We start from the raw sequence: 288,358 nt of genomic DNA, 5'->3' as shown, positions 1-288,358 counted from the left end.
TGGCAACGGTATGCTCCGCCCTACTCTCTTGTTTGTACATGGCATATAATAATGATATATATAATATATTGACATTCAAACAAGCAACCACTAAGCAATCAGCACTAAAACAAAACAGTAAGCAAACAGTTTTTATTTACTAGATCGTAAAGATGAAAATTGTAAAAGGCAATATTTATGAAAATATATTTTTTTACTCATTTTGATACAATTTCGTTATTTATTCTCATATCATTAAACACAATGTTTAGAAATATAATATATGCTATATTTATATATTTTCAATGGTGGCCTACGATTTTCTCATAAAAACGACTTTGACATTATGAGCTCGTCTATCTCAAAAAGTCTGCACCATACAACAAATTAAAATTATACGGAAGTTCTACATCATTCGGATTAGAAGTCTTTGCATGAAACGGGTAAAAAATAATTCATTTTTGTAGTATAAATATGATTTTATTTAGTAGAAAACACAATTCAAGCATGTATCCAATGTGTATTGAAACATGAAGTAGTTATTAACATCAATATCAAGAATAACCATCTTGCCCTACAAATCACCATAAGAAATACATCAAGGATGACGACAAATAGAGGTGCATAAATATTTTATGACTGAATATTTTTTCATAATAATAAGTTATTCCTTTAACTGAAACATAAATATAACCAATATTTAAAAAAAAATATATATATATATATATAAAACGGTTATAAAATTACTGTCTGTTTCGTTATTCGTATGTCTCTACCACGATAAACTATTATATTATTGATTGTTATTTGACACCCTCGGATCACATTTGATTCGTGAGTAGTTAACTTCCTTATTCCTATACTGCAGATCCCTTCGAACTGATATTAAATTCAGGTTGAGCTAAAAATGAGTAATTCGGTTTTCAAACATTCTCAGTATATGGAGTTAGTAAGGCAATATGGAGTCCGAAAATTTGCAAACAAAGAATGCAATGAGAAACACGGAAGTGCCGAATGTGAAGCGTAACTTGAATACAGGAATACTTATTAAGAACTAAATATATTTTTTTCTTCAGAATTTTCTCTCATTAGTCAAAAAAACAATTAAAATTAAAATATACTTTATTCAAGTAGGTTTTTAAATGTACATTGATGCTATCACCGGTTCGGAATTTAGATTCTACCGAGAAGAACCGGCAAGAATGAGTTTCTTAGTATTAGTAGTTAATATTTTAATAAAGCATTGATTTTATAGAGAAGCGCAATACATTGGTTAGCTCATTCATCATTATCATAATCATAACATAGTATAAAAAAAAGTCGCTAACCGCTGTCTGTCCCTATGTATCCTTAGATCTTTAAAATTATACAACGGATTTTGATGCGATTTTTTTTTAATAGATAGAATGATTCAAGAGGAAGATTTATACGTATAATACATGTACAATATAGTAGAGAAACACTGATAATTTTAGAGGTTTCTAATGTGGTGTCGTAAATAAACACATTTTTGCGCTTACATTTCAAACGCTGAACCCTACGACATAGATTAAAATAATGTACGACAGTATTGTACACCTTAAAAAGGTCTTCAAAAAAGTTCACGATGGTATATGTCTATCTCTTAGGGATAACTCACTATAACTATTTTTGACCTTTACTTTTTACGAGAAATAATGGATTATTTTCGAAGCAATTTTAAGCAATAAAGCATTAATCCTTATCCAATTAAGTACCTTAAATACATTGTGCATTTAATATAGATCAATATGGCCCTGTACAGCATGTAATTTAAATGAATATTTTCGAAGATATTACAGATTTAAGACGCAGGGACATAGTGGTTTGTATTGTCTAATGACTGAAAAACTGTGAATGTTGTAAGACATTCTGTAGTATATTTAGTTGCAGCATTGCACCCGTGCGACGCCGGGGCGGTTCGCTAGTTTTGGAATAAAAAGACAATATTTCAAGATAGAATTTAAGATGAAGAAGATCTTTCGATATTATCCAAAAATATTTTCATTTTATAATTTAGAACAGGCTCAATGCCTTTATTAAAACGTGGCGTTCCAAGAATCCAGTGTATTTTAAGAACATATTTTAATGCTTAGTTCCTTTTTTTTAATTTACCAACTTTATCAAATCACTCTTTAATTATCAAATAGTCAATAACATCGTCCACTTTACATCCTACAGTTCCGTTATCTAAGTACTATTATACATATGCTACTATAGGATACTTAGGCTGAGTAAAACATGAACCAAAATACTTCCTTTCTGAATTTTAGGCAGATAAGGCTAGACAGAGATAAGCAAGGTTTCACTCTTTGAGGAATTAAAAGCATTATTTGCATACAATTTCATAATCACCTCGCCCTAGTTTCCTTTCTGAAAGGTACGAATAGAGTGTTCTCCTGCTTCACAGCCACCTCTACTTCCAAAATCGATTTGTATTGGTTGAAATTTTATCTTTATGGTGGAAACTATATACTAGCTTATGCCAAACGAAGGAAAGATACTTCCGTCTTTTTTATAAAAGACCCAGAGTCTTGTACTAGTAAAATGTTATAAAAAAAGGTAAAATCACCTTACATAGTTATGTTATGACCCGTTAAAATGCCCTGTAAAAGTCACCGGCTGAAAATATAATATATGATGTAAAGGTCATCTTAAAGATCGATTTTATTAGGCTCACACAATATACATAATCATCAACATACATCAATAGTAATCATATAACAGCAGCAGACGAAGGTAGTCTTGACTAACTGAATCACCATCACCCAAAAAAAACGTGTAATAGCAAAACAGCAAATACAAATAATTCAAATAATATTTTTCCTTAAAGCTGAAATGAAGTGAAATATGATCGGGCTCGCTTATTTTATTTTGTGCTAATACTTTTCGACAAGGAGCATTTACCGTTCGTATAAATGTATCCACAGCAAGCAGAAATTAGGTGAAAATTATAAAGAACAAATTCGGTTTGATTATATCACTTATAGCTTTTTAACATTTTTTATGAAATACTTATTTATACAAATCATATCGTACATGGAAGCAATCCGCGAGCGGAAAGCTAGCTTAACACAATTGTATTGAATAATATTTATCTCATGTTACCCATGGACACACGTCATTAAGGACTAAAATTTCATTCAGGCCGTATGTAGATTTAATCTCGAAAAATTGAAATTTAAGTCCTATGCTTCTGTAAAAAGGTCGTTATTCCAAGTTTACCAATATATCGGATGCACAATCCTGTTTAATGCCCATTCGAAGAAGATACTAAGTCCGTAAAATAACATCTATTCCAATGGGTTTAGATTGCTATTATTATCTGGAATGGGAGATATGACATTCTGTTTGATAGTAGGTGGTTATCATGTGGGCGGGTATCGATCGGTGCGCGAGTGCGCGACAGGACTCGTTGCAAAACCAGTAAACATCGTCAGAGTTTACACGACATTTCGAGCCATGCACACCTTGCTGGCGCTCGTCGCTTCGGCGCTGGCGTGCGCCGTAGCCCGCCCACCTGGTAAGTAAAAAAAACAAGTTTTATATAGTTGCGAAATTTCAGGATTTTATTATGCAGTGCGATTAAATATTTCTATTTGTCTAGCAATAGCGAGAATTTATTTTTCGACGGGACTGCGAGCGACTGACACCTGTTACGCTTCGTGCATATGATTTTGTTAGTTTTTGTACCTGTGAACAGTATTATATTTTTTTGTGGTGTATAAGTTATTTTTTATTTCTAATTTAGCTTTACGTGTTTTTTTTATATTATTCAGAAATCTTTAATATTAAGTGTTATATCTTTTGGATTATTATCGGTACATGACGTGCAATTGCTCTCGTGGTTTAAAAAAAGCGCTTAGTTTTTCCAATAACTTCATATAGAATGTCTTATATATGTTACTAAACATATTCAAAACAAAAAAACTGACTACATCTGTACATGTAGGTTAGGCATAATTGCGTCAAAAGATAAGAGCGGTACTGAACATAATACGAAAATATTATTAAATATACTAAATATATTATATAGTACACATTTAAATTGTACGTAAAATATAATTTAAATATAAATCTCTTGATTTAATTTTCGTCATCATCAAATCCTCATTGGGCCTTGGCATATTTCATAGTAGTACATTATAAGCGCATCAATATATAACATAAAATACATAATGCTATAAACCGAAGATAATTTCAAAATGTTTTCACTAAACATTTCCCTTGTTTAACTAAACAATTGAAAAACATAAGTATGTACGACTGCAAAAACCTACACACAAAGGTTGCTTTCTATACTGCTGCAAATGTACAACGAATAAAAATGAAAGGCCTTTTCCGTGAAAACGAACTTAATCCGTAAATCAATAAATATTTCAATACTGAAATAGCGAGCTATTGTAACAAAAAGCTTTCAAAGGAATATAAAAAAATCGTTTGTGACGCAACATGTACAAAACAGCATTTCCATTTTACTTATGGTGCAGCCATTTGTCAGAAAACAAAGTTTAATCTGATAAGCATTTTAAAATAAGAATGAAGCAACCCCGGTTGCAAAATAAAAAAATATTTTTATAACAACTTATAAATAAATAAAAATACCTTATTCAAATTATAATTTATTTAAGTTACAATATTTTCTATAAAATATTGTTGGAAAACTTTTTTAGAAAATGGATTCAGTTTAAGATTTGTAACGGAAGACTCAAGTTTAAAAAGCTAATTTGGGAGAAGGGAATCTTGAGCCCCTTAGACTGCTACCTCAATCTGCTGCTTATTAGATATAAATCTATTATTATCCGTTTACTCAAATTTAAAGAGCAATACTAACCAAGCAAAATCAAACAATGATTTAACACTTCTGAATAGTTTTCATAGCCCTAGAAGGGGTAATTTTCTAATTTACAATAACTGAACTAAAATTATTAAACATATAATAATAGATCTCATTGAACTATTTTATTTTATTATTTATTATTATTGCATATTTGGCTCAAATAGAGTACAAATTCATCTCGCTCTATAAGATCACAGTTCCATTTCAATTAAGCCATCGATTGATAGCTCTATTGAAATTCGAAATAAACTTTGTCTGCTCGCGAAGGTATTCGCGGTTGTCGTACGTTTTACGTTTCAAATGCAGACCAGATTTTTCAATATCTGCCAATATCCGGTTTTCGATAATATTCGCAAAAAAATAAAAAAATTAGTATAATACTTAAAATTAAGCAATGAACATTCAAGTTATTTTTATTATTGATATTATTAAAAAGATTAGGGCAGTCATACTATCAAACTAGACCGATTAAAATTAGCAGTCGATGTAGAATAAATATAACAGTAGGTTCCAGTTTTATTTTATTAAAGTTACGGCAACAAACGTTCAAGCATGTGCAAATTGTAGCTTACAGAACACAACTGTGCAAAATTTCAAATGGTACAAAAGCTATTTTACAGAGTAAATCCACAAATTCGATTGTTAATATTCTTTGTTTCACTTAAAATTTCAATTCAATTGTTTCATGTCACAATAATAAACATTATATAAACAAAACACGAATGTCGTTATATGAAAAACAACCAAAAAATTTATCATTGTTTGCGTCAAGCTGGACTCGAAAGTTTTTCATTACCTCGTGGTCTGTATTGTTTTCAATGAATATAAAATATCCTACACGTTGACCCAGTTTCAAATGTTTTACTTAACCGAGTCTCATTGAATTATTTTCCATGGTTTTTGGATGATGCGTCAGAGTTGCTCTTATATAAGAAAATATTTCACAACTTTTTCAACATCGCATGTGATCCATTTTATTTCTCGAGATACAAAATCATCATACATGTTCACATACCTTAAAATATATGAATACGAGTATATTGAATTCCATTGAATTAATTTCTATGGTTTCCACATATTCCGCGGAAAAAGAGACGAATTAACAGAATACTTTTGTTTTTAAATATAACACAGTTATCCAGTTCTATTAGATGTATAATAATTGTTCAATTAGTTCATTTGATTTCGAGTTGCAGATATGAAAGTTATTCAAAGCAAAGTTAATGCAAATTTTAGTTCCAACCGAACTATGGCTTTTAATAAGCCGTCATGAATGATGTAATTTAAATCCACAAAGTTGTTCTTAGAGTTCGAGAGTCAACAGTTTCACTGCAATATTTGCGAAGCGCTTTAAAATAATATTCCAGTAGCATATTAAATACGTCTCTTCTGAAAGATTAACACTGACACGATAATAGTTTTATATAATGAGGGTAATTTTCTCTATTATATAATGTACCCAATAACAACTGCTTTGTTAAGAATATTAAATCTGAAAATAGAAAGCCTACGTTTTCTCCTTTGCAAAGAATTTCTTCATAATATACTTTAATAAGTTTACGCAATTGCAGAAAATGCATCCACAAAGAAATTCTCACACACAAAGCTGTTATACCTTCTTGAAAAGGGTATTCGACTAACAAAAGCACAATCATATGTTATATAAAAGAAACAAGAATTACTGTTTTTAAATGACATGTAAAGGTAAATAGCAATTTGTACATCATGTTTTTAAAATAAAAGCCGGAAGTAAATTAATTGCACAATCTGTAAAGCTTGTTCGTAACCGATATCAGAAATGTTTAGCGAAACGAATCAAAGATTTTACTAAAATATTAATGATTTCAATAAACTTTATCAAGTGTATAGAGTATATTTTTAAATAAATTAGCACGTATTATACAAAAAGATTACGCTTCTGCAAAAGCAAGCTACTAATCGTGTTTAATATTGTTGAGTATCCTCGGCTTAAAGAAATATATCAAATATAATATATATGAATTAGAGACAATAATATAGAATATTTACTAAAAATAGTGAATTTTAATTCTTTCAGCTTCTAATTAAAATCAAAGTTTTTTTTTTGTTTTTGGAGGCGTACAGAGCGTATTTTAAATTCATCAGAATGTGGTTCTGAAAACTGCACACAATTGTACAGAACAGTAGGAAATAAAAATGATTTTCATATTAATATATGGAAGTAGATTAGAAATAAATAAAAGATGATAAACCAATTCAACCGACGCATAATAGCATAATGAGCAAGTGATTTATTTTAATTCTAAAACTATTATGTTTCAGGAACGAAACAAATAGATCAATTTTAGGGTTTTGTATTTAGAACTTACATGATATAAGTAATATTCCTCCCATATGAAATGCAGAGAATTATCGTCACTATGTCTATGGTTGCAGTTTATCGTTTTTTTTTAAATCGGGTGAAATTTGTTCTCGTTATTTTTGTTATTACTTATGGTATTGTTTTTTTTCGAGCATAAGTTATATTCTTTTCGGAATACAAATTAGGCACTGTTGTAAATAGTTTCGTCTAAGGTGGATATTGTTTACGAAAGTGGGTTGTAATTTGACTATTTCTTCTTTCTAAATTATAACGTAATAATAATGAGTTTCTTTCCTTCTATATGAATTAATTTTTTTTTTAAATTAATAGTAATTTGATTTTGTTTCTTTTCTTGCATATAATAGTTCAGGTTCTTTCAAATTTTTAATAATATTCGTCATTACCTCTCTTTTTGAAAATCGGTAGTGACTTGACAGTTAATATTTTCATTTTAAGTTGTTTCTTTGATTAATAACTATTTTCACCTTTCTAATATTTCACTCCTCCTACGAGATAAGAAATACTGAAAACTACGTAATTAGTGCCGATTTTAGTCACAATTGATCCATTCTTTTAAATCATTTCATTTTGAGTATGTTTTCCTACTTATTAGTGCCAAGTTTTGTTTTTAAAATATGAATATTATGAGAAATATTTTTATTTTTCTTCCGTAGCAGGTAATTTCTAAGTAACAAAAATAAACAAATTTTGACCACTAATTGCTTTGTGTAGCCAAAAACTCTTTACAAGTAGAATAAATAAATAAAGTGTATCTTATCATTTCATATTAAAATATTTGCTCATATACCTGAAAAAGATAAAGGAAATGGACAAGTTACCTATTTCAACTATCGAAAGATAAGCCAAAGGATGAACCATTTCCTATTTCCAGTGTATTGCAAATCGAATTCAGTATTCTCTGTAAATTTAAGGACTGAATTCCCGGACCCGCCTTTATCTGATACAGTTGCCAATATGGCTGTTCGACCAATTTGTTTGCACTTCGAATGTCAAACGGATTCTAAGACCTTATTGACTCATAGTGTAGTCATACGTGAAATAATTTGATCTGGTAAACTGGTTTTGATAGTAAGCCATATATATTATTAATAGCTTTAAGCTATCTCAATTCGCATTCAGGATACAATTTTCTGAATATTTTTCTAAAGAAATCTATATTTTTAAACAAAACTTGTTTTTTTGTGCACTATGTTCTCTCTCTCTGAAGATATGAAGCTTTTTAAAAAATGATATTATCAAAGTTTTTTTTGACTTATTATTACAACTAAGCTCTAATTAGTCATAAAATAGAAAACATTTTTTTAGTTAAAAACTTATAAAATTTTGAGCCGGTTTGCTGGAGCCATTTTCGAGTTTATACGATACGAAATTAAATATAGTTATATATTTAGTTTATGTATACCAAATATGGTATGATAAAAATCTAAAGAGTACATATTCCAATATAAGTATAAAATTTTAATTCCCGTATATTTAATAAGTTATAGAAAGTAACTAAGATTAAGTAAGATTAGAGATAAAGTAACGACAACAACTTAATCTCTAACGTTATATAAATACTTAATAATTAAAAACTGCAAATTATCTATCAACCAATTAAACTTTTTTATATACACCGACCTAATAACAATGCTAGCGCTAATTAATACTTTAGACGATATTTTAAATGAGTCTGTTTCCTCTGAAGAATGCTATGAAAACATTTGTTATAATGTCCCTGTCAACAATTGATTATATTTATTATATTGACCGTAATGACTTACGATTCGTTGTTGGTTCCGAAGTAAACCACTTTTTTAATGATTCAAGAAGAATTTACCCAAATACTGCTGGTCCTAGCGGATTTTTTTAGAAGGTTCAGAGAAAACAGGCTAACGCGCAGGACGATTACATATTTAACTATTTATTTTAGACATTTTAAATATACCTCAACTATTATCCGAGTTCTGGTGATTTTAAATGGTAAACTAAATTATTAAAACTAAAACAGTGTACATTAAAAACAAGGCTTATGTCAAATTCTAAATCGAAGTTTCGAGAAATATTCCGAATGGATTAATATTATAATATAATGCCAAATTCACAATTAGCCTAATGATATCCAAAATACGTATAATATTATCATTTCGACTTTTGTCGTGCATTAATTCTGAACTTAATGAAACATTTATGGTCGGGATGCAATTGCTTCCCAATTAACCACCCAAACTACATATCTAACAACAGGATCAAAAATTTGATAAAAATATCAAGGCTAGCGTTAGTTATTGAAATATGCAAAAAAGAAGTTTACACTTCAAAATGCAATTGAAATAAATCTCGGTGCAGTTATGAACAGAGATTTTCGGTTCGAAAAAGACCACGTTTTTGAATTATATTAGACCTTCCTATAATATTATATAGCCTGAAATATGTCCAACAATGTAACACACTAGAACTGTCCAAGTTTAATTATGCAGACTCTGTGATGGGACCGAGACTATTTGTTCGCACTAAAACCTATATAAGCCTGCACACGTTTCTGTTTTAATACGTGGATTTAATGGAGTATCCATTATATTCACGAAACGCAATACATAAATGATGCCGATATAGTGAAGATGAAATAACTGAGGCAATTAATTATATTATTTACGAATTGGTGTTATAAAATTTAAAGTTTCGCCATACATACATAGTGTACGTTAATCTGGCTAATAATAATAATAATAAAAAATCAATACAATTATCAGTTTTTATTAAACTTAAGTGATTTGGTCGATAATTGGCAATCAGTTGCCACTATTTGTAAACATTTGGTGCTTTTATTTAGTATCTCTATAATGTTTTATAAATAATGATTTGTGTACGATTATTTTTTAATATTTTATGTAATAAATGTTGTCGTTCGTATGAGTCAATATTTGCATGGCGTTCACTGAAATCTGATGTGTGCTTACAAGTTTCCAACAAGGGTTGAGTGGTTATCTTAACCTATTTGTGACGTCAAAATGCTATGAAAATGAAATGAAACCAACTCCTTCTTATTTTGTAATGTTTTGTACTCCTTTGTTTGTTTTTTCATATAATCGATTATGGCTTCTTTTTTAATCGTATTTATTCTTTTTATTGTGCTCAAATAACAAAGCCTCTTTCAAAGTCCAAAGTTACTTAAAAAAAATTATACATTTATATAAATTTATATAAGTTAAATTTTATATAACCAGCCCGTAAGTCAAATCAAGGACCTAATTATTTGCGATTAGAAAACTGCAAGATCAACTGATTGATATTTCGATATTTTGATATAACAGTCAAATTTTATGTCAAGTTTTATAAGAACATATAACAATTTGAAAGCGACTGAGCAACAAACGTCGCTAAAAGACACTTCAGGGAACACTCTAAGACTGGTACTGCTGAAAACGAGCGTGCAGATGAACTCGCCATGGATAATGGACAGACATGAACACGCCTAATTACGCCTAATTTTAATTACGCCAAAATGCACCTTCACTACCGGAAATAGAGATTCGCGAAGAAATAGATTACACTGGCTATCATTTTTTTTTTCAAATTTAGACAAAATCTTTAACATCATAAGGAAAACCAATATGACGTTGACTCAAGTACAATAGTTGAAGGAACAAGGGAGGTTCGCAGAACACTTGCATTATTTTAAGCTTGAAGACAGCGACAATTTGACTTACGCAGAGTAGATGACATCAATTTTTCTAAACCACAAGCATCGCGATCTACTGCCTCAATGTGCCTCTTAATAATGTCTGAAGTCAGCGATTCCGAAAGTATTCAAACTAAAAGAGCTGAGGTTCTGGGCAAGACGGTGCGACAGAACCTCAGAAAGATTGATTAAACAGAGAGGTCTTAAACACAGTAAGACAAGTACATTTGCGCCATAGGGCAGATAATATCCAGAGCTTTAAAGATGTGTAAGTTTTGCTGAAAAAGTAATAGCCTCAATGAATTCACAAACATCCAAAGGCAAACATAGGAATGGTTAACTTCCAAATCTCCGTGCGGTATTGGAGGTCTCATGATAAATATTTCTCGAGTTTTAAGCACTCACAATTTCGTACTGAAATACTGCTGTCCAAACACAATCATAGATATCAGTCAGAAGCACATGCTTTTATTACACAGATACCAGAGATAATGCAACCGCCTTCTTCGTCCAGAAAGATAGGCCTGATTTTTTTTTAATTTTTTTTTTTTATTTAACATAGACGTAAATTTTTAATTTTATATTTTATACCTATATGTTCTTCATAAATATAAAAATAATGCGTTATTTTGCTTAATAGTATAAAAAAGAGTTAACAGTATAAAGAATTACATAAACTTAATAATATAAAAAGGAATACTCACTGTTACGTCACAATATATTACAAGGATAAGATTATAACGCCGAGTCAGTTTCCGACTCTGCAAAGACAATAAACCCTTCTTACAAGGTATACTTTTCTAGAATAAAATTACGCAGATATTTTTATCTTTGCCGATTGATTAATTCGTATAATTTGTAAAAAAATACATTACTAAAAAAAGCATATTATTCAACGCAAGATTATATAGATAATAAAAAACGTGGACCTAATACTCGTTAACTTCCAGGCAGGATATATTATGTTATTTATATTATACACATTTATAATTGTATTTAAATAACATAACTTTGCATTTTAAATGTTAGAAAAGAGTAACTACTGAGTTTCTTGCCGGTTCTTCTCGGTGGAATCTACATTTCGAACCGGTGGTAGATTCACTTAATATAGTTTTGTAAAAAAACAATTGAAAAGTGCTTGTATAAGCCTACTTGAATAAGGTATATTTTGATTTTCAAGGGGAAAAAAAAATATTGTAAGATTTTGAAAGACCACAACAATACTCAAATATATAGCAATTTTTTATTTAATCAATGTTGCATTTTGATATTTATTTATAAAATATTATGTGTACGCTTGCGATGATTTAAATTACAAAATGTCTCTGCATTTACCAAAATGTCATTTCAACTATTCAAACACATTTTGCATTTAGCATGACAGTTGGACTTGCAAATAGATCACCTGATGGTAAGTTCCAACCACAACATTGGTGCCGTAATAAATTTAAACCATTTCTTACATCGCCAATGCGCCACAAACTTTGGAAACTTTTATATGTGTAGAACCTTTATAACCCTATAAAAACCCTTGTGCATGTAGTTACAATGGCTCCCCCTCACCTTTCACCAAACTGGCACATAACAATACTTAGTGTAGTGTACACAGATCTGTAATAACATAATAATTAGTATTAGATTTATATTTTAAATGAATAAGTATATATTATCTGTGTATTTATGTATCTGTCATCTGGAGTCACACACATCGCGAAAGCGCGCAAAATAGGATAATATATAAAAAATTGCGCGCGGTAAATTCGGTGTGTGTGCAGAGCGAGCTGATATTTAAATATAATATCGATTTAATGTAACTTGTAAATCAACTTTACATGTGAACGTTACACTAAGTATTGCTGTTTAATGATAGAATATGTGATGAGTGGTTACTTACCCAGACTGAAATACACAAAGCCAAGTTATATATTTTTAATTGATTGATTAATTGATGTCCTCCTGGCAGATCGGTCATGGCCGTCGTTTCCAATGCAGGCTTATTGTGTAGGAAATATACTGCACAATTTTTATAAACACTCTCTATTGTATCGATATTATGCCAAAGTGACTCAATTGGAGAGAAATCATGCACAGGACAAATAACTTAGGGGTTTTCCGTGGCCCCCCGTGTCTGCTTCCACTGCCATCCTCCTAACTGTCTCGTCGTTCCTGAGTATTCCTTGGCAGAAATTCCCAATTATTTTTGGTTTCCCCGACCCGGGCTTTCAATAATTCCACCATTGCTCTGCCTTTCTTGCAATATGTCTATTTGGCCATTTGTGCCCTTACATGCCGGTAATTATAAGAAATTCGCTACTTTCCCGTATAGTAAAACAATGTGTAGCAATTAAAATCTGCTTTAATTTTGTTTTCTTTCAATTTTAGCTTGTTGCATTGTGATGTAGGTAGATATTATTTGCAATCCGAATGAAACGTGATTTTATTCGAACACGTTGCGTGTGAACTAAGCTGTACTTACTTAAAATAGTTTATTCTCGAATCCGGTAAGCCAATTGTCACGTGTATGCGAGAGAAAATATTATGTCTTATATCTGTCTAAGTAGTTCAAAGCTTCAAGAGGATTAAAAATGCACTACTTACTCGTATTTCTTGAAGCTTATAAAGGATGCGAGTTTTTAATAGCGAGAGTAATAACAAATTCATTTTTTATTTCAGTTGAACGATTGCATGTTCTCTCTATGTAGTTCTGATGAAGCTTACGTGTTACGTAACTAATATTTATACAAGGATTTTATTTATAAGCTTGCATTATCCTTGGGTTGTCTGGAAGAAATAGCTAATTAGCCATAAGTCCGCCCATTTGTAGGACACATAAAATATTTTGATATATTTTTGTTTTAATTTTTAGGTATTATTTTTTTTTTCAGTCCTTAGATTTCTGTATATTATGTTTGTGATGTATATGAACATTATCCTTCGTCATTAAGTTTTTTTATACGCAAATATCCGACGGTTGAAAGTACTATGTCAAAAACGTTAACGTGTCACCAACGATTATCAGTGTCAACAATAAATCAATGATTTTAATGATGATCAAAACATTAAAGATTCGGAATCCGTATCAGACAAACAAAAAGTAATTATTTTTCTATACGAAAATATTTTGATATAACTTGCCTTTATTCCATAAAGCCAAAGGAAAATTTTAATGTTCAATGTTTATTTACCGTGTTCCACATGTTGATTACATCAAAAAAAAAGAACAATTACTTAAATTAAAACGAAGCACTTCGTAAGGTTTTTATACAAATATATAAAAAAAACTTTATTTTAATTACGTTAACACTTGTTTTTATGCCTAGCGACCCGAAGATAATATAAAGCAAGTTTAGGTATTAATTTATTTTATAACGTTTATTCATTTATTACTTTACTCATTTCATTCATTTATTAATTACATACCATATGTATCATAATTCCCAAAAAATAAAGGGAGAACTTTTCGTTAACTAGGCCATTCTGTTAAATTTAAATGACCTGTTCGGTTTCACCAAACCCGTTTGGCTATAATTACTCGTACCAACAACTTTTATTACATAAATTGAGATTACTTCTTAAAACTTGTTGCTCTGTTGACCTTTGAAACTAAAACGAGTTATTTTTCAGTAGCTACCAATGCACCGCCCGAGGGACTTCCCGGACCGCAGCGGCAAAGAGTGCCCATTCCGTCTCCGCCCGAATTTCTAACGGCTTATATTCTTCCGAGATTCCTCCTTCCACACGACATCGGCTATGACGACTCCCCGCGCATCCCTCAACCACGTGAAGAAAGCCTTCTTGATCGGGTAAGTGTTTAATTTTTTGTTTTAAAACAAATTGTTAGAGATCTAAAAAAATATTTAGTGAGTGTTAAAAATATTAAAAAGTCTAATTTATTTTTAACGATACAAGTTCTAATCTGAAAGATTTGAAAGAAAATTAGCTCGTCAAGGTGTTCTCGTTGCGGAAGCCAAAGACTTAATGAAAATAACGATTTTTGCTTTAATTAATAAAAATTTGCTCACAAAAAAGTCAACATTGTTAAGAGCCGAGGAATTATCGTTTTCTTGTTATATGTATATAAGAGTTAGTTTCAGTAAAATGTACTCGATGACAATTAAGTAATATATTCCGCCCAGCGAAGCGGCTGAGTCAAATAGTTAAATATGTAGGAAGCTGATAACATTTTTACAATTATGTATATTAAATGTTTTAATGGAAAGCATTTAAATATTCATTACGTGGCTACAAAACAAGTATTGATTAATTATTACGTACAAACATTTTCACAATGTACTATTTACGATGGAATGACTAATTATAACGGCTGAACAAGTGAACAGGTAGAGACATATATCGTTATAGGTTCTTCTATAATCGACTTCAAGATGATTTCGGTACTTGTTTTGATATTGTTGAGAATATTTTATTTAAAGAGCTACCATATTTAAACACCTACTATTATTAGAGCTCATTCATTCAGCAAATGTGTTTTAGTTAAAACAAGGATCCTAATAGTTATATGAAGCTAAAGTTTAACGTCACGTCATCTCGAGCGCTACGTCTGTTATCGTCAACTTGAAACTTGAGCATAAGCAAACTTGATCGTTGATATACTAAGTTTGATCTACATTTTCATCTACAAGGAAGAGAAGTTTGAATATATTAGGACACAGCCTTGCTTTACACATAATAATTAAAAAAAAAACACAATTGAGGCATTCTGTAAGTAGAAACTCGAGAAACAACGCACAATACGACCTAGAATTGACAGAATGTGATATGCATTATAATATTTATAAAATTTATCGGATACAAGTATCAAAATGACGTATCGCCATAAGTAGGCTATCAACACTCCAGGAATACTCAAGAAATACGAAGTGAATTCTTACAGAATCGGGCTAAAAATTATAAAAACAAAATGTTATTGTTTCTCATTATACAGAAGGATTATTTTTTTTTTATATTTGTATCTCCACATAAATGATTGATGCCTTTGGGGTATCTTATCTTTTTGATTTTTATTTATTTTATTTTATTGAGCCTGCACAATTTTATTGTACATGTATCCTGTATATACGACCTCTGGTATATGACATGTAAGCTACGTCTTTACGAGTATTTTACTAAGTAGACAAGTATTGTAAAAAGTCGCTGCGCATTTTACAACAATAAGAAAAGGTACAATTATTACAGAAGCTTAACGATTTTTAATTGCGTAACTCTATTACCAAATAACAAATACTTTCAACAACATTTCAGCCTACTTAATTTAGATTTCACAACTTGCATTAAAAACATTAGCTACAGCATAAATGATGAAGTATTCATTTTCAACCGAGTAGTAGGGTGGGGGAGGGGGTGTTATTGGGCCCTATGTCCTTTTTTGAATCTCTGACGAAATGCTTCTAAAATTTGATGATAAATGGTTTAGTAGTTAAGACGTGAAGTATAGCAATCAACAAAAAAAAAACACTTTCCTCTTTATAATTAAATATTAGGTAGGATTATATCAACGTATATTTTTTTAATAAATGTTAAACTCGTTTATGTATGTAGTGGCAATACCGAAATAGCTGAAATAGTTGTTTAACAGTTTCCCCGGCAGCAATGTCGCAAAATAAACAACTCCAACTAAATTTAATCCATATTATATTATTAATATTATAAATGCGAAAGTAACTCTGTCTGTCTGTCTCGCTTTCACGCCAAAACTACTGGACCGATTTAAATGAAATTTGGTACACAAATAGTCTAGAACCTGAGAAAGGACATAGGACTAGATATTCTACCCTAAGGGCTGAAATTCACACCAATGTGGTATACAAAGAGGTATTACATTAACGTAATATTTTAAGTTAATTTGTAAATATATTCATATACTACGCGGGCAAAGCCGGGGGTAACAGCTAGTACAGTATATTTTTGAACATTTTCATGTTTGCGTTTGCGTTTGTTTAATTTTTTATAAATAGTATTTGATATTTCATATAAAAAGATAAGAACGAAAGTTGTATTTTATTCTATGTTGATAAGGATGGTTATTAATTTACTAGTATGAAGGTTTTTTTAGGTTTTTAAATATTAAAGTTAGAAACATCAAATTATTACGAACATTATTTATACACAATTTTAATGAAATTTCATAATAGTATTAATATTCTACGAAATAAGAATGGATGTATCAATAATGCACAACAATTCTTTGAACGTAAAGTTAAAAACAGTATATATAATTATAGCAAACGTAAATCCAGGCTAAATGTAATTGCACTCAGTACAGTAGGTCATCCTTTATTCATTTTCCATATCATTTATATAAATCAATACCAATGAAACATTAAAATAAGTTTGTCTTTTACAGAAAACATTTATTTAATTGAACATGGTTCGAGTTTACACGTATTCATGAATTATGAATATGTTTTCATTTCAATTTGAAATGATAAGTGCTTTAATTAAAAGGGATATTTAATATTGTGATAAAAGACAAACAGATTGCCTTGGCGGATTATTCTTGGTAAAACTATTTAAAATAACGCTAGATTTTCTTTACGTATATCTACGTAAAAATAAGTATTGCCTTTTGAAGTTTATAAGGTTTTGTGGTTATTGAGAAAGTAATCAAATAACGGCCTTAATTGTGGTGAAAGTATACATACAATTTAAAATATTAAAAACATGTACCATACTTTTTTTACATCAATCTTTACTAATAATAATAACCAATAACTACAATATTGATGTGTTTTATTATGAAGCAACTTATAACAAAGCAAATAAAATAGGTAAAAAAGTAATTTAAAAATGTAATTTTCTAGAATACATACACTCCTAAAAAGGTTATGTTAAAAGCATTTTAAAATGTTTATGTTCAATATCACCAGGAATTACGATAAAAATATTAAAGCATTACAGATCCTTTTATCCTTTATCTCCAAGCAACGAAATATTCTCTTTAGTTCTAGGGTGAAAGGAAATTGTAATTATAGTCAAGAGACATAACTTAAGTAGACAGAACTACAGCCATTCTGTAACAAGTTACTCCGTATTTTACTTAATGTTGAAAATGAACATAAAAAGTAACAGACTGTAAATTCCCCCCTTTAGGGCCAAGGCCTCCTCTCCCTTTGCTGAGAAGGTTGGTGGATACACATGTATCAGAATTTCGTTGAAATTAAGTTTCCTCACGATATTTTCCTTCACCGCCGAGCACAAGATGAATTATAAACACAAATTGAGCACATGAAATATCAGTGGTGCTTACTTGGGTTTGAACCCGCAATCATCGGTTAATATGCACGCGTTATAACCACTGGGCCATCTCGGTCAATTAGAATTGACATACTGTTACAATAGTTTGATGTTTGAATTTTATAATTATTATAGTTATTCTACCATTCCGGAAAATTCACAATCGTTTACTACACTGGTATATGTAGTTTAATATATTCTGTTTATAAAAACTAGTTATTAATTCTGTTTCAATACGTAATTTTAAATAATAGTGGCAGCTTGTAAAAACAGTGACTGCGCCTTATTTTATATATTATATAATATTTAAGTATTCATTGCTTTATTGCTAACCTACGTTACTGACATTTTCATGATAGTTACAAATGAAAGCATTAAAAAACTATAAATATCACGACAATCGATTTTACTTGTGCAATGTGCTGTTTTATAAAAGTATAGTGTATAGTTTGTTACACACTAACACACTTATTGTGTTTGTAACAAATAACAACCGACATAATGCCCCTCGCAGACCGGACAGGTTCAATCATATCGAGTTTTTTATAGGTGCGCGACGAGCCCAGCGTGCGCGGTTCGCCGTCACTCAGGGAGCACACTAAGAAAATCTTTCATTATATTAGCGACAATATTATTATATAACTGTTAAGATAAAGGTCACATAAGTCGGTTACATCTATTTTGTATGTAACCAAAGCTTGAGGAAATGCTTAGTCCAATTATTAAAGTTTCTCTTTCTGCTGTGGAATTAAATTCACTCAGCCTCGAAACAAAGAACTTGCTAGACTAATTAATAAGACCTATTTGGCACATTAAAATTGACGACTAAGGCTCAGAATGAGCCAATAAAATAACTAATTATATTAAACATTTCTGGATACTCTCAAGGGAGATAACACAGCTACAATACAAAGGACAATTTAGAATTAATTTTACCTTGTATTAAAATATCCTCAACAGAGCAACGATAATCAGACAAGTGAGTAACAGTCATTGTTTTCTTGACAACAATAGGCGACCACCACGACTTTGTCAATACATAAAGTCTCATGATATCTGGTTAACTATATATGTATCAACGACTGGGCGTCAATGATTTCGGTATCAAAATACCTTTTAAACAATATATTGGAACAAATAATGGTATTTAAAGATAATTTTAATGTTTACCTTTCATATGTATATAAATGACTTATATATATCACCGTAGAATTGTAAATACCGCTAGATTGTGAACGAAATATTGTGGACGGTGTATTAACTCAAAATAAAACGTCAAAAATTTCGTTAGTTTATGATATTTCGGTTAGGTTCGTTTAGTATTTATAATTTAACTGAAATTACGTACTTCGATAGATTATAATCTACCGAAATTATGCGTTAAATTGTATGTAGTATGTTACGGTTCACAAACACACACATTTCAACAGTTTACAATCTCGCGAGGTAGATTGTATAATCTAACGGTATTTACAATTTTACGCTGACATATACATTATATACTATTCGATGTTAATGCATAAAGCAGTGCAAGACTAAGTCTGACTCGTATCAAATACAATTCAGTATTCGTCGCACGTCACCTAGTTGACGAAATCGAATTACGGTTGATGATTGACACGTATGGCAAATGAACTTAATAATCCATTAAAACACGACGTGGATAATTAGCCCAGTCTCATGGATATTGTACTAAATCACAATGTGAAAATGCATGTTGAATATGCATTTTCAAATTACGAAAGCATAGAGGCTTAGTTAGCAAATTTCAATGATACGCCCATTGTATAAAAACGCGTTTTGTTTTCAAATGTCCCATATTAAAAACTCATTATTATTCTTGATTTTGTTTAAAACTTTTGGAAGATACAATTCGTTGGTATTCATCAGTTGACATGAATTCTATGATCTGTGATATATATATTTTTTTAATTTTTATTGTATCATCATCATTATTTAACATTTTTTTTTTTTTAAGTAAAGAGTTAAGATGTTTTCATAACATAACTACTGTTTCACCTTTCCAATGTTTCCAATGTTTTTTCGTAGGATCTGATCCAAGCCTCGTACGATCATTTGTACATATACTAAGGTATATCAATTTGTAACAGGAAGCCTGACCGGCATTTGTTACCTGATAGTAAGTGGATACCTCCGCCGATTAGCCAATCATTAAAGCACCATCAATCTGTGATGTTACGTCCTTTTTACCACCACACCAAACAAAACCAATACAATTGGAACACCACAATATAATAATTGCTGAGGTAGTGGTACCTACAAAGGCGGTTTTAAAAGAAAAGGTGGATATACTTGCAGAATTTCATCTGACAAAAGCTTGTTTCTTCATCTTGTCTTCTATCAAGCCTAAACACATTAAAACAAAGACCTTCGTTTAAGATCTACGAGCTCTGTCATTTATTTCACTTTATTCATATAAATAAATTAAGTTCCGTCTACACTCATTTATGGATCTTGTCTGTATACAATACTAACTATAACTGCAAACTTAATCTTACATAGCATCTTTGAACATTATAAAGCTCCCGGGTATAGTAGATACTATCATAATATTAAGGTGCGTTTCCACTGCAATTATTGGAAATTTCTATTTTTGCCTCCGATTGCAATTCTTCTCAAACTCACTGGCTTTTATTATAAAGTTGTTAAATTGAAATCAATATAAGTAATCGAAAATTAAAATTTAGATTTAAATTCTTAACTGCGTATCAAAATTTGAATCAATTAACACCTAAAACGGAATAGAATCAACGGTTACTGAAATAGAAAACTCAATTCTGGACATTTATTTACAATATTCTAAGACTTTTTGTTGCGATAAAATTAGTTCCTTTTGTGGAGACTCGACTTTAAGCAATATAATAACCGGCAAAACCGCTTCATAATATGCGTTATTAATAAACGGGCGAGCGCGCTAATTACGTAGAAATTAAACATAAATTTTGTGCAGTAAATCTAGCATACTGTTGATGTATTATATTTCAATAGTTATTCAATTAGCTTTTAACGTAAAATTATTCGCAGATATATATACGCGTATTTATCGATAGGAACAAGTAGCTTACAAATCAAAATTAGATTTAAATTTTGTTACATATTAACTTCTATTTCAAAACACAGAATTGTTATTTGACTTATTGAATTAATACAATTATCGTTTCTTTTTATGTTTTACGGAGGAATATTTTATCGCCGATGTGTTGTATTCTTGTCTTAATTGTTCCTTACTCATAATACAATTGTGTCCTATTTTGTTGTTGCTATTGCAAGTTGAACACTTGCTAGTTTGAATTTCAATTTTAGACTTGGACTTCACATCAAATAAGTGACGTGCTAAAGATGTAATATTAATTTGAAAATAATTACAGTTAGTCGTCTTTTGTACGGATCCGAGAGGCTACGGAGTCAAGGTGTGGTTATTCGGGCTGTCTTCCATGAGCAAGATACGCGAGCTCCCCACCTCATGCGTTGCTCTATTTACCCATGTATATTTAAAGGCTGACAGATGTAGGAGGCCTTGGTCGTGTCCGCCAAGCAAGACCAGCCCACACCCACTCCCACAATCCGCCAACTTCTGGAGGCCACTGATCTCGACTCCGATTAATTTTAACAGTTAACCAGTATAGTGTTAAGAATTGTGTAAGAGTATAGAGGATATCAAATAACCAAGATTTATGAGTTGCCTTAGTCCACTACTTTTCGCGGTAACATCGTTTTGAACACAAAATGTATTTTAATTAAAGGATCATTTATTTTCTACCATACTTTACAGACATTTTCCTCGTAATATTATATTTTTTAGAAATTGTATATCTTTACATACGGAAAATAAATTTCGGCTATGACGAATGATTTTAAGGATTTCATCGGTTGAACTTGTTTGTTGGATCATAAAGGAGCATAATTATTGCCAATACTTTAAAATACTCTCGAAGTTTATAAAAAAAACCCTTAACGAATAACTATTTCACTGTATAAATAAATTCGATAGTTGTTAGAAGCCTATAACATCGGACCACAATTTTTTGTTGTAAAATTTAATTTGAGTGTAAAAATATTATTAAATAATAGGGTAAATGTAACAAGTCTTAATAAAAAAAACAGTAACTAACTTCTCAGGCCTCATTTTGAAACGGCTAGACTGAAAATAGTATTGGTAAATAGAGATATGATGTATATGTTTTTTCTAGAATAAACAGAAATTAATGAATACTTAAACGTCGTCGTTGTTATTGTAAGAGTACAAAAAAAAAGTCATTTTTAATTCAAATATTTTCATTTTGAATCTTATATATGTAGCTCAATAAAAAATATTAACCATTTTGTAATAATTTTTCTACCATTTATATATAATATAGCGTTAATTTTATCTTCGAATTTATTGCACTTATTAACCCCAGAGGATGCTGAAATGTGTCGTCCAAACGAATCGATAAATTGTAGCGTTTTGTATTATCGATTCATTTTCGGAACGGTTCTAATTTTGGTAGCTTGGGTTTTATTTTTGTTGTTGATTAGGTACCAAATAGTTTAAAATTTCTTCAGATGTTCCTAATGTTTTAGAACTATTGAGACAAATATTAGTACAATATTTTTATAGTTAATAAAGGGTGATTATAATTGAAGTGTCGAACTCGAACTGAATTTATAATTACCAGTATTTACGTATTTAATTATTGAACGAAAATATATGTTTGTTTCGTTATTCCAAATTCACCAAAATCATATTTTTTTAAATTAATATGTTTTCCTGAATATATCTAACGGTTTCTTGAAGTAGCTCTCTCCGTGACAGTAATATTATTGAGCTCCTTCATATATTCTGCGGACCAGACATCATGCAACTGAATTGAGGTCGAGACCTTAAGCTTTTTTACTTTGATCAATCCAAACGACGCATCCCGCCCGGTGAAATTCTGAATATACGCTTCAACAATTACGGAATATTCGGGGCGAGCGTTGTCATCCATAATAATAGCATTTTCTTCAAAAACAGCAAATTGTGTAACGCATTAGATGCAAGGATCGGTATGTATCGTGCATTATAATTATTTTGTGTGCATTTAATGAGCCATTATCAATGAAAGTCAACTCCATACAATACAAAAAAATATTTACTTCGAAACAGGCATGTTATAAAACAATCCACTCCATATATAAATAAACTACCCACATTGGATACAAAAATTCTGATCCAGCGCTTTTGAGTCGATATCAATTTAAACAACGCTATGTGATGGCGATGACTCGATAATGGGCCTGAAAATTTCTCTAAGGTTATTTTTGAGATCAATACAAATATTCCTCAACTGTTAAAGCAGTTGGTTTTATAAAATAAACAGCAGCGTTTATTAAATCATATTATACAGTTTATATTTTATATATATCATTTCTGAAAACCAAATTCCCAAGAGTGCTTTGGCGACATCACTCTTCATTACTCCTCCAAATTGGGAACACGTAGGTGATTAGTTCATCCGCCAAAGTCACTGAATAGGAAATGTAGTAGGACAATATAATTTTTCCATCTGCCTTCGATTCCAAACAACGCTCTCCAATTTGCAGATACCTGATTAGTGGTCGTTTTACAGTTGACACGTTTTAAGACGAAGACTTAGACCACTATGGCAATATCTTGAGGCTTGCTTTTATTTTATCTGTTAGTATACCACTCTCTCTAAACTGGCAGTATCTGTCGTAAATCGACAACGCCGCCCATCAGCACTTAGTTTCCATGGATGTCCTACAGGCTGACAACTGAGTTTCTTGCCGGTTCTTCTCGGTAGAATCTTCATTCCGAATCTGTGGTAGCAAAAAGTTTAATAAAGTTCTGTGAAACGGCAATTCAAAAACGCTTGTAAAAACCTACTTGAATATAGTATATTTGAATTGAATTCACAGTTCTTCATTCAACCTACAAGTACAAAATAATAAAAAATAATTCAATTTATAAATTTATTTAGATATTATTCAATATTCCAGTTTTGACTCATATAAATTAAAGTGAAGTCGTCGAATTATTTTGGAAATTTTTGCGGTTTTTAATAATATGATCTAAGCCAGTTATGAATAGAAATTTTATACAAACTTACGGTCTACTTTCAGGTAATTTTCTTATTTTATGTATTTATTGCGAAACATAATATATTACATTAACAATTGGCAACAAAGTAAGTGATAGACAAACTAACTAAGTTTCCAATTTTACATTTATGATTGTACACCCACACACTCACCCTTAAAAACGACTATCAATAATACTGAGTACTGATATTAGCCCTACTACCAAGTAAAACAATAACGTATGTTAATGTACTACTAGGATATAAAATAATTTGTCACAGCAATTCAATATATTTTTCTAATGTCAATTTTTCAGTCAATACCAGTGTTTGTGCAAGTTCAAAACTATAATTATAAAGCAATTTGTGACCAAGTGAACGCACATATATGTATTGTTTATCATGTTAAATTGTATTAGCTGCAATTACAAACATATTAGTAACATTAGCGTTAAAAATAGACTAAGGCCTTAAAGGGCCTTAAAATATAACAAAGGGATTCATATAAAAACACATTAAAAACACTTTGAATAATTTAAATGGAAAATTAAACAATTCTACATATCACTTAAATATTTTGAAGTTTTTAGTATTACAATTAACGCTATGTCATTTATATAGTGCAAGCACAGAATCGGAGTAGGCCAGATACTGCTACGTTAATCTAATTGTAGGAAAATCGATTAGGTCATTTTTCGACGTACGATGACGTCGCGCGAAGCTTTAGTGGTGCATGGATCTGATTTAAGTGATTAATTTGGTATTATTCATAATGTCCGAACTGTTTTGGGTAATGCTCAATATGAACGGGCAGCATGATAATAATTATTGAAAAAATTTAAAATCAATGGCTTTATGAATAATATCTTCCACCTAATGGCAAAATAAATAGTTAAAAAAAAATGATTTAGTTCCTTCAACGATAATATTACATTATTTTTTCCCTATTTTCCCCACATGATATTAATTAGCGTTTGTTGAATCACGCATTTTATTAGTCCTTCACATTGTTTGTGGGATTAAAATTATTAGATTAAATCATAATTGAAACTTAAGTCGACACCGATTCATTGCACTGAATGTTCTCGATTTTTTTAGAACCTTTTCTTTCATAAGAAAGTAAAGAAAGCGTTGTCATTAATTTCATTCTATTGAACAAAATAGTCTCATATAAATTGATATTTGGCTATTTTTGCATTTATGTGTTCATTTTCAGCGGTCTCTTGTCGGTTCTTCTTCTAAATTTTCATCATTTATAGTTCTTATGGTATATTATACCACAAAAGGTATAATGAGGAATAGAATATTTTTTTAGTACAACTTTCAACTTTATCGAACTACAATATGAAGATATTAAAATTGATTGAATTATGCGTATAAGTGATGCTAGACAAAACGGTGTATACCTCATTGTTGATACTAACTGATTTAATCCTTGATCGATGCGGCAGTTCTTGAAATCTTTTTTTACGATGTCTTCATAAGAAAAATATTTTACTTACCTACTTTATTCGTTTTAATTTCTTAGTAAGAAATGACACGCTATTTGCGTGTTATAAATTTAATGCTAAAATTAGAAAATTAAAGCCGTTCACGTATGTTAGTAATTGTAAAGAACTGCACTCTGTAGCGAGCTGGATCGGCTCCAATTGGTTTGGGTAAGGCATGTGTTTGTTCTTGTTCCCCGTGCCTGTACCTAGGATTGTACCTAGGATTACCTGTGAATTTACCTAGGCTTTAGCAATACACACTCACAATTACCATACACAACAGTTATTCAAATTGAATTGAATAATTCATGATCACATGGCTCGATTTGGTATGTCGTTATTAAAATTCCAAACATTTTATATACAAGGTAAATATTTAAGCATCGTATATACTATGTTATAATTAATATATATTTTTTTGTTATTTCATAAATTCAGTAAAATTATTTCATATCATTATTAATGCTTATCATTAATTTCGCACCCGAAACGTTCGAGGCGTTTGATTCATTAATTTTTTCTAATCAGAAAATAAATATTTCTTTAATGAATATTGATATTAACAAAAAATAATTTAACTTGATGACTTTGAAAAAAAGACGAACTTTTTCTTCTATGCAAAAAATAATCCAACGTTTTCTGTTAGGTATCAAAATATTTTATTGACTGCCTCGTTGGTCTAATAGCTTAATATAAGGCCACAGCTCGCGAGGTTCTGGGTTATGAGCGTGACGGAAAAGAGAGTGCACCTGTGTTTGCGCACTCATCTGTGCGCTATAAAATGTCCTTCGTAGTTGACTAGTCCCCCATGAATTTGGCGTCCGTGAAATCGTGCCGAGATGGAGATGATTGCGGATTCAAATCCAGCCAAGCACCCAGGCTTGATTATTGTTTACAATTCATCTCGTTCTCGGCGGTGAAGGAAAACATCGTGAGAAAACCTGCATGTATCTAATTTCAACAAAATTCTGCCACATTTGTATCCACCAACTCGCATTGGAGCAGCGTGCTGGAATAAACCCTGCTCCAAACCTTCTCCTCAAAGGGAGAGGAGGCCTCAGCGCAGCAGTGGGATATTTAAAGGCAGTTAATGTTGTTTTATGTTGAACTAAATCGGCCGGACATCATCATTATAATTATTACATACATTCAAACCTTTTTTAATTTATTTGACACCTTTGCTATTGAAGCTGGTAGTGCCCTGTTTAATGTTCGCTTTGATGAACTGTTTGTGGTATATAGTCTATTTCTAATCTGCGAATGCGACATATATTAGTTGGAATATGACTTTTCAAACGCAACCGTGTTCAGCGCGAATAATTTAATTAGCGCGAGGTTCAATGTTATCAACGACTATATAATGGTACACTGCAAACGCTCACCGCATTTGAATCCAGCTTATATGAATCCAAAGCTTTTGAGGTAATGTGACATTAATATAAATATTTTTGTTGCATCATTTAAATGTTATTTGATATGTTACATTTTATAATATTTAATCTAGCCCCTAATATACATAAAACTATTTAAACTATTTGAATATAACTTTACCAAACCAAGTTATTTTTTTTAACTTTTTATATAATAGAAAGTTACACAGTGAGTTTTATTATTTTAGGTACATATATGTACCGGTGAGATTTTATTTTATGGTAAAAATAAAAACTTTCCCTGACCTTAATCAGAGGCAATTACGTTAATCATCATAATTTGTGTCCTATTTTTTAGAATATAGCTCTATTACTTATTATTAGATTCATCTTTCCTTGGATTATGTATAGGCTGCTGAACGCGACGATTAAATATTGTTTGTTACATAGCAAGCATGCTGGTTGGTAATTTTTAATATTGGAAAACTCTCGGAATCTCTCAAGCTACAGATCATTAAATCAACATTAGGAATTACTCTCTTTTAAGCTCAATTTTTGATAAGTCATAAAATGTATAATTTCATGGCGTTACTCTAATACCGTATCCTTATTCTATCCTTATATACTTATTAAATTTATATTACAATTCCATTTCCTAGTATAAAGCGGTTATTGTTTTACAACATTACATTCATTTACGAACACCAGATCATGACATGACATTTTTATAATTTCATTTTCATCTACAAATGAATTCTGAAAGAATAATGTGTGACAAGTCTCTTTACAAATGTCTCTGATATATAATAAGAAAAATATAATTCAAAGCAAAAATTATAATAATTCTTGGAAATATATCCAATAACAGCGGTGAAATAAAAATGTTCTTCTCGATAAACACCTTTAAAAATAAATAAAAAATATGAAAACCAATGACATTCAATATCTAGGAAGAAGTCTCGTATTTACATTTTAAAAATACGTTATATTAAATGTCAAGTTTAGTGAAGAAAGGTTAACATTATTACATTATTATTAAAACAATGCATATATAGATATGTCGTCTCAAATATTTATCTAACGTGTTCTTATAATTAGAACATTAGTAAACTTAGTTTAACTATTCCGTATTTACTTAATTTTATCTGACAGAAGGGGGGGGGGGAAGACACCCACACAACTTGATTTAACCTCCCCTAACTGGACGTTTGGCTTCCTTAATTATAAGGTAGCGAGGACAACTATACCGATATTTAAATACTTCGAGGTTTTTCACTCGATTAATCTTATTTGACTTGAGTACTCTACTCGATCACATTGACTTGATTATTTTTTATAAATACTATCTTATAATGCTGGTCTTGGAGTTCGAAGTTTAAATCCTGGCACAGATAAGCAAAATAATATTAGTTTTTGTCTGTCAAGATATTCTTAAGCTTGAAGTTAGAAAGTTAGAAAGTTTTATTTCGAAAAGCGTTTACAAAAGTCTTTGGTTATGTACCTGATCTGATAAAAAGTTATGTTCCTTGCGGCTGTTTTTACAATGGCTCACTTGCCCTTCAACCGTTATACAATACTACATTCTATTAGTGATATTTACATTTTAAAGTATGAAATATGGAAATTTTATGATTTCGTTTTGATTTCTGAAAGAATAACGTTTGATAAAGTTTTTAAACATGTCTCTGTTATCGCTGAGCTCTAGAAAAACCTCTGCGGGCTCAATTTTTTATATCTTAAAAACCTTCAAACCAAAAACAAATGGAGAGCTAAATGGAAATAATTTCAACCACCCCTTGTACTTGCGTCATTTTAAAAGTATAACTTTACTTTCATTAAATTTTCTGAGTTCCATTTACACAACTTTTTCTCTTTATTTTAATCAGACATTTTATTATCCTAATGTAATTATATTGTACCACTTATCGATGGTAAGACTTTGTGCAAGCCCGTCTGGGTAGGTACCACCCATACACCAGATATTCTACCGCCAAACAGCAATTCTTTGTATAATTGTGTTAGTGAGTGAGCCAGTGTTACTATAGGAACAAGAGACATAAAATCCTAATTATCAAATTTCGTTTCGCATTGGCGATGTAAGGAATAATTAATAATTCTCACAGGGACATTGTCTATGTAAGTGGCCACCACCACCAGATGTAGACCACTTACCATCAGGTGGCCCATTTGCCCACCCATAAATACCTATACCCTATATAACTTATATCACAAAAAAAAACTTTTACGATAAAAATGATAAAGTTTTGGATAATATTACTATAAATACAATTATTTTAGCGGACCGAATATAATAACATTTTACGAACTTTATACGTATTAAACGTACGCATAAATCCCTAGGGTATTATTAACATGTTTAAAGATAGTAATGACACGTTTCAGTTTATCAGCACGCATGACCTTAACCTTATATTTATGTAGAAACGTGTAATCATCTTTCACTGGCCGTTAATTAATTAAATAGCTCACTAGCATTTAACAAAGCCTAGCACGTTTGTTAAGTAGTTAAATATTTTCGTTCTCAGCCCTCACCTCCTTGGCCGTGAGCGCCGGATGGCGACAATCATCCTTATCTATCCATAGAGAACAAAAGTCGTTTCATTTATTGCTGTATATCTAATATTGGATCACTATTTTTAATATAAGTGAATATCAATTCTTTACGCTGGTACTATTATTAATATTTTTTTCCTATTTAATTGAATGTAATATACAAATATAAATTAAAATAATTTTGTCACAATGTTTCGGGACATAATTTACCAACCTACAATATTAACCTACTGTTTTCTTTGCACAGGAAATAAACATCATTAATCAAATGGAAATGCAAGAAATTGAGCCGAACCCATACGATTATGAATACCCGCGTTGGATTCCTAACGAGACACCTCCAAACTACATGATTAATATGCTGAAGAAGCCACCTGTTTCTCATCGCTACCCTAAACAGAAACCTACCCAAGACTTAGGAAACTATCCCCTTCAATTTATTGAGGATAAACCAAAGAAAGAAGACCAAGAGTCTGATAGCGTTGATGAAAAACAAGACCAACCCGCCCCACTTTTGAACGCCAGTGGTCTCAAAAAATCTTTCGCTATGACACCTTTTGATTCTGGATATTACAAAAAGACAACTGATTTAAAGACAAGTAAGTAAAAAAAGACTTATTATTGTACACATTTAATTGTCTTACATATCTCTCTGAAGTTCTTAAACAAGCAATATAATAAATATTGAGATTAGTTATATTCGTTTCTAGTGATTTACTTTTTGTGTGAGAGCTTACTATTTGTTCATGGATCCTTTTACTGGAATCTATAAACGGTGTGTTATAAATTCTAACTGTGTATGTATACACGCTAGTTGAAACTTGAGCAAGAATATATTATTCGGAGACTTGATATGGACCTATCAGATAATCATAGCGAATTAAAAACATCGTTGTTTAGGTCATCTAGACGCAATCAGAACGCTACGAAAATAATGATACTGAGCTGTCATCACCTCGACCAATTCATAAAGTTTATATTATTCCAACCCGATGGTAAAAACAAATGAATAAACGTCCATACTATCGTTATTTCAATAAAACGATTTCAAACAGACAGCTAACGATGGAATCACACAAGTACGATGAATATTTTAAAAGGACAAACCTTTTTACAAACAATCATTATCATAAACCTATTTGTTTTATGACTTCGCATCTCTAATATTCAAGGTAAATTATTCATAATTACATACAAACACGTAAAAAGGCGTTAATTCTTGTGCTTGTAAAAGAAGTGAAGCTTTGGTCTTCCAACCATCGAGCTATCCGAGCGTGTTCATTGTCGCCCCCCTGGCGGTGGTAAAGGCGATTCGACCCTTACATTGATCGCTAGGTAATTAGGCGAAGCGGTCCACTTTCATGCAAGCCAACGCAGGTGTTAACCGGATACAGTTGTTTCGATGCGTACCTGCATTATGTAGCCAAGCCAAGCCAAACAAGGAACGTTGTTAGTCAACTACGAGAGTGGTCCTCCAATAAATACGGCGCTTTACACTCCTTCGAAGTGCGCTGTGTTTATTTCTTCAATAGTAACTAAAGTCTAAATATCCCATGGGAGCTCATTTATTCAATAATATGCCAAATAATGTGATAAGCTTTAAAAACCTATAATATATTTAAAAATAAACTAAAACTATGTGTTAAAGAAAAATTATAATTATACTTGTCTTTAACAGTATTCAACTAATATTGTATAACTATTTATTAATGACAATTATTATTACAAAACTTTTTTTTTTTGTTACCGGTGCATAAGTTCATTTTTAATGTATTAAGTTCTTGTAAGAAATAAAGATTTATAAATTTGACAATAAATACTTCACTCAGTGAATTATATCATCGGTAATTGAAAACATATCTTTTATTTAGACGTTAAAACATTTACGTTCAATTTTCTTTAATTTAGATTTGCGTAGAAAATATTATTATGGCTATGTTCGATTCTTCATAATATATCTCGAAGACGTTTTGTCGATTCAATAAAGCTTATCAGATCATGAAATGACGGCTATAAGCAGGAAATGGAATGTCTAATCCCAAGGCAGATATCGCTGTCTGGTCGGAGTGACATTTTGATGTCAATAGCAAATAAAATCAGTGCTTTGAAAATGTTCCTACGCTTTGTGCTCTGAAAATATTAGTATTCTGTTTAAATTTTATATAGAAATGAAGTGTCTCAACAAAATAGTAAATATGATATAGACAGTTTAATTTATATTCCTAAGCCACACTTATAGTTAGTTTAGACAGTTTAACTGATTAGCTTCAAAGGATTACGTGAAAGAACTACTTGACGCTCCGTAGTTGAAATCCTTTGGGATTCTACGTTAATCAGCTCGGGATTAACATTTGCAGTATTGGTTTCGCAGAAGCTCACATTATTCTGCTTTCGAGTATTAGTCGATTCATTTTGTCTGTCAGTTGGTTTGTTTATTATATGTTTACCTCTCTTAGTATTTCATATTTGTATAGTAAAATAGGACAATGCTGAAGTCAAATTACAATTAAGAATTATAATTTTACGAACTTAAAAACGATTATGCATTTAATAAATTTACGTTATTATTGATTTAAATTTTATCTAATATCTGATCAAATGGAGCAATTATAGTTGACCAAAATGTGTTGCTCAACAAATAATTTAAAGATTTGATAACTAATATTTATTGAACTTAAGACGTTGAATGGAAAATATTTCCCGGAATCATCTTTTGTATCAATTTATTCGAAAATGGACCAAGTTTTGTTAATTGGTCACCCCCGCCCATAGACACTGGCGCTGTCAGAAATATTAACCATTCCTTACATCGCCAATGCGCCACCAACCTTAGGAACGAATATTTTATTTTCCCTTGGGCATAACTACTGTAGTTACACTGGCTCACTCAATTTTCAAACCAGAACACAACAATAATAAGTATTGCTGTTTGGTGGCAGAATACCTGATGAGTGGGTGGTACCTACCCAGGCGGGCTTGCACAAAACCCTACCAACAAGTGAAAAAATCTGTTCAGAATAATAATATTGCAAAAAATCTCTGAATTGATTATTATTAGCTTTTTTCCCTAAACTAACTATCACACGATTTATTGATATCCTTTAGCTTTATTTGCATAATCGTTTATTAAGAAAGCGAAACGCACAATTCGCTTTCTACCCCGCTGTCTATTAAATCATGCATACGGCCCGATACTGTGCTGAATGGACAGGGAGCGTGGTTTCCGCGCGGCAGATCGTTAACGCCCAATCGAACAAGGTCAATGACGTATATCTTACCGTTTAAGTCCTAATTGCAAGTATTCAACTAATGCAATTGATTGAAGATAATAATTAGTAAGTCAATTATTCAATTTAAACGATTATATTTATTAAATGATATAATTCGCTTTTACAATTTGCTATAAAACGAGAAAATATGTATCTATTATATTGAACTACACCGTAATACGACTACTTTTCGAAGCTGAAGAATATCACATAACAACTGGGTGTCTCTTAATAGTAGACAGTTTTAACAGTTCTCTAAGTAAAGTATGACTTTAAAAATGAACAAAAGCTGAGGGTTATAGCAAGCATTTAATTTATCGACTTTCATTTAAAAAATGAACTATTTATTACCACACTTAACGCATTGTAGCCGTTTTTCTTACGTACGAGGTCTTTCATGTCGTTATTACTTAAGTACAGTTATTAATTGCATTTAAGTTGATTATTTTCTATTGTTTTGCGCTTTTCAAAGTTCTTGCTCTGCAACGGAGAGTTGATGACGTATTCGCATCCTCCGTTTATTATATTGTGTGTTAACTTTACAAATAATTGTAATATTCATGGAACAATTCTCGATGAGAATACAAATGCCATTCTTGCTATTATGGTTACTAAGTCTAAACACAAATTACTAAAACCTTCTGATTATATGGTAACTCCCGTTAGGGGAAATTTTAATATTTTACTATTATTTTATTCGTAGTAGAAATATATGATCGATAAAAAACGTATGCATCTCCAGTGATAGTAAGTAAAAGCCTGTAAAAGTCCCACTGCTGGGCAAATGCGTTCCTAAGCTTGAGGAGAAGAGAAAAGAAGACATCGCTGATCCAATACGTTCCAATGATTTCCCGATGAGGATTTAAACAAATTAAGCACATGAAAACTAAATAGTTGTTACGGGTTTAAATATGCAATCTTCATTTAATGTTCGTTCCTTCTGGCCACTGGCCATTTCGGGGACGGAAAAGATTATCTTTTTGTATCAGAATAATTTCAATCTGAAACATTTTTATTATATTATGGTCTGCAATGGCTTATCGTTCGGCGTGACGTTACAATTCCGCTTTTTTCGAAATTTGATCTGAACATATATATCACAATTTATATATTTCTCTATAAATTATTTTATGTTCAATAAAATTATATTAGCTTAATGTGACAATTTAAGTTAAATTTACCAAAACCGTCACTTATATTTCTAATGATTTATTTGACATTTACATATGTTTGACAGTATATGCATGCCATAGATAATAACCGTGTTGGTTAGTCTTCACGTAAATGGTAACCACAAAAGAGATTGCCATTTCAATTAAGTATTATAAGTTTGAAAGTATTTAAATATTTTTTTATCAAATATCGATATATTTATGTATGGCTATATCAAATACTTTATCGATAGATTAATTTGATTTTTGTGACCTATGCTAATGATATCATACACAATCTTTAAACTATTTAAACCACACATAAAAAGGGACATAAATATTGTATGTTTTGTATATAAGAATCGATGCCTAATGATATGTTTTTTTAGTTTCTCCTCAACCTGCGGTCGAGCAACGCAAGGAACTAGACTCTGTCGTTGAACCTCGTCAAATACGGCAAAATCCTAACTTGAGTAAAAATAAAGCGCTCGTTGCTGGCAATCTGGAGAGGCTTCGCACTGGATTGTGAGTACAATTCTCTTTTTTTTTCATAAAACATATGCATCGTTTTTCCCATGTTTCATTTGATTTACTGTTATTTTTTTAATGTTTATTATATATTTTATATAAACCTAAACGAAGGCAATTTCCCCCTTCTTATTCCTTTGGTTAATCGTTTAATCAAATATACTTCGTATTATATTTAGTATTCATAGCATGACTGTGAATTTGAAATTAAACATTTAAATTATTATGTATATAACACATTTAAATTGTCTTACATTTTTTATGGAGGCTTTGATGAAAAACAGTTACGTAAATTTGCTTGGAATTGTTATAACGGTCATCGAAGGAAAATAACGTTCTTCAATCAATTACAAATGAATTGCATTAAGACATAATCATCACGATATAATATATTAATAAGCAGAACGTAGACTGCAATATGTAATCCATTTATATTATAAAACCCAATATTCAATACTTTACATGAAAAATTGTCAGAATTTCGAGCGTAGTGTCTGTCATAACTGAATTTACTTCATAAATATAATATTTAACTTAATGTAATTAAATACAAAGCATTCCAATTACTTAAAAGTATTGACACTAAAGTCACGTGTTTACAAAGAAATAAAATACATTTTCATATACACTCGAAGCCATAAAAAGCAAGTGCAATTCGTCTTTCAATATCGTGAAACTCTTGAAAGGAAATGTAGGTTGATGAATTGCTTCCATTTTCTATTACGTTGAAGTTTCAACTCAAACGGTGAAATGTCTTTAATATATAGTTGAACAAGTTTTACTTGATAAGTTTTTGTTTCAAGTCGTACATTCGTGTGCGTTTCCTTGGAGTTATTAAAATCTTATTAAACTACGTGCCGTTTGTATAATTAAAAAGACTCGAGCAGGCGAGTATCAAACTTACATCCGAGACGATAATAAGACAGATGACGTCGTATTCCTTTTGAAACAGTCTGCGCGTTCTTACAGCTAGGTATTGAATATTTTAGCTTTTATATAAAATGTATTTGTCCTGAATCATAAATAATACTGTTCTTATTGCCTACATTTTAATCATCAAATAATATTTGATTGAGAATACATATTTTATAATTTACGAACTATACACGAATTCTTTTTTGAAAAATCTGATTGAATTTTAAGATATACTTTTTATTAAAACTGAAAATTTTAAATAAAAATAATTGTGTGTAATTGTATTAAGGGCAGATATCAAAATTTTATATTCAATCTAGTAGCGGTCGCCGTCGGAAATATGCTATCAGCTTCAATTTCAAACGTTTCCCGGGCCATTTATAGTTGAGTGACGTTTGGCTAATGCAGTTAAAGGGAAACTTCGTTGTGCCACAGGTGCCACAATAACATGTGTAACTTTTACTGAAAAACATGTATTACTGTTGTTAATCAATACACAAATAACTGCCGGTTTTAGTTAATTTAAAACATTTTGACTTATTTTTTTTTTAAGCCTAGGCATTTTGTAGCTTATAACGTATACCTGTTTAAATGTTTTAATAGTAGGATATTTTCAACCACAATATCGTTTGCTTCTAACGAAATATAAAATTGATAAATATATCTTTATTAATTAAATGTTTGCATATTATTATAATATGAAATAATATGTCAATTTATATTTCATTATATTAATGATACAGTAACATGTTATTATCTGCCCTCAATCTCGGATAGTACTTTCGTCGCCAACGTAGCGTATTTAATCCCTTTACTCTCCTGTCAGATGCACTGCAGATTGAAAATCCTTTATAATTAATTCTGCCAAGATTTCTCGTTACCTCGGGATTTCCAGATCCGTGAACATTTATGTTCAGGAATATTAAAAATTTAAACTTAATATTTTTTAATTATTTTTAAAATTTTAAGCAAAAAGTAATTGAATGACCAACCTTAGGAGCTAAGTTGTTATGTCTCTTGTGCCTGTAATTGCACTTGCTCACCCACTCTTCAAACCGGAACACAATAATATTATATTGTTGCTTGGTGGTAAAATATATGATGGTGGTGGAACCTACCCAGAAGAGCTTGCACAAACCCCATTAATTATGATGTGGGTTGTACTTAAAGTTGAGTTTAAAACAATCTTTTCATATTACACTTTATTAAAATAAACTTGATAACTTCCATTTAATAGATTACAAAAATTCATTCGACTAATTTACATTAACAATTTATGTAACATTCTACGGCGTTGGAAAACATTTTGAAGAAACCATTTCGTGGATATATTCCGTAACACGTGTATAAAGTCACCTCCACACACCTCCATAAAGAAAATTAGTTAAACAAATTGTTTTTCTCGCTGTCAATCGAATCTAAATTCTAACAATTCAAATTAATCAATGCAACTATTTGTTAATTAAACTAAACCAATTTATAGGATTATAAGAGTTTTCGGATATCTTGAATAACGTATTGATTAAAATCCAGACCTGACCTTCGACTTCATACATCAATAACAGGACATTTTCTTAGAAAAACTAGTAGTATAAATATTTAATGACTAAACAAATCATATATAAGGTTTTGAATTTAGCGCTGAATAATGCATATGCCATTTGAGATACCAGACGATTCAGTTATAAAAATTAGAATTTTCATATCAAATATATAAATTTGTTTAAGCAGGAAGACCTTTTTGTACAGATTTACATCTATTCATTTAAATATAAACTTCATAAATAGATCAAGTGTCAGTTGAATGGTTCTATTTAAACGTATGAAGCTAGCGTTACATTCATGAATAAAACGCTTTTGATACTGAATTTATCATAATGCGTTTGTTATTGTAGAAATACTAAACGTTTTAGTTTAAATTTTTTCGATATTTTACGATAAATTAAAAGATATTTAAAGTGATGTCCACTCCATGTCGGTGGTTTGCAATTGTTAATGTAAAGCGCAATGATTCAAAGGTCAAGATTTTTAAGACATTGACCGACAACCAATGACCCTTCTTTGATTCGTGGACGCATTTGACAATCGTTTTTTATCACGGCCCGACACATGACACACATTGAGCTGAAATTTTGTATACACGTTGTTTGGATGACAATGCATGGTTATTCAAGTTTTCATTCAGTCAAATCTAAAATGGCGGCCTACTCAAGATGGAGGATCAATTATTTTTAATATACACTCCTACAAAATGGGTGTCAAATAAAAGGACTTGCTAAGAATAAGTCGAATAAAAATGTGACGTCACTTTTCATTAAATATAGAGGACTTTTAAAGCTTGAAAATTAATTTTGAAGCAGATATCTTTGCAGAGCTGAAATTTTATATACACGTTCAGTTTGGATGACAATTTATGGTAAATTGTGTGACGTTATTCTAAATTCAACATAATCGAACACCCAAGATGGTGGATATATTTTTTTAATTAATTCCTACAATATGGGTTTCAAATTACAGGGCTTACAAGTCAAAAAATAAAGTAACGTAACTGAAAACCAATATGGCAAAGTAAGTTTTTAGTGCTTGCATATAATATGGGTATCTAATAAAAGAATTTAATGAGAATGCGAATGCGAGTTTAATTACTAAAAAGTAAGAAATAGATTTAAAGTAAATAACATTTTTTAAAAATAAGCTTTTATTTAAATGAGCTAAAAAGAAAAAAAAAACTTTTATTGTTCAATCAACTATAATTAATCACTATTATAAATTTCAAACTAAGTAAACGAGTACTCGAGTAAATCTCGCGACAAGTGTTATATCATATAAATTGTGTGAAATGTCAAATGATTATATTTTTCTTTTTGGCACATTTAAATAAAAGTTTGTTTTTAAAAAGGTTATTTACATTTTATTTATTTTTTTAAGTCAGTTTTTTATAGAAAATCACAAATCAAAATCACATGCCATGTTTGTACATCGTCGAAATAGTCCTTTGTTTTACAAACTATTACCAACTAACAACAGAATTATGAACAATACTGAAAATAAGCAAAAACTTATTTTAAGCATCAATAAAATAAAATATATATAGGAAAACATATTTTTCTGAAGAGTTCCTTGTAAATGTTCACTAGTAAACCGATATCTCAGACATTAAATTTCCTTGAATTTAATTGCTGGTTCTTTTCTGTTTAATAATATTAATTTTATTTTAGATTAAAAATCACTAAAGTTATGTAACATTATCGTGAGAGATATTGAGGACACGTATGATATTAGGACTTTTGTATATATTATTATAACAATAACAATTGTAAATAATCATTTCGTGGAAACTTAATAGTAGTACTAGTAGGAAACTAGATAGTAAGAAAGATAAGTACAAAAACTATAACGTAATCACAACGAAATAAAGTTTATGTTCGACTACAATAATATATATATAGGTTTTAATATACGCATGAATACCTTGCCTCAGGGTGGACATATCAGTTTTGTGAAGCCGGATACATTATATAACTTTATCATTACTTCTCATTTTTGAATGGATGGGTCTCATATATATGTACATATAAGTGCAAAAATATACATTTTCAATCGAGGCTCTCGAAGGTACAGTTTGAGATATTATTTACATACTACAACTTTACTGATGTTTATGGTACTTTGCTTATTGTCTGTGACATCTGTGTAATTAAGATATTTGTAGTTATTTCTCACATTATATATTTTAATTTTTTAATTAATGCCGATATTCGTTATTTCTATTCAACTGAAAAAGCTAATAAATAGGTCAAAGTTAATTTTAGACTATTGGTATTAGCTAATTTTTATTAAATTCATATTTAAAAAAACACTAGCTTTTATTCAAATTTTACTTTATATTATTAACTAGCTGTGCCCGTGACTTCGTACTCGTTTGAATTTAACAAAAAGTTATTGTAGTGTTGTAGCTTAAGTCACTCCTTGTTACATCAGGTATCTGACAGTGAAAATCCGATCAAAATCGGTCCAGACGTACCAGAGATTAGCCGGAACAAACAGACAGCCAAAATTGAAAAAATGTTATTTTGGTATATGTACCGTGTTTACTCGTATATACATATGCATTTACTAAAAAGCGGTTATTTTAATATTACAAGCAGACACTCCAATTTTATTATATATATATATAGATAATTTATTTATTCGTCGTTTTCAAAACAAAATAATCAGTCTTGACACTATTATTACCGACGATTCAATTCATCAAATTCCGACGCCTCCAAATTATCCAACAATAATAAGGCAATATCAAAATAACAATCATTTGTAGTTACCATAGGAACAATTATTCTGAGTGATGACTTTGGCTCATTATTTTAACGATTGCCACTGATTCAGTATTATTATATACGGTACCCAGCTGTAAGTATTGCTCCTTAGTAAAAACTGACCCAAAATGATTATCTTATTAACTTCAGATTTAATGTACATATTAACCTCAAGTAGAAGACTATTTCTATAAAGTAGAATTATAATATTTTTACTCTCTGTAACATTACCTCAAAATAATACGCTGCAAATACGATGCACTTTTAATTCCATAAAAATAAAAATAAAATACAAATCTAACAGTATCAATATCAGTTAGGTGTCTAACTTTTCCAACTGCGTTTGCAGTGCTCAGTTAACTTAGAGGACTGAGTATGATAAATAACGATTCCACAGAACTTATGAAATAAATTATTTTCTAGTAAAACTGTAGTATCGTTTTCACAGTGATCATTATTTTTTAATGTTAGGATAAAATTTTGCTTATTTACAATGATGAAAACTAGCTATATTTTTATCTACATAATTGGCTTTTCCTTTAACGAGCTATGATCCAACTTAATCATTTGTCGATAAACATTATCCCAGATACCTTTTATAAGAAACGAAAATCATTAATATCTATTTTCATGTTTTAATATTCCAATTGAATATATGTGAATACTTACAAATATTACTAGTAAATAATAATATAAGATAAAATCAACTACGGAAAAACGAACGTTTGTTCTGGAAACATTATAGGTCGTACATTAAAATAAGAATCCTATTATTTTTCCTAAATATTTCCAAAAGTTAATTTCCATATTTGTATTACGTTATTCGTTCATTCATTATGTTTATTTATAATTGCGTAAATAATATAATTATTTTATTATTCTCTTACAGACAGTTAGTATGATCCGTAAGAAAATCAACCAATACGACAACTTATAATATAGTATATAATCTTCTAACGAAGAATTTGAACCTGACGATTTATGCGTTTATTTTATTGTATATATTATGTAAAATGTTTTAGTATATATGAAATATGTGTTTATTAAACATTTGTAGTAAGTATTTATGCTAAAGATTGTTTTAATATGATTCGGTTTTAAAGAAATATAATATGATTCAGTCAGATTCTAAAATCTGTTGCGCATTTTGTGTATTTTATGTCAGACAACAATGTACATTTTGAAGCAATCGATTTAACAATTAATTTATAGAAATCATCAAATTGTTATTATTGTTAGATATATTACATAACATGTATAGAGATAAAAAAAACACTTTTATATGCCGAATAGTAGAATACTTATAATAATAGTATCGGATCGCTGATATTTAATATTGGAGGGCAAGAGCATATACACCTTATTATATTCCTTATGACGCAGGCAGTGGCGTATTTACCCAAGGAACTTGGTGGCCACCCGGGGCGATACAAACCTCAACATTGAATATCTTTCTATACTACGTATCTATTTATTTAAACTCGTTGACATCATTCACCTTTAATAAATTTAAAAAGTCTACTAACATAAAATAAGGACAGGCGTAGCATATGACAAAGTGACTAATATATTTGTATAAATTAAATCATGAGAAAATTACAGTTTTCTCTATAAATCTCTATTTATATGCAATTAAGTTTGACTGCGCCTACACGACGAATATGTTGTTTTTTTAGCTAATCCTTGAAGTCACATTCAAACAAAACGACTCTAATGCTTCTTTATTATTTATTAAAAAAATAATTCTGGTGGTTAAATCTGGTTGGGTACAACTCACTCACTAGTATTGCCAAAAACTGATACTTCGTATTGATGTATTTCAGTTGGAATACCATCATACGAAATGTACTCCAGTGTAATTTCAGGCACTCGGCACATACCTTAGATCCATCGGTCCGCGGCTCATTGGTTTTATGCTTTCTACTATGCCAGTCTGAGGAACAGTAATACGTGCTGGTTCTCTTTACTTTCTGGAGTAATTCGTAAAGTAGTAAAAATATGGAAGCACGATAGACATCTATCGAGGGCCTTATATAAAATTTACGTATAAAAATTGGCGTAAAGTAACATCAATTAATTTAAAAACCATTTATGCAGAAATTACCTCTCTTTTTCAAACCATATTTCGTGTATAAATTTTTGTATACAACGAGTATCGACATTTACTTACTAGAGAAAACGCGTTCCTAATTGTAGCCTTAACTATCGAATTGGTTTGATTTTATTCAAATTTTAATCCCTTCCGTAAAATATAGAAGGAATACTTTTATCTGTATAACAAAGCATTGGAGTCGTCGACACGCCAACAGCGAAAAGCTTATCTTAGAATGTTATGGGACAGAACGTCAAATTATAAAATACGCCACTGCGCAGTGCTGCGAATCCGGTTCATTGTAATTTTACCTATGTCAATATAATTGCAGGGTATTTTGTTACTTTTAAAGAAATGACTAATCAAAACGTGTGATATTTAAAATTATACTGAATATAATCAGTGAAATTATTTTAATTTAATTAACTAAAAGGATCTCTTGATATTGTACGAAATTAAGACGATTGACGAAATTGCATGCAATTATAATGTTGCTAGTTAAATTATAATATCATCGATTTGACAATTACTTGTCATATTTACACCAATATGATTGAATTAAGATTTCATTGAATAAATGATTTCACTTTAAAATTATAAAACAATATTAACGACAGTATAATTATTATACATGTTTTTTTTTAAATATTATTTTTATGTTTGTTGTTTGTTATAATGTATGTAATTCTATTTTTAATTTTTATATACTTTCATAATATGATTTGAAGATTAATGTATTGATATAAAAAAATGTTAGTTTTAAGAAAGATAGATAAAGTTTGAATACAAATGATTACGAAATGTCATGCTAGCAATAAGATCAAATTTGTTTCAAAATATTTATTAAATAATAATAAAGTTTACAAAGATAGTCTATTATGTACATGAATTCTTCAATACTAATTTATTTCATTTCTGTTGTAAGAATATTTTTTCCTTCGGTGACCTTTGCTCTGCTATAACGGTATCACTTGTATCGCATTTAAACATGTTTATGACAAATTATAAGTCATATAATAACATTATATTTGCTGGTGTATTCTATTAGTGCAGATTATTCAATACTGTAATGCATTCAATCGCTTCGCAGATTATATAATTATGTTCAATCAGAGCATTTGTGATTTATTAACACATTATTGTGTACATACATATCTGAGTTGTATAAATAGTTCAAATAATGATGAATTCAAATTAAATGCTTTCTATATATTTTGAATGGGCAAATATTTTGCTACAAAGCTTAATTGATGTCTATTAGTTCATTGTAAATGTAATTTAATTTGAATAATGTATATTATACGTTAGATATAAACTCTTATTTCCAAAATCATTGAACAATATGATCAAAAGTATGAATTCTTGCATTTAAAGCAACTTGCATGTTTGACTATTTGTTTGTAAAATTAAAACCAAAAAAATTATATTTTACAAATAAAACGAAGAGAACTTTAAGTGTAAACTGCAGAGCTAAGATAACGAGTACTCAATTTTAGTTATGAAAAAGGTTATCCACACTTAAGTTATAGATTTCCTGGTCAAGTCATAATCATAATAGCTATTACAGTCCGCTGTAACTTGCTGCGTTGGAATGCACTGCTGTGTTCGTAAAGATTTTATATTCCAAAGCAAATAAGACAGGATTTTATCTGCCTTTTCCTATGAACAATTAGCTAGTGAATAATTTGCAGGGCTAATAAGGACTACCGTTTACCTGTCTCCTTACTGCCCAACACTCTACGCTGGTTGAAAATAAACCGACAGAATCTAAATGTCGTTAATGAGAGGTGAAATTCCTATTTTAACACTTAGTGACCTCCTAGACATCCATTCCTGTATTCCTTTAGTGGCATGGGAACAAAGAATTTTTAAACTAGGACCAATTTATGATAATTTATTTCGAAATAATAATTGAAATTAATCATCGGTAGAAATCATTAAGCATATAGTCTTATAATTGCACAAGGAGAGATGTTGAGTTTTATTTAATAAAATAATCGGCGAGCATAGGTTGTGTTTTTTGCCCGAAGCTTAGCTTACGATGGTAAGTGTAATTTGCATGATCACTTCTCCCTCGGTAACTTTCTCTTGAAATACAACCTCCAGTTTATGAAACGCAAAATAAAGTGAATTTAACTCATTTTATTTTAATCTGAATTGTTATTCGCTATCAATCGATGAGGCAATAGGCGACTAATGAGCGTTTAGTAGATAGACTGGTCAGTAAAGTTGACCTTGAACACCGTTTCAGAAACTGGACATTAGTGACGCTTCTGAGTAGCGTGTTTCAACAAGACAGTGCGATTAAAAGATTTCTTTCAAATTTAATTATTTGTAATTTTTATATTATAAATCTTTTTTACTTTTTCAAATACAACTTAATGTGAATTAAAAATTCGAAAAATTATATACGCAGAGTAATGAGACTATGCATTGTCATTTAATCGCGCTGACTATAAACAACATTGTAGAAAGAAATCCCACTATAGTTTTTTATACCCTGTAGATTTAGTATTTTTATAATTAGCTTTGTGCGCTTCTGTAATAATAGTGCTAAGAATTTCGTGTTGAACACAATGCTGAAACACACTCCAGCGTTTTAGTCTATACTTGTGTTATTTAATTGAATTCAAAGACCAATGTTGTATTTTAAGAATCACGACTTTTTCATCATTTTGTTTTTAACTAATCTAAATTGTACTCACAAAGCTCAGAGCTTAAAAAATAAATTGCTGAGCTTGAATAAATAATCCTTTATTTTTCTTAATATTTTTTTTTTGTTTTAGTAAATGGAAATGTACAGTAAATTAAACAGTTCTTATTTTCTTTTGTATTGAAAAAGAAAATTCTGCAAAAGGGAAAATAGTTACAGTGAGTCAACTGTTCGTTTTATTACGAAATAATTCAATTGGAAATTTAAATCGTTTGACGTACAATTTGTCTTTGTTTTCTTTATTACTGTAGAAATTGCTTTCGATTTTATAGTTTAAAGAGAGTATAATTGACATTAATTTAAACACTACGATATATTTGATTCAATAGCAAATATTCGATAACTATAAAAAAAACTGAATATAATTTTAAACAGATATACTATAAATATTGTAATTATGAATTCAACTTAACACACACACATATATTACGTGCACATGTATGTATGTTCAGTTTCATAGTCGTCGTATTTATTCACATGATTTTTCTATAAATATGACTAAATGTAAAAGTTTCACCACGAATGATAGAAAAAGCTAAGGTTCTTTTCGATTTTAAGTAACTTCTTATATGTAATAAGAAGACCATATATATTTTACATTGATATTATTTACAATAAACGAAATAAACTACCAAGCTATTATAATACTAATTGCAACACACGACTATATAAGATAAAACTGTGAAGTCAAACGCAATGTGAGCATAATTTATGACACTTTGAAACAACATACATACATAAGCTTGGAATATTCTAGAATTTGTGGAGCTCTCATTTTAGATATTCCTACCTTACAATATATACACAATATAGCCCGAAAAACTTATAATCTTTTTTTTAAACTTATGTATTTCATAATAAAATGAAACGTTGAGTAATTATGATCCCTTTCATTTGAGGGGCGACAATATAGATATTCAGATATTTGTCAAAATTATGACCATCATACAACATACATACATTCGACATTGCTACAACATTACACGCTATGACTGTGTTTTATTCTATCCCAGTACCCATGAATATGTGGAGAGCACTGACAAACCGCATCACATTCACGTTCTGGAGACTCCGACTACGGACCCAGCCAACTCTATCTATGGAATAGCTCTCCTGGCTGCGGTCGGTGCTGCTCTGACAATGGCGATCATCGGCTTTGCGGTTGGATGGTATACGTAAGTGTAGTACAAGCACACATATACAAAATAAAATTAATAACTATACAATAAAAATTCTTACACTTTCAGCTTCGTCTAATTTCAAATATTTTGAAGGCTGTAACTCAAGCCACATATAACGTCACTATTTATTTCGAATATATCTTACTAAGTAATACTTCATTGTTTCGATATTATTTCTATCAACAACGAAAACTTCCGCCTTCCTGCTTCCGTCTTAGCTTTGTTACATTCCGTAATAAAAACACAGTTGGACATGTTGCTTCTAGAATATTCATCCAATACGTGCATATTATTTCCAATATATCATTTCTAAAGCCCTTTTGACGGTAGATTTATATTTCATAGAATTGTAATTTTGGAAGTACAATTCTACGGCCAATACACTGCAGTTTATGTGCTCGGTATCATTACAAATGTCAGCCTAATATTGTTCATGCAGGTCTAGTAGTTGACATTTGACGATGTCTTCGTCATCTTTATTATATATTAATAGCGTAAGCCGATTTTTGTCCCAGTTATTATGGGGCGATAGCTGAATATAAAAAATCGGTTATGGTCTCATTTTGAAGACCTTAAAGGTCCGGACGGACCTGAAGGTTGTAGATATACAGAACATTAAAGAGGATTTTTGATAGTATTTTAAATATAAGAGAGATAGTATATAAAATTGTTACGAATTAACAAATATTTTATTTTGAAAAGGTTATTTGGCCTGTTAGAGAGCGATGCTGGATGTACAAGAAAAAAATGAAAAACGTAAACAAAATTAAAGTAAATTGTTTTCAACAAACTCCAATTCTAACTGAACTAATGTGTACTATTTGATATTAGAAATTTCATTTAAAAGAGGTTTCATCACATAGATGAGTGACTTGGAGTTTACAATGAAATTAAATCAAAAAGTTTCGCGAGAGACCCACTAGTTACAATATATGATGAGGTTGTTTGGTACTGATTCTCTAAGGTAATAGGAGGAAAGAAATTGTATTGGATTATTAGCTTCTGTTGTATATAAATAGAAAATGACTAAATGATTTCATATTTGTTCGTAAATCAGAACAGACAGGTCGATTTTAAATTTTAAAGTTATTTACATATTTAAAAAAATAACATGTCATAGTTATTTCATTAGAAAAATATAACTCCCTGGCATTTATAAATATTAAAAAATACCGCAAATAGCTGTAAATAGAGATAGTATTTTTTAAATCCACTTAAATCATGTATCAAGTGTCGAGATTCCTTTCAAGGCGTGTTTTCGTTTAGAATATCGATCCAGACAAGTTTCATTTATTAATTAGGCTGCCATTCAAAGGCTACTAGAGCAGATGTCTATTTAATAATGAAATCATATATCGCTTTTAAAATAGAAATATTATTAGGCTGAAAATTTATATTGTCGTATTTAATTAAAAGTCCTGTGTTTAACGGAAAATAGACATTTGACTTAACATTGACTTAATACCGCAATCACTGAACTGATAAATCAAAATCAAAGCTCTACGATATTCATTTATATTTATATTGGAGGCCTTTATACAATTCTAAGGTTATCAAGGAAGGCAAAAGCAGCGGCTGATGTGGATTACCCCGCTTATGGAGTAACAGGACCTACTGTTGACAGCTCTGGGGATAGAAAGCTGGCCCAGTCTGCCCACATGTACCACTACCAGCACCAGAAGCAACAGATCATTGCGATGGAAAGGTGAACATTACATAGACTTACGTTACTAAAATATAAAAGTTATTTTTAAATTAATTTTATTTATATTTTTAAAATAATGCTGTGCTGAAATACGTGTAAAAATATTATTTATATTTTAAGGAACGGCATGGATCATCGCAATGGTTCTGTTTCTGACCCTGAATCTGAAGAGGAAAACGAGGAGGGAGACTACACTGTCTATGAATGCCCCGGATTTGCTACGGTAAATAGATTTACTGCAGTATTGTTATACCCGCTATAGCTCAGTGGTCTGTATTCAGATTGAATTTCGAAATATTCATGTGAAGATAATCTTCACATACGTGACGAAAACGATCCAAAGAGTGCTAGTGTATTTATAATAATACCATACAGTACAATGTACAAAACAATAAAATGTAAAATACAATGTTTTTAATAAATTATCAATTTTTGATGTGAAGCATCCTTCATCTCGCTTTCCTGCAATCTGTAGGAATGATTTTGAAAAAGGAAAGGAAATGTGTAAAAGGAAACCAGGGACTCGCGCGCAATATTTGATTTAACGGCTCTGCTCCATAATATCACCTGAAGCAGGCTATCAGATCGTACATACTAAATTTCAGAATAGATATAATTTTAAAGTCGTCAGATGCTATACTTCATATGTGACTGTTATAAGGCACGTTATATATATTCAATGACAAGTTTTGAGGAATGTTTTATCCTTGTATTTTTGATTATAATAAAATTAAAATGTTTTATCCTATTCTTAGAAAACTATTGGTGTTTTCCAGACTGGTGACATGGAAGTTAAGAACCCTTTGTTCAAGGAAGAGACGACCCCCGCTACTCCCGCTAAAAGCGATACGGGAAAGCCGCAGCCCCGTGAATAATCGCGACCCCTTCGCCGCTCTGGCGATGCCCAACGTATCAGCGTTAACATGCTGTCACCACTTTTCTTGATCCGACACTTTGGGACACCGCAATTTTTCATTCACCTCATGAGACGCCATAACCTCCTCTAAATATGAAAAGTGGTTGAACAATTACGTAAACAGTGGTTTACTTTATCATCTCGGAATCGTCTTTTACTCTACAACGCGACGACTATCATAAATATCATAAATAAAAATGTATTAATATCATGAAAAATTGCATTATCGTTTACTGTTCTATATAACGTAATAATACATTCGATGCATTATATACAGCAGATCTAGAACTATGTCCCATTAGAAGAACATAACCTAACCTAAGATCGTCATCATTCGGCAAAATATTGATATAAATTGGAACATTTAATTCCATGATGCATCCATATACGCATTCGTAAGATTACATTGTCATAACGATCGCTTAATATCATCATTTCATAAAAAACCCTTCATTTACAAAACACTTGAAGTGTTTTGACTTTTCCAACAAAAAAAAATGTTGCTTGATTTTGTCATTATATTGAACTAAATTTTTAGATAGTACGGTACAAATTAAATGATTTATTGACTAAATTGAATAAATACGACAGGGAATCCTAATATAACTGAAAGGTAATTTTGTTCAAGTATTTATTTTTGATGTTAAAAATCAACGGCCTATTCGGATACTGGGCAATGGACATGTGATTCTCTCTAATATCGGTGACAAATTAAAAAGCGACCTCTGTGCCACGTTTAAATTGGAAAAAACAGGTGTACATAGTTATCTATATCAAATTATATTAAATTATACTATAATCATTATCTTGAATTATAAACGTCAATTGCTTCAAAAGTTTTTTTTTTAAATTAAAAATATATAAATCTATATTTACATAAAATTTTATGTAGTAATCCGTTTTGACTTTGGATATATTATACAAACATTTTGAATGAAACTAATATATATGTATATATTTAAATTTTAAAGTATAAGTTAAATTGAAAGAACCATAAGCGATTATATAAAATTAAATTTTAATTGATCATAAAATATAGATCTAATACTCTTTACTTTTACAAGAAATTTAAACTTTTAAAAACATATCTTATTATTGTCTCGCACAATTTTAATATATATTTAAATAAAAAAAAATGCATTTAACATTATAAATACGAACTCATAGTACGAGTATTTAAAACAAAATATATATTTAATATATATCTAATATGTATAACCGATCTCATAGCAATCTTGAGCTGAAAGGATGAAATATTATATATTCATCTTAATAGATATTAAGTGTCTTAATTATAGTGTGCTTAAAGTTTAAATTGAAAAAGAAAAAAAAAATACAAAACTGAAAAAGAAAAAAATATTTAGAATAATTTATATTCATCATATAATCCATCACCACAGTAGATAGTTATTCATCATTTTACATTAATTTAATCCTAATAAATAAATGTAGCTATCTGTTTACTATAATATATATTAAAAATAAAATATATACATATACACATACATAAATATATGTAGCATGTAATCAAGGGTAAAACCCACTGTAGTGAAATATTTTTTGATGAATGTTTGTATTAAGTTGAGAGAAGAAAGAATTAATCGATCTTATGTTTTTATCAAGATTTTAACGTAATTTTTTTTATGTGAAAACCTACTTACTGATAAACGTATAGCGACTTCAAGCTTACATGATGATTCTTCTTGTTTCATGATTTCAATGTGACCTATGACAGACGGATTGAAATCGGTCTGCACTCTTGAACAGCTATACATGTGTTAGCTCCGTTTATCAGTAAGACTGTTATGCCATTATTTATTCTATGTATTGATCAAATTATAATACATTCCATCATAATCTTTTAAATACCGACGAAATGTATGAATAATTTGGTTAATATTGATCTATTTATTTGAAGAAAATAAGGACATGGAAGGTCGATGTTTTCTTTTTTCGATGTCGCACCTTATCACTGACAACTTGATCTCACTTTAATCTATAGTACAAAGTTATCTATGACTTATACCCTATCAGCTTACTGACCAAAGTATTTAAAAATCTGTTAAAGAAGTTAATATATAATTATTCTCTTTAAGAAATTATTTTTAAAAAATTACAACGATTTCAATATTACATAGAAGATTCGGACGTACTATATATTAAAGACAATTTTTCATATCTGGACTAATTATAGTGTAAGTTAACATCTCAAATATATTTTCTTGTCACATTTACTATAAGGAATAGTATTAATTCAAACGGTTTATTTAAATTATTATTCATAAATTTAAATAAATCGTTATTTCAATTGAATGTATACAATATATAAACAAGGAAACGTAAACAGAACGAATTTTCAGCAACCTTTATACACATTTTACTAGCTGAAAAGAGTCCTTATGTGTGAGATACTCACCTCAGTAGAAGGCGTTTTTTGAACGTGTATAATGGGTAAAGCTAAAACGTCATTGGTTTAAATGAGAAACGAAGACGTTGTGATTGTTATCTGCGTAGTTTTGCATTCGTTTAACTTTTGTACACATTCCGTTGAATAATAGCATAAGTACATAACTTTACTAGATGTTGTAATATTTTAGTTTTGCACGTGCTTATATTCGATGTCGCGCAATAGCTGCATTTATCGCCATGTATATGACGTGTGACTAAATGGTATATTTATTATTATATATTTTATTCATTCATTGTAATTGCATAAGAAAATTTTAAATGATATCTATTTCCGTGTCTATAATGTGGTCGGCTCCAGTAGTTCCGCTGTTTAAATACGATTTTAAGTTATTATTATATGCTATCTAATATTATATATTTTACATGACATTCATTATGACTTAGCATTGCTTTCGTGTGTGCAGTACATACGTTTCATTGTTTATTCAGTTGCAGTCATGTTGCAGTATTATTTAAAGTAATTTATTTAAAGCTCAATTTTTTAATACATTTATAGTATGTTTGTTGTTTTTAATATTTTAATATTCGTTATCTTGTTATGTTTTTTTTTATATTTTTATTTAAATATATTTTAAACATCAAAGCCGACCTTTATATTTAATATATTAGATCACTTTTGGTCTAACCAATAAATGTCGTATGTATTAGTAGCAAATATTGTTTTACTTTCTCATTAGGTAACCCCTACCTCTTAAAAGAACCCTATATAATTATAATTACCAACAATTTGGGTATTTACAAATGATATAAACGAAATTACTTGTTTTTGATTTGATTCAAATACAGTCGAATTATTGGATGTTGATATTTATTGTATATGTATGAACCGTTGAAGGATTCGTCAAAATTGAACTAAAACTACTAATCCGAAGGAGATGAACTTTAAGACTTAGTCATTGCAAGAACCAAATACGAAATGCTTGGTTATTTTATAGTGAATAATAAAACTCCAAAGTACAACTTAAAAAAAGAATCATGGAAAAATGAAAAATAAAATTTTTTTGTATGAAAGTAGTGCTTTTAAAGCGAATAAGTCACAAACCTTAATTATTTACTCACAATTAATAACATTGAGCACTTGAATATGTTACGAATATGCCTAATCTATACATATAATAAAATAGGAGTGTCTGTTTGTAATATTAAAATAACCGCTATTTTACTAAACGTATGTATGTATACACTGTACATATACCGAAATATCATTTTTTATTTTTTTCAAATCTTTGTCTATCTGTCTGTCTGTTTGTACCAGCCAATCTCTGGAACGGTTGGACTGGCTTTTACTGGCCTATAGCTGATGTTATAAGGAGTAACTTAGGCTACAACAATAACTTTTTTAACTCAAACGCGTAAGAAGTCGCGGGCACAGCCAGTTAAGTAATAAAAGTAGAATTTGTCTATTGTAACATCTTAATATCCATAATTAGATACTATTAAAAGTATGTTATGTGAGTAAGATGGATTTACAGCTCATTGCAATGATGATTGGCTGAGCTGGCTCCGCTGAATGGGTGTCTTAGCGATACATTCACTCGCTGTAGTATACTGCCAGACTAAGACGGGTAATGGAAAATGGTAGCCAGTATAAAAGTAGTGATTAATAAATATTAAGTGAGTATTCATTTAAAAAAAAAATACACTGTTAAAATTTCCAATTGTATTATTGATTTTTAATTATAACAATAATCCAGTAAAAAAATACGGTGAAATATTCTTATAAACATACACTACATACGACCAAGACTGCAATGAAATGGAATTATTTAAAACGAATAGTTGCTGATATATAAATTTCATCTCAGATTAAATACTAAAAATAATAAATTCTAAAAAATGATTACTTAAGATCATCATAGTTTTGCCTGTTCATTGAAGGATTGTTCGTCAGATTTGTGATAAATTGATCAATACTCTATTATTATTTATAACTGTATTTATATACCCAAACATACTCAAACATTTCCAAAGGGAGAGTAGGCGTTAAAGTATAGACACGCTTGCATTTTGGTGGGATTTGATTAAAAATATATATATATTTGAGACTATAATTGTGTGTAGTGGTAGAGGTACCTATCAACAGGTATATATCAACCTAATACTGTTGGAGATTTACTCTGTGTTTGAGCATTTAAGTAACGTTATGTGATCTGTAGTAAAATCTGACAACTCAGCTACAATAGACAATACTCAAGGATATATGACTATAAGTGAATTCAAATTAAGACATTGCTCCGTATTCGGTGATAGATGTTAAAAAAAGAGCGAATGAGTGAAATTGACAAACAATAGAAGATACTATAATTTCACTTTTTTATAATAATCACAGTCGCAGCAATGTCCCACGGTTACAATACAATCTAGTATAACTTAAGAAAAAACAGGGCCAGTCGAATATATTGAGAAAAATCGCGCAAGATATACAATTAAAAAGCGCTTTAATCACAAACTACTATCACAAAGCTATTTTTATTAATTAAAAAAAAAAAACTAACTCCAAATCAATTCAAAATGTTAATTGATAATGTACCAGGCATACAACGAGCTTAACCGATAATAATCCTGTGAGTCGAATATGAAAATAACTATTGTGTGGTATGGATATATTACCTTAAATATTTATTAGCTTTATAGTTCATAAAGTGGATTCGGATACTCATTAAGAATCAGAAGACTGTGTAAGCAATGACTACAACATTGATATGCCTACATACGAAGATTTTTATCTTCTTTTTTTTTATAATACGAGATTTTGTAAACTAGTCTAACCGAGATAGGATAAATATATAAATATACGACGGTTAAAAAATCAGAAAGTCCTATATCAGTGTGTACGTTTGGAAAAATTAGAAAATCAGTAAACTAATTACTGTTTGTGTTAAGTCAGCAAGTAATAAATATCCATCAGAATTAACATTCGAGTGTTGCACCTACATCTCATTTTACAGCTAAGACATCAACTTAGGTGATTTTTCATCGTGCTTTAGTGAAACAAAGCTCTCAAGAAAGGACATTTAAAATTAAAATAACTCCATACATATAATATTCATAGTTTAATCTTGTAGTCAAAGCGTACGTTATCTCTACTCAAAGTCGAGAACTCTCAGACGTGCAGGTTTACTCACGATGTTTTCCTTCACCGTTGCCAGGGAAAATTGCTAATTCATGCGGGCATTACTCCAAAAATCAAAGGTAGACATACCGTGGAACCGAACTTTTGCGTTACAGTCAATGTTCCGTAAAATATTCAATATTCTGTTTACGTGTCAGATATTTTCTTTGTCACATTTATTATAAAACAAACGACGTATTTAAATTATATGTAAACAATGTTTAAACACGAAAGCGCAAAAGAGAACCGACTTACCAGTGGAAGGTATTTTTGAACGTGTACAATGCTTCAAGATTAAACGTTATTGCTATAGAAGAGTAGCGAAGACGTATTGATAGTTATCTCTTCAGTTTGCATTCCTTAACCTTTGTACACATTCCGTTGAATAAATAACAACAGCAAAACTGCATAGATGTATGATATCCTAATAGTTTTGTCTTGCATGTGTATATATTTAATAGTTTATAATAATCCTTTATCGAAATACGTATATTACACTTTTATGATCGTAAGTGAGTAAGGAAATTTTAAATTATATTCATTTATATGTCTACAATAAGGTTGACATAACGTCGGACTTCAGCGTAAACGTTCCAATCCAAAGTTAAAAAATAAATAACTCGAGAGGCGACCCAAAGCATTTGAAGGCCACCTCCGATGGTTAAAAGAGACATTTTTATAGCATTTCTGTCGTGACGTGGAGTAAAATTGTGTATAGGAGATCAGAGACTTCCCACAGGCTTGAAACTTTATGTATAACATCATATAGAAAGAGATAATATAGGTAATTTGCTTCATGGTGCAAAAAACAGCCCCATCTATTGACCTTATTCGATAACGTTTCGTGTTACAAAGTTTTATAAATATATAATGTATTATATACACATCAAATTTTATGATGACCCAGGCTCCATCTATTGAAAAGTCTAAGCACGACACAGGCTAGGTACTGCAGCGTGATTCAGGGCATCAAGCAGCGCAGCGCTTCACTCCACAGTACTGCAGAATTGTAATACTTCTACCATCTCGACACGAGGCAGCGTGTAACGCCAACTTTTAATTGACACGATGTAAACTTTATATTCTGACTTGTAATCAGATTTCTCAGTAATTAAATATCTAAAATCTTGAATTAAAATTCTTCAAATTTTATTTTGTTTTATGTATAAATGGATCAAAAATAACGGAAAAATTAAAAATGTGCAATTGTCGTTCTGTAATGCATATTAATTTGAACCGAATTATATTATACGCTTATTATTATTTTCTTTTTAAGTCAAAGTTATTTATGAAGTGAAGAAGGATTACACTTACTTATTAATAATGTCAAAAAAACAAATGCTTCTGGTTCTTAAAAGAAAATACCCTAACCTACAACAAACGTAGGCGAAAGTAAGTAATAGGAACTTTTGTTTAATTTTTTAATTGTTTATAATATTAACATAATAAAATGAAAACATTATTCCCAAAGTGCGATTGCGTGTCATCAATGAATTTAATAATTTTATAAATAGCCCTTGAAACAATCATCCCTTATATAAACATTTTTTAAACATCAACCTCAGTATAAACTCTATAGATGTATATTGTATCGTGTATAATTAATTAGACTCATAGGTAACTTTATTACAAACAATATACTGAGTTTTAGTGAAATATATAAACCATATAAAATATTGAAGAAAAATACCGCCCAGGTTTCGTACAATTTTTTATAAAAACGGCAAATATATATATTTTATTCTGTTTTTTAGTATTTGGTATTTATTTCCTATATATTATGGCGTAAGCCGATTTTTCTAACAATTATTATGGGACGATAGCTGCACATAAAAAAACGGTTATGGTCTCATTTTAAAGAGCTCCAGCCGTAGATGTGCAGAAAATTAAAGAGGATTAAAGTTAATGGCCGATTAGAGAGCGGCGCTACGGTTGTATAAAAAAAAAGAAAAAAAAAGCAAATAAACGTGCGAAAGTACTACGACATACATAAAATTAAAGTCAATTTTTATCCATATACACCAATTCTAACTGAATTAATGTATACTATTTGATATTAAAAAAAAAATTAAAAAGATTTCATCATTTTGTCGCCAAATGTAAGTTGAGAGATGACTGATTTGCAGTTTACAATGAAATGAAATCAAAAGAAAACCTATCATAGGTTTGGAAATTCCTAAAAAAAATATTGTATAAACACGCGTTTATTCAATAATTTTTTTTCGTCCGTCCGTCTATTATTGTTGTTATTATAAATACGTCATCTGTGAAATTTCAACCATTTAACACGGTGTCTTGGTAGACACCAGTCTCATCTCATCAACCGATCACGGTTCATAGGATAGTCAGACAAACGTACAGCGAAGTCTTAGTAATAGGGTCCCGTTTTTCCCTTTGAGTACGGAACCCTATAAATATTTAATAGTTTGACGCGTACCTACATTGTAAAAGGTTGATCACTCGGCATATTTTATTAGCTCAACTATATTAAAAATCATGTTTGCGATTGTTGGTTTTAGTGACCACTGTAAGGCTACAGAATCCTATTAACTGCTACAGATGACGTCCGACTTTAGCGTACACTTCCGGCCATGTATCCACGCCAGACGCGGCGTCATTGGTCAATACATATCACACTAGCGAACGACTTAACCGTTACGTTGTAAAGCTCCGTTCTTTTCCTATATTATGCTATACAAAAAGTTTGAAGTCTGTGGGAAGTCTGTGATAAACGATATAAGCCGCTTGCAACTATACTCCACGTCACGACAGAAATGCTATAAAAATATGGTGGCGTTCAAAGGCTTTAGGTCGCTTCTCTAGTTATTTTGAACGTAAAGTTTGTGTTCACCGTCAGTATAAAAGGCCCATTTTTTACAATATACTATACATATATATTTCTTAACTTTGAATTGTAACGTTTACGCTGAAGTCAGATTAATTCGGCTACGGCCTTCTAATACATGATATACGTATCATGTATTAGAAGACCATAGCTTAATCGATAGCTTCGTCGTCTGAGAGCAATTCACGACGTCAGTAGTACACATCGCAGCAGCGAACGACGTCCCATACAGTAGTTATAAACAGTCCTCGCGTGCAAACATTTTTGCAACAACAGTTGTGTTACTTAAGTTGAAGTGTGTGAAGAGATGGTACGACTGTATAGGAATTATAAAAAGTAATAAACCAATACACTATAGACAAACAAATACACGATAGAACTTTTTCATTTCCATTCGATATTCAATTACCTGGCACGCATATATTCTTACACCAATTTATTGTTGGGGATGGTCGACTTAAATTATTACCAGCCCTTATCTCTATACATTTCCTCAGAACCGAGAGGAAAATCAGAAAACAAAATTTAAATCCAAACTGAGTAGAGCTCGTCGAACCGTCGAAAGTGCATTTCAGCTAATGCTTTCGGAGATTTAAAATTAACATTAAATGTTTATAACTAAGAATAATTATGTTACCAGTAACGACTCAGGAAACATATAAAGTCCATTATAACAAAAAATCGTTTTCAACTTCGCCAATTTTACCTACTAGGCACGACTTTTACGGTGCTGTGATCTGAAAAAAGGCTACGGTCTCCTATTAAATGCCTTACGTAACGTCTGGTTTTGACACCAATCACAGCGTCAGCTGTCTATAAATCAAGTCATGTTTAAATGCTTCCAAAACGAAAACTTCTGAAATGTCTGGTTTAATTATCGATTATGAATATTTCAGCACGACTGGCAGAAATACATCGACCCGGTGTTCTCTACTACTGGCCGACATGATCTTACATTTAAAATAAATACTTATTTACTTTATAAAACAAAAGGCAAATGGAGCGCACGGAACATTAAAGTGAAATAACATAAGCGAATGTAAATTCCTGGTAGTGCGTAATAATTAACAATGTAATAATTCCTAAATAAAGTTACAGAGAGCACTTTTGACAATTACAAAAAGACGTGTTGTATCACACTACCGTGATCATTTATTGTTTTGGTATAAATTTATTCAAATTCAGGCATTTCTTAAAATACTAAAACACTGTTTATCTCTTATAGGAAAATGCTGAAGATGTAATACCTTGCCCTACTAATGGTAAGAGATCGGAAGGTAAACACGTCTAGAATATAACTCCGACTCTCAAGGATAGCTCAAATTGTCATATTTTGTACATTTACCCCGAATGGTTCGAAATAATCAGAGACAGTTTGGCTTTCTTTTTTTTTCTTTGCATATTCTTTAAGTTTAACTTTGTTAAAAGCTTTTTATTAATTAACTATATTTAAAATATTATTTAAATTTATCTTTAAAACAAATATTTCTTATTACAACATTGATGTTATAATAATCACGTAATAAATGTCAGTATAAAACGTTTTACATTATGCCAATCACACGGTACAGTCCCGAATGGATAGTATTTAGTACATTTCTACCATAGAAAATGAGCATTATGTGCTAAGATCTTTCCACTAACAATAAGCGACTAAAATAGTCAGCACAATAAATTAGAAAGAAACTAAGTACAATATTAATGTAGCATTAAGCACTTTCAATTGTTTTTATGTTTTTTTAATCACAAAAATAACCAACGAACTAATGAAAATAAAACAACACAATGCAAGCTAAATTTTAATAGTTTATTGATAAGTAAAGTTGAGATAGACATAATACAATATCTTATTCTATACGCCTATATCAATACAAATATGGGAATAAATATTAAGACATCGTGACGTCGTGAAGGTTACGGTAAATGTTGTATAGATAAAGAAACTTCTAACAATATGGTATGTGATTTAACTAACAAAGCAAAACATTTACAAAACATTAATAATATCGAAATTTTAGATTATTTAATAAGGCATTAGCTATTTTTGCTTCGAACAATATTTATCTTTTTTTAAGAAAAATGGAATAATAGCAACGCATCTTCCTGAAATTGCTAATATTCCTATTTTTCCTCCGACTTGTGTAGACGACTGTATACCAGAGTCAGGATCGATGATTATGACTTTCACATACATTATTAAAGCGTTGAGATTTCGTACTAACAATTCAACTGATTAAACATGTTGACAACCAACCGCTTATTACGTTCGGTATTTTTTACAACCACTTTCTGAAACAATATAAAAGTCAAATTGTGAATTTTAGTTCAATATCAATAGTTATTGGTCAACGGTAGACGATGACGTGATCGGCGACCAATGAGCGTATTTAGTATTTAGAACTTGTTTATTGTTGAATTCATATCTCCACAGATACCTACCGTACCTTAGTTTTGGTGTATCTTATTATTAATTGATCTTTCTTACTTTAGTGTGCTTGCATGTTTTTATTATCAAGCGCCATCACAATTTATGTAATAAATGATTTATTTGTAAATCTGACTTTAAATACGTTTCAGAAACTGGCGTTTAGTAAAAGTTCTACACGTGGCATACACATATAAAATACAATCGTAGACCGTCTCACAACAACTTAACCTTCGTCATGGCTTAAAAATACAGCAATCCTTCAATTGATCATCTCATATAATTCTACATAGTAATACATATATTTAACTATGGAAACTATTTTAAACTCCCCGACCTTCAGACAGCTTACGTTTCTATATTTAATAATTTTGATTACACTCTAATACAAAACTATATTTTAACTAGTACAAAAAATAAACTGTACAAACATAGATTTATATATATCTCGTTTAATATAAACGTCACAGTACTCTAAACTATGTGTACATACAACTATATGATCATGTGCTAGCGAAAAATTGACTAATTAAAACTGAGGGTAATAGGGCTCTAAAGGATAACGTTTTGTGCAGATCTTATATGAATAACTAAATTTAATAATAACTTTTCAAAAGCGAATTATATTTAACACCAAATAAGACTTACTAAAAAAATATATTTTTAATAACGATAGAATAAATTTTATACAATTGAACTCGAGAAGTTATCGGCTAACCTTGCCATGAGGAAAGATTTAGACAAAAATATATAAAAATTTTAAGAAGCAATTATGATACACTTTGTTCTTAAGGAAATACATTTTTACACAACAACGATCTTAAACTTACTATTAGCCATTTTTCCTTTTAACTTTACCATAAACAAGCCGATCAAAAAAGCCCGATACCCCAGCATAATTTACATAAAACTACCGTCAACAAGTTTTGTTATAATCGATTACAATTCACGTATTAAAAGCGTATTAACAACAATTTGATTCATATATATTTTCGTTCTACTTCATTCAGCATGTCTGAAGAGTAGTTAGACATTAGTATCTTGAACTACCCAAGGACCAACCACAAAACGAAATATTCACACGATCGTTTCAAAACCTAGACATTTGTATGCTAAATCTAATCATTTAACATATAATTATCGTAATTGGTGTATCGAGTGATATTATCGAATTTAGAATATACATAAGAATTTGTTTATTTGTCACTATGATTTAATATAACTTTTATATTAATAACAATACAACACTTTGGTAACATTTATTGAGAGATACATAATAAGCTAATACTTAGATGATAATTTCGACAAATATTTCAATAAATTGACTGGATTGTGAAATTCTATATTTATTCCAATATCATTTGTATGGTAAAATCGAATACTTATAAAGAATATTCTGTAATACTTTGTACGTAATGTGGCAGGCGGTGACATAGTAATGGCAGTATGTTGACGATAATGTAACTTATTATAATTATTGCTGTTATACACCTGTTATAATATAATATAATTATAAGACAGTGAAATGTTTGCGAACTCTACAACAAGACTTAGCAAACAAAGGTAATCATTAAAAAATCTTAAAAGAAAGAGAAAGAAAACTTATTTCTGCGCGTTGACGAACGAAAATTTTATTTATGATTTTTTTTTTCAAATCATTATATAAGAAAAAATATTTATTATTTCATAAATATAATAATACTTAATTTTTTTTTTTTTTTTATATTTAGCTCAATTATTGATTATCATAGTTAACGAACATTAAGAACTATTAAAAAATATTTATTTCAATGCAATTTAATAAACTGTTAGTACCTTGAAGTATTTTATATCGGAGGTTCTATATCGCAATTAAATATTGTTTGTGTGAATATATATTTTGATCGATAAGATTATTTAGTAAAAAGCACCTAGTGCTGTCGTTTCTATATCTATTATTCTATTGGCTGCTGCACAGGCTAATAAACAGCAATGAGAACGCATGTTTATAAAAAAAAAACTTAGTGGCTAGGTTTAATCTATTTGTCATTCTCTATACAACTATGGTATTTGGTAAAATGTATAGCTAAAAATCAATTTTAATATTCAAGATTATCAAGATTATCAAGATTAATAAATAATAAACTAAACTGCAAATCCAATATTTGTTATTAAGACAATAAAAATTTTAATAAAATTACACAATTCATTAAGGAAAATGTAAATACTATTTTTGGCATACACTTTATCTAAATTAAAAGTAACTTTCATTGAATTGATTATTTAGCATTAAACCGATTTGAAAATCTCATACACAAATACACACAATTTCTTTCGGACGTCGTACGAACACTTTTATAGCTACAACAATAAATCACTTTTAAACTATCACTTAGAAACTCTAAATGAACTACTTTCTTAATTTTTTTTTAATTTAGAATATACGAATAAGGCTGTTTTAAAACATAAATTAAGATTCATTAAATAAACGTTAAATTATCAAGAAATATTTTGTAAATATATTTTTATTAAATTAGCTAACAAGGCAATGGCATATGGTCAACTCAGCCTGAGAACACTGACGTTATTAGAAATATGCAGACATATTAACAAATGGCTGCGATCTTAGTTCTGTATTATGTAATTTGTATGTATAATTTAGCTCACTTAGTTAAATAAAGTGGAACACCAAAATGCAAAGTATTGTCGCTTGGCAGTACATTAAGGCCATCGAAATTTATAACATTTACATAAGATAAATAAGAGACAAGAAAACTTCAATTTATTTTAACGACAACGCGTTGGTTTCCATTTTTTTGTAATAATTTTATTCCAATAGAAAGGGAAACGATTCGTTTCGTTTTGTTTAGTTAGTCTATACGAAATTCAATGATTCAGAAAATAAATAACTAAAATAGGAAAAAACTGAAAAGATTTTCAGAACTATGTAAACAATATTAAAACCGAATTATCAAAATTATTATTATTACAGAAATAGATCGAGTATTTTTTTAATAAACATAGGTCTAATTTTAAATTTTTTAAATATTAACATTTAAATACTAATTTCTACTACTAATTACCGCACTATGTTTCTAGACTCGGTTCGAAGTTGAAACAAATCTACATAAAGCTACAATCTTTATACAGGTATAGTATAGTAAACGTATCTAAATATAAATCTAACGAATATGTCATTCAAGCTGGCGAATCACGACTTGGTACATATGTATATAGTACGTAGTACGTTTTGTTACTTGACACAATTGTTACCTAAATACTATAAATAAAATACGAAGTAATGACAAGTAGTAGGTCTTATTTTGCGTTATATAATTTATTACTCAATTGTTTTAATCGCAATTTTCTCGATAATTCTAATAAATCAGTTTTTTTTTAAGTCAGTCTAATTGTGACCAACTATTTTAATTTTTATATATCTGCCAACAAAACCACGACCAACGTTAATCTTCAGATTAATTAAATTATTTTTTATATACTGTCTATCGAATAATTCCGAAAGTTAAGCATTTATAAGACTTCTGGTACGTTGATAATATACGAAACATTTTAAACATTGACACGTTATGTTAAAATTATATTACACAAAGGTAATATATATAATAAAACAATCGCTATGATAATTTTAACACTATTTTTGTATTGCAAATACAAATATTCACCATAATTATTTTTTCTTTTATTAATATATTATACAAATCTAAACGATGTCTGATAAACGTGAAGCAAAATATAGAAAGATACTACGCGAATGACCAATTTAGCTTATATATGATAATAAAATGTCTTATGGGGTATACTGAGTACTTATTTTAAACCCAATTATTAATCTCACTTCATTTACAATCGTTTTCTCGCTAAACTACAAACTATGACTACTAAAATATATGAAACTATTAAACTAAGTTATTATTAATAATGTATTAAATAAATTTTCGATGTGTCTAATTGAATAAATAAGAACGAAGCATTATGAATTTTAATGGTTAAAAGCAAATTTCGTAGCACTAATTCTACGTCGTCTCAAAGTATTTTCACTGTAAACTGACCGTAGATTTGCGTTTAAAACTAAATATATTTCACGGAAGATCGGATTTTGTTTCATAAAATTTATAAATAATATAGATTAAATTAGACTTAGACAAATTAATTTTTTGCTCATCTAAATCAAACGTGTCAAAACCAAGTGCAGAAATTACAATTTAATTAAATAATTTATTTATTTTTATATTTTTTTATAAAGTGATTTAAAAAATATATCAACTACACTAAACAAAAATATTCCTTACCAATTTGCATCGTATTTAATCTTAATTAATGTTATAAAAACGGCGGTACAACGATAAGACCAAGTGAAAGTACAAGTGAATACTCTACCCTTACAAAATAACGTCATTTCGTATGCTATTTCGAGAAATCTCGAAACTTAATTTGAAACGTTTAAAAATTAGCTAGGTTATTAAATTGATGTGCGCTTAAAAATGCTTGACAGATTACTAAACGATATTTAATGCGATAATGATCAAAGAAAATGATTGATATTGGTAAATTGATAAACAATCTTTTAAATTTTATTAATTAAAAACAACTTTAACAATTAATGTTTTAGTAATAATTCAAAACAAGTTACTATCATAAGACCACTTCAAAAATATTGATTTATATGTAAAACATATTTTAATTTTATATATTCTCAAGTTTATATCATATTGCTTACATTTCTTTGTCTTATTATTTCAAATAATGCATTTACGTTATATTCTTTAAATGCTACTACGACTAATTGAGATGTTTATTTAATATTTGTAAGCGAATTGATAAGGTTCAAATACTAGAATGTTAATTCTGATTTATTTTGTATTGAAAATAATTATCAGATTTAGCTTTATAAATCATAAAAAATCTCGTTACGAGTTTAATTTAAAATCTACCGATTCAAAAAAATGATATGAAACCATTATTGCATACTCTACAACACAAGGTCAAAGTAACAATTATTGTCCAAATATAATATAATATATACAAATATACATATATCGTGTCAATTTGATCATTTCCAAAGAACTCAATTCGTATTTATACATATGACATAAAATGACCTCTAAACAGTGAACAAGTGTAAATATACTACGCTCTATCTTAACTTAAGGAATGACTTTGGTAGTGATTGTTGTTGTATTATAACGAATAAATAAATATTCTCAAATGTGACGCTGAGAGCAGACATTCAATTTCTAAAATATACACGATAAATATTGCATATATTTCACACTAAATACAGTATTAATAATCCTCTGTGAATCGTATTATAGTAACCGCTAATAATAACCACTAATAATAACCAATATAATAATAATTTACCGATACTTAAAAACTGGACGTCTGTTCTCAGTCTTATATTATATTCTAACATTTTGTGTTCGCATTATGATTTAACGTAAGCAAATCAAAACGATACATAAAATAGAAATCAAAAACCCACAAAGTATTACCTCTAAACCCTCAATTCACCAAAAATAAATAAAAATTCAACATATATAAACATTGAAAGTAATTTTTAGAATTTAGTAAACGTTATGGTTAGTTAAATTAATCATCATTGTCCATGCCAATCAATTCAGCTTGCAGGCGGCCTTTCGTTCGACAGCAAGCTGTTAAGCACAATATCCTTAGTGCGAGTCGAAATTGAGGGCTAAAAGATATGAGAATGACGATTTTCCAAAAAGAATTTAAAATCCCGAGCCATACGACGCCGAAGTGAAGCATTGGTATCTTAAGCTCCTGATCAGTGAAGTACTCGTAGAGCCTGACGCCTGAATACGGAGCCCAGCTGAGCCAAAACGCTGTGACAAGGATGAAGCTCATCCAATGACTCGGGTTAGACAGGTTCTCAGCTAGCGCAGTCGCGTATTCCTTATCGTGGATCGGAGCACCGCTATTCAATTTTCTTTTCATGGAGAATATGTAGAAGTAGTTGTACACTATTGAAATAACGCTCGGCCCGAGAACTAGAATAACTAAAGTCGCCGTGTAAGCATACGTCGTTCCCCAATCCAACATACAAATAAAAGTTTCCTTATCGAAATTAGCTTCCTTTTTGTATCCAAGGAGAGGCGGACAACAGAGCATAGCGGCAGATATCCAGGTGAATACCATCCAGCATTGGCTTCGCGTGCGAGTTTGTACCTATATTAATGTAATAATATTGTTACACATATTTCTTAATAAATAATTTGTAAGTGCAATACTAATCAAAATATGAATAATCTGTATTTTTAATATTTTAAACTATACTTGGCCATTTCATTTATCCAAGTCTGAAGCTTGTTTCATATCAATATACATTATAGAAACTGCACATAGAATTTTTGAACAATTCCTGCACAAAAAAAAAGGATAAGTTAAAATATCTTTTATTATCAATTGCATTCTCATTGAGTTAACAAAGCTTACTAGAGATACCTAAACGAAATGCGTTTAAGTCTCAATCAATTAGGTGAAATTTATTTAAGCTCCAGTTATTATAATTCACTTATTAATTGAAGTATATCCTCTCTTATCCATCATTTTTTAATATTGTCTAATAGCCCTTAAAAAACATCCGACCTAATAGTCTATTTGTGAAATATTATTTAAAAATAATATGTTTTCAAAAATACATTTTTAAAATGAATCTAGTATTGACCAATCACTAAATAAATAATATGTAGACCGGTTAACTAGAGCAGGTCACAACTATTGACCAGAAATTAAAAGGTAAACGGTTCAACATAAATATATAGTTTTAAAATTCTGTCAGTATCGTATGGTTTTCAGAAAACTATTTAAACCATTTATCATGACCTAACCACTAATCTATAGCTATTTTCCTATTAGACGCAACATAATTACTTTCAAGACATTGAATAATAAACCTTTAAATTTTTTTTTATATTAAAAAAGTTTGTACGTGTGTTGTCTATATATTTAAATCGGATTTATGTTTCAATGTCTTGATCTTTAAAACTCATTATAAATTTAATTTTTGACTTGCAGGGCCAATAAGTAGAAATTTTAGTTTCTATTGAAATAAAATATCACTTTCTTGGATTTAATCAAATTTAACGTGACTAGGACACATGTGCAGATTGTGATTATTTATTGTGACATTCTGGCTCTAGATGACAACATTCAAGAATTCTAACTAAACGAAAAGTAATTTAGTATTAGTTTCATTTACATGCAAGGCAAAAGGAAAAATATAAAAGTATGGCATATTAAGGACTTTTTTATATTCATGCAAAAAATGTTCATGATATGTTCATGACAATTACATCTGATTTCTCCATCAATGTAATAAAAGTATGACATGTAATGATTTCAAAATAAGTCTCTGAAAGAACTGTCACAATGCTTCTATACAATCGCTGTTTGATATCGCTCTCTAGGAAAATATAAAAATCATTACATTTAATTTGCTTATATTTCAACAACATTTAAATATTTACTATCAGGAAATAAGCTTGGGCAACTAAGACATTGGCCAGATTAGAAAAAAACTATAAACAGACATAAATGAACAGGCCATAAATAAGAGAAGAGGTATTTAGTAAAGAAGAAAATATTGTATTCTACTAAGCTATTTAGTTTAAAAAACTGACTTCATTAATTTGATGGAGACCCGATGTTAACGCCCTGAACAATCTCTTGACGTCAGTAGAACCAGAGCGCCCAGTTTGTGGAAGACGAAAAGTAATAAGAAAAGAGATATCTACCGTCAAACTAACCGTCTCATAACGGAGAGGTTTCCTCACGGCGAGATACCGATCCACTGAGATCCACATGAATGTGTATACTGAGACGGACCAAAGCGTAACTTCGACGTATCCGGCCAATCGACACATGAGGTCTCCAAACATCCATCGGCCAGTGATAGCGGGATAAACAGATAGAGGAACCACGAAAAGGCCACATAGCAAATCTGCAACTGCCAGTGACAGGAGGTAATAATTGATAACCTCATTCGATAAACCTGTAAACGGTATTCTTCGATGACAAATGTGTACAATTACAGAAATATACCAAAAACATTCAAACCGAATACCGCTTTCGACATTGATATGAAATAATGTGTGATTATTGTGTACATTACCTTTGAAGTTGAGGAAAGCAGCAATGATAAGAAGGTTCGATACAACGATGGCCACACCCATAACCGCGATGACGGCGGCTTGTGTTAGCGACTCGAAGGTGGCGAGCGGGCTGTCCGCCACGCTCACCTCCCCGCTTCCCGTTCGCGCACTTAACACGCGGGACGGCATCGTTATTCTATATTAAATAATAGTATGTACAGTCAGCAAAATAAAGTCGTATAATACACAAAGAAACGTTTCATAGCTTTCGAGCTAATTTTTAAGTTACTACATCACTCATCGGACTCGAAAGCATCTTTCCACAACAATTGTAGCAATTAAGTTCATAATAAGTCTTAAATATATAAAAATTCTAGTAAAGTAAAATAATAATAAAAATATGTCCCATTGCTATGCAAATACCTTACCCGAGGAAAAGATTTGGGGCTTATTCCACGACGCTACTCTAAGACGAGTTGACGGATACAAATGTGACAGAATTTCATCCGACACGTGCCGGTTTACTCTGGAGATTTTCCTTCACCGCTAAGAAGGATATGAATTATAAAAACAAATGGCACGTGAATAAGTGGTTTTTGTACGAATTTTAATTCCTTCTTTGGTCAATATTTACACATTCTAGCCAATTCGGCTCAAGTGAAAATCACTATGCCTACGACTATCTTTTTAAGAAAAATTTAAATATTTTTAATCACAAAGTACCAGCATAAAAGTTTCAACAGATTAATATGTCACATAATTAGCCAATTCGATTCTAACCATGAAACTTTAAACGTATTTATCTCAAAAAGTAACGATACATAATGTCAGGTCAGTTACAAAAATAATCTTTAGTGATAAAAATACACGGCAAATAACCTAACCGGTATACCCTCCAGCTACACCCTCCAACCGCCAGTTAGCATTCGAAAGGCTAAACTTAAAAAAATAACCTTTGCTGGAATCGTCTGACGCTATTTCGCAATTATCTTTTTCATTTACAACTTTCATGCACATCGGCAAAAGCGCGTAGAATATTTCGATGAAAACCATTCCGAACTCTGCTCTCACTTAACACAACTATAAGCCATTGACTGACGAATTCAATTGATATTGATCGTTTTGTTCTGGTACATAGTTTATTAACCCCGTTATTAATGCCAATTCAACTGACCTCAATACGGTAGATCATTTACGCCTAGAATTACTTCGATTCATAGTCTATTATCATCAATAACTAATAATACGCATTATTAACTGATATGAAGCTATCGTTATCCGCACTATAGTAATGTCAAAATCCACGTCACCGGCATTCACCTAGCCGATAAGCCTTAAGATCAATAAGAACCAACAAAGATAGTGTTAGTATTATTAATCTCGTATGACTTTTATTTCAAGTACAAATTAAAAATCTTTATAGTATGATTAAAACTGTATATTTAATCGATGGACATTTTAATAAATGTACAATACTATGTACTTACTTGTAATTTTCAAGATGTCAGTGCGAAAGTGTCGTTTGTAGCCATTTTCTCAGAACTGCTTCATACCTGCAAATAATGTATCCTTGTTATTTAAAAACAGAAATAACACAATCGAATTAAAAAAAATTACAATTTTAATATTAAACTAAATTAAACGGTTATTATTAATCTTAATATTATTAGATATAGTTAGCATTCTTGTACCTGAATAACGGTTACACTAATTAAAAATATAAGTATTTTTATTTTAAATGCCTTAAAACAAATAAGTACGTTTTTGACTTCCATTCTCAAGAGAGAACATACGTGCGGGACATATTATATTGCACAAATGTGAGCGCAAACAAATCTCTGTTTACGAGAGAAATAGAGACTGCATCGCATCTGCACTTTAACTTCCTTCAGTCTTATAATCTGATGGGACAGCAAATCCGATACGACCGAGAATAAGTCAGGAAAAACGGGCATTTGTGCTCTCCGAGAATGGGAATTTCTTTTCTCGAACAGGTAAATCGTTATTGTATAATCGTTATATACTATTTTCACTATTATGTATTCAAATAAAGTGACCAGATTCACTGATGATTCACATTCACTTTACAGATGAGTAAAATTATGTACGATGTTAAGTAATATAAACTACTTAAATATAAGCGTTCTGCATATTCATATTATTTATTTTTGGCGAGATTAACGCACTATAGGTTATAAACCAATTTATGTTAATTCATCTTCTTATTTGTTGAGAGTAGTAATAAAATACTTATACATAATTAATTAATCTTAGGGCTTTGTATAAACGCATCTGCGCAGTTACCACCCACTCATCATATATTCTCAAGCAGCAATACTTTTAAATGTTAATAACAAAAGCTTTATTATTATATTTGATTGATTTTAATAGATGTCCAGCAGTGGACGTCCTTCGGCTGAGAGAGAGAGAGAGAGAGATCAGTTTGAGTGAGACAGTGTAACAGCCTCAAGAAACATAATAATTTTGTTACCAATTTTGGTAGCGCATTGTCGATGTATGGAATGGTTACAAATTCTCACTTCGTCAATGTCTGTGAGTAGTGGTCACCTGCTAGGTGACTGCTTTTACTGCAATTGGTATATTTTTAAAAAAATGTGTGCCTGTTTGGATTCTGGACACTGTTGACATTAGTTAATAAATTCAATGCATAAAGACATAACAAAATAGATCATGATGGATATGGTTGATGACATATTGACCGTGCAAGTATTGGTCCATCAGAATGCCCAATCCCAAGTCAACTATAAATAAAAAACTGTGTTTTACGTATCGCGCTATTTAATCATTCACGGCGTTTAGATCGACGACACTCAATTACAGCAGAGCTTAATTTGATGTTGGCGTCAATGTATATTTTTACACACTTAATGAAATTATTAAAAAAATTAATAACTTAAATAAAAGTCAAGCGGACGAACTGCTAATGTAATTTGAATATGCTGTGAATACAATACTTAAATTTGATCTTACCGTTTCACCAAATACAGCATCTTCAATTTATGGTAAAACATCTTGTAAGTGGAAAAAATCGTCAAACCAGTCCAATCTCATTCAGTAAATTAACTGCTCTAACTAGTAAATTATTTATTTGGCGAAATAACGAACCTATTAAAACAACAAACACAATTTAATTGTGAATTTCACTTTCACACATTAAAATATTTATTCGGCGAAATAACGAACCAATTAAAATAACAAACACAATTTAATTGTGAATTTCACTTTCACACATTAAAATATTTATCTGGCGAAATAACGAAACAATTAAATAATAAACACAATTAAATTGTGTTTGTTATTTCGTGGACGTTTGTTTCTAACGCTTTTCAATCGATATTTTTAAATACATTGCACCGTTTTATAAAACAAATATGGAAAATAACAACAACGGCGCTACGACCGCGAGCGTTTTCCAATAATTGCTACGTCAATTGAAGCGTAGATTCAGGGAAGCGTGAAACGTATTGTACTTAAAGGAAACAAACTATTGCATTTGATTATTTTAAAGTTAAATTCGATATCGATATATTTAAAGTATTCTAAAAATGGTTTTAAATGTGAATGCACTCAACTAAGATACCGTCGGTTGAAGTTCTAAAAACGGAAACGTGTTCGATTCAATCTGCCATGCTTCTGGCGTCTGGTTTAAGAAAAAAATACGTATATCTTTAATGTTTTTGCTAGATTTAAAGGTTTTCTTATTATTTAGTATTTTCACTAATAATAATATGCATATATATCCATATATTATTAAAACATATTCATGTTATAATTTATCACTGAGGGCGAGATCAATCATTAATACAAATTAAGCAGTCGTAGACTCGGTTATGCTAACTCAAAAACTTCGGCTAACAGCCATGCATTCTAATTACTAGATCATCTTGTTTGTATAATAATATATGTAATATACTATTCAAAAAATATATATACTTAAATTTATATTCGTATCTACAATCATTTACGATACACCATAGGATGAAAACAAAAATATTCTTCGTCGATCTTAAACAATAAAAAATCTGAACAAAACGGAAACTCAGGACTTTATCAGAGCTTTGTTTTGTTGAAGTACATTCGTACACTCACAGAAGTTAAAATGAATACGATCCGTTGTTACAGAATCTATTGTTAGTAAAACTTTAAACGAAAGTAGTAGAGGTCCACTTGAACTGATTTTTAGTTGATGTTGGCGACATTTATAGTGCTATATATTTTAACCTATTTTTGTTTAGTGTAGAATTTTATATATCTGTTACAAAACTACTTAATAAAACTTTAGTATTTCAGCATATTTCCTAGAAATATTACAATTTAGAGTAATATCAAGTTTGTATGAACTTTTTTTAAGACTTACATAAGTATATCAAAATTAAAAACAGACCCTGTTCGAAACATGAACGCACTGGCTTTCCGCTGCTTCACTCACGTTTTAGGGGTTAGTTGTCAGGTATTATTCAGGCAATATCTTTATAATAGCATATGTGTTATTCTGAAGTATAAGCTGTATTATAGTAAAGTTTCATTCAAATCCATTCAGTAGTTTTTGCGTGAAAGAGTAAAAAACGTCCATACATATAAAATTTTTCCTTTATAATATTATTAAGGACTAAATGATTGAAAGAATGCTAGCAGAATTTTTCCGTTGAATTGCAATTCCGTTTCTCTGAGCGAAAAATGAACTCAACAGTATGGAGCCAATAAGAGCGTGACTGGCATATAAATTAGAAATTTTATCTCGGTGGGGAATGTATACAGATATGTCACCATATGTAAATCCCTGTATCCTATGTCACTTTATATAAAGCTACAGCTAGCTACCACCTTCTTAAGTAAAATAGGATTGCGTAAGAGAATACCCTAGGGAATTTAAGACTGGGAAGTTAATTTAATAAATACATCGAATGTTTTAATTTTCATCCATTTCTTTCAGAATACCGAGAAATGTTTGTAGTCTATTAAAAATTAAAAAAAAAACAAACTCCGAACGAACTTAGGAAAGCATGCGCAATGGCGCATTTCTATCGATAACTTATTGTGGGTCATTACCCACAATAAGTTATCGATAGAAAGGATTTAGATATCGACACTATTATTATAAAAAGGTAAAATTTATTTGTAACCCCTGTAGGTTGACCCCCTTTCTCCGGAACCAATAATAAATGAAATTCATCAACATTTTTTCACTGGCAACGTTAAAAATCACATTTTCCATGTTTTTTTGTATTTTATACGACTTCTTATCTCTTAATTACTTCAGTAATTCGTACAAAATAAATCAAAATTATAATACTTACGCTTTATTTTAACTCTTTTTTTATTTAATTTCGCTTTACAGATTATGTTTTCTAATAATTAATCATACATTAATCTGTCGTGTAACATTATATCGAAAATTTATTTGATATAGTCCACTACATGAAAATATTCTAGTATTTTTTTTCTCAAGATACCCGATAGTCATTAAAATTGATTCGACTACATAAAATTAGTTATTTAAGTTCGTATCTAAATAAAATACTTAATATTACATGTCTACTATCGCGTACCAAAGTGTGCCACATTGTGTTTTCTGTAACTGAATCTAAATCCTTTGTAATATAAATAATATTAATGCGAAAATAATAAATTAATTTAATGAATATCCAAAAAAATAACCTTTGTTAGATGGCGTGGCTTGAATATTTTTATATGAGACTATTATAGATTACGTGTATGTTCAAGCGATGAATATCATTGAATATCGCCATGATGTAAAATCGATTGAATATCTTCTCGAGATAACTTATAATGAAGATAAAATCGACGTTGACGAGAATATAAACGCTCAATGAGAAACAGAAATGATATTTATTCATCATCTTTAATGCAATATTAATAATTCCGCTTCACATTTAACAATTAAATATTATATAATAGGGTAGAATAAGAGCTTTCGTTAAAGGTTTATATGGTAGTACATATAACTTTATTGCTTTACGCTCATATTAAGCATGATTTTTTCCGACATATTCAAAAATCATCGAATAATTTTAGAAAATTAACGCAAAACTTTAATGAGTTCAACAAAAAACATGAAGCTTCCTCATTAATTACTCCGTCGATTGTTTTGTTATTGAAAACCGTCCACATATTGTCTTAAGCATTTGTAATATTTTATTTGTTAGAAAATTTTAAGCTTGATTTTTGAAACAATACCATGAATTAAAATGAATAAATGATAAAATTCATATGAAAACAGATTTTTCATTTATCTATAAAGTCAGATTATCCGGATTTCCCTTTATTCGTTTCGCAATACTGTTATAAACGGCCTTTATAAATAGATTTTATATTTCCGTAGAGCCACGTGTTACTTTCCCTTTCGGTATCAGTGAAAGCGATCTATAGCTTAGAATGTATTTCGATGTTGGGGAAGGTTTTCACAAAAAATAATTTATTATTCAAAATACATATATTCGTATTAATGTTTACATAACATAGTTATATGAATACAGTCTATTAAACATCACTGCTTTAAATAAATTATTCGATCGATCAATCGAATAAATCGATTTAATCAAATAGTCTGTTCTAAAATATAACCGGTTTGGTTACATCAACATGAATATATAAATTATTCCTATTATTCTATATAATATTGTTCTTTGAGTTACAGAAGATCACTTTGAACAGAGAATCATGTAAAAATTGTTAAATTTAATCATGAAGCAAAGTCACTGTGTATTGTTCTATAGGATGAATACGTAGACCTATGTATGTATGTAGGCGTACCCTCAACCACAGTATTGATCCAAAACCGCGGCTCTTTCTGGCGCAGAAATATTTAGGGCATTTAAAGCGCATATCTTCTTGCCAAATGGTATATAGTATTATCCTAATAAAATCTATTTAATACCATGATATTATAAACTTTGATTCCTTATTGATATGAATGAAACTATTTTTTGTAGGTTTATAGGATCACTTAAAAATTGCCAGTCATAATTGTATTTGTTATGTATTAGTAAAGTAATGAAAATACATCGAACGATATTAGGTATTTAAAACAGCTTCGAAAATATTAGTGAATATCAGTAAGTATCTTTAAAATGAAATAACATCATTACAATTTATTATATTTCAGTTTAAATAAACAGATATATATTAAAATAGAATCGGTTATTGTTTTGTTAAATTTTTAAATAATAATATATTATTTGAGGGCAATTCTTCAATACTGTTGGATATTCATTTAATAGATGAATAAATACAAAATATTATGTAACTACGTAATTATTCTGCCAATCACTTGTTTCTTGTATAAAACTACTTAACAAACTCTTTAAATGCCTGGCTGACATACAATCCCCCGCGTAATTCGTTGAATCTAACAGAATGTAATATTGCGCAAGAATTCCTTTTGTAATGTATACAGCGCTAAGAAATAATTGCTAAAAATTCATCTTCTAAGGAGGTTAAATGTAGGATGAAAGTCTGTAGCGAAATTTGCCATTTCTGATATTAAAATTAGTCAAAGTCAAAAAAGTCAGTGTTTACGCATTTGTTTATAGGTAAGTAAAATACATTGCAGCTTTTTTAAAAAATCATCATCCAAGCCTTACACATTTAGGCTTCAATTAATGAGTAAAAGATAGTCAGTAGTGCTTTAACGTTTAAATCCCTTAAGAGGGTGGAATTTGGGATGAAAGTTTGTTGGCAGTTTACTGTTCAACTGTACTGTTTTTTGTTTGAAAAATGGTAATTGGTACTACAGCTTGCATATATATATAGAACTTCTATTTCTAGTACTTTTTAAGTTTCATCCCTTAAGGAGATAAAAGTGGGGATGAAAGTTTGTCATTTTTTAAGTAGCAAATATGGAAATCGGTGCTTAAGAATCCGTTTATGAGATAAAAACAGTCTTTGCATCTTTCTTAAAATCATATAACCAATCAGATGTATTTGAGGATAAAAAGTGCACGAGAGCTCGTAACTTTTCGCACTACAAATAAGAAAATACAAATTTATTCCTCAGTCAAATTTAATTTCTCAAAAATGTAACAACGGTTTTCGATAATTTTGACTTATATATATAATATAACTGCCGACTGCCTTTTTGGTCTAGTGGCTATATATAAGGCCGCAGATCCCGAGGTCCTGTGTTCAACCCTAGTTATCGCCGTGGAAGAAATCTATTATGTTTTATAAAAAAATAGGACGAAATATAATTTATTAAAATCTGCTAAAAGCTTAAATATATATAGATTTAGTATAAAACAATATTTACAAACAGCTTTTTTCAATCAGTTGTAATTTCGTTGCGCAGTTGTAATTTATGTAATGTTAGCATTGAATGTGAAGCCATACTTTCGCGCGGTATATATAAAGTATTTTTTCTGTAGTATTTAACGTCATGATTTTATAAATAAAATAAAATAAAAATATCATTAATTACATCTTTAAAAAATAATGATGACCTTACTAAAAAAGAAAAATAAGTTTTCTTATTAATAAAACAATTAAAATCTTTAAATTCCATTATTTAAAACAGCTCTTGCTCTAGTTTTGTTATAACAATAATATGTAACATAAAATACATTTAACAATTACTCAAAGGCTAATTCTAGAGAAAAGTTAATACGCAAAAAACATTAAAGTATCTTCAAATCTTTTGTTGTGTAAAGATTTATCGACTATGGATTACAATAGGTTAATGGAATTAGGTTAAAGTCTCAGTTTATTGCAACACGACCGCCTGTCCGTATTCGTGGCTTAAAACATTAACACGACATCAGGACTTATTTAAAATTTCTTTGGTAAATAACTAATTTCCTAGAAGAAAAAAGAAATTTTAATTTGTGATAGAGCTTTGAGCATGCACGTCTGGTTAGATACCACCCGCCACTCACATAATCCACCGCCAATCACCAATACTCAGTACTGTTGTTTTCCGGTTTAAAGGATGAATAACCCAGTGTAAGTACAGGCGCAAGGGACCTAACATTTTAGTTGCCATGGTTGGTGACGCATTATGTTTTGAGGAAGGGCTAATATTTTTTACGTCGCCAATGTTAGGCGAAGGTGACCACTTACCATCAGGTGACCTATTATCCCGTTAGATCTATTTCACAAGAAAATAAACATTTTGTAACAATATATAAGCTATCGTTCAATTTTGAATCTAAAAGTAATTAGACGTAACTTTTTCTAAATAGTAGACGATATAACAATAATAAGTAGGAATGGACTAAATATTTGGTTTGTTTTCGGTTTAAGATATATTCAGACGGCTTATCGAACATTCGTATTGAGTCGAATATTTTGTGAAAATTCGAAACATATTTCCTTTAAAAAGTCGACTCCATGTTTGTCATGCTTCGTACGATAAACCTAACGATTCCCTTTTAATGAAAGCATATTAAGGTATAAAATGTATATGTAATTCTGTTTAGGGAAAAATATAAACTTTAAGTTGCCCAAACCTAAAGTTTAAGTTAAATTTCTAACTTCCGCTCATTCTATTCCGGCTATTAAACACAGCTTTACTTTACCGGAAGCTAAATGATAATAACAGGCTCAGTGAGTGGTATCAGTCGGTATAATGTCCCAGATTCGCATGCACCAACATCTAATACACTACATAGCCTTCACAGCCTGTTACAATTAGTCGATTAATCGATTCTAACATTTTTAACGAAATCTTTAATACGCCGAATTCATATTCAAATTTAGTATTCAATAAAACTCATATTCTACCCTAACCATAACCCTAGAAACAGCTGCAGAACTTTATTTAGTATAAATGGCGTACTCCGAAAAATAATATTTCTTACAGATAAGTAAACATTACAAGTATTTAAAGAAACCTCAAATAAGCTAAAAAGAACTAGGTCTTATACATTGATTGTATAACGTGTGTTATAATTTAAACAAGAAAGCACCTTTATAACAGTTAGAACTATTTAACGTCTTACACATTTGACTATTGTATTCGAAAGAGCTTTGTACATTAATATAATCTAATGTAATACATAAGTATGGTAAATTTTAGTAATTATATTAAAATATTTATGTTATTTAAAAATCTCGATACTTGAAATAATTACATAACCTATCCGTTATTCAATGCATATGTACATACAGCAATTCTAATTTAGTTTGTATTAATAAAAAATAGAGGAACATTTCACTTTTTATGTTTTACCAATGAATGCTCGTATTTCAAGAGTAATATGTTATACAACTCAGCAAATAGTAATATTAAGATGTCTAGGCTGTGTGTATGTGTAAAGTGTAATTAAAATATATAAATAAATTGTAATAATTATTTTACAAAATAAAAAAACGACTAAAATATTTACAACTTTTATAAAAAATAAGAAGTGCGTTTAGCAAGAAATTATTACGTAGGATTTATTTTATAAAATTGAATACTATAAAAATTGGTTTGAGTCGTACTTTTATAATAAGACGTACATACGTTCACAATTTATCCACGGTCAGATATCAAAGTAGTATTTGAATACCTTCAATTCAGCCATACTTCACCAATTTTGCTTTAGATTATAAATAATATTCAATTTACATCACTATCATTAAAATAAAATTTAAAAAAAATGCTTAATGTTTTCACATAGTAAGGGAATATACCTCAGCATCTAAACATGCATTAAAAATTATATAGCACAAGCAGTTTTTAAACGGACTGAAGTTTCTGACTGAACTTAGTTCATTTAGAAAGCAGCCGGAGAGTAAACAGCTTTGAAAAATTCAACGAAAAAAATGATTACGATCCGTTTCAATAGAAGTTGTAGCGAATTTAAACAAAAGAACGCGAAAAGGTAGCTATTTATATTTCAAAAATATTTATGTTTCATTGGATCTGCTTTAGTGAAAAAGTAACAAGTACAATAACTGTTCTCCCATATTTCAAGTCATAGTCTTAAAAAAGTTTTATTCATTAAAACAACATAGTAAAAAAAACATATTGAAACGGAACGACATTGTACTCAAAGCTATTTATACCGTATTGCTCTCCAATTAACAAAATTGAAAAAAAAATAATTAAAATAATTATATACAATCAATTTAATGTTTCGTTATTCATATATAAGAACGCGCATTCGCTTTGCTAGCAGTACATGTAAATAACATTCGCTATATACTACACGTTGCAATAAAATATTTACATCATGCACTAATTAAAAAGGTAAAAATAAATATGCTATAAATATACAAAGATAATTTAATAAAATAAATTAAAGCTATATTATATATATATTACTTATAATACACGTTCAAGCAATAATTCTTAAAATAAACTAAAAAAAGAATATTGTGACTCAAAAATTTCGAAAATCTTCAAGTAGTCTAAGAAAAATAATGTCATATAATGTTCATTTCTTAATAAAAGAAAACAAATTGGAATCTACTGGTAGCTTTTGTTTCATTGAATATTTTATATGACAGCCTTCACAAAATGCTCCTTTGCGCAAGTATCGATGACGGCGTATCCATAATAAATTCATGAAATATGGACCTTCAAATGATATTATGCAATCGATATAACGAACGTTATCATGCACAAAACTTGCTACTATTGCTTGAAATAAATATTTTTGTTCTATTCTCATATATATAAGTCACTTATATCGGTTATACATCACTTTAAATATCGTTTCTTATTAAAGTCATGTCTTTGAGCGTTTGGCAAAATAAAAAAACAGATTTTTCTATTGCTATCTCTTTCAACGTATAAATTACGAACTTTTCATTCCTCAATCGATAACACCAACCGAAGTGTAGAAGGTTAAACTTACAGGCCTCAGTCAATCTAAACTCTTCAATGAGAATGATTTATAAAGTTACCGCTTTGTAAAACATAACTATATTTATAACGTATAATTTTGAATATTAATAAACTAAATTGTAAAGCCGTATTTGAAAATACCACGAATCAGTAAACACTTTGTTTTCGCGATTAAAAATGATCAAATTACCTAACATCTGTTTAGTTAAATCTCATATCGAATAATAAAATAAAACAAACAATAATTTTCTTTATTATTGTTCATTGAAATAATGAGTCCCACTCCAAACTCCATCAGCAAATACGAATTACGCACGTCACAAGTTTCATAAAATTGAGAGAAAAGTTATAATAAAACGAAAAAATATTAATTTACTTACGTCACTTTATGAACACATATTAACAAAACTAGTAAATAACACTAAAACATAAATACGTACCGTTTCTAGGTGTAGACTACGCGAGCGTCGTGCTAAGGGCGCGGGGATAATGTGACGTGGTCTCGGGTAAGAGCGTCTTGTTATTCTAAGGGGGGGACGCGCGCGGCGCACATACAGGAGTCAAGGTCGAGCCGAGGAGCTCCGCTAGCGGCCGGACGCCCCAAGGTTAGCATGCCCCTTCTACAATCGATATACATTAAAAACACAAGCCCTCACTACCATGACAGCAAATTGCACCCTCTGTGGAATTTTCACTCAACTACCCTAACTTGTTCTACAATGAATTTACCTAAGGATTTTCATAAACTTAAATATGTATATTCTAAAATTCTTTATAAGCAATAATTAAGGTAATGTAATAATATTATTGTACTACTATATATACGAGATTATATTGATAGAGATATTTCACAATCTCAAGATTTCATCAAAGGAAATTGAATAAATCCTACAAGCTAGTTAAGAAACTCCCAACTAGCACACAAATAATATAAGCAGATACTGTATCGCTTTTTTACTATATAACATGTATATGAGATATTCTTATATCTCTTGAACAGCAAGGTGATAAAATTCGTTCAGTAGTAACAATCTTGAGTTTGATCATATGAAGGTGTTATCTAGTGTTTTTGTACAGACGTTGAATACAAAGCACAGTTACAAATATACTTAATAACACTACTAGAGCCAAAAAACGAAAGCGAATGTAATTGCACTAGAATTGAGTTATTAATTTTGGCTAAATCATTTAAGAAATTTCTAAGTAGTATTATCTAGTCTATACAAAAGATATAAAGAAAAAGTTAAAATCACTTTTACAGTATTGAAGAATTGTAGCTCGACGCAAGCACCTGAAGTGATATTTATTGAAACAAAACTTAAAAATATAGTCACTGTCTCCATTAGGCATGTATATGATATTTTATATTTGTCTACAAGAGTTTTTAATCTGTCCTGTATGACCATTGCAAGAGTAGAGACTACAATAAATTTAATATTGCGATATATAGTTTTAACGATCATCGATAGGAGAAACGCGTGAAAATTAAGAAAGATGAATAGTAATATCAAGAATAGAGTTACATTAAAATTAGTAAAAATACGCCATAGTTCGGTAAATGTAGATCTTAAAGCTTTGATATAGTTGTTACTAACACCATACTACTTCTTAGGCTGTTAGAATTGATTTAGTAGACTTTTATAAGGCTTTTATAACATTGGCAATGACAAAATAATTACAAAATATGTTTATTAAAATAAACACTTTACAAAATATGTTTATTAAAACAAACACTTTACTTCGATGGCAAAGTTGACCCTTATGATAAGCCCTTTTGCATTTCGTACTTTAATAAAGCTACGACAAGTTCAATAACCGATTCTAAAAAATAAAATGTAAATTAAACTAATCATTCTAATAAACTTGAGTATATTGAATTAATGCGAATTCCTCAGGTTTAGCGAGCGCGTCATAAACTTAAGTTTATCACCGTATATTTTGACAGAAAACTTCTCGCACCAATATTCTACGTACAAGGAATTATAAAATCATTACTGACTTTACGCTGATTCGCCATAATAGATCATAATCAATATTTGTTTGATATTATTGTTTCATAATATTTGACATCATGTTCTGTTACTGATCTAATAATAAATAATTAAAGTAAAATGAAGTGAAGAGTTACAATCGCTTTGCAATCCTGTGCATTTTCTACAAAAATGGTATGAGCCCTTCTTGTATACCTTTTAGACCCTTCAATCACCTTTATCACACGCCTTTGTATCGCTAACTCTCCATACCGCTTTCGTACCGCTACTTTAGTTCTGAAGCCCGTATAGCCTGGGCCCTTTTTGGAGATATAGAAGCGATACGGAACTTCTGTATCGCTACCATAGCACATACATAAACAGGTTAAGAATTTACTTATACCTTTTAAGCAGCTATTGTAGCGCTTCTTACACCGCTTGTGCGCTAGCTGGGTTGTATCGATATATCCGAAGAACACGCCCTGCACAACTCGCATTCCAAGAAGTTTTAATGCATCGTAAGTTATTGTACGCTAGTTTCAAGAAACTAGTGGACAATAACTTATAACTATTTCAAATATAAAATGCTACATTTTCACTTGAATGAAAATACGAAATTTACATTTTAAAAATTATTATAGCACTTTAGGTCAGATATATAACACAAAAAGTATGAATACACGCGTGTGCATGGCTCAGCTGCAATCCATTAAAATTGATGCACGAAATTTAAATAAAGCAATAGCAAAACCTCCAGAAATACGAAACACAATCATATAACGGACACACGTGATACGGTCGGTATCAAAGCTATCAAGGTTATAAAATTTGGGTCAAATGTGTACATCAAACAGATTAAAACTCAAGCCGAAATAAAGCCGTCGTTACATTCAATATTTTAAATAAATCCATTATAGAAGCTACACATAAATAAAAAAATATACCTATTGTAGAATGAATATTCATGGTAATTTTTATTATTATATTTATAAAATGATGCGCTATCGATTTATAAATAAAATGTGGTTTAATCTGTAACACAATTTGTATAGTTTTAAATATATTGTAACGTTTTTTTTATTCTATTTAGTGCAATTACCATTTCCATATTAAATAAAGACATTATTGACAAAAAACTAATTCATAATGTTTTGAAATTCGTACGATCTAACCTTATAGTATGTAGAATTATTATTGATTTTTTCTCGCACGCGGCCATCTGTAATAAGCCTATTTTAAACCAATATACATGTTTAGATTTACGTCCGTCGTATATTTATTTATTTATATACTTAAATCTTTACTTATAAATTACGACAATTATTTTGTAATTTTTAACCGGAAACCTACTAAAATAATATACATAAAACTTTTATTTATATTTACATTGTCACATTGTGTACATTGTTGTAAAAATATATATTGTTAAATACAACTTAATTATTAAATAATTTTAAATAGTTTGGCATTTACATTCCTTTGCTAATAAAAAAGATCATATACTTGGCATTAGTAATTTATTTAAAACTGTGTATTGTCAAGTTGTTATATTAAATATAGTTTATTTAAATTTATTTTGGCAATTAAGAAAAGTTGTAATATAGATCAGTCAATCTTCATCAGAGTTATATCAAGCTTTGTTAATAAAAAAATATTTTAATTTTGACTCATTTTTTTTTACACGAAAAATAATAATAAAAATATATAAGTTTTCAAAAAGACGATTGGCAAAAAGGTGAGTTACGGTGTGAAATTTACATAGGTTAATTAAGTAGACGCGCTTTTGTAACATATAACAATTTTATTCGTTAACGAAAAATCTTTACTTACAATTTTATCTCTAATTTCAATAAATATTCTTAATATAAATTACTGCGTACTGTGTACCATCTACAGTAATATTTTAAGTTATTTTTAAATCGATGACGAATATAAACTAGTATGTCTATCTCTAAGTATGTACGTGATGCGACAGACACGAATTGGGAATTTAATCCTCACCCACCATTTCAGTTATTAAAAATTGGAAGCAATTATGTAAATTAAAAAAATGACGCTTAGTTTCTTTCGCTGGTTCTGTATGACTACTGAAGTACGATTACTGAATAAAGTTCTACAATTTTTACCAAAAACTCGTATGTTAAAAAATACATTTACATTTAAATGTTTAACAATTAAAAAGATTATTAGAACAAAAATCGAACAAAAATATTGATTTAACAAACAAAATAGTTTCAACGAACAGAATGTAGTAACTTAAACGGAATGTTTTTTTTTTGTATATGTTCTCGTAGGTGACGAATTTCAATTGACGCCGCGTAAATAAGTCAAACGATGCCTATGTGTAAAAATAACATAACGGAACAACAAAGTTAAACAAATATATCAATAACTTATTTTTCCATATACTTTAAAAAAATACTTCATAAATAATTATACTTATTCTACACATTCATAACATACGGTCTATATAATATATTGACAGTCGCAAAGATTCAAATAGTATTTATCAATTTTAATAACACGTAATTAATATGAAAAAAATGGTTCGCAATTTCACAAAGTTAATATTAACTAGTTCGAAAACTTTTAAATTAGCTAAAACTTACCCGCGTCATAGCCAGTGCGCGTAGCAAGTTCCGTAGAGGAGTAGTATTCTGGGGCGAGGGATCGCGGATACGGACAGCGGTGTTCTACCACTGCAGAGGCGAAAGCGCGCGCACTCCTCGCGCCCCTCCACGATCGCAATGCCGCTCTCACCATCGATTCATCGTTTAGCTACTGTTTATCACTAAAAGTACAGCCTATTACGAATTGGGTCACTTATATCCATACCTATCATAGAATTAATCGTCAAAAAGTCATAAGATTAAACGCTTACTATGTCAACGAATTTAAGGGCGATCGTTGAGAAATTTCATGATGTTTTGTACTGTTGTTAATATTTTGTTCGGATCGGGTGATCTTTACATTTAATGCATTTATTTTACTTTCAAATCCTATTGCGAAAAGATGTTCGAAATTGATATTTCTGTAAATTGGTTTATAAATGTTAAAATTTTATAAATGGATTATTTAATAGATTCTAATTGTAAAATTAACATATAATGAAACTTAATCGTTTTGTAGAGAAGGCTTGGTTTACATGACGTTGTATATGAGTATAAAGTATTCAAGTCAACTCATATTTATATTGTTTATATCTATGATCTACGTGGGCACCGATGGTCAATGTCACGAAGCATCTATTTACTTTGGCATTACGATTTCATTTTTTTTATACGATTTCGTACATACGTATTTCTAAACTCGATTTGACAAGCATATGGAGTTTACCCGTCGTAACTGCAGGCTAAATCAAACTATAAACCAAATCTCGTCTTCTATGTTGCCATAGTTTATAGACAGAATTAATTAAAGCTTTATTCTGCTTGATAGTAACAATTACATTCATTCACGTGAATAATATGATGGTTTGTGAACAAATTTAATCGATGTTAATGAATACAAGGCAATTGCGTACGTGACATTCAAGTGAAGTTCACTCTTTATTCCCTCACCATCACAATTCTGTTTCAAGTCTGAAACAGGTTAGGCACTGTCCCAACCTGCACGGGCCCCTGGGCCCGTCAGTTGAAATAGCCAATTTCCAAAGTCAAATCCCCTAGTGACAATTACTTAACCGAAAAAGCCAACCACTTTTTGTTGACCTGGCCTGGGATCGGAACCCACGATGCCGGTCTTATACCTTATTATTATTGGTTGTTTGAACGGGAAATTGCAATACGTGACACCATTACGAATTAATATACATGCACGGTTTTAGACCATCACCAATGCAGCTGCGTTGCCGTTTACGCGAAGCTTAAACCAAGAAATAGCGCAAAGATTAAACTCAGTACTTTATCGATAGCTGCGACGGTAGATATTGAGAATTTCCCGAGATAGAATTTAGCAATCGACCTACTTTCTGCTTTGCTTTTATTTGCAATTATTATTTACTATTTGCGCAATATAAAATGGAGCCCTTAGAATATAATTTTTAAATACTGCTATTTAAAAGGTTATGAATGTTAATCGAAGTTTACGCGTCCACGTGCGGTAAAGTAACAATGAGTTTCAAAATGTTACCAGTAGTCACGTGTTCTATAATGAAGGGAACATTACTAAGAAATACCAGGCGTCGATTCGACTCTCCCACGTGTACACTCGTTTATCCACTAACATGCACTCCGTATCTTCGCTTGAAGAGGAGAGATATCCTTCTATAACTCTGGCGACACATTGATACACATGTCAAATACATTTAGTGTTATAATACAATAACAAGAAACATTTTAAAATTTATGTTATATTCTTATATTTTTTACAATAATAATCAAAATATTTATACCGTATTATATTGGTTATAAGAATCAATAAAAAATATAATACAAATAATGCAGTACATTTTGTGGATTCCAAGCGTTCTGTTTTATTATTTTCGTCAGGCATCATCAATTTACAAAAGGCGAACTGATTTTTTAATTGTAAATCTCTATTAAAACTGTGGCATCCTATTGCTTTCACAAATAGTATTCCGAATGAAATACTAATATTAATAAAATTATCTTTTGACCGGAAGCTCGAATAGTCAATCAAGTTACTTTATATTAATTTGAACAACAATAATGTCAATTATCACTAAGAATGCATCATTGCTGTACGGTCGCTGCCTATTAACTACAATTTAGTTTTTCCATGAGGAGACAAGAAAAGGTTAAGCAACAAAGGCTCGACCAGCACCAAAAAATTTTAATCCTAACTTAAAAGATAACTTTATATTCGACAGTACTACCCAGTATTTTTACAGTGCAAGCCCAGCATAATATGATTATTTTATTTTTGGGAAACATACAGCATAGTATTACACATACACAAACATTTGATACTAAAAAAGTCTTACATAAGCCAACAAAGTTTCCACTATTACATTAAAACATGGAGTAAACATAAGATAATTAATAGATCATCAGAGTATATAAAATAAGGTTTATAACAAACAAAAAACAATAGAAAAACAAACAAAACAAAGAATATTATAATAAAAAAGATATGTGTTATATATGTTTGTATGTATATTAGGCATTTAGCGCTTAACTACAATATAATTTTTTAGCATATAAAAAATTAATCCATCAGTTAGCTGTCAGCAGACTGTGACCCACTTTGCCCTGCCATATTCAGCCCGGTTATACATCAATAATATCGGATAAAATATCCACAATAAAATTTTGGTATCTCGATGAACGCTTTGAAAGAAGAATATGTATGGCCGTCTTTGGTTTAAATTTTTTTCGACGACTACTTTCGAAACTTTTGTTAGATATTAATTTACACAGATTTTTTTTTATTTTGTCTTAGGTATTATACGGTCTACATCGTATTTGGCATTCCAGGTATCCATTACATTACATTAGCAGCCTGTAAATTTCCCACTGCTTTGCTAAGGCCTACTCTCCCTTTGAGGAGAAGGTTTTTGAAGCATATTCCACCACGCTGCTCCAATGGGGGTTGATGCGGGTTGACACATGTGGCAGAATTTCATTGAAATTAGACATATTACATACATGCAGGTTTCCTCACGATGTTTTTCTTCACCGCCGAGCACGAGTTGAATTATAAACACAAATAAAGCATATGACAATTCAGTGGTGCTTGCATATAATATATCCATTAAGGTTTAAAAATCGATTGATTGAAGTAGTCGTGAAAGATTACGCCTAGGCTAAGACGACTTGTATTATATCGTACCATAATGAAGCATTTCCATTAAAATCAGCTTACTTGAAGACGGTGGTATAAATCACATATTAATCAGTGTAGATTGTGTGTGTCAGTGTAACTTCGATAAAGACCAAACGTAGCTTATTTTTATATCTCAAAGGTAGTCAAGTTTCAGACTAAATCTGGGGAGCTGTACTTGTGCTTTTTTTTATCAGGTTTAAAATTGTGAAAGTCTCACTTACCCTTTACGGATGTCACTATATATGTATATGGTGTTTATCTCGATGGAACTCACTCCGTCGCGTAAAAGTAAATGATTTATGCAGAGAAAAATTGTGATGAGGAAACTGTAGTTGTTGCAGCAAAAGGAAGAGGCATTTTCATCATCTTTGTATGAACTGTTTGGCTCTAATGTATCAGACTCGATGCTTGCATTATAATACCGTAATAGGAGTGAATTCACGCTTCACATAGTCTGTTCACTAGAGCCAGTTGTTGAGGCATTAATCGATAACTTCACTTAAGATCATCCCGGCTTTATTCAGAAGGGATTATCAAATTTTGTATACATATGTTGTGAGGGAAGATACAACAAGAACTATAACAAAAAAAATACAGTCGACAGAGAATAAATCCCGATATCAATGGTGTTTTTGTAAATATTTAGAAGTGGTACAGAGTCTGCAAGTTGAGATGCATTAATAATTTTGTGTCATTTAAATGTGTTATTATTTATATATGATAACTGTCTTTCTTAATAATAAACAATATTAAATATAATATATTATTCTATCTTACATCAAAGATCTCCGTCTGGGATGGAAATGTTTAATGTAGCTGGGAGTAGCGACTTTGAGCTGTTAAAGCTCCCCGATTACGTTGCCGCATAGACAATTTCTAAACAGTTAAGTCTTATTAGTGCAACAACAAAAGCGAATACAAATCATAAATAAGAATTATTTATTCTTTGTTGCTTCAGTTTATTATTTCGTACGCTCCATCTTCCCTTTGATTTTATAATTTGAGACTTAGGTAAAGTTTTTGTTGAGTTTAAGTAATAGTTTAGGTTTAGAACGAATGACTTAATATACTCTCTGTAGTGTAGATCTGCCATCTGCCACTGCTACCACAACTGCTTACTTCCAGAACACGAGCACTAACCATTTCTTTACAATAAGATGTATTAAATTTACTTGCGAGTTGAACCCAGGATCGGATATGCGGTCTTATAAAATATCATCAAATATCCAGCAGACTACCAAAGAAATTAAAAATATGTAGAAAAAAGTATTAAAAATTTTCTCCGACCTGAAGCATTTCGAAGCTAGCCAATGGTGGTATAATTAAGAAAGTGATGAAACTCAATAAGCAAATGTAATACTTTTATAATGAAAGATTTTGACACACCTTTGCGATTATGATAATATAATATATAAGGTCTTTCAAGGTGCTTTATAACCTCGCCGGACATTTAAAAATAACTTATATGCCCTTGATGCAGCGTTAGTATTGATTATTGATTATTTTTAAATTATTAATTTTCAAACGTCTTTTGCAAAGGTTACAGTCGACATGGTCGTTGTCATTAGTAACAATGCAACAACGCTGCATTTATTGCCACGGATACTCTGTTTGTATTTCGTTGTGTAATGAGACACGACATATGTTCTCAAGATAGGGGTGAAGAAATTACATACGAGGCAAACACTTCCCAGAATTGAAAACAATACCCAACGATATGATTTGTTTTGAAATTTAACAAAATTATCGATTAACATTTAAATATAAATAAATAAATAAATCAAAAAATAAAAGTAATCTAATAAATCACGGCATACTTAAAATAACTCAAACTGAAATATATTTATTACACAAATATTATTATCATCAAGTATTTTAGCAAAAAAATATTGGATATCTTATTAAAAGAAAATGACTTTTTACATTTTTTTAATTTGATCAAAAAATGTTTCCAAGTCAGTGTCCTAAATTTCCTAATACATTCCAAAATAAAATTTGTCTAGCATTTCAATTTTAAACCATCACCAACAAACTTACAAATTTGCTTAATAAATCAAATTAGTTGGTCTTGAGTCAGAAATAAATCGATTTTTCGTGATTTCTTATATAATTTTGTAATTATAATTATTATTATAATCAGTCAGTATTCATGTTGCCAGATTAAAGAGATAATATTATAATGTTTAATTTTACACGGAATAGTAAGTGCTAGAAATTATTGTCTATTTAGTCTAAATATTAAAAATAAATGTCCCAAAAATGATGGGATAGTGACAAGTGAAGACACAGCTTCAAGGATACGGGAACATAAAATAATTAACATTTATAATAGTTTTTGTTACAACAACAAATTATTTTCCCGTTTTCCAACCAAGATCCACAATTCTATTGTCAAATTCATCATAATCTCTAAATGTACCTAAAGCGGATTTCGGTATAATAAATACAAATAATCTTACAAATTTTAAAATACATACATTTCAGAATTAAAAAACCTGTTCCAATTTACGTATGCACACAATATTGTGTCATCCTTCATCACATCCTTATTTTTTTAGTTATTCGGTTTTTCTATAGAATTTCTCATTAAGAGCCTTGAATCTGGAGGCTGAAAGTGGGTACACTGATGCCGTGTCTCGGAAAGCAAGTAAAGCAGTTGGTCCCGCGTTCTGCTCTGCGGTCCTGTCAGATTTGCCATCCCATCGGATTATGAGAGTGAGGAATAGAGATTACACCTGTGTTTATACAGCTACCTACTTGTGCACTATAATATGTCCTGCGTAGTTTGCTGGTCTCCCTTTACATTCGGGATCGCCGTGGTTAAAATCGGTCAGGACGACATCATCACAATATCATCATTATCACGTTACATCATCATTCAAGGGATTGTGATGAAAATTTGGTGGTTTTTCTGCTTACGCCTAATAATGATCCTGGCCCAAAACAAAGAAGATTTTTTCTTTGTATGTTTATACTTCTGTAGGCATAAATGTTTTATATAGATCCTTATTCTGCTCGCGCGGAGCTGGAGCAGATAGCCAGTTAAAATTGTGTCTAAAAATAGTTCATAATGGTTACTTTTAAAGTTATGAGAAAATTCTACTCTCATTTTAATGTATGTTCTATAATTTTACGTGTCATGCCGGAATTTAATTACTCGTAGTGACTAATTACGAGATGTTTTTATATAGCTCTTTTAGTCACGGATTACCTAAAATATTTTAACTTTTATATTTGCAGGCTGCATATGCTGCGAATGTTGGCGATGTCTTCTAAGCTAAGTTTCATATTTAATAGTCATTTATATATTATAGAAATTTGTAACGAATTTAATCTGCAAAGATCAGTGGTCTGTACTCGTTACGTTGATATTATTTCCTTTTATCATTAATAAGATATCGTTGTGTAATGTTTTAAAATTTATTTTTGCTTTTAAGCTGTCCATTTGTATCATTGTACTTGTTGTTAAGGTACCTCAAAAATAACTCCCAATAATATCACTTCATTGATCGTCTATCCGTCTGTCTGTCTGGTTCAATGATGAAATGAATAACAAATTCTGAGATCTGCGGTCACTTGAAGCTGTGAATTCAAACTTCTAAATCTACGCAATCAAAAGATATGACCATTTATATTACATTTCCTATACATTTGCAAAGGATTCTCAGTGACGTTTACGGCGGGGGAAGAAGGTGCACACACCGTGGTCGCCTTCTCCTCGGTCATTTGGGGCGGAACCGGTCAGCGGAGGTACTTTCCTCACACCTCCGCTACGAGGCGATCTTCTGCAGTATGAAAGCCCGTAACATATTTCGCAAATAACTGATAAATAACATACTAACTAATGCTTTTAAATAAGTCTTTAGAAATTCGAGAGAGCACTATAGAGTTAGTTAAACTAACTAACTACCAATAATGGTTATGGTTTCCACTCGAAGCATGCTCGACGAAAATTTACTCTAACTTTTAATATCATTCCAATTTCACAGTTTTATCAATATCAATTAATATTTCATCCTAACATGATTTGGTATTTTCATGACCATATTTATGAAAATAAAAATAATACAGTTTTATATTAAGAGGACAGTCCTTGCGGAACGCTAAAATAGCGCTTACTATTTTCAAAATATCTTAAATATCAATACTCCAGGCATTGAATATGGATAAAAAAATACATTCAGTATCTGAATAGATATATCTCAAGAATATCACCGGATGATATTTATAAAATATGTATCAATAACTTAGTAAATTCATCGTCAATATCACTCCAAACACTGAAATCGACCTTTTCTATTAACATTTTTTAAGCTATTTAGCGGCTATTTTATACATGTATTTTTGGTTAAATGGGGACACAAAAGTGTAAATAAATAAGTTCACCGTGTTCAATTTCTGTTATATCACACAAAATAATATAATTTTTTTTAAATATTGCTTACTTTTTGGCATTCGTCGTCCATACTTTTTAGTATGGACAAAATAATTTGACAAAAGAAAAAGAGAGGTAAGCAAATAGAAAGCGATGAAAATTCATAGGAATCTGAGTGATCGCTGAATTATCAAAGACTGTACAACGATGCCGTACAAAATTATTGTAAGCATCTCATTTATACTGATTGTAAAGTTTAGAATAATCAAAAAATAAACGAAGGATGAACGATTTCATTTTTTGTTATTTTTCTAAAGAAAGATTTATCGACTATTAGTCCAGTCACATATTATTAAGTTAGTTCTTTGATAATAATAAATATTTTTGTAATAATTAATAAAAAATTAACGATTTTAATTGGCTTTTTAATTACCCTGTATGAATCTACACTATGGCCTGCGCAAGCACCCCATTTACTGTACGAACGTACCCATACCATAACATACCCATACGTGGGGTACATTCGTACAAATATTTTATGTAGAAAAATGCCTATAGCCCTTTAAACTTTTGGCTTAATAGTTTTGAACTTTTTTGTAACAAACTATATTATATTTGTTACACTTAAGTACCTAAACTAGGTAAATATGACAATTAATCACATAGTAAAAAAATTAAATCTAAAAAGTGTACGAAGGGTAACCACTTTCCCCTAATGTCGAATTTAAAGTACAAAATTGTAAGGATGAACATAGTTAATACCTGAATGTAATGTAATGTTTGCATCCTGCTTATTTTTTTCTCTAAATTCGAAATTTAAAACAAACGCCAACTCATATCATTACTCATGTCGTTTAGTTCGTCTGGCTAATTTCTAATTATTTAAATGCTTAATTAAAATAGTGCATAGTGCTAAACAAAAACGGTTAATATACATTCCATTGTGTATTGATGCTATACTTAGTTAGTACCTTTCATGACCAGTTACCGTCAACGGTCCACCCCCCTGATTTTTGTGTAATATAAAATAATTTTAATTGAATTATTTCATAAAAATACTTTTTTTTTTAATAAAGGCTTGTTTAACCAAGAAAAAATATTTTGTCTATAGTTTCTAGTTAATTAAAAAAAAACATTTGATGTTAATTTACCTCCGTTATTTTTATTTATACAATTTAAATACCCTACGCCCTAATTCGGTATACCTACCAACCTTAAAATATCCAGAAAATAGTATTTATTTAGTTAGACGAATGCAGTTGAAACAATAAAAATCATAATGTATATTAAGCATCTTAATGCACTCTGACCGCACCCTATGCTAACAAATAATTTATAATTGTGTTTGCGAGTGACAACCTTATAGCTAATACATTACTCATAATTAAATGTATTTTTATAAATCCTACGTTATGAACGCGCAATGAAAATTTAATTTATTCGTTGCACCTAAAACAAGCAACTAATTGTCTCCGGGGATGCGTACGATACACTGCACAAAGCAACTGTATTATTGGAAAGTACCTATGTGTGTGTTCTAAAATAAATTCCCACGCTTACAAACTACGCTCTTAAAGAATATATAATAGAAAATAATTATATTACTTTCGGTTTATTTTTGTGCTAAAATTAAATGAAATTAAACGCAGTGAGAGTAACTATTAATGATTAATATAAAGCTGCATGCAGAGATAAATACATAGACAAGCAAATCTATTTGCATTGTCCCAGTTACAAGATACCAGTTTCACTTGAATAAACATAATATTAAATAAAAATAATTAAATACAATTAGATATTAATTGCATTACGGTTTGCTATAATCAGATTCTAATCTCATTTTCTTGTAACATGTGTACCTATTTGATATTTTAACGTCGTGCTAGTATTTGTTAATATGTCGTTTGTAATCGTTTCATAATATGCGGATATTTAGTGTAAAATGTATCGCAACGAATCGATTGATGATGTTTATATCTTATTAGTTAAAATTACTACGAGATAAAATCCTTATTGAACCCACGTAAAGCGGGATGGATATCTATCAGGTGTGGTATAACCATGTACACGGAATATATGAATATAATAAGTACTTATACTGCAAACCTTTACAAACGCGTCCAATTAAATGAAAAATCAAAATATTCTTTATTCAAGTTACTTTATAAACATTTTTAACCGTCACAATATCTTCCATACCTCGACTGGAGTCAAGAAACAATGTATTTTGTTACGGATACGGTAGAAATTTTCTATGAGGCATAATTCAACATGCCAACAATAAAACGTTTCGAAAGTTTCGTTGCGACGTAAGAACTTATGGCTACAATCATGTGAGTGAATAATTAAACAATCCTGTAATAGAAAGATCGAAGCGATTATCGTTTATCTAAGGGTACGGTAAAATACAACCGTGAATGAAGATGTATATAAGTAGTATATAAGTAATAGTATATGGTGTATATAATACTAATAACAATGAGAGTGTCATCAGAATGCCATCAGATTCTTACCATACTTACCTGTTTGTTTTTTAATTTCAAGTTAATCTCAGTAACATTTAAAATAAAAATTACAAAATTCTAAATAATAACAAAACAATGCTGGAAATTACCTTAATTTTTTTTCTTTCCATTTAAGTTGAAACCGTGCACAATTTAAAACAAGAAGTGTGGCTTTCGTATAATAACAAAAGTTGAAACGCCCTACATTTTAACTTCAAGAAATAGTGTTGTACGTACAATTATTATATCGATAACCCGTAATAACATTATACGAAATAAATTATTTTTTATTTGTTTATATATTTGTATAAAAGAGAATACAGTTGCAATAATGAGAATCCAGCTACAAAACACTTCAATATATTAAAGTATGTGATGTGACAATTCAATATGTACTATTTGATGGTAGGATTTCTGCAAGCCCGCCTAGGTAGGTACCACCCACTCATCATATATTCTACCGCCAAGCAGCAATACTTAGTATTGTTGTGCTCCGGCTTAAAGGGTGAGTGAGCCAGTGTAACTACAGGCACCAGGGACATAACATCTTAGGTCACAAGATTGGTAGTGCGTTGATTATGTAATGCGCACTAATGTCTATGGGGCAGTGGTGACCGCTTAACATCAGGTGGCCCATTTGCCCGACCAACCTATAACATAAAAAAGGTATGATGTATAATATATGCAGAACTCTTTTATTTTAAAAATTTCATCCATTGTTAATAACTAAAAATATCGAACCTCTAACAATTTATACATAAAGCTGTTATATAAACGATAAACTAATATATACGTCATGCCAATTAAAAAAGTAATAATATTATCCTAAATAAAGTTAATATTGATGTTGGTTTATATTACTTTGATTCTGGCCTTATTGTGTGACTATTTGATATTAATAAATCATTGTAATTTACATCCCCATCGCATCTTTGGGAGTTGTTTTTATCAAATCTCCACGTTTTTTATATATAAATTAACAAAATCAAAAATGAAGTCCTAACGGTAAAGTGAGTCTTATACACTCACAAAATTTGATCGGTTGTAATGTTCTTGTATTTTTCTCTCGTCTATCTTATATTTTGTCTGGATTTATAAAAGATAACTGAGCTCATTGCGTCGTCCACCTAGGCGTCTAACTGTATCGTAAAATTATTCATTTACACACGGAAAAAATATTGCTTTGTGCTATCTATATTATATGCGATTCTATTTATGAGCAATTAATTATCCTTCAGACATAAGGTGAAAACGTACGAAGCGCATTCTCATATCACAGTATTATATTCGCACAATGTACCTCGCCTTCGGGCTATTCAAAGCCGTTTGCCATGCATGCCCTCGGGCTGTTAATAATGTTATACATAAACATAAGTTACGTTAATTTTCATGAGAATTATCATAATAATTAAATTCTATCTCTAAGGTAATTCAATAAATATTATCATAAGATATTTCGAGAATGTTTCTAGATCCTCATGTCCTTAAATAGCTAATGCTTGTGATATAGCTCCCTGGAGTCTTCTATGTTCGTCCGACGACCTCCATGGTCGAGTAGTGTGTACACCGGTTTTCATGGGTACGCCACTCCGAGGTCCCGGGTTCGATTCCCGGCCGAGTCGATGTAGAAAAATTTCACTAGTTTTCTATGTTGTCTTGGGTCTGGGTGTTTGTGGTACCGTCGTTACTTCTGATTTTCCATAACACAAGTGCTTAAGCTACTTACATTGGAATCAAAGTAATGTATGTGATGTTGTTCAATATGTATTTATTTATTTATATTTATATTTTGATCCGTAGGCGTCCTAAATACGTCTACTAACGATACTCATACATACAAAACAATACAAACATGCCCTTCTAAATCCCGGGTAGAGGGGAAAATCAAGTTGGAGATCGCTTCGCCGATGATGTTTAAGTCTTAACCATCGGTGAGGTACACCCCACAAAGTCGTCTTGATTTTGTCTGTACAACGATCATATGAAGTAACTGCCGCCGTTCTGAATCGGGGTCGTTAATCAAAGCGAAATCAAGCGCAACGGATGGCATCGTCCTAGTATGCGATACTGATCATCCCGAATGTGACCACATATTAATTACTAAAAATTTAGAAAGCGGCTCTTAAGAATCTTCTTAGGAGATCGATAGAAATGTTTTTACTTAATGTGCTTAAGTCGGCTTGATCATTACGACCGTACGAGACTTAGGCGAAAGACAGTGTAATATAGGTATACTGGCCTACTAATAGGTAGAGTGCCTTATTATGATTCATAATAACGCACTCTACCTATTCGTATACCATATATAATCATAATTTATGAACTCTGCTTTGCAATTTTACACCTTTAAAATTTAATTTTTCGATTTGTTTTAGAGAACGTATGTTTTGGTTGCACGTAATTAAGAATTGCTAAAATCTCATATATTCATTCGTATTTCGAACATTCGAATATTTGATATTCTTTTTCATTCAAAAATTGAATTCTGTTTTATAGCAGTTGTAAATTTAAATTAATTAATTTGTATTCAACTGATAATAACTAGCTCTATGTAATTGTACTCTAATCTTTCGAAGAATTTTATGTACACTATTGTTTGTAAATGATCATTTAAATCTATGTATATTAAATGACTAAAGTAACTAATATATTCATCTGAATTAGAATTAATAATTAACTAGTTGAAATGTTAACATATAGTTTTTACTGTTTTGATTAGATAAATAATCTAGTAACTAAATATTTTTTATGTATCCTCAGGAGAGGATGATCTCCCAGCATTAGCCATGTAAGCGTACCAAAACAGTTTTTAAGATAAAATACTGTCAGAATAATATCCCAGCGCAATAAAAAATATACAAACCTTCCTCGTTCATCATTTGACTTGTTTAGAAGATGAAAGCGGAAATGCAGACAAAAACAGAAAGCAACTGTTTTAAACTGTTTATAAATTTAGATTATATATTATAAGGGTATTTAAAGGTAGAATAACCGTCATAATAAAACACTAACATTATGTCAATGCTGACCTTAGAATACGACCTACGTTCATCACTTCCTCTATACATCATTTATTTGTTGGCCAGGCAGTACATTGATATGATTAACTTTGGAAATCAAATTAATTAGTAAAATCAATCAAAAGTACGAGCTATCACGCAATAACTTTTTTTTGCTACGATGAAAGATAATTTATAGCTTGAATACCATAATAATAAAATGAAATTTAAAAAATAAGCATTTTATTAATAAAATACTTTTCAATATTCTGTTCTGGATTAAGTCTCAACAAGAAAAATGTAATGCATTTTAATTTTACTTCTATGAGGATTAACACAATATTCTATGAATAATTTAGACTTTGTTGATTGTACTTGTATCATCGATACTACTTAAATTTGAAAATATTTTAATTATAACGATTTGATTAAGATTTCAAGTTAAAAAAAGAGAGTTAAATATAGTCGAAATTATAGAAAACATTAATTATAATTAAGGTAATGTCAAAATAAATTTAAAAAACCTATAAAGTATCCGTATCCAGGGTCGAGCTATACAAGGGCTACGACAATGTCGAGCAAAAGAACTAACGCAATAAAGCGATCTTATGATTTTCTAGCCTGTCTGACGCTCTGTATCCAGCGACAGTCTACAGATTCGTTGGATGGCATAAAAACAGTGTTAATATAGAGGTCAACAGCGCCAGACAAACTTGTGATGGAGTGTGCTTCGGTATACTGAAATGTTATTAACTAACGGTGTTATGACTTCCGCTGAACATTTGAATTCAATCCTTCAGTCTTCTAGCCTTCAATCATCCACAATTTTTTGTAAGCTATCTATTTAGTGTAATAAATTTATACCATATTTATAGTTTACAGAACTTTTTTATCTCCGAGACTCAATCAATTAACAAGTGAATATCATCCTCGGTGTAGCAAATCATAATTACGTCATATAAACAATTAACTTCCTAATTAATTAAAAACAAACAGATTGTGCTGATTAGTAGATGTAGGATAGAATAGTTCTCTTTAAATAATAACAAAATATTTTGTTTGAATCAACATTGAACGTTTTCTGTACTGCTTGACCTACATTATATTTTACTTCGTGACGGGAATTAATATTTGTCTGTTGACAACTTTGGCGACACCATAGTAACGGACGATCATTATGGCAACGGCACGGCTACAGTACAATCAAACAAATACGACTACTTCATACCAGTGAAGAGGCCTAAAGTGCAATACTGAAATAATTAGTAAACATATCGTACCTACTATATATTACTTTTATTTTTTATTTACTTAATACATCATCATCGTTAAACATGTAGTCTTCAATTTTCATAATAAATTGTTCATGTCGTGTCACCTTTAATGATGATGACCATATCAATATTTTATCGTAAGGAATAATAATATATTAAATATTGATGACAATGTCTACAAAGTGTAATTTTTTCCGCTATTCGAGCTATGTTGATGCAACCTGGGATGTAAAATTTATGATATTTTGTTGGGATGATATATCCCAACAAAATCTTCTTCGTCTTCTAGCAGCGAGTTTCAACTTTCTTAATAAAGAAATACTTATATGTATGTACAGTCAGAGTAAGAAAATCCTTCGTCAGTTTTCAAATTCATTCCTTTATCAAATCGTATACTCTTAGTACCTTTTGAATCTAAAGCACAAAACAGACAACTGCATATAAAATTAAACTAACATAGTATGATAACTTGGTTCAAAATAGTGTAACATCTTTGGACAACGTCTAGTGTCATATCAACATAAAAACTTTTTTATGGCCTAATTAGTCATTATAAGATTTAAATTAGATATGATATCTTCTACTGAATTGTCAAAGTCTGTCAGTGGCATATATTTTCTTGCAATATCTTGCAATCTTAGAATAAAAACGCTTGTAATATTATTCGGCCGTTGTTTAAAGTGACGGTTAACGTCACGTGTGATGAGTGGTTGCTTCGGCACCGGGAAGTCCTTGGCCTGCAAAAGCGGCGGATATAAACCCTATCGAAAATCTATGAGGTTTGATGATGCAGCGGTGGATAAATAATAACGATAGAACCAAAACAGCTGTCGTAGAACATTGCCGTAGTATTTGGGAGGGCTTCAGAAGAACCGACATAGGCGACAAGGCGAGAGCCCTTGTTGGATCAATACGACAGCGACTACAAGCTGTGATTGATACGAATGGCGATATATTCGTTTTTAATAAAATAAATAAGATTTGTTTAAATAAATAAATTTTACAATAATTAATATTTATTTTTACTATTTTCTTTACTACTTCCGTCCTGCGGTTTCGCCCGCGATCCCGAATGTTTTTCCGGCATAAAATCTATGCAATATGTTATTCAAGTAGATATTCTATCTGTGTGCAAAATGTTATCCAAATCCGTTTAGTAAATTTTACGTGAAAGAGTAACAAACATCCATTCATACCTCAGAGAAATCAGTCAGGTCCATACACACAAATTTTCGCGTTTATAATATTAGTAGGAAGTAGGATTACTACTATGCACTCTCTTTTATAAGAGACAAGACAATGTCCTAATCTCCGATGTTACACGAGCATTCACGAAGGGCTATGAGGTTTCGTGAAAAGTTGGTAATTATCATACCGATTGACGGCTTCTTATTATTATTACAGCTTTTAAACGCTATTATACTCTTTGCTAGATGCGACTTATAATGACATCGCGACGCAATACGTCATACTCAATCGGTAAAGCAGGTTATCGCTCATACTGAACACACGAACATAGATCTTAAGGTGACGAACCTTTTCTTACCCTGACTGTACATATTCTTTTAGTGTAAAACTGTTTAACAATAATGATATCTTTATTAATTCTGACCTTCCCTAAATTCGTAGATAGGTGTCATTCCATTTCCCTAATTATATGACTTCGCATTAAAGAAATTAATTCCAAATGACTCTTAATAACACGGGATGAACGTGAAAAAATCGAGGTAAATAGACTTATCTGGACAGTTTGAATTGACTGTTATCAATAAATATAGACAAAACAAAACTACATATTAAATAAAAATACCAAACTTATTTTAAGATATTTTATTGAGTATACTTTGAAGATTATTAATAAAAATGAGATATAACAAAAAGATCCTTAAACATAAAAAAAATACTAAACGCTATTGATGTATATAGGAGAATCAATATCATTGGAATAATTTATATTATTTTGTCGGTGGATTCGAGCATTACATTTAAAATATATATATATGTATAAGTATTAAAATAACCTTCTTCATAAATTTACAGTACAGTTGCAATATTGTGACTGAATAGTTGATGTGTAAAAAAAATAGAGAAAAGCGATACAAGGTAAAATCAGTGACGCGAGGTAGCCACGAGACAAGATCCTTTACAGAGATCTATAAAATTACGTATAATTTAATTTGGACATTCATCGTCCAATTGTTAATTACTATAAGAGTATATTAATCAAATAAACAACTTACACAATACGAAATAGTGCTGTGTAACAATTTAATATTCCATGATTAGACGGATAGCTTATATTAATATACTATTCTAATATATCAGGAAGCATTACAGTTTTTGTAAACATAATCATAGCCATATTGACATTAGCAAAAACATAATTTGAACACCACAAACTCACGACAACACTTAGCTTAACAGGACATCGGTTTAATATAGAACGATAGTTTAGTTGTTTCGACAATATATACGATGATGTATGGAACTGAGCAATTTATCATCATTAAGTTTTTTTCAAAAGTACAAAAGACCTACCAGGTACTTATTTATAAACACAAAATGAGAATTTTATACAATGACCGCTTTCGTAAACTCCTGTGATATAAAATACAAGTTTAGACAATATGTGATATCGTACATTAAAAGTAAATCAATTATATGTATTAGCTGCACCGTTATAACGTTAATACAACAAAAACTTCGTCAGATATCAACTAAACTATTGGTTTTTAGTAAACCCATATAACGTGATTGAATTGCTTTCTACTCTTTTTAAGTCCATGTGTCATTTAAACGAATCAATTGATTGTTTAGGTCCATTTTTATTGGTCGACGGGTGACGTATTCGTGGTGCAATTGATTGGACGATTTAGATAAAGCATGACATAAAACCCACAGATGACGAACTTAATTATTTTATAAACGTCACAGTGAGATTTATAGATTTCTTTAAAAATATATTTTTATGATTCGACCAATGAAAATGAGCATTTACATGGACAGATAAGACTCGATGATTATTCGAACGACATGAGATTAGCTGGAAGTGGTTTCACCATTTTGTACGTGACGTCATTAATTTTTTCAACCCATTGCTTTGCTGTTGATTCACATCCCGTCCTGTAGTAAAATATTTTATTTTAAAACACTTATTATGAGTATATTTAAAAAAATGTAAATACAATACGAAAATAACGGATAAATAAGGAGATTTTTCTTTGCCGAATCATTATTATTACAAATTTTAACCTTGTCTTAAAATGTTATAATTTTACCATATGTTAACAAGAGAACATACACTAAGAATATTTTCATGGAACCAACCAGTAACAAAACAAAACAAAAAATATAGTCTCTGGATTTTAAAAGTATCCATGATATCAGATGAAAACGATGAGAAAATAAAAATTTAAAAAAAATTGCTAAATTTCGAGAAATAGAAAACCAGTTTACGATACGATAATACTAACACAAAACAATCAACAAGTTATAAATGCTTATTAAATAAATAACAATACTAACTTAAACTTATAGATGGTACCGACGTGGTGGTCGATCAACTGGAAAGCGTCTGAAGCCTCCCCCTCCAGCCACACGGCGCGCCAGCCGTCGTGCAGCGGTAGCACCTTGCAACGTTCCTTACTGAAGTCGCTTCTGGCTGTCCTGTAGACCATAGCCATAATTCTAAATTGTTTTATTTGAATATACTATCAAAACAGTCATGCTACAAGATGCGTTTAAATTTACAACTACCACTAGAATTGAAGTTTTAAGAGAAAATAATTGATATGAGTTGACATTATTTCTGATTAATGATGATAATCTGATTAGGCCGCAAATCTAACTCGACAGCAAAAAGTTTAGAGATCAGCTTCAGCTTTGCGGACCTTCCGAGGCAAAGAATTGAAAAAAAAACTGACTTTTAGAATCTCGGCTGCTACTGAGAATATTTGCACTGACTTCGATCTGCGGTTTTAAGCGCCAGCCACGACGCGATACTATTGATACTTTCAACACATAATATTAATCTAAGCTTAATATAAATAACATCGAATACTTACCCTTTAAAAGTTTTAGAGCCATAAAAGACCAGAATGTTGCTGGACAATTGTAGCCAGTAGCGCTGCCACGAAGACAACGATATCTTCCTGCCATCTTTGATTATCGTTTTTCTTCTAACGTAGCTTTGAAAATCACACTCCGTCGGATTTATTATTGACAGCACATCACTGTAACACAACAAAATATATTTTGAATTGTAAAACACCATGTAGAAAGAGAATTCTTAATTTAAATCTGATCAATATAGTAAAATCATCGCACGAACTTGTTAAAGGGCTATTTCTTTCTACAGACTTAGCATCTTAACTTTAAGTATTGAGAGTGGGCTTGTTCATATTCAAAAAAATATGTCATAGACGTATGATGTTATTCTAAAATATAAATAGTCTAAGGTACCCATTTTCTTGATGATTAATATGAATCTAAAATTTGACGAGTACCTTTATTCGGAGGAAATGCTAATATTTTTACTCAAAAAAGAAATTCAATAGTGGTTGATAAAAGAGTGGGTTACATATGCTTTTAGCATACATGCTAACAAAAATGTGCTAATGCCCAGAATTCGTACAATGCAAAATGACTATACAGATTGAATATAACGAATTGAACATTGATGATACATAAAATGACCAGAAACCTTCACGAAATTTATATATAATGGTACATATATACATACGTTTACAATAACAGCTCTAAAATGTTTAACCTGTATGGTAATGATTGTGACATCTTAGCACCAGAGACGGAACTGGGAGATTCCAAGAGCGTGTCGTCCAAAAGATTCACTGAACCGGCCGGCGTTTTCTCATCCTTGTCTTCACTGTGACTCTTGCCAAATATACTATAATAACGAGACATTCATATTATCTCCTCAATTTAGTAAACAAATTCTAATATAACAAAAAAAAATCAAAATTTCTACAAACTAAATTTAATGCGATTCGCTTCGACTTAATATGACCAGTTTTTTTATCAATATGGGCGAATATTTGATTATTTCATATTTCAAAAGATTGCAATAAATCACCAACAGTTAACAGATAGCAAATTATATTTGTATAAACGTCCTGCCTGGACACTGAGAACCAACAGCTGAACTTAATCCATGAGTTATAATCTAACCTATTCTCACTGACTGAAACAAAACATACAATCTAATCAATTAGCTGAAATCAAAACACTGGACATTCATTTCGAAAGCAGTGTTAGCTTTCAGTGCTTCTTCAGACGGTTATTGAAAAGTTTGTTAAAAGAAGGTTTTATGCAAAAATACAAAGAATTATGCAAATGACAACTATTCACGTTTTTCTGTGTGTGACTGTGTGTGTATCTATATGCACTTGATATGAACTAATAAGATAATAAAAATTGCCTTCTGCACGACAATATCATCTGTCTTTCATTTTATTATCATTTAGTTTTTGTTACACACAAGGACGGACGCCATGGGTTTTTTACAAACCAATCACTCCATATGTTATTAGATAGTTATCTGACAATGTATGCATTGCATTAATCGGTGAAGAAGTCGATTAAATCAATATAATACAAAATAAATATGACTCATTTTAAATAGAGAAAATGACAGTCAATATCTCCATAACGCGTACTGTTAGCATGCTCTGTGTTGCAAACAATCAACATTAAGCTGTTCCAAACTAATTTGTACAAAACATTCAACGATTAAAATTAATTTATTGTTTACAATAAATTATATAATTTTACATAAATATGATAAAATACATACATATTGCGTAATATTTTTAAGAAAGAAATAAATGAAACATTGATATCATTCATCAGAATTATTTGTTTACATTTTGTACAAATTATTTCAAATCGATCAAGTATTAAGGTGAAAGTAAATTTACAGTGAAAGTGAGCAGGACGACGTACTAACATGCATTTGTTTGAGTAGCCACTAAACTATTGAAAAATTATAGATCGCAGAAAGCACACGTGTGTAAAGCGAACATTGTTTATTGTAATATCACCCGATAATAAAATCAAACAGTTAAACAATCCTCCATATAGAATAAATCTGACATTAATTAACAAACACTTAGACAGCTTTCTAAATTAATGAAATTATATCGATCACCGATATGTAAAATGTATCATTTGAAAGGGGAATTGGTTTCAAGGGTTTTGTTGTGACATCGATGAAGTTTAATTAACATATCGAGCAATATTAAGGCGATAATTAAACGAAAATAACATTAGCCACAACAAGCAGGTGCACAATATGGTTATGGCCTTATTCACAAGACATAATCAATCATACCTTATTTACATTGCGTTAAAACGTTTACGCCCATCAATTCTTCATAATAACGAATAAGATTCCAAATGACTAAATCAACACGATATATTTACATACTCGTTTTATAAGTAATATATATATATTATATTTTCTATGAATTCGTTATTTATTGAAATTTTATTAAACTAAACGAAGCTAAAAACTATTTAATAAAAGCAAAATATAACTATAAAGATATATAATTCCTAAACGAGGAAATTTTTAACTATTTATAATATTTACGTGAGAGCAATTAGAAAATAAACAATAATGCTATCATGTGACGTAACTCGCCCCTTTTATTTATAACATTTATTCGTGAATATTGTACAAAAAATATGTCGGTCTGTTTTAAGTGAACAAAAGAACCGTGTACCTTCGGAATGAATTAACTTAATATTATTAATTGAACTATTTAAAAACTAGTTGTCGCCGGCCACTTCCCCTGACTGCTGTGAGGGGACCAGGTGTTTGGTATAAAATAGTAGCCTATGTCCTCCCTTGGGGATTAAGCTTGGTTCATTTCAAATTCATTTTAGCGGTTTGACCGTTACGGCGTAACAGACAGACAGCGTTACTTATGCTTTTATAATATTAGTATCGAAGTATATATATAAAAAAAATTTACGGTAAAATATAACACTAAACTTATGTTATAACCGTCGCATTAAAAATATACATACTCGATAGTTATTATATTATCCGTTAAAACTCCATTCGTCTTTTAATAGTCTACGTATTAAAATAAATAAAATCAAATATATTTATTGTTAATGATAATTAAAACAATACTAGGTATCCGTTACATCATACAACATCGCTACGGAAATTTATTTTTAATAGTTGAATTGTTTTCAAGCTGATATTCGTTCGCGGTTCTTGTTAATAACCCATGCATGTTTTACTTTTCATTAAAATACCTTCCTCATATCACGTAACGCGCATTAAGCATGCATTTACTATTAATTTATATATTTATATATATATATATTATCTAAATACAACAAAATGCAAGCCGTCATTCAATTAACCGTTAGGAATTGAGTACACTCACCCCACACCGAAATTGACCTTGTGAAAATTTCTTGGTAAGCTCGCGCTTCGAAACCTATGATTCGATTGCCAGTGTGAAATATCTCTATATATGTGTACGGATTTTTCTAAATTAATGCTATCCCGCTTAAACAATATCCTGTTTATTTCCTCTTTGAAACCCAAAAGTAATTCATTGTATCGTATTGAATATAAATTTAAGTGAGACAGCATTTATGTTATATTTATAAAAAACGCACACACCATAAAAGCAAATTTATTATATTCTATTAAATTACGCTATGTGCTGTTAGTCAATAATAATTCTGTCTGTATAGCGTACAATAATGATTATGTCTCGGTTTTATAACCACACAAATATCGAGTTCATGCGTTGACAAATAATGATGAGAATCGAGTCGGACCCATCGATAACATCATGAAGTACCTAAAGGGAAAAAGTTTGAAATGAAATGTTTTAATAGAAGCGAGAGTTATACAGTAGACTGCCTGACGGAACACAAAGATTCCCGAATATTCGCTGATCCTTATATTATCAATCTAAACGAAGTCTCTCAATCGTGTTATATTAATCGTTTATTCTCATACGAAATTACTTATTACTTTTAATCAGACTTAGAACTTTTTGACATATCTTTTAAATTCCAAGTAGTCGACTGTATAAAATATACCAGGATAACAGAAATACCAATGACCATTCACGCAGAACATTACAAAAATATATTTAAAAAATCAAAATTATAATTCAGAGTTTAATAGTGGACGAGTTAACGAGAAATAAAAAAAAATTAATTATAAAGAGGAGAAAAATAAAGAACGTAATGTTTTTGCAGATTTTTCTCCGAATTCCAATTTTAAACAAATCCCTTTTAACCTATTAATTAAAAACTTATTGAATGTTTGTTTAATTGTTTTTCATAGCATATTATATTTGATTAGTATAGTTGAAGACATATCTCATGAAACTAGGACGTAGCCCTAAGATACCAAACGTGTAAACAAAGTTAACTACTATTTTATCGCTCGTGTCGCATTTGGTACGTAAGCAAATAATCATAAGCATTTCTTAACGGTCTTCAACAGTTGCATTGATATTTAAAAAATACATCATTTAAATATGGAATTGGTTCTTGTTTTTTTTTAATTGATGAAATGTTTATAAATTGATCTTGATCATTGCACAACTTACTAATATTAAAATTTTAAGTTTATGTTTTATAACATTTTAATCCCATTTCTCAAAAGTTTTATTTTATTATAAATATAGATATTCATATGTTTTTATTTAATTATAAAAAACTGATAATAAATAATTGATTTGAGTTATTAACTCGTGTACATAAATATCAAGATAATACTTACTTAGAACCGAGCGAACGACATTTCCTATGAGTTGGTATGAATTTAGTTTGGCTGTACGAGCCTTGGATTCTCAGTGAACCTGAACCGAGGCGATGCGATGGCGACAAGGTGAAGGGCGTCGAAGAACCTTGGACTTGGACTTCCTTAACCGACTCCTTAGAGCCGACGCAGCTACCGATCGGGGACGGGGGCTCCAATTTAAGTGACAATCTGTATACAATAACGTACGATATAACAAATAATATAAATAGTACTTCTGTACATATTATATATGCATTCTAACTTACTTATATTGATCGTCTTCCAAAAATTTCTGCAGCTCTTCGATGTAACGCACGCTGTTTAGATAATTAGCGACGTGAGGAAGTGGTTGTATGTCATATTCGGAAGTCTGATAACGTTCCAGTGCTTTCAAAACAACTGTCATTTTGGCGACGCGATGAGGAGAACCGGATCCCACGGGATGTGCCATGTCTATATAAACTAAGTCGGTGAGAAATATACCTGGAAACCGTAATAAAACTATGTTTACACAAAACGACAACATTAGCAATTTTAGTTAGGAATGTTAACTAGAATTCTGTGCTGTATGTTCCGCCATATTTATATTATACGTGTTTTTGGTTGTATAATATGAAACCAGAGTAATAAGTACTGTTTGTATTGTTTGCTGGATAAAATATCGCTTTACAATCCCTTTTTCTTCCGGTTAACATTTAATAAAGTGATGAACAAATAAATATGTGGTTGTTACTTTATGTAGATAATATTAATTTCAGACTAAAATAAAAAAAAATGCATAATAACAGACACACATATTTTAACCGAACAATTTCTGTTTTGAGCAATTATTAAGGAATAATAGAATTAATAATAGAACGCGCGTTATACAATAATAAATAAATACAATATTTTGCATATATTATATTTTAAACTTTCGAATCCGTCAGATTTTATCCTGTACCGACATTTCTTTTTAGGTTTTGTATTCTGATTAAGCAGATAGATTACTAGCTTACTTAACGTTTGATTGATTCATCATACAAATTTTCACCCTGAGGTATGATTTCCGCGATACAGACTCAAACTATCACCATACGAAATTTCATCTAAATCGGTTCAGCGTGAAGAAGTAACAGACCAAGTTACTTTTGGCATTTATAATATTATTATAGATTCAATTTAATGCAATTAGATTATAGTTAAGTTCACGTGGATCTTGTGACTTAACTCAGTGAAAGTATATTAATATAAAAACGAATACCGGATATTCGACGAGACCTTAGACCGATTAGGTATATTTAATTCGTCCAAACAATTCGGTCCTTATTTGTCCAATCATGATGTTCGAAATACTTTTCTCTGTTCTACGATTGGTTAACTTTTGTAATAAAACTACATCATAATTTACATTTGAATTAATACAATCATAGCAGGTATATTATAGTCGTACGATGAAATATATTATAAAAAAAAAAGTTGTATTTACATATAACTTTTAACATCAAAATATCCTTCTCTCTAAAGCAATCGCAGATTGATAACCCGTCGAGTATCATTAGTAATCAACATTCGGCCGGATAAAAAGTACAATGACAAATATGCATAGAATCTTCGTTGCAACCGTAATGACCTTTTACAAATTAAACAAAATTGTGAACCTCAATGCTTTTCGGTCTATCGGGCTGTTATCTTTTTTTTATCTCTAATACACATTCTATTTACTTGGACTACAGCAACCTCGATAAGGGATGCTATTTATGATTAATGTATGTGTAAATATATTTATAAACTAACATGATTACAATAATAATTAGTTTATTTATCGTTTCCGGTACATGAGAAAAAATATTTATTATATCAATGCGATAAAAACGCTTCATAATCAATGTTATAATTAATTAATTTAAAACAAACAACACTACATAGTGAATATATATTTTTTTATAAATATAATCTTTTGTATGACCACCATGTAGTAAAACATAACATTAACTATACTAGTTTTTTAGAGGTGACTATAGATATTTGTAAATTGTACAACATTTCCATCTATTGTTCAAATTCAACGTCTGAGTAGAGCTGGTTTAAGCATTCTTTTTGTAAATAAAAAAAAAACATTTCATAGAAACCCGCCATCTTAAATTTAAATTGTATCATACCTTTGAATGGTTTATGATATATTCCTAAAAATATAAACAAACATCCTTTTTATGCCACAGTATTAATGCTAAATTTATTTAATGTGTATTTTACTTCTTTAAAAGAGAAAATACTGGACGAATTCTATTTAACCTTTTATTGTAATTTACAAAACAATATTGGCATGTAGTCAATCTAAAATAAAATAATAAATTACAGTAGATCGGCTAATCATATTAACGTATATTAATAATGGTGAAATTAATATTTTATTAAACTATGTTTTTGTATAAGGTCTGCTTAGGAATAGTGTAAGCCTTAATGCAAAATAATGCAAGTCACAGAGTCACTATAATAAATTAATTATTAACAGCTAGCTAGCAAAAGAGAAATATTAGAAAAACAATAATAATGTTTTAAGATGCATTCGCATCATATTTCGTTTGGTTAAGCAATTTCTAATAGAGCTAAGCATAACTCTACTTATAAGGTGTGGCGGTGTTCTGTAGATATTAATGTCATAGTAGACAACATTTGTAATTTAAGATTTGTTTATCGAAATTGATTAGGTTTAGAATGTTGCGCTCAATATCAACTATTTACATCTACAATGATTAATTTATACGGCATATACTCCGAAATCCAATTTTTTTATTTATCTTCAAAAGTGTTTAATTAGTGTAATAGAGGCTAATTAGTTTTAAGTAATCATTGAATGCTCAAAATTCCAAGTAAATACATTATGGTATTCAAAAATATCTGCAATCTACAAATTATTTTCTTGATATTGTTATAATTAATTTATCTGCTTATCACAAATACATGCAAATTCAATTAATTGCTAATAAATGATAGCTTACCAAGGTAAGGTATGCATGGTAGAGCAATAGACCGCATGTACTCTCGGAGAGCTGTCCAGTTATCCTTCTCACCAAATAACTCTGCGAGCTTGTCAAATTGTTGCTTATCCTTTTTGGACAAGCAGGACCATGTTTTTGTCAATCTATTAAATATTTAATAAAGCATAAGTTAAAAATAATTATATAATAAAAAAACATATCGAACTGTAGGTAGTAATATGTTTACAAAATATGCATTGGCATATATCTATATACTAACTTATGGAATGTTTCAGTTATAATTCAATCTAAGACAAAGCTATTAATTAAGCTGAAATTTTTTACTATGTGGATTGCCACAGATTGAATTGTAAAGTATAGTAAAGTGTTTCTAGTTATAGTGCATTTAAATACTTTTCTTTTAATCAAAGCCCAAATGCTTACCTGTATATACTAGCACTATGCAAAGCTGAAATTACTGCAAATAGTGAATGGAGATTATTCAAGTCGTATAATTTCTTTGCCACCTTTATAAAGTGAGCCAGCGTCTCTGCTCGAGCCTTTGGTGATTGACCATTGAGTATTTCTTGTACAGTCCAAAAACTCACCTAAAGACATAAATAAGAGTTAAAATCATATAAATTATATAATAACTGTATATGTAGTAAGTGGTTTATTATTTATTTTATGAAAAAACTTAAACTGTGTGTAATATTTATTTTGTTTAGTTTATTTAAGGCCAGTTTCACCTGACCTGATACAATTCAGATTAAATTATCAGAGTTTAATTGGAATGATTATTGGTTGATGACAACTGAAGACCCGATAGATCAAGCATTGTTCAGAATTTTCATATTAAAGACATGGTCATCTGACTATTCCCATCATTTTAAAAACTGGTGTTAAATATTTAAACAGTGTTAAGCATATCTTTATATAGTTAATGCTTTGAGTGTCCATAGTATTGATAAAAAAATGTATAAAGCTGAACATAATAATTACCCTGTTAAATCTTTTAGTGAAAGCGACAACATTTGGAGCCACAGTCAATTTGTTAAGTTTCGTCCAGCCACATGTGGTAAGTTCCTCTGGCTGAATTGATTTAAAACATGGCAAGTCGAGAAGTGATAATTGATTAGCAATATCTTCAGGGGCTATCCGTAACGCTGAGCACACTATTTCATCCCAGGACTGATTGATAGAAGAGGCTGCTGGAAGACTACTCGTCTTATATTGATATATTGGATCATGCTGACGGTTAGCAGCATTATCACCTAGTCTATAACAATTGAATAAATCCATCAGCATTTGAAATTATACATCAGAACTTAATTGAATTATCACTTTGTTGTTTATTATTTGAATAGTTAATATTAATATTTGTAGTTTAACTTGATTATCTCAAATTTAATATTCATTTAGCTTGGCATATGGACCTAAGTTCAATATTGGAATAAATCCAAAATCTATTGGCAGTTGCGACAAATGTTTCAATAAGCTTATATGAATTTACTTATAACAATTTATACATTACAAATTGTAACCTATATATTAACACAACAAATAGCACTTACGCATAGTTATAGTAACAAGCACAGTCATCTTTAGTGTATGTTTCTTCATTGTGAGAGTTTATGGGGGCATTTGAGACTTTCTTACTATTCTGCTTGCATAATGTTTTATCTTCCAGTGGCCAATTTTCTTCATCTTCATGCTATAATAATTATAGAGGATATCTTGTATATCAAAATAGATTTAGATCTTGAGTAGAACAGAATGTAATGTAGAATATAGGCGTGAGTGCAGTAATTAATCAATACCTCCTAAATTAAAAAGTATGCATCTAATAGAATTTTATCAAATGGAACAATAATTTATCAAATTTAGTAATTGTCGAATACAAAACCCGGTAAACTAAGTACTATATCAAATGAATAAAATTATGAAGCCCATTTTACAGAATAGCAATAACCAAAACATAGAATTAATTTCATACCTCTACAATCCTAAGAACAGCCAGACTATCGCTCAAAATATCCCGTGGCATTTCTGGCAATAAGAATTATAGCACATAACGCAAAATATTTTAAACTTATTAATATTTAATTGAATAATTGTTGCACATTACAAAGATCACATAATATACACTGATATATAACTCAATTGATACATTGAAGGGCTAAATATCCTGTTTACGATAGCAGATAGTCAAAAGTAAACGAAGTGATAATGAATGAGAGAACATTTGTAAAAACACTCCTATAATGACAGCGACATGATTATCACTACAAAATTTATCACATTCACAGCATACTAATTGTCAACTATTTATAGGTACCTATTACTGTAAGTTTAATAAACAGTTTTAAAACGAATAAGGAACAAAACTTATATCCACAAACGGATTTCATAAAATAATGTATTTTTTTATTAAAATCCTTATTGATTATTTAATTAAGCTCAACTTTTTGTAATATAATAGGTAAAGGTTAATTTCAGGTCTTAAATTTTAGTTCATAAAAATTAAATTATAATAGAATAACAAAGTTATTAAGAATTACAGAATGCCAATAATTAAATTAATAAATTAAATCAAACAAGTGTACATATCAATTTGCAAATTAAACTTAAATAGTCCGTTCTGAAATCTGAATTCTGCATTTATTTTTTACAATCGATAATAAAGAATAAGATACTATTTATAATCTGTTACTTTTATTTGTATAACGATTTAAAGAAAGCTATTCATTAACTGGTATAACCGATGTTACTTATTTTTCTATTTAGTAATAATTATTTTAAAATATATCAACTAGAAGCTAATATTTTGTTATTTGTAAAGTTATTTTAGTCGAATGGGCATGGATTAATATCATCTTACAGATTGACGACTATCAAGAATAAATTCGATGTTAAGTAAATATAACTTGGGTATTTAATATGTATGTACGTAATAGCGACGAATACGAAAATTAATTTATAATATTTATTTATATAAGTATATTGACGTTAATTTGTATAAGTACTTGTTCAAATATTATTAGCAAAAGTATGCGTATCTAACAATGACAAGAAAATAGGACTAGTCAGGTCTAATTTGAATTAAAATTAGAATGTTTTCTATACTTTAAAAGATTTCTTTACAGCAAAAGAGCAAGAAAGAATGATTTTACTTTGGAATACGATTCTGTAAATTGAAAAAAGGCTTAACATTGTTACGAAATAATTTTACACAGTCCTAAAATACATACGAGAGTTTATTTTTATTCTAACTAATATACATTACTTACAAGTTTAGTATAGCGTATTTTTTTTGTACAAATACATGTCAAATCGAATTTAGCTCAGAGTCTTTTTTAGCATGACATATTACATATTGGTAATTATTATCAGATTGATACAACACCATCTTTTTACAATAAAATTTTAATAAAAATAAAATGAACATTCAATAAGGCTTTGCATTGTTTCAACAGTATGCAACAAAACAACATATAAAACCAATAATACCAAAATATATTGAAATTTAACCTTAATCCAGCTTTTATAATATAATCTAATTTTTGGTGATACATTTTTTCCAGGGTTTTAATTATTATAATATTATATGAATATTAAATAATTAATTAGGTACTAGTTACAAAATTTAAAATCAAATTTACATTAACGTTTTGATTTTTAATGTTAAAGAATATTTATATAATATGTTCCTAGAGGTCCCTAGTAATAAAAACCAATACAATAAAAATCACTATCTAGGCATAGATATATCTATATAAAAATAAATAGAGCAACGCAATAGCGACGAATAGAAAAAAAGCAATGGCTGAATAAACTTCCGTTGAATGTGGAAACAGTGCCATTCCTTTTATATTGATAATTTTATACAAGTTTTTTTCACCAAAATATTGCAATAAATAATCTTTTGTAAATATTATTTTGTTTGTTCATATATAAAAAGTTTAAATAATGTTTTAAACTAAAAACATATTAATTTAATAAGTCCTTCAACTGTTCATTTAGTAAACTGTTATGGCGTTTGTGTTCTGATACACAACGCATATCGGGTCTTATTAGTAAATTTGAAAGAAAAATCGGCGTTTATAATTATTCCGAGTTTCCGAAAAGTTTTAAAATGGGTATTTATTCATTATAATAATAATTTAATACATCGGGAGTGTTAATATTTAAGGTTATGTTTCTGTATTATATAGATAGCTTAGGTGTGTTTCAGTGAATCGAAAGATCCAGTAGGCGTTTTTCTCCAGGACAGTACCGATAAAAGTGATGTCTGAATGAATTTCTCACGCTTTTTAGACATTCAGTCATGGTGGGAAGTACCCAGCATTGCATACTTTTGTTCCTTATTCAGGACAGCTTTCAATCTTCTGGATTTTGACATCGAAGTAAGTATATGATTTTTTTTTTGTTCAGGTAGCGTTAAGTGTAAAATAAAAAGTGTATTATGATGTAATTGTTTATTTAATAGGAATTAGAAGAGGCTCTTCTGACAGATGGCACAGAAGAATCGGGTAATTCTCTCTTGACCGAACTGATAGTGCGCCTCTTGAACGGTTGCTTAGGCAACAATGACATCTCTGCTTTCAATTATCAGGTACAAATTGTTTACTTATAATGAAATCTTACTTCTGCTTTGTCTTATCATCAAACTTAATTTTCAGATGTATTTGAGGCGTTTATTTAGGAGAAAATGTCAAGAGCATGGAAGATACAACCCATTCAATACTGATATTGATTTTCAATTCTTGCCTCTTCGGACAAAAGTTGAGATATTGTATGCATTATGTGATTTTCGGTTAGATGCCGAAGACGTATTTGACCTGTTCAAGAACTTAGAAGCTGAAAGTCTACGTGTGGAGCCACTAGGGTGAGTTATTGCATATACTCATTAATAATATAAAATATTGTAATAGATTTTTTTGTGTTTTAGGTCCTTTTACCAAACCTAAACCTATTTATAGTACATTGTTGGAAGTATTGATTTTATAGTTGTCATCAATGTTTGCACTAAATAAAGATGAATATTGACATCCTTCATCAACAATCATGGCTAAGAACACATACCTGATTTAATATACTTTAATATCATTATTTAAATGTTTAGGAAAATATATTTGTTATTATATTATAAATTATTTCTTATTATCCAATCAGCATTGGACAAATAGAAATTTGCAAATTGCACAATATATGGATTTGAGTAGACTAAAGATAACTGTGACATTTAAAACAACATTATCTTAATAACATCATACATTTAAAGTATGGTTTTGTTGTATTTTTTTAGAAAAATGTTTTTTTCATGTTTTTGATATGGTACATTTAGATGTATGGGGACAATACGAAATATAGATCAATATTCTAATGTTATCTAAAATAATTTTATAACTTAATGTTTTTCTAATAGAGACTTGACTCTGTGATGAGACTTTCAAATTTGAAACTCTGCATTCTACTATTAAATAACAATGTGTTGTTGTGTTCTGGCTTATAGGGTGAAAGAGTCAATGTCATAAGAAGCTCATTAGACATAACAACTTAATTTCTCAGGTGGCAGTGGATTATCTATGTAAAGCATGCTATGATATAATAATTACAATTTGATATTTACCTAATCTAACAGAAAAATTTCAGCATATGTCAACTGTATTTAGGCATTTGATATATTTTAAGATTAATAATTAATCACTTTCATAATTATAAATTATTTGTTTTTTTATTTGCAGATGGGATGACAATGATTCTGCTTACTGGTACTTTTATGGCACAAGATTATATAGGGAGGATATAATAAAGAAACCGAGGACCAAAAATAGGAGAAGGAAAAGGGAGAGCAGAAAGAGAGGCTGGTTTTATGGAGATGATTGGCTTGACGACGAAGATACTGATCGTGTTTGGCAAGTGGTGTGTTTTACGGAGGAAGATTGGACCCACCTGACAGAGAAGTTCAATGATGCTACCAGCAAGGTTGAAAAAGAACTTCATAGATCTCTCTCACAAAATTTTCTGCCAGAAATACCAAGGCTATTTGAAGAAAAAGAACGTTTACAAAGGAAAAGGTGAGAATTTATTTTAATTTTAAGAGAGCAGACTGACAACAGACTTTCTGTTGGTAATTGGTCACCACCACGGAAAAGGTGTTGATACTTTAGAAATTTTAGTTGGATGTTTTGTCATAGTATAGATGTATCATTCTCAACTTATAATATTGGCACACTGCAATACAATTTGTTGGGAAATAGCACTTCCCAGTGATGGTTAGATCGTACCAAACTATAAAAAAATTGTGCAAGGCACCAGAATTTTTTTAAACTAAAAGTACTATCAAATTTGATTATTTAAAATTTGTTTTTTGATTACTATGTTAATCTATGGTCTTATATTAAATAACAATTAAAATAAATTTGTTTTAAATGTTATAATTTGTCAACTACTCTCTATGTTTTTTAAAAATAACATTCATAAACACAGGTATAGAAAAAGTTAAAAAGTCTGAAATCTAACATCATTTGTCTGATTAAACTAAACAAGTTTTGATTAAATGAATGAATAATTATTAAATTAAAAGTATAGAACACTTTTTACAATTTAGTTTGGCTGTGCGTATTTAATTTATTGCAAAGCTATTTCTGTATATTGATTTGTTTCATTGTAATTGCTTTTATTATTGCAAAAGTTATATTATTTTTTAAAACATCTTCGAAGAGTCAATGCTGTTGATAGAGATTTAATGAAAAGATTTTATTACAACTGAGGTACCGAACTTTTGTATTAATTTGAATTAACTATATTTAAAACTCACAGTGTGTAATGAAGGAAATCATTGCTGTAGAAAAATATGTTGTGTTTTGAATAATACCAGCCACCAGTTCAGTAGTAAAGTTGAATAATCATCTATTTTACAAAATAATTTTGGGGATCTGAAAAAATGTTTGACAGTAGAAGATATAGAGTATTGATCTTACTATTAACAGAAGAAGCTGTAGATTGCCGTTAGTTAATATAATATACAATCTATATCTATAAGAACATTACTATGCGAATTTTTGACTTTGCGAAATCAAGCTTGTTTGTTCATTTTAATATTGTATTCAAAGGAAAATTATATTAATTGTAAAAAATCAAACATTCTTGTCGAAGATTAGTGGACTTGGATTATTCAATTGTTAAAATTTTTACAAGCATTTGCGATTGGATTTTAAGTTTTATTGTCCTGTCATTCGCGAATATTATCAAAGATACGTGAAACAAAGTAAACTAACTAAAATAAAGAAATATTTGAATAAGCATTGTGAAGAAGCTGCTTTTGCAATTTTTTGAATTATGTAGCTGATAAATTTAACAAATACATTTTTGTTAAATTTTAATACAGCGCCGTTTTTTTTTTCTTCGGTTGTCGCGCTATATTACGTGTTAAAGCAAGTTCTAGATGTATTATCATATGTTCACTGTATCTGTATGTTGGAATGGTATTTATTTACCTTTTAATGAACTATAGTAATTATAAACGTAAATTAAAGGTTACTAGAACTGGCACCGCGTCGTACATCAAGCCGTGTGCTGCAGAAAATCAAGCAGAAGGAAGAAGAGATAAAACAGAGTGCTTATGACTCTAAGGACGAAGACAGCAAGGAAACATCAACAGTCGCTCGTGAGAACCGAGCGAAGCGACGCGAACAGCTAAGGTATTTAATGTAATGTAAACTAAATTATATAATACAATATAAACTATATTTAAAAATTATTTCCTTAAATCATATTTGAGACGTAAGTGTGTGATCACATAAACTCGTACCTTTATGAAAAACTGGTGAAAATTTTGCCTATTTTGCACATTAAGCCTATTTTGGTATAATAGTCGAAGTTGTGTAGTGTGTAGTAACGTAAATTAGTGGAAGTAGCTCAACTGTTTTTCATAAAGGTACGGGGGACAATTCTACGAATTTATATCAGTTGAGAATACTTTTCTGATCCTACTTCGATCGAACCGTAACTACATTGCTATGTTAGCATAAAAATAGCTAAACGGCAACGACACGTCCAGTCATTTAGATTGCTATAAAGTGACAATTTGTAATTAGACTTACCCAGGATAAAAATTGAAATATAATTTTATTAAAATTACCATCACACAGTATACCCTTAGTTATTGGTGTCAAATATTTGTCAGAATGCCAACAATTCTGTTATAATAAAAGGCAGTAAAAGTGCATATTGGTAAGATTGTTCAGGAGGTTTAGATAATCTCTTCTCCATTTTTCGTGAATGTTGGAAGATAATTGTACAAAATTTTCTACTCAACTTCAACTGTTTATTTAGTCAATTATCAAATCATCTTTTCCTTTAAGGTCAAGAAAATCTTTAAATAGATAACAATAACGATATGCAATCAGACGTTCGCATCGCTTCGAATTGTAGATGCATTGTTAAACTATTAAGTCGTTGGAGTAGTTGGAGTCGCTCGGTCTAAGATTAAAACGTCAATACGCTTATTTTTGCTTGAAATTTTAGATTTCAGTAAATTTTAACTTTAAAAAATGAAATTAAAAAAATGTGCAATACATAATAGTGGTTTTTCTATAACAATTAAGCGGATATTATGTAAAACTTTTAATCATTATCTTGATTTGGCAGGTATTCAACCTTTTAAGTTACGTTACAATTTCAAGGGCTGCATTTGATTAAAAACATAATTATTTTACTATCACATAATGTAAAGTTTTATTCCGATAAAAAGATTTAGGCGCTTGCTACATTTTCCATTCACGAAAGACAAGTTCTACTGTTACGTACATACGTGTTAAGATAGCTCAAACATACTTTTTTCATAAATCAGTTGCTGTCGCCCCGTTGAGACGAGAGGACTACGGAAATAATTGTGACTTGCATTTTTTAATAATCATTTATTTTATTAAAAGTACTACACCATATTTTTCGGAATAGGAAAACTATTGAAATACAATATTGCCGGTCGTAGTAACAGCATAGAAATTTGTCCCGTACCGTGCGGGGGTCTCGTGGTTGATGTCTTAAATTTTTCGGAATTTATTGATTCAATTATTTATAATTTTATATAAACAATTATTTAATTATATTTAACAATGTTTTTGTATAAATAATCTGTTTTACAATTTTTTGATTCTCATAATGAAAATATCTAGATACATCTATGGCTGCAAATATTAAATGAATCTATTTTATAAAAAAAAAAATGACAATGGCCAGAGACTATTCAAGTCATGAAGCAAGCAAATCCGTTTATGAAAGCAATTTCGTTGCATTCCCTTTAAAGATAATCGAATAATTTGACGTTAAAAAGTCCTAATTTTGTTTTTTAGTTTTGTATGGAGCTTTAAACATTGTATACAGTACACACTAACAGTAGTGAATAAATAATAAAACTGTACATTTTGATAAATTCGGCTTTATTGCGTACATTGTGTTTTTAATATAATTAGTAACGTCAACATTTAAAAATCGTTACAGACCGTAAAAAGTTATATTCACTGGTAAGTACAATTATCATTCTATTGTATATTTTCGGTTTGCCTGGTAAATAAATAATATAAAAAAATGTAACGGGATGTGGTAGTCACTCCTCAAAGGAGACATTTTTTTAAATAAAGATATTGTTGGCCATGTTTTTATTTTTAGTTTATCATTCTTTTTTTTCATATATTTTGTTGCAGTTTTGCTTTCAAATGGTCATACAGAGTTTTCGTTGCGGGAAGGAGAAATATTTATAGCTTGGCAGCTATAAATATTGACGACAAGGATGTTTTTGACAAGAATTGATGTGTTGACTAGATTAAACCAATCTTGGTGGCTCTAGAAGCGAATACAATTGAAATATAATAATACCTTACCCATTACTACCCTTCTTTCAACCGATTAAACCTGTATAATGAGGCGAATATGTAGTGCAAGAGAGAAAAAAAACCGTGTTTAGAATCACACAAATAACACATTCGCTACATATAATGATCATTTGTATTATATTTCAGATCGTGAATGTTTCGTTGAATACCATTAAATTTAATATTTTGTACTAGATGTAAATAATTTACTATATTAAATAATTAAAATTTCTACTATATGCATGGGATAAGACTGAAATTAACATCAACGGTTTACGGTGTACTTCTTAGTTTCACAAACGATGTGGTCCTAGAAGCTGATTGATCTCCAACAAATAATACAAGGTATTATTGCGGATGGATCTTTCGGGGTATGTAAAACATGACGAGATAAATATGACGAAGACGTGGTCATGTCGAACGTCCCTGGAATCTCGAATTCCCATCACGCTTGGGAACGAGGGACGAATGGCGGTTGAAAGTTACGTATATCCTGATAATCAAAAGAAAGCAATTGATACATTCGTATATAACTTGAATTCGTATGGGTGGCTTATAAAAAGCTACATGACGTGCTTAATTCATGTCACATCCTACAATGTATCAAAACTCTGCTCTTTATCCAATGTGTTCTGCCTACCATTACAATTGGTGCAGAGCTGTGGACGCTCAACCTGGGTGTGTACAAAATCAGGATTATAAACAAACAAACTATGAAGAGGTCCATAATGGGTATCAAACTACAAGACCATGTTCAAAATACCGAAATCCGGCGAAGAACCTTAGTTCGAGACGTCGGATATGGGTTTATTAAAAGTGAAGTTGGCCACTTTTTTAGCCGAAAGGACAACTGATGGAGGTGGTGTCGAAGTGACGGCAATGAGCGGGTCGTTTGACGTCCAGCAACACGATGGGCTGACATTATAAAAGTTTTGGTTCGAATCCGGACCGGATCGGAATCGGGGCAAACGTGATCGTTAATCGTCGTCGTCGTCGATCGTCTCCATCTGATGATTGAGCTTGCGGGAAGAAAGGCCTACACGCATCAATGGGATTGGATCATTTTGGATCATGAAGATTATATATAGCAGCGCTGAATATCAAATTTGGATAATAATCAATCAGGCGAGATGCGAACGACGCGCTGGTCCGTCAGGCACTTGGATTAAGGAGCTCGTTCTATCAACATCTCTTAATTATTGTATACCGGATATCACCTGAATCATAATTATTCTTTTTATTATTAATTTAATATTTGACGTAAAAGGATATATTTTTTATAATATCCTTTTAAGTCAAATTTGACGTAGTTATAAATGAACAAGATTAGTTTTACTACCTTTAAATTGTTGTAACTTCAGAGGGTTAAAAATAAAATACAAACTTTCGTTCCATACAAACGAATAAAATGATTTTAATCAAATATAATAAAATCGCATAAAGCTGCATTCACTCAAAAGATTTTAGAGAAACTTATGAATAGGGCACTGTTCTGTTGTAGAGGATTTGTTCTTTCATAGACCACCATCAGACGATAATATTTCGTTATGTATAATTACGTGTAATATTTATCGTCGAAGAGAGAATTACTACTATAAATATTAACTGGAGTTCTTTTAGTTATTTTTTTGACTGCAGATTTCTATGTGGCCTATTTAAGAGTTGATTGCTTACTTAATTCATCGAATTCTCTCTCTTTTTTTCTCTTATAACAACTTTTATTAATGACCTATGTTATCTTTTCTCTAAGAAACATGTGATAGTATTGTTTGTTACTAGATAGATGTTATATATACTTAGATATTTTAAGTAAAATGACAACAATAAAATTTAAGTAAACAATAGACGTCTGATACAGTAGTCATTGGATTAGTGTTGTTTATTTATTGTTGAATTTGTTGTACCTAATTCATAAATTAATTATTTTTTTTTTATTTTTCTGTGTGCGCGTGATTTAATCTATTTCTTCGGCGTATTTCAAAATTATATTTAATTTAATGCAAATCACAATCAAATAATAGCAATTTATCTTGATTGTAATAATAAAAATCAATATTTTATTATTATTATGATAAATATAATTTCTTCTTTTTCACCCCTACTATAACACTCACTAAGTTTAATATTCACAAAAAAAAATTATATAATATTAAAGATAAGATTTGAAATTGCTTATTTTGAGCGAATTGACACTTAATTGGCGGTGTAACGAGCAATGTCATCATGTCACCCTGTAACTCTCATCATTTTTTCATAAGGCGCCAAAAGAAGTATAACTTCAACAATACGAGCAATGGGCAATACCTAACAAAGCAGTATAAGGTCAACATTGACACTATTTGTAATAGAAATGCTAACGACCAAAATAAGTTGCTGTGATGTTAAGTAGTCACCGCCACCTAAATATATTTGAAGTATTTTTAGCTTATCATCAATACGCCGCTTAAGTAGATAACTAAGATTCCTACTGTTCGTTTACGTATACTTTTACCGACTCTTGAAACCAAAACCTGTTGCCAAACCAAAAGGTTGCTCTTCAATTAACTGACTAGTGGTTGCTCTACTTAAGTACCTAACCCTACCTCTAGTAGATAAAACAGTAAAACCTTAATGACTAATTAGCCGAACTTCTAATACATGGTCTAATTCAGGTAATTAAAAATATATTTTTATATTAAGATCAGATTCCAAGCAAATTAGTATATTTATAATTGATAACGTAAGTCAAAAAGTATTACAGATCTGATACATCAACGTTCAGAACTAATGTTTAGAACGAAGATGAAATGTAATTATAATAACCACCACCAAAAGAGGCTTAAATTTTTTGCATCGAAAATCTTAATCTATGTACCTAATATATTTTCGTAAAACCTAGTGTACTACTTAATTCCAATAATTAAATTTAAAATATGCGACGTTCTCCTAAGGACTGGTATAAATATATATAAAATCATTAAAACGTAAACGTCAAATAGTTATTCGACGTTTATTAACTTTAAGTTTGTTGTACAATCAACTAAATATATATTTATATTACTTACATATGTAAAAATCTACAATTTAAATTATTTTTAACTTATCATTAATCAGATGAGCATAATATATTATTGAACATATATATATGTGTTATACATATCTATATGTTTGTAGAAGGTTTAAATTAAAATATATATTTTGAGGACGTTTACAACAAAATTAAATAGTTTGTGCGGTGGTACTTAACGATTATTGCTATGAATATATAATCATGAGTGAAATATTACTTTATAACTTCATTTTGGTTATTAAAGTTTGAAAATGCGATTAAAAAGTTTTGTTTTTTGTAAAAGAGTATTTACTAATATATTCTTTAATCAAATTTTATAGACACAATAAATATATTAGAACTTAAATCTAACATATTTTTTATACTTTTTAGGTCAAAATCTGAATCGTCAGATTCATCGGACAGTTCATCAAGTGACCAGGAAGAAATGCCCCAAAAGGTTACTCGACCATCCAGGTCAAGAGATAAGAAATCAAAAAACTCACCTACTACCAACAAAGGAGAGCCACCTCCAGAACCAGTGGTTAAAACCGGAAGGAAAACTAACAATTCGCTAGCAGCTGCTACTGGGCAGATAGTAATACCAGAAAATGACGAGCCGGTCAATAGCACTCGGCGAAAGCTCAAGACGTCACAAATGTAAGTTGCGCCTTAATTATTGAAAACGATATATTTTTTCTCAACATAATGGAGTGTTTCCTTTAAGTAATGGTTCTTTTAGGTGAACTCTTGGTAAGCCCAATGCTTGTTTTAGTGCTGAGGATTTCTAAGGAATTCTAAGGATTTTAAGCATCTGTCAACGATTTAATTGTTGTATAATATTTTGAGATGAGAGAGTAAGCTTCTTCTTTCGTCAATCCTCAGAATAAAATCCAATCAAATTGCACGTATACATAAACGCTTTTTAAAGCCCTTTTCAGAATATCAACAATTAATATTAAAAAAAAAATAATTACACCAATGTAGACTATTAACGTATTTAACGAGAACAAGTACTGTTATATAAATTATTTATGAAAAATGTATATGATTATTATTAGTTGCGAGTTCTGAATCTGATCATTAGTTCCGAATATTACGTCCTAGATACAAACAAACTAATTGTATCTCTTTATAATATTAATATAGATGAATATTAATCATACTAATTTGTTCTAACTACTCGAAATTACTTTTTTATTATATGATGATATTATATTTATGAGGTAAAATAAATAAAACCATTAAAATCTAGTATAGAATTCACTAAAAACACTTATCAATTTCTCTTGGTTTATGTTTTTGAATGTATAGACCGTGATGTATTTCTTCAGAATGTTATATTTTTATTTAATTCATACCAATCTCTCCAGCCTCAACTACGAGATAAAAATAACTGTAATCGTTAATATACATTTTTTATCATCAAAGGGTGCATATCTTATAGTAGTAGTATTATCGTTAATGATTATACTACTGCTTAAGATTAATCTTAATAGCACTAATTGCAATTGCGTCACTTCAAGTCAATTTCTTCGGACAAGCCAATCGATAGAAAGTAAAATGACATAAAAATTTTAATAAATTACTGAAATAATTATAAAGTATTGGATATCCACACAGTTATTATATAAAAAATTAAAACTATGAGTAATATATATGTTAGTAGTATATATATATTACTCGTGGTTTAAAAAAAAAATTCTTTTTTCAATACATTCTAAAGTCAATCTGCTCATTTATGCAGTGTTTACAGAAATAACTTACAATTTATTTTTATAGCTAAAACAGCGTTCAAATTATACTGAATTGTAAAATTTTTGAGAACATGCATTTTTAACTACCTCTTTTTTAAGAATCAGTAATGATTATTCAGGATTTAATTTATAAGAAACTAAACAATATATTCCTATTAATAAGGGATATAATTATTTGGTATATATAATACATATGTATTTATTAAACTTATATATATGTATTTTGTTATATATTATTTGTATTATTTAAAGATTAATTTTTAGTTGTTTAAGAATAAAACATGCTTGTTTGCACCATCCCGTTTCCCACAGACAAATTCTTACTCTAAAGGGTTGTCTGTAAGAGATTGCTTTAAGCAATAAGACCGCCTTTGCACGCTTCTCTTTTTTGTTATATGTTCTTGTAATGTTATGTACACTGTATCTTTTGTCTTTTGTGTGCAATAAAGTGTTTATAAATAAAAAATAAATAAATAAGGGACTAAACTTCGGTGCAGTATTTTTTGTTTAAGTAACTGGTAAATATTTGGCTCACAATCTCTTTAAAAATACTCTTAAAAACGGCTAATCGGCATAAATACTCTTAAAGTAACAGTCAGTGCATTAAATAAACCACTCAAATGTGAATATGGAAATCTATTCAATTTCAATATCCAAATAAATTGTGCCGACTTTTTTTTAATCAAATTGAGTTTAAGTTTGTTCAAATTATATCTTTACATTTGAAATTTACAAAAAAATATATTATTCTAGTTTCAGTCAAACTGAAGAAGATGTGCAAACTGATATGTACAAGGTGCTCGAACAATTATCAGCGCATGAAGATGCCTGGCCTTTCATGGACCCAGTTGAAGAGGAGTATGCTCCTAATTATTACGCTGTCATCCGGCGGCCGATGGATCTCCGTAAAATGGAGGAACGTCTAGATAGCGGATATTATTCAGACTTTTCTATGTTTAAGGCAGACTTTAAACTTATAGTTAACAATTGCCGATTATACAATGGGCAAGATAATGGTAAGTGATATTTGACATAAGAAGAATAAAATATGTAATATATACAGATCCTTAAAATGCAATATTATATTTTTCAGAGTATACGACTATGGTAGATAACTTGCAAGCGGCTTTTGATCGACTCACGGAAAAATACATTCATCGGCTCTCTTCTTCTGATGAAGAAATAGCAGTTGAATACCAACTGCCCACTCCGTCTAGAAAGCATAAATTAAAAACGAGCGAGACATCACCTATTCGCCAAAAACGAAAGAAACAAAAGTCACAATCTGAAGCCGGTAGATCTTTTGATATTATGTAGATATATATTTATTTAATACCAATGTTACCGTTTTAAAAAGTATTTACATAAAACTAACTATTACATAAGAATATTAATTTGCTATACAACTAATTGTACTCCAACAACTAATCATGAAAAAAAACTAACAAATTAATATAATATAATTTTAATTATACAGTTACAGATGAACCTACATCAAGTACGTCAGAAATCAAACAAGATGAAGAGCAAGTGACACCAAAAGAAGAAGAAGAAGAAGAATGTGAAGAACCTGAAAATAGTGAAAATAGTGTTGAAGTAAACAAGGAATCTCACAAAACCAAACATGACAAAGGGAAGAAAAAACGTAAAGGTCACCGCCATGGGAAACATTCCAAGAATCACAAAAAGAATTCTTCCAAGAGACACAGTAAAAAACAAAAGCATGGAAAAAACAAAGACAAAGAAGGCAAAAAATCAAAGCGGTCAAAAAAGAAAAATAAACATCATGATACTGAACCACCCGAAGAGATAAAAAGAAGTGTGTCCCAAGAGTCTTTAGAAAGTTCAAATAGAAGTAGAAGTGCGAGTCCTCTGCCGTCCATACATACTCCATCGCCGTCTCCCACGGAACTCGATAAATTAGAGCCGAGCGATCAACTTACCGATCCAGACTTTCTAAAAGATAAATATGATAAAATTAAGGAAAGAAGAAGACATGCAGCAAAAGATGCTTGGGAATCGCTTTTTGATTATAAGCAAAAAGTTGATAAGCAAAAACAAACTTTAAACTTACCAGAGAAAGAAAAAAATCAGAAGTTACGGGAAACAATCGAGAAGTTGAAAGCCAAAAATGAAAAGTATAAAGATTCTTCACTTTTCAATAGTCTTTTTGCTCCGGGAGGATCAAATAGTGCCAAGTACAAGGAGAGTAAAAGTACAAATATAGAAGACGAAGATGGGTTTTCTGATGATTCCATTGACAGTGTCAAAGATAAGCCGAATAGTAAGAAAGTGAAAAAGAGTTCAGCCAAAAACGCTTCTGCCTCGGAGGCTTTAGAGCAAGCTGTAAAAGATATAAGCAAATGGCTTGACGACGCTCCTAAAGGTTCGGCAGTTAGTTCACCTTGTGATAGTCCTGCCCAAACTATTTCTACAGAAGAGCAAGATAACAGTCGAATGGACGACGAATCTTCACAGGGAGAAAAGCCAATTCTTTTTCGGAAAGAACTATCTCGAAAACGACCGTCATCACGTGAACCAAAAATTTTAAGGCGAAGAGAAATTCAAAGGACTATTGATAGACTACAACCAGGCAAAAGCAAGGGAAATTTACTTACTAATATGTTGTGTAATAAAAATGGTGATAGATCAGAAGATGCCATTCCACTTGGTCCTCTTAGTAGAGCTCGTGATGTCACCAAATTAGACGAATGTAGTCCCAAGCTCAGCTTAGGTTCCGTCTTACCTTGCGTTCAATTTTCTCTTGGATATGACAACAACTTTAAAAATGGAGAAATTAAAAGTGACAAGTTAAAAGATATTAAAAAAGTAAAAGATAATACGAAAGACGTTAAAAAAATTGAAACAATTACCCATTACAAAATGGAAGAAAAAATTGTTACTAAAAAAGACGCAGAAGTAGAAACAGATGATTTACCACTAATGAAACCAAGTCAAGAAAAAGCTACTCCTAATCTAAGTGCTTGGTTTAAAGCTTTTGGAGCTCCAAAAGCTACCACTACTTCTAGTAATACCAAAAAGAAGACAGAAGAAACAGAAACCGAGGAAAAAGCCTCGGAGAATTCCAACAATGATACAAAATCGACGAGTCCAAAGAATACAACGGCTAAATATGACTCTCCTAATGACCTTAATTCTCCTACTCTTGATGGGGGCGATAGCCCGCACCCAAGTGTAACTGCGACACCAAGACAGCGAAGAACCAGCACAGGCAGCTCAATTTCAGAAAGATCATCATTTAGTCAAGATTTAGATTCTCCTAGACATCAAATGTCCCACACTTCACCACTATTACGTTCACCAGCATCGCCGAGAACAGATGATTTTCAAAAAATTACATATCCCATTATAAATGGCACTGTTCGTGCAGGGTTCTACCAAGATACTACATCTGTTAAAAGTAGTCCTGAGAAAAGTTGCAGCCCAAGGGATGCACCTCAGTCTCCTTATTCACCATACTCTCAACATGTCTACGCTTCAAACAGTGCCGCAGGCTCTTCTACGCCTAATTACTTTATTGATCACAACAAAAGCCCATTGCCAACATATGGCCAAAATGCTCCACCTTATTATGACACATCTAAAGCACCTCAAGTCAGCAAACCTGCAAGAATACATGACGATTACACGGCACTAGGTCCTGATACTTTTCAACCAACTAATTATAGCGGTCCATTTTCACCAACAGCGCCGCCATATCCTCCCACGCAGACTACTTATTCGCAACCTCAAGTATCTCCACAACCTTGTGTTACATCTACACAAATATCAAGCACTGTACAAATATTACCTGATCCGAAGACATCATTATTCCCGGTCAAAAAGCGAACATACAGTGAACCTGAAATTTCATCCTCAAGGAAGCCATCTGAAGAAAAAGAAGTGACAGTATCTGCACCGGCAAAAATAGATTATCCAAAAACTACAACTACATCTACTTTACATTTGATGCAAAGTACTCCACCGACTTCAGTAGATGATATAGCTTTAGCTTTGAGTGAAAAATCTGAGGTATTAAAATTGAATACATTACGTGATAAAAATAGTACCCTTGATTACTCGGAGAGACGTACTGCGGAACCGAAAGAAAGCGCATCTTACGAACGTAATGAATTAGTACGTGACTACAAAAAGGAACCTATTCATATTGATCTTACGAAACCTGATTCGAACAAAAAAGATAACATAGATATGATAAATATGGGTTACATGAATATTGAGGATAGAAAAGCCAACGGAGATTTACATGGTGTTGAATTTGCCGAAAGGAGCCGGGAACCCAAACCAAATGTAATTCCACAGCAAAAGGGATATGAAATTGAAGCTATTGCTATTAACCTTGGTATTAACAATCACCAATTACCGAAACCATTGTCTAAGCCAACTGTCACTTGTAATTTAACACCAGCTCACACACATGAAAGACCTCACACTGAGATTAGTTTAAACCAAACCATACCCCTTGCACATCATAACCAATATGATAGCTTGCCTCCTAATCAGCACATAAGTAATTTCTCATTAAATGACATTGAGTTAGCAAATAAAAAACTTTATTCATGTAATACCGCCACTTCCGCTACTGCAATTGACTATGGAAATTGGAAGGTAAACCAAATGCGAAAACCGGAAATACAACCATCAGATTATTCTGCCAATGGATATACACCTAGTAGTGAAGAAAAATTAAAAGCAACCGATACATCGAATTCGACTGCTATAAACTATAATAAAAATGTACAACATCAACAGTTTAATAACTACAATACCATACCTAGAGCGAGTATCACACGAAGTCAAGACATTCAACCAAATCACTCAGCTGAATTAAGGATACCTAATCCACGTGGCCTACTTAAGTGTGACCCTGTAAGCGTAAATACTACAATTAGCGAGAGTAATCCACTTCCCAAAAATTTGGAAATGGTTGGTAAACCACAAATAAATAAATCAGAAAAACTTATTCAAAATCACACATTGGTATCATCTTTACCATATAAAACACCATATAGTACACATTCGGCACTTCCAATTGAAACATTACGCAATTTACCAAATATTCCACAAATGCTAGAGCGATATTCAAATGATGAAAGGTATTTGTCCAGCTTTGCAAATAGCACTACGTCACTTTATCATGACAAAACTTTCCAAATGGCACAAATGTTTAACAAAAACATGAATCCTGAAGCACACCCAGTCAGTACTTCTACTAGTATATATTCTCAACCATCAATTGCTGCAATCAGTAAAGATAACAATCTTTATAAAAGTTCTGTCAGTATTGCGAGCACTCAAATGGATGTAAAAAAGAATAAGCGAAAAAGAACATCGGATGTAAAACAATCTTCGACATCGATTGGACAACCATACCATACATCTACTTGCAGCACTGATGTTTTGTCATCGGTCAAACCAAACATGATACCAGGAAATCCCTTTAACTTTGGAACCACTCCTAACATAGCGCTCGGTGGAATGTACGGCGACAACGGTGGTTTCACAATCGAGGACTTTCGAAATAGTACCAATCAAATAATGGCCGCTAACTACATGGCTGCAGCAGTTGCTCATCAACAAAGAAGCAATGAAGCAAATGCAGAAAAACTAGCAAAACCAGCACATCAGAATTCAAACCACAGCGCAAGCCCATTTCCTTTCATAGGGCACTCACAAGTTCGTGCTGGATATCCGTTTGTTGCAGCAGAGCAGTCTTCACCATTATATCAACAGTACTTACAGCGCTACCAGGAAGAATTACAGCGACAGACAGGAGCTCAAATAATGGGCCTATACCCATCAGCCTATTCAACACCACTTGGTGTTCGACAACCATATGATGCCATAAATCGACCTTCATGGCTTTAATATTATCTACCTCCTCATTATGATGTGAGGAACCAATTTTACAGTCCTTATGGATATGACAATTATTATTAAAATAATTTATGTTGTTTGTAGAATTATAGCATCTTTGTGGAATATTTATCAATTATCATATTAATCAATGTTGTGCAAAATTCATGACAAGTTTAATGTTATTGTATTCCATGAGTAAAGTATTCATCTTGTCAAATCTTATATGATAATGTTTCATAACATGTCGTGACAAAACACTAATTTGTGTTGACACTATTAATCTTTGTTACTTGTTAGAAAAAAAGTATCTTTCTTTCAATGTGTCTTTTTAAAAATAAATCGTATAATTGTCATGGCAACTACTTATGTTGCATTTAAATGTTTACAGTAAATATAGGACACTTATTTCTCTCTGTATATTTTTAACATAAGATAGTAAAAATATATTTGTATTAATTTTATTTGTTCTTAAATATCAATCAGTAGAGCAGGCCTTGCAATAACATTAATTATTTAATTATTATTTAATTTTGATAAGTACATTTTATGTCACTTCAAAGTTATATAGCTTTATTTTATTGAACATACTGCTTATTATTATTACAAGGTCATAAGAAATTGTATTGTTATTCTATAATTTTAAATTTTATGTTAGAATTTCTTAAATGACATTGTTGTGTAAATAATTTGAGATTTTGTTTTAATTAAGTTTTTATTAGCATTGATTAAGTATTTCTGCTGAATAAAAAAATCTTAGATGTTTAGATGTATGTTTAATGAAATTAGGATTATATGAAATACTATTCTAAGAAATATTGAAAACAATTCTTCATGTGTAAAAATGGAAATAAAAATTTTCAAAATATATCTTAACTTTTATTTACATTTTATGTACATTTATGTGAACATAATTTCGTGTTATAATTTTAACACAATTCTGTAAAATATTTTTTCAGTGAAGTGCTTGTAAAAGCTTTCTTGAATAAAGGCGCATTTTCATTGGTCGATAAGTCGGTAGTTATCCCGATTGCGGGGAGTACCCGCATGCGAGCTAACAACCAATGAAATCCACTGGTCGATAACTCGGTCGATTAAACGTGTGCGGCTGATATCCGCATTCGGGATAACGACCAATGAAACTAGTCAGTCGATAACACGGTCGATACAAAGCATACGGTGACTCGCCTCCGTTCAGTAATTCATTAGACGTCATCAATACTACGCGCATTATTTATATTATTAACGCTGTTTATTTACGCAGCGTGGGAGCAAAATGGCTGAACGGTTTTCGAATTCACAAATGCTAAAACTCGTAGAGATCTATCGAGACTACGAATGTTTGTGGAACGTAACGAGTGCTTTGTATAAAAATCATGACGCAAGACAAAGTGCGTACAAACAAATTGCGGAAAAGTTAAACATTAGTGGCATCTCAGACAAAGATATACCAAAAAAAATTAAAAATTTAAGGTCATCGTACTATCAAGAATTAAAAAAAATTGAAAAGAGCACTCGATCCGGAAGCGACCGAGAATCTGTTTATAAACCGAAGGTGTCATGGTTTTCAATTGCCGATGGATTTTTAAGAGCATTTAAAAATAAAGAGAAGACATTTTCAAATGTAAGTATACAAACTTTATTTATGTTACCAAAGACAATCCTAATTAAGTAGGTTATTTAATATATATTTTTAAGAAATATAATATTATATAAAATATCACTATTTTTTTTTATATTTTATTATTTAGACATTTTTTGGAGTAACACGAGACAATCTAATACACTTCTCATAAAAAAAACACCTCGCGAGTTTGTTTTTTAAAGATTACTGAAAAAATGTGTGTTTAGGTTAGTAGTGATACCTATGAGGTGTTCAATTAAAAATGTTAATGAATTGATGATCCAATTCAAATATTTTTTTTTTATATAGGTACTTCATGTTTTATTATCATAAGTTAAATAAAAATCGAAATGTTTCGTTTTTTTCATGAGAAGTGTATTATTAAAGAAACAAGTGCCGCGGGGCATAGTGGGTTCTGCCGCGGCGCTGTCCCTAGTGCAGTCTACCCTCAAATTGTTCCGGAATGTTAGTGAATAAATCTTGTTTGCCACGGCACTGCACCTTCACTACTGAAGTAATCAGCGAATCTATCCCGAATTGTTGTCCCATTTTCAGTTAAGGTATTATCTTCTCCCATGTCCTCGAAGTTTCGAAGAGGTACTTGTCTCCAGGAGCCATTAATTGTTATACCAGTAGAGATATCTTCATAATCCGCAAGTCCAGGTTCAAGATAATTAGAATCATTTTTTCTTAGCCAATTATGAAGCGCGCAAGATGTCCTTGTTATTTTTATGGTATTCTTGACGTTGTTGGCTATTGGTTTTTCAAAAATTCGAAATCGGCTTGCCAATATACCGAACGCATTTTCTACAATTCGCCGAGCCCTTGAAAGACGGTAATTAAAAATTTTTTGCCGTGTCGTTAGATTATTTCCCGGGTATGGTTTCATTATATTATTTTGAAGCGGGAATGCAGCATCCGCAACAATAACATTTTCTGCTGGAATATTCAGACTACCGTCATCAATTGCTCGTTTTAAAGAACAATTACTAAAAACTCCGCCGTCAGAATATCTGGCCTTTGCTCCAATATCAATATAAGTGAATGAATAATCATCATCGACACAAGCTAGTAAAACAATGCTAAAAGTTTTTTTATAATTATAGAACTCAGATCCACTACAGGCTGGAGCTCGCAAGTTTATATGTTTACCATCAATTGCCCCAATACATCCAGGAAAATTCCACTTTAACTGAAATCCAGTTTTTATATCCATCCATTTTTGTTCTGTGTTTGGGACCTGAAAAAAGAACATATAATCATGAATATTTTTTATTTACAGATCGATGAAAATTCGGAAATAGCTACTGATACTGTTGACTTCGAAAATAATAATACGGTATTAGAAGAGAATGATAGAGAAGAAAACTCAAATGCTGCGGATGAAATTATTGAAAATCGAGTTCAAGAACTAACCGAAACGTCTTCATCTACATTCACTGTGCCATCAAAACTAGCAACGAAGAAAAGGGGCAAATCAAATAAAAGACAGGACGAGGTACATGAAGCCATTGACAAAATAAATAAAATTACCGAGAATGTTACTAAAAATACAACATCGTTACTACAAAATAAAGAAGATGAATTCGACATTTTTGGGAGATATACAGCCTCGACTTTACGTACATTGCCACGCGAGTTTTCAATTATTACAAAAACAGATATTCAAAAGGCTTTATCGGAAATTCAATTAAAAGCATTGAGACAGCAAACCAAATCTTCGTTGTTGTCCTATGGTACCTCGACGTCCAATACCTATGATCCAGAAAATCCAGGATATTTAAGTTCCGCATCTGTGTCTAATTTATCTAACTATGAAGACGATTTCAACAACATCAGTTTCACAAACATATGAAGCAATTTTATATATTATTTATAATTATGCAACATCTATTTGCCTGGTAAGGCATTTTTATTTCATTTAATTATTTGATATTGATTAAATGATTACTACACTCGCGGACACCAAAATCGAACCACTTTGTAATCCACCAGACATTGAAATTTGAAACTAATAACAATAAAGAAATATTTTGTTAGTCAATATTTAGAGATGGTTGTACACAATATCCGTACATCGGAGAAAAACGATACATTTTTGGTTATCAAATGAAAAAATGAAAAAAAAATAAATAAAACTATTTGAAAGAAAGAAAGATTTTTCTAAAGATTTTTCGAAAGAAGAGAAGAAAATTTCTTTCTTTCTTTCAAATAAAACTATTTCTAAGAATGTACATTTGAAAACAATATTTTGTAACCTAATTTGTTGTCTGCCCATAACACTCCGAAAACGGCATTTCAATATAGTTCAATAAATTGGTGTCCATAAAAAAGGGTGGTACGCTTTAGGTGACCGGAAGTGTATTCTGCTCAATTAAAACTTCTTAACGTACGTACGTACGTAACGTAATTAAAACTTCGAAACGTACAAAATTGTAAGAATATTGCAAAATTTAAATAAACATTTACTTTATAATCTTAATATTATTTACTATTTTTATATTTATATGTACTTACTTTTATATAATCTGCCAGTGCATCATAGAGAGCGTCACACACTTCTGGTATAAAACTGCTCATAATAGAAGGGGACACACGAAATAAGTAATATAAACTTTTGTAAGAATCTCCAGTAGCTAAATAACGTAAGGTGACCTCAAGTTTTAATCGTGCAGGAAGAGCCTCACGAAATAATGTGTCTTTTTTTTCAATTCTTTTTTCTACCTTTCTCAATAAATCGTCAAATAAGTTTTTAGGTATTCTGAAAAAATTATCATGATCTTCTACATCACATTCCAATGCCGGATTCAAGTTCGCACACAACGTATTAGAAGCACCGTGCATCTTTCTACTTTTAAGTAAATTTCGCATCCAAAATCTCTTTTTCTTTTTCTTCAAAGAAGTTATTAATTTCTTTTTTAATACACCGCAAACAGTCAAAATTGCTCCACAAAGCAATAATTGTTGATCCATGGCGAGTACGTCTGCTTATCTCAAAACCCACTGCCAAACTGTAGGTACCTAATTCTCTCGCACTTCAAATGCGGGCTCTAACGACCAGTGAAAATGGCTCCCCGCATGCGGGCCTTATCGCATGCGTTATAGAAATCACCCGCACCCCGTATGCGGGCTCTGACGACCAGTGAAAACGATAAACTCTTTGCGGGCCCTATGGCATGCGTTACAGAAATCTCCCGCACCCCGAATGCGGGCCTTATCGACCAATGAAAATGCGCCCTAAAGTATATATAATCAAGTATACAGAAAAATGGAGGATCAAATCATATTTAAAAATGCCACATTAATTTAATGGAAAATAACATAATCTAAACTGTTGGACATAATAATATGTTAGTCAAGTAACGAAGGAGGATGGCCTAAGTAATTTTAGTAACACATTTACAAAAACAAACTATCATTGGTGAACTTTGTCGTTTCACGTTTCACTTTGACACTTGCAAGCAACGTTGCTATTTAAATAAATCTTATGTTTAATAATCAACATCAGAGTATTTATTTTATATTTTGGACTTTAAAATTGTGCTTAGCTAACAAGATTTATTTTAATTTACCACAAAATTTCAAAAAAATCTCCATAGTTATCTATTCTTTTCGATTCTTTTTTATATACCACAGGTACTTAAATACAATTTTTTGCATCATAATTATAAAAAAACAAGCGATAATTTAATATAAACTTTAACTATCAATTTAAAAAGAATTATCAACAGGAACACTTTTCTATTAAAAGTTTTATTTTCAACTTACGGGCCAATGTTGCTCCTATAAATTTATTCAGACTTATTAAGTAAAAATCCTTTTAAAATCAACAAGATATTAATAATTTTATTTTTGTTCTGGTTAATTAATTGATAATTAGTCCTGATTTATTCAGTATTGTCCCTTTTGATTTTAACGTTTAGATCTCATAATCATAAAAGCTGGCAGCCCTAAAAATATTATATTCAAAAAGTCGATTTTAATGTATTGAAATAAAGATATACAATGATGAACTGAATTTGGAAGAAATTATTAAAAAATAATATCTCTTTAAACAAATTTTATTGCTCTTAATTTTTTCTGTTGGTAAAATTCTACCATAACATTCATTTTTTGAGATCTGTCTTGAAAATTTATTGATTATTGGTATCTTCCATAAAATTAAATAAACAAATATTTCATCAAGGATAATGCAAGTCTAAGTCGTGAGGAGGCTTATTTTAAGTCTTTTTAAGACTTATTTTAAATAAATTTGTAAGTAGTATTTTTCTAGTGTAAACCCAAACAGTAAAATAAATTATTGTATCAATTAATAAAAAAAAAACAAAATATTCAAAATCCTATCCTTTGAAACAAACTATATTTGGTCAACTTCATGTATCTTCATGATATCAATAATTTTTTACAAAAAAAGAGTAGTGTACTTTATATGAATATGTTATTTTAAATTATACATTAACATCATTACATTTTTATATTATAATCTTAATTAAATTTAAATAGTACTAAAAGCAAATAATCTTGTATTTATTACTACATAAAAGTTATCTTTCTATTTAGGATTGACCATAACTGGCAGTTATAATTATAAAAATAACGGAATTGGTGGCTTAATGAGTAACCACTCAATACATCATTATGGGTGACAATATTTCTAACACACCATCCATACAATGGCATGCCAAGGTTTTTTGGATAGGGTAAGTATAAGAAACAAATTTCTACTTATCACTATAGGATTTGGACTAATGACTTTCTATGATAACTGTGTTCGAGATGATTCTGCTCATGTACAGTATTGTACAACTAATATTTATAATAATCAAATATTGCCTACTCTCAGCAGCATATATGATGACACTGCAAGAAATAGGTTTGACACTTTCATCCACCTGTTAGACACCAATTCTCATTGATAATACTTAATGGATTGTTACGTGTAGGGATGAGGCAATTCATAAAAATAATTTGGATAGATTTAAGATATAAATTAAAATCATATTTTGCTTCTTTGATTGTAATGCCTATGTTACTAGTTTTGTGTAATAATTAAAAATTTATATATATTTAATTAGATTTAAAATCTTTGTTTTTTGAAGTAACCTTCTAATGAAAGTTATAAAAATAAAAATTGTTAATAGTTTTTAAGCATAAACAAAGGGATTATTATTCATTTAATTGAAATACCATTACCATAATGCAAAATATTTATTTTAATGTGACATAAGAATTTAACATTACTAATACCAATATTAAAATTACAAATTTGTAAGTTAGTGAGTATATCTAAACATTTATATTTCAAATAATTTAGAGTATAAATAAAGCGAAGATTATTCTATTAATTAATATTGATAACAACTATTACAGTAGCTTAAAAGGGAAAAAAATGTTATATAGCTGAATGTTAAGTGGACTTCATTTCATTTTGTTCCTTTCGTTGTTGTACCATTTCTCTGATGTTGTCTTCGCTTTCTCTGAGATTTTTCTCTAAATACTGTTTATTATTCTCTAAATCGGAAGTACGAGTTGATAAAAGTGATATTCTATTCTTTAGATTACCTTTAATTTCATCTAAATCTGTTAAAAGAAACATTCTTCCCACTGATTCGTAGGTTTTAGTTCCAGGTGGTAAGGTACTGATTTCACGCTGAGTGATATCTGCATGTTGCAAAACTCGTTTCAATACTCCGATTTGACTGTCTATTACTTGTATTTTTTTACTTGTCTCGACCATTTTGACTTGCAACTCCACGAACGCTTTTTTTAATTCCAGATCCACAGGCTTAGACATTATTTAATCTTTCAAGGATTGTAGCAATTCTGAAACTGAGTGTTGGGCGTAAGGTTATGTATAATTTTGTAATTTTTTTTTGACAATTCACAAGTTGAAGTAATATTTCATTTGGTTTATCTGTCCTTATTCACTAGTCACTTTTCCATCTTTAATGTTACCAGTATAATATAAAAAAGCAAGTCAACTTTACATTATGTTTTACGATAAGTGTTTGATTTTTACTATGCTATAAATGATAATATGCAACTGTATTTCATCCTATATTTAATATATATTTTATTTGTAATATTTACATTTTTAAAGGTATTTTTCTTGTCTATTTACATTTTTTATTTTAGTGATATATATTATGTTACATATTTTGTTTGCAACTTGCTAATAATAAACACGTCACAAAAAAGACATCTTAGTTTATTCTTTTATTTTTTTCTAAAAGCATAGTTATATGTTTATTTAAAACTTATAAAATAATTATCAATATCTTATATTGTATAAATATGGTGGGTATATAATTGATTCAGTTTTGAAGTTATTATTTTTTCCGCAAGGATATTTTATTTATTTAATACTTTTAACAAAATAATATATATTTATTTATATATCTACACTCATGAAGTTGGTCACTCTAGACTTTACGCATAGACAAAACTAAACAATCGTCGGATATCCTCGTCGTTTCTCTACATTCTACGTTGTCGGTATAGTTTTTATCTCTTTCGCGTCTGTATCGACTCTCTCTTGAGTGTCTCTAATGTGACATGGCGTCCATCAAGATATATCACGGCCTCCTGTAAAACTGTTTTAATGACAGTGGGCTTTTATTGCATTTTATTTCAGAGGCCGTAATAAATAGTACATTTGCATTGATGGTAATGCATGCAAGGAAACCTCAGCGAATAAGCGATGGGTACGATATGTTTTCAGATGCTTCGGCTTTGCAATCTGTAGATGGCGGTCGCCGATTGAGTTTTACTGTAACTCTGAACTGAAGGACTAAACGTTTATGTTTGTTTCAGGTACTTTGAGAAGCACCAGACCCATCCGTATCAGGTAAGCGTACCCGTGATAGTTATAGAATCTATTTATGGGAATTGGATCATGTATACAAATTTTTAAAGAAAATGGTTTTAAGTTGATTTAGATACTACTCTACGTAATGACACCCTCCAAACATTCTTTTATTACTGGTCTATAAATTTTTTTTGCTATGAGACCATTTAACTGATCTTCGAAACTGATAATAACGAAATTTTGCAGATTTACTAATTAAATTATTTGGGCAGGTTTTAGAAGTTTTTAAGTTAAAGTGGATTAGCATTTTGTATATCTTTACTTAAAACATTAACACATATAAGTTTATCTAATTATTTTGTATAAAAATGTGACACATGTATTGTGTCACAACAAATAACGATTTGTCCTAAATGTGCATGCAGCTAAGTATACCTACGACAATACAATAACAAATTTTAGTCACAGTAATATGCCGTTAATTGCTTAAAAATTTTGTATGCTCTAATTTATTTTTTTCATTTATATCATTTTATAACAATTGTAATGTAATGTGTATTTATGATGCAGAAGTACAATTCCAAGAGAACTGTTAATGACTACAGTACTTCTGACAACCGCTACACACCACTTAGATCCCCCAATGGCAATGTCTCGGGACATGGGCATGGTGCCCATGCAGGTCACACAGGCCACTCCGGTCATGGTCACCACCACTACAGTCACATGGCTGAAGAAAGAGAATATATCACACACACATCAAGAAACTCCTATATCCAGAAAGGTTCCGAAAAGGAGAGAGATAGAGACTACAAATCCTCTAGAAATAAGTATACAGGTTAGTTATTTTATTTAAGTTTATACAGTGATTTCTCTTAGCAAGAACTTCCTGTTGTTCTTATTTAAAATGTATCTTTATACTAGATAGTACTATTCTGTCCAACGTGTAAGTCGAGTTCAAATGTTCAGCTTTTTGCTTATTTAAAATATTGTCTCACAAAAATAATACTAGCTTAAGATAAATCTAAAATTTTGTTTAGCTTTAGTTTTCTAATTAAAATACCTGTAGTTAAGTGTATTACATTGTCATTTACATACAGTAATATAATAAAAAAATTGCAATTTTTACATATACAATTTAGAGAAGGATGGGCCCATCCTTCTCAAGTTTTTAAGTTTTATTTTGTTTTTTTGTAAGTAAGTAAAATGTAATACATGATTTGTTATAATTGAAATGTTACAACATTTCTATATTAATCTTAATCTAACCCATGTTCAATGTTTTGAGGATAATACTAGTAATGTTATGAAATTTTCCCATCATATTGTTTTGGGCTTGTGTTTTGCTAGCGTACAATTGTTCGAATAATAAATATTTAAATCTTGAAGACTTTTATACATATGTTTACTATTACATTAAAATGCAATTTTAAAATATATTCATGATAGACAAAATTGTTCATACAGAAATGGCAGCAAGCGAATTAATTTTTTGTATTAACTGTAGTTTTACTTAATAAGTAAACCACTTGGTAAGCGAATTACTGATTTACTGAAAATTAATCTGTATTTGGGGCTTATGTAGTAAAATGAGTTGAAAAAACATTTGCAGATGTCCGATCCCCGAAGGAGAAACGTATCAAAGACAGTGAGAGGGAGAAAAATAACCATGAAAGATGTGAATCGGAGAAAAAAAGTAGGACTAGTGGCTTGAATAGTAGTGTTAATAGAAGTAGTAAATATGACAAGAGAAGTGCACCATGCTCATCAAGCGTGCCTGCAGGAAGTGAATGGTCAGAACATATTAGTTCATCAGGAAAGAAGTATTATTATAATTGTATCAGTGAAGTGTCACAGTGGGAGAAACCTAGGGAATGGGAAACAAGAAGAACATCATCCAAAGAAACATATACAACAAGAAACAGTAAGTCTTAAAATATTGTTATTTTTTTAATACCACAGTAACTTTAACATTTCTGTAATATTTCTCTTACATTATGCATTTCAACAGATTGTTTTGTAAATTTACATGACTGACCCCAATTCTTAGGAGAAACTTGTTCATCCACGGTGAAGTATTTAACCTAACTGTATTTCTTTTTTTGTTTATGTCAGTTTTGTTATAAGTTGTCATTCAAAATAAATCACTATAATAAGATCAAATGAAAAAAAAACTATTTGTTGTATTGAACTTATCACAGTCTATGTTTTTTATACTTTGTTGACTGTTTTTCTATAGCTATCATTATGCTATCAAAATTCAGTGGTTCCAAATAAGTTGTGTAAACACAATATTAATACAATTATGTCTATAGTAATGCACACAATAATTGATTGTCTAACTGATATTTTGTATATAGATGCAGACTTTTTGGTGCTTTATATGTTTATGTGTAATGGATCACAATCAATTATTATTAGGCAAAATGATCGCTATAACTATTCCAAATGGCATTACATGTGACACATTCATTATTTTATAATCATTTATTCTTATATCCATTTCAATGTGATAGAGAGTGTGATTATTATTTTTGTTTTATTGTCCTGCTTTCATAGTTTTACCCTATGCTGATGTGACATAATACAGATGTGCTTGAGACTTAGTGTCATTTAAAAATTTTTTTTACACTGATTAATTCATTTTCAAGAAAAACAGCTATCAAGCAGATTAAAATGACTAATAAGATTTTGAATATCGAAAGCGAATTGAAGTATTTCTCTTCTATGGTTATCCAAGACGTAGAAAAGTATTTCCTTTCAATAAAAAAATATGTCAATTAACTACTAAGTCTACTTCTCTAACTCTGCTTTTACCTTTGTTAGATTATTCCTATTCAGTTTGGTTTGATTTGTCTGATGTCTTGTTAAACGGGAGAAAGACGCTTCGTGTTTACGTCAATTTCGTCATTGACTTTAATATGGAAAATTGTCGGGATGGTTACTGAGATAGTAAGGTCCCTTTTTTATGGATAAAATATTATAATTATTATTCACGTACATCATCATTCTATACGTTAATCATCATGCAATACTTTACATCAAATTATGCTCTGAGTTCTAACATCAACAGGTATGGTATTTTCTGTTATTCCTTATTTAGATTCTTTATAAAACAGTTTTACTACTGATACTAATTACTATACTTACTAATCTAAAGCCGTACCTATTTACAAATTAGTATAAAATTTGTTATCGCGAATTAATGCCACTTTAGAGAAAATATTACACAAGGAAAGAAAAGGCATTCCATAAGGCTTCCATGACATTCCGTAAGGTCATTTTGTTTGGCGTTTTAATTTCCATAATGTACTTCCGATAAGCTGTTTGGACATTCATTACTTAACGTTAGTCATTAATTAATTTTATTGGACTACAAAAAGGTTTCCGTTTAATTAGTTAGTATAAAAAAAAATGCTCATAAACCTTAAATAACTTTCTCTATTAAATATATGGTTACATATGTGAAATATTAAAACAAAACATTTGGTAATGGAGAGTTAAATTTAAAGCAATATAGTTTAATAAGTGGTAGTCCAACTTGTATTTCTAAATTTACATTTCTTATCTTTATTTACTCTGTGGAACTATCAGTCCGATGCTACATGTTACAAAAAATAGGAGATGTGTAGTACCATATATGTAAAGGTGAGGACAAACTGAAAAAAATCTGCATTATTTATAGCACGTAAAAGTACGAGGTTCATCTAGTAATAGAAATAAGAGAAAGCTTCGCTTTTATTTTAAATATTATCTCGTTTTAAAAATATTTTTGTATAGAACCTCGTGAGTAAAGTTCCGTGATGTATACAGGTTTCGAGTCATAACGGTTGTACGTAAATGCAGATATGATTTTCCTAATTTACAGGTTAAATATAAATAGTCCATAAAGAAACTTAAAATCGGTACTCCTACTACATGATTGTAAAAATTACTTCTAAGAACGCATTTCGAGTAATAGAGTTAATGGGGCTTGCATTGTTGAGAACAAGAGCACCTTCTGAGTTGTAGAGGTTTTGGACTTATCGAGGTTCTGCTATATAAATATTTAAATATTTTAATCAAAATTTATTACTATTCCATAACAAAACACAACATTGATTATTTAATTATCAATTTCATTTATATCAAGCTTTACCTTTTTTGGTCACAACGTAATGTTAATTACATGAAACAGTCTATTCTAATAACGAAAAGGCAACTTTTTAATTTTACAAGTATTTATTTATTTTTTCGGTTTACTAACAATCACTTACACCAAAGGTGAGGGAAAAATCGTAGTTCATAAAATAACCAAATGTTGTAATTAAGTAATCGTTCATTGGTGGAAATTCGATCATCATAATTAGGTTAGATACATTGATTCGAAATTTCGACGATACCTTGTCTTTGCTACAAAGATAATAATAAAAAAAAAAAAAAAACATGAAAAAGTGTGTGCATTTTATCTTTGATATTACATGTGTTGTCATTGGTGGTAGAAACGTAAATTAATTAAATATTTGAATATTTATATTAAATATGTGCATAATAATGTGTGTCTAACGCATGATTTTTTAATAATTCAATATATTTCATGCATATACAAAGTATTATCTTTCTGCACTCGTTCTTGAGATAAGCTTCAAATGTGCTAAATTTCATACTCCTCTGTGTACGCGTAATTGGCGTAAAAAGTGTTACAAAGTTTTTGATTATGTTTAACGCTTGACCAGTACATTTAGTTATTATTATCGCAATTTTATAATAATAGTGGCGAATTTGATAAAGGGATCTCGCAGTTTCAAAGTTAGGGTAAAGCTAATTGTTTTGTATATATGTAAAGCATTAATTTTAGATAGTTGAAATTTTAATAAAATATCTCGCGAAGTAAGTATTAAAATAATAATATATATTTGGATTGTTATGGCTATTACCTTTGTAAAGACGAACTTGATCTTGCTCAATCTAGCAATACTTTGTTACGAATTTGTACGACGGTTTTAGCTAAGTAGACGGTCTAATGTTAACTAAAAACCAAGGTATTTGCCTACGGTGACCTCTGATCTAGAACTAGTTAACGCACGGCATACAAGCAAATGCCTCTTTCGATTATGTTGTAAAAATTATCCAGTAAGATAAGCGCGCCACCGATGCTGCGTTAATGACAAAAACATTCACGCATGTGCCAAATACAACTGCACCAAATTTCCATTAAAAACAAAACTTTTATGTAAGACGAAAATATTTATTTAACGTTAAATATTCTATGTGTAATTGTTTCATAAAATGAGTTTGGAAGTATTTTAATTGTACTGATTGACATGAAAACAGACAAATAAAAATAATAAATATTTACCGATTTAATTATCCAGATTTCGATTTAGTTGATCAAACGTCCGTAATGTAACGTAAACGTATGATCCGACGTCTAAATGTAAAATGAGTTATTAAGTTTTCGTTTATTCAATCCAGCAGCTATTACTCAATTCGATACTAATATAAAACTGTCAAATGTGTAACTGATAATGTTCAAACTTAATAATAAATGTTTTTTTTTTATCTTTCCGCACATAAAATACATTTTGCTAGATTTTCCCCCTTTTCAAAGGACAATTGAAACAGGTTTAATAAACGACTGTTGGTTGCCCTTTATCAAATAAAACTCACACAAGATGTATGTAGCTTAAGAGGTTGCAGATGCCGACTTATTCGATTTGTGTGCACGAATGAGCAGTCAGTCTGTCAGGCTTGGATTGTGTATGATTTTACTGCTATTAATAGTAACGATGTGACGTATTGATTATTGTAAAGTTATAGTTATAGAAACAGTTTGTGCTATCTATCACATATTACAATCAAAGTATATATTATGTATGATGTAAAAGCTTGAATTTTATCAGTTTTCTCCTTTAGCTGAAAAAATCTATACGTAAACACGAAACATCTCGAAGGAAAGGAAAGGTCTCGTAGGAAAATACGGGAGAGAATATCGGTGTCTAAATATAAAAACAGCCTTTGTTTTAATTCCATAGTTGAATGTACAAAACAATGGTTAAGTTATGTTATTATTATTCTGTAAAATTCTTTCCCAAATCACAAAGTTGAAAATCCTTATTTTTAATTCAGTTTTTTATTTTATTTGAACTTCTCTTGTACTTCGTATAAAAATATATTATAGATACGCGTCACGGTTAAGTCTTATTAGTCTTTGGAAAATTACTTACTTATTACATTTTTGTTCCTATCTCGTTTAATTGTATAGTATAGTATAGTATACTTGCATGCATGCGGTATATTTATTATACAAAACTTCTATATGGGTTATACATTTTTTTTTAAATATGAATATTTCTCCTATAGAAGTTCCACTGTTGTCGTACAATCGCTGCTTTATAATTATTTGCAATCGTTTTATTTTTATTATTAGGTATAAAATTTTGCTTGTATGTAAGTGACCTACTCAGTATGTAATCAAATCTAGGATGTTGATTATAACCTACTCCTAATTGTCGTACTGCTTTAATATTTTGCATGGTATGATATGTAGTTAATAAGGAATAATTTGCAGTCATCGAGCTGTACTGAAAATGGAGCCATGAATACAACTGTTCTATACCAATTGGTAGAGAACTTTTCAATGGCTTTGTTTGTAGTCAGACTTTACTAGTGTAAAATTCACATTCGAGTTCGGGATCATTAATTTTAAACTGTAATTTACAATATTTGTAGGTATGAAAAACAATTGAAAGACATTTTAGATTTTGACGATAATCTGCTAACTGTACTATAAAACTATGTATAATCCACTTATAATAAAGAAAATATATTTTTTTTAAAATATTAACGTAAGTTTGCTAAAATTTACTTTATCTTATCTATATTAGAGACGCCATACTGAGTGTAGTTATTTAAAAATATTTGTATGTCGTAAAAGAGCTTTTATTATTTACCAGTTAAATAAGAGTCAGTTATTTTAATTTAAAAAAAAATTACACATACTGCTATAATTAGTTTTCCAAACGCGTAAATTTAAAATGAGTTATGCCGTTTACGTGCACCGTTTTAAAACATGTAGTTTAAAACCTGCGAATTTATAGATTGTTTTGTCTTAAAACAGTTGAGATGCCACTATGGCAGCCGAACATACATTTATTTTATTATCAGGATAACTACATCCTAATTATTCAATTAGATATAATTATTAAATCTATAATATTGTAGACACTCTTTCTCCCTTACTTTTTGTTGAAATAATCGGTTAGATTTTTTGTAATACGTTATGTTCTTATTTTGTATCAACACAGTAACAAAAAAGGCTAATTACTTGAGTTAGTATTCGTTGATTTCCATACATGCTAAATTAATTTTATAGTATAGTATGTGATTTCATTTGAGAGAAAGAGTAACGAAATAATTTCTTGTCAGGCCAAAAAAAGGTAATTGCCATCCTATCGGGTTATGAGATTAAGGGACTGAAAATTGCTCCTTACTAAGCACAGACTCTTGTGTAAATCGGTTTGGAAGGCGTTATGATCATTTTGATAATAATGTAAATGTATAAAAAATACTAGACATTGATCATAATTTAAATCTTAATCAATTTTCAAACTTATATAATTATGAATAAAATATAAAATGAAAAACATTAAATATGTACATAATTTCATTTTGATACCAGGAATAAAATATATTTTCATAAATTTATCACAACTATCAGCTTTGCTATACTTTATTTAAAAGCTTGTCATGTACATCCAATTTAATCTGTACAAGCTATTAATTAAAACATCACATTTAGTTTTTCTATTTGTCATTAATCACCAATTTCAAATTCATATAGTATATCGGTATGAAACGGTAGTCGTCCAATTTAAAGATGAAAGCTTTCTGAGGTTGTAATATATCTTATAAGAAGGCTTTTAGTGTTTGGTACACTCTTTATACTCACTTTAACGTGTGTCTTTAACTGCCTGACACAGTTACGGATGTTTTCAACATAGTTATATAGTTATAAATATCGACTATTTTATCCAGGCGAGCTAGGCATACAATAATATCGGTATGCGGCGTCGATATTACGATATTTTCGATATATTTTAAACAACCTTATAATAACCTTTAAAATATACTTAGTTTCATGTTCAAAATTGAAATAGGTTCGGCGTTTGTATAAGTTATGATTTATATAAATTTATTTAGATCAGGCTGAAGTTATATGGTGACCTCAATGGAACTCAAAAATAACTGATGATGTAAGCCACTTTAAAAGGCTTCTTGGCTTAAAAAAGGCGTTCCGAATGAAAACTTATTGCGACAATATATAAATATTTCTATTACGTTGAATCTAAAAACGTCATAATTTTTAAAAGCATTGTATTCCCGGTGCCGAAAATACTTTTCTATTTTAAACATAACACTTTAAACGTGATTGTCAATTTAGTATAGGTATTTTTTTATAGCATAGGTAGGTGGGCGTTTAAAAAAGCCACCTAATACTAAGTGGTCCCCATTGCCCAAAGATATTGGCATCGTATGAAATTTTAACAATTCCTTATATCGTCAATGCGCCTTGGTAATTGAGATGTTATGTCCCTTGTGCCTGTATAGTCTATACCAATCGAAGTAGGAATAAAGATAAACAAACCTTAGATTTACGTATGCCACGCGATTTTTTAATAGCTTAGCTATATTGTGCACTACTAAAAGTTCTTGACTAATAAATTTATTTTATAATACAACACTACTCCACTATTAACTACTTATATCTCTTTAATTTTACTTCCAAACTTCCGATAACAGCTTCATAGATCATAGATTATTCAAGCTCTCGACCAATGATATCTCGTCAATTCGCAATAAAATATTTTTAATTAGCTTTTGACCTCTGGTTGTTGGAATAGAATATAGTTATACTGGCTCACTTACCCTTCAAATTAAAACGCAACAATAATAAGTATAGCTGATTGGCGGTAGAATATAAGATAAGTGAGCTGTGGCACCGAGTAAGGTTGGTAATATTGGTCGCATCACAACACAACTATAGAAATAATTACAGTGTTCCGAAGTTGGCTCTCTTGACTTAGCTTGGAGTTGTTGCGTAACACGCGTCACATCTTTTAAGGTTTGCTCAACTTCAGTAAGCATGAGACGTGCGTATAGTAATATCGCTTATTGTGCTTGTGCTAGTTCAACCTCTGCTGCGTGTAGTACAATGATTTCCATCGAGTTCCTACGTCCATTATTATTATCTTGCTGTACTTATATTTTATCTTTATTCTCAGATCTTGTAATATTCACACGATCAATAATTTTGTTAGACAACAAGGGATATGTTTTCGAACTAATTCAATAATTAAAGAAATACATTTATTTTGTGCCTTTACTCTAAATCTTTTGAACATTTCTAAACATTACTATTGAAAATATAATATAGTAGTTTTAGCATATCGAATACATTAAAGCTTTCAGGACTCTTTGTATAAATTGTGGTAATAATAAAACAAAACATAAGGATTAAAATCCTTTATATTTTTATATCGTTCTAGTACGATAAACTCCACAGGCAATAACTTATCTTATAAAGACTGACTGTGTGAAGTTCATACGTATAAGTGCAAAATATTTACAACAATTTTACTCAATGATAATTCATGTATTCGATCCGAGATACATTTCTATTTGAAATGAAGTATAAGTAAATTCAGCATATAATATAAGTTTATACCTGGAATGTAGAATACAAGTCCACCGGGAACAGTTTGTAAATAATAACTTCTTAGTAACAACTATCGGTCTGCTTAACAAAACATTTCTCTGTCGTGGAACACGCACCCATCATTATCTATAAATATAACGTAGGTACAAATTTAAATACGAATAATTATTTTAATTTATAGACATTTCTGTTGATGTACTTCGCGATTATCTTTTGTATGATATTTCTACCCTGATATTTTTTTTCAATCAGGCGTTTGTAAAATAATTGGTCTGTCTCGCTGAATTATTAATAGCGAAAGGATTTCCTTTAAGGAAAACTGAAGTAGAATTAGTGAGTATGTTACGAGTAATTGGTTTTACAAGCTGTCGTGGACAATTATGATATGAACAATATTCTTATTGACTTCTGTGTATATAAAGGTTTATATTTAAGAAGGTTTTATATTTATCTTATTTAGCAAAGGGAATTTGATGTAATTAATTTTATTCTTTAGTTTTACTTATGATTCTGATTGAGTCATCAAAAATGTTGCTATGAAAAGTCTTGATTAGGTCTTACACAGAAGAGTAAATATAGCCATATCAAAATAGTCCTTGCTTTTCTAAAAGTCAATCGTATATATCCGGAGAGAACATATCACTGATTAATTAATACATTTTCGCTACGGATATGGTTATTACTATTGTTATTATTTTTATTGTATCCTAGGACATAAATAATCAAGATATCTGTTTCTATATATAAAAAACTGGAAACGCGCAGCATTCGACAACACAATTGCTCTGGAGACATTACAGTACACAAGTGCGTGCTGTAAATACAGTTCAACTTTCCATTTCCCGAGTCTTACAGTCCGATGGGAAGGCAACGTTAAACGACCGGATAAGAAAGTTCAATTGCAGGTCCCAACCACTATACGCGGACACCGAGGCATGACAGTTTAAAAACAGCCAATAATTTAACTTCGAACTTCTTGTGAATTTATTTTCAAAATAAAATTAATAATTATTGATTGGATTGGGACCTTAAACCCCGAACGTTGGGTTCTTGGGTTGAGACATTAAAAGACGTATGTTAAGTAATATTATAAGGTGTTTATTTATTGATTTATAGTTATCGCAAATTATGTATATTTTGTTAATATTTCTCCATCGGTACATTTTTCGACGTCCCAACTAAGAATAGCATATTTATATATTAGCATATTACAGTCGTCTGTACATTGTACTCAAAATCATTCAGATAATTGTTTATATAAATTAGTAACATGTATAGAGCCCGGTTATGATTGAATCTATTTATATATTTTTATAAGTAACTGGAAAATATGCTGACATGACGAAATGATATGTTTGATTAGCTAGATACATATAAAAATATTTATAAGGCCTTAAAAATATTCAAATTGTTTTACGTTTGATGTCATGTTTCTTACTTTGCAGAAATACATTTTAGGAAACGAAAATATTGATGACTCTTCACAATATATATTTGATAAATTGTTGTGTTTTTAAAAACATAAAATTCTTTTAATATATATTTTGACGAGAACAGGTAAAATTAAAATATCCATTTGGCCATTTTCCATCCAGCTATTGATAAAAAATAATTGAATATTATAAATAACATTGACACATTTAACATTTTTATTTTTGTTCTAAGATATACAAGTTTCACTAACCAGACCTCCGACACGAGGTTCATCTTAAGGGCTTTCTCCTTTCCTTATTTTGATTTGATAGTAAAGAAGGAACAAAATCTTGGTTAACAGCCACCATCTCTTCGTAGATGATTTTTTGATTTTTACTTGTTTGTGTAAAGAAAATTTAATAATGGCGTGTTCTCTTGATTTTTTACATTTGTTTGTTTGATTTTTCTCAATATTGTCGGGTTTCTTGTCAGACATTCCGCCCCTTTTTTTTAAAGACTGTTAATGGTGATAATTAATTGTTTTAAGATAAGAAGTGCCTTCGTTATATAATCGTTACAACTAGTTTGAATTTCATTGAAAGGTCTCGTTTAATTTATGAAGCACGCATGTGTAAGCACTGCCATGTTCCAAAACACGAGATGCTACTGAGAATTTATAAACTAAACTAATTTTATCGAACCCCAGAAATAAAACCAAGATTCTCGGTTTATAAAAACGTATTTTCATTTTTCTTGAAAATCACGTTTTGCTCCGATCTCCGATTTTGACAGTATAGTTTAGAAGGACTGTAAATACAGACAAAAGCTAATCTTCTATTCATACTGCTTTGATTTTATAGGACGAGCAATTTTTATTTATATTCGAAAGAATACATTTTAGAGTATCGTTCAAGATACATAACTTCCAAACAGATACAAAGTTTTACATATTTTACGTAATATCCCACTGTAAATCAGATATAACCATAATAACAGTTGTTACGCTGTTGAACGTCCGAAACGGTGACAAGGTGTCTAAACCAACATTGGTTTAGATACCTTGTCACCGTTTCGTTTGCTACATAGCCACGAGCCGTAATTGCTGTCTATTGACTGCACTTGATCAATATTTATTGTTAGATTTTATATGCTGTCATTCAGGGCGATATATTTATATATATCACCTTTTACACCAGTACCTAGCGGGTTCTATGGTTTTTGCGAAAAATTACTTCATTAATTAATGTGTCTTAAAAGTTCTAAAACAATGTCACGATCTCACTCAGTGGATTCATTCATCGAAGAGAATCAGTGGCAACAATTTCATATAAAAATTATTTTATTTATTTCTTGACCCAAAGAAATTTTGTATTTGAGTCATGCTCAAATTTAAAAACGGAAAACTGTTTTTATATATCTCTAGAATAACAAAAACTAATAATATTCAGGTGATTTTTAAATTTTCGTATTGATATTTTCGTCACGTAATTTTGAAATAGTATTTGGAGAATTTAAAACAGAAAACTCCGTCTTTATGCGAAACGCCAAATTTTCTTCTATCGAATATATCTAGTAGAATCTTCGGACTACATTAGGACGACGGATCTATAATTTTTTTTTAAACTATTCGCCTATATAAGTAAATAATGTGTATTCTATGATCAAATTATTAACTTTTTTTGCTGATTTACAAGATATTTAAATACCAATATCACGTTTATAAGAACATACACAGTACCATAGAATAAAGAAACATACTTTTCAACTAGGATAGACATGAATTTGCTAATTAATGAATTAAACGTTACTAGTGGCCAAGGACGTCCGGCTAACGTCATTGTAGGATGACCAAAGGCTTGTGTAATGTATAAAGCCTGGGATCAACAAAATTTTAATAAATAAATTACAACATTTGATTAAATTATTGTATTAAATTGTCTTGCGATTGATTTTTACCGTGACCACACAAAACACGTACAACTGTTTTCAATTGCACTTTAAACTAAAGCAAAACCCTTCTAAAATGAAGTTACAGCTTAAATTACCAACGAATGACTATATACCTTGAAGCAATAAGAACGTTACCCGTCTAAATAAATAGTATACAAAAAGCTAAAATCTCCGATTCATTAGCGTTACTATAATATAGGATTATATTAGGGCGGTGACCGGAAGCAATTGTATTAGTTCAGTGATCAGCGAGTGGGAGCTATAGCGATACACTCTATATAATTTTGTTAATGTTTTCTAGCTCCGTAGCTTTTGAAAGGAGGTATGGCATGTACATAAGCTAACTCACATAGAGTTCGGCGAGTGAATACTTGCAATTTCCAAGGAATTACTAATATTTCTGTTTTTCCCTCCAGCTAAGCATAAAGCATAAAGCTTTTGTTTGAGGTGGGCACGATAATAGCCCGAAGGGTTAGTATTGAGCCTGCGTCCGTCACATCACTGGGCGGGCCGTGACGCTTCCGTCATTGTTATACGTGATTGACTATTTTTGTACCATTATTTTTCAAACAGTTCGTACTTATTTTTTTAATGTTTTTCTTTTAGTTAGCATATCTTATGATACTTTGCTCTTTTTGAAAAAATGTTTTGTAACAGCAAATTTTAGGTTAATTTCAATGTTTTCTTTACGTTACAAATTTAATATAGAAATTAAAAGGCAGCACTAGGGTTTTCTGAATCACGTGACTGCAGAGCTATTCTGTAAGAACTAACTGTAAACAAAATACAAGAAAGTGATGTGCGACATTAACTAAAATAAATGTAATATTTATACATATACGCGATAAAATAGCGTATTACCGTAGGTTGGTCGGCAAAGTCTTACGAGGGAGATAAGAATATAGTTCTTACAGAATAGCTCTGTTGATCCTAGTGAAATTAAGTCCCTAGGGAAGGTACCATCCAACGTTCTAAGAGTGTACTTTAATGTTTAGTGAACCATTACAACTCATATTCACATAGGGCTTAACATCAAGTTCGCTTGGACGGCGAAAAGGTGTAGTGATAGGAGCGGTTAAAATGCTTTCTGGGACAATGTTTTCGGGAAAAAAGTGATTATCATGTGCCCCATTGGCACGTAGGCATTCCAATATTGACTAAAAAATACTACAAGTATTCTTGTTGGTTTTAATATAATGGGTGCCCATCAAATTTGTTGTTTTTTTTAATTAAATAATATACCTCATTCAAATCAATCTGCCATAACAGATCTCCAAATTATTCGTTATAAAATGCAGGATTATGTGCAATCTTTAAGGATTATTTTTGACTATATTTTTGTTTTTTTTTTTTCAATAAACATTTCTTTCCAGGTTAAATAAAAATCTATATTGTTATACCCTGTCCAAGTTAGCTTGATCTTTTTGACAGACGGGCTAGTGATGAGAAACAGAAAATATAACATATATAACAGTTGATGGGACGATGGAATGTGTAATTCAAATTAGAGTTCAATTTTTTTTTAACTTATTTTTCTAAAAAGAGCTAAAGAAACCCCAACCAAAAGGACTCTGGTTCGTAACAATAACTTAACAATGATCTTTAATAAGGATTTTTGTAATCGATATTTGTAGCAGTTACTGCCTGTTATTCGCGTCCCTACCGTCCGAACGATGTAACATTGTACAAGCGTCTATTATTTGAAGCAATAATATATAATAGAAAAATCTTAATCTTTACAATTTTTATAATTATTAAATTAAGAAAATAATATGTTCGTCATTGCAAAGTTATGCAAAGTGTTATCAGAAAAATTTACATTTGTCATAAAGATCAAGCTATCTTGTAAAGGGTATAGCATTTTTATAGTAATATTAAAATTTAAAGTAATAATTTGAAAATTTGAAAATTCTAATATATTAAAAACTCTACGTTTCATAAAGGTGGCTCTAATTACACAACGATTACTTAGGTTATAAATGTACTCAAAAACGTTTAATAAAACGTACCGAAATTGCAACTTTTTTTTGTTTCATGCACCTTGATAGGAACTTACGTATTTGCCGGAAAATACAGAGGTAGGTAAACATTTTGTTGTTTCTACGTTATTAATATCTAATAAGAATATTTATAATTTAGTGAACTGAATTAATTTAAAGAATTTGAAGTATACTGCTTTCCGTATAAAGTAAGAAATTACAAGATTTGAAATGGGAATCAGTTTACTTTACCCGATTATTTTCGCGAAATTGATAATGATATTATTTAATAAATGCCTTTGCCTTTCATGTATAAGCAGTAAGCTTACTAAGACAAAGGACTGTGCTATTGTGCAATATACATTCGGCGTTTTTCTATCCTGAAATCTAAATAAAAATGGTACAAATGTGTTCTTAACAGATCGTGAGCGCGATAAAAGATCGAGTTCTAGATCAGGGCGGCGAGAAACTGAAAAGTCAAATAAGCGGACGAACAGTACGTCGGAAAGATATTGGAGCGGCGGAAGGGAAGAGGACAGTCACGAGAGAACGAGGCAGAAACATGCGACGTCGCAACACGACGGCAAGGGTATGATATAGGACTGACTACACTGATTGCATTAGATGAGTTATTCAAAACGACTCGAGGTTAAACTAGATGTAGTATGCACAGTTTATCAATAACATTTGATATTTATTAAAATAGAAGATAAATTTTATTTGTTTGGTCCTAAGATGGACAAACATTACAAGATATGGACATATCTCCGGACCGGAGTACGCCTCTGTCGGAGAACTCGTACGGCGCAAGGGAGAGCGCGGGCCGCAGCGATGGCAACGCGGTGCCGCCCGTCGTCGTGCTCGATAACTCCAACCAACAGGTAATAGGATATAGATTTTTATATATTATTTTGCAATACAAATCAAATGTGATTATTAGACGCCTATTCATACATTTTAATAACAAAATTTAAGTTCTGGTTTCAATTACATGAACTACAATAATCAATGATTATATATAGAGTGGCTCATTATTGGCTGCGGCGTTACCGCGTATCGTGGGCACGGTGCTGCCGAACGTGCCGGTAGCGTCGAGCGCGGTGGTTGTCGCGTCCAACAACGGCGGCTCGCCCGGCAGCGGGGGCGACACGCCGCACCGGGACGCAGGCCCGCCGACACCGACGCACTCGGAGAACATCGACCCGCACGCGCCGCCTATACATCTCGATAACGCGCTGCCTAGGAAAAGTTAGACTTTATATTATTATCCATTTGTTAAATCAAGTAGCTTAATTTTATTATAACTTAAGTTTTATGTAAATTATATTACAGGTTCCTCTCTAGAAATAGTACAAATTTGTGGCGTACGTTTTTAATATTTTTCTTATAAACTTATAATTATTGATTGTAATACGCGTGCCCTCTGTGTTTTAGTGGAATGCCTCGGCAGCTATTCGTCTGTTGTTGGTGGGTCGTTGCAGCACGGGCCGCCGATGCTGACACCGTCGCTTGTAAACTACGTGCGGTCGGATCTCACCGCTCATGTAACCGGCTGGGCTGCTGACATACTTGAGAAACAGGTCAGGATTATTATTACCTTAATTTTTTATCATATAAATGTATTCCTAAATTAATCAAATAACTTTATTACTTTCTCCCATCCATTGATCTAACATGTATTCTGATTGTATTAATCCTATAATTATATCGCACATTAACCCCGTGAATTCTTTATTTAGAATATGTAGGTACAGTGATACATGTACAGTCGGGGTAGAAAAGCTTCGTCACCTTAAGATCTATGTTCGTGTGCTCAATATGAGCGATAACCTGCTTTACCGATTGAGTATGACGTATTGCGTCGCGATGTCATTATAAGTCGCATCTAGCAAAGAGTATAATAGCGTTTAAAAGCTGTAATAATAATAAGCCGTCAATCGGTATGATAATTACCAACTTTTCACGAAACCTCATAGTACTTCGTGAATGCTCGTGTAACATCGGAGACTAGGACATTAGTCTTGTCTCTCTCATAAAAGAGAGTGCATAGTAGTAATTCTACTTCCTAATAATATTATAAGCGCGAAAGTTTGTGTGTATGGACCTGGCTGATTTCTCTGAGGTATGGATGGATGTTTGTTACTCTTTCACGTAAAAATTACTGAACGGATTTGGATAAAATTTTGCACACTGATAGAATATGTACAAACAACAAATCTAATTTATTTTATTAAAAACTAGTATATCCGCCATTCGTATCAATCAGAGCTTGTAGTCGCTGTCGCATTGATCCAACAAGGCGAGAGTATATATCGGTTCCTCTGAAGCCCTCCCAGACACTTCGGCAATGTTCTACGACAGCTGCTTTGGTTCTATCGTTATTATTTATCCACCGCTGCACAATCAAACCCCATAGATTTTCGATAGGGTATATCCGCCACTTTTGCAGGCCAAGGAATCACCATCACTTCCCGGTGCCGATGGAACCACTCATCTCAAGTCACGACATTACATTAACCTTCACTTAAAATAACGGCCGAATAATATTACAAGCGTTTTCATTCTAAGATTGCAAGATATTACAAGAAAATATATGACACTGACATACTTTAACAATTCAGTAGAAGATATCATATCTAAAGGTGATATCAGACGGTTCATTCTAGTGAATGATTCATTTTTCTTTCATTCCATGTTCACACGGCTTAGCTGGAATAACGTAAAAAAGAACTTTCATCCGTAGTTTCTTTCAATATGGCGTCGAATGAAGTCACATCTCTTGGAATAAGTTTAATTTGTGATCATTTCATTTCATTTCACTCTGTGTTCAGATTGTTCATTTTTCGTTCATTCGGAGTGGGAATGAAAGATGCCGAATGAACCGATCCAACGTCGTTGGATCAGTTCACTAATTAATTCATTCGACACTTTTGTTTCACTTTGTGTTTAGACGTGTCACTTTGAGTGAAAGATACAAAATAAAACACGAAAATGAACAAAAAATGAACCGTCTGATTCCACCTTAACTTAAATCTTGTAATGACTAATTAGGCCATAAAAAAGTTTTTATGTTGATATGATACTAGACGTAGTCCAAAGATGTTACACTATTTTGAACCAAGTTATCATACTATGTTATTTTAATTTTATATGCAGTTGTCTGTTTAGTGCTTTAGATTCAAAAGGTACTAAGAGTTTACGACTTGATAAAGGAATGAATTTGAAAACTGACGAAGGTTTTCTTACTCTGACTGTAAATATGATTGAAGTATTCGCTCATTAAAAAAATGTAAAATAGCAATATATTAGTAACTAAAATCCATTATTTAACTATCAATATTATTACAGGCCAATAAATTTACCGAAGAAGCATATCAGCTAGGCTGTCTGCAGTGCACGCGGGTGTCGGCCGAGCTAAAGTGCTCGCGGTCCGTCGTGCGCCACACTGAAATACAAGCCACACTGCAAGAACAAAAGTGGGTGATTTTATGAAAAAAAAAACATATTCGCTATTTTGATTGGATCTTGATTTGCTCTCTTATTGCCATGTCAACTTAGAAAGATTTTCTGGAGTTTTGAAAATTGGTAATTTTATTGATTTCCACATACTCTTTTCGAAGTATTACTTTCTACCTTGTATCTTTGCCTTAGTTCGAAAAATGCCAACCAAAAACCAGTTTTTTGAAAATATCTAGTTCCTCACTCATTTTAAGAGTGAAAATAGTTATGATAATTTCATCAAGAATAAAATTATTGTATTTATTGACCAAATAATTTTATTTGTAATATGAAAAGATTAAACTACGAGCGACGTACTACAAAGCTTCTCATTTTTTTACCAGCATGAGCTAGGTTTATGTTCCATTTATTTTTTTGGTTGTAAGAGTTATTACTATTTTATGAATACACGGTAAACTCCTTCAATTTTACCTGTAACTATGTCCGAAGAAAACTCATTCTTTAGAATAATGGGCAAAAATTCAAAAATAGGTCTTCAATAAAAACATCAATTTTTAAAACTTTTAATTCCAGGTAACCGCTTTGTTTTAAGCACCACATTACTGTTCAATTGTTACTTACATGTGTAGTGTAATGTGTTAAGTTTATTTTGTTCATTCACTCTGTTCCAGAATAATGTACCTACGTCAACAAATCTCCCGGCTGGAGGAGCTGAAGTCGCAGAATTCTTTCATGTCGGAAGACTAGGGTCCGCGGTGGGGGGCTCCCCCGGCGCCTCCCACCCGCCTCTTCCTTACATCACCACTCTCGCCCCGAGAAGACGACGCATATTATCCATTCCGTTATTTTTCTATGTAATGTAGATCAAATGACTACTGATTGTGTTGTGTGATTCGATGTTAAATAATAAGCAATCGTTCTCGTGATCATACGCCGGGGTTGGTCAATTGAAACAGTGCGATTTCTTCTTAGCTAGGCGATTACCACAGATTCAATTAAATAATTCGCTCCGTAATGAATTTAAGACAATTTTCAAGGAATAATTTAATCAAAAGTGGATATCTTTTAAGTAGGTAGGTTAAGTAGTGCATACGTTATTTGAAAAGTGATCAGTGCACAATATGGGCGTTATAACTTCAATTTAATGAAACAGGATACGCAGTGTTGATATAATTAGTAGAGAAAGGAATGTGTTTAAGCAGAGCGCGAAAATAATTTTATAAGCTTTCTATATGTACTAGACAGTTTCATTGACTTTCATCTTCTGTGAAATGTAAGGGTGCAGTGTTTTGTAACGTGTTTATTGTAAAGGTTTAAATTATTTAAAAGATACAGTCGTAGAAAATTATCGGTTTTTGTAATGAATGTATTAATGATGCGACCGCGCGATTTACACAGCGCGCAACATGCGCCTGCTGTTTGTTTTTGACCAATCAATGTATAAACTTTGTAAAAACAAGTATTTTGTAATAATTATTATTAAGTAACCAGAACTTCTCGTAGCTTATGTTAGTTGATTTTAGTGAAAAAAATCATATAAGTCTCATAAGTCACATCACATCTAGCTGCCTGCAATCATTATTCTATTTGAACCGGTTCTATTTTCCAATGTCTTATAGAATACTAATAATAGAATATCAATACAATTACATTTCTCATTAACTACTCGGTTAACTGAAAGTTATTTTCAAAATCATCTTCCATGTCGAGTTTCGTGTAATATTTTGCTTGTGTTACAAAAAAAAATTCTTCCAGTAGTAATGCTCGAGCTATAATCATATTTTTAAGTCTGAAAATTATATAAATACTGCTTATACTAGTAATCAGTGTTTGTATGATGCCGTTGAACTATAAAATATTTATAAAAAATATTGTGAAGCCGTACCTTAATAATATTATGTATATTAAAATGAAAATTGTGTGATTCCAAGTAGAATATAGTGTTATGATGTTAAAAATTTTGTATTAGTTATCTTGTTTTCTGTGAATGTGATGTAAATGTGAATTCAAACAGAAAACTCATCTTAGATAATAGTAAAGTAGCAATAGTTCACTAAAGGATTATTTGCGTAAAAATAGGAGTAAGATGTGTTCATAACGAAACCCTAAGATACTTCATTCATTTGACAAAGTCATTTTGACATTTAATATTGACTGCAGAGCAAAATCCAATTTTGATAATAACAAAATGATCATCAATGTAATTTGTACCTAAATATTTTTAATAAATGTATGGAATTAATTACTGTAAAATAATTGCAATTAACAAACATTTATCACCTTGACAAAAAAGTACTACCTCGCAGTTTCTTAATTTGTAAACAGTAACAAAGCTAGTGGCTAGATGTGGTATGGCCGTAATTGATACCGATCACAAGATACGCGCCGGCGATCGGAGCGCTAGCTTCGGATAGTAGCCACGGGGCGCCACTAACAATAGCGATAGGTAGGTAAAAGAACTCCGGTCTAGGTCTTTTTATTTTTCTAATATAGGGATATAATAAATCAATTGTACGGCTGAATTGACATCAATCCATGTAATATAATGTCAGATTAACGGAAGTACTGTGATACTCATTCACGTTCACACGTAATGATAGCGAATAATTGTACTATGTAAATATGTCTTTCTGGAGCAGTGCCTGTAGAGTTAGGTGCTCGCTGTGTTTATAGATCTATATTTATATAAGAAGCCGTGCGGGGCCCGGGGGAGTTAGCTCCGGTGAGGGCTTGGGTCGCCCTAGTCCCGCGGCGGCTCCATTCACAGCTCGCCTATCTCAACGTTTCCTTTTCATAACATCGTGACATTTGTTTTCTGATATTGTTCGAAATACAAAGATTTAACCAGTTTAAATAAATCAGTTTCAAATAAACATTACTTGTGTCAATTGCTTTTCCCAATGTCTGTAATTAGTATTGTATTGCCCGTATCGAGTTCGTTTCCCAGCATTTCGTTATTTTACAATAAGTACATCTTTACTTCCTATCATAAATTGTCTACAAGATTGCAAAATCATATGTAGTACATTTGTCTCACAATGTTTTTAAAAACGACGTCTGTAAAATTATCCTGTTAAGTGTTAAGCAGTATAATCCGCGTGCGAGCAGAATGGGATCGGACTTTGAAGCTGAGAGACGCAAGATCAACTCAATAGCGCTCACGCTTTTACTGCTAAACCCTAAGAAAGCACATTGGCTATACTTTTTGATTAACTCCTGATGGCTAAAAGAGGAGACAAAGATTGTGTACAAGTTTTTCAATTTTGAAGTTGAAAATGTATAAATATATATGATGATGCAGGTTTTAGAAAAAAGATACTAAAAACATATGAATATGGGAGATATTTTTGGACCTTTTTTTTATAATAGTACAAAATATGAATATAAGTAGTGTAGTTTTGATAAAAAATAAGCCAAAATTGGGATAAAATAATAAATAATTATTTATACTTAAGTTTTGAAGATACAAATTTATAATTTATTTAAATACATACTAAGTATAAATAACAGCATGATTTGAGTATACTTTGTATAGGTTTCGTCTTCGGTCTTTTAATTTTAAATAACAATTGAATTTCTATTTAACATATAGTTTATTTTTATTTTATTAACATAGTAACATTATTGATTATAGCAAACAGTAATTATATCAAAACAACTCAGTGCCTTGAAAATTAAATTTACTTTAATAGTCAGTTTAGTATTTCAACCTTTCATTAAAAACTACCGTAAAATACAGTAAAATCTTATAAAAACATACTAAAATATCGATATTAAAAATCGAAAAGCTTCAATCTGTAATTTGCGTAAGCAGCGCCGTCCCGCGTACGATCCAGAAGTCTGAATGCATATTGGAGGGCAGCAGCACGGGCAGCACGAAGTTTGTACTGTGCCCTGTGGTGGATAGTGTGCCAGCACGCTCCGACGTCTTGTAGAGCGGCGCCTCGTAACGCGGGTCGGGCTTGGGCAGGCTCAACACCGGCTTGAACCACACCACCGGTAGAGGTGGGTTCATTTGACCTATACGAAGCATAACGTAAGTCAATTATAAAATCAGTTATACGAGAGTTCCAACAGATTGTGACTCATTACATGTAGGCACATCAGAAGGTTGCGTGTTCAAATCACGCCGGCGTCACCACTTTGTCTCTCGTTAGGCTTGTTCTTCAGGTTGTAAATGAAACGAACATTAACGTGAGGGTTGTATATTTTGCGTTTCACTGATACAGAGGTTGTGTCGCGACTGCCTAAACTTATCTATCACTATTATAAAGAAAAGTATGATGACTTATGACCTACTTTTGGGAGTGGTGCCGTGTGCAAACGTATGATGCAATTATGTGACTCATTACATGTAGGCACAAGATCAAGGAATTGAGAGATTGGAGTCGGGATAGGAGCATTCGTTTGGTATCGAGTATATGATTGCGAACTCTCACAGAACAAACAAGTCAAAAAACAAAAAACAAGTCGTCGATATGCTAGAAGGACTTAGGGATGGATGATGTCTGAAAAATAAAACCCTGCCAGCTTTAGTTGCAGTTTCAGGTGCTTCGTTTTGAGAAACCCACCTGCCATGGCAAAAGTATACCGAGAATGCAAGCGCCGCCTCAAATGTCGATCCGTCTAAGCACTATTGGAGGTATGTGACACCACCCAACACGACGACTTTGACGACAGCGAATTCGAAATGAATTGTGACTGCAGTTAAAACATGGGCCTACCTCCGGTCATTCTAAATGTCAACAAAACATTGGCTGGTACGTTGAATGCTATGAAAAATCGAACAGCGTTTTATTACGTCGATAACGTGATACCTGGTAATGCATCGATCAGTAGGTTTTTTGCGGGATCCCAGCGGCCGGCGTCAATAAACAGCCCGTGGATATTTACACCATCCTCGGGCTTTTCTAGGGAACCGAACACACTCTTCCCATCATCCTGAAACCGTTACGAATGAGCTATGAAATTTGGTACTACATGTTACAGTAGCTACGGTTTGTTAAGATTTGTTATTGATAACAAGGTGCTGCAACATTATTATCTATCGATAGCCATCCGGCTTATAAGCGTTATTGTTTCCAATGACAATAATTGCGACGAACCTTCGTCTTCTTTTTGTTATGCCGGTATACGTCCTCCTGAGAAAGGAAAAATCGTTGAGGTTCGAAGTCGAACATCAAGGCATCGATTGGTACGCGATACCGTCTTGCATAGGCTTGCAGCGCGCCCGTCAGCAGGCCCTGCGGGAAGAACAACCCCGAAACCCAACTGCTTTCCTGGGCACCATCTATTAACCATTTCTAAAAAGAAAATATATTTAAAATAATAACTCGTCACGCAGTAAATATTAATCTGTAATCAGATATTTTAATTAATATCTAATATATATTTATTAGTTATCTACAGTAAATACCAACTATATAAAATGGTATATCGATAAATGTTTATTTATGGTTTATCTTGTTTGAGACATAACACTTACGGTAAAAAGTAACTTATCGTTAGCAACGTAGACATACAATACATAGTAGTTTTATATAATTAACTCAAAAAAGATCCTTACAAAGTTCGGCTGACAGATGTTCCGTTTCCGTTAGTAATGATATATTTAAATACTCGACAAGATGTAGATTCAGTATTTTTATTGCCATTACTAGCATCTTGTTTACAATTCATCTTTTTTGCAAATAATCTTTATTGATATAAAATTATATGTATATAAATAAACAGCTTGTAAATGTCGCACAGCTCGGCTAAAGTCTCTACTTTAGAAAAGGATTATAGTTTATTCCACATATCTGCTCTAATACGGGTGGTGGAATGTGACAGATTTTCATCCAACATAATATATATGTATGTATATGTAAAAGATCATTGGTGTTTGCCCGTTAAAAAATATATATGTTTTAATTCAAGTTTATTGTATTCGTGTTTTGTAAGCAAAATAGAAAATATTATTATGTAACGCCTTCATGCGTATCAAAACCTATAAATCAATACCGATAACGGCGCACCAGGCTAGCAAATGTATCATAATATACATGTATGTATGCGTAAATGATACGCGTGATACCCGTATAAAATTGAGTTGCAAATATTAAACCCCAAAATTACATTAAATTTAATATAGAGAAAGCAAACCAATGTAAATTTATAAATATACCTCTACAAAGTCGATGCGGAGAGTCAGATCATGTATCCAACTACCGAGCGATTTGAGTGAGTTATACCCGCGACGGTGCCACATTTCGGGCACCTTGTTGTTGAGGAACGAATTAAACACCTCCTCGTACGCCTCCGACATAACAACGATACCCTGAAAAAACAATTTATTCGCATTTGTTAAAGGTTATTCATACAATCTCAGCATAATTTGAATGACAAATATTACACAAGGTGTTTTATGACGTTACCATATTGTTTGAAATGAATCGTAGACCTTAGGACTTAAGTCAATTGTGACTTTGAAATCGGCTAAGATGTACAATTGTTATATTCATTATTGTGTACTAGATATTTCAAAAAAACGATTTTTTATAGCGTAGGGACTATCAGACAGACTTTCCGCGGCACGGGAGTGTTAAGAATTCCCAAACCCGAGTTGCTACTAAAAAATCTTGAAGAACAATTCAATAACTGTTTGATGTAAGGAACAATGAACTAGTAGGTCAATTCAAAAGCACGCGGAATTTGAAATTCTAAATAGGTTTGTTTATGAATATTATAATTAAAAAATTTGTTCTTGATATGATAAAAATATTAACTTTTCATTTTATATAATTTCACAAATGTTAACATTTTCAAAATCGTAGATATGTATCGTACATAATGATATTATTGATATGACCATGACCAGTATAATGTGATCTCCCGGGACCCACGTCTCTGTTATGCAATCATACATAACTACTATTCAAATAAACAGCAGATTTTCAAAATGGCGTATGCACGTTGTACGCAGACTCAGTGTCCTTTTTTTTAATATCATCATCGATTAAATTGCAGCTGTTATGTAAGATATGAAATACGTATTGCGTAGTAACTATATTACGTAAACTATGCACCTACCTATTGAGTTTATAGAAACGACACTTCTCATGGTATTATGTATTTTGACATTTGTTCTAGACTTAATATTAAGGTATACTTAATATTATTACTACGTGCATTTTTTTGAGACTTAGTTCTCCGAGTCCTTAATATTATATAATTAGCACCTCGCATACCACATATTGTCGTTGTTATTAAGTTGATTAAAAATTCTATCCTAGAATTTACATCATGAGAGTATTCTTCAATGCGTCCTTTTAATATCGCTCAATGTTTTTTCTTTTATGGAATCTGAATACATTACATGTTTCTTTTGTTTAGATAATCGTTTCTTTTTTACTTTTTAGTGTACCTACCGACATAATAAATTAATCGAAAAATTGCTGAAAAGACGGTATACATAGTAGCATTTTTTTATAAAACATTAATGGAGAATTTCAGATGAAATAGTAAAGTGCTGTTATAGGATATAAACTTCTAGAAATGGGTGTAAGCGTTGAACCTTATAGAACTCCACAGATCCTAAAGATCTCGGGAAAGCATATGTAAATACATAAAAGTAATAGTAAATACAATAACTTTTATAATCAACGTTGCTCAGTAAACTAACTATTTATCTACCCTACCTGAACCTACCTAAACCTGCCGAAGGTTTGGCTGAAGGTGAAAATTTCTAGTACGAAATTAAACGAACTTTGACGATTACGCGCTAAAGAAGATTAAAATAAAACTAGTCAGAGCGCGATTGATTATCTAATCAAGGTAGCTTTCAAAAATAATTTCTTGAGAAGGCTAGTACCATTTATCGGTGGCGAACTTGAAAATTTTGTCTAATGACAAGTTAAATGCTTGTAGTTATTGTTGTTGGTAAATGACATATATATATATATTTTATAATTAGATCTAGAAAGAGTTTGTCTGCTAGTCTAGTTTCACCTTACTTGAGAATAACTAAACCTTGTTGTGATTTTACAAAGTGAGTTTAATCATCTCGTTGATTTTTTCTATAAAGTTACCAAAATATTATTTTATTAAAAGGCATTATAGTATTTAATTTTAATTAATATATAATTAAATCAATTGAACCGTTTAAAAACCTCGGCTTCGATTTCGATCTTGTGCTTCGGAGCTTGGGCCGATAGAGGATTAACTAGCTTCAGTTTCGGCCGAAGGTTGTGTCGAAAGCAGATTAATCGGCTTCGACGTCGGCCTAAAATCGTCTGATACTAATTATTTTTTAGCTTTAGCTCTACACAAATTATATTGTGATTATTGAGACTATTTATTGGTTTTAATGATTATATGAAACAAAATGATAGCCTGAATTTCCGTGTATATGTATTTCTATTTATACAAAAGCTTAAAATATTATGTATATATACACATGTGTCTCAGGACATACTGCTTATGACGCCAAAGCGAAAACGGTTTCTGGGGTCTATATTATGCAGTATAGACAGATATGAAAGTTTCTAGAATATTTGAATGATGTTTAAATACTGCCTACGACCTATACGTCATAAAATATAACATTGGCTAGTTCTTGGTTAGTTGTTGGCACGATATATCCCATGTAAGTACCTTTATACCGAAAACAAAAGCTTCTAGAACATTCGAATCTAAGTACGCATGCGTTAGTTATAAGGGAGAGGAAAAACAGTGATGCACCAGAATCACATCGGCACTGCGCAATTGTTTGTTATATGTACTTATATTATTTGAAGTAGGACTAGTTGCTTGTTTACGCATGCGTCAGATGCTGCAACCAGATAATATTTCTAGAACATTCGAATTCAAGGACGCATGCGTTGGAAGTAACGAGGGGTAAAAGGCAACTAAAACGCATCGGCATTGCGCAATTGCGTTATGTATGTACTTATATTGCTAGAACTAGGATACATTGATTGGATTACGCATGCGCAAGATGCTGTAACCAGGGACCGGTAACGCGTATCGCAGTTATCTATATACATGTATGATATATTTGTACTATAGTACTTTATTTATTCGAAGCGAAGTTCCTAGAAATTTCGGATGCAATTACGCATGCTCTGTATTCTGGAAGGGGTTCTAGACTGTATTGACAGATGCGTCCTGTTCGCTGTATTGATTTTGGTCAGTTCCCACCTGCAGTTGCTATGCACAGATAGATGTTTACAAAATATAGTTCCTAGACTTTTAAGTCTATAGCACGCATGCGTCGGTAGCTGGAAGTGTGGGCTAGGACGCGGCCAAGGGCGTCCGGGCATTTCTGATTGCATAACTATATGGATGCACATGTACATATAAATGTTACCCTTAACTTAGCAATTATATATGAGTTGAACATTGCTTGTAAGTACTCAGAGTAGCGATTTTGATAAGTCCAATAAATTGTTACGTTCTTTGTATTTATTCGATTGAAATTTTGTACAGCTGACAAATCGCCTGCAAGTTTCTGGCACCTTCAATGTTATGAACATTAACATACAAAAATAACCTTATGAATCTACTAGATTTTTTTTGTTGTTCTATTACAATTGGTGATGACAATCTTATATATTAATACCGTAAGCCGATCTTAGTCACAGTGATTATGGGACTATAGCTGCACGTAGAAGATCGGTTATGGTCCTATTTTGAAGAGCTTCAGCCGTAAATATGCAAAAAATTAAAGAGGATTCTTGATTGTAATTTACTAAATTGTTACGATTTAACAAATAATCAATTTTAAAGATCAGAAAAAAATTATATAAAAAAACAAACAAATGTAAAACGTGCGAACAAACGTCAGTTAACAATGAAATTAAATCAAAACAAAACCTGTCATAGGTTTGAAAAATCCTAAAAATCTGTTAAATAAACGCGAATCCGCGTTCCGCGGCAAACCTGTAGTTTTCGTTTAATATTTAAAATACGAGTTTCATTAGATAGATAAACAATTTTATCTATAACAAAAATTTTTGTAGAAAAAAATTTAAAGGTTTACGAGCGAATATATTATGAATTTCATCTATACTTAATATTATATAGAGGTAAAATTTGTTTGTTTGTTTGTAACTGGTAATCTCCAGAACGAATAATTCAATTGATCACTGGTAGGTAGCATTGTTCTTAATGCTAGACTATAAAATAATATTGATATAATTATCTTTATTATTGAATTGCACTCGTGTGAAGCAAGGACGGGTCGCTAGTCGAGAATATTATATACTCATAAAGAGAAGTAGTAAAATAACAGCCTTTAAATATCCCACTGCTTTAATATATCCACATAAATAATGCTGGATTTATATGTCGAAACCTTTACGTCTGATAAAAAGTTCTTACATCAGACGTAAGTAGGTTTACTCGCGGGCTATTTGACAAATAATTTAAAAAATATATATTTTTATAACAACAATTATATTACGCAAAAAGTTAAATTTTACAAGAAACAGCATCTTTTCATTATTTCAATTATGGTAAGGGTTATTATTTATTCCGGTTAAGGTGGAAGTCATTGGGAGAGGCCTATGTTCAGCAGTGGACGTCTTACGGCTGATTTGATGATGATGATGAAGGGTTATTTATATTGGCTCTTTTAGCACAAAGCCACAAAAACAAATTAAGCATACTTTCGTTAAGATTTACACACGTTTTCAAGCCACTCCATTTAGTCTCGTCATATAATCATGAGTAATTTAAATTTTCAATAGTTCAACATAAGATAAAATAAATGTCAATATAAATATGTAAAATAACACGTTTTACTTCTTACCTTAATAGCCTTCTGAAGTTCGTTGAGAGAGCTGTGGATGAGGGCTAAGAGCACGTTGAATCTATCCGTTTCGTGCAGCAGCACCGTGGTAAGAGAGTGCAGCTGGCCGCAGTCATCCGGCTGCATCAGTGACGGGTTGACCAGATCTTTGTCCACCTTAGTCACGACCACGGCTCGTGTCTGCTCACAGATTCGCCAAACGATTTGGTCGGGTGTATCTCCGCCTCCGGTGCCACCGGCACGAGGTTGAACATCTACTATCGTCTTGATTAATGTACTGGTCTCCTTGTGCTGAATGACAAATGTTTTTTTAATTACTCTAAATTGAACGCATAATATTGAAACGTATTACATCAGATTGCTTGTATTGATTTAGTTATGAGTATGACGGAGATAGATTTGGCGTCGTCGCTTGGAAGTTAATAATAAATAAATGGTAATTATTTGTTTCAATATATGTAGGTATCACCGTAAATGGCTAAGTCAACATGTGTGTATCAAACCTCATATGCAATATTAGCATTCTCGTGCATTCCAAACACTTCCGGATTCTCGATGACTGGTAGCGTGTCGATGTAATCACGGACATCATTCAATTTTTCGAGGCGCGGGCAATAGTAGGTGCCGGACGGAGAGTAAGTGTAGCTATCCTCGAGCGTAGGCGGCGAGAAGAATTGCTTCAGAATTGTGGTCAAGCATCTTTGGTCCCACATATCCGTTACACGACCACCATATGTTATCTGACCTTAAAATTATTTCGAAACATAAAAGTATATTTCACTTAGGGGATAGATAGATAGGGATTTGCCCGATTGAGACTCACTAGTTATATATTCTAACGCGTCCCATGGAATGTGTCCCGATGCGCAGAACATTTGTAGATTAAGCATAGCGCACTCGCGATCGCTATTGTTGAACTCATAAGTAATATTCCAACCGAGCGGACCAAACTTTTTCCTTTCTTGTATAATTGCGTGGAACATACATATCCCGAATAGCATTGTTCGCCAGTCCTGTTCCAGCACTGAAATAGATGATTATAGAACATTGTATGCTGCCTGAAATATCTTTTCGAATACCATTTTAATAACCTAAGCGGATTTGTATCGGACGTCGTGGGCGCGTAGAAAAGACGCTGCAGAGCGATCGCGCTTATTCGTGTAAGGAACGACGGAAGGAGAATTATTCAAATCGAATCAAAATAATCGTTATTGTACACCAATAAACATATACATTATCACATTCAAGAAAGATGCACAAGAGGCATAATTATCGCTAAAATCTAATTACACACATTTCGTCAGTTCTCTCAAAACTTTTATATAATGAAAAACTATAAATTAAAAATATACAGAGTCGAGCTGGCCCATTGGTCAGACTTTAATTTGCGTTTTTAATTATTTTCGTGCTCGACGGTGAAGGAAAACGTCGCGAGGAAACCGGCACGAAATATAAAATGCAATACTGCTACATAAAAATTAGTGTCCGACCGAAACTGGTTTTTACGACCGAAACCGAAACCGAATTTCGGCAACGATCTCAGTTTCGGCCGAAACCGAAACTTTCTTACAGGAGTCATGTTTAGAGGGAAAATAGAGATCTAAACATAATGATAATCAGCCTGTTTTAAGTTTTAATTTTTTTTTTGGTTATGATAAGTATGCTTGAATGGTTGTCTTAATTTGGGATAAACAATCACTGTTCTCCACACTAAAGGTTCCTATTAAATTACAAGTAGATTTATCATGGGCGTCCCAAAGCCCTTCCGCCTTTTCGGGAGACGATATTCTAGATGAACAAGATGGCTGTGATTTTTCAGAATGTCAGTTTTCACTTATTGTATAACTAACATCGTCCGTGTAAATCCTCAAATCGTTTTCTATTTCTAAGGTGGCAATGTCAACTTCATCAGAATTCAGATATGTGCTTCTAAATGTTGGATCCAGTAATGTTGCGGTTATTAGAACAGGATGTCCTTTGACATATGCAAATCGTCGATTCATTGATTCATGCAACCGTGTTTTCATGTTTTTCATTATTTCGCTTTCATTTTCGTCTCTAGTTTGCAGCTTCCTATTTAATAGTGATATCAAAGGAATTGCAAGGGAAATGCATGCGTTATCATTATGGCAGATCAAGTGTAGCTTCATAAAAAAACTTAAGTACCTCAGTAAGATTCTTTATAATATCCCAACTCACAACAAACAAAGCGCATTGCGAACACATGCAAGTCACGACATGAGTAGACAATTACCGCTCCGATCATGACCGAACAAAGCGCGGCAACTCCCGGACGCAGTTTCGGTTTCGGTCGCAGTTTCGGCAAGTTTACCGCCGAAACCGAAACTAAAACGAAACTCATTTTTTTGCCGAAACTCAACCGAAACCGAAACCGAACTTTCGGTTGGACATTAATAAAAATACATAAATGAACAGTTAAAAATAAGTTTATATACAACAAGACAATACCATTATTTTCGAAGAAATCTTCTTCGATCTCTATGAGAGCTCTCTTCACATTTGCTTTGAGACCTTTAGGTGGTTCATTGGTGACTTTAACAGAATTCTGAAGTACAGACACTGGAAACTTTGGTGTTGGCATAGAACTTAAATATAGTCGGAAATCCGTATGCAGATTTGATTGGTCGCTGCTCATGTTAGCCACTATTACTTCAAGGCTGAGCATCCATGATGCCGCTAAGTGACAATTCTATTAAAAATGGTAATTTTGTTAACAAGTCAATCATAATACTTTTATTATTACTAGACACTTGCAAATATGTATTTACTCAAGTAATTTGGTTTATAAACTGTTTGTCACCTGCAAGAAAACCCAGTCTCCTTTAGGTTTAGCGTTATTAATCAATTTTTCAGCAACAGGACCTTGTCCTTGCCCCAGAGATATAGAGTGAACACGGTCTCTTACGCCCATTTCAGTTGCAAACTTCTGGAAAGCTCCAAACGGATCCGAACCAGTACTCAGCACAAATACTAAAGGTATTGTACAAGATGTGTCAGCGTATCTAAAAATATCAAACAAATTACAGGAAGCAAGAATTGTTTCACTTTTAATTTACTCTTTGTTATTATAACGAGAAATAATAAGTGGTTAAAAATACGATTTTTAATAGATTGAGGAGCCCGAGCCTAGTGACATAAGAGTCGTGAATCCTGTCCCTTTTAGATTTTTTCATTCCTACCGCTGAAATATATAGATATATTAGTAATTTCCTAAAAATAACTTTGTACTGACAAAGAGATAGTACAAGAGTCATAATATATTCAGAGTTTTTGAAACTTTTTAGTAATTGTTATTTTTGTGTTTTATAATATTTAAACCATCCGTCCACTCAAGTTATATCATGATGAGATGTTTTTTTTGAACCTTTTACTATTATATTATTACTGAAGTCAGTCTAGAATAGTTTTTTGTACTTTAGTCCGAGTAAAATAGACAATAATGGCCAAAAATGTAAACATAGGAAACAATTTTGTTAAGATTTTTATTCTTGTTGTTGTTGACTTGTTTGTAAACAGTTATGTTTAATTTCTTTTTTAACCTTATATTATAAGTATTTGCCAGCTTGTTCATTATTTTCAACCTGTAAATATGTAGGTTCAACGACATACATCGCATGACGTGGGCGCGCTTTTTATTATATTCGATTTTTAAAATGGTTTTATATATCTCAGGAATTTTTTGATTGACGTGGGTTCGGTAAGTATTTGTAATAATAATAATCGTATATTATAATTATCGTTAATGCAAATGTACTAACCGGACTTCGAGAAAAAGTATTTCTTAAAAAAGTCCATTAATTGTTGAAACAATGATATGTAATGTGATGATAAGTTAAATTTTCTAGATTTGTTAATAGTGTATCGTCAGCAAATAATACGACAGCATATACAAATTATATTGCATAAATGTGGGCGGAGGGATGTTAGCGGTTGGGGTGCACCTTCCCATTCACGTTGCCATGCATCCTGCACCCTGCACAACCCCAACACCCCCCACCGAAGCAATGTGGTAGACTCGACGAATACAGAACTCAGTTCTCTCGCTGTACCGACCGAAAAGGGTTGGTACGGCAAGAGACTCAATAATACACTTAGCTCAGACAACTGACATCAATGTGTCAGGAGGTATGCTCATTAAGACCGAAATTTATGTAAAGGATATTTAAAATACTAGATTATTCTAAAATAGTTTCAGTATGATCAACCTTCTTTGTCTTACATTTAAATGGTTAGCCCATTCATAAGGTTATGAATAGATGTTCGTGCATATGTGCATGATAAATTCTTGTAAAAACAAGATTAATTTATATTTTGTATGATGACACCAACACTTAACATATTAGTCTGTATACTCGTAATGAATATCATAGACAATTCACGATCTCGTCAATGATATCGCGTTAATTATATGTAAATTTTATTTATTTGTCTAGACTATTTTTAAAAAGGGAATAGAGTTTTTTTTTTAATTATTGCATTTATTGTTTTTGTTTATGTTTTCCATTTCAAGAAAGTTAATTAGTCATTAATACGAGGTTTATTCTTATTATGTCTATCAAATCCAAATCAAAGTATGTATCAAGTAGTATTTAATTAATTGTACTTATATGAACCTCGTCGATTCAAAACTAAATAATTGTTTTGTTAGCGACTCCTAATTTGGTTATTTCTTGTTCAATAATTAAATACATCAAACCATTACGAATAAAAGTTATAATATACAAAATGTGTCTTAAATACTAACACACTGGGACACAAATCTCTTCGGTATAATTTAAAGGATGCAACAAAAACAGATTATAATAATAAGTACTGAATCAAACCGTGAGATATACATATTGATATAAATTGCATCCCCGGTCCCTGATATTCTATTAATAGTCTAGACCCCTGCGCTGATCGATAAAGCCTTTCTAGCGTTCCTAGGGACGGCTGCTGCATATTGCACTCACTCTTTGTGGGACTCCGAAACGAACGGACGTCATTGATTTAAGTGTAATATTTAACTCTAAAATTAATTTTATCATTTGATTTTAATAAAAATTTGTAATATTAACATTTTATATTCATTTTAGATTTTGAATCTGACGGTTTTTTTCGAAAAATGGCGAAAACAGTGAATTATGGTGATATGAATTTCGCTTTAAAGAATGGAATCAACATGCCGGCTGTGGGATGTGAGTGTTTATTAAAAATATCTTTTGTTTTAATTATGTCAAAATTGAATATAAATATGTTCATATTTTTGCAGTGGGTACATACCGGCTCAACACTCAGGAGCTCATGTTCCAGACAATAGATTACGCTTTGGCGTCAGGCTACCGTCTCTTTGGTAAATTCCCAAACGTGTTTTTCAATAAAATCTGTTTGACTGTTAAAATAATCGTCTCAAATTTTATTTTTTAAAGATACTGCCCCAGATTACGGGAATGAAAAGTTTATGCGAGACGCATTTAAGCAACTGCTTCCAAAGTATGGCTTGACGCGAAAAGAACTATTCATCACTTCAAAGTTGTGTAAGAATACTTCTTTATGTTTATTATGATTAGTTTATTGAACAAATGATTAAAACAATGTATTATTTGCAGCGGTGCATTCAAAGGGAGGTAAATTCATATCCAAAGCCTTTGAGAGATCTTTGGAGAATTTAGGGCTCGATTATATCGACATGTACCTCGTCCACTTCCCTGGCCCTCCGAACTCCGATTCGAGGAGCACCAAAAATGAAACGTTACGCGCGGAGTCTTGGATGGCAATCACCAAGCTTTACGATGAGTCTAAGGTGAACGCAATTGGCGTGTCGAACTTTACACTGAGGCATTTAATGCAACTTACGGAGATCATGGCTATCGGCCCGATGGTCAACCAGGTCAGTAGATAATATTACTTTAAAAATAACTTCATAACATAACATTCTAATTTATTTATATATCTTTTTAAGATTGAATGGCATCCATACTACTATCAACTGGAGATGTTGCAATACTGCTGTGACCATAATATCCGCCTGCAGGGATATTACTCCTTTGGCGGCCTGTCGCATGGCCACAAGGCATTGATGGAAGACCCTGTCGTGAAAAAAATTGCTCACATTTACCAGTCTACAACAGCTCAAGTTTTACTCGTATGGGCTCTACAACGCGGAATAGCCGTCATTCCGAAATCTACAAACCTCTGCCACATGCAGCAAAACAAGAATCTGAATTTTAGACTCGCCGAGAAAGATCTCAATGCCCTCGATGCTCTCAGCATCAATAATCGTAAATATGGCTGGGACCCGACTGGGATCGCCTGAATGGCAAAGCTGTATCCTGATATTTTCTTTGAAATATCGGGGATACTGATCTCGATTAAAAGTGTCATTAACTTTCCTCCGTGGTTTATGTTCAGGGTACCACATCGCCCGACAGTGATACCCATGTTTTAATTATAAGTGTTTAATGGATGCTTAATGTTTTTTGTTAATGAAATTTTGTTGCGGATTTGAAAATTTTGAGATTGCTATGTAACTGTCTATTATATCGAAGTAAGTTGAATATCTTATTGTGCTTAATGTTTAGCATCGATGTGTCAATGTATAGGATTAAGTGGTCAATTGGGTTGTCTTACTTCTCGGTTAACTCGTTTCACTGACTGAAACTGTTTAAAAAATTATTTACACCAACTCTTGTTTATTTATATCAAAATGTATTTTCTCTATTCCGCCTACTAAAACATTTCTCATGTGATACTATGGATTTTAAAAACTTATTCTTAGATAAACTTAATTTTAAAAATTCGACCAAACCTTGGAAATACCTATTACATTACTGCTATATTTTTTTATAATCTTTACAGCTATTCTATACCGAATAATATTGTAAATTTTTTTATAATGCTTCTTATATTATATTGAATTTGTCGAATTTATTGAAGATAGAAATAATTTTTCTCTATTTGTTTTGATAAGTTACAATATTTCTTTTTTAATCTGTATTTGTAAGACTAAATATAATAAATGTTGTGTGACAACTATTAATGTACTTGTATTTAACCAATATGTGTTAGCTTTAAGAAAATTATAATCAATTTTAGCGTTTTCTCGTTCAGGGTAAAGAGAAACTTCAATTATAGGAATTTAATTCTATTGATGTATACGCTCCTCAAACTTGTTTCAATAAAATGTATCTACGTGTTGTCATTTGAGAATTATTTCACACCCAAGCCATTAACATCCATTAACATCTATTCCATTAATAACATTAACATCTTTCAAATATGCAATATGCCTCTAAAAATGCACTGCGAATTGTTTATACGCATTGCCGCTTGTGCGATTTTTGTAAAAAGCATATGATTGTTTAAACATTTAATAAAATATTAGCGATATTAAACCAAAATATCTTTTGCTTAGAAGAATGCGATTATGAAATTATATTAATAGCTTGTCGCCAGCGGCTTTGTCTATAATTCGATGAATTCCCAATTCCTAGTAACCCAATATCTAGTTTCTAGGGGGGGTAGAATTTCGCAAAATTATCTTATAGCTGGTCTTGACTGCGTATTCGTATTCCTTGCTTCAATATTTTAGGCTTGTCAATTCTATACTAGCCAACAATAAAATAATAGATTTTATATACCTACTGCTCCTATTTATATAATAATATTGAGAATTATTACAATTTGTTTATTTTGTTGTTGTAAATCGGAACTAAGTAAATGTATCCGAATGCCTTCAATTAAATCAGTTTTGTTTTCTTAATTCAGTCATATAATGTAGAAATAATTAAAATTAAATTGCACGCGTCTGCTGCGATAGTCTGTATGATTTTAAGAGGCTTCTAATCTTAAATTGTCATGTATAAACACAGTTTTAATTTTCGCACTCTTTTCAACAACGATTGATTTTTTTCAGAATTTAAAATAATGTTATTTAAAATAATTGTAAATTAATTACATACTAACTTCTGCAAGCGGAGTTATGACCAGACTGGAAGTTTCGGTCATTGTAGTGAATACATTAAATAAGCATTAAAAAGGAAATAGTTAATGGCAACCCTTAGAAACATTATGTTTATCTGCATATAATATTCCCTCAGATACAGCCAATGATTTTGGTATTTATTTTAGAGATTTGTTATAGCCTAATATATCAATTATGTATATAGCAAGAAGGATCACAATCCCCCTTGTTTCTTTACAAACCTTAAATACATTCCTCATTTTTAAATACGAAAACTATACTAATCCAAACCCTAATTCTGATTTCTGTTAATATACTGATGCTATGCAAGAAATACTCAATGAATTATTTATGCCTTGGTCACCAAAATTTTATTTCTTTGATAAATAAGAATTCCAGTACCTTATTGAAATTTTGTACTATGATATCGACGTTATCGTATTAGAATATATCAAGAGTTGCGGTGGGTAGGCTTTACTAAAACACAGCAGCAAACCTCATTGTAATTATCTGAATATAATAGCATTTATACACATTTGAGGCGTTAATGATCTTATCTTGTAAATCTATGAATGTATTTACATAATAGTTGAGTAACCTCTATAGGTTTTTATGTAGACTACAAAATTAAAATTCAACTTCTATAAAATATATTCACATGATAATACAATAATACAATAATTTGTAAAAGGATATTGAATTTCTTACTAATTAACTACATTACCTTCTAGTGGTGTAAAAGTATATAAAAGCATTTTGAGTTGCAAACAAAATGTGAGAAATTACAATTGAAAATGTGTTTGTTACTAAAATTACAAAAATATACTAATTAAATTTACCATATTACATACATTTTTATATACATTATACGTCGGGGTAAGGAGCTGCAGGGTAAGAATTTACTTCTCGAATTACCAACAGACTCGATCACTTTTTTTGATTATGTTCTCTACGCAATGCAAGCTAATAAAACTAAATAAATATAAAAAGTGATCCAATCGGTAATTCGATCAGTATATTCTTACTCTATTCCCGATCTTGCCTCAGCGCACCCTAACATAATTACCATTAAATAACAAAATAACTAATGGCTAGAAACGGTAATTCTAACTTACAATGTATTGAGCTGTACAGTAGGACTCTCTATGAACACGGATCCTAAACTCGTGCTCACATACTGGGCGATGGCGAACACGAGCTTTTCTTCTTTTAGAGATTTTATTAACATTAACTTCTGAAATGTATCCAATGTCTCGTCCCATGCTATTTTTGGAGGCGTTTTGTCCGTTCTGTTTATGTGAATTTCCTACGAATTATTTAGTTAACAAAGTTAGTTCGTTAGTTAATTGTACTGTCTGCAAAACCGCAATATTTAATTATTTATCATACCAAAGCAAATGTGCCTAGTTTAATGGGAATATTTCGGAGACAGTCCGCAGCGAGCCCTGTGAAGCTAGGGTCGGAGTCTTCTAGAGAGTTGACTGCTAGCCACATCTGTTCTGTCAGCGATTCTATTGGAGGTTTCTTAGGTGGTACCTGTTTGTAAAACATACAAAGTAATAGTAAATCTTAATTATAAAAATAAAAGGGGATAAAGTTTATTAAATATGCGTTTACATTTTATATTAATTTGTTATATGACAATATATCATTTCATAGCATTTTAAAAGTAATTTTGCGTGAAACAGAACTTTAAATTGTTATTTGTCACTTGGAACAATAGTCGCTATACACCTAGTATCGGCACTCAAGCCTGCGACTTAGGTTACGGGATCGAATCACGAGTCCGAGTCAAGAAAAGTAAGTACGTTCTTTCTGAATCACGAAATTCTCATTCTTCAGCCTTAAGTACACAGTGCTACCTTTAAATAAACTTAAGCCATTGGTCCTGGGCCTAACTTATATCAATAAAGATTAGAGAGTATTGCATAGTGCAGGTGTATATCCATAACGAATGTTGTGCAGTTGGCTAGGTTCGGTTAAGAATCGTCACTGTGTTCGAAATCAGAAGAATCAAATCAATCTAAATGTCCTGATCCATACCACTTTAGTTCCAGCCGGTCCTCTCAACACGAAGTTCCACTGTTGCTGCGTGATGCGCCCGTCGTGCAAGTATATCGCCACATTCAGTAGGAAGCTGAACACTAGCTTGTGTCTCTCAAACAGACCCCGCGAAACGTTGCGGTATACGGACAAGGTTATCTCGCGGTACAAGATCTCTAGGCGCTCTTCCAGGATGTCACATTTTTCGCTCTTCTCGATAACTAGGTTAAATACCTGTGTGAATAATAATATGAATCAATTAAAATTATCCTCACGATGGGTAAGACTTCGGTAACCATTAAATGGTATATTCCGTCCTCTGCTTATTATTATTAATAAAAAAAACGATTAGTCTCGCATGGAATTATATAACAATTTAACGAAGAAGCGTTATATTTTATTAGAGATTCTAAAATCGTACAATAATTATTTTATTCATAATTTTACGTGCTATGCCTTATGGTACCAGCATATTAGAATATAATTACACCGCTTTGACTCGTAAGTTTCGTCTTAGGAAAGAATATCTATCAAGACCATCTATAAAAGGAACCCAAGGAGGGTAAGGTAGTATATAAGAGTCTACCAACCCAATAAAACAATTCGTCGACTCCCAAATATACGAGAAAAGGGATAGACGATAATGGTAATAAAATAAAATCATACAAACCTGATTGAAGTATTTCAACGAGAACTGGTACATAGGATCGATGTCTGCGAGCTGAGCCACGGCGAAGTATAGTACGGCGCCTCGAGTGGCCACTGTGCGGTACTTCTCACGAGCAGCCGATATTCTGATCTCCGTTGCTTCAGTTTCTTCAAGTCGAGCATTTATTATTTCTGATGTTTCCTGTTTCAAAAGCGAAGTCATTTTAATATTATACACCTTCATAAATAAGAGACAAGTGAGATCTAACACCTTTATTTTGATTTAAACTGTAATCTGATTATTACGCACTAATTATAATGTTCTACGATAGTGTGGTATCGAGTTACACCTTAGTTCAAATTTTTAAATCAAAACTTATTAAATAGTGTTTGCAATATTATAATCATTCAGCAGTAGACTAAGTCTATCTATAAAAATTATAATATTTACAGACTTGACACGTTTCTTGTATATTTGAAAAGCTTTAATAACATTTTAGGAAAATATCCTATGGTATAATAATACTTTGGGATAATGCAGCCGTTATCATTATGATCTTTGACCATTAGTGGTGCTATTACGGTTATAGCATAGCAACTGTTGCTATCAAATATTTATTGCAGATTGATATCAAATCAAATAAAATAAATATAAATCAGTATTATGGACCTTTGCAGTAGCATAATACTCCATAATTTATCGACTGCAACATTTATCAATCCGCAATAAATATTTGATAGCAACACTTGCTATACTATAACCTTAATAGCACCACAGATCTTTCTGAGAAAGCTATTCGCGTTACCTATAGTCAAATAAGGTAACACATAATGCATGGGAGTCTTATGTTCTATATCGATGGTCTACTTTTATACCAAAATCAATCAATTCTTTCGTTTGTCAGCTTTGTCAAGAATTCATCGGCTACAATACCTTGCTCTCATTAAGTGTTTCAATCAACTCTTCATCATCTAGGATATTGCCCGATGACGCGTATAGAAGACGTAGTATTTTATCCTCGATCTCCAATAATGTCGCCTTATCAGTGTTTATGCGAACGATCAATTCTGATCTCTGCAGCTCCAGATCTGGTCTTTCCAGACGCACCACGTCCCTGATTCAGACAAAAATTATCGGTTGAGAAATTTATAACAAAAATGTTTCAGTCTGTATTTCATACCAGAAAAATCTGAGTCTGAATGAATATTAACGATATTTATTGGGGGTTCAAGCTGGAACAAAAGTCACGATCTTCACGGACATTTAATAGCCGTTGCTTTACTTTTACTTTATAAATTAGCTGTTATACGTATACATAGTTGAATCTACTCTCTCTTATCTCCACCAAAACATTTTTCTCAATCGCTACACTGCAAGTGCAATGTTATCTGCTAGAGTGTTAAACAGATTGCTACGTACAGAGTAGCTAAACACGCAAACTAACTTAAATCACCAATAGATTCATAGTCAATTGGAAATGTGCTTTACTACATTTTGCACCAATTCTATCTACCAATTTTTAATACTGGGTTCCGGGTTGGTTGAACTAGCTATATTCAACTATTGTTTAAAAATTAAAATAATAGCCCGTAATTTCTCACTTCTATATAACAGTCATATTTAACATACGCAAGTAGCTGATCCTCAAGTCCAGATAGAGTTACGGTGAAGTTGACCAGTGTAACTTGTATGCAGATCTCTGGCAAGTAATGAGGATTTGCCAGCTTAGTTGTTAGATACAAACGGAAGTTCGTGTCGTACTCTATGTCGCTGTCACCGAGGTGGATTAAGAGACGACCTGCCTAAGAAAACAAAATAAAAAACGAAAATAACAAAACAAAGAATATGTTCTTCTAGCTACAAATTTATAATTTAGTATATATTATTAATAGGGCAACGAGGCGGTTAATTCATAATCACTCATGTAAGAGAGTTCCTATGTTTAATTCTTAGTTCAGACCAATGAAATATTGGAGTTTTTCTTAAGAAATTCTCAATTTTGGAAATATTACCCATACACGTAGAGCTGTGAGACTATATTTTTCAGTCGTTTGCCATCGGACTATACGGTGAGGTAAGTGAATGAGTTGGCATACATACATTTACACTATTATTTTCATATACGTAAGAGCTAGCAGCGTATATACAAGTAAACGCAGCAACAATTTTTAGAACTTGATCCATATAAGAAGTACTATCGGCTAGTATTAAATACTGATCCTAATGAGCCCCGCCTATCAAGAATTGATTCTACTTAAATCTATGTCTGTTTTCATGACAATTGCTACCAGATATTTATTATTTCGGCACAAGACAAACTCACTCAACTATTTGTACAAAAACAATATAAATTGTATCAAAAGCATACATAGACAATTAGACAATCATTATCTATATTAATATTATAAATGCGAAAGTAACACTGTCTGTTTGTCTGTTACTCTTTCACGGCCTCACCACTGAACTGAATTAGATGAAACGAGCTCGGATGAACTCTAAAGAAGGACTTAGACTACTTTTATGCCTTAGATCTTACGATCAAATTAAAATGCGAGCGAAGCTGCGGTCAACAACTAGTATTTAATAATTGTATACCTGAAGGAACGTTTGCTTCAATAGTACAGGTGAGAGGGTCGCTTCAAGCGTTTCGCCCAGATCCTCAATGAGCATGGGCCAGCCTAATCTGATACAGTTCTCTAGGATACGAAGATAGGCTGGATCATTTAGTTTTGTTATTTGTATACCGTTATCACGCTCCATATTTTTCACCCACCGGTTAGCCTGTACATAGGAAAATAGAATGTAGCACACAATCGCGAGCGTAAGCATTTAGTATTTACACGCTTGTACAAACGTACTAACAAGCGTTTTTTTATAATCTAGGAAGATTATGAGCACATTTTTCGGCTTTACGAAATTCTTCAAATCTTTTCCAACCAATTGTTTGTAATTTACTACTAAAAAATAGTAAAATTATTTTACTGCTAGATATATTACCGTACCTGCTCTTGTGGATCAATTGTAAGTGGCCATCTTCCTGCACGAGTTACCAGAATTCCATTTTCAGTGGAGATAGCATCGCGTGGCAAGCCTTGTGCGTTCCATGTACGCACCGTGTATGAGTCCGCCATTACAGTTATCAAACTGAAGTTATAGCGATTTAGTATATCAACGATAAAGAAATAAAAAGAAAATACTTTAAGCCAACAAAAATGTGCAGAAATTACGTAATTTAGATTATTTATGTGACCTTCTAGAAATGGTTATTGCTAATATCTGCTTAAGCTAGAAACAAATAAAAGATAACATAGGCGTGAATTACTCGAAGCTTGACGAGGAAGGTATCTCCAGTTCCTGGCAATGTAGCACCCATTTATTTTCGAGTTCACGGCGGTAATGCGACGGGAAGGCGCCGAAGTAAGCGATACAACCCGAAGCTATTATGACATCACCTGTTGTACATTTCAGTCTGAATGTTGCTGCCTGGAATTTAATCATTCAATCATCATTAGATTTATGAGATGCAATAAATCGATTTCAAGATTTTCAATTTTGTATAGCATTACTAATCAGTAGAAAATTATCTACCACAGCAAACTTATTTTTTTACTAAACTTATAAGCCATGGATATCCCAATGCAACTAATGCGGAACCAAGGTGTCCACTATTTGCACAGGATAATTCATGTGAACTAGTTCTAGAACTCAGGAATGTAAAATATATTTTTGCAGACAAGTAAAATTATTTATTATTGAGTGGGCAGTACATAATTATCCGAGCTCGCTGAGTAAAGAACGTCATGTGGAAACAAATTACCTTAACACCGTCTTCCCAGCGCGTTTTCTCATCAGCGAGGGCCTGTGTGAGTTTGCCAGCGCGTAACAATCGAGCTGCCGCTAAGTCTACGTCCGCTTGGAGTTTCAAACGCTCCTCTTCTACAACCTATTATGAAGATGAAGTAAAGAAGAGTGTAATTCATCATTATTCGCTTTTCCTATGACATATATCCCATCAAGTCGATTAGTAGTTGGCGCATTGTAACTGATAACTCTGCAAGGGAAAAGCTTTGGCATACTTTTACGATCTACTGCTTTCCTGGAAGCCCTTACTTTAACGATGAATTGGTTTCATTCCACCACGTGGTGTTTCTAAAGCGCTTTTGGTTATTATGGATTAGCTTCATATATAATTTTCCCTTACACCGGGAAGTGGTGGTGATTCCTTGGCCTGCAAAAGCGGCGGATATACCCTATCGAAAATCTATGGGGTTTGATGGTGCAGAGGTGGATAAATAATAACGATAGAACCAAAGCAGCTGTCGTAGAACATTGCCGAAGTATCTGGTAGGGCTTCAGAAGAACCGATATATACTCTCGCCTTGTTGGATCAATGCGACAGCGACTACAAGCTCTGATTGATACGAATGGCGGATATACTAGTTTTTAATAAAATAAATTAGATTTGTTGTTTGTACATATCCTATCAGTGTGCAAAATTTTTACCAAATCCGTTTAGTAAATTTTACGTGAAAGAGTAACAAACATCCATCCATACCTCAGAGAAATCAGCCAGGTCCATACACACAAACTTTCGCGCTTTTAATATTATTAGGAAGTAGGATTACTACTATGCACTCTCTTTTATGAGAGAGACAAGACTAATGTCCTAATCTCCGATGTTACACGAGCATTCACGAAGGGCTATGAGGTTTCGTGAAAAGTTGGTAATTATCATAGCGATTGACGGCTTCTTATTATTATTACAGCTTTTAAACGCTATTATACTCTTTGCTAGATGCGACTTATAATGACATCGCGACGCAATACGTCATACTCAATCGGTAAAGCAGGTTATCGCTCATACTGAGCACACGAACATAGATCTTAAGGTGACGAACCTTTTCTTACCCCGACTGTACATGTACACTAGTAGATTTTTACACCAAGTACCTTTAATATTTATAAAGTGCTGTTTCCCCAATTTGTAATAAGAAATACTAAAGATGGATGATATGATTATTACCTTCAACTCGTCCATCATTTTAGCTAGCTGCGCTTCGATAGCCTCTACTTCTTTTTGTTTCGCTCGCAGTACCGCCATCACACTTTTCAATATGGCCGCAGCTTCTTTATGCCTGAAAAGAGAAAAAAAAGAAATCAATAATATAGTTTGAGTATTCAAAATGTACACATGAATATTTTTCAACTTAATACTTCAATATTTTCGGCTCCACAACTCTGAAGACTTTTGCATACATATCAATTGCTTGCACCCACAAAACCATAGAACGACATACCTGTAATAATAACATAAAAACATTTTAATATTCTATGTAAGTAAAGCCGAGATGGTTTAAATGCGTACATCTTAACTAATGATTGCGGGTTCGAATCCAGGCGAGCACCACGAGCAATTTTAATTTGTGTTTATTATTCATCTCATGAAGGAAAACATCGTGAAACCTATATGTGTCTAATTTCAACTTAATTCTGAATTCTGTTACCCTCTTTGGGAATAGTGAAGAATAGCTTATCCGACAAGCTCCAAACCTACTTCTCTGGGAGAGGAGGTATTAGCCCAACAATGGGATTAATAGGGTTACTTTACTTTACTTTTATGTGGGTAATATTATAGATCCAGTATCTAAAAATTGTTCAGTAATTATTCAATATTATCTTAAAGATAACGAGCCACTCATCTGTAATTTAACCCCAAATATCAATACAATAAATTGCTGTTTCGGTTTTAAGGGCACTGGACCAAAGCTATCAAAGGTAGATGGGAAATCATATTTAAGAATCAAGATTACCAAATTAAATTTGGTAATCTTGGTTAAACGTGGATTAAATTAATTTTTAAAGTGGAAATACATAATAAAATTAATTTTATCAAGAAACAGCAACACCAATAATAGATCACGTAGGCATTGTAGTCGACAACAAAATGTTTTATCTATTCCTAGTAGGTTTTTGTCAAACTGTTCTACATGTGTAATGTAACCTTACTTTTCGAAATAAGGAAGTAATAATAAAAATTATTACACTCAAAGTAACCAGCATATTCTATAATAATTAAATATACTTATTTTAAACAACTCATCCTTACCTTGGAAACTTTGACTACGGTATCGGGATTAAAGTCCTTGTGTGTCAGATATACTTTTATTTTCTTGAGCATTGTTTCAGGAATGTGATCTTTATCGTATTCTTCTAAGTTTCGTATGAAGTTTACATCAGCTAGTAACTTTTTCGTCGAATCCCAATCTGGTCTAAATTGTTTATTAACATATATTATATCTATGATTTTAGTAAAATTAATATATAGTAATCTTTTAATATAATATTTAACTCTCTCTGAATTGCAACCGAATATATGGAAATATTAATATATTTCTTATTGTTAATGAAAAAATATTTTTTAGTGGTTTTCAAATAATAATGTATCCGTATGTACGTATATATATATATATATATATATATATATATATATATATATATATATATATATATATATGAATAAGCGATGAATTTCCACTTACTTGCCCCCAAGAAGTATGCACACAGGTTCCATAACGAAGCGCACTAGGGGCGGTGGTTTCTGGAAAGCCTTTAATTCGTTGATGTCTGCCTTATTAAGGGCTTTGAGTGCGTTCTGTGCGGCCTCCATCGCAGGCATAGCCAAAGCCAAATCAGCTTTCGCTTCATCCGCTATTTGTTTTACTTCCTCCGCTTTAATCTGCATTGACACCGTGATTTTTGTTAAATTATAAGACCCAAAGATGTATATTTTTTTTTAATTTAAATACTGTATGATTTAATTTATAAGTGACATTTTCACAAGTTATAAATACAAAATAGGTTACCGTGACTTGTATTTTTGTTACTTAAAGTGTACGTGTGACGGAGCACCGCGTAACACAATTCGCCACTCGAGTAACGAATACTCGTAATCTTTGAACCCGTAAGGACTGCGTGCGGCACGCTATATTTATTTGCCATTTTGTTTTATATTGCTAAATAAAAATAAAAATAGTGTAGACGACAGAAGGAAACTAGAAACAGCAATACTTAGCATTGTTGTGTTTCTGTTATAGGGAGAGATAATACACCCAGTATTATTATATACTATATAATTTTCAAGGTTGGCGGCGCATTAGCGATGTAAAGTATTGTATCAATATTTCTTATAGTACGTATGTCTACGGTAAATGGCGATACTAACCATAGAATGGCCAGTTTGTAGCACCGCCTACCTACTTTATACATAAAAATATGCTTTCATTTAGAAGTGTGAGTCACTAGAGACGTTCGTAGAGATTTAATCGTATGTAGACTATATGATAATCAACAGTAGTAATATCTATTATATGTATATGTAAGAATTGCTGGCCAACCTTTGCTTCTGCTTCATCCTTCATGACAGCCTGCTTCACCTCATCAGCTGCTTTCTGTTCGACTTTAAGACGAGCTACAAGCGCCATGCCCTGTAATTATGAACGTATTTATAGGATAAAATGGTTTGTTTTGTTTCATATGGTAACCAGCTATAGTTAACGTATTGTGATAAGTCACGTAGTAACTGCTGGTCGCTGGGTATAATTATAGAAAATATAATATCGAATATAGAATCTTATTATAAGCTATGTTCGCGTTTAAGTATATACTTTTGCGTCATAATATTGCTACAGTCATACCTCCTCAGCTTTTTTTGCAAGAACAGGTTCCATTTCGCGCACTTGTTGTTCCATCACACCGACTACCTCATACGTTTCGTATAGTTTCTGCAATTCATAAAAATATTCAGGTTATACTTTAAGTGTCATGTTATCGTTAAAAAAAATGTAATCAACACCACCAAATTAAAAAAAAAGTAGATTTCGCTTCTTTTAAATATTTATATGCATCTATATAGCAAAGTAATATGTATCTTACTATAGTCACATATTTAAGTGTACCTGAAGTCCACAAGAGATACGATCTCTTCCTCTTATAATTTCTTGTTGTTTCTTGTCTAGTAGCGAGAGATAGAGCTTCAACAAGTCGAGGTAGCTGCTTGGTGTAGTGTAGAAGTGCCGTCGCATCTCCTCGTATAGACGCTCCGTCATAACATCCACGTCCTTGAGATCAGTATGCGTTGAATAAGTAAAGTATAAAACAGTAGTAGTGGTGACTTGGTAATAGGGTTACGTGCAAGCCTGTGGATAGGTTTCCACTTCCTAGATATTCTACCGCCAAATAGCAATACTCAGTATTGCTATGTTCCGGTTTGAAGGGTTAGTGAGCCATTGTAACTACAGACACAAGGGACATAACATCTCAGTTCCTAAGGATTTAGCATTGGCGATGTAAGGTATGGTTAATTTTTCTTTTCTTACAGCGCTATTGTCTATGATCGGTGGTGGCCACTTACCATCAGATGGCATTAGATGGGATACAACATAAAAAAAATCGTTTGAACAGTCATGCCCCAATGCTAGGCAAAGGCTTCCTCCATTCTTCAGTCCTTTTTTCCCCGAATTTTAATTCATCACCCTTATTTAATTCCGGTTGTGGATACGGATTGAAAAATTGCCAAAAAGGTGATGAATAATAATCATAAATAAAAAAAGCAAACGTGAAGATAATAGATAGAATAGAATAGTAAAGAGATATGTTGTTTTGTTGTATTAAACAGATATTAATTTATACTGAAATATTTTATGTTGGTGTTGCTATGATTGAGATGATTGATGAAATTGTTTACAACTTTAGTTCTTGTAGTTACATAAATGATCAATCGCTATTTCAAATTAAGAATATAACCTGATGCATTGATACAGCGAGCATCGAAATCTTATCTACAATGTTTTCGTCTTCAAGCGGCTGCAAGCATTGTTTGGCGACAGACCGCAGCGCCTCTGGCGGCCACTTCGTGAACCAGTCGATCGTACAGCAATTTACTAAAGACGGAAACATGCGGCAGCGGCGTCTGAAAGATAATATTCAGTTACATGACATTATGAAATCACTAGATGATAGATGAAAGCACCCGTAAGCGATATTATTTTTTTAACGATCTATAATTGTGAATAGGTCGGTCAATCGGGTCTATCGTAGACCTGCACGATTATTAATATAGATATAATCATAACTCCCAGTAGTAACGAAATCAAACATGTAAGAAAATAAGTTTTGCAATACACACATAGTATGGTATTGTATTTCAAATGTTGGAAAAGAATAAATACTGATTTTCGTGCCGGTTCTTTTCGGTAGAACCTACATTCCAAACCGGTGGTAGATTTACTTTTAATATAGTTCTGTAAAATGTCGATTCAAAAGTGTTTGTGAAAGCCTACTTGAATAAAGTATATTTCCATTTTAATACTACATCAATATCAATAAATTTAAATCATTACTTGTATAATGAAACTTCATTACCTGAACGCTTCCCCTACAGGGCTCATGCAAATACAAAGGTGTAGTTTACTGCGGACTTTGTTGATGAAATAATAGTAGACGGCGTCTCGGTCACCCGGATTAATTCCAGCTTTGGCTGCGTCGTTACGACAACCCGACTGTACCTGCTCGTACGTATCGCCTTCGAAGAGGTTAGGTACCTCACCTAGAATTATATCACGACGATAAGTATTCAACTAAATAAATAAAGCTATAACCATTTAGAATATTTTTTGAGTACTAATTATATCAATCACTTAAGTTCATACTCAACATATGTATTAAAGCTATTGGTTAGTCCATACAAAACTTTGATATCGTTCCGGTGATATCGTATAAATGGGCAAGCGGATATAATTGCAAAATGGCGCCAATCGTCATCAGAAAAGATTAAGTCATTTAAAAGAAAAGCGAATCAAATATGATAAATTGACCTGAGTTTAGCATGTTATTTATATCTTCGAGGAACTCCTCTTTAGTTATCTGCGTGTCGGTGAAGAGGAAGACTGTGTCCTCGCTGTTGACACCTGCGCGCATGTACATGTTGCGGAGGTCATCGTGGAACTCCGGTGTGTCGTAGTTGCGTTTCAACTCCATGCCCATGCATCTGTTATTATTCATGAACTTTATGAAAGATTACGTGCACGTTTACAAATATATAAAAGGTAGAACGAAAAATTATCGTCAGTCGATTTGACAGAGTAAATTTTCCAAGGACCTCAGACAGAAGACGTGTATACAGACATAGTGAATTCATTTCATAAGACGACTAACTTGCACTCATTGACATGTCCGGCGAGCGTGGCTACGGATCTTCTGCCGGAACCTCCCGGCCCCACCATGAGGCAGTGTCCTCTCTCGGCGCGAAACACGCGAGCCACTCGAACCACGTGCTCGATTGCGTCACGGAACAATACTAAATGCATCTCCGCACGGGCCGTAGAATTGTATTCTTCTAAGTATTCCTAATAAATAACAATATATCCGTATATTGATTGATATTGTATTAAGCGATGTTTCTTAAAAGTATATTCATTAATCAACTGTAATGCTTTTTTTCAACTTTTCAATAATAAGTTTGTACTATTGTGTACCTACTTATGACCTTGAGCATATATTTATAAACTAGCTGAACCCCACTATAAATTTGATTTATACATGGCTATTACATATAGTTTTCTTTGTTGGTGGAAGCTACCGTTCCTCTCCTTAGAACGATAGTGCAAAGTAATATAGCCTATAAGCGATATTAATTTGTATCCCGGGATGTCACTATATTTTACTTAAGTGGAAAACCGGCTTAAATGTAGATAAAATATATTTAAAATTCACCTTTAATACAACCGTCAATTTGTCAAGATCAGGTATTTCTTGATAAATCCTATTCTCTTTGGGCGTGGACGAATTCAAAAAATCTCCGAATAGAAGTATAGGCGGCTGTTCGATTATCGGGTCGTCTGGTATCTCGAGTATCGGTTGTTGGAAATTCTTCTGACAGACGGTACTCATGAGACGGTAGAAGTAGCTCTTATCTTCAATATTGATCAATCGGTCGTGGAAGACACGGAGGCATTCGTGATAGAATAATCTGAATTTGAAAATAAGTAAATGTATTGTAATCTCAGTTGCATGCTACATCGTACTAGCAAAGGCTGGATAGTAGCTGTATATGCTTTATCTTCTTCTTTAGTATATCAAATAATTCGTAATAGAAAGAGATAAATCGGTGTGTTATTGTTCACTTGTTAAACAGCGTTTGTTAGTTAGGCTTAATGATTTTTTTTTGTAATGACGGCGGTAGTGTATATGATAAGTGGGGCGGTACCTACCGAGATAGGCCAAAACCCAACCACCAAGTAAAATACAAAATTAAAAAATCACATGGGATTTGCATTAATCTAAGGCTTCTTTATGTTTACCTCCTGCAATTGGAATGAATTATCGAATACTTTGACAATTGTTAAGTTAATGTTGTTAGCATAGAAAAATATAAGTGCGTAGTGCATGGTATGTTTTCGGTGCGTTTGTGACGTATTACCGTAGCATCGCTTGGGGCGCTCTCATATATGCGGCATTGGCTTGCAACACTCCCTGCATAGATTTGGACAGATCTCGCAGGTTGAATACGTAATGCGATTTCGCTGGTGTTGGTAACAGTTCTGAACATATCTTAAGATACACTTCCACCGCTGCGTTTACTATGGAGTCGCCGAGTACGGATACTTCGGTGACGAAATCTTCCATGTGCCCGGACAGAATGGCCTATGAAATTAAGTTTTAGTAAAGTGATATAACATTAAAACAGAAAATACTACATACTCCGTTTGCAAATTTTAAAATATTTGATATAGAGAAGAATATTGTTCTATCTATATTATGGGCTATTATAATGTCTCCAATTTTGTTTTAAATATCCGTACCGATTTGCTTACCCCGACTGTATATTGATTGTGCTAGACACCATTGTGCAACTGCTAGCAACAAGATTACAAAGTTTCACTTCAATCAGATGAACATTGCGTAAGCGAATATTGATATAGATAACGTATAAAAACAATTACTTTTTGCTTAATTTAAATCATCAAGATTTTTGCCGAGACAGGTTAATACATACATATATATACAGGAGGAGACATACTAATATAAGGATGTTCAGGTAGTGGACGAGTTAGTAGTGTTTGAATATTAGATTTTGTGTACCTTAAATATGGTCTTCATAGCATCGGAATTAGGTGCAGATATATAAAACATAGCGAAATGCCTCACGAAGCGCCCAGTCAGAGGGTTACGGCCACCTCCGGGGGGTGCGCAGGCGCATGACAATACTACGTCTAATATCTCCTTCCAATATAGCTTATCGCGATCATATAAGCCACCGAAGTCTAAAAACTGCCTACAAAAGACAATGACAAATAAACAGCTGTATTAAAATATATCTAAGTAATATAAAACAAAGTCGCTTCCCGCCCTATGTACGCTTAGACCTTTTAAACTGCGTAACACATTTTAATGTAGTTTCATCAATAAATTGAGATTCAAGAGGAAGGTTGAAATGTAAAATATTTTCGAAGTAAACATTTCAATCTCCTTAACCAGAAAAAAATATGTTTTTCTTTATGATTGTTCTTTTTGTACAGAGACCCAGAGTATATTATTTATAGAAACCATCAATTGACTTATATAATACTAGTTCTCGCCCGTGGAGATGGTGGGAGTCGTCAGGAGATAGGCAAAAAAAGTGGGAAATTTTTTTATCAAATTCGGTTCCGTGGTTTGGCCGTGAAAGAGCAACAGACAGTTACTTTCGCGTTTATAATTTAAGAATAGACAAGTTTGTTACATAAAATTTCACGTTGAACAAAACTTACCGCAGCAATTCAATAGTGGGCTGAGCTCCATAAACGTCGAGACGAGGCATATTTACATCGTCAATAAATATAATAACTTTTTTACCCAGCGGTGCCCCAATAGCTTTCCTTGGTCTTTTATCTAAACGCAGCTCTATAACTTCCTGTAAAAAGAGATTTTATATGTTATAACACTTGATTGATTCAGAGACATTGGTTTTGTGTATTGTTTAATATTTTATGTAATCATATCATAGTATATCATAGATAAATGTTACAATATATGCAATTATAATTCACCGTCGAATATGATCATATTTTCATATTTCAATATTAAAATCTTTGTCAATTTTCAGTTAAGTGACTCACTCAAAAGTTTTCGTTTTAAAAGCATACAACTAACCTGCGTTCTTGGACTGCTAGTTTGTGCAGAAAAATTCAATATCATGGGAATGTATATACCAGATGTTGCCATCTTTTTAAGAATCTCAGCGGCTATGCATGTTTTTCCTACCCCTGCAACACAACACCCGTTTAAGAAGACATAAGACTTACGAATTCTGTCTCAGCAATTCACGATATATATAGTATAAATAATAATTTAACAAATATGAACTCCATGCTTTTTATAATCTATATATTCTAATACTATCCCTATCAATATCAATATATATTATTAATTTATTATATACACAGACAAAGTTCTAGAATCCTATACTATCAAATGTGTGAAGTTGGAAACATGCTATCTGCATTCACTCATCACGTTAAATTACCGGCGTGTGTTAACAAATTGTTTGCTGTCTTTATTCTCACTTTAGTCATCTCAATCCGACATCTTGTGACCACGAACATCATTCATAAACATGCATACATAATGCACGCCGATAGTTAAAGGTGGAGACGCGCCTTCGCATGTGAACTGATCTATATAAGTTTTCCTTCACATCTAATGTTTATATAATGCCTGATAGATATTTCTTTTCTGCTTGATTAGTTTTATCAGATCTTACCAGTATTTCCAGTGAACATAACTGGTTTTCCGGCAGACAGGAGCTTCTCAAAAAGATATCCGTAACGAACTGTATCTATAGTCGGTACTAAGGTCTCGAAGAACGGCTGATTGCTGTCGTACAAGAACTCCGGTATTATCTCCGCCCACACCTTAAGCTTGCGCTGTTTTGTGTCCATAAACATATCGAAGAAATTGAAGCCTTGAGGAAAACTGGAGGAAACGATGTTGACAAATAATTTAAGCCGTTTAATGACTGATTGGTTAATTGTAGACAAATTAAATTAACGTAAAAAGATCCAATACTTACTACTCAGACTCCTCGAATTCCTCGAATTGTCTTTTAATTACCTCTTCGAAACCCTTGCGGTTAGCCTCGAGGATGTTGCTACCGATACACCACACGTAGCAGAAGATGAAGCAATGCGCGATGTAGACTTTAACGGCGGATTTCTCTATAAATCTGTCTCCCGGCTCGGATAACAACGCTCCGAGGAGACAGCACAAAGCCATCACCTTGCTTATATCCACCTGTTAAATGTAATTGCGATGTTATATAGAATATATGTATATGTATTTGATGTTATACAGGATTTTTTGAAATAGAAGTTGATTGCCTCTTTAGTCTAGCACCTAGCTTAAATGGCCGTTGATCCAGAGGTTGGATTGACATCTCATCGGATTATGAGAATGAAGTGACCGATTTCGGACGCCGTGGTCTTTCAACTTCACATTCAAATTCACACTGTCCTTCAAAGGATCTCCATCATCATCAATGGACTACTTTTTATTTTTAAATTGGCAAATGTATTTACGGCTTACTATTATTAAAAAATTTAAAAGATAATGCAATTTGAAAGACAAACTAAAAAATATAACGAGTTTACTTAATTGCAAATGATTTTTAAAAAAAACGTGATTATTACCTGTTTAATTCCAACACTGCACTTCGTATTAACATGTGCAATTCCAACCTCAAGCATTTTAAAGAGTTCGTACAGGAAATCCTGATTTTCTTGACTAAGGAGGTTTTTCTCAATGACTCCTTCGAGCCACATACGCACATATGGCAAGTACCCGAGTTCATTCGGATCGATGTAAACCATACCACACCGAGATACAGTTGCAGGGGAAGCTTGTGCCAAATCTGCAACCTTTCGATGGAAAATAAATACTACCATATAATCTTCTCACACCATTTTTTAGATTAACATTACAGACACAAATTTGAATTTAGAGACCTTGATATATTTTATGGTATAATTTAAGTGAATTTAAATTCTTTAACAACAAAAAATTCTCATTATACACGTTTATGGTATATTTGTTTCAAATTTATATATTTCAACACCATTTGGTTGATCACAATGAAACTTGGTACATATATGATTTTTTTCCTGGAGGTTTTTCCACTTTTTGTAACTAACCGCTAAGTGACTCCCAAGCACAACAAATTCTATTCCATTCAGCTAACAAGATCGCATCGGATGTTTACAAGTAAACAAGCAAACTTGAAGGCATATTTTGAATGCCGGGCATTAGCTAGTATTCAATAACTCACCTCGAACACCATATGAACGTAGGGCGTCAGTTTGATACGCTCGGAGTTAGAAAGACAGAGCATCTTATTATCGTCTAGGACAGTATTCATGTTTTCAATCCAAACTGCATCGACGGGACCGTCGCATATCAACCATTGATGGTCTGGTTTCTCACACTAAGAAAAAATTAAATATTCATATTATGACACTGTTTTATGTTATTGGAAATATTTGTAAAGAAAGAGGTTTTGTTTTATTCGGCAATTAAATACTAAATTATTTGAAATGTGCGCGCGAAGCTTTCGCAAATCAGCTGCCTCGATTTCTCCAAAATATTAAGTCTCAAAATGGAGCAACATAACAAATTTATGACTTCAAAATGTCGTATATGATTTGAATTTCAATCAGGTTTCGTAAATTACACAATAACAAATTATGTATATTTGGTTATTTTAGATACTATATTCGCTATTTTTAAGATAAATTGTAAACATTATATAATGTAATATCCTTAAAAATAATCATTCAAATTACCTGCACTGCAGTTCTTAAAGATAAGGGAAGGATGCCGTCGTGCCATTCTAGAGTCTGCAAGTTCACTTCACCATACAATTCGCCAATGCTCAGACTTTTCGGATTCATAATATATTTATGTACTATTTGATACTGCGGACCGACCTCGCCATTTTCATACAACCGGCTGTAAGTGTCGGCTAGAACCTAGCGAGTAATGATAATTAAACCTGAATCTTTAATGTTTAATGTCATTTTTAATGTTACGTTTAAGTATTGTGAATCTTGACAATAAATAAAACTCTTTTCCACTATTACAATTTCCCAATAGCTGTTATGTTGACAAATAGCAGCCATATTTAAGGTGGTTGCAACTGTACTATTTTAAATTGTTACTAAAGCCTTTCCTATAAGTTCGGTTAAATGTAAAGCTAGGTGATTGGAAACGTGTAAGATTCCACTGAGAATACAACACTATTATAACTAACGTGTAAAACTATGGTTTTGCCTCCACCGGTGGGTCCAACGAGCATGACCCCCCAGCGAACTATCATCGTCTCGTGCAGTTGAATCACCTTACGGATTTGACATTCCATTATTTGCAATTTTCTCTCCAACAAAATAGTTTCTGTATAATGAACAAAATATTTCATATAGTTGCCGTGACATTATTAATACAATCTTTTGTAGTATCATAAATATTGCTTTCTTCTAAAATTTGTGCCATTTTGTCAAAATATGTATTATATCAAAATTAATAACTTAAACACAGATCTCACTCTCACAAATCAGACCATAATAAGACATTGACACATTGGTTAGCTTAGCTGGACAAGTAGTAGAGTAATCATATGTGATTTTATTGTTGGGCTAGCTAAGGTTAGCTAAAATTATTATAGCCAAAAAATCTGTCATATACGTATATAAAAAATATTTTTGTTATATTATCAAATAATCTATTAAATATGTGAATATTTATCATTTATAGTTCAGGTGAATGGAAGTAAGTCTAATGTCTAATGACCTTAGACTTCAACTTATATTGCCTAAATACTCATTTATTGATTATAAATACAATATACCATGATACAATTACTGAATTAAGTACATTAACAAGAATATCATTGATATTATTTTTACATTAAAAGCAAAATAAAGAAAGAAACATTACTTTTGATTTCTTACATAATACAATTAAATTTCTTACATAATACAGGTAAAAATTACATTAACTTACTGATAACTTCTACCATGATCCCGTAATCGCGTTCAGGTAAATCAACACCCGGGAAGAGATCTGAGAGAATACCCGCAAAGAGTATCGCATCCGCTGCCAAGAACTTTGGTAAATTACTGTCATTGAGTGCGCAGAGCAACGTCTTCTCTTCGTGTTGGTCTGGACTTGCACGTTTTAGTGCTCCAGCCATCACCTATAAAACGGCACATACTAAAAAGTTAATCTCACTCATATTTATAGCCTTAATTTTTTTTAAATATTCATCACCCCTATTTGAGGTACTCTGACCCCAAATTTCAACATTCTATAATGCTGTGTTCCTGTTTTATGATGACTGAACCAGAGTAAAAATATGTTAAGAGAAGCCGTTGTAGCAGAGGCAGAAGGGCAAATTAGTGACTCCTTTGATTCTCCCTTAATAGTTTCCAGTAAATTAATTTAAAACTATAAATAGTCTCAAATACGAACATGAAATTCTGAGAAGTAACCTATTATTACGGGATAACAAATCTAAATGGATTGTTATTGTACTTAAAGCGCTTAGAAATAAAGTACTAACCAGTACGCTTTTAACAGCTCTCATACCGAAGTCGTAGTGATCCTGTTTAGAGAGTTGTTCACTTGACAACTTGTACATCTGCACCATCTTCTTGGCAAGGCCCTTAGAAGACTCGAAACCCTCAGAGTATAATATAACTTCAGCGATCAAGGCTAAAAAAAATATTTATTTAAACATTCTAAAGTACAGTGTATTACTACTAGTCTAAAGTACTAGTACAGTGTAAATTAAATTATCAAAATAATTTAATATGTGTGTTGTCACCATAGTCTGGCACCATCATAGATATGGGTCGAAACAATGCCTTCAAGTTATCAGGTAACTCCGTCCGACCTGCGTAGCCGGGATTCATTGTGATGAAGGCGGCGCATGTTCGCACTAACTTGATCTCGCGACCCTCGAACATGAATCTGTAAATAAATTTCAAAAATATTTTAATTATAATTTAGAGTAAACAGTAGTTATTTATTTTTTGGTAAATTAAATTTTCATCAGAGTTTTGAGTAATGCGAAGTACCAACATTATTATTTTTGTTTATTCAACATTTTGTTGTTTTATTATAAAAAGTGCTATAAGACAATTTTACTGAGATGATAAAATATTAGATTAATAATGACACTTTCTTTTAATAATTATTGGGAAAGTGTTTATTTCTTAACATAATTGATGCAAATTTGTTTTTAAAATGGAGCGTTTGTATGTTTGTATAAACGCTTCATTTTGTGCGTGTTCTTTTTTTGCTTACCGAGTCTGCTTAGCAACTTTTGCATTTCTGATGGTTATGAGTTGCTGGGCTATTACGGACAGAACTTCTATGTCTATACGATTAAACTCATCAAAGCAGCACCAGGCACCAGATGTTGCTAAGCCGGAGAAAAAGCGACCCATCATCTTGTAGTCCAAACCTTGAATAATTAGTTCATATTCATGGAATAAATATATAGCGCAACAAATACTGAAGATAATAAGAAAAACACCAATTTAAGTAATTTCAGTATTATTTTAAATACCTTCGGAACAGTTGAATACCACGCATTGAATAGCAAGCGCCTTAGCGAGATCCTTAGTTGTTTCAGTCTTGCCGGTGCCAGCAGGACCAGCGGGAGCCCCTCCAAGATCCAATTGAAGAGCACCCATTAGACACAAGTAGCAACGATCAGTAAGTGGTGTTATTACTAGTACACCTAAAATGTTTACATTTGATGTTTGTTAGTTTCGTTCTTTTTAGCATTACTCCATAATATATTTCTATTAAAAAGTCTTCATTCATAATATCATTCACTGTATCATATTCGATGTTAGTGTAATTGTTATTTAGTTAAAGATTTCCACAAGAAATAGTTATGCGTTATCTTAAAATAAAAGATTGTCATTAAAACCGAAATTTCGAACCTCCTGCGCCGAGGTATTCGTGTCCATAAATGTACATAGCGATGGACATTCGCGCAACACAGTTGTCAATGTCATCTTCCCAATAATAGCGAATCATTTTCAACCATTCAAAATCGTCTCTGTAATTTTTAAATTAATACTACTATAAGGGAATAAATAAACTAGAAATAAACTTTAAAACATCATTAAACTCACGCTTTCTGGACATGCTTTTCAACCATATGCGTGATAGTATCCCGAGCATGTACATCGACAGTAATGAGAGCGCACAGAACCTTCCTGAATAAAGAACTCAGGTCTTTTCTCGTTAAGGCGGCGAGATCGTTCAAATCTGAGATACATTTACCCTCGTAATTCAGAAGTCCAGTGTCGATACGTAGAGGTATATCCAGGTCCAATATTTCATGCACCCCCTTTGCCCACATTATTTGTGACACCGTTAGAACCACCTGTAAAGATGTACTTGAAATATGTAGTGCTTTGAAATTAATTCTATATCTAAAAGACCGAACAGTAATTGTGATTGCTTTTAACGAAATCTTTATATGGGTAACGTGTTGGTTAGAGATTAAATTAAATGTAGAGCTACCAACGACTTAACAAAATAAGATAAGTTAAAAATAAATATAAGAGGCAATCTTTGTAGTAAAATAACTTTGTAATCAAACTTCTCACTTGATTAGGATGGAGGGTAACCCAGTCGACTCGCTCGCGTTGCATGTAATCTCGCAACGCAAATTTCATGCACCGCTTTACCGACGCGAACATTGCTTCTTCTACTTTACCGAGCCAGTCTTCTACATTGCCTCGAGCTTTGAGACCCTGTGCGTTACAATCGAGTGAAAATTAAACTTATGAGGACTATATATTTCTAATGCTACAAATAAAAATATTAGCGCTTGAAGGGTCAGTTAATCAGTGTTATTAAAGGAACAATGGATATGAATTCTTAGTTCCAATGGCGGTGGCGATTTGTCAATGTAGATAAGATAAATATTTCTTACTGCTCCAATGCCTAATGGCGGCGGTGACCACTTGCTACCATTTGCTATCCTACTTACCGATTACAAAAACCTATTTACCTTTCCCAAATTAACCCGCTCTCCTTCCGGCGAGAGCATGGCTATAATATCGGTGGTCAGATCTTCAGGCTTGGCTGTTTTTGCCAACTTAGCTTGTAAGGCATCCCGCGTGTTGAAAGACATTTCCTTCTCAACCAAGTTACCCTCTTCTGTAATTTCCATCTCACTTTCAGGGAGACGAACTCCGAATTCGAGTTTAGCGATTGCGTCGAAGCATTTGCGGAGATGGGGTTGAACTGCATGCGGATTGCGCGTCTATCGACAGACAAATTTACACAATTAGAAAAAAGAACGCAAATTTTTAAGTTATAGTTTAACATTATTATAGGAATTCCATAGTAATATTATAAATGTAAAATTAATCTGTCTGTCTGTTTGGGATAACCAAAATTTTGCGAGTACGTAAGTAGCTAAACTTTTTATATTAAATAAAATATATAACCTAACCAAACATTTACCTGTGCTAATATCTCGAGCAGCTCATCGTTAGACAAGAAGAAGAACCGCGGAAAGGCAACGCGTTTCGTTTCTAAATATGCTTCTAAACATTTCATTATCTGATCAAGCATCTCGTTGTTGCGTACAAACTCCTCGTAAAGTTTCGGTTGTGTTGCTGCCGGCATTGCTAGTGGTACCTACAAACAGGTAAAAATATTAATCAGCTGTGGAACACCTAACATAATCTTATTGAAATATATAAATAATAATAGAAATATTGATAAGAAAACATTTTAGAAATTATGTAAATAATGATTTAGTAAATCATCTTGCTGTTCTATAATAATGTCTCACCCACTGTTATGGGCAACCCAGAAAATGTAGTGCATGGCCAAATTCGCGTCTTTTATGTTAATATACAACGCTCTATCACAAATATGGTTTAAGAAACTTAACTTCAAAAATAAAATAATTGGAACACATTTGTATATACCTTTGCTAGTTTGCGCATTATATCCTTCCAAGACTTATCGACGATAGTAAAGAGTCTAGTCTCATTAGGAAGCTGTCGCTGAATATCCGGCGCGGAAAAGATAACTTCCAGGTAGATCCAAGTTTGTTGACACAAGTACCATTCTTCCTGTTGTTGAAAAATTATATGTTAGTTATATAAATTGCATAAAAAAAATGCTTCGTGTGAAACTCACGGCACATGTAGTGAGGGTTACGAAAAATTTCCTTAACATAATATTTCTAGACTGAATACTATGTTACATAATGAGACTTCAGTTGGTTAAAATTAAAATCTATTTTATTTAAGTTGGTTCTTAAAATCACTTTTAATTGCTTTTCTTGATTTTACAAGATTAAATTATATGACTAAAAATATAATTGCATCTATGTCCGAGAGAGAAAAGCTCGAAAGTAGTTTGTACCAATAATGTTTGACTACTTCCAAGAGGTAGCAAAGTCACAAAGAATAAAATTAAAACGTCACTCACTAGTGTTCTAGCGAATAAGTCCAAATTTTTTGCCCACTCTTCGACTCTGCTGCGTATGGGCCCGCAATTTCTCGAGCTGAGGATTGTGCTCACATGGATGTTGCTCTCGTCCACGCTAGCCTGTATTTCGTCCAGACCGCCCAAAACGTACACATCTTTGGCGTCTTTATGTAATATAACTGGAAACTCTAACGTCGCCCATATTTCTTCCACCTAAAATATGTATATTTTATATTAATACCCTCCCTTGGTGCCTAGCCTAACCTTAGATTTATAGCAGTTTATATAAGTAAGGCCTTGAAATTGTAATAATCTTTCACTTCCGAAACACCTTTGACACTTATGACATACCTTTTTCAATAAAGCTTCAAGGCCAGCTTCCGAACTAGCTTGTCCTGCTACCTCCATTAATTCCTCCGCATGCTGGAAAGCTTCTAAGTCCTCCAGCACTTTCAAAGTCACTACCATATCCGGCGTAAAGCGAGTGTGTAATATTTCTTCAATCTTCACCCAGTGACGCGGTTTTAAAGCAGGGTTTCGAAGATACGACATCACTGGCAACTATTAACATAAGATATATATTTTTCTTTCGTATTATTAAAACGACTTTTTACAAGTTTATTAGATTTAAAGGAAAGGGAAAAAAGAATTTATTAAATATTTATTATTTTATACCATACTAATAGTTTGGGCGTTCACGGTTCATATTGCAATTAAATTGTATTATTTACATTCGAATTACAGGTTTTAGGTTTGACCGACATGCCTAAGACTGAAAAAGTTGAAATAGCCAGAAGAGGTTTCTCATAAATTTATTTGAGAAAAGTCGTAGAGTATTTAAGATGTTGCCGATTGGATATCCCATCAAACACGCCTCCAGTCTTACTAATATTATAAATGAGAAAGTTTGAAAAAAATAGCAGAATGACAGATTTAGAAGGATTTTCGTCACAAACTCAATATCGAGCGAAGACGCGTGTTTAGCTGGTTATTTTATAATTATTCTTCGAACTTATAATTTTAAATACCTTTTCCTTAATGATATCAATTGTCTCCTTGCACCCAGGCACTATTTTGTTAGGCGGTAGTCCCTTATCCAGCTGATTGATTATTTTACCAAAGTTAGTGGTCGTCGTCTGTATCTCGTCCATATCTAACGTGTTGAAAGGTACTTCATACCTTATTTAAATATAGATTTTGTTTAATATAGGAAATAACATGTATACATTTTAAATATATAGATATATATTCCTTGGGGAAACATTATTTACCATGTTTTGTATGCCTCATGCCATTCCTTAGCAGTCTTCCAAAGCATTTGGCGCAGTTTAACATCCGTTATTGCTTCATCGAGCTGCTCTAGTCGAGCCGGTGGCATCTACGATTTTATATTAAGAAAAAACATTATCAGAGACATTTTTTTACTACAAACACCATTAAATAGGGTTATTCACTTATGAACATTACATTATAAAGCTATCGGAATATTTAAGATAGTGCTGATAATGTATATTTTACTTACTTTAAATATTTTCTGCCAGTCCCTTATCTGTTTATCCCTCGCAGAATAGCCGACTAATTTTTCCATTAAATCATTCAATACTTCCATAACTTTCTCCATGTCTGATTTCTCATCATAAAGCCACGGTTGCTAAAAGTAATGCGATGCATTCATATAATTAACTGGAGAGTTTTACGTTGATTTGTATTCAGGAATTCGATGAAGTGCTATTACAATTGTAAAGATAATGGAATCTGGCATAAGAGCATTATTAGGAATATGTCTAACTTTTTTAATAAAAGTAGTAATTGTCTATGAGATTATCCTTTTGTCTTTGATGAAATTTATATAGGTCCTTACATATGAAATTAGTGTTTTGTCGTACTGACCACTTTGATGTGAAATGTCTCTTCTTTGATTAGGAATTCCAAATTCAAATTTATAAATTCATTTAGCTAGTACATATGAGTTTTGAAAACAGTCATTCATTTGTTTTTTCCTCATTATTTTTTTCTTCGGCGTCGCTTATTACCGCTGCTAAATAACCGATATTTGTCAATCGCTCTAGGCCACTGCTGTTTCACGACAAAGCAAGATCACACATAGCACAACAAACAACCACTAAGTTAGATGAGCTACAATTGGAATGTCTGTGACATCCACCGTACTCCCCGAACCTTGCTCCATTTTTTCCGGATATTGGACAACTTCTTACAAGGAAAAAAATCAACTCCGAAGCGGCAGTCCAAACCGCTTTCAAAGACTATTGATTCTCACCCCCATTTTTTAGTAAAAGGATCAAGGAACTAACTATGAGATGGCAAAAGTGCAAAGACAACAACGGTGCATACTTTGATTAATTAAATATATTCTCCCGTACAAAATGCCAATTTCATATGTAAGGACCTAATATTTGACATTACATAAGAAGGCGGTGTGAATAAGGTATATACCAGAGCCCTCTCAATCACAAAAATGTATATCTCGACCAATTATATCGCGTCAATTCGATGTAAAATGTTGTTTATTTGGCTTTGTCCTCTTGTGGTTAGAATAGACTATAGAGTATTATATAAACGAGACCAGAAACTTGGTCTAATACATACAAGCATAATACAACCTCATACCGCTATTTCATCCCTGAGTTTGTTAATATCAAGAATTAGCTCCATTATATCCTTTCCGATTTGGCTTGCGAACAAACCGGCGAGTTTGCTTCTCGTTTCAAGACGCGCGTCTACATTCGTACGTAATGTGCCCAATATCACACTTAAACCTAAAGAACAAAGACAATTATAGAACCTGTGTACTGCATGAGAGTAAATAGTATAAGTATTATATTCTCATATAGTATTTACTGCTGCTAGGCAGACGCCTAATTATCTCTTTTGGATATAATAATTTTTAGTAGCTGTATTTGTAAAACTTGGTTGATGAGTTGATGGTTGAACGAGATAGCTCGTAGGGTTCAGCCAGCGTTTGTAATGTAAATGCAATAAAATGTGCAATACTGATGACATCACATTAGAAACCTCTAAAATTATCAGTGTTTCTCTAATATATTAAACCTATCTCTTGAATCATTCTATCTATTTAAAAAAACCGCATCAAAATCCGTTGCGTAGTTTTAAAGATCTAAGCATAAATAGGGATAGGCAGACAGCGGGAGGAGACTTTGTTTTATACTATGTAGTGATAATAAAAAATGAATACACACCGAGGAATTCATTCATATCATCCGGCGGTATCCCGATATTAAATTCACCCATAAGATCGTACAGCTCTCGTAAATATTCCAGTCTCTCCTCAAGACGCGCCACCCTACTTTCGAGTCCGTCCAACAAGTAATTAAAGGCGACCAGCTCGCCGGCGCTCTCCGGTTCATTAGATATGTCATTGTTGATGGAATCAATGCCGGCCAGAATATCTTCGATGCAATCGTGACCAATACTGATAACGATAGTATTTTTTAATGTTATGATATTTTGTACATTACATAAAAAATATATTGACTGTGTTTTATACCATCCGCTGCATTTATATTTAATCTAATTTAAATTCTGATGTTTAGAAAGAAAATCAATCGACGCATTTATGTATGACCTATTGATTGAAGCCCACTAGTGATAGTTTAATAGCACAAAACGAAGCGAAATAATGACAATCACCGATATTCAAGTCCATGCAACATCTTAAAGATGGAGAAAATTGAGTTGAAAGATTCAACGGAATTTTATTTTTCTTTTATACAAAAAATACTTTTAGTAAAGCGTGTTAAAGTTCCATAATACTTAATGATAAATATATTGTCTAGTTTAACCTAACGGGTTATTTTAATATACTCACTCGGGGGTGACGTTGCTAACGACGTCAAACAATTTCCTCGGCTGAGGTCTGAATATTTCTTGGAAAGGACAAAGGTTAAGGAACAGCAAGCCCAACGGTTGGTAGCTAACAACTTCCTCGATTTCCTCCATTTGTCTTACAAGTTCGGTACATAATTTCCGAAACTCATTTACGTCTCTTTCGTTCCTGATCACGTTCAAGTCTAATTCGTGTGCTTCTCTAAAATTCGCCATGAAAACATTCAGCCTTTGTAAGAAAGTCCAAAGGTTATCAAACGACTGATGTACGGCTTGCGGTATAAACATAATGTCGCTCATCATTTTCTTATCCTGATTCATTAGGAAGTATAGATTTGGCGATTGTCCCGCCGACCATTCCATTTGTTTTCCCATAACCGTCGGCTGCACAAACATCTGCAAGGTCTCTTCGTTCAGGAAATTGTGGAAAGTTCTCACGTATTCGTCCCAGTAGTTCGTTATTTTTCCAAGATACTCAGAAATGACTTTTTCGTTTGGGTTAAGTTCAACTTCACCAGATCGCAGGACATACGCGTCGACTTGGAAAAGAGCCCACTGATTAAGAGAAACGTATATATTTTTAAGTCGATTCGGAGCATTGTTTTGAATATTTTTAGTTTAATTTTTTTTATATCTCACTAATTTATTTAATGTATAATATCTATAGTAGTAAATAACGAGAAGTTTTTTTTTATTATTGACATGACGAGCGTGAATATTATGTTCTTGTATAGATATATAAAGGCAAATGTTAGCGTGTTAGATGATAATTATTCAAAATGTTTACATTAAAACGAATGGATGGTTCTAGATCAAAATTTTAAGTGAGAAGTCTTAGAATAGTACGTAAAATACAATTCGACCGACTTCAAAAGTGCGAGGAGTTTATACATACTTTGAATATGCCCAGACCGATCGGCATTCGATCCGTATCCGTAACTAATATATTAAATTGTTAATATTGCTAAGAGAATCATAGTAGATTCTTTGGATTTGTTTTTAAATTTTATTTTTTCAGTCATTTTCACTAACAACTAATTGTAATTGTGTTCAAGCAATGCCTATATACAAACCTTGCATTTATCCGTCTCTCGAGGCAAAATCTCCAAGACTTCGTCTACGGCGCTACCGGCAAGGAGCTCTGGCGAGGGTGTGAAATCCATGTGTTTTCGGAGCAAGTCTGCCATTATCATGTTCGACCGCTTCGTTAAGCGGTGAAGCATATAATTTTTCATATAGTCTACCAATTTAATAAAACTGTAAAAACATACAATATTTTATTACTTAAATATTTTCTAATTTTATATTGGAACTAATATTTTATGCTATACACGGGTCTTGAGTCATCGTAACTTGTCTCTGTCACTCGCTTATAATAATTTGATATACTTATTGCCATTGCACTCGCACAGGTGCCGGGGTAACGAGACGCTTCTATTTTTAGGTAATTAAGTATACATAAAAACACTTATTACACACCTACTATTATGGAGAACAACATTCACACTTGTGAAAAAAGCAGCGAAGAGCTTTTTCAAACGGTTTATTTACATACACGTAATTCTAATTTCAAAATCTATACTCGTTGAGCATGTGATTTTAGTCCTGTGCAAAAACTGTGAATGATTCCGTATTTTAAGCCACAAACTCATGTATACTGAAGTGAAATCACGGGGCACACCTTGTATTATATATAAATTAAGTTAATCTCATATTATAAGTGTTATTTCGCCTCAACTTTCAGAGTCGACAGTGATGTGTAGAACACGTGAATCTCAATATGATGGCTGCTGGTTCGAGACCAGACAAGCATCACTGTTTTTTTTTATGTGCTAAAGTTTTAATAGCTTTGACTACAACTACGAATAACAATGAAACTACAAACATGAAAACTACCGACGTAAAAAAATATATAAGATATACATTCCTGCGGGGATAATAATAAATATATCGATAAAATTTTATCACTATATGTTAAGGAAATCGGGACGTTAAATAGCTCTCCTAAAAGAAGTATATTTTTTTAAACTCCTTATTAACAGGTGATAAAAAAGACATTTGTCTTAATATTTACAATTATTATTACATCTTTACAAATAATAGTAGTCACGATTCAACGTCTATCGATTATATATGAGACTCATTCTGTAGTTGCAAACCGACAAAATGACTTGAGCTCAGCTCGTCTGCATGAAAGGTAAGATATGCCGCATACTGAAGGCATGTGGGATCCACTAACCCGTATTGGAGCAGCGATAAGCTCCCAACCCCTTCCTTATAAGATGAAGCCATAGCCAGGCAGTGGGACATTCACAAGCTATTATTACAGGTATACTACTTACCACGCAAGTCTTTCGCAGTATTTTCTCTTATTTGCCTTTTCAGTGTAAGACATGCCCCCCGTCGGTTTGCCCCGTATTATTTGAAACGGCAGTACATTTCTGTCGTCGTGAGTAAAGCCCTGCTGGTAGAGAGCTGCATGACATGCCGCAGTAACTACTTCCAGAACTATTGACCGAAACGCCAAGAGCTTATCACGAACGTATTCGACGCATTTCATCTGTTATATAAAATAATCTATTTAATGTCCATTTCAATTCTGGACCACCTGGTGGTATGTGAACATTGGCGTTGTAAGAAATATAAACCTATCCTTACATCGCCAATGCGCGACCAACCTTGGGAGCTGAGATTTTATGTCCTTTGTGCCCGTAGTCAACATTAAAATGACGACCTCCGTGGTCGAGTATTGTGTACACCGTTTTCATGGGTACGCCAATCCGAGGTCCCGTGTTCGATTCCCGGCCGAGTCGATGTAGAAAAAGTTCATTAGTTTTCTATGGTGTCTTGCGTCTGGGTGTATGTAGTACCGTCGCTACTTCTGATTTTCCATAACTCAAGTGCTTTAGCTACTTACATTGGAATCAGAGTAACGTATGTGATGTTGTCCAATATTTATTTATTATTAAAAGTAAGAAATATTGTTTTGGCGGAAGAATATATGATGAGTAGGTACTACAAAGTAATCAAAATTCACGTTACATCAAATACTGACCTGAACTTCAATGAAGTAAAAGAAAGCGGTATCCATGTCCCGCGATACATCGGCAAAGCTTTTCATGTACATATCACAGCACATGGCTTGGATGCTCAGCAGGGCTTTGCCCAAAACAGGAGTAAGAGTGAATAATTTATTAGCAATCTTCGTTCGCGTTTTACTAAACTTACGAAACAATATTGACTTTCGCCAAACGTAATAAGCTTTCCAGTATCGATAGACACGAAAGAATTTGATCTGAAATCGGAGAAATTAAGTAGGGTTTATGATTTCAGAATATATTTTCTGTGCAATATATTAACACGGTTAAAATCAGATAGCCCTAATATTTTAACTCATACGTTATTTCAACTTTGACTGATTGACCTTTAATCATACGTCGTTTCCAACGGATCAAAAGAAGAACATAGCAGAGCAGGTTCCTCAATAACTTTAACATTTGATAAAAGGAGAATGAGAGGATGAACGACAAATGTTTAGTAAATTTTATTATTCAAAAATTTTTAGACTACATTCCATAATAGCAATTGACTGATATTTTATCTCTGAAACTAGTTCTTAATGACGCAAAATTTTCATCAAATCAATCAGAATTAAATTACATATATACAAACTTTAAATATGTTCTTTAAAGGAACTTACATCTGTAAGTTGTACAAATATAGTGTACTCCTGTTCCCATTCGGCCAATTTTGTAAAAACCATTTCATTGGTGTAATGTGTAACACCACAAGGACTAATCGTAAGATAATTCTTTTTATCTATTTCCTCATAAGGTACAACCCTGTTGAGAATGAATTTAATGATTAAATAATTTTATTTCAATATACTTTTTTATATTTATTGTCAAGCAATGATTAGGTCACAAACTCAAACTCAAAATTCCTTTATTCAACTTAGAAGCATTATACTTTCTTATTGATGGTCAAATTAAACACTACCACCGGTTTGGAAAAAGGAACACCCTGACCTGAGAAGAACCGGCGAAAGAAACTCAGCGGGTCTTTTTTTTTTGTCAAATTAATTACATACATAACTGTGTATGAATAGAAACAACCAGGAGGAGATCGTTTCATTCCCAAGGTGTGCTATCAAACATAAACTCACTAATTGTATAACCTTTAGCACACAAGCATTACTTAAATTTTATTTTTAATTTGGCAACAGAAGCGTTTTGAACGCTTTCTGGGATCCTGTTGTAGAAGCATATACATTGCCCCACAAAAGAGTTACTGACTCTATGCAGTCGAGTAACAGGAGTAACAAGATTGTGTTTGTTCCTTGTACCGATGGTATGAGAATCACATTTTCTCATAAAAACATTAATATTTTTCCGTACATACAAAACATTACAGAATATATATTGATCACATCAAAAATATGATACTTACTTTATATGATAAGCTTAGCAAAAAGAAAAACTATTAATTAAATTTAATAAAATCTTACTTGAGATAGTATGGTGTGAAGTAAACATTCTGTGGATGTACAGCATACATCATGTACAGAAATCCACCGGAAGGATCAGTACGAATTTGTTTTATTACTTCCTTTTGTGAGGCAACTTCGGGTTTAATCTTTAGAGGGTCACTTGTATCAACTACCCTTCGATTCATATCAGAGCTGCTGCTGGATTCACGGATTTTAAGTGTCTTCTTCTTTTTTTCTTTAAATTAATATGTGAATATTAAAATTATGGGTAAAATTATTAAGGCTGGTGGGTTCCACCCACCAAAAACGTTTGCCTGTAATTTATTGTTTTAAATATTGTTAAGAACTTTCTCAGTGGAACATAATATGACATCAACTGAAGCCTCTAAGCAGGCATGTCTTAATCCATGGTCTGCAATCAACAGGCACATGGTCTCACCAATGATGGTAAGTCTTGGACAATTGGTGAGTTGTCCCACAAGATATCTTAACATTTTTTGGGGAAGAGGTTCCCCAAAAACTGCTTTCAAGTGTGTGCTTGTTATGCTAAAGACAGAATGGCTTGTCTGTTAAGTAGAATAAACAACATGTATGTTTTGATTTTGATCAAAATAAGTACTCAAAGAAAAGATGTGATCGGAAGGAAATTGTTATGAAAATTAACTGGTGTAAGTTCAGGTGATTGTATGAGTAGAGTAGGACAATTAGATTTATTACAACACTGAGTCTTATCCATAGATCATGCAAGTAAGCCCAGGCAAGCATCACTCAGTTTTAAAATTTTTTAAGTTAACATTGATGAAAAGAATTGTTACACTAACCATGGTCAAACTTTATGGGTTCTAAATGTAGTTTTCCAATTTTCCTCTCATTCTTGAATCGATCTTCCTGGGCAATAGCAAATCCAGTCTGTAAAATATATGACATAGTTTAAAAATAATAAGAAATTCTGTAATTTATATTTAAACATTGTTAAATTTTTCTGTTATTTTTAAATAACTAATCATTCTTGAGCGATACAAATCAGCATAGCTCATTAAATAATAGCTACTGTTACTATTATTTTTAATATCATAAAAGACCTTTTTTTTAAATATCAACATTCTTTTACAGCTTAATTTAGTAAACAATTCATTTCATTTAAGAATTAAATATTTGCAATTGCCCATTGGTTTAGAATGCTTTTACCACCACTGAGTGTAGAAATACTTAGTGTGATTTAGGTGATAAATAAACTGAAAACATACTGAAACTTGCATATCATGAATATAAATTGTGCTACATTCCATACATCATGGCATCTCCTCAAGAAGAAAAGAGGCATCAGCCTACTTACTTTTTTAATGTATTCATTGCCATTTAATATGAACAAATTAATGCACTGTCAACATTTAAAATGCTCATAGAATGAATAATATATTATAAAAAAAATATGAAAATGGGTTCACCAAAGGTTCTGGTTCTTTTTCCACAAATTCTATTCTATCCATTAGTTTTTTATGAGGTAGGTGAAAAGGGATATCTCGAGATTTCCTAAAATAAAGCACAATGTTATCTCATTATTTTAACGATCAATAAAATCTTATCAAAGGCAACTTTTATTATTAGGAACTAAGTTCTTAAAGTACAATACAAGCATATTGTAACCATGTCTTAGTAGGCATTTTTTGATTAGTTATTTTATAAGTAATGATTTTTCATTTATATTATATAAATTCAACCTTAATATTTACAATCTACATCCATTCGCCCATTACAAAATAATATCGTCTTGTGAAAATTGCAATATGAATTTTGAATGGTATTGCTCGTTTCATATCATAGAGTTAATATTATAGAAATAAGATAAACAATATTTTGATGCATATTTAAAAAAATGTTTTAAACAATTTTACCTTTTATAACAAGTAGGAGCTTTTTTAACATTTCTTTGTAGTGTTTCTATTGCAGGTAATGTCGTGAATGTTGATCTACGTCTCTCCATTATTGCAATTATTCCTATTATTACAATTTAACACCGTTCAATAAAAAGAATAATTATTAACATAATTCTACTATTATTAAGGCACTTTGAGTTTAATGTTATTTGAAAAATTGGGTTTCCATGGACACACAATTCATTATACGCTTCTAAATGAACTAAATTCAAAATAAATACAAAAACGCGGGTTAAGCTGTCAAAACAAGAATTATAGAAAATTTCAATTTTTATTACCAACATGACAAAAATGGTGTTTCATAGAGTTTCATTAAAATTCAGTCCATAAACAAAATAATCAATAACATATTAAAATCATTGCGTCTGGTTTAGATGTCTATATGCATTTTATTTGTATCATATAATTATACTATACCAAATATAAATAAAAAAAGCTTTTCACCAATAGAAGAAAAAAACATTTTGTTTAAATGTCTGAGAATAAATATTTGGACCAATATGATACTCACAAGTAATTACTGAAAAGAAAAATATTACAAGATTAAGAAAATAAAGACTTATTTTTGATTTTCTATTAATTCTAGAGTGGCTATTCAAAATAATATAGCAATTAACTTAAGAAATGCTGATATTTATACCTGTAATATTTGATATTATAAACTAAATTAGACATTTTGTTTTCTGTGGGAAGTAGACGAACATAGTTCTATGAAACTATGGATAATAAAAGTAGTGCCAACCAGAGTCAGAACAGAATTGTATTGGCATTGGCGCTAGTTTATTAGATAAAATCTTATTTTAATTTATATTGAATTAAATACGTGTGTGTTTTCTAATGTAAATTTCCAATCATAAAATTTTTGTTACCCGCTTAAATTGTTACAGGTAAGTACAACAACTTAATGCCAAATGTAACTTTCACTGCATCCAGATGTACGACGTACGTTAAACGTTTTATCAATAAAATGAAAAATTCTCGATGTTTTACCTATAACAACTAACAAGTATTATAAAATAATAACAATTTGCAAAATGTTTTTTTTTATAGATATCCGCTGTACCTATATACTATAATTTTTTATTGATATAAGTCATTATTTAAAATGCGAAAAAGCATAACAATAACTATTGTAGGTATAATGTAAATTATTTTAATACACCTATATCATAAACAATATTCAACGTTTTTATTAGCGTTTTTAAAGTTATAAATTTTTTTTAAGTTTTATTTGTTGAGTCATATTTGGGATGGTTGCAGTCAAAATTTCACATATATTCACAAAAATCGATAACTAGATCGAGTTTTCTCTATTTTCTAAAGCAGTGATTTATCCTTGCGATCTTTGTTATTGCTATTGTTTTTATCAGTGCCGTAAACAGTAGGGAGTGAATTTTATACAAATCTATACAACTTCTTGCACTAAATTAAATAACACTAAACATAACACTTATAGTCATTGCAATTATTATTGTTAAAATTAGTTACACTTTAATAATTAGGGTAATTTATTCACAGGTATTCAAATGGGATATTTAACTTAAAAGCCATCTGGGCTTCGTAAGAAGCACATATATTTTGGTTGTTAAGTATTGAATGGCTATGTATTACTACGCAAGTAAATTGAATGAGGCGTCATGTAGTGGATGCAATGTGAAGGTAAGAATGAAAAGAATTTATTTATTGCACTGCCTTTTGTCTTATTAATTGTATGAAATTGAATACTAAATATTTGTGGGTGCTGGCGTATTAAAATGAAATATAATGCAAAATATTTGTGGGTGCTAGTGGTGGTCGTGTTGTTCATATTGTGGTGTATATTTACAGTAGGCATTTGATTGTTATATATAATAGTGAGATTGTTAACCTGTGCTTGCTATTATTTTTGAAGTTGTATAATACTTTCAAATACACATAAAACAAATTTCAATGTGAACTCTGATGCTCCCTAGTTGCCACCCCCACCATCTGAGCCTGCTCCGCCACCACCTGATCATTCTTCTATTACACCCGATACTACGCTGCTCCACGGGACTGGTCTCTCTTATTATGATGTAAGTTTAATTCCTATTTCTGTTTGGTAAAAATATTTCCAATTTATATTGTTGTTATACCCTGTTCAAGTTAGCTCGAACTTTTTGACAGATGGGCTAGTGATGAGAAACAGAAAATATAACATATATAACAGTCGATGGAATGATGTAATGCATAATTCAAATTAGAATAATTAGAATTCAAAGAGACTCCAACCAAAAGTACCCTCATTTGTAATAATAATTTAACAATGATCTTTAATAAGGATTTTTGTAATCAATATTTGTACCAATTACTGCCTGTTATTCGCGTCCCTACCGTCCCACCGATGTAGCATTATACAAGCGTCTATTATTTTCAGTGTTTCTATTTAAATTTTACTTTGAAGCAATAATATATAATAGAAAAAGTCTTAAAATTTTCAGATAACACTTGAATCTTTAGGAACTTGTATTATATGATTTTTTTTAAATATTTTTACAATTTTTAAAATCATTAAATTAAGAAAATAATATGTTCATCATTGCAAAGTTATGTCGATCAGAAAAATTTACATCTGTCAAAAAGATCAAGCTATCTTGTATAGGGTATAGTAGTTCTATTTGTATAAAATACAATGTAAACTAGAGAAATAAGCAATATTTCCCAGTAAATTTATCATAGTGATGTGCTGGCTGTCCATATTCCTTTCTTTGGATACAGGAGGAAGACAAAATGTCAAATTAAAATCAAATCAAATTCCGTTATTCAATATGGAAGCATTATACTTATTTATTGATTTCACTTTTTCAATTTATTGATTTCACACAAAGATTTTGACTTTAAAATAAAAAGTAATAGATTCAGGACCACTGAGTTTATTTATTGTAAAAATATCTATCACTTGTTCGGAAAGAAATACCTCAGATCTGAAAAGAATTGAAAGAAACTCAGCATTTTCAGGGAATGTGGAATTTGTACATTATTAAATTTGTTTTAGTATATGAAATTTTAATAAAGGGTACCAATGAGATACTATTTAGTTTCATTTAAATTTGTATTTATTGCATAAAATCACACATTTTGCACATTTAAATTGCATAATTTAATATTTTAACACTTATTCTGCTGAGATATCAATATAATAAGTTATAAGATACTATTAATTTTTTATGATGCAATCAATCCTTGTGCTATTATTATTTTATCAATGAAATGAAATATTTGAATGTTGTTATAGCTATGAGGTATCAATAACATAATAATCTAGGTCTGTATCCATATTTGCAGATCTAGACATTATTAATCCATATCCATAGACATATATCATTAATGAACTGGCACATTACTAATTGATATATAGAATTTCTGAGAGAATAATTTTACTTATATATTAATAAACAGTTCATCGCTAAAGATTAATCTTTGTTTTACAGAATGATGATTACTATTCAATGGTAAGAGGAAACAAATTTATGTCTGAAAATAACTGTAAACACACCACAATGAATGGTGGTATCAATTTTTCTAGTGCTCAAACTGCTGAAGCACCCCAGGTATGAATATTCAAGCATATTGTCCAATATATATTTTTATGAGGTTTAATTTTAGGTATTAATATACATTATTTTTCGAAGAAATATTATTATAATCTGTTTTTTTAATATTATCAAAGTTCTAATAATAATTTAATGATTTTAGTTGGCAGCGGTTGTGGCTCCTACTGTAAGGTCAGCTATTTCATATCCTGAGAAAACTGAAGTTGAGTATAAAGATGGGCACCTAGCGAGTGCTACATTCGACACTTTAGTGGAAATGCTGCGTCCTGGAGCCAGCAAGTCCTTCACCTTTACATTCATACTATGCTCTCGTTTATTTGCTAAACCTCATGAGCTGCTATCTAAAATATCTAAAAGATATTTCAAAAGTTATGACAGTGTGGTAAGTGAAATCTAATACTATTTTATTACTATTCAAAATGATTTAGAAGTGAATGTATATTTTTATATTTTATATATATACCTTTTGCTAAATTAATTGAAATTATTTTCAAAAATATTATACTTCCTTATATAGTAAAATTACAATTTGCACATCATATAAAATGTTTAAATTCAATGCAAATGAAAGAAACATGAAACATAAGTGCGATTTATATATTATTTTCGCCTATATTCTTTCTTACATCGGGTTATTAGGTCAAAATTTATTGATTCCACAGCGCTTGGAACAAAATAAAATTTGAACTGTGACCTGAAATAGCTCTAACAGACTAACAGTTATTTAAAGATAGATTATAACATTTCTCATTTAGAATTCCATTATGATACACTAACGTTGGTTGAATAATGTTTATTGTAATTAAAAGACAATGAAAAAAATAATTCGATGATAAAGTGATAGTTTGTGTCTCTTGCTATGAACTAGAAAGCAAGAATGCAAATTTTTCAAATTTTTAGGGCAACAGTGAGACAAGGGAGTTGTTGGAAAAGGAGGTAGCCGATATGGCGTCATTAGTACGGGTTCTAAGTCAGTGGACTGCTATGTTTCCATATGATTTCCGTGACGAGAGGGTTATGGCACTTGTGAGGAGTATTACCCAGAGGTAAGCAATTATTAATTTGGCTTATTTATATAATTTTAAGGTGAAATTACATAAATAAAAGGTGCAACATGATTTTAAAAATGTTTAGTGTTCAATTGCTTGGAATCATTTTTTTTAACACACTTTTCTTTTTATTTTGTTATGTATATTATTATAATAATAATGAATATTATTAATAGCTCCTTTTATTTCTGATAAGACTTTATTTTCAAATAAATTTGGTTTATTAGAATGTAATAAAGTCAATTTTAAATGTCAATATTTAAAAACAAAATATTATTTGTACATAGATGTGCAGCAGAACATATGTCATCTATAAGGTCAGAGGTGTCTAGCATGCTGGAGAGGTTGCTTGACAAGTTAACAGCCCTTGAGCAGTATGAAGAGACCCTGGTAGAGATCCCACAGGTCAATAGTGTTGATCAAATTCCACTGGTAAGCATCATTTATAAACATACATATATTATTAAGCTTTTTAATTTAATTACACCACTGTTAATTATTATTTATACTAATATTATAAATGCGAAAGTAACGGTCTGTCGGTCGCTCTTTCACTGCCAAACCAATTAACCGAATTTGACAAAATTTGGTATGAACCAAACTCGAACTCCAAGGGAGGACACAGGCTACTTTATTAGCCTAACACATGACAACAAACCCCTAAAACACGAGCGAAGCCGCGGGCGACAACTAGTATTAAATAAAACACTGCATTATAAGATGTCAGGTGGACAAATTTGCCACCTGATGGTCAAGTCACATTTACCTATGGACATCAGTGACCAGTTCATTCGGTTTCAATTATTGCAGTACCAGTACGATAATATCTGAAAACCATTCCTAAAACGATCAATATACTGCTTACCATGAAGTATATAATTCCCTGGTATGCGATCGATCTCGTCTCTGATGCTTGCGTCATTCACTCCTTAATCGAGAACAGAGCAATACAAGGTATTGATGATTAAATGATTAGGTTCACAGAGACCTCCCAAATTGGTCTATATATTATTATTAGTTTAAAGTATTACATAATAGTAGCATATCTTTACTTTAAACGAAAACTTTGATGTACTCCTAAATGGTTTCGACCACGGCGGCTAAACTCAAGGGAGACCAGCGTATTGCAGCGAGGTGCAGTACAGTTCAGGCGCAGGATCAACGGCTTTACGTTTTTTACGAGGCACGTGGCTACACACTTCCGATTTTTAGACTTTGGGCTGTTACTGAGACTTGATAGAAAAACCCCATAACTTTCTATCGGTCCGACCTGGGGTTCAAACTCTGCGGCTTTATATCTCAAAAAAAAAATATAGAAACTCTAGGACTTGAAATTTGGTGTTTCATTTGACGAAGATGTCAGACTATTATTATGTTATATAAGAAAAAACTTAGGATAAGATTCGGAATAGTGATGTATAAGGATAGAGTATTAGTATTTATGATTCATTTTTTTATCCAGGGAGATATCCTCACCCTTGGTTTGACACCAGTTGAGCTTGCAAATCAGCTGACAATGGTTGAACTGCATCGGCTTTCATTTGTCGGTCCGGAAGAGTTTGTGCAAACATTTGGTCCTGGTCAACCAGGGCAGTCAACATCTAGAAGGAACATCAGCTTACATCACGTCGAATCCAAGAGCACGAAGAACTTAGAGGCCTATGCTGACTGGTTTAATAGGCTCAGCTACCTTGTGGCTACAGATATTTTGAAGGTGAATAATTCAATTATTCTTTATATAATGTATTCTATAATTATTGAGAAGGTGTATATGAGTAGAGAATATTTGATTCATAGAATATTTTAATTGATAGTGTCATAACATAATTTGATAAATATTATATGTATTCATTATAAGTTACAAATGTTTAGCGTATGAGTGTATCATTTGTTGTTTTATTTGTCAAAGGCGGTAAAGAGCAAGTACCGCGCTAGGGTGATGGAGCAGTGGGTGATGACTGCGCGCGAGTGTTTCAATTTGGGCAACTTTAACTCGCTCATGGCTATCATAAGCGCGCTTAATATGGCACCAGTTTCGCGTCTTAAGAAAACTGTAAGTAATTAATATTTGAATTAAAATAAGTAAACTACAAATCATTTTCTCATAATAAATAAATCCTAAAATCGATAAAATTATAATTCCATTGTTAGTATTAAACATTATTTTGTGAATGTAGTGGAGTCGTACAAGCGCTGTCTGCGGCCAACAGCTGAGGCAATTGGAGCTTTGTGTCGAGCCCAGCGGTAATCATGCCAGGTGAAAATAATTTAGATGTAAATAATTTAAATTGCTAAGATGAGTAAATAACTTACAAAAAACACTCACATAACCCACACCGACTCGGTAGACATTCTAATTACGATTGTTCTATTGTATTTTTAACTTAGTCACAATTCGATGATTTTTTAAAATAAATACAACAATATTTAAACTAATCTAAGCTTAGTAGTTTCGCGTCGCAGAAGACTTATTATAGCAAAATGTAAATGGCAAACTTATGTTAATATATTCAAACAATATGCCGCATACGTCGATGAACAATATATTCATATGCGTGACTATTTTTATATCCTATTGTTTTCTGACCAGGTACCGGGCTGCGCTGGCCGCAGCCCCCACTGAGACTGCTGTGCCCCTCCTGTCTGTCACATGCAGAGATTTGCATTTTGCAAATCAGGTTTCGCCTACAAAGTTAGTATGTTTTCATTAATAATTTCTATTTTTGAAATTGTGTTCAATTATAATACATAAACACTGTCAAATGAATGTCTGACCAGATTAGTCTGCTGTATACAACCAAGTTTTTCTTAGTGACGAAACTGACGATATTAAAACTTTCAGATTGCCCGGCAACAGAGTCAACTTCGAGAAGATGTCGCTGCTGGCGCGTCACGTGAGCGCACAGCTCGCATCACGGCGCCTGCTCGGGGACGGACCGCCCACCACGCCGCCCACGCCGCCAACGCCACACGTGCACATCCCCGCCTGGCGTTTCCTCAGCGACCGCCCCACACTCGCCGAGTCAGGTCAGTATAGACAATATGCCCAAACATGGTAACACTAGTTTGAAACGACCGGAAAAAGCTCGGGCACCGAACCAGGATCCGATCCGATTTCAGGATCTACAGTTTTGCAAATCACTAGTAAATACTGGACCAGTGTGTTATGGTTCGTTGTGGCACAGGCTTTTGCTTATCACAAGAACCAGGGAACTCATTTTTATCTGTGAATCATTTTTTATGAATAAAGCATATTATTATTATAATTGAAAAAAAATATGGCAGTGCGCTCGTATCCTAGTACTGCTATTCTCAAAATGTTTATAACAGACTGGCAGGCCTTTTTGAAAGTGTGCCTGGTAAGGTATCACTCAATTCAGTTCAGTCAAATCAGTTGTTCTGCTGATGAACACCAATACTTTGTACGCTTATATGTTGGCCTGAAGTAGAAAGTAAGTCAGTGTAACGGCGAAAGGGACGAAGCATCTGGATTCCTATGGAGTAGTGTTTTATTATAGGCTGGTAAACGACCCATTCGTTTCGTCTTTCATAATTAAAATGCAAAAATGAAATAAATAAAATCATGCTTAGATCTGGCTTAAGTAATATTTAAATAACTTTTATTTGTGGACTAAAATCTCCTTTAATTTTATTACAGCACTAGAACTCGTTTCATTCGATCGAGAACCGCCCGTCGATCATGTCGAGAAGGAGCGACTGAAACGTCTCCGAGGAGCCATGTGAGGGTACCGCCGTTAAATTGTAAAATAAATATATTTTATTTTTTGTCAAATTGTTGAATATCGAAGTCTACATCCTTCTGAACTAATGATCTATGCAAAACTATACCATGTTCATTTCCAATATGAAATGTTTGTCGAAAAAGTATTATTTAAAGACAGTATACTATAAATTTTATAAATATAAATTAGTCGCACAATGAAATATATTAATAGAAATCTCATTGTATTCATATTTATTACGGACATAGGTCATTTTAGTAGTTTTTAAAATCCAATTTTTATTATTGTTCATAAATTCACTCGATTCTCGATGCTGTCTTATAAAATTATTATTAAAAAAAATTTTAATTTTTTTATCGTTAGTAATTATAATAATTAAGAGATTGTATTGATAATGAACATAGTGTAGTTGTATCAACTATTCATCGGTTTCTCTTTTAGGATATGAAATGTAGACAAGACTCAGGTCTATAAGGTTTTAATAATTACAAAAAAAAAATTGTTTATGTCTATACATAATATAAACTTTGTTGCATATTTAGATAAGAGCGAGATGTGAACATTACATCTGATTGATGACCTGAAATATATTCTTGCTCTGGTAATTTGTAATAGATGTCCGATCTCTGTGTTGTTCACTCGAATGTACTTCGTACTTTTACTATTCTATATTACTGATAATATATTGATGTCTCGATAGAATTTAATATTGGTACTGTTAAGTACATATTTATTGAAATGTAATCATTAAACTACCAAACTCTGTCCACGATGCATACGCAATCTCTTTATTTATTAAATCTAAGTTAATTAAATATTAAATAATCACATCAATTCTTGCCCTTCGGTATCTAGGTTTGCAGATTTTGATTACAGAAGACGTTACTTGAATTAAGTCAAATTAGTTTTTATTCAAACAGGATAAAATCCTTACATATAATATGAGACGCCATGACAGTTCTTACTTTAAAATGTATTATACAAAAAAGAAGCATCTAAAAGTACAAAAATGATAGAACAGCCCTAACGTTTTAAGCAAAAATGTCACACACGTTCATAGTAATTTGTTGGTCGAGTACCAATTAAAAGATTCATGAAATAGTACTACACGATAATGGTGCGACTTGTGTGCGGGTCTTCGTTTGAAGCAGTTCGTCTGCGATTCAGTATTAACGTTTATTCTATATTTAAAATATAAGAAAACAACTAATAGTTTTTACTTCATTCAATCGGCTCGCTTAATTTACATTAAATTCAATATGTTAAGATGAGGCTGTAACTACTCGTAGTCTCGTAAAAAGACGAACAAAAAGTGATCTCATATTAGGTATCTATTGCAGTTCGAATTTAGTTTATTGAAATTATAAAGAGAGTTATTTTATAGAAAATTCCATGAATGATTTGTAAGGAGAAATCTTTAAGCGTTAAATGTATTTGAAAACAATTTTATATTTCAGGGTAACTATTGAATAAAATATATTTTAAATTGCTTTTCAAAAAAAAAAAAATACATCTATTTATAAAGATTTCATTAGATATTTCCCATATTCGTCTATGTCAATATTATATTATTTGCAATGTTTAAGAAGTATAGAACATTATTTTTAGTCGTCTTACATTATCAGAATATTCGACTATTTAAAAGTTTTTCATATTTATTGGTACTTATAAATTATTTAGTACCGATGTTAGTGTAGTCCTACTCATTTATATGTTGATGAAATGTTCTTTAAAATATTTAATGTATCGACAGTTCAGTAGCCATTTTGATAATCCAAGTTCCTCCATGCATCAGTATTTATTAAGCGTGTCATTTTAAGAATCTCAAAATGTATTCGTACGGTTTGTACTTAATGTTGATCTCAATAAGGAATATTTAATCATGAAGTGTGCTCCAGGTCGCTCAAGTGACCGTGTGTTGTGGTTGATTTATATTTTTCGGGAATAAATATTGTATGAAAAAAGAGTGCATGAATTTCTCAGTGAATTTTATTTTTAAGTTGCACGATAAGCTTACGGAGTAACTACGGTAACAATAAACTTAATTAATAGATTTAAGAAGTTAAAAAAAATATCTGTATACATTAAAATATCATTGTATTCTACATTAAACCCCTAAGGTCTTTTAAACTGCATGTTGAAATAGTTTCACATGTATATAGTGATTGACAATAGAGCATCTGCACTTTGAACAATTGCAAATTTATCAATCGAAATAATAATTTTAGAGTAACTTAAGTGTTTAGGGTAAGAGTCAATTTTTATGTCGATTGTATTTTTTATTATTACTTTCCACTATTTAATGCCCGGCATGCGTTGCATTACCTCTTTAATTATTTTGTAAACCCAATACAACCCGCGCCACCTACTGTACGTTGATGATACTATGCGAGGTATCTTTACGCAATAAGTCTAAGTTGCAACTCAACCGAATCAAAGGAATTTTAGGAACGCATACGGGACAAAAAAAGATTTACTCACGTTTTAATTAAATTAATATAATTAATGCAGCGTTTATGATGTAATTTAAATGATGAATCTATTTCAGACTGAAAATCAATTATTCCTTTTTTTTATTTTATTTCAAAAACGAGAAATTGGAACGATTGGGCGCTCTAAACACTAAATATTTTTAGTGTTTTAATTTATGAGATATGAATGTTTAGAGTTATTTGCTCAATGATTAAATAATGGTTGTATTTGTTTTGATAGATGTGTTTCGATAAATTTGTTTATATTGTGATAACAAGTCACTTTGGATCTGATAAATGTCTGGTATATTTTTACTATAATATTTTTCTGCCGCTATATACTACCTCTCGAAACATACGCTTAATATTTTTTTTTATAAACATTAAATACATACATCTAAATGGCTTAAAACGGTAAATAATATTTCTCATCCAAAATTAATTTATATTTACAATCTTCTGCACATAAACAACATAAATGTTGTTTTCAAAGCTTTTTTATTAATTTATGAACATTTATGGCACAACTATGATAAATATGTGCTTAAGTAAACTATAATTTCGTTGTATTTATTAAAAATAATGATGATGCTATAATTTCTTAAGTTTCGTCTTTTTTGATGCCATTTTAGAAGTATATTAATGAAACATAAATTGATTAAAACAATTATATTTAGTAGTTATAATTATTATGTAACTTAGGTTATAGTATTGATTATATTTTGTACGCTTTAAGTTTTTTTTACTAGATAATTAGTATCTAGTTTTATATTTCAATTTAAATTGATCCCGGATGCCCACCAACTCGTATAGTGCTTGATATTTAGTCAAATTAGGTTTTATTTCGAATGCTCTCGGTTAGCTTAGTCAGTAGTATTTATTGTTATTTTATTAATAATTTAAATAATATTTTTATATGTTGCAAGCTTTCGCAAGAAAACGGATCGCTATTTTGTACTTCCGGAATATTGAAATAAAATATTCATTATAAAACTAACACTTTAAATGTAAAGATATTTTAAGTAGATTTTATCTTCTACCATCGAGATATGGATTAAATAAGTAATATCTTTACCCAAAACGAAACATTCCGTAATTAGACTGATTTTTATTGTTTTGTGTAACCAGGATTTTATGTTATACAATAATATTATATAAAGATTTTCTCATCCTATAGTTATTTTAATAGTTAGGAGACTTTTTTCTATTGATATGTACCTTATAGGTGGCAGGTCGATAGGAAATCTTATGCAGTGTTCAGTAGTCTAGGTTTATTTCACAGTATTACTAGATACATTTTATATAATATAGCTTTCTGGTTTAATAAATAATTGGCATCCTTTATTTTCTATTGCAATTAATCGAGAATTCAATAATATTTTGAAATCATGAAATATATTTGCATAGTTTTAGTTGGCTATTAAATGACACAATCATTTCAAAATTCTGTGTGAAAATGGATGACACGAAAAATGAAAATGTCGATTATACATATTTACTGACCTTCAGCACCTCCGTTTGATTGATATTGTATTCGGAATTTTCAAACTGTGTACACTTCATACAATATTTTAATATATTTAAATTTTATAGAAAAACGTCTATATTTTAAAGTATCAAAGTTACTTTTTTGATACAATAATGTCAGAAACAAAATTTAAATGTAATGTTTATAAATATTTTAAGCTCTTGTAAATAGAGGATTGAAAAACTGATAGAGACGGCATATGCATATATATATATTATATCACTGTGTTAGGCTATCGTAAGATATAATGTTTCATTTCACTAACTTGTAATTCTTTCGGATAATGTAAATGTGTCTTTTTGAAATCTGTTCGTGTTCATAGTGGATAATAAAATTCATTAATTTAACATTCCTGTGACTTGATTATGTATTTAGTAATAGATAGATATATTTAAAAGATTACCTATTTTACGCAAATAATTATCTCTTGTATAATTATTTGAAATCTGTTTTTAATTTAATCTTGTAGATTGTACTCGTTGGCCCGAATTTATTGGCACTCGTAATAAATACTTCTAACACAAACGTTTGTCCGTGCAGATTCTATCTAAAAATAAAATAAAATTATTTGTATGATATTCCCAGTGTTCTTGTATATTTATTGTACTTTATTTAGAAATTTATATCACAACAAAGACTCATTTTACGCGTTCCTTAAATGTATTATTACATAAATGAAATGTTAATTAGAGATCTACTATTTAATTAGATACTTAAGTGATTTGTCAAACGGTGTTTTTTCCAACTAAATGTAATCGACAAGTGTCGTTAATTGTAAAATCATGATAACTTTTGTGTCACTATTCTCATGTCGACGTGATGATTACATATTTGAAACAATATATGAATGTACTTAAAATATATCAATAAACTGTATTCATTCGAAATGTTCTTTTTATGTAATTCAAGTCCCTGGGATAAATTTGACTGTTCTAAGGATCAGATATTTTTTGTGGTGAAAATTTTTAGATCAAAAAGTAACGACCATTACGTTATGATTTGATTATAGTAATATAATTGATTTATAATTTAAATACAGAATTATAATACAAAATATTTTATTTGTACCTAGATTATTTACAGCTTACATTAAAATACATAATATTTCCTGTTGCTTAAGAAATATTCATTAAAGTTTATAAATGTTTTGCTCATTACAACTTATTAATTCAATACTAAGATTTTTACGTAAATATTTTAAAGTTAGTAGCTAGAGTAAATACTAAATCATTTTTATGATCAAAAGGCTACATTATTACCTAAATAAAATATATTAGCATCTTATTGGAGTTCCGTCGGGGTTAGTAGGCATCTTTGGCTTGCATACCTTTTTTCTTCCTTCTGCACTGCTCACCATGGTACACGTAAATGTAAAGTATCCGCACGAGGATGACTTTGTATAATAGGTGTGTGAATATTGTTTGCGTATGTTATTATCGCTGTCAAGAGCTCGAGTAACAGACTTTGAAACTGATACATATCTATTATTATCATTTTCCTTCGAACTCTGCAGCGACCTTAAGTTTTTGGGCTTTACATACTTTCCATAAGTCGAAGGATGCGTATATTTTATTTTACCCTTCCCTGGAGTTAAAGTAACGGTTTGTGCTTGAGATGGAAAATCTTTTGATCCTACCACGTAAGTCTTGTCCTTCGATGCAACTGATTTAACACTACCAGTAAATCCAACGGGTATTGTATATCCACCAGTACCTGGAACGCGTTCACCTGGTTGATAAACTCTATTTTCGTCGGGACGTTCTGTATCTCTTTGTATTATTTCTGCATTTTGGTCCTTTAAAGCTCCTAGTATTATGTGTTGAGTGTTGCCCCCAGTTGTTTGTTGTACTTCAAGTCCTTTTCTATTTGTGTTTTGAAGATATTGATGCGTCGGTGAATCTCTTGAATATTCATCATAGTTAGAATATTCATTTTGCTCTACATCACTAGCTTCATTGCCGTCTCCTTCATAACCTACATCAGTATCATATTCAGGCTGAGTTTCGTCTTTGTCAGTGGTAAATTCGTAGTCAGGCATCGATCCGTAATTTGTTTTAAAAGATCTCCTACTACCTAACAATGTAGGTCCATTTGAATACGTGGTGTTGTCTGAGTCCGGTGTATGATGATCTGTGTGAGGATGGCTGGCATACCTGCTTTCAGAATTTTTCATCGATTCATCAATAACATTTTCTGTCGTTGGCATTTCAACGTTTTCTTTAATGGAAGACGATTCAGATAAAGTTGAAGATCCTAATATTGGCGGTTCATAATCCAAAGATTGCGGTGTTTCTGTGATATCCATGTTTATTTTGTCGACATTTATATTTTTCTCTTTTTCATCAAAAACATCGATCTTTTCAAAAGGAAGTCTGTTAGGAAATACTGCATCTTTATCTAAACTTGCTCCTGATTGAGCTGCCCCATTATACGTTATTCCATATTTAAATGTACCGTGTAGCTGTGATTGTGATTGACCAGTTCGACCACTTGATTGTGCTGATGCCATACCCCCACCCGTAAATGGAATTCGTTGAAGATCATGTCTAGATTTATCTTCGTCTTTGTAAGGTGTAAAGCCAATTTGAGCTTGAGACGATGTACTTCCTGGTCCACGTGCTTGTGCATCTGCCATGCCGCCTTTTACACTACCCTGTACTTGTGAGTTTGATGAATGCATTACGCCATTGCTTTGTGACTGTGTTTGTACGGAGCCAGTTTCTGAACCCAACTGAACGTTTGCTTGGGATTTATTATTTTTGCCGCTGCCGGACGCTGAACTCGAAGCTCCTTTTTTACCCCCACTTACTTCACTCTGAGCTTCCTTATTTTCACCAGTAATTTGTGCTTGTGCTTGAAAAGATCCACTTCCTGTGTATGTACCTTGCACGCTTGTTTGCGCTCGACCCTTGTCATTACCACCTTTCGAGGATGCGCTTGCCGTAGTTCCATTTATATTTTGAGCAACATTAGCTTCAGCTTCTGAGTCATCCCCATCAGCGGCGACTGTGTTAGGATCCAAATAATTCTGTGGAACTCCTATTATAAGAAATAAAAATATAAATAAGTATAATTCTTAGTAAAATCTTAAAAGTTATGATTATGTTACTATTATACAAAGTAGTTTTCATCTTTTGAATACTAATTGTGTTTGCCCAGAGGTATTATTGAATATTTGAAGAAACCACATAATTTGCACGTATAGAACATTTTTTAAAACTTGTTTCTATTTTGAAGCTGTGAGCCAAATGGTCTGAACTATTTTGTTTTTATTTCTTTCTATACGGCAATATACATATATTTGAATTTTGCTTACCATTATAATCGGTATTTGGGCCCGTTGGAACCTAAAAAAATATGTTGATTATTATTTAATATTATCAAAATGAGTTTTGAACTAATTTTTCATGGAATATACTTACACCCTGGTTATAAAATCCTTGAGGAGTCTTGCTTTGGTTCATTCCTGATCCAGGGTAGGCGTTGCCTTTACCATATTGTCCTCCAGGAGAGACAGTACCACCTGTTGCGTAGTGACCTCCGGGTATAAGAGTATTTCCAGCATTACCCGTTGCGCCCGGAACATACTGATTGCCTGGTATATACTGTCCTGTACCTCTCGTATCAGTAGGTATATATTGTCCTCCAGGTACAGATGAGCCACGAGAACCAGAAGGCCCATATTGCCCTCCCGGCATAGTGTTGCTGCTTTCTCCAATTGGTCCATATTGACCTCCCGGTACTGTAGAACCACTGCCTCCACCTGGACCATATTGTCCTCCCGGCACCGTAGAACCGCTGCTTCCACCTGGTCCATATTGTCCTCCCGGCACCGTAGTCCCGCTGCCTCCACCTGGTCTATATTGTCCTCCCGGCACTGTAGAACCACTGCTTCCACCTGGACCATACTGTCCTCCCGGAACTGAAGTTCCCGTGCCTCCACCTGGACCATATTGTCCACCCGGCACCGTAGAACCGCCACTTCCACCTGGTCCATATGAGCTTCCCGGCATCGTAGAACCACTGCCACCACCTGGACCGTATTGTCCTCCCGGCATCGTAGAACCACTGCCACCACCTGGACCGTGTTGTCCTCCCGGCACCGTAGAAATACTGCTTCCACCTGGTCCATATTGTCCTCCCGGAACCGAAGGGCCACTGCTTCCATCTTGACCATATTGTCCTCCCGGAACCGAAGGGCCGCTGCTTCCACCCTGACCATATTGTCTTCCCGGCACCGTAGAACCGCTGCTTCTACCTGGTCCATATTGTCCTCCCGGAACCGAAGGACCACTGCTTCTACCTGGACCATATTGTCCTCCCGGCATCGTAGAACCACCGCTTCCACCTGGTCCATATGAGCTTCCCGGCATCGTAGAACCACTGCCTCCACCTTGACCATATTGTCCTCCCGGCATCGTAGAACCACTGCCTCCACCTGGACCATATTGTCCTCCCGGCAGCGTAGAACCACTGCTTCCACCTGGTCCATATTGTCCTCCCGGCACCGTAGAACCACTGCTTCCACCTGGTCCATATTGTCCTCCCGGAGCCGAAGGATCGCTGCTTCCACCTGGTCCATATTGACCTGGCACCGTAGAACCGCTGCTTCCACCTGGTCCATATTGTCCTCTCGGCACCGTAGAACCGCTGCTTCCACCTGGTCCATATTGTCCTCCCGGAACCGAAGGGCCACTGCTTCCACCTGGACCATATTGTCCTCCCGGAACCGAAGGACCACTGCTTCCATCTGGCCCATATTGTCCTCTCGGCACCGTAGAACCGCTGCTTCCACCTGGTCCATATTGTCCTCCCGGAACCGAAGGGCCACTGCTTCCACCTGGACCATATTGTCCTCCCGGAACCGAAGGACCACTGCTTCCATCTGGCCCATATTGTCCTCTCGGAACCGAAGGACCAATGCTTCCACCTGGACCATATTGTCCTCCCGGCACCGTAGAGCCGATACTTCCACCTGGTCCATATTGTCCACCTGGAATCGAAGGACCACTGCTTCCATCTGGACCATATCGTCCTCCCGGCACCGTAGAATCGCCGCTTCCACCTGGTCCATATTGTCCTCCCGGCAACGTAGAACCGCTGCTTCCACCTGGTCCATATTGTCCTCCCGGAACGGAAGGACCACTGTTTCCACCTGGGCCATATTGACCTCCTGGCACCGTTGAACCTATGCTTCCACCTGGTCCATATTGTCCTCCCGGGACCGAAGGACCACTGCTCCTACCTTGACTATATTGTCCTCCCGGCACAGAAGTGCCACCTGGCCCGTATTGATTTCTAGGCACAGAGGCATCCCCTGTACTACCGGGTACATATTGTCCTCCTGGTATGCCAATATTGTTTCCAGTATTAGTAGGTATATACTGTCCACTTGGATAAGTATTCACGCCATATTGACTCCCTGGTGCTAAAGGGCCCCCGGTATTGCCAAGTAGAAATTGGCCCGGCACAGTTGTACTACCAGTTGTTCCTGGTATGTAATGACCACCAGGTTTGTATTGTCCACCAGGTACATTGGTACCGCCACTTACTTCAGGCATATTAGTTCCATATGGAATGGTTGGCGTTCCTTTCACAGCTTCAAAATTATTTGGATACATATTTCCAGTTATTCCGTTATTTGGAATGACACAACAGTACACATTTCCCCCGGGTACTTGATAAGGTCCTGATGCTATAGGCCAGTTTATGTTTGGTGTACCGGATTGCCCTGTTCCGAATCCAACTGGATTTCCAGTTGTCCTAACTGCAGGATAAGTACCACCCGATACTCCATTTCCTACACTAGGAGTAAAATTTGAATCTACTTGTTTAGGATTGTTTGATTCGCCTTGTGTGATTTGATTAGGTGTCTGTCCTGGCCTATAAGTACCAACTTGAGGTACAGAATTGCCTGGACTCGTTGGAATGTCTCCTTGCCGGTGACCTTGATTTGGATTATAATTATCTACACCTGGACCTCTATTCGTTCCTGCGTTGATATTTGGGATATACCCACCTGCATGGGATCCACTGGGTCTAAAACCATTGCTATCTATGCTAGGAGCGTTGCTCTTTTCATTTGCTCCATTAGGTCCTAATCCACTTAAATCTTGCGGATTTCCCCCCATATAATCTGGGTTCCTACCAGGCCCAAAGCCTCCAGAGCCATCATTAGGCCTATATCTATCATCAATACCATGATTGGGATCATACCTATTTGGTAGCCTACTATCTATGCTTCCATTAGGTAAATACCCATTATTTCCAGGAACGGGTCTAAAATTTGCACCTTCATTACCATATGGATAATATCCATTACCTGTTGCACCATTTGGTCTATAATTATTACTTCCTAATGTACCTGGTCCATTTGGCTCTGTTCCGCTAGATTGGACATTTCTATTACCCGGTTTTGCATTTGACCCATGTAATCCTGGCTCTTGTACTAATCCTAGCTCATCTGGAATATTTTGTCCTGGCACGTACCGTTGTCCATCAGTTGGATTGTAACCACCATTTTGAGCAAGAGTTGGCCATGAAGATCCCGAATTTGGGGCGTATCCAATATCTCCAGGCTTATATCCAATAGGACGTTTTAAATTCTCTACTTCATGATTGGACTTGCCATAACAATCGTCACAATTAGGATCGTATAATGATTGACTTTGTGCTTGACCCATGCCGCTATTACCACCTTCAAGAGGAAAAAATGAGTGAAAATTATAAAAGACATCTTATAGTTTTGTTTAGTATTACCCAAAGATCCATGCTGACTTGGCTTTTTTTAGTTTTGTTTATATTTATATATAAAGGAAATGGTCTGATAAAATCGGCATCACGCCGAACGATCTCGTTGTGAGGTAATTTTTATTGTGGTTAATTTTGTGATAATTATGTTATTTTAATTACATCTCTTTATATTAGAAATAAAAAGCACTTAAACTACTGTTATTTGCTTGACCTTTTGTTTTTTAATTTGTTTAGGATTGTTTGTAGTTGCATAAAAACTAATTGAAACACTTTTATAGACAATTGCTTGACGTTGAACCTACTAGAAAATTGGTTCGCACTTACCGTTCAGCTTTTATGTGCTCGAGTCATCAATCGAAGTCTAGCGGTATGATTAGATTTATTGTATCTAGTCAAATCCGGACGGTAAGGGATAAACTTTTATATGGTGTTTATTTGGAGTATCGCAGAAAAGCTAAAAGTAGTAATTAATATGTATGTATTGCTATTAACTTACTGACGCTAGCTCTTGAAGAATCTGCTGCTGACAGAGCTTCAGCTCGGCCTTCATCTTTGCCATTGCCTCTGTCTATTGCCAAATACTGCGATTGAGTTTGTCCTCGATATCTTCCTCTGGGAGTAAAACTTTGACGACGTACTCTGGTTGAAATATCTAATGCGTTTTCTACCTCCTTCCAATCAAAGAAACGGCCAACTAAGATCACTTTATTGCAAAATATTTTTTTCAATTGTGTTTTTTTTTCTATTTGTCTGACCTGTGTCGAAAAAATTAAACATAATATCTTTAATACTTATTGAGTCATTTAATTTTGATTGAACGTTCTCGCTAGCACTCGTTGGTAACGCAGATTCTTTCGAGAAGAAATGGAAAAAACTAAGTAGGTTAATATTAATAATAATTAAAATTAAGTAGGCATATGTATATATTTTAAGGTTACATTTTTTATACACCTTGCATAAAAGAAACGACAACTTTCCACAGTTTTCAGTTTATGTGAATGGATTAGTAATTGTGGTAGTAAATTTTATTTTAGAAACGCTTTCTTAGTCTTATAAAATGATGTATTGACTTCGCCGTGTCTTAAATTTTGTCTTTATTTCTCATGTTAACATATCCGTCACTATTTCTATCAGAATAATAAATATTATACTTGAATGTACGTATATACTTTATATCAATGTATACGTTAATACTAGTATTTTTACATTATTGTTAATATTTATGATATACTGTGGTAATAACCAAACTATATTAATCGAACAAAACCTGCGATTGTTCTGGTACTGAGTTTACGTGTTAGATCGATTCGCGCATATGTAGCATCGGTTACACTAGATCTTTATTGTTTAATATAAGCTGAAAATTACTTGTCTTAAATGTGTTATGTTGGGTCGATTCAAACTTATGTATTTTAATATCACTTTAAACTGAATATATTGCTGTAAATTAATTTCCTATCGGTGATAACATCTTCTTAGATATTATTTTTTCTACTTTACAAAGTAATTATTTTTCTCCTAATCAAATTTCACGTACGGCTGCCAATATTAAAGTACATCCCTGTACGGGAGTTAATGTATGAATTAATAAATATATTCATACATTTTATTTTATTTCTCCATAGAGTACAAAAGTAAGTATCAGCTAAGTACTTACATTATCATATATCTGCGGAGCTTAGTGCCTAAAAAATGTAGATCCTGTACATTGTACATATTATAAATCACAAGTGAATGCGGAAGCACTGGTGCACTCTAATCCCTTTTTCCCAAAATCCGATGATAGTGCAATCGTGAGATCAATGCGGAACCAACATTTTACATTAACTTTGATTGTTCTGACTTTAATCTAGGCCATAATATAGTCATCAGATCATCGATTTATTTGGTCAAGATCACGTTGAACGTTATCGTAAACAGTTGATTATATCAAATATTGATAAAAGCCTTAAAATTATTGTTACACCTATTATAACCCATTACATACATATACATGTATATATTTATAATGTATTGTTATTACTTTGTAAGAGTAGTATATGAAGTACTGAGAATGTCAGTAAAATAATTTTCATCACTAAAACGGGGAAATTATTTTAATTTCGTTTTATCACTTCTTTCGCCTTGACACAATTGTATATAAGAGTTGCTCTAATAATTTAACAAAGTTCATTTAGTAACGTTACAGGTCAAGGAAACAAAAGATAGGTCTTGGTTCTTAACATAATTTTCTTATCGTATTATTTTTATGAGAATATAGAAAGAAATAATTAGGCAACTGTAATGACGACATTATTATGGTTTTAGTACTATTATACGATATCTCGAAGCTTAAAATTTACTTATATAATTATAAATTTATTATAAGAAATTTAAACACATTTGTATTAAAGAACACAACTCAAACTATCGCATCCATTATAATTATAAAGTTGAAGTTCGCTATCGGGCGATGAAAATGACGAAATCAACTACTTTAACTTGTAAGCTTAAGTTACACTACAAGTAACTTTATTGTAAAACATTGATATACCTTCAGTTATTTTTCATTCATCGTTTTATCTTTCCATGATGTATATAATAAAAGCTCAAAAGTCATTGACAAATGAACGACAATAAAAACGCGCTCAAACGACTGGATTTTAATTGATTAATGGTTAAATCGGCAGCGTTTTGAAACGCTTGAACTTTGAATTAAATTAATCCAAAAATGAATTCAATTAAAGTTGGCATTCTTTTAAGTTTCAAAACATTTTCAAGTGTCATTAGTTTTTTTTTATTGAGTACTTTTTCATATAATCGATGCCTATTAAAACTTAATATTATATTAATGCTATTTTAATAAGTAGAACTTATATAATACGTCCAAACGTTTTAGGTCAACGCGTCTAACAGATGATTGAGAGCTCAATCATAAGACATACATATTATTAATTTATTATACGAGATAACCTTAAAGGGATGTATGTCTTCACTCCGAAATTATTATCTTTAAGTAGGTCATATTAAATTGTGTCCATTTTTAAAATCTATGTAACGCATGTTTAATATATGTTTTTTATAATATTAACACGAGTAAAATATTTTAAAAATAATGTATTTACTAATTTTACGATAATCCTTTAATTTTTTTTTATAATTGTGGATATCCTCATTTCTTTAGATTCTATACTGTATACACTATTGGGATTTAATGAATACGCTTTTTTTAATGAAATTTAGCTTTACTTGATTCAAAATGTATTGTTTAATTTATATAATAATAATAATAGTGAATTAGTTATTCAGCTAATTAATATTTATTTTATGTTAATTTAACTTGTACCTACTTAACCCTTAATAAAAGGTAAATTAAAGCGATAATTATTTTTATAAATATGTCTGAAGTAAAAGATATCTTACATATATATATATATATATATATATATGTATAATACTCAATATCAATTGAGTATAGATCTATTAAGTAAGTATATAAAAAAATGTTCTACGGTATTATGACATGGGAATAGTTTAGACATAATTGAATTACGAAAAAAGGACGAAGTATAAAGCATTAATAAATTCAAATTAAACACTTAAGATTTCAATAAAAAGTTAATAAGCATAGAACATAGTATTTCTGTAGAAAAACATTTTAATTTAACACTTATTACTTATGTTGAAAATTGTTTTAAAAATGTACAAATACAATATACGCGAAATTGTATTGTAAAATATATTTTTTAAGATATGACTGAATATAGAAAATTTGTCTCATTTGATGGGATGCTTTGATATCGCTTTGCAATTATAAGTGAAATTTTAATATTCGCCAATGCAATCAATACACAAATATGTACAAAATAAATATTAAAGACAAAAAAATATTAATTATATTACCTTAAAGAATTTTCCGTGAGAAGAAATAAATCGTTTCTCGGTTAAGCCACAGTTATAAGGAATATTTGTTGTTATATGGCCATTTGTACTGATTCGATCACCTTCCAAATTAAATAGCCACAAAAAGCAGTTTTGTGTGCCTGGCTGCTTGCACAGCAAACGCTCCTGAAAGATTTAATTAGTTGTATATTATTATAATTTCGGATTAAAGAACCGAAAATTATTTAAGTTTAGGTGATAAATATGTTTTTTAATATAATTGCTTAAAATTTCAGTTTGATTTTGTTTACCTGAGTTTGCGAGTTCGCGTATGATATGAGAGTTAGTACGAGTATCGACAGCCGGGTCGGGCCGAGCACGCGCGGTGGTCGCATGGCGGCGGACGACGAACAAATTCTGCGGACACTCTGGCGCACCGCCCGCTACCTGACCCTCGAACTGAGATGAACTCAAACAAGATACACAGTTCAGCCACCCAATTTCGGAGATAGTACCCGATCGCTATACTTGCGCATAAGGAAGTAAGATGCAGATAAGACAGTGGTCCAGATTTGCGAAATTAGGCTTCCAAAATCCAAATGTGATAATTCCATTATATATCAGCTATTGCATCATAATTTCAACTTGAACAAAAAAAAATAAAGATTTCATGAAGAAAACGGAAAAAAATTATCCTTGAAATTTATACATCGCTTATTCCTGTATATTCTTAATAAATTTTAAGTTTATAAGAGACAATGGCGAGAACGGAAATATTTGTTATATCCTTGAATAGAGCTTTTGAATATTATATATAGTATATTTTTAGTGTATAAATTACATTACATTGATGGCAGTATTTTTCATAAGTCTTTTAAGTCTAACTACATGGTTAGATAAGATATCGATAATACGATGTCTACTAAGCATCTAGCAGACTAGAGGTAACTACCCTGGTAAGGTGATAAAAGTACTATGCTCTCTCTTGATGCATCGTTTCAGCTTCCTTTGACAGAAAATAAATAAACAAAAAAAAAATGGCTCTCGAAGCTCGATTTGAATTTTCATCTAAACCGTTTATTTAAAACTGTTTAATTTATTTCTACATCTTGACTCGTGAGTTCTTTGGACACTGAATTGGTCTATATATTCTACTCGGTGTTTAGTAGGTATGATAAATTAATTTAGATTAAACACTTTTGCCTTTAAAAGTAGTTATTGATGTAGACAAATCGAAACAATTTAATATTCATCATACATCATACATTTGTTTCCAATCGTCCTTCTTACTCTCTACTTTAGTCTTGATTTATTACTTTATCATAAATTTTGATGCGATAGAATTATAACAAGACAGCAACAAGGAATACTGTGGTTTAAATAAATAAAAGTCATTTATATATATTTTTTATTAAAAACTATATCAACGAGTATAAAGCTGATAAAATGGTGTCAAAAGGGTCTACGATCGTTGAATCTGCCGTTTAATACAGCGATATAAATCACAAAATATGAGAAAAATTTCATGACATAAATACCTATGTATAAATTTTCGCTGTAAAGTTTTATTTTGAGAAAAAATATTGCATTTTCTTGTGCTCATTACATTAATATCACCAAAACTATGACGCATTATTATTCCTTTAAACTACATTTATTACTATTCGTACAAATTGTGAACCTTATTGGAGTAAAGTTGACTAAAGCTTACAAATTACTCAAGAAAATTGATTTCATATTGCAAAATAAGCTGTAAGTTTTTACTTGAGCAAATATCCAGTGAATGAACTTCTTACAATCTAGTTATTTCTGAACTAACGTTTGGATCTTTTTTTTTGTAAGAATGTGCGGGGTAAATAAAACGCTGTGTGTAATAGTTTGTGTGAGATTCGACAGGGCTTTTTGTAGGTCCCATACGACGATAATATTCTACCGAGTCACCACAGTCGCAAGCTAATCTACTTTCAGATCCACTGCTTTCTAATTGGTATTTAGGTACCACGATCAAACTTTCCGTAGACTTAGTTGGGGGGCAATGACTTTGGCTTCTTCCATAAACGTAATGATGGGGCGTTCCGTTTTGCCTGTGTGTGTGCTTCTCTTGAGTGTGGTGCTGGTACTCATGATGAGTTTGCCCACTGCGACCGCTGTGGCTGCGACCATGACTTTTAGATCTATTCGTATGTTTGACTGTTGTGTCTAAATAACCATAACCAAAGCCATATCCTCCAATAGCTTTTGTTGCTAAATTATCCCACGACTTTGGTTTAACATGTTGGTGAGAGCTCTGGTACTGAATTTTCGGCGAGGATTTTGCTTCAGAACGGTCGTTGTCCCAGAAGAGAGTATCACTGCTGAGTGAAGTGCTATAACTTGAGGCTGAATTATCACATGGTACTGTATTATTGCTCGTCGCGTATGACTGTAAGCTGCACTGACTAGTTTGTGTTGATTCCGTAGTAAGGTAACGATACCTATTGGAACATTGACCTGAGCTACAAACTTTCTTAGAGTGAGTGTGCGGGCAAGCATCTGGTTTCTGTGTAGATTTATCGACTTGATGATATTTTTCTTTTCTTTTATGCTCTTTAGAAGATTCCTTCTTACGGCGCACTTTCTTTCTAGAATTAGGTACGCAGTGAGGATCACAACAAGGGCTAGCAAGGTCGTAGGCTTCAAGACTATTTGCATCCTGATTATTGTATGCGGGCATGCAAGGTGCACAGCCGTGACTGTGACTATTTCTGTGTGTCTTCGTATGTTTTCCATTCGCTGGCTTGTAAGCTTCAGAAACACGATGACATTCACTTGATGTCTTAACTACGTAATGGTGGCAATCTCGCCTATTTCTTGGCGAACCTACGGTTATGACGAAACCACCTGTATGTAAATTTGGTTGTATAATACACGCACCATACCGTGGGTCCAAATATTGGTACATGAACACGTTTGGTTGAGGCGGCTTAGCAATAGTTACGTTCTCACTAGATAGAGTAGGCCGACAATAAACACTATTAATATTGTCATTGACATTATTTTCTTCGGAATCTGAGATGATGTCCGACGGAGAAGACTTTTTCTTCTGAGAAGGCAAGCTGTGCGTTTTCCAATTAGAGTCAAAAACATGTCTCTCACGGACGCTGAGTTGCTCAAGTTCTCTCATTTTTGATTGCAAAGTACGCTGAATGTTAATATATTTCAGATGAAGTTCCACTTTGCGTACACAATCTTCAAAAATAACAACGATTCGCATGCGAGAGTCACAACCATTGATGGCAGTGACTATGGTTGTATGATCTGCGCGTTCTACGTCTGTGCCGTTAATGGAAAGAATGACATCACCCTCGCGCATTCCTGCTGCAGCAGCCGGTCCATCTAGCTCTACATGGTCCACGTAAGTTATAACTTCTATCTCCTGTTCCTGAAGAAAGAAGATTATTTAATAAACATGTTTTCCATATTATTATTTAGTGTAAAGTATATTACGGCGTATTCGGTGTATCGGTTATGTTTAGTTTAGTTTATCACGATAATTGCCACGCACAGCAATATTTTTAATATAACCAACATAATATAAAAATAGTGTCGCATTGCTTGCTTTAAAATTCAACTGTTAAGCTCGCACCGGAATCATATTGAAATGTATTTCAGGCACAAACCTTTTTGTAATGAATGCCGTAACTCTGCAACGTAAAGCCGTAGCTTCCATTTTTCTTTTCGACAATGATAGTACGACGCCTACAATCTTCCTCTGACTTTGTTCCAGCTCTTTCTGATTTAATCGATTCTCGAATCTAAAATATCACAATTGATTAAAAAATCTTACAAGAAATGACACGTTATCTTAGTATTACTTGATCCATTTTCGTGTTCTAGAGAAATCTTTACTTAAGACTAGCTTTGGCGCGCAACTATAAGCACACATGTCAACAGCCTTGGAAAGGTCATCGACATGTGATACTTTTTTTAAAAATCAGCAAATTCACGTTTTACTTATTGCCTTTATTTGTATTGACTTGTTGGGATTTAATGACAACATTTTTTATTATTCTAAAACAAATGTTCTTTAATAATAAAAAAAATATGATAATAATATTTTAATAAATACTTATCAATTATCATGTAATATTTGATATACGAACTTACAGAGTTGTCGAGCGAGTCTTCCTTAGATTCGGTGCTAAGATGTTTCTTGCCATTGCTCAAACTGCTCGGGCATCGCTCATTAAGCTTAGGCGAGCTCATCGTCGGGTTAATGCAGGCCCAGGAGACACTTTCAACACCATTTCACTCAAATATTAGAGTTTGGTACCAAACATGTCCCAACGTGTAGTTTAAGCAAGCGCAATACGGCTATTTTGCTTCAAGTCTACGTGAGTTTTTGGTTGGGAGCGACAAATCATTAACGCGGCCACGCATGCGTTGGTTTTGTACATGCGGTTTGAGACTCTCTTTTAAAAGCCTTTGTTCTCGTCGATTTTATATGTAATTCTTTTATAATATGTTTTCGATATTTATTCAAGCTCTGATTTACTTGATAAATATTATTATGAATGTTTAATTTTCCTACACACTAAATATTGTCAGACTGATCCGATGATAACATTTTTTTAACATTTCGTTTTTTAATAAAAGAAACGACATAAAATGTTTAAATATTTTTTATATGTATAATAAGCATCTATCTACCATCATGTAACATACATATATTATTACATTTTGATTTCACTTTGGTACTTTACAATTAATATTCCTATCGGATTAGGTAGAATGAAATACAGTATTCACTTTAGCATAACTTACAACTGACATATTCGGAATTGGAACTGGTATTTTAGATAGGTTTTTATTGAGGGTTACAAGGGGAGGCAATGCGATAGATTGCACGCCTGCCTCGGAGGGGATGACAGCTGCTCCCTTTATAATTTCAACTGGCCTTTCCGAAACGTCCCTTTTCGTTTTTTCAACATTTGTATGTTCATTAATAGGAGGGTTAGATTTTCCTTAAAATAAAGTTAAAGTTTATTAGTTACTGAACTTTTGAAAATATATATTTATTACAACTACAGGTTTATTTAACTAATAGCGTTTCGATGATAAATTATTATTAATTAATAATTGTAGTTTTTTACCTGAAACCAATTGTCTGAGTGCTGCCCACGGTACAGTATTATTGATAATAGGTGCAACACCAACCATTTTCTCTGCCGTTACATTTGTTAGTAAAGGGTCGTGAATCGCATTCAAATCTATATTAGATCCATTTTTATGATAAAACGTGATCGCCTCCTGATGACCACTGGAATATTACAACATTTGTTCATTCAAATATTATAATAACATAAAATGTCACAGTTTCCATCATTTTATTTTGTAGTTGCTTGTAAATTTCTCAATACTGGGCTAACGCCTATGCTCCCTTTGAGGCAAATGTTTGAAGCGTATTGTACCTCGTAGCTTGAATGTGGATACACATGTGGCAGATTGTCATGAGATGTCTGCAGTTTTCTTTCCTATGTTTTCCATTACCACCAAATACTATTATTATATTTATAAACACAAATTAAACACATGATATGTCTGTGATGCTTGCTGGGTTTGAACCTGCAATATTCAGTTAAGATTCATGAGCTCTAACTGCTTTGTCATCTTGGCCTTGACAGATTTAAACTTACGTATTTGAATCAGAAGTTTCATTAGTCTGGTTCGTAAGTATTCCAACTTGGTACACTGTTGCACGCACGACGTACCTGCATAATTATTATTAATTAAATTTGTTGCACAACTATTTGATATTATTTAAAGAAGAATATACGTAAAATACTTACATATCTTTAGGTGATGTTATATTCGTTTGAAAATCCTCATGTTCAGTACAAAGAACAACAGTCAAACACGACAATACAATCAAATACACCTAAAAAATAATGATGTAGTTTTATCAATACATAAATTTTATATACGTTTTACTCGTTGGAATATATTTTATTGTTGCAAAATTACATTAATTAATATTAACATCATTTAGTATTTTCAAAAATTTAAAAGTTTTTTATATAACTTACACGAAGAACCATCATGATCGCTTTATGTACAAAGTATGAGTTACCAATGTACATATGAAGATGTACTACAGAAATCTGTTATACAAGAAATATATTTTTGCTTTATATACGTTCAGAGGTGTCTTAGCGTCTGTGTAGGATTATGTTAATTAAAAATAATTAGACATCTCACGTACATACAAAGTGAACGTTTCAAGTTTTAATTAAATAAGCAAAAAGATATTTTTTATTACTGAAGAATTTATTCACGTATTCAAAATTTAAAATAAAATCACAGGCACATTAATTATATGAATTTCTATTTATTTTTTCTGAATAAAAACTAACGAAATCAAACTCCATGTTCTTGTGTCATATATTAGTTAATCTTTGTTTTTCGGTGCAATACTTATTTAACATTTTACCTTCCGGCGCATAAAGAAGGATGTCACAAATTGTAAAACCCTATGTAAGTACGTAACTGTGCCATCGTAGTTCCTAAATAGATGGACTTCATCTGATTTCGTTTGTTTGAAAGATGGGTTGACTGAGAGTGTTCTTAGCTATCATAAAAGAAAACCTGTTCAACTGTTTGAAGATAATCAGCTCTTTTTTAGTTATTGAAAGGATATGAGCAAGTTCTTCTTGTCTGAAACAGTGACTTCAGTGTAATTACAATACCAAGGTAAACCTAGCCTGTTACTGCAGCATCATCTGGAATTAGTAGAATAACCAATTTCTCACCGTTTTACATCTGAATTATTTTACCAAAAATAATCATAGTAACTTTTTCATAATACTACTTACTTTATATCAATTTAAATAAAACAATAGTAACAGGTGCATATTATTTCAGAAATATCAAGCTCGAACTCACAGGATTACTTAGTTATAAACGCTGTTTAGCGGATTTTTATTTAAACATATATTTTTCTCTTCTTGTCGTCATCGATTTGACATTCGAAAGAAGACACCTCATAGTTTAAATTATAACCGCATAAACAAAATGCATATGTAAAATCGTGTATATACGTGTATGTGTATTTAAACTAAAACAAGCAGCATTATTGGACGCCCGAATCTGTGTAGACTGTTAATCAACTTCTTCTGAAGATGTCAACTCTCGTATAATGTAACACACAGTCATTCAAAAAATATTTATTAATATTACTATTTAGGTATATCTGATCTAGTCGCGATTGTAATTCTTATCGCCTGAGAAATGAAAGATTGTGTCCGCGCCGTGCGATGCTGGCCGTAGCTCCGAAGATCCCGGATCGAACCGTTGTTATATCTGTGTCAATATATATTTGTTTAAAAATTCATATATTTTATGAACAACTTTAAAGTTTTATTCTTGTGATCCTTCACTCTGAAATCTAAAAAAAACAGTATGGGAATGAAAGTAATGATTTTTGCTGGTGTCACAACCCTGGTAAGCTGAATTACTTTTTATATTATTATAATTTGGTAGTTTGATTGAGATAACCTAACTTTTTTGTACAAATAATATTAAATTAAGAAGTATTAAGCTAATCAAATATACACGGATTATACTTTGATATATACTGTTTGTTGTCTTGATATAGGTTTCTTTTTTCATTAGTAGATTAGAACTAATTCGCACAGCGGTTGTTGTTAATGAATAAGATTTAGATGTAGCATGCTATTTCTTTCTTAGTTGGTTGCTAAATATATTTTGATATTGGAAATACATATGCCTTGTATTTTTCACAACTATGTGTCGTATAGTTTCGGAAAGATAAATGTGTATTGATTGTGTTCTTAAAAAAATAAGCTTTTTATTATGTATGTATAAATATGCATATTGACTTCTTTAGCAAATTTGGTATGATGGTGTGTAATGAACTATATAAATTAATTAGAATATTTTCAAAATATACCTTGTAACACACATAACACATATACGTACAACCTTTTAGATAAAAGATCGAAGCATCTCTTTTATTACATACTTTCGTTGTGTATTTATTGATTTAAAAGGTATTCATGTAAACGCCTAAATAAAGTAAAATTTGCATCTCAAAATATATTGTTCGCTTTCTATAGGGTGGAAAATATGAAAGGGTTTTGAGCATTAGTATTGAGAATACTTACATATTTTATATCTCAATATCGCGATATCGTTTGACAGACAAAGGCATCACATAATCGTCATTGACTAAAATACCTAAAGTTTAGTTATGAAAATTATTTTAAGTGATTGGCGATTGTATTTATTTGTGTACTTACTCATTACATGTGCGATCTGCAATGTATTGCTTTGCGAATTGTTGTCGTATGCGTAATCTTATAATTTAAATTTTAAAAAATAATTAATATTTAATAGTACTTAATATATTTTGTACGTTTATTAACATAAGAATTATTAACATTAAGTCCTTAAATATATACATATGTGAATTAAAAATAGTCCCTGTACATCCTGTAAATACTGTAAATCCTGACCGCGTGGAATCAAGGCAAGAACCATTGATATAGGCTACCTTGGGGTAGTCACATCAATAGTTTAAATTAAAAATTTAAATAATTTAAAGCGGGTGAAACTGTAAAGCGTAGCTTCTTATATTATTATGTAGATTCGTTTAGTAGCCAATAAGTCTATATTTATTGTGAGTGAAAATATATATTTGTGTGTAGGCTTAGACATGTACACCTACCCAGATACTTAGTTTACAATTGAAATGTTCCTTTAATGCGCTTGTCAAAAATATATTTTTATATGAATAACATTAAAAGTTAAAATATTTTATATTTTAGTCAGTCATCACCCTTTGAATAATAGCCGTGTAGATAATTACTTATTTTAAAGATATAAGGAATAACAGTAGAAATAGTGTATCAGTTCGTATCGTTTTCGTATTAACGTAAAATTCTTGTCATAAGAGGTAATATTTTGGAATTAAAAAACTAAAAAAGTATTTTATCAACTAAAACCCTTGTTGTAATAAGTGATAACCGTGACGTAAATCGTGCATCGACATGAACGTTAGATAAAAGCGTATTATGTACGAGTACCAGAAAACTGGAACACAAGACGTAAGACGGACGCGGCGAGAGTGTGCGTTATCAGTTCTGATGTTGATAACGGGTTGTTGCGGCCGCGTTTAGATAGTCGTCTTATCCCGAACAGGGTGTTAATAAATGTAATATCGACTCCCGATTATTGTTTTGTATAAATATATTAATCATCTGAAAAATATTTGACTTTCAAAATGAATAGGTTCTAATAGAATTCAAAGTTGTATTGTAAACACAGTACAATATTTCATAAATTATAACAAGATAACGCATAACTTGATATAGTTTCCACTAATAACTATTACTAATAAAAAGCAGAAAGGCAATGAATAATTAAAACCATAATTTTAAAGAATTAATTACTAAATCTTACCTAGAGTGTAATATTTAAGTTATCTAGCAATCTCGTTATTTAAATTAAGTATCTTTCATGTACCGACAGACACCGATGTTTCAATTGTAGTGCATATGTGTGTATATAAGTAAAAAGAGGGAAAAGGGAAATGTGGTTTGTTATAGGTATCTTTAAAATTTTTAATGTTTATTTTAATTTAGTATAATATAAACAATTCAGCTACTAAATGATTTTTAAAATAACATATCAATCGCGTTGATCGCCGATGTCAGTGGGTCAGGCTCGGCTCAACAGTCACATTCGTAACGCCTGAATCATCTTAACGCCCAAATAAACAAAGTTCGTATTTATATTTAGCTAAATACAATTAAATTTAAGTACCTATCTTACGTACATTAGTTCATAATATTTAATGTAATAAATCACCTCCCATTACAGAAAGTAAAAGCTGCCAAATGTATTAATTAAACCATTAACTTGAAATAATATAATAAAAATAAAATAATTGAATTTACCCAAAACATTATATAATATACATATTTATTTCTAAATAACCAGACATAATAGTTACTGACCTATTTTTAAACTTATAATAAATAATATATTTGAATGTGCCTTTTTGCCGTTGGAAGTCGAACGCAAAATCTTCTGCTTCTGTGAAGCTTCATTTATTTTATTTTTTATGAGATGTTTAACAATATCAAGAAATACAAATAAATATATTTATAATACAAACAGTCTCCTTACTTCTCAAATATTCTTCTATACTTGTTAAATGATGTTTTCTTTTATCTAATCTTTCGGTCACTGCGAAGTCACATTTCCGAGCTATGAGTGAGCGATATACAAGTAATCATTGATTAAATGTTTTTCCATTTAATTTAATAGATATATGTATTTATATTAATTGTACAACTATTATTCTTCACCGACGATAATAATATTGAAATTATTAAAAGTATTAATGGCATCGATTCAGAGTAGCATATTTTTAAATTAATATTAGTGTTTTTTTTTGACACACAATTACTTTTAGATCTCAATTTTATTATTTTAATTTGCATTTCAGATTCAAGCGGTAGTTCAAGTGATCTTCAGTTCCGTGTCCGTCGCGCAGTATTACTGCTTGGTAGATTTTCTACGAGAGTTACCGATCTTAATTTACATTAGAATATTGTATTACCATAGTAAGTGAAATACAAAATAAAAGTAACAATTAATTCGAAAAACCTACGTGGTCGAGTAGTGTGTCCACCGCTGTATTTTCATGGGTGCGCCACCCCGAGGTCCCGGGTTCGATTCCCGACCGAGTCGATGTAGAAAAAGTTCATTAGTTTTCTATGTTGTCTTGGGTCTGGGTGTTTGTGGTACCGTCGTTACTTCTGATTTTCCATAACACAAGTGCTTTAGCTACTTACATTGGGATCAGAGTAATGTATGTGATGTAGTCCAATATATACTTTTTATTTATTTATAAAACTAATAAATGTAAAGGCTTTTAGTGACTAATTAGTCAAGGTATAAAATGTAACACATTTTTGCAATTTTACACATGTTTAAGAAATAATATGATTATTATTTTATTATAAGTCGAAAATAACTAGCTAACCTGATAGCTCCCCACCAATGCAAGTCAAATCAATGCAAAACCAGGGAAATATAAATAATATAATACATAATTGTTTTGCAGATCCCAGTCAATGTGGCATTCGCATCAACATAGGAAATGCTATAGACGGCATAGCTGACCAAGCATTTATATTAATGACTAGAGAGCCACTAACTGTAACTCGAACATTTATTATCAATTGTGTTAGTTTGGGCTTAGGCGTTCTCTGGCTTCTTACCAGTGCAATCATTATGAGTAAGTTTGTTGTCTGTGAATGTATAATAAATAAAATTACTCAAACTTGTTAAATATTTTAATGCTATACGAATCAAAACTCTAACAACATAGTTTTGTTAAATTTCATTGTTATGGTGTGTTTTGTTATAAATACTGTTGTATTATATTTATTTGGCGCCATTGAGTAATTCATTACAAAAGATAGAGCCAGATACGAATGAGCGCAGCTTTATTCTGTTTTTAGCTGGTGGATTAAAGAATGATTACTCCAAGCCAATACGATGGCCTTGGATCATGGTGTCAGTTTGTATATGCGCTCTAGATGTCGTCGCAACTGTAATATTTGCCAATGACTCGTTTTATACAAAGGTATGTGTCACATTTTTATGGTATCTTTTGGCTGGGCAAATGGGTCACCTGGTGGTAACTGGTCACCGCCATCCATAGACATTGTTGCTGTAATAAATATAAGCCATTCCTTATATCGCCAATATGCCACTAACCTTGGGAACTAAGACTTTAGTTACACTAGCTCACTCAGCCATTAAAATAATGTGTATTGCTTTTTTGATGAGTGGGTAATACCTACCCAAAAGGGCTTGCACAAAACTCGACCATGAAGTAAAGTAAGGTGTCAATTTGATTATGGTAAAACTTTTAGGTGCTTAGATTTGTTTAATATAAAGGGAAGGGTAAAATATTACCAATCTTACAGACACTCGCAGATATTATGGACTACGTGGATGGGAGCGCCAACGGCACAGGAAATGTTCAGCTGGATACATCCCTCACGGCATGGATCATGGTCTTACTCTACTCGCGCTTCGGTGTCTTTTTTTTCATCAACCTTCTCCTTATTATTTTTGTGGCAATCAATAAGTCCCAAGCCGTCAAAAGAGATATTGCTGCTGTGAGTTATTTTTATTTCTTTTTCCACCAAGAAATTATTTGACGTTAACAAGCATTTTGTTTCATATAATTAAGATTGAGTACATACATTTTACAGTAAATTTTAAATACTGTGAATATTCTGAAAATTATTTGGTATTGAAAACCTAATCCAACATCACAATCATATTCACATAATAGGTTGAAGCACCAACTTCTATGCTTCCTGTGGTACCAGAACCTACAATACCCGTTGCTACTCAAGATGCAGAAGTACAAAGCTCTCCTGTGGCTTCAGTAAACGAACCAGTTCAAGAAACGGTAGAAATAAGTTCTTTATCTGAACCGATTGTAACAGAAACGATGCAACGAGAACCAAGACACGCACTCTCAGATATAACTGAAGTTTCAACAGATTTGAGTAGTACGAAGGAACACGTAGGGTCCAATATCCGTAACGACTACGCAAAAATACCACGTGCTGACTTCAGTCAGGCATTTCGAAAAATGAAAAAATTGCTCTTCTATAAAAGTTCACCTCCTCCGAGACGAGTTTCCTTTACTAATTCTTTGGACATTTCTCCAGATAAGTAAGTATACAGTAATTATGTACAACGTATGATATAAGAGAGAGATACATATAAGTGAAAGGTATTATATCGTTTGCAGTAATTCGTAGCTACTTTACTACGTAACTTTAGGAGAAGCTTAATGTCAATCAATATTATATCATAAAATAAGGATCATACTTTGTAGCATATACATTTTTTATGCATTCTTCCTATTATCAGCTGGGGCTATATTGAGCCCCGGGCCGAGTGTCCACTGACGGTACCAGCGGAATCCTTTTCATTTTTGTAGAATTATGATTTGCTTGCACATATTGCCGTCCCGTCTCGACAGCCGGTTGACTTCTGCAAGTCTTCTTCTTCTGCATGGCATCTCAGCCCTCAGGGTACTAAAAATATGCGATGACTGCCTCATAGAAGGATCATGTTGAACTTTATGAAGTTCACCATGAAACCGTGGAGCGCTAATCTGGAGAAAACTAAAGATGTCAAAAGGCAACATTAATCTAATTTTACAATCAATTTATAAATATTCTTCTACTTATAAACCGACAAGCACAATTTAGTATGAAATCTTACCTAAAAAAATAACGATAACACTCGTAGCGGTAGCGTAGCGTAGTAGTAAATGGTTTTATTTATTTATATAAAATATATCTTTGCTTTCGGCTTGGTTGACAACTTTTGGGATAAAATGTATACTAATGACTACATTTTCCTTAACAACAGATCGCCGCGAATACACCACGAGGAAGATGATAAAAAACGTACTGTGAATTTTCCCGATAATCTACTATCATTGCCACAGCGTTTAGAAAATATGATAGCCGAGCAGCAAATGCGCCTGGACTGTGCAGTAATAAATATGATTGGCCAAAATTCGCCTCCTCGAACTACACAATCCTTGCCTCAATTGAATGTAACCAACCAGCCCGCTACGCCTGTTTTCAATCGCGAGTGAGATTTGTATTGATGATTTAAATGTGTCTTGCTGATTTTATACATTTATCTTTTCAAAATAACTGCACGTGTGTAAAAAATCTAATTGTCTGTTAAAATTAAACAAATTACGTTTTATATTACTTTTTATAGATTTTAATGATAAGTGGACTTTAGGACCTAAATATTACATATAAGGTCTTTATACAATAGGGCTTATATACTTTCGAACTATATTAATTTGTATGAAAAAAAAAATCATTGGATTAAACAGAAGACGCGGCACTGCTGCCGAGCTTCAGGGACAACTGCCTTGGGCTTACATCCCCGCTTCCGCACATCGCATGCGAGACCAGCTACCCCCAGATGAGGATTTACCGCCAGTTCCACTTCCCGACTATACCGCAATATCTTCTTTCAGAAAAGCTTGTAATTGCAATTTCTGTTATGATCAGTCTCACAAGTAAAATTTTATCAAATCCAACTTGAACAATTAGAAAGAAAATATTTATGTTTTTAAATATTATTGATTAATTAATTTGATGTGATAAAATTTTGGTTTGATTTGATATGCTATTGATATTGATTCTTTGATTGTCTCCTAATTTATTATTTTACTGGTTTCCAGCGGTCCATCGCGCAGCATCTAGTTTGAGCTCTTTGACGCAGAAGAGGAATTATTTTATGTCACAAAACAAAAAGAGTTAGTCCGTTTTCTTTATTTAGATCGTAAGTGTAATTATGATTTTTCTGTTAGCAATTGTTCTGGTTTATCGATCTAAAGATATACATTTTCTGAAATAAATTTTAATTTCTAGATAACGTTATGTGAGATAATGTTAATTAAATTACTTAGCACATATCATTTAGGTTTATATTATATATTTTCACTCTAAATACAATGCGCTTTATGTTAGTACTAATCCCGACATTATATTCGTTAACTGTATATGTCGATTTTGCTAAACAAACCCAAACTGGCTTTGTTGTAATGTTTTGCGTATCCGACTTTGTTACATCTTGACACTAATTTAATTACATGTTTTGCACTTCATTGTCATTTATTTATGAATTCTAAGAAACTTGTCAACCTAGTTACATGTTATATCCATTTAAACTGACAAGTATCTGTAGAGGCCTATGGCTTGGGCCGCTGATTATCGAGACGGGATGGTATCTTGCACAACCAATCGTGTATCTTATTTTCAATATGTTTAATTTTTTTCGTGCCTGCGTGTTTTGATTACTTGGCATGATCATAATTTAAGTTTCAAGGCAATTTTTTTTATGATACGAAATATTATATGCATATGCAATCAGAAGGCATAGATTCCAGAGGACTTTCATTGACAGGGGATGTGTCCTTGCTATTTGTCTTCGTATGATTCTGAATTCCTTAGACGGTTCATTTGCATTTGGCTAGTAAATGTTTGTAACATGTTACAATCCGATTTAGTATTCTTCATTTTAAAAAAGGCTTCAATTGCGCGCAGCAGCAGCTTTTTTAAATTTTATAATTAAAACTATCTCTAATTTATATATTCCTCATTCCAATTATCTTTATGTTATAATTTGGTATTAATTAGCGGCTTATTATATAAATTTTAAGACTCTAATAGTACTCTAGTAGCTCATTGATTATAATTCTCAAAATGGAAGCGATTCCAATTGAATGGGGTGTGACGCAAAATTATACTATTGTAAATAACAAGAATTATCATTTTTTTCAGACAAAAAAATAGCTGATGTGCAAAATTAAAAATAGCTGATGTAAAATAAAATAATGTGCTAATCATTTAATTATATTATTTTATGACTGATGATTAATCATAATAAATTATTACAGGTTCACTGACGGAGACGGATGTTTTATACTGAAAATAGGAAAAGTGGAACGTTTTTATAGACCAAAGGCTTTAGACGTATTTAAATAAATTATAATAATTTTTAAGAGTTCCGTAATGTTTGCTCTTTCATATATATATGTATCTTAATTATTGGTTTTTCAATGTACTTGAAATTTTTGGCTGCATACTTTAGATCAATTTTCCTATTAAACTCTAAAACTAAAGTAATAGTTAAAATTTAATTGGTTCTCAATTACTTTATATCTTGATACTATGTTCTTGATGAACTTAAGTATTGTACAGATCATGTGAATTACGACTCTAATCTATAATACTAAGTCATCGAGGAAATTACACAATCTGGTGTAATTTTCATGACAATTTAAAATAAAACCATAAAGTAGTAACATAATTTAGTTCAAAAATATTGTCATATGTAAGAATTAAATTATTACTTTTTGTAGTAGGATATAATGCATGTTATTTATAATTTAGGCTAGATATTAGCCGATCTATTCAAGACTTAGAAAAGGTATTACAAAATTTTGATTTGATTAAAAAAAATATATCTAATAATCGTTAACTAATTCCCAACGACAAACGTGGTTCTCTACAAATTTTCTGATAAGGGAAATTCGATTAGAGTACGAAAACCTAATTTTAGAAATAATTAATTGCATTTTATTACTTTTATAAAATTGTTTTTGATTATTATTTATATAAAAAATAGACTTCCAATGTTTTAGTTAATTCATTGATTTTTGTGGAAAGAGATAAAGATGCTTTGTAATAATATGCTTTTTTTGTAAAAAAATATTTATATAGTAGCTATGTTATGTAATAAAATATAAATTATACGTTGTTCCAAGTTGTTCGACATTAGGGTCTATTATTTTTAATTAAGATTTAGAATGTGCATGTTTAATCTTCTATTAAGTATAAAATAATGTATGAGAACAATAGTCTTGAATTTATTACTATGTATATTGTTTTGTAACTCTTTAATTTATATTTAAAATATTGGAATGATAAATTGTCACAAGTAAATTTATAAGATGAATTTAAATAATTTTGTAATAAAATGTAATAACCGGCTATTTTTGTTTGAACATTCCTATAATTTTTAAATAAAAAAACATTGTAAATCTCACATTTTATTCGATTCTATTCCAATCGATATTTATTTTGTACACAGTTTCTATGAAGCACAATAGCGATATTAAGTAAACGAAGATAGTTACCCTTCGACTATCCAGCGTCGGTCCGATGTACTTATTAGCAAAATAAAGTGTATATGCTTGAGAAGGTATACTTATAATCGTGTGGACTAGACTAATTCTTGGAAATTCAGACAAGGGCATTAAATCCAAAACAATTTCTGTGATTATCTGCAAGGCAGCAATAAAAGTTTTTACGCCAGTTCCAAAACATGATGGAGTTATAGCTTCAGATATTGAGTAGCTGGAGTACAAAGTACTGCCGATACGCCACAGCCATGCAAGGGCAAGGAGGCCAGATAATAATACTTCTGGCTTTGTCATAACATTTTGCTGAAATGACTATGATTTAGAATTTTTTTTTTTCATCTCTAAATTAATAACCATTTTAGTAAGATAACGAAAATTTAGACGTTTTTATACATGTGTTTATATAATTTTTACTTCACTCTGACATTAATATGTAATGTCAAATTACAAAATTAGAAAAAGGTTCTATATTATATATTCTGAACTACAGCTTCTAAGTCTAGTTTGAGTAGCATGTACATTTGTTGTGATATGCCTACTGAGCGAGAATGAAAAACAGTATTCCTCTTTACTCGCAATTTTTCAAAGCCTTCGTACATGTGGTCAAATAGCTGAAATATTAGTTTACGTTTTAGCTGTTGCTCTGAGACTGTGCGCTACACTTTGTTATTGGGACAAATACTAACTCGGAATGTGGAATAGGAGTGTAACGTGTAGAAAACCATCAAGCCAACCTCATTTACGTTTACCAGTGGCGTAGCTGAGTGGGCAAGGGCAATGTTGTTCGCAGCGCGATTGTGGTGCCCGCGTGAAAAAAGAGGGGGAGGGAATATGTAGAGCACAGTATGTGCGCAAATCCAAATATGCGCACACACTATTGAACTGGAACAGTTGGATAGTCTGCCATTAGAATGACTGACTTGATTGAAGTCTCTCAGGAGAACGTCACCATCTAATATAATAGAATGATGTCACAGTAAAGTAAGTATTAATACGATGCCCATCACTTAAGTTGATAATTTATATAGTTCATAAAATGCTATTATCTGTGAAACATTTTTTAGTCATGAGTATATAGTATATATAATAAATTATTATTTTTCTTGTGCGTATGTTTATTTATTTCTCTAAAGTAAATTATTTGAGATGGAAGAACATGCGTGACTTTGTATATGTCATTATAATGATGCATACAAAACCTCGTTTAATTAAACTTTAAAGTTTAAAAGTTACCAACATTATCTCAAAGAATTATGTTTATGTTATATTGTTATATCTTATGAAGCCACAAAATTGTTAGGCTACAACAAACTACCTAAAAAATAAAAAAATATTGAGTTAGAAATTGGTCTGAATGCTACTCAAATTGAAAATTCGAAAATTGTGTACTCACATTTTATTTCCCATTTAAATAACTTCGAGTAATTAAATCTCACCCATCGTATATATTGGTTTATCGCTCGATCCCTACTCATACTATTAAAGCGAAACTGTGTTTGTTATTTTGTCTTTTTTCGTTCAGCAAAGGAGCAAAGGGTCAATGTTTTTTTTACATAGATAGTCATGAGGCTCTTAGCCTAGAAGAAAAGCTACAGGTATTATAGCAATCGTACACGGAAAAGCATCTTATACTTAATATTTTTCTTACCCATTATACGTACGAGTAGGTTAGATTTAAAATTGTGTAAATGTTAAAATCGTACCTACTGGTTTATGGATACACATCAGAGTTCATCAGTTTTAAGGGTTTCCTAATTTATGTAAAACTATTCTAAGTAATCGATACGCTTGTAAAGATAATATTGTTTATTAATACCGATAATAATTATCGTTTTGCGATTAAAAGTGATATAGCCCCTTCATGATCGACCAGTAGACCGGTATGACGTGTTGTTTAATACATGTAGCTACTAAAAGTGAACATGAATAAAAATAAGTTAAACACTCCATCGGAAATAATTGTAACAGCTTGCGTTTCAGCGGGACTTTCTACTGTAAGTATTTTTCTCAATACGTAACCAGTTTTTATTTTTATATGAATAATTGTATATAATGATGCAAGTGTAAATATTTTTTTAGAGCTAAGAGCTACCTTGTTTCTCTTCATACTTAAAATATTTGAATAAAACGATTTTCTTAATACCTATAATGCATTGCGAACTTTATTAGTTTTTCCAGTTGTATTCCTACAATAACTTGTGTGCGAAAGTAATATTTTCCAATAAGATTTAGCCAACTGTCGAAATTATTTACCTATATTTTTTTTATTTCAAAAGTATGGTTATTGGACCATTAATGCATTACTTAAATCATATTCATATTAAATAGTTATTAAATGTTTTGTACTATTTGTGCGTAACGACTACTAATATAATATGTTGAATAAATTAATTTCGTTTTTATTAGTACGCAAAAAAAGATACGTCACCTTTTTTACTTCCGTTAATTATTATCACTTTAAGGAATTTGTGATTAGTATTTTACTTGTGACCATAGATTATAATTTTATTTAAAATGTGATTGTTTGTATTATATATAACTTTTCTCAATTGATAGCAACGTTTTAGTCAAACTCATTGAAAATAAAATCTTCCTTAAACCTTATTCGTTATTTCAGTCAAACATTCAACATTTAACAAAATCCCACTTTTGTTTTGTTTTAAAGTACTTCACACTTAGAGCAATAGCGTCATCCACTTTGTCAGCTTATCGCCTCTAATCGATTTATTATCTTCTATGAATTGATATGCATACTTCGTCACATTTTAGCGATGTTATTGGTCCTATTTAAAACTACGCTACATTTGTTATGCTATTGTCATATTTATAAAATCTTTATAGCGTATGCTTAGTCATAATGTATGTTACTTAGTTATCTTTAAAGTTAATTTCAAAAGAATATTACATTATATATAATATATTATTACAATATTGAATACTTCATAAAAACATACAAAATATATTTTATTTGTTATATACGATTGATATTAGGATATTTTATTCATATTGTTTGTGTTTCGTGATTATAAGAATAAAAAAAAGGCAGCGCAAAAGTTATATACAGTAATTAATTAACAATAAATAAATCATTACATAGTACAAGTATAAAACAAACAACCTCTTATACATATAAACAAACAAGATCTTTAAAATTACACAACGGATTTTGATGCGGTTTTTTTAATAGCTAAAGTGAATCAAGAGAATGGTTTATATGTATAATACGTGCACAATATAGTAGAGAAATACTGATAATTTTAGAAGTTTCTAATGTGATGTCGTAAATAAACACATTTTTTGCGCTTACATTGCAAACTTTGGCTGAAGTCTAAAAGATAGATCAAAATAATGTACTACAGTATTGTACACCTTGAAAAGGTCTACAAAAAAGTGCGCGATGGTATAAGTCTATCTCTAAGGGTTAAGCCACAATAACCGTATTTTATCCTTTACTTTTTACGAGAAATAATGGCTTATTTTCGAAGCAATTTTAAGCAATACAGCATTAATCCTTATTCAATAAGTACCTTAAATACATCGTGCACTTAATATATATAGATTAATATGGCCCTTTACAGCATGTAATTTAAATGAATATTTTCGATGATATTACAGATTTAAAACGCAGGGACATAGCGGTTTGTATTGTCTAATGACAAAAAGCTATGAACTTAGTATATAAAGACATTTTGTTGTATATTTATTATCAGTATTGCATTATTCGTGCGAAGCCGGAGCGGGTCGCTAGTATAGAGATATACCTTTCCTCGCGGTGGCAGTCACGCGACGTGACTAGAGCCTTCCAGTGTTCCTATCGCTTCAACGCCTTGAGGCGAAACACGCCGGTCTGCTGATAGACTCTTGCGTTCATATCCGCTTAGGAGATTATATAATCTATCACAAATCACTTGTCCTGAAAACTTGAATTTCTTGAAAACTTTGTTTTTGATATTGACTTAAAAACAATTTTATCCGATGCAAAATTTTGTGAGCTAAGCGAGTTTATTTAATTCGATTAAAATCCGATTGAAATATTATGATATATTGTATGATTTAGTGCGAAATATGCGTTGGTTTTACAATATTATATGTATTTTTTTTAAATTTAAATAATAACTGTCTGAATTACATTGTTTTGCAGATTCTATCATTAACAAATATAGTGCTATGTGTACTAGCTCTGATATTCCGTTACGATTGCCATGTTGGTGACTTGACAAATTCTACTGGCGCTGATTTTTTCTTGGTAACAATTGCCAAACTTTATGTTCAAGGTGAGTGTTTTCTTAATAATGCAATGGACGACGTCTCGATCATTGCAATTGTCATTGTTTACGATTTGAATTACCAATGAAGCAAACATTGATCGTTTACCTCAGGGTTCAGGTATTATCAATATTTTTATATAAAATTTGAAAAAAATCGACGAAACCAAAACTTAGTTTAATAAAGAGAAATTCTAATACAACTCGAGGATATTATTCTTGAGCAAACGGATACCACGGTTTAAACCGAGTTTTAACGATTTTTAAGAAAAATTTGCTGGTTTAAATTTTTTTTAATTAAACAGCTAGATTTTTTGCATGATTATATCTGCGATTGCACTGTTATATATCTGCGTTTGAAATAATGCTTATTTGTCCATTAATTGAAACCTTAATTCAACAAGAAAAATTACATATCCTATCCTGAGGACTCGCTGTTTTTTTGCTGCTAACAATCTCGTCCCCATTTCATACATTCGCAATTTAAAAAAATTCTCAGTATAAATAGACTTATGTAAATAAATACATCTCTTCGGGAATTAAACCTAATCAAGTTGCCTTAAGTCAGTTAATATATAAAATACGTAGGTGTTTACACTTAAAGTTAAGCGTATCCAGTAATAATTTATTAGAGTTATAAATATACATTTACATTTTCAGATGAAACCTGTGCTCCTTTACATTTAGAGGACCTTACAAAGGTCCAGTCAGTCTTCATACTAACAGTTCTAATCTTAGTGTTCGCCGTCATTAATCTTGTCGCTTCCATTGCACTAATATTAGGTACTTTTTTATATTAATTAATTAAAACTATTTAGTCACATCCCGTTTTTGATGAGCAGCTTTTTCTGAAAAATATTAAGTTTAAAGTAATATATAATTCTTATAGTTGTAATTAAGGAAGATGGTCCCGCTCCGAATTTGGATATCATAACCTATGTTTACGTCGGTACCTGCTTAGCAACTTTAGTGGTTGATCTAACCCTGGGCGTGCATTTTGGAATGGACTACCAAACTGTAACTGATCTCTTGGTATGTTTAATATATTTTATATCACGTACAGATATATTATAAAGTTTAAGCTCATTTACATATCGACGAGGAAATATTTCGATTCGTTTTTTCTTACAGAGCAAAAATTCGCCCGGCTTGTTGATGAACTATCAATTAGACATGATTCGGCTAGGAGCTTTTCTATTGATGACCATATCGCTCAAGGGATTTATTGGTTATGCAATGAACATCGTTCTTCTCATTCTACTGGTATCTTACATAGTCGACTTTCAACAAAAAATACAAGAAAATGAGGTATTCAATTGAATTACTTATATACACAAAGGAGTTTAAAATAATCACAATTTAAATTTTATCAAAATAATTTATCTAACTTTGTTTTAGCATCCAATCCACAAATTGGGAGTGTTGAACGCATTTGGGTGAGTATATAGTGAACTCTAATATTTCATATTACTAAATTTTATTTTTTTATAAAGTTATGAACAATGTACGTTTTGATTGTTACAGTTCAGACAAAAGATATGAAGATCCTTGGAATGCTCGACGCCATGACGTTTTTATGAGGGGGTATGTACCTTTTTTCTTAAAGAAATAGCTGACCCGCGTGAACTTAGTTATGTTATAATGTCCGTAACGTTATAAAATAAAGAATTGTCAAAATGGTCCAGCTTTACTCAAGTGTTGCGCTTAGCAATGAATTTGGTTCAGCATTTGGTTATAAAAATAATAATATTCTTATTATATGGTCTAACTGATATAATTCTTTAAAATATATATATATATTTACCTAATATTTGAACCTGCGCCTTGATCCGCGCGAAATTTATAAAACTTTACCTATAGCACACAAACCGTCACCACGATTTTACCTGCTTTACGGGTTGAACTTAAAAAAGTAGCCACTGAAAATCAAACTATTTTTACACCAAATTTAAATTAAATCGATGAAGAGAAGAAGTGTAAAAAACAATTACTATGAGAAATGAAGGTCAATAACAATATTCCTAACTAAATATTCAGTGGGTATTGAAATTTAATAATAAAATATACAGGTTTTGTTGATCAATTAATGATACTAATACTAAGTACGTAAAGCACTTTTCAGATTAATTATTTTTTTAATCTACAGTTCTTCGTTGAACCATCCCCTTGAGGAAGAACCTCATCATGTTCCAATGAGAGCGAACCAAGAGAGTACAAAGTAAGTCACGACATAAATTAGTAGAAATAAGTTTTCATTATAATTGCTAGGAATATAATTTTAGAATTTCTCTTTTATTAAATTATTTTTGGTTTTTTAGTAATCCGAAAAGAGTAGAAGATCCGTGGAATTTGCACCGCAACGATATGTTCATGGGTTATCCAAGAGGGTGAGTGTTTTTTCATTATTACAATAAAAATCCAAAAGAGTATCATTGATTTTTAACTTTGAGTGGTAGTAACAACGTAAACTAAGAATGTTTTATATTACATGTCTATATATGTGTGTGTTCGTCTGAAATGTACAATAGTATGCGTAATATTTTTTTTTTATATATTGAATGTATTTCTAATGCAGTTAAAGCCTTTGGTCATGTGCATATTGCCTTTTGATAGTCATTTCGATTTTGATGCATTGCTGCCTTGTCTTGGACTGTGAGAATTTATAAATAACGGCGAAAAGAGAAGTGCACTAAAATATTTCATGCATAGTTGGATACTCTATGAGATACGTTAATGTAGGCGTTATTTGGTTTCAAATACATATATACATTCGAAGACATTATTTAATACGTGTTATATGGTAATTAAAAAAATAACAATAATATATTACACGTATAAGCAATTAATGTAAACTTCTTCGTTTTACTAGGCCTCAAGTAAATCCAGCCTTCAATGACGACGAACCTCCTAGAGCTCCTATAAAAGAAAACCCCTTGTCTGATTACAGGTAAGTAGTGTCTATTTTTTATTTGTTTCGCTTTGTCATAAATTATATAGTTACTTATTAATCAGACAAAGGCAAAAGAAATACCAATTATTTATTATTAACATTTAAAATTTATTTGTTACCTAAATTCTGTACATTTCAATTTTATTTCATAAACATTAAATAACGATGTAAGCATTATCAAAGTAATTATATTATAAAGTATAATTAAATATATAAAGTAAAATTTTATCCTTTTATCTAATATAGATTTTACTCTATTGTGTTATATGTTTATTTAAAATTTCATCTCTTTATTATTTTTAGTATTTGACTCAATAAGATAAGCATAAATACTGATTTCCATATTTCTAACATTTAATTCGTTAATTTTAGAATTTCCAGGCAAACTCTGATCCCCCATTTAACCCGCTAAGGAGATGAATTTTGAAAAATCCTTTCTTAGTACACACTAGGCTCTATATGGCGTTTTTGTTTTCTGGCGAAATTAGACTGTTAGACCCATTTTTTAAGATCGTTAGGTAGTGGTTTATTATTCAATCTCGTCAACATTTTTTCAAATAGGTACATGTGTACAGATATTTACATAAGTACAAATTGATGTGGCATTAAATATATTTTCTCAACTCAGGAACAATAAACGTCCCGACACATGGCTGCACGGTCAAAATAGTCCAGGGCCAGGTCTAGGATCACGTCCGTTTTCATACCTTGAGGAACCAAAACGACCTATACCTGTGAAGCCACCTACAACACCTACAAATGAACCACAATGGCGACGTGACGCTTGGCCTCCAGCGCCTCCTGTACCTGATCCAGACTACAGTCCACCACCTCGAAGACTAAAGTCGGCCCTCAAGTCAAATTATCCATAGAATCCGAAAAATCCGAATAGTAATTTCTAAAAAGTTGAGACCTGTATTACCTTAGAAAAATTTAATATGCAAATACATAGTACTTATTTACTAAAGCCACATTTAAATTTAAACATTCAGAAAATATAAAAAGTGATAAGATTTTAGTAGTAATATAATGTTCTTTATTATTTTTTTGTCTAAAGTATATTTGATTCAAAATTTGTTTAGATGGCTCGTTGAAAAACATAAACAAATGGTAAACACAAAACTGGATGAATATATATTTCTGCATGATTCTACTATGCATTAATCTGTCTTAGATGGTACATTTACTTTTATAACCTTTTATATATAAAAAAACATTGTCATTTGGTAATCTCTTCATCCACATTTTATGTACACCAAATTAAGACAAATAAATGCGTCCAGACATTTTTCGTCGAGACATATTTTTAAGAAAATTGATTAATTGGTGAACTGGTTATTGGGAACTATAGCAAACTTGCAAACCTGTTCCTTCGCTGGACTTAATATAAAAAATAAAACTTAATGAATCTATATTATGAAGTCTGTTCTAAAAAAATATCATGGTAATGAACTTCTAGGGTGGACAAAAGAGAAAATAGCCCTTCAAGGGCTTGTCTATATATATAATCTATATGAATTATATATATATCTAAGAAAAAGGTGAGTAAACAAACATTTGTCCTCAATAATATTATGTGGGTAACAAAAGTGTTAATTACTGTAGCCTATTTCAATCGAAGGAAGAACAAAGATAAACAAACTTTAGATTTAAGCCATTAGATCAAATATATTGTACAGTACTAACAATTCTTAATTAACATATATTGAATTATATAACTTATTATATAAAACACAATTCAACTTAACTATTTATACGAACTTTACTTCCAAAGTTCTGATAAAAGTTTCGTCGTCGTTCAAAACCATTTTTTCGCATTACCATAATGAATATTATAGATTATTAAAGCTCTCAATTGTTGTTTATTTAGCTTTTGTCTTCTTTCTTCTTTTTCTTTTTTTAACGATAATTAAAATATTTGAGATTAACCTCACAGGAACTTTGTTTAAGTTTTCGAGATAAAATATCTCGTTCTTATTAATTATATATATTTTGTATTTAATAATTAATTAATTGACTGAATGGCCCAAAAAACTCTGTAATATTGAAGTCTATTTGAAAAATATAACGTATTCATATCAACTGTTTATCTGGGTCAATTTTATGTAAAAGTGTTCTTTATTAGAACGTTAGAACGTATAATTTTTATGAACTTACAAAAATACGGAAGCCAGGTACTGAAAAAGTAATCCGATACTTAACTCTTCTTGTATATATGACCTGATCTTTCTATCCCACCAAATTAATTGGTCCAATGCAAGTTCTTAAAATATTACGCATGCGCTATAACGTTAAATTAAATATCGAGCTGCTTCATTACGACACTGCACAGATTAACTTGATTGACGTACAAAATCAAAATAAGTAGGCTCTTGCAAACTCTTTCAAAATGTCATTGTACAAGACTATATTAAACTACGCCTCGTATAAATTAGGCTTCGCACAAGGTACAATTTTTTTTAATAAACAAAGAGATAATTGTGTTAGCAAGAAAATATTAATTAGGTATATATATTTTATAAAGTTTACTTATTTATTTGTTTATAAAAATACATATAATATAGAATGAGAAACATAAATAATAAAAAACTGGTTTGAGTAGATTTTTTTTTTAAATATGGTTCATAATTTGTCTATGGCTTATAGATTCAAACTTGGTTTACTTTAACTGCCAGGTTTAAAATTTTATTGATAAAACCAGGCAGGTATATTAGGCACGCTATGGTGTACAAGACCAACATATCCCCCCCCCCCCCTATTAATTTCCCTGGGCAACGTGTAGAATGCGTTGACGATATCGGCTAAATATATTCCAATTCAACCATAAATACATACAGGTTTAACCACAAATACACGCATTATCCGCTAAAAGTCACCATTTGCCGTATCTCCGCGATTTGAAAACATTCCCATTCCCACAGCTAGGACTAGCTTCCACTAGTATTGGAATACTTGGCGTTGATGTTACGAACCTCATAAGTTGGGAAGAGTATTGCACTCACCTCTGGGCGGGAGCTTCCCAGTACCAGCTTTTTCCATTTGACCGTATTCAACGCAGAGCGGCTCGTATTATCGACGATCAAGCCCTTCCGACCTGCTTGATCCTCTAGCTTTGCGTAGATATATACGATCACTACAGCATTTTTCATTAGGAATGTTTCGAAGAATTGAATTTAAATGGTTAGACTATACAAATACATATTTAAATAAAACATTAAAAAAATAATTTTAAAAGTTTACCGTGGTGACAAATTTCTGTTTGTCTGATCAAAGAGACTTATAAGTTATTTAACATAGTTGAAAGAATTGTCTATTTTACAAAAATACATACGTGAATTAATTAATGTCTCCCTCGGGGAGTATATGGTTTGTTTTCCTTCCACAGATGAGACTATTGTAGATTGAAAAGAGCCGGCACGCGACAGTGCGGCATAGTCAAGGAGTAAATTGACTTACAAATGGCGTCACCGTTGCGCACTATTGGTATCTTTACGTACAATTTTAATAAATTGGGCATTATGTTCGTTGGACTCATATATAAAAGTACATCAAATCTCTGACCAAAATATTGGGGTGTATTGGGCCATACATGTAAAATTGTAAATCTTGAAATGTTAAAGTTGGTCTATAACTATAAAAAGATTGCTGAGTTTTTAAAGTGCATCGCTCAAAAGCCTCTGGACTTGAAATTTGTACCAATTATGGTCAGAAAAGTTTTAAACTAAATTTTAATTGTATATGATAAATTATGACAATTCAACGTATAACGTAGCAACAGCAACACCTGGCCGTATTTGCTACTTATTAATAAAGTTGATGGACACCAAAAATTCTAACCTAACTAAATGTGAAAAGTTTTTTGTGGTGGCTTATGTATTTATTTTTGTAATTCCAAAATTAAACTATATGAACACCTGTCCTTATAAAAAAAACTTATATTAGTATGGGTTGCTAGCAATAAAAAAAGCTTTAAGCACTGAATTTATCACAATAGTCTTCTCACTTAATTAAGAAAGACGTTCCTCAGACCACAATACAGTTTTAATCTTTAATCTACCAAAGAAGATTTTACTTTTCATTAAAAAAGAGTAGTGATAAAGCCAGTTTTCCACTGCGAAGTACAATATTATATAATATCCCGAAATTTCAATATATCCTATGGTTAGCATTCATACTAATAATTCAATTTAAAATTAGAAAATGTGACGCGAATGACTAGGCGAGCACCTAGGTGAACTGTGACGCGATGTACATATGTATATATGTGCACCCGCTCGTGTTATTCGCTTCGCAATGGGAGGAATAGAAAGGAGAGTTTTGTTAGAGTTCTGCAGGTATTGTGAGAATTTGTGAAAAATGGAATAGAAAAATTATTTTGACTTTACTTAGATGAGACTTTGGAGTTTTTACATGAATCTGAATTTTTTTTTTTTAAATCAGAACAATTATATTCAGAAATATAAAATAATCTACAAGAACATTTTAATTTATTGTTACATTACGGCGCTATTATATGCAGGGAAATTTCGCAAAACACCGGCAACACTGCACCTACACCACTCAGTTCTCGTTCTCTCACCCACACCCACTTTACAGTTTTGTGGATCAATACTGTCTATAAAATTTAAAGATTATATTCGTCTTCCTTTTTTATAAATTCTACTGTGATTATTTCGCGACATTTATTATACTACTTTTTTTTAAATCACAATGGTGCAATATTTGATGTTTAGTTTTTATATTCTTACGTCTTTTAAACTCCAACATTTTTCTACTTATTTATTTTAATCAATACAAAATGGGTGCTGACAATTGCATTATTTTAGACGCAATTGGCGTAGTTTTAAAAATGACTGAGCAAGTGTTTAAAATACGCAAATTTGTTGTTATAATAAGTATTCATGTGTAGAAAGTATTATATGTGGAAATAAAATGAGGTTTCATAGACGATGTGGTGATAGAGTGACTCTTTTACATGACAATACGACGGCTGTTAGAAATTTTGTAGAATTTAATCATGGCTTGATATTAAGTGCGGAACCGATCTTAGATGATGTTATATTTGAAGTGTGCATCGACAGAAAGGTAGGTTAAATTTTATAGTATTTTTTTTTTTTTTTTTATGTTAGAGGTGGCAAACGAGCAGGAGGCTCACCTGATGGAAAGTGACTACCACCGCCCATGGACATCTGCAACACCGGGGGGCTTGCAGGTGCGTTGCCGGCCTTTCAGGAAAGAGTACGCTCTTTTCTTGAAGGTTCCTAAGTCGTATCGGTTCGGAAAAACCGCCGGCGAAAGCTGGTTCCACAGAGTGGTTGTGCGAGGCAGAAAGTGTCTTAAAAATCGCGCTGTTGTGGATTTTCGGACATCTAGGTGGTTACATTAATCCCAAATATGTCGTATTGTTTTATTTTTTAAGAAACCATTAGGTATTGTTTATGATAATATAGGACTACCTTTCAAGAATTGTTAAACATTGTATATATTACATATTTTTAGTTTCATCAATCATGCAAATAATACATTACATTTCATATCATTACTTGTTAACATTGAGTGATCTTGGTTATTATACCCTGTAAAAGTTAGCTTGATCTTTTTAACAGACGGACTAGTGATGGGAAACAGAAAGTATCTAGTAGTCCAAAAAATAATGTTTTAACAGTACTTGTAACTGTGACGAGATGGTGTGGGTGTATTATGTGTGAAATTCTTAATTGCACTAGACATAAATTATTGCTAAATTCAAATTAGAATTTAATGATTTTTTTTAACTTATTTTTCTAAAAAGAGTTATACCAGCTCTTTAGCTGTCTCTTTAGACTCCAACCAAAAGGACCCATGTTCGTAACAATAACTTAACAATCATTTTTCGTAATCAATATTTGTATCAGTTACTGCCTATTATTTGTGTTCCTACCGCTCGACCGACGTAACATTGTACAAGTGTCTATTATTTTTAGTGTTCCTATTTAAATATTACTTTGAAGCAATGAAAAGATTCAATCTTAAAATTTTCAGATAACGTTTGAATCTTTAGGGAATTTTGTGTGATATGTATTTTTTAATTTTTTTTACAAATTTTAAAATCATTAAATTAAGAAAATAATATGATGTCATTGCAAAGTTATGTAAATCAGAAAAATTTACATCTGCCACAAAGATCAAGCTAACTTGTACAGGGTATAATATAACGCTAAAGTATAAAAATGTTGTCTAATGATAGTATTATGTCATTATATTTTGTAACTGTAGTGAATATTAAAAGTACTAATTATTTGTATATCATATCTTTGAAGGTGAATGTGTGGAACGGTAGCCTAGAAATTGGTGTAACAACTCTAGATCCTGAGTATATGGAACTACCTGCAACAGCTACCAAATTGCGGAATACAGCATGGGTAATAATAATTTTTGCATATGTTTCTGTTGCTTGATTAATGTTAATAACTAAAGGTGACTATGGAGTGAAGATGTGAGAAAGTGAAAAAAAAAAGTAAAAGCAAGTAATCAGAACAAATTCATTTCTAACAAACTCTAACATAAGTAACCATGTTTCTTTGAAAGCAATGGCTTATTCATTGATGACATCCTCCTGACTGATTTAGGCCACGGTGGCCTTTCTCAAGGGTGATAAGGCAACTGTTATAGTAGATATTAAAGTGTACAAGTATGTGTGAATGTATGTGTACATGCATGTGCACTCAATTGTTTTAGTCTCGTAATCCAATAGGCTGGGAAATCCAGATAAAATTGCAAAGAGTTCAGGCGAAGGTTCAATGCTTTTAATTGCTTTCTAAGCTACTGAGAATTCAATATTAAAAACAAATCAATGATTTAACTACAACTCTGCCGGTAATAAAGGTCTATGTTTCCATCATCTTATGGAACTCAAATTATAAAGTGAATACATTATTCAATCCAATACAATATGCTAAGTCATGTCTTTTAAAAGCCCATAACCTCAATCAGTTCAGTAGTTTCTTATTTCAATTAATATTTTAAGTGATTAAAATAAACATTGTTTAATAATAATGTTTATGTGTTACAGAACCATGTTATTGGATAATTATCTTAGTTTACTTTGTCAATTCTAAATTAGCACAATCATTCATTAAAAAGTTTTAAACAAATAGATCCAAGATGGTTAGGACATGTGAATTTTAACTGAAGATTATGGGTTTAAACCTGGGCAAGCACCACTGAATTTACATGTACTTACACATGTGTTCATAATTTATCCTCATCCCCGCATATTGGTAAAGAAAAAAATCATGAGTAAATTATTTTTTGGATCAAAAAATTCCCTATGTGCATCCCTGATCAACCTAAATAGAAGCATAGTTGTGGAATAAGTTAGATAGCTTTTCAAAAATCGGAAAGATGTTTGCCTAGCCGTAGGACATTGGCAGGCTGTTACTATACTTTTTTTTAAAGAATATTAATTTAATAGCAAAGAATAATTACAAATACCTTGTAATTTTTTTAGGTTATGTAGGATTTATTTGGTATATAAGTAGTATTTCTGCAACAAATTTATATAACAAGAAACATTTGTCTTTTTGTTACTTGTTTCTTAATCACTTGGTAGTAAGTGAAATCGTTCAAAGCTTGCTTTCAATGCTATTTGTTATACTGATAATAGGTATAAATACTGACAAATCGGCCACCTGGTGTTTAGAAGTAGTCTAGTAAATATATATATATATAGTGCTTCAATATATTGCGTTAAACAAAGACACCTTGAGTTCATTGTTAATTTATAAAATAAATGTTAATATTGTGATACATATGCCACTAAGTGTAAGGCACTTGCAAACCGGCATGGAAGTAATTATTGAAGAAATAAGGTTATCTACTTTTGGGAACTGACAAACAAAGTCCTAATAAATATAACCTATTTTTGGAAAACAGTTACGCCAGATTATAATAAAACAAGGCAGATGGAGCGCGCGGAACGAATATTGTGATTCTAGAAATAACAATGTGTGTGTGCGTGTCAGTGCTGTAGAAATACATCTGCCGTTGCTACAAGATCTGGGCTGCCTGAGTAATGAAAAATTCTCACTTTTTTATTTTAATGTAAAGAATAATACGATTCATATTATTCTTTACATTAAAATAAGGCATTCTGTGAAATTGACTAATCTTATATTAAGCTTATTTTAATTTAAGCAAATAGCACAAATACATTAATATAAAATAATATTATATCAAATTACCATTGCATAATCGAGATTCAATATATCAGACATGTTTTTTTAGAAATAACAAATTATAATATTATTATTATAACAATATTACATTGTATTAAATAAAATAAATAAAATCAAGGCCTATGCTGACTGTCTTTTCAGAATGGAAATGCACAAGGATGCTAATGCCTGTGAAATAGTGCATGGCCTGGGAGCCTCGCCCCGCCTTGGCGCTAGTATCCAAATTCCGCTCTATAACAAACAGCCCGCATGCGCGCTAGTATCGATTATAACAGTACAAAGACTCAACTGTTATTAGACTAACGATTCTTATGCCTACGCATATAATACGAATAAAGATTGTAATCATAATTGTGTCCGTAGGCGGTTAGTCGAAGCAAAGTTGAGGGATGCTTGTTAGAAAAGTGTCACTTCTCATCACTCTAAAAACGAACGTTTAACCTTTGTTGCAATGTATTGTTATTACCCAAAGGAAACTGGAAAAATATTAAAGTATTTTTTGAAAGTTAGATAACGTACGTACGGTACGGAAAAAAATTATCTCTTTAAACTTCAGGTATTTTGGTCGTATTTTTTTTGATATCTAGTTACTTCAGCTACAGTCGGAATAATTAATGTTCAGTAAAAGCTAATAATAAAATGGAGATATCAGTATATGTATGGAAGTATGAGGAGGCCATAGCTACTCACTGTAAGTGACTTATAACAATGATGTGAAATTATAATTAAGGATGTAATTCCTGAATAATTGAAATTTTACATATCGAGGAATCTTCTATGCCAGCAAATCTTTATGTATCATGTGTGTGGACTCTGGAACTATCTCAAACGTTAAATATATTTAGTGCAACACAATAACTGCAATGTTAATATTGCCTCTGTTTGTTTTTAGTTTATACTTGCTAGTGTGCAAGATTGTCATGTGTGTGTTTTATGAAGTATATCACTTATTAGCTAATATCAAAAAAGAAAGATGTGGTCACTTCAGATTCGTTTTTAAATAATCCGTTTATAATTTTAAAAAGTTACTTAATTATATTTCCACATATCGACACTATAATTATCTTATATACATATATAGGTATTTTTGATTAATGCAAAAACATCGCTATTCATTTTACACTGGGTGTTTCCAATTATATGTCGCCACTATATATTATATATCACTTATAATTCGTTTTGTCTTCTTAGATTATGTCAGGCAGCTCAATAGTGAAAGATGGTGTGACCTTAATAAATTCGTATGGGCCGGAGTTGGATAGTCTCCACGAAGGAGATACTCTAGGTGTTATGAGATCTTGTAAGGCAAGTTGTATTATTGAAATATAATATATATGCATTTTATACTTTTAATTTGTATTAAAATAATAAATATTTATATATTAATATTTATATATCTTATTAATAGGGAGAATTGACATTCTACATTAATGGTAGATGTTTAGGCATAGCAGCGAGAGATCTACCATCCAGGCTGTTTGCTGTAATTGATTTATATGGACAGTGCGTACAGGTGTCCATAATTCATACAAATGGCATGCGTACTATCATGGAGAGCAGTTTGGATCAAGTAAGTGTTATATATATTTTCATTATATTGTATGTTAGCTCGCCGCCCCGATTTCCCGTCAAACTTATAAACTTAGGTATGTGATCTTTTCCTTCGCACTGTTCTAATATATTATACGACTCACCTTTCTGATGCGTTTTATAGATAGAAGATATATGTGAAGATATCTATACGGATATTTATTGTACTTTTCTTAAGACATTTCCGATATGTATTTACAATTATATTATAGTACAAATTTCATATAATGTTTCTTGTGTTTGACAGAATTTGTTTGATGAGCTCCCTTACTGACAATTTTCTCTCCGATTTCCTTAAATAATATACACATATAAACATAATAAATATATGTCTCTACTTTAACTGTAACCTAATATATAGAAGAAAAATTGAATGCACCGTCTTTTAAAAAAACAATTCCGCAGTTCATAATCGTAAAAACTTTTTTTTGAACGAACGGTATCTACAATCATTTTTAATAATTATTATTTATAATTAGGACTGCACGCTTCATGTTAATGCCGATTTTTTGACAGTCTCATAACTGTATTCATTTCATGATTTCGACTCTATTTGGCAGATCGCAATGTAAAATAATTATTGGAGTTTTTATTTCTATTGCATCAACGATGTTTGCATTTTCTATTTAATTGAATTAGATTAATCCTTACATAAAAACAGACGTATTCGTGTCTCATTGTAACAACGTACCGCTTAAATCATTGTTACTTTTATAATGTAGTCATTCTTTTACTTTAAAATGTCCGGAAACTATTTCATTTAGGGTTGTAGGTTGTTTTTTCAATAAGAGTAATCAGGTGTTAGGAAAGTCTTGTCGTCACGTGTTCAATCACGAGTTTATGTCACTACAAATGATGCCATTACCGTAATATCCCCATGAAGGTTATCACCGCGCTCGTTAAGGACGTAGTATTAAGTTATACAACATATAACCCCTAAATCTAATATATTATTATTGAATATATTATTTTAAATCGGACGAGTATCTCGTTTCTAGTAAAAGATTCACGCGTTCATAAATATAAACTCAAATGTTGAGTTTTGTAATCTTATTAAATATATATTATATACATATATAATATTTTACTTTCTTTGTTCGTCAATTACGTGAAAATTACTAAACGTAGGTAGGTAATTGTTATTTTTTTTTTAATTCAGTCGATACTTCGCCATTTTTTATGTTATGTCCAGAGACACAGTCTGGAAACAGTTAGTGCTAGAATAGATACAGATAAGGCGGACTTAACGCTTGTATGCATTACCTACCAACCTTTAGGATAATCATAGATACATGAAAACATACAAGTTAATTTAATATGTATTTTTGTAATGCAATAGATAGAAGAGGATCCTAACAATGACGACACTTTAACATCGAGTGAAGATGCAGTTGTACCTGAGTCGTCATATCCCAAAGACCATAATGATGTTTACGTCTCGATGCCGACAGACGTGTCATGTGCTATGGGTAAGTTCTTGTGACGGCGGAGTTTTTAATGCTTAGTATATTAAAATTGTCCGTTTGTTTTACAGTTGCTCATGATCGCTTGCGATTCCATCCGAGATGTGGGATATTAGTGAAGCTTTCGGCAAACAACAAGTAAAAATAAAATCTTATATTGTTTAAATTGAATACAGTAGTATTTTTCATTATGATGTTATGTTGACGGTTAATTAAGTTTAAAAATAGAACGTTCAAATAATTATTGATATTTTTAGGTCTGCGGAAAGGGCTCGACCCCTAGACGACTACAATAATGGGGTAGTGATGACACACCGGCCGCTTTATGACAACGAGCTCTTTGAAATACGTATAGACAGACTCGTAGACAAATGGAGTGGAAGCATAGAGGTAGTGTATATACAATTATATATATTAATTGAACCGACGACGACTTTTTAGTCTTCATAGAACGTAAATGTCACCATAAATAATTGTTTAATTTATCGATTTCCAACAAAATATGAATGTAAACAAAATTGCGGTGATCTTTCTTAAATAAGTAATGCTTCTTTAAAATAATGAATAAAACAAAAATTGGTTTTTAACTTTCTTATAAACTTGGCACCAGGTTGGCGTAACGACCCACAACCCGGCAACAATAAGATTTCCATCAACAATGACAAACATGGACTCTGGAACAATCATGATGTCCGGTTGCAAAGTCCTGCTCAATGGACATGGAACTTGTATGGAGTATGGCAACTTCAATCTCGACGAATTAAGGGTAAGTTTACTTTCTATAACAAAACATTAAGTTACGAGTATTCCCGCCATTTTAAACTATATAAGGAATACTCTAGCACACTCATCATTCATATGAGCATGAGATTGGTGGTAATTTTAGTCATAAGAACAAACAGATTCCGGTCATATAGCTTCGTGGACCATATCCATACTCCTTCGCCCATCAGCCGATTTGCTTTCAACCATTGTGTATGACTACGAGACACGCGAGATAGCCCTCCTGACTATCGATACCAGCTAAACATTCTGCAGATATGTACTATTGTTTTTAAACGATACTGAGGTGCTGAGATATTTGCATGCCGTTCCCATAACTGTTTGAAAACGGGACTGTAAGGCAAAGATTATTTTACCGCTGGAGTGAGTCAGCCAGTGGGTTTTATTTTGCCCGAAACTAGGCACAAACGTAACGAAGGTGTCTATCTCCCTATGGTTCGTAGACACAACTGCAAAAATAGTTATCAAATACGAGTTCGCTCAACAATCGAGCGAGCTCTGCTCGGAGTATTTTTGGAGGATGGAATTAGAACTAAGATTATCTGGATTTAGTAATTCCGAATTACCGAATTATTTAAATAGTTAGAATAGCTTGCTTAATAAGAAGTCGGCTGGTTTGTAAACACGTAGTTATTCAGAAAAGCCGATAGCATTTGGAGCAGTCAAATCTTAGTATGGTGATCGTGAAACTGCGAATGTACTGTAAGCTTTCTAACCAGGTGTATCAAGGTGTAGAGGTCGAAGTGGAGGTAGAGACCTTGTGAGATGTATTTCTGCGGCAGTAGACTGTAATTGTCTGAATGTTGATTATTATATGAATTAACTTAAAAAATAACACAATAGGCGTTAGCGATGGTTAATAACATTTTAACGTATATATATCATATAATTATTGTAATTTATGTATTTTTGTTATAGGAAGGCGATAGAGTTGGTATGATGAGGAAATCCAACGGCGAGCTGCATTATTTCATAAATGGTATAGATCAAGGTGTAGCAACTGATAAAGTTGAGCAGCAAGTGTGGGGTGTCATCGATCTTTATGGAATGACTGTCAAGGTACGATGCAGTCCAGTTATAATCTGACAACATTGCATTATATTTTTAATTATACAAAAAATATACGAATAATTTGATGAAAACTTAAATGTAATCGGCTTGTCAGTGCATATTTTGAAATCGAATATAAAGTTACTTTGATAATTTTAATGACCTATGTAAATTTTGTGTTGGGAAATAATAACTACTGAGTTTCTTATCGATTCCTCTCGGTAGTGAATAGTTCTCACAAAAGCCTCGAATACAAGTATATTAATTAAGAATAAAGTAATTTAATTTGATTTTTGTGCGTAACGTATTATTAATAATACATGAAAATGTAAAAAAAAAAGTATGAATTTAATTAAAATAGTATATGTATTTAGTTATCCTAACTTACTTTTTGTTTTGTATTTAAAGGTTTCGATCGTGGATCTATGCGAAGATATGGATAGCAATATCAACAACATTCCAACTGTATCAAGTCTTCCGGATCTGCCTGCGCCTAGTAAGTACTGATTATGTTTTTGTTAAAAAGTTGCTACATATATTATATACCAAGGAACTGTAAAAATAGATGGTTTATTATAATATTTAATAATTTATTTTAGAATCAAGAACTTAATGTTATAAATGTAAAACACTTATAAAAATATATTTATATATAAAGGTTGTAATATTTTGTTTTAAAGGTAGGTTCAGACCGACGATAGATGAAGATAGCCTTTTATTTCATACGCTGCGTGATTCGTATGTTATTATTATTAACGATGGTAAGACTGCTCATAGGCCTAAGTGAGTATAACTTTTTAATAATTACTTCATGCTTTGCTTTGTTTCTTAGATTGTATGTAATAAAAGCTATGACTACTAAACATATAAAAATGACTAATTTTGATTAGAATAATAAAAAATGTATATGCTTACGTATAAATAATTGAACATATACATATATAAATGCATATTACATGTATACAAACATTTCAGTGCTTTCGAATTCTTCAACAATGGCGTAGTGATGACTAACAGAACGCTGCGTACAAATGAGCTGTTCCAAGTGCGGCTCGACCTCGTGATCCCCAAGTGGGCCGGAAGCATTGAGATAGGAGTCACGCAGCACACTTCAAATGATATACAATTTCCATTCAAAATGAGCAACGCCAAGTAAGAGAAATTTACCGACGTATAGTTTACTCGCTTTTTATTTGTCTCGTTTGTCTAGTACTTAATTTATAATGCAAGGAGATGCAGTCTTACTCTTTACTATTAGCCTTAAGTTGGCAGTTTAACACTCGTGGACGTAAAGCCGACAGTAACGTGAGACCATAGACATGCCTGCTCTATATTATCTACTGCGTCTATAACTACATGTATATACATATATAAATATATGTAATTAATATAAACATATGTGTATATCTTGTAATAACTTTACATTAAATAACATAGCATGATGGTAACACCCTGATTTAAATTTTAAATTTCATCAATTTGATATAATTACTGATTATTTGATAAATTTCTACATTTATTTTTAATGTCGAGCTGGTAACATCTATCAAAATTGAAAGATAAACTAAGTGTCCGTAAAATTTTAACGTTAATTAGCTATGCATTACTTTTCGTAATATAAAATACTGACTAAGTAATCTTATATTATAGATCAGGCACTTGGGTAATGACTGGGGAAGATGTTATAAGAGATGCAACAATAATCATACCTCAGTATGTTCGAAATCTCAACCGACTAGTGGTAAGTAATAATTAAACAATATATGCAAACTTAGTAGAGAATTTGTTTTTGGTTTTACAATTACAAACTACATAGAAAGTGTAACTACTGTTTAACAGTAACAGCCTGGGAATTTCCCACTACTGGCTTTAGGCCTCCTCTCCCTTTGAGGAGAAGGTTAGTAGCTTATTCCACCACGATGTTCCAATGCGGGTTGGTGGATACACATGTGGCAGAATTTCGTTGAAATTAGACCCATGCATGTTTCGATGTTTTACTTCACCGCCGAGAACGAGATGAATTAAAATCACAAATTAAGCACATGAAAAATGGTGCTTGCCTGGATATATAAAACTACTGTATTTATAAAAGTATACTTGAACACTATATTCAAGAGAAAATTGTAACAGAGACTTTTTTTAAGCCTTTCTACTATTATGAATGCGAAAATTTGTTTGTATGAATGTTTGCTTCTGTTTCACGCAAAGCTTCTGAATGGATTTTAATAAAACTTTACAATAATATAACTTATACATGAAAATAATACAGGCTATAATTTATATATATATTTTGAGAATAATACCTAACAACTAACTCCCTAAAACACGCGCGGACCGTGGGTAAAAGCTAGCAATTAAGATATTGATTTGTATTGTCAATTCATAATAATATCTTTAGTACTACAATTTTTACGTCACCTGTAATAACACGAATCGTACTGGATCTTAGATGTACTAGGTATAGTTTCTCTTTTATATCACAATATAAGACATTATGATTACGTTGGAATTGCTCACTATCGCCCACAGACAGTTTTTGCTAAAAGTATAAACTAATCCTTACATCGTCAGCTTACCGCTACGTTTGTTATAGTTTTGTGCCTGTAATGCAATGCAAATACACTGCCCTAGTAATCCATAAACGCACAACAAAGTAGACTGATGTGATATTTGCGAAAAACTCACTAAAAATAATTTCTTTCATTGAAGTAGATTAGTAATTATTCTATTTAATTTGTCAGGAAGGTGACACGGTGGGTGTTATGAGAAAAGATATGGGTATTCTACATTTCTTTGTGAACGGAGTCGATCAGGGACCAGCTGCTTTTAATATACCGGAGCACGTTTTTGGAATCGTGGGTAAGTTTTATATATCTATTATCCGGCTTATGATTAACCTAAAATTTCAGAAAATCACGCCTCACTAGGTGCAAATGCTATTAGTAATGTCGTTCAATTGTATTTTTTTATAATTTATAATTTTTATATGATGGTCACCACTGCCCATAGACATTGGGGCTATTAGTAATGTTAACCACTGCTTATATTATAGCAATGTGCCACCAGCATTGGGAGCTAAGATGTTATGTCTTTTGTGCCTGCAGTTACTCTAGTTTACTCACCCTTCAAACTGGAAACTAACTCTAAGTATTGCATTTTGGCAATAGTATATCTGATGAGTGGGTGGCACCTACCCAGACGGATTTGTACCAAATCCTACCACCAAGTTGAATTTTGTTGTATGCTTTAGAAAGGCACTGCTTTCGACAGATAAATGTTTTTCACAAAAAGTAAAAAGAATAAATTAGTTTTAATACAAAACGATACCATTTATGTAATATTTTAAGATATATAGTAAATAAGATAAAGTAAAGAAAACTGTTTGTAGATTTATACGGTCGAGTTGCGCAGGCGACTATAGTTGACTCGTACTCTCCACCTCCGGCTTATTCTCCGGAGTCACCGCTCTCGACTGAATCCAATGCAACAATCTATCCGTAAGCTTGCTTTCAAATTATTTATATAAATTATATATATGTTGTTGATTCTTTAAAATCATTAGAATTGTTAATAATTTGAAAAAAATCTATATAACTTGAAAAAAGTGTGGTAATTTTAAATTATTTGTTTTGAATTTATACAGGGAGATGTGTTTCCATCGCGTGCACGGTCGCAACGCGAGACTTAGCCGCACTCGTTTGATCGCGTCGAGAGCGGCAGTCTATTCTGAGTTCAATGACGCAGTACTCTTTAGTTCAAGGCCTTTACGAGAGTGTGATATGTTCGAGTTGAGAATAGACTCCATGGTTGACTGTTGGATCGGTAGCTTAGAGATAGGTAAGAAGTTTTTTTAATTTTTATTAATTCATTTAAAATACCTCTGTCTTTTAAATAATATGTATTAATGGTCTGTTAAATACTCTTTGTTGTGAACTGTTGATAAAATAAGAAGTAAATTCTAGGTGTAACAGCTATTCGTCCAGAAGATCTTGAAGCGAACGGATTAGCCGGTACAGCAACAGACCTCAACTGGGATACTTACATTTTGAGTGGCGCGGCGATGATGAAGGATGGCGAGTGTGTGAGGAGTGGATATCCGTTAGATCTTGACACGCTTACTGTGGGTAGTCGAGTGGGTAAGTGAAATTATGAATCATGATATATCATTGTACAATATTCATTATCATTATTATTATTGAGTATTATAACGAGAGCTGGAGTTCAGTGTTATAACAAATCGTTATGAAATAAATATATGTAAATATTATTTATTAAAGTGACTTAAATTGTTGATATATTACAACGAGAAACGTCGTGAGTACAAGCGTTGCATGATTTTGCTATGTTCGTATCCACCAAACTGCATAGGAACAGCGTGGAAGCAAGATCCAAAACCTTTTCCTGCCTGTTCCTTGTGCCTGTACTTGGTGGTAGGGCTTTGTGCAAGCCCGTCTGGGTAGATACCACCCACGAGCGAGCGAGTGAGCCAGTGTAACTACAGGTACAGGGGACATAACATCTTAGTTTCCAAGGTTGGTACGCAAAGGCGATGTAAGGATTGGTTAATAATTCTTCCAGCGCCATTGTTTATGGGCGTTGGTGGCCATTTACCATCAGGTGGCTCATATGCTCGTCCATCAACATATTCCATAAAAAAAATTTTAATTTCAATGTACAAAAAAGATATTTCATTCCAAAAATTTTCTACAGGGATGATGTGGCATGCAGATCGAAGTCTCCACTATTATTTAGACGGTATGGACATGGGCAAGGCTTGGTACGTCCCACATCTTAATATTTACGCCGTCGTCGATCTCTACGGGCAGTGTACACAGGTATATATTAAATTTATTTCGAGATTAATATTATGCGTATTTTTTTTATTTCACAGGCACATCATTTTACCGCTTAGGAAATTAACCCGTGTATGTGAAAAAAAATATTATAATAAAATATAAAATGAATATTTATTAAATATAATTTCTAATTTTAGGTGACAATCCTTCAAAATGAGGAAAGAGCGTTCAATTATAATGGTTGTACAAACTCGGATAATTCATTACTCAGTCACTCGAGAGCGCTGGCAACACCACCTCCGCCTTACTGGTACGTGAGGAAGTTAATCATTTCTGACAAAATTTAAATGACATTAATTAAACACAAAAAATATATACAGAAAGGTAGTTATTATAAAAATCTTTTTTTTATATGGCAGGAGTTTTTCTGAATATTGCGGCGATAATATATGTCTAACACACGATTGTTCCTTGGCAAGAAGACTTACATCAGATCCCATGACTGCATTAGTATTTAGTTCTGCTCATCTCGCTATTGGAGAGATATTTGAGGTAAGAATTACTCAATATACAGTTCATCGACTTTGTCATTACTCGCCGCTAGATGGCACTGCAGCACCAATATCTAGGAATACGACCACTTGGTTTCGCTAATTCTATACACAACATTGTTTAATATTATATAGTACGAGAAAACCTTAGTTATTATATAAATATAAAATTCTCTAATATTGTTTCAGATAAAAATAGTAGAATGTAAGTTCGGATTTGCGGGTAGTTTCCGCATGGGTGTGACAGATATAAACATCTTGAATGCGCACGTCAACCGCAGCTTGCCTCCCTCCGTCGGTTGCCTGCCACATTTTACTGCATATATAGACGGTTAGTGTATTTCACGTTTCGCATATTATATGTACGTTCATATATTTAGTCATATAAGTCATTTCGGGATGTTGATAGTGACTAGATGTGCCACTTACACGTCATATACATACATTCTACTGCCAAAGGACAATGTTTAGTATTGTTGCGTTCCGTTTTGAACGCTAATTAAGCCATTGTAACTCCACAAGGGATTTAACGCCTTAGTACACTAGGTTGGTGGCACATTGTAGATATTAGGAGTGGGTAAAATTTTTGCAGCGCCAATGTCTATAGGAGGTGGTGACCACTTGCCATCAAGTGGTTCATTTGCCAGTATGCCTACCTATTTTACTTAAAAAAGCATTAAACGTTTGGTTTTTAACTTAAGAAATCTTTAAGCCAAATTCAAAAGCGCAGTGCGTTTAATATTTTAGATTTTTTTTAATATCTATGTTTTGGTCATAATAGGTAAATATATGCGTTATTCGAAGCCGAGTTCTCGCCAGCAAGATCTCAAAGTTGTGGTACCATCGTTTGAATGGCTTCGAGCGGGCGACCGAGTTGGTTTAAAGAAAACTGTGGATAATCGAGTACTCGTCTACTATAACTGCGAGTTACTCGATACTGCTTTCGAACGCGTGCCTGATGTAAGTTTGCACCATTTTTTCACTAATATATTTTTGTTCATATTAATATATAATTTATTCTTTTTTTCTAAACGCAGAAAGTTTACGTGGTTATGGAGATTTATGGATCAGTTAACAAGATTCAAGCGGTTACGAGAAACCCAGTCACTGTATTACCACAGACGAGTAAGTATTAATAATTTTTCAAAAATAATTGTTAACACGTCGATGAAGTTGATACTTTTACGAGCTTAATTAATTTCAGTTCCTAATGATTCGGGACAGTCGAAAGATTCAGAGGAGATATGTGAGACTCAAGTAAGCGAAACTGTGGAAATGACTTCATCTACGGCCACGCTAGTCTCTGTGGAGCCACGGCGCAGACGAGCAGCTTTGCCCTACACTTTTCACTACGTACACGGCAAAAACATCAAGCTTTGCAGCTCAGGTACAATTAAATAACATATTTAAGTGAGATTAAAACATATATTTTTATTTCAATACACGCATTCAATAACTAAATTTTTAATCGGTTATATTTATATTTCGTACCTTTTTAATGATTGGATAACGCAATATGTTTATGCTTTAAAATAAAAGAAAAATTTGCTGCCTCTATAACCCGACTAACAGAAATAGTAATTCTTCCGAAATAAGTTTAAAAATTACTATTGGTTGTAAATGTCGTCATTCAAATACCACGACATTATTAACATGTGTTAAATATACACTTAACATTTGTTATTTCCTTTGTTTTATTTATATATATATATTTTCTAGACACCGTTGCAATGCGTACGTCTGGTTATCAAGACGCGGTCGCCATAGTCAGTCAACCTTTAAGAAGAGGACACAGGTTTCGGGTTCGTAACGTTGATATTACAATTTAGATTTACGTTTACCTTATATATAGTGCGTTGCCTTATCTGGACATATTATAATATGCAAGCGTATGTAACTACATTGTTTTATTAATAAAAAAGTAATAGCGATTTGTATATAAACATGTAGCCACGTGTTGTTCGATGCCTTTATTTAGCGAATTTATGTTTCACTTTTGCTTAGCATATAATAATAATAGTCAGATAATTCTAAGATTATTAATTGTATGCTAATTTGTAAAAGTATATATATATTATCGTATTAGATAATAATGTTGTTTCGTAATCGATTTTTGTGCCTTGCGACTATTGTTTATCATATATTTTTCGTTATATGCATTTATTTAAATATGTCGTGTGTGTTATTTTGGCTTGCCTATTTCTGTACGTTTTTAAGTCATCTCTGCAACATGAGATACTCATAATGTAAGTGCAATGCTAGTTACGTTCTGCATTACTATTGTTTATTTTTATAATTAATTTTGTTGTTTTTTGAATGACTATGATATTGATGACTAAATGCAAATATAACTTGTGTATTTTAACACAAAAAATAACAATATAATCAAAAATATAAACAAATATTTTATTTATAATATCAGAAAAACATTTTTATATGTTTTTTTACAAGTTAGCATATTACAAAAAAGGCAACGCTTGAGCTGGCGAATATTTGATATAGTAAAATATTGTCTTATATGACTTTTAATTAAGTTCCGTGCTATTCACTAACGTGTGCTGAATTTCTTAATTAATCGTCGTGCTTTGCAATATACAAACTTAGACTTGCAATGCGAATGTTTTAATTTTGCTTTCTCGACTGTAACTTCATTTCACATCAAACGAGGCTTGCGATTTTTTGTCTTAAAAATAAGGTTTTATATGATGGGCATTTCCAATAACATCACTCACATACTAAACACGTGAACTTAAATAAAAGTATACAATATTTTTACTAATTAACATAAATTAATTGATGTGCTGCGCTAATTTTCATGCTAATTAGTGATAGTATTCTGATTATAAATAGCTATTGGCGCAAAATAATATTTCTTTTTGTTTTATTCTTTTCATATCTTGTTAATTAAACTTGTGACGTTTGTCTTCGGCCTCCGAGTGTCTTTGAATCTCAAATGATTGATCTTGAAAAATATTATTTCATTCATTATTTTATTAAAACTAAAAAAGGATTAATCAAACAGCAAGGAAGCAAGATCGTTTATAATCATCTTATATTTCACTAATCAGCATGAATTGTTAATCGATTATGTTAAATAGAATCACATCGAAGTTATATTCGTTAAATAATCGTGTAATGTATATTTCAAGTTACAGATCATACAAAAAATATATTTTCACAAACATTTTTTTACTCAAAAACTTAAGTTTTAAAATACAAATGAATTAAATAAATATATGAGTTTATATATGTCAAGAAGGTCATACCTTGCGTTCATATATTCGTTTTCGTTATTTAATTGAAGAAAGTTTAAGGTTGAGTTGTATTCGATCTCCTTTGAAAGAGAAATGCCCACTAGTATGGCATATTTAAAATGTTATTAACGGCAAGAATTGATTCTATAAACATTTAAAAAGTATTGAAGCTGTCGTTTTCGAGGTTTTGAAAATATTGATCAGATAAAATTATATAATTTTGTAGGTTATGTTCGACAATAGTGATAATAAATAGCCTATAAACAACTTAGGGAAAGATATTGACAAGAACTAAGCCGTCTTAAGAAAAGTCTTGATGTTACTGGAACTTTTTCAATTCCACTGTATTGATTTGATTTAGAGGTTACACTTGATTAGTCTCAGAAGGTATTATTGTTAGTATAGTTGGTATAGTTAGTTCGTACCTTTCAACTTTTTTAATTAAATTAAAAAGTGTAAATAAATTATCAGTTAATATAATCTATCGAGTGTTATTGTGACAAAATAGCAGTCGTGCAACTTAATATTACAGCATGCACAGACGATGTTGTCTAAAAAGCTTAAGGTCAGAAGTGAAATAAAAATAACAAAATTACCCATGAATGATTTACTTTTACACTTTTATACATGATTTATTTTTCATAGATTTAGTTATGAAACTTGTAACTTCACCTAACCGACCGGTTAGGTTAGATTACACTTTCTTCGAAAAAAATCCATTGACGTTCGCTTGATGGCAACCACTCTCGCAGTGAGTAATCAATTTAAATGTTATAGACAATGACTATATTATAAGAGTGACAACAGGTTTTTGGTGATTGAAAAAAAAGTCCTTCGCCGAACCAATAAAAGAGGGATTTGGTTTTTATTGCAGAAAGTGTCCGTAGCACCAACCCGGATTTGGAGATTAGGCATAACATTGCCTTGTAACAAAAATTCTGATCTCTGATTGTGTACAATTTCTGTCTATATAAATGAAATTCAGTTAGATACTGTTGAAAAATTCTACGCTTGAATTGTCTCAATCGAATTTCGATTGCAGAATCTTTAGGCCGTCCATAAGTAACTGGCATAAATTATATTCGCATTAAAGCCCGACCTACTAAAAAAGTTTGGGCTGCTTATCAATGAAAACTGCACAATTAAAGAAGAAGAAGAAGAAGAAGAAGAACACAAGAAGCTTTGTCAGATTTTTTTATTATATAATACGTTTCTTTTTGACATAATCACTCATGAAACAATACTGGTTCATGGGCATGCCTCTTTTGTAACTCAAGTACGTCACTTTCGCTTCGGTTCGTGCTCTATATCGAAAGATTTTGTCGTCGTTTGTTTGAATAATTCGCAGGTGTGGAGTATTATTGTTGCAACTTGACTTGTTTTCGATATCTTTGATAAATCATACTAATATTATAAAGGGATAGGTTTGGTTTGCGTGTTTGTTTTCATTTTCGGTTCACGCATAAACTACTAATCCGGTTGATATGGATGGACATAGTCTATACAGTATGTCTAAATTTTGCATATTTTCTGATTTTCGTTCTGACATTTGTTCGTGGTGATTTTGTTTGTTAATAAACAGTATTAAGTGTTTGATTAGTGTCTGTCTGTGAAATTATCATTCGGAGTAAAGTAAAGGGTTATAAAAATAATGAATATTTTTATAATTCTTTGCTTTGTCGACTGTTTTCTTGTTATTGCTTCTGAATTTGTTTCTCAAAAGGGTTGGTAGTTCGGGTAGGGGAAAATTGATAGAGAAATGTTAAGAACATTTCACTATTACTTTTCCCAAAGCGAACATTGTGTTCGCAAGAAAAATAAATCACGCTCTTGGCGCATGATTTATTTTTCATAGATTTAGTTATGAAAGTTGTAACTTCACCTAACCGACCGGTTAGGTTAGATTACACTTTCTTCGAAAAAAGTCCATTGACGTTCGCTTGATGGCAACCACTCGCAGTGAGTAATCAATTTAAATGTTATAGACAATGACTATATTATAAGAGTGACAAGCCGTACTCGGTGATTGAAAAAAAAAGTCTTTCGTCGAACCAATAAAAGAGAGATTTGGTGAACTGAATTTGGGAAGATGGCGGTGTTACACTTCTGATATCTCCGGTCGTGTAGAATTTCTGACTATATGACTGATATTCAGTTAGTCAGTTTTGAACAATTCTTCGCTTAAAATATCTTAATTAAATGTCGAATTCAAAATATTTTAAATCGTCCTTATGTAACGTTATATTCTCATTAAGGGCTCACTAATTAATATTGTGTGAGTTAATTAATTAATTAATTATAAATGAATAAATCTGGATCTGAATTTGAATACGTGAAACGGAAAATTAAAATTTTAAAGAATTTGTTTACCAATAAGATTCGTCTGCGAGTGATGTCATTTCTGTTTGAATTATTTTTATATGGCGTTTACATATAACAAAAACGAATATAAAGACAACATTTTGATTAGGATTACGATCATAAAAATTGTTTGTGAAGTAAAACAATATGTGATTTACAATTTAACATAATCTTATTTATATTTAATGTGGAACTGCCCAAAAAATGTATGTGTTTTGTATCTTTTATAATATAAAAGATAAAATTGACTCACTTGGTTGTAAGGTTTTGTGCGAGCCTGTCTTAGCGTAGGTACCACCAATCATCAGATATTCTAACGCCTAACAGCAAGTCTTAGTATTGTAGTGTTCCGGTTTTAAGATTGAGTGAGCTAGTGTAACTACAGGCACAAGGGACACAACATTTTAGCGCCCAAGGTCAACTTTTATTACTGTGATCTGTGTGATTTTTAAGTCTCATAAATATGTTATGTAGTCTTGAATCTATAATGGATTGGGATAATTTGATTAAACGAAGAAATTAATGATGACTTTCTAAAGAAATGCATACAGATGCAAACACAGATTATTTTATATTACTTATTAGCATTACATTGCATCGCGAATGTAATATGTTGTGTATTGCATTGCGAATGTAATATATTGTGTATTGCATTGCGAATGTAATATGTTGTGTAATGCAATGCGAATGTAATTTAATGTGAATTACATTGCGAATATAATATATTGTGTATTGCATTGCGAATGTAATATATTGTGTATTGCATTGCGAATGTAATATATTGTGTATTGCATTGCGAATGTAATATGTTGTGTAATGCAATGCGAATGTAATTTAATTTGAATTACATTGCGAATATAATATATTGTGTATTGCATTGCGAATGTTATATATTGTGTAATGCAATGCGAATGTCATATATTGTATATTGCATTGCGATTGTAATATATTGTGGAATGCAATGCGAATGTTATAATGAGTGTATTGCAAAAGTAATTTTTAAACATAGTTTTATATTAATATTGAGGATTGATGCTCATATTTTTGGCAAAATAAATATTGGTGGCGTTGCTTAATTGTCATAAGTATCTTAGTTATTAGTATACTGTAAGATACTAAAGCTTCTGTTTCTACATTTTCACTATTTATTACATTTTCATATTCTGTAATTCCCTGGCTCAGCGAACTATTTTAATATTGTTTGTATATTTAAATGGGTGGTTGAGCTTTTCAGTTACATTGGACCATTATGCTCGCGCTGTATCTGTGCGGGCGACGTATGTTTCATTTTATTTTATAAATTATAAATTTGATAATTGTATTATAACTTTGTAGTTGTATTATACACTAGCAATATGTATTATCGTGCCACACGAACTGCGCTCTACTTTTTATAAAAATCATTTTTTGTAAAGTGGGGCGCTATTAATAAAAATAAGCTTTCATAGTATAAGCGAGTGTTAAAGGAACAGAAATACCTAAGTACATTTCCGTTATGGAGTAGAACGGCTCTTAAACTGGTTTTGTGTCGATAAACGGTCATTGACAGGAAATGAATTATATTTTCATTTATGTTTGTACTTGAGTTGACGTTATTGCAATACACCGAGTACTCATTGATAAATAAAAAAAAAGAAAAATGCTCATTAAATCACCCTCACCATGCTCTAAATCGCGATGAAGAAGTTCCTATCAAACGAGAACTGGTATATGACAATTGTCACTATGAAAGAATATTTTTGTTAAAGTAAAATGGAGATATTTAACTAATATGCTTCTTCTTCTGATTTACAATTACTAAAGTAAGATGAAAAGGTTACTTTAAACTGGTCTGTAGATTCCAAGTCATGGGAGTAGCAAAAAGGATAAGTAATCCTTTATTTCCAATCGGCTAAAGCAACAACAACAAGACATAACATCTTAGGCCCCAAAGTTGTTGGCGCATACGCGACGTAAATAATGGCTAATATTTCTTACAGCGCCAATGTCTGGGCGCTGACTAATTACCACCAGGTGGGCCACGCCGCGGTGGGTGTTACGCCTACTTATGCTATAATATAAATATAATATATTACTCAATAATAAAAATGAATGTGATTTGAACAAAGAAAACTGACCGTTTCAGTAAGAATTGTCTTCGTATCTCACTCGTGAAATGCTACTAAATAACGGCGATACGCTATTTGGATACGTGTTTACAGTCAGTATCACATTCTGACATTTTGCGTTCGTGACGAGTTTTTTTCTTACTGAATACCTTAACTCAAAACACATTCACCTATCAGAGTTCGTGTGGCATGAGCACTGTTTGCCAGTTATAATTGATAACTGGTAGTGAAATTAACTTGCTTTTGAATGATTTTTTACGATTGCGAATTATTCGTCTTCTGGCCATAGCGATTTTGAATAATACAATTATACAAACTAGTTTTAGGCGCAATTGAAGGAACAAAGGCATATGTTGTAAATACATCATTATTCTTAACAGTTTCGAGTGGATAAAATAGACGAAAGCTGGGATGGGAGTCTTTCTATCGGCGGGGTACCGTGTTTGCCCATCGAAGGCGTACCGGAGTGTGCCATGCGGCTCGACCCACCTGCCTGGATAATATCGAGTGATTTGCAATTCAATGGCACCAATGTAAGACAATATACTAGAATATAAATAGACTGTTGGATCATTTCTAATTTAATTTGTTTCATCGTAGTTATAATTATTTCGATGTTCTACTGAAAATATTTTTCTTTTAACTGACCATATACAAAAGAAATATGTCAGAAGTCATAATACATTTTACAGATAATCACACACGCCGCGGCCGAATTAGAAGAAGTGGCGGAGCAGTCGGTTCTGACTTTACATTTTAGATTCAATAGCGAACTGGTTGTTGACATAGATGGCAATGTTGTCGGCATCATTGGTGCGGTTCCCCGAAGTTACAGCCACGTTTATCCCCTAGTCGACCTATATGGGAGAGTTTCCCAAGTAAATTCTTATTTATAACTAAACAGAAAGTAGACAATTTTTTTTTATATGCAATTTATATTTAGCTTAAGTGTTTTATCCCATATAAACGGGATATAAATGTATAATTACGTTGATTTTTAGTTTATAAATCTAAACAGCTATTTAAATTCAATAATAATGTAGGTATCAGTACTGCTTCATCCGTATACGGTGGTGACTGGAACGTCCCTCGACCTACCGGTAATAGCTGAAAACCGCCGAGAAGAAGAATCGTCGATTGAACTCAACGTGGAAGACATGCAAGATGAAGACCAACCAGTGACGGAACGTGTCGAAGTACGTAAGCGACGAAAAGCAAATAAGGCTTACAGCCACGACAACCTAATGGAAAATTACGATACGATGATTACTCAACCGGGACCTAGTTCACAGTCTAAAGCCCATGTTCCTGATAATGAAGTAAGAAATAAAGAAATAAAAAATCAAACCCCTTGCCGGACGATGCATCACAGCCTTATTCTGACACAACCTGTTGGTAACAAGGACAATTCGTTTCGTAGTGTCCAGAGAAGTCACTCAACACATGATTTCTGTCGCATGTCAGATTCATCGATGGTCCGAGACTCGCTACGGCTTACATTTAGCTCTGGACATCAAGCGGACGACAACGAAATACATGACCAGTTCTGCGACACGAATATCAGGCATAACGATCGCTATCCCGAGGCAAACGACGTCGACAATTTAGATAATGAAATAATGGATGCTTTGACTCTAGAAACGGGAAATTTACCTGATTTGACTGAGGAACAGTCGTCTTCTATAGACGAATCGACGCGTCGCGACGATTTGTGCTCGGAACCACTGACGGTTGAAAATTTGAACTATCTTAACAGGATTTTGTGCTTAGATCAAGAAGGCATAGAAGGCCAGAGTTTAGAGGCCGAATGGGAAGCGTTCGGAGAAGGCTGTGAACATCTTCATCTTGTTTTGAAGTATTGGAATTTCTTAGTGCTGCCTTACCCGGAGTTGAGGCAAGCGGTATCTTGGGGTCAGGTCAGGTGCTACTGTAGTAATTGTCAACCTGAAGCGCAACCTCCTTTGGCTGGTAATTATGATTAATTTATATTATTGCCTTTATAATAATCGTATATTTAAAATTCACAGAATTAATTAAATGATTGGAGTAAATCATTATGAATATATTGTAGTGTAATAATAATTACGTTACGTTTTTTCCTTAAACTACTCCTTAAATACTGGTATTCGCTAAATGAAATTTGCTAACTTTTATTTATGAATCATTCCGTCTCATTATTTAGGTTGGGTACGTATAGAAAGAATCGATGGTGTTGGAGCTGCATCTCGAGGCTTCTGGCATATCACGAGGTCGACACTTGGTGCGGCGCAGGCTGCCAGCTCCGAGTCAGGAATCGCTAAGCGACCCCGTTCCTTAGCATCGTCGCCTACTAACCTAATCACATTGGGTGACATGTAAGTGATATTAACGATTATCTTAGAATTAATGTAAATTTTTAATCTTAAGATTGCCTGGAAGAAATCGCTGTTAGGCGATTTTGTTGTTTATTATGATAAGTACTTCTGTATTTCTTTATGCGTGTACAATAGAAGAGTATATTTCTATCCGATACGACTTATGCTAAAATATTATCCCAGCTTAAATGTAAAACAACTGTCATGGTGATCACGCCATCGACGTCTAAGTTGATGTGCTGCAGCGTATTTACGAGTTACAAGTGGATAAAAAATATGGGTTTCGGTCCAACGGCCTCAGTCTTATTACATCAAACGGATATTCCGATATCAAAGTACATTCAAAATTTATATATCTAATAAATATATTTTTAATTAAATAGTATGTCCTTTGTTAAAATATAGTTAAGTTAAGCCTGTAAACAAAAATAGAGTATTTTGTTCTGAAGCTATATTATTTTATATTTCTTATATGTTTTTCGTACTACCTGTGCAGATAAATATTGGGAATGAAAATGGTCGCTTCCTTCATCTGTTGCTCGCGCACTGTAGCTCTTTACTCGCGGTTGTGGGTCGAGAGCGATGGTGTGCGAGCGGGACGTGATATAAGTGACGTATTTATTTTCCATATACTTCTTTATCTCCACGGGTAGTATAGACGATTACTTTATTCAAAATCGCGTTTCATGCTTTATTTTATTTTTATTTTAGTTGGCTAGATGAAGAAGGCAAGCCTCACCACACCATCTTGGCGATTGAAATAGACATCGAGTAAGTTTATTGTATTGCTTTATGTAAACGTAATTATACAGTTTCACAGTTTATAGATTGTTGATGTTTAGTTCATTATTAACATCGAAAAGATCGTGCGCCTGAACTCTGTCTTGTCGTATCAGATTGCCTTCGTATCGGGTTATGAATGTGCTCCTGTAAATATGGTGCACTATAACGTGTCCCAACCAGGTATATAGTCTCCGATGAGAAAGCCGTGGCCGTAATCAGTCAGGAGGAATTTATCGTCATTCGTAAGGATAAGCTTTTATTTATTTTATTTCAGAGGCAACGAAGCAGAGAAAGATCGCCTATTAGCATTTCTTATTCACATGAAGTCTCACGCCGTGTTCGTCGACGAACCTCTCAGCTTAGACGAATAGGATTAGTAATAATTTTTAGAAATAAGAAACCGCGTCTTGATATTCGCTTTCATGAAATTGTTATGTTATATTTTAGAATTGCTATACTAAACATCGGGACGTGTTCGTTAAACGACTGTCGAGTTTATTTAATCGCTGTAAGATTCAAGTAAACTACCAAAAACTAAGATAATTACAGTTTGACCGATATGTTTAAATTAGTGTTTTATAATAAAATATAAAAAAGATAAAAATAAAATTATGTGATGTATTTAAAAAGTCAATGTAAGCCTTGGTCAGGTCTTCTCTTGATAGATATATTCCATGATAATTAGTTTTGGTGTATTATATATTATTTGGATGAAAATCTGTATATATTTCGCAATGATCGTTACGACTCTACAACAGGCTTCTCACTATAGCTTATAAATACCTTTTAGAATTATGATATAATATACATTATGATAGTAGAATTACATTCTATTTCAAAATACGTCGAGCTAAATTACTATAACTATAAATAGCGTTGGTCTATGTGTATGAATATAGGTTTGTTTCGGTATATCCTTTTTGTTTTTGGTTGTCCCAACGTTTCGGAGATATGTTGGCTATATTTGACAAAGGCCAATGGCTATGGCTCTTTTATAAAACGTTAGTCAGACTTATATTATGTAAAAGTAAATCGGGCGTCTGCTTATATGCAATGGGAAAGTAATTTGAATGCTTTCAGTGAGCTAATAAACAGTTCTCATTGAGAGATTTGATTAGATTTTTTTAAAACAGCTTCTATTTAGTAATAGAAGTTTTTAATATAGTCTAAACTTTTTTATCGTAAGATTTTTCTCTTGCGTATATTTCGCATAATTTATTTACTAATTTATTTTCTGAAAAAAGTAAAGCTCAAAAGTAACGTACGATATATATATTTTAAATATATTTCCATATTATTAAATCTACATTGAAATTAAGCTATACGAGCTTTAAAAAAAAATATTATTTATTTCAACAAAATAAGGATTATAAGTTTTTGTAAATACACAACGTAATATTGTTTTATAAAATTAAATCATTATTAAAATTTACCACTTGCCTCTCTTGC

The 288,358-nt window shown here is 31.7% G+C and overlaps 17 protein-coding genes across 41 annotated transcripts; 9 read left to right on the top strand and 8 right to left on the bottom strand.

Annotated features, from left to right (window-relative positions):
* Window positions 1-3,417: 3,417 nt before the first annotated feature.
* Window positions 3,418-50,521, top strand: LOC113402017 (uncharacterized protein). Of its 5 annotated transcripts, none has more exons than XM_026642140.2 (9): window positions 3,418-3,520; window positions 14,485-14,663; window positions 29,879-30,230; window positions 34,441-34,576; window positions 43,594-43,689; window positions 45,629-45,790; window positions 47,421-47,501; window positions 47,622-47,724; window positions 48,278-50,521. In XM_026642140.2, exons 1-9 carry the CDS (start codon window positions 3,460-3,462, stop codon window positions 48,374-48,376), a joined length of 1,269 nt encoding a protein of 422 aa, XP_026497925.2. In that variant the 5' UTR covers window positions 3,418-3,459; the 3' UTR covers window positions 48,377-50,521. The 5 variants fall into 5 exon arrangements, with proteins under 5 accessions (XP_026497925.2, XP_026497908.2, XP_026497939.2 ...); XM_026642123.2 differs by having other exon boundaries at window positions 47,346-47,501; XM_026642132.2 differs by having other exon boundaries at window positions 3,430-3,520; window positions 14,488-14,663; window positions 47,346-47,501.
* Window positions 50,522-64,595: 14,074 nt separating this feature from the next.
* LOC113402045 (G-protein coupled receptor 52) lies at window positions 64,596-83,792 on the bottom strand. 3 transcript variants are annotated; one of them, XM_026642166.2, is made up of 5 exons: window positions 83,771-83,792; window positions 68,867-68,932; window positions 67,400-67,575; window positions 67,023-67,279; window positions 64,596-65,454 (listed from the first exon to the last, which is right to left on the bottom strand). In XM_026642166.2, the coding sequence occupies exons 3-5, from the start codon at window positions 67,566-67,568 to the stop codon at window positions 64,858-64,860; spliced, it is 1,023 nt and encodes a 340-aa protein (XP_026497951.1). In that variant the 5' UTR covers window positions 67,569-67,575; window positions 68,867-68,932; window positions 83,771-83,792; the 3' UTR covers window positions 64,596-64,857. The 3 variants fall into 3 exon arrangements, with proteins under 3 accessions (XP_026497951.1, XP_026497967.1, XP_026497959.1); XM_026642182.2 differs by having other exon boundaries at window positions 67,035-67,279; XM_026642174.2 differs by lacking the exon at window positions 83,771-83,792 and adding an exon at window positions 79,632-79,756.
* A 16,645-nt stretch (window positions 83,793-100,437) lies between these two features.
* Window positions 100,438-112,267, bottom strand: LOC113401977 (ras-specific guanine nucleotide-releasing factor RalGPS1). 2 transcript variants are annotated; one of them, XM_026642073.2, is made up of 12 exons: window positions 111,860-112,267; window positions 111,438-111,577; window positions 110,866-111,142; window positions 110,308-110,471; window positions 109,885-110,027; window positions 107,170-107,386; window positions 106,883-107,092; window positions 105,522-105,575; window positions 102,872-103,006; window positions 102,165-102,332; window positions 101,626-101,766; window positions 100,438-101,223 (listed from the first exon to the last, which is right to left on the bottom strand). In XM_026642073.2, the coding sequence occupies exons 1-12, from the start codon at window positions 111,908-111,910 to the stop codon at window positions 101,121-101,123; spliced, it is 1,803 nt and encodes a 600-aa protein (XP_026497858.1). In that variant the 5' UTR covers window positions 111,911-112,267; the 3' UTR covers window positions 100,438-101,120. The 2 variants fall into 2 exon arrangements, with proteins under 2 accessions (XP_026497858.1, XP_026497865.1); XM_026642080.2 differs by lacking the exon at window positions 105,522-105,575 and having other exon boundaries at window positions 111,860-112,266.
* Window positions 112,268-113,761: 1,494 nt separating this feature from the next.
* Window positions 113,762-131,271, top strand: LOC113402265 (uncharacterized). 3 transcript variants are annotated; one of them, XM_026642485.2, is made up of 10 exons: window positions 113,762-114,002; window positions 114,098-114,269; window positions 114,353-114,478; window positions 114,546-114,751; window positions 115,611-115,943; window positions 117,405-117,569; window positions 123,163-123,429; window positions 125,280-125,542; window positions 125,620-125,820; window positions 126,004-131,271. In XM_026642485.2, exons 2-10 carry the CDS (start codon window positions 114,159-114,161, stop codon window positions 130,413-130,415), a joined length of 6,084 nt encoding a protein of 2,027 aa, XP_026498270.1. In that variant the 5' UTR covers window positions 113,762-114,002; window positions 114,098-114,158; the 3' UTR covers window positions 130,416-131,271. The 3 variants fall into 3 exon arrangements, with proteins under 3 accessions (XP_026498270.1, XP_026498254.1, XP_026498247.1); XM_026642469.2 differs by having other exon boundaries at window positions 114,082-114,269; XM_026642462.2 differs by having other exon boundaries at window positions 113,763-114,002; window positions 114,087-114,269.
* Window positions 131,272-131,415: 144 nt separating this feature from the next.
* Window positions 131,416-135,000, bottom strand: LOC113402004 (uncharacterized). The gene is made up of 2 exons (XM_026642102.2): window positions 134,545-135,000; window positions 131,416-133,267 (listed from the first exon to the last, which is right to left on the bottom strand). Exons 1-2 carry the CDS (start codon window positions 134,998-135,000, stop codon window positions 132,494-132,496), a joined length of 1,230 nt encoding a protein of 409 aa, XP_026497887.2. The 3' UTR covers window positions 131,416-132,493.
* On the top strand, window positions 131,680-134,782 carry LOC113403583 (uncharacterized). Its single transcript, XM_064220350.1, has 2 exons — window positions 131,680-132,027; window positions 133,310-134,782. Exons 1-2 carry the CDS (start codon window positions 131,680-131,682, stop codon window positions 133,880-133,882), a joined length of 921 nt encoding a protein of 306 aa, XP_064076420.1. The 3' UTR covers window positions 133,883-134,782.
* A 1,650-nt stretch (window positions 135,001-136,650) lies between the features above and the next one.
* LOC113401833 (WW domain-containing adapter protein with coiled-coil homolog) lies at window positions 136,651-160,206 on the top strand. 5 transcript variants are annotated; one of them, XM_064220263.1, is made up of 12 exons: window positions 136,651-136,727; window positions 138,841-138,874; window positions 139,406-139,673; window positions 140,448-140,760; window positions 140,868-140,905; window positions 153,944-153,973; window positions 154,296-154,463; window positions 154,610-154,755; window positions 154,897-155,122; window positions 155,309-155,454; window positions 157,223-157,350; window positions 158,005-160,206. In XM_064220263.1, the coding sequence occupies exons 1-12, from the start codon at window positions 136,666-136,668 to the stop codon at window positions 158,078-158,080; spliced, it is 1,635 nt and encodes a 544-aa protein (XP_064076333.1). In that variant the 5' UTR covers window positions 136,651-136,665; the 3' UTR covers window positions 158,081-160,206. The 5 variants fall into 5 exon arrangements, with proteins under 5 accessions (XP_064076333.1, XP_064076335.1, XP_064076336.1 ...); XM_064220264.1 differs by lacking the exon at window positions 136,651-136,727 and adding an exon at window positions 138,493-138,731; XM_064220265.1 differs by lacking the exon at window positions 140,868-140,905 and having other exon boundaries at window positions 140,448-140,759.
* Window positions 137,221-137,959, bottom strand: LOC113402087 (prefoldin subunit 1). Its single transcript, XM_026642207.2, has one exon. It carries the CDS (start codon window positions 137,819-137,821, stop codon window positions 137,435-137,437), a length of 387 nt encoding a protein of 128 aa, XP_026497992.1. The 5' UTR covers window positions 137,822-137,959; the 3' UTR covers window positions 137,221-137,434.
* An 843-nt stretch (window positions 160,207-161,049) lies between the features above and the next one.
* On the bottom strand, window positions 161,050-210,698 carry Dhc16f (Dynein heavy chain at 16F). Its single transcript, XM_064220423.1, has 68 exons — window positions 210,590-210,698; window positions 210,143-210,227; window positions 209,516-209,603; window positions 208,713-208,929; window positions 207,906-208,047; window positions 207,261-207,500; window positions 206,548-206,765; window positions 205,279-205,462; window positions 204,189-204,760; window positions 203,560-203,792; window positions 202,970-203,118; window positions 201,864-201,992; window positions 201,613-201,719; window positions 201,370-201,520; window positions 200,693-200,902; window positions 200,342-200,554; window positions 199,834-199,980; window positions 199,361-199,537; window positions 198,903-199,157; window positions 198,496-198,642; window positions 198,016-198,269; window positions 197,821-197,939; window positions 197,439-197,612; window positions 197,174-197,333; window positions 196,692-196,837; window positions 196,428-196,579; window positions 195,869-196,061; window positions 195,120-195,259; window positions 194,653-194,838; window positions 194,139-194,294; window positions 193,504-193,731; window positions 192,888-193,108; window positions 192,579-192,790; window positions 191,969-192,081; window positions 191,587-191,729; window positions 190,919-191,111; window positions 190,257-190,480; window positions 189,551-189,806; window positions 188,993-189,183; window positions 188,653-188,825; window positions 188,201-188,384; window positions 187,583-187,748; window positions 186,736-186,897; window positions 186,475-186,561; window positions 186,175-186,264; window positions 185,320-185,516; window positions 184,887-185,049; window positions 183,995-184,077; window positions 183,804-183,915; window positions 182,598-182,723; window positions 182,103-182,263; window positions 181,783-181,924; window positions 181,376-181,561; window positions 180,410-180,582; window positions 179,714-179,894; window positions 178,802-178,981; window positions 178,132-178,365; window positions 177,478-177,624; window positions 177,204-177,394; window positions 170,947-171,148; window positions 170,595-170,835; window positions 168,949-169,149; window positions 168,629-168,870; window positions 168,126-168,416; window positions 163,500-163,652; window positions 162,439-162,636; window positions 162,151-162,274; window positions 161,050-161,353 (listed from the first exon to the last, which is right to left on the bottom strand). The coding sequence occupies exons 1-68, from the start codon at window positions 210,676-210,678 to the stop codon at window positions 161,124-161,126; spliced, it is 12,234 nt and encodes a 4,077-aa protein (XP_064076493.1). The 5' UTR covers window positions 210,679-210,698; the 3' UTR covers window positions 161,050-161,123.
* Window positions 173,121-175,326, top strand: LOC113401849 (uncharacterized oxidoreductase YtbE-like). Its single transcript, XM_064220422.1, has 6 exons — window positions 173,121-173,139; window positions 173,222-173,323; window positions 173,398-173,478; window positions 173,555-173,662; window positions 173,735-174,015; window positions 174,088-175,326. The coding sequence occupies exons 2-6, from the start codon at window positions 173,251-173,253 to the stop codon at window positions 174,439-174,441; spliced, it is 897 nt and encodes a 298-aa protein (XP_064076492.1). The 5' UTR covers window positions 173,121-173,139; window positions 173,222-173,250; the 3' UTR covers window positions 174,442-175,326.
* A 666-nt stretch (window positions 210,699-211,364) lies between the features above and the next one.
* Window positions 211,365-219,167, top strand: LOC113402136 (ras-GEF domain-containing family member 1B-like). The gene is made up of 13 exons (XM_026642294.2): window positions 211,365-211,518; window positions 212,150-212,290; window positions 212,584-212,685; window positions 214,081-214,200; window positions 214,346-214,585; window positions 215,104-215,249; window positions 215,540-215,684; window positions 216,715-216,966; window positions 217,162-217,305; window positions 217,430-217,509; window positions 217,843-217,944; window positions 218,095-218,279; window positions 218,911-219,167. The coding sequence occupies exons 2-13, from the start codon at window positions 212,228-212,230 to the stop codon at window positions 218,994-218,996; spliced, it is 1,665 nt and encodes a 554-aa protein (XP_026498079.1). The 5' UTR covers window positions 211,365-211,518; window positions 212,150-212,227; the 3' UTR covers window positions 218,997-219,167.
* A 4,883-nt stretch (window positions 219,168-224,050) lies between these two features.
* Window positions 224,051-234,033, bottom strand: LOC113402105 (collagen alpha-1(I) chain). 9 transcript variants are annotated; one of them, XM_064220413.1, is made up of 9 exons: window positions 233,920-234,033; window positions 233,630-233,794; window positions 230,244-230,502; window positions 227,253-229,691; window positions 227,118-227,162; window positions 227,028-227,072; window positions 226,417-226,892; window positions 226,311-226,341; window positions 224,051-226,033 (listed from the first exon to the last, which is right to left on the bottom strand). In XM_064220413.1, exons 1-9 carry the CDS (start codon window positions 234,001-234,003, stop codon window positions 224,268-224,270), a joined length of 5,310 nt encoding a protein of 1,769 aa, XP_064076483.1. In that variant the 5' UTR covers window positions 234,004-234,033; the 3' UTR covers window positions 224,051-224,267. The 9 variants fall into 9 exon arrangements, with proteins under 9 accessions (XP_064076483.1, XP_064076487.1, XP_064076485.1 ...); XM_064220417.1 differs by lacking the exon at window positions 227,028-227,072 and having other exon boundaries at window positions 226,417-226,802; window positions 226,848-226,892; XM_064220415.1 differs by lacking the exon at window positions 227,028-227,072.
* Window positions 234,034-235,021: 988 nt separating this feature from the next.
* Window positions 235,022-238,191, bottom strand: LOC113402129 (uncharacterized). The gene is made up of 3 exons (XM_026642282.2): window positions 237,755-238,191; window positions 237,268-237,402; window positions 235,022-237,029 (listed from the first exon to the last, which is right to left on the bottom strand). The coding sequence occupies exons 1-3, from the start codon at window positions 237,851-237,853 to the stop codon at window positions 235,401-235,403; spliced, it is 1,863 nt and encodes a 620-aa protein (XP_026498067.1). The 5' UTR covers window positions 237,854-238,191; the 3' UTR covers window positions 235,022-235,400.
* A 101-nt stretch (window positions 238,192-238,292) lies between these two features.
* LOC113401883 (uncharacterized) lies at window positions 238,293-239,743 on the bottom strand. The gene is made up of 5 exons (XM_026641962.2): window positions 239,674-239,743; window positions 239,437-239,525; window positions 239,284-239,358; window positions 238,741-238,907; window positions 238,293-238,611 (listed from the first exon to the last, which is right to left on the bottom strand). The coding sequence occupies exons 1-5, from the start codon at window positions 239,725-239,727 to the stop codon at window positions 238,370-238,372; spliced, it is 627 nt and encodes a 208-aa protein (XP_026497747.2). The 5' UTR covers window positions 239,728-239,743; the 3' UTR covers window positions 238,293-238,369.
* Window positions 239,744-240,882: 1,139 nt separating this feature from the next.
* Window positions 240,883-249,262, top strand: LOC113402143 (uncharacterized). 4 transcript variants are annotated; one of them, XM_026642325.2, is made up of 10 exons: window positions 240,883-241,087; window positions 244,119-244,236; window positions 244,740-244,913; window positions 245,140-245,264; window positions 245,611-245,805; window positions 245,985-246,373; window positions 247,082-247,309; window positions 247,566-247,720; window positions 247,920-248,020; window positions 249,138-249,262. In XM_026642325.2, exons 1-9 carry the CDS (start codon window positions 241,046-241,048, stop codon window positions 247,997-247,999), a joined length of 1,506 nt encoding a protein of 501 aa, XP_026498110.1. In that variant the 5' UTR covers window positions 240,883-241,045; the 3' UTR covers window positions 248,000-248,020; window positions 249,138-249,262. The 4 variants fall into 4 exon arrangements, 2 of the variants coding, with proteins under 2 accessions (XP_026498110.1, XP_026498093.1); XM_026642308.2 differs by having other exon boundaries at window positions 247,920-247,994; window positions 249,138-249,233; XR_010309874.1 differs by lacking the exon at window positions 247,566-247,720.
* Window positions 249,263-252,219: 2,957 nt separating this feature from the next.
* LOC113402166 (uncharacterized) lies at window positions 252,220-258,681 on the top strand. Its single transcript, XM_026642354.2, has 11 exons — window positions 252,220-252,379; window positions 254,527-254,659; window positions 255,311-255,433; window positions 255,540-255,682; window positions 255,782-255,958; window positions 256,049-256,086; window positions 256,175-256,234; window positions 256,797-256,868; window positions 256,969-257,037; window positions 257,520-257,597; window positions 258,229-258,681. The coding sequence occupies exons 1-11, from the start codon at window positions 252,308-252,310 to the stop codon at window positions 258,470-258,472; spliced, it is 1,209 nt and encodes a 402-aa protein (XP_026498139.2). The 5' UTR covers window positions 252,220-252,307; the 3' UTR covers window positions 258,473-258,681.
* A 3,500-nt stretch (window positions 258,682-262,181) lies between these two features.
* On the top strand, window positions 262,182-287,888 carry Neurl4 (Neuralized E3 ubiquitin protein ligase 4). Its single transcript, XM_064220292.1, has 31 exons — window positions 262,182-262,685; window positions 263,900-264,001; window positions 267,008-267,125; window positions 267,229-267,386; window positions 268,746-268,875; window positions 268,941-269,007; window positions 269,127-269,259; window positions 269,480-269,635; window positions 270,571-270,711; window positions 271,111-271,198; window positions 271,383-271,485; window positions 271,678-271,854; window positions 272,353-272,443; window positions 273,444-273,561; window positions 274,091-274,199; window positions 274,346-274,539; window positions 274,665-274,838; window positions 275,413-275,537; window positions 275,696-275,808; window positions 275,918-276,050; window positions 276,239-276,380; window positions 276,831-277,009; window positions 277,087-277,174; window positions 277,254-277,436; window positions 277,769-277,851; window positions 284,153-284,305; window positions 284,465-284,650; window positions 284,816-285,740; window positions 285,955-286,126; window positions 286,838-286,897; window positions 287,184-287,888. Exons 1-31 carry the CDS (start codon window positions 262,533-262,535, stop codon window positions 287,278-287,280), a joined length of 4,851 nt encoding a protein of 1,616 aa, XP_064076362.1. The 5' UTR covers window positions 262,182-262,532; the 3' UTR covers window positions 287,281-287,888.
* The last annotated feature ends 470 nt before the right edge of the window (window positions 287,889-288,358 follow it).

Source organism: Vanessa tameamea, chromosome Z (assembly GCF_037043105.1).
Source record: "Vanessa tameamea isolate UH-Manoa-2023 chromosome Z, ilVanTame1 primary haplotype, whole genome shotgun sequence".
NCBI lineage: Eukaryota > Metazoa > Arthropoda > Insecta > Lepidoptera > Nymphalidae > Vanessa > Vanessa tameamea.
This window is presented reverse-complemented; position numbering and strand designations above follow the sequence as displayed.

Excerpts from the sequence above, each read along its gene's own strand:
- LOC113402105 (XM_064220411.1), bottom strand. The coding sequence starts at position 234,003 with ATGCGACCACCGCGCGTGCTCGGCCCGACCCGGCTGTCGATACTCGTA. Across the intron at positions 233,795-233,919 it reads ACGCGAACTCGCAAACTCAG|GAGCGTTTGCTGTGCAAGCA; the intron begins GTAAACAAAATC and ends TAAATCTTTCAG. Across the intron at positions 226,034-226,310 it reads CCCAAATACCGATTATAATG|GAGTTCCACAGAATTATTTG; the intron begins GTAAGCAAAATT and ends TTCTTATAATAG.
- LOC113402265 (XM_026642485.2), top strand. The coding sequence starts at position 114,159 with ATGAATTTCTCACGCTTTTTAGACATTCAGTCATGGTGGGAAGTACCC. Across the intron at positions 114,270-114,352 it reads TTCTGGATTTTGACATCGAA|GAATTAGAAGAGGCTCTTCT; the intron begins GTAAGTATATGA and ends TTTATTTAATAG. Across the intron at positions 125,543-125,619 it reads ATACAATGGGCAAGATAATG|AGTATACGACTATGGTAGAT; the intron begins GTAAGTGATATT and ends TATATTTTTCAG.
- LOC113401833 (XM_064220263.1), top strand. The coding sequence starts at position 136,666 with ATGGGTGACAATATTTCTAACACACCATCCATACAATGGCATGCCAAG. Across the intron at positions 154,756-154,896 it reads TCGATAACTCCAACCAACAG|AGTGGCTCATTATTGGCTGC; the intron begins GTAATAGGATAT and ends GATTATATATAG. Across the intron at positions 155,123-155,308 it reads TAACGCGCTGCCTAGGAAAA|TGGAATGCCTCGGCAGCTAT; the intron begins GTTAGACTTTAT and ends TCTGTGTTTTAG.
- LOC113402143 (XM_026642308.2), top strand. The coding sequence starts at position 241,046 with ATGGGAATGAAAGTAATGATTTTTGCTGGTGTCACAACCCTG. Across the intron at positions 244,237-244,739 it reads TAGAATATTGTATTACCATA|ATCCCAGTCAATGTGGCATT; the intron begins GTAAGTGAAATA and ends ATTGTTTTGCAG. Across the intron at positions 247,721-247,919 it reads ATCTTCTTTCAGAAAAGCTT|CGGTCCATCGCGCAGCATCT; the intron begins GTAATTGCAATT and ends ACTGGTTTCCAG.
- LOC113401977 (XM_026642073.2), bottom strand. The coding sequence starts at position 111,910 with ATGCCACGGGATATTTTGAGCGATAGTCTGGCTGTTCTTAGGATTGTA. Across the intron at positions 110,028-110,307 it reads CATAGTGCTAGTATATACAG|ATTGACAAAAACATGGTCCT; the intron begins GTAAGCATTTGG and ends AATATTTAATAG. Across the intron at positions 103,007-105,521 it reads AAGGTCAATTTCGGTGTGGG|TATATTTGGCAAGAGTCACA; the intron begins GTGAGTGTACTC and ends TCGTTATTATAG.
- LOC113401849 (XM_064220422.1), top strand. The coding sequence starts at position 173,251 with ATGGCGAAAACAGTGAATTATGGTGATATGAATTTCGCTTTAAAGAAT. Across the intron at positions 173,663-173,734 it reads ATTCATCACTTCAAAGTTGT|CGGTGCATTCAAAGGGAGGT; the intron begins GTAAGAATACTT and ends TATTATTTGCAG. Across the intron at positions 174,016-174,087 it reads TCGGCCCGATGGTCAACCAG|ATTGAATGGCATCCATACTA; the intron begins GTCAGTAGATAA and ends TATCTTTTTAAG.
- LOC113402129 (XM_026642282.2), bottom strand. The coding sequence starts at position 237,853 with ATGAGCTCGCCTAAGCTTAATGAGCGATGCCCGAGCAGTTTGAGCAAT. Across the intron at positions 237,403-237,754 it reads AAGACTCGCTCGACAACTCT|ATTCGAGAATCGATTAAATC; the intron begins GTAAGTTCGTAT and ends GTGATATTTTAG. Across the intron at positions 237,030-237,267 it reads ACGGCATTCATTACAAAAAG|GAACAGGAGATAGAAGTTAT; the intron begins GTTTGTGCCTGA and ends TTCTTTCTTCAG.
- LOC113401883 (XM_026641962.2), bottom strand. The coding sequence starts at position 239,727 with ATGTACATTGGTAACTCATACTTTGTACATAAAGCGATCATGATGGTT. Across the intron at positions 238,908-239,283 it reads GAAACTTCTGATTCAAATAC|TGGTCATCAGGAGGCGATCA; the intron begins GTAAGTTTAAAT and ends GTAATATTCCAG. Across the intron at positions 238,612-238,740 it reads ACTCAGACAATTGGTTTCAG|GAAAATCTAACCCTCCTATT; the intron begins GTAAAAAACTAC and ends CTTTATTTTAAG.
- LOC113403583 (XM_064220350.1), top strand. The coding sequence starts at position 131,680 with ATGGCTGAACGGTTTTCGAATTCACAAATGCTAAAACTCGTAGAGATC. Across the intron at positions 132,028-133,309 it reads AAGAGAAGACATTTTCAAAT|ATCGATGAAAATTCGGAAAT; the intron begins GTAAGTATACAA and ends TTTTATTTACAG.
- LOC113402136 (XM_026642294.2), top strand. The coding sequence starts at position 212,228 with ATGGCTATGTATTACTACGCAAGTAAATTGAATGAGGCGTCATGTAGT. Across the intron at positions 212,291-212,583 it reads GTAGTGGATGCAATGTGAAG|TTGCCACCCCCACCATCTGA; the intron begins GTAAGAATGAAA and ends GATGCTCCCTAG. Across the intron at positions 212,686-214,080 it reads CTGGTCTCTCTTATTATGAT|AATGATGATTACTATTCAAT; the intron begins GTAAGTTTAATT and ends TTTGTTTTACAG.
- Dhc16f (XM_064220423.1), bottom strand. The coding sequence starts at position 210,678 with ATGGAGAGACGTAGATCAACATTCACGACATTACCTGCAATAGAAACA. Across the intron at positions 200,903-201,369 it reads TTGATATCATTAAGGAAAAG|TTGCCAGTGATGTCGTATCT; the intron begins GTATTTAAAATT and ends TTATGTTAATAG. Across the intron at positions 197,613-197,820 it reads CGAATACCTCGGCGCAGGAG|GTGTACTAGTAATAACACCA; the intron begins GTTCGAAATTTC and ends TAAACATTTTAG.
- LOC113402087 (XM_026642207.2), bottom strand. The coding sequence starts at position 137,821 with ATGTCTAAGCCTGTGGATCTGGAATTAAAAAAAGCGTTCGTGGAGTTG.
- LOC113402017 (XM_026642123.2), top strand. The coding sequence starts at position 3,460 with ATGCACACCTTGCTGGCGCTCGTCGCTTCGGCGCTGGCGTGCGCCGTA. Across the intron at positions 30,231-34,440 it reads GACAACTGATTTAAAGACAA|TTTCTCCTCAACCTGCGGTC; the intron begins GTAAGTAAAAAA and ends ATGTTTTTTTAG. Across the intron at positions 47,502-47,621 it reads CAGATCATTGCGATGGAAAG|GAACGGCATGGATCATCGCA; the intron begins GTGAACATTACA and ends TTATATTTTAAG.
- LOC113402166 (XM_026642354.2), top strand. The coding sequence starts at position 252,308 with ATGAATAAAAATAAGTTAAACACTCCATCGGAAATAATTGTAACAGCT. Across the intron at positions 256,087-256,174 it reads GGAGTGTTGAACGCATTTGG|TTCAGACAAAAGATATGAAG; the intron begins GTGAGTATATAG and ends TGATTGTTACAG. Across the intron at positions 257,038-257,519 it reads TTCATGGGTTATCCAAGAGG|GCCTCAAGTAAATCCAGCCT; the intron begins GTGAGTGTTTTT and ends TCGTTTTACTAG.
- LOC113402004 (XM_026642102.2), bottom strand. The coding sequence starts at position 135,000 with ATGGATCAACAATTATTGCTTTGTGGAGCAATTTTGACTGTTTGCGGT. Across the intron at positions 133,268-134,544 it reads CACTGGCAGATTATATAAAA|GTCCCAAACACAGAACAAAA; the intron begins GTAAGTACATAT and ends TTCTTTTTTCAG.
- LOC113402045 (XM_026642166.2), bottom strand. The coding sequence starts at position 67,568 with ATGCCGTCCCGCGTGTTAAGTGCGCGAACGGGAAGCGGGGAGGTGAGC. Across the intron at positions 67,280-67,399 it reads TGCTTTCCTCAACTTCAAAG|GTTTATCGAATGAGGTTATC; the intron begins GTAATGTACACA and ends TACCGTTTACAG. Across the intron at positions 65,455-67,022 it reads ATGAGACGGTTAGTTTGACG|GTACAAACTCGCACGCGAAG; the intron begins GTAGATATCTCT and ends ACATTAATATAG.
- Neurl4 (XM_064220292.1), top strand. The coding sequence starts at position 262,533 with ATGAGGTTTCATAGACGATGTGGTGATAGAGTGACTCTTTTACATGAC. Across the intron at positions 268,876-268,940 it reads AGACGTGTCATGTGCTATGG|TTGCTCATGATCGCTTGCGA; the intron begins GTAAGTTCTTGT and ends TTTGTTTTACAG. Across the intron at positions 284,306-284,464 it reads TGCAATTCAATGGCACCAAT|ATAATCACACACGCCGCGGC; the intron begins GTAAGACAATAT and ends TACATTTTACAG.